The 288358-nt window shown below is 45.6% G+C and overlaps 3 protein-coding genes and 2 long non-coding RNA genes across 18 annotated transcripts; 3 read left to right on the plus strand and 2 right to left on the minus strand.

The window, feature by feature from the left end:
- Positions 1-542: 542 nt before the first annotated feature.
- GMEB1 (glucocorticoid modulatory element binding protein 1) lies at positions 543-31775 on the plus strand. Of its 6 annotated transcripts, none has more exons than XM_077337784.1 (10): positions 543-828; positions 8888-9038; positions 9327-9424; positions 14576-14700; positions 16110-16213; positions 18591-18745; positions 20038-20166; positions 22316-22453; positions 24309-24431; positions 29840-31775. In XM_077337784.1, exons 2-10 carry the CDS (start codon positions 8911-8913, stop codon positions 30544-30546), a joined length of 1707 nt encoding a protein of 568 aa, XP_077193899.1. In that variant the 5' UTR covers positions 543-828; positions 8888-8910; the 3' UTR covers positions 30547-31775. The 6 variants fall into 6 exon arrangements, with proteins under 6 accessions (XP_077193899.1, XP_077193894.1, XP_077193896.1 ...); XM_077337779.1 differs by lacking the exon at positions 543-828 and adding an exon at positions 1108-1181; XM_077337781.1 differs by lacking the exon at positions 543-828 and adding an exon at positions 1108-1181 and having other exon boundaries at positions 9342-9424.
- Positions 31776-36700: 4925 nt separating this feature from the next.
- On the plus strand, positions 36701-71848 carry YTHDF2 (YTH N6-methyladenosine RNA binding protein F2). The gene is made up of 5 exons (XM_077337786.1): positions 36701-37077; positions 37373-37397; positions 40076-40155; positions 46777-48363; positions 70899-71848. Exons 1-5 carry the CDS (start codon positions 37051-37053, stop codon positions 70920-70922), a joined length of 1743 nt encoding a protein of 580 aa, XP_077193901.1. The 5' UTR covers positions 36701-37050; the 3' UTR covers positions 70923-71848.
- Positions 71849-80180: 8332 nt separating this feature from the next.
- On the minus strand, positions 80181-88781 carry LOC143837695 (uncharacterized). Its single transcript, XR_013231058.1, has 2 exons — positions 88650-88781; positions 80181-80465 (listed from the first exon to the last, which is right to left on the minus strand). It is a non-coding gene; the product is annotated as an uncharacterized LOC143837695 (long non-coding RNA).
- Positions 88782-101972: 13191 nt separating this feature from the next.
- Positions 101973-159321, minus strand: LOC143837694 (uncharacterized). Its single transcript, XR_013231057.1, has 3 exons — positions 159161-159321; positions 115184-115231; positions 101973-103157 (listed from the first exon to the last, which is right to left on the minus strand). It is a non-coding gene; the product is annotated as an uncharacterized LOC143837694 (long non-coding RNA).
- LOC143837693 (mitochondrial peptide methionine sulfoxide reductase-like) lies at positions 158717-232706 on the plus strand. 9 transcript variants are annotated; one of them, XM_077337788.1, is made up of 8 exons: positions 187139-187311; positions 187448-187707; positions 198113-198181; positions 200259-200378; positions 209040-209144; positions 214736-214842; positions 219437-219542; positions 230161-230319. In XM_077337788.1, the coding sequence occupies exons 1-8, from the start codon at positions 187262-187264 to the stop codon at positions 230169-230171; spliced, it is 828 nt and encodes a 275-aa protein (XP_077193903.1). In that variant the 5' UTR covers positions 187139-187261; the 3' UTR covers positions 230172-230319. The 9 variants fall into 9 exon arrangements, with proteins under 9 accessions (XP_077193910.1, XP_077193906.1, XP_077193904.1 ...); XM_077337795.1 differs by lacking the exons at positions 187139-187311; positions 187448-187707; positions 219437-219542 and adding exons at positions 158717-158891; positions 167055-167184 and having other exon boundaries at positions 230161-232706; XM_077337789.1 differs by lacking the exons at positions 187139-187311; positions 219437-219542 and adding an exon at positions 186729-186991 and having other exon boundaries at positions 230161-232706.
- Positions 232707-288358: the final 55652 nt, after the last annotated feature.

Consider the following 288358-nt stretch of genomic DNA (forward strand, 5'->3'; position numbering starts at 1 on the left):
AGGGTGATGGAGAACTGAATGAATGCTTTAATTTCCCACCCACCCCCATTGACTAATAAGGGATGTATTACTTTCAACAGAATGCACAGAGGGTAGGTTATTGTTGTGTATTTTAACTAAAGTTGGGGTTTTTATTGTATTGGGATTTTTAAACTTGTTACCTGCCATGAGCCAGGTTGCTGAGTGCGGTGGGAAATAATAATAAAAAAATAAAGATGACTGAATATCACAGGCAGGACTCACAAAGACAAAAAGATCCTCTAAAATGACAAAAACATTTTTTTATTCCCCAAAACATCCCCTAATATGAGATTAGGAAATGATATGGATGGCTTAAGGACACCACCACCCCGTTGTGATTTTGATCCACACTGGGACACTGGGCCCCTGATTTTTCACAACAGATACCAAGAGCGTCCAGAAGAGGACCAAGCATTGGTCTGCTCCCCAATCCCTTTTTAACTAGGAGACTTTGTGCAAGGGGGCACCCACCCTGCCACTTAGGTCCTGGCCCCACGCAGGAGGCCTGGCTCGGGGGAGAGCACTGCTCAGCGTGCAGGAAGACCCAGGATCGGCTAGTCGGTGAGGGGCTTCCTGCCGGGACCGCAGAGCGCTGCTGCCGGCAAGAGCAGGCCAGCCCGACTTGAGCCGTCCCAGGCCTGGCTCAGCAGAAAGCAGCTCCCTACGCCAAGCCAGCCTCTACCTAGCCGGCGACGTCTTTGTTCGAGGCATCCAATTATTCCATTGTAACCCCGCCTTTCTTCCGAGGAGCTCAGGACAACACACCTCGTCCTCGCCTCCATTTCATCCGCACAACAACCCTGTCAGGTAGGTTACAGGCGAGCCCGACTGTGGGTGACTGGCTCAACACCGCCCAGCGAGCTTCCGCGGCGAAGTGGAGGATTCGAACTCGGGTCTCCGATCGAACCGCACCACGCCGACCCCACAGTATCCTATTTCGCGGGAGCCCCGTCCACTGGAGGGGCTGGGAGTCGAACCTCGCCGCAACCCGCTTCCCCGAGAAGGGGCGACGGAGGCGGTTGGGCGCGATTGCTCGCGGCCCCTTTAAGACAGGAGGCGGCCGGAAGTGCTGGCGACCGAGTCTGTGGAGCTGCTGCGCATGCTCACTCCTGCCTCCCATCCCCCCACCTCAGCCCCGGACTCGGCTGCTCTCGGAGACGGTAAGGGGGGGGGGAACGGAGGGCGCCGCCGCGCTACGGGAGCTGGGAGAGGCCAGCCGTGGACGCAGAGTGCGTGGGGGTGAGGGAAATGGGGTTGCGCTCAGAGCGCACGGCCGCTAGCCGCCGCCGTACGTGCCGCCGCCGGCAGAGCGGACGTCGCCGCGCCGCTGCGGGGGGGGCATGGTGGAGGGGTGGAGGGAGGGGGAGGAGGGCTGCGTCTACTGCGTCCCCTGGCCTGGAGCTAGGCGAGGGGCGGGGCCTCGGGAAGGACACGCCCCTCCTCGGGGGCGCTCCGCCCGCTCGCCATCTTGCGTGCTGAGAGGGGTTTTGAGGGCGGGGAAGGGGCGCGGGGGAAGGGCGCCTGGCAACGGGGTGGGTTTGAGTGTCTTCGAATGCCCCCGTTCCGTGTCTCAACAGCTGTAATTCCGGATGTCTGTATCGGTTTCTCCCCCCCCCCCCACACACACACACATGTTGGATAGAATACTCCGGTTGAGTGAAAAAACTTTTGTCCTCCCGAGACGAGGCACACCGAAAGGTGACCCTCCCAAAACCAGACAATAAAGCAGGAGTCGGGTGGGCTGAACATGATTTGATAACCCGCATAAACTATCCTGAATGAGAGCCCGCTACTTCCCACCCGAGGATGACATCTTGATATTGTTTATGTCATCATAAGCTTTTGTGGGCAAGAACCCACTTCTGCAATTGCAAAAATGGGCAGAGTCTTGGAAGATGTGGGTTCTATCTAATCTGCAGAGTTTATGCTAGAAATGACTGTGTATTAGTATTTCAGGTGACGCAAGAGCCCCATTTTTCAGTACCGACTAAACTCAGGAGGTAGTTTCCTAGAATTAAAAATGTTACGGTGGTAGGACAAACAACATTTTTATAATCTGAGAACCCAAAACAGTATGGTTATCATTGCTGAATTATGTAGATTTAGTCATCTGATATGGTGTTTGACAAAAATTTGTTGAAGGTTGTGCCTTTAACCTGGACATTTTGTATTTTTGAATGTTTTGTGACGTTGCTGGACATTAGATCTTTGTGTTTTATAGTACTGAGGAATGCATTTTGTGCCTTATCCTAGGCATGCTTTTCACAAGTCAGTCCCGTTAAAGCCATTAAGGCTGTGGTTGGTTCCCATTTCCTTATCTGCGAATTTTTGGTTGCGATTGTGAATATGGAACTAGAAACTCTGACTGAGGCACTGGGAACTGATGTCTGCTTTGTTTTACAACCCATGTTGGAAATGCAGCCTTACATTCTCAATGCACTGCTGTTGTCCTTCTTTTAGGTTTAACTTTCAGTGCAGCAGCCAACAGCTTGGAAACTCTTACCCAGTACTAACAACAGTGACAATTCTGGTGGTGACTTTTGATTCTGTCACAACTAGTTGAGTGTGAAGGTGGAAATAGAGAGGAAGAAGTCATATTGGATATTTATGAGTTGTAGTTTGGGTCAGTTTATCCAAGAGAACCCTGGTCCCATACCTTTGATAGCTAATCTGGATCAATACTTCCATTTTACCCATGTACACACCTAGAAAGTCTTTGAAAAATCCAGCTTTGTATCCACTTTGTATTAGCCTGCTTGGTTGCATAACTCAGTAGTTGTAGGTAAACCATTTTAAATTATTTTTATTTACTCATTGTAATCTGGGGTGCTTGTCAGACAAGGAGGATATATACATTATGCTTCTCCTGCTCCAAATTGTGTGCAGCTATGTGCAGGATTTTTTTGGTGAAGGAGGATATTAGTTCTGCAGATAAATAAACCCCATGTAGGTTCTTCTTGCATGCAGCAAAAACCAACAGGAGTTTTGTAGAATGTTGAAGACAAAATGTCATTCCATATTATGTTTTTGTAAACTGAAGCCTATACCCAATGAAGAGGACTCTAGTCCGTGAAAGCTTATGCTGGGGGGACATCTTCCTTTTTTTGTTTAAAGTGCCACAATACTGCTCTTTATTTTTTCTGCAACAGAATAATATAATTATTCTGCTTTAAACGTTGTATCCCAATCCAGCACACAGGCCACCTTCAAATCACTGTTTTGTGTGAATCCCAAAGAATACCAGTCATTTTTTGGCATTGGGGAGAAGGATAAAAGAAGAACTTGTGCTGTCTGAAGTGTTACTGTGACTGGGGATCATCGCCCAGAAATGGTATTACCTTCAACTATGCAATGCCACTGTGTAATGCTTAGAGTTTGAAGCATCTCTCATCCTTTTCTTGAGATCGCTTATGAATCTCCTGCTTCCTATAGCTAGCAAGACCATTATGGTTGTGCAAAGGCATAGCCCTAATTAGATTTGGCAACCCCTAAATAACAGAACTATAGGTCTATTAGTGACACAAGAGAAGGATCCTCTGTATCTAACTGATTGGACAGATTACCAGGGGTGGCCAAACATTTCCAGTCATGGCCTCCTTTACAAATCACATTCTGTGATTCGGGAGAGAGAAAAATTACCTATTTATATAAATGTGTTCATGGAAGGAAAGTCCTTCCTGGTTGCAGTTGCATATTGAGACATCATAAAGAATGTTTCAAATAACGTATTTATTTACTTCATTAATAGTCCATTTTCCTTGCTAAGACTCAAGGTGGGTTATAACATCAAAAATAGTTTATAAGGACAGTACCAATAAATGCGTACAGTAAACACTGCAATAAAACTGCATTACAAAATTAGGAAACAATAGTATAATACAGTGCAATCAAAACATCATAAGCTTCACAGACATTAAAACTACAATAGAACATTCTTTGCTTTATTAAAATACTGTCCCAAACCATTCTGTTTTAATGCAGCCCTGTGCCTGTTCAGTTTTAAAACAGGCAATTTTGTTAAGGCTGTGTTAGAGAGGTTGCTCCAGAAATGTATTCTGTGAATATTTGGAAACCATCTCTTGATCTAGGGGTACACCTATTACAAAAAGGTGGCAATAGGACACTTCTGTAGTCCAGTGCCCAGTATTGGGTATGGGTCTAAACAGCATCTCAAACACACAAATCTCTGTGGCAAGATGAAGGTACTTGATGCATTAATTGTTATAACAGGAACAGTAAAAAGACAGTTAAAAAGTAGCGAAAATTGTTGAATTCATTTGTAAACCACAAATCATCATCAAAGGCCTTTTGTTCCCCTTGGGTCAGACAACTAATAAAGGCAATGAAATGCATTATATATATTTTATACGAAATTTGACACTGTTTTTCTAGTAAATGAGTCACTTATCAAACAATGTATCAGACTTCTGTGCCTTAAAACCCTTTCCACTATCTCTGAGTATGTTTCTTGAACTTCAGGGACCATCTAAACAGGCTGTTACAATAGATACAAATGGGTAGCCATGTTGGTCTGAAGCAATAGAACAGTGGCACCTTTAAGATCAATGAAATTTAATTCTGGGTCTAAGCTTCCATGTACATACACACTTCAGATCTGATGAAGTGTGCATGCACATGAAAGCTTAAACCCAGAATTAAACTTTGTTGGTCTTAGAGGTGCCACTTGGCAATTACAAGTGATGGAAGAAACCTCACCTCGAAAAGAGAGAAAAGTGAGAGGCCAAATGTCATCTGCTGCTAACTATGATAAAAGAAAAGAAATGTGCACTGTGAGACCTCCTACTCCATTCTTATGGTCTTAGCCCACCTTAAAATGTTATCTACCTACTTCATTTATAATCCTCCTTTCTCACTAAGATGCAAGGCAAATTGCACACTGTAAAACAATGCAGTAGTCAAAGCGATGAGACATCAAGTAAACAGTGCAATATGAGTAGGATTACAAGCACTAGGAAAAAAAAATTCCTCAAAGTGTATCAGACAAAATATGCTGCAGACAATGAAAAAACAGATGGAATTATCCTTCTCTTCCCTTCCCTCCCCATAATAAGAACCTTGTGGGTTCTGATGAGTTTTCCAGTATGGCCTAATGAGCACCAAGGGCCCTGGCTGGCAACTTCTTTCCAACTGATTCCATCCATATGTATCTAACACAACATGCCAGGGATTGAGGGTGAACATACAAAGCCTTCCCTTTTTGAGGATGGGCCTAAGGCAGCACTGTTATGTGCACTTACTGGAGACTAAATCTTGATGATGATGATGTTAGCCATTCAGTTGAATCTGACTCTCAGCGATCCTATGGCTCGTCACAATTTTTGATCCTGCACCACTTTGTTTAGTTGTGTAATTTATGTATTTATTTATTATATATATATACTGCTCTCCCCTGAGGTTCAGGGTGGTTCTGCTCGATGTCTATTTTGATCGTATCTAACCACCACATTCTTTGTCAGCCTGGTTTCTTTTTACCGCTGACCAATCCTATCATGGTTTCTTTCTCCATTGAGTTGGATGGCATGATATGGCCAATGTAAGTGAACGGGAGTTTTATGATTTTTGTCTACCAGTGATAGATCAGGCTTTATGTGTTCTAGTATTTCCTTGTTTGTGACTTTTGCTGTCCATAGAACCTGCAGAAGCCATGGAATCTGCACCAGAGTTCAAATAAATTGATTATCTTGTCTGATTTTTTCCTTTTTTTCCTTATGGAATAGCTCTCAAATGACTAAATCTTAATAAGACTTACTTTTAGGATGCAGGACTAGAATTTTCTGGAACTGGAACCCCAGGGTTAGTCTTTAGAGGTTGTCTTACTTTCTGGGAAGTATAAAAATAATTTTTTTAATCACATTTTTTTATAATCCATCTTTTTCACTGGCACAAGGCAGAGTACACAGAATGAGTTAATATAATCAACAGGATATGACATTCAGTAAGCAATACCATAGGATTAGGGTTGTAGAAATCTGAAAACGAAACTGAAGCCCACTCTTAGGACCAAGATACATCAGTCGAAAACTTACATAGCAGGATGCTAGTTTCAACAAGCCACAGACAGTATGGAGGCCACAGTCCCCAATAATTTATCCAAGTACCGTATATACTCGCATATAAGCTAAGTTTTTCAGCCCTTTTTAAAAGCTGAAAAAGTCCCCCTCGGCTTATATGCAGGTATTTAAAAAGCTGCCAGACAAGAAAAGAGTGCGGGGGTGGGAGACAAGTATACTTAACTGAAAAGGCAGATGCAGGAAGAAGCAGAGATGCAGCAAGCATGGGAGGGACAGTGGGAGGAGAGGGAAGAGCAGTCTCCGCCTCCCCCCCTCACTGCCTTAAGGAGGCTAGCATGTGCTGCTGCTCCAGGAAGCTCTGAAGCCTTGTGTCTCAGGGAGAGCAGAGAGCAGAAGGAGGAAACGCCCCTAGAGGAAGGAATGGAAAGTGGAGGGAACAGAACACCCTGCTAAAAAGAAGAGAATGGGATAAGAAGGATTGGATATAAAAAGGCAAGAGGGGTCAGAGGGAAGGAGGGGGGAGGAAGGGAAACAGGGAGGAGGAGGGCGGGAAGAAAAGGAAAAAAAAAGTTCCTGCCCAAAAGGGAAGGGGAGGGGAGAAAGCCACTATCCAAACACCAGCCTCAGCTTATATGCGAGTCAATAAGGTTTTCCAGCATTTTGTGGTGAAATTAGGTGCCTCGATTTATATACGGGTCATCTCACTCATTTGTCTCATGGACTGACCTAATGTGTTTTTATGTCTCATACCATACTTGGTCCCTGGACTGATCCACCACTGACTCATCCACTCCTGAGTCTCTTGAGGAGTGGAAACCTTAGGAACTTGGCTTTGTTTTGTCAGCCATACCTGAAGTGTTTCTAACCAAGTAGATGAATGATGAATGATGGCTCAGAGAAATTTCTTCCTGAAGCACACAGTTGTGTCTCTGTTGTGTTGCACATGGGAGTTCAGTGTTCCTGAAGGACTGCGTACAAAAACAAATATTTCTTTGCTGTTTATCCCAGCTTGACTAATGGTTACTGAAGGCTTTTCTGTTCTGGAGATTTGTATTCTCTTCTCCAGTTGACTTCTGTTTGATATGGTTGGGAGATGCCCATTTGCAGAACATGTGTGCAAACCTGTAGCATGTGGCTCCCACAGCTGTACCGCCTGTCCCTCATGCAGTACTATCTCTTTGGAAAGATGTTGACAGTGCCTTTTTAAAACATCCTTAGTGTGCATAAACAAATGTTAGAAATCTCTAATTATTGACTTACTAAAAATCAAGCCCGCTGTATGCAAAGTACAGTGGACGCTAGCATCGTTCCTGCCCCCCCCCGGCACGGCGGCACCCCCACCCCCCTCTCCCCCGGGATCCCGGCCGTGGTGCGGGGAAAGGAGCAGGGTCCCTGCTCCTTTCCCAGCCGGGAAGCCTCGTCTCCTGGCCCACTTCCACTCCAGGCCCCGGCTTCATGGCTGGGAAAGGAACAGGGGCGCCGTGTCTCTGACGCAGCACCCCTACTCCCTTCCCAGGTAGGAAGCCTGGTTTCCAGCTCCCCTCCCACCCAGGCCCCAGTTTCCCCTCTGTGCGCAGCTCCCAATTGGCCCCCTGGCCTAGGACTGACAATCGGGGTCAGTCCTGGGCCAAGGGACTATTTTCCTCATCCCGGACTGGGCCCAACCCAACCCCCCTTACTGCTTTATTTATACCGCTCCTGGAGTGGTTTACAGATTCTCGTTGGCTACTAGTTATTAAGTACTGGATTTTGTCCCCAAGACTCAAGGAGCACATAGGCTCTAGGAAACACATCAGCAAGCTACATGGCACTCCCAGGCAACATGTTGAGGATCACCCCGATAACCTAGGGTTGCCTGCGATATCAGAACACAAATAGTCTAACAAATCGCTGGCATCTATTGCAGCTGATTTGTTAACCACAGTTGGTATGAAGGATAGTTTGTTTGGATTCACAAGCTGTTAAATCTCACCTAATCTTGCATTAGGCTGGCCACAGGAAATGGCAGATGCCAGGAACCTGAAGGCTGAGCAAACAAAAATAATAAAATACAACTAATTAGTATCTAGTGTGCATGATTAGGATTTAAAATGACATACAAGAATATCACTAAAAACGTAATTCCATGTTTACAGCAGCTAAGAAGATGTTGCACATCCAAGTTCAAAGAATAACGTTAATTGCTACATATCATCAAAAGATCAAACGGCTTTTGACCCCGAGGGCCTTCTTCATATATATCCATAAGTAAATTGGCCAATTTCGGGATAAACTCACAGCCCATGGCAGCACCAGGGGCTTGCCAAAAGAAAGTGTTGTGGAATTGAAAAACACTTTTTAGGCACAGTACTTCAATTTGACATAAGAATGATATGGTGGATTTAGATTTTCCTTTCCAACTTGGTGTAGTGGTTAAGAGTGGCAGAATCTAATTGGAGAACAGAGTTTAATTCCCCATTACTCCACATGCAGCCAGCTGGGTCAGTTACAGTTCTCTCAAAGCTCTCTCAGTCCCACCTAGCTCTTATGTGAGGAGAAGAAGGGAAGGTGATTCTTTGCAAAGTAAAAAGCAGGGTACAAAAAAAAAACAACAGTTATTTTTCTTCCTTTCCAGTATCTCATACAATGTTTCTAGAGCCTCATCCTGTGGGCAAGGAGAGGATGTCCTTCTAGCAAGGAGGTGGCAAGAATTAGACAGACTTTGGTTATGCCTAAATGTAGGGCTTAGACAAGCCATAGGGCTTTTCGTTTTTCTGTAACTACCTTTTCTTATAGTAGATGTTTTGTGAATACAATAAATGGTTCATAGGCCACTCTGCAATCTTCCTGCCCAGCTTCTTGGACTTCATGTGAGCCAATGGCAAATGCCGAAGTCAGCATCCCTGTTGGGGATGTGGTGGTCGTGCCCACTGAAGGAAATGAAGGAGGGAATCCAGAAGATACCAAGACCCAAGTGATTCTGCAACTGCAACCAGTACAGCAAGGGTGAGTGGAGCCTCTTCGTTCTTTGCATATTCAGATAGGGAAGAATTTGGTAATTTGCGACTAGGCACAAAAACAGGGCTCATGTACTTTGCCTTATGTGTTCAAATTGACGTATTCATTCACTTTTGCATTGTTACGTACCAACTTTTGGCCCTAAGTCAGAACCAAAACTGACAATGGGAAAATAGCCATTGAAATAATAGCAGTTGAAAATAAGTGACTTGTTGTTTTGATGCCTTTGCTGAGATTCATTTCCTATGTTATAGATAAGTTTTATTTTATTAATAGACACTTTTATAACAGGATTTACCAAGAGGGCTCTGAGACGAGCACGGCTGTAGTAGCTGTCGAAACGCACACAATCCACAAGCTTGAAGAAGGCATTGGTGAGTTCCAGGGATGGGTGTGGAATCGGTGCCAGTTGTGCTCAGTCATGGACAGTATGATTTGCGCTTTGCATGAACCTGGCTTCTCTTGTGCTAGATTTGACCGGGTTAGTGGTTTGTTCCCCAAGGGTATGATTAAATTTGCACATTTTCTTGGTGATAATGCATGGGCTATTGAGCCTTATGGTCAGTGCAGGCAGAATAATTTTAACTGTTTTAACTGTAATTTTAAATGTAGCCATGATGTATTTTAAATGCTGTGAAATGCCTTGAGCTGGCAATGCCTAGGGGCTGGTATAGAAATCCAATTATAAAATAAAGAATCAACAATGATTGGACTAAACAGCCAATTCTACTGCTGAACTGTAAAAATAACATTTTAATGTTGATTTTCAAAAATTAATTTATAGGGGGAAGTCGTATCACTGAAAGGGGAGGGGGGTGTTTTGAACTCTAGCCTGGTTATGAAGGGAGGGATTTATTTCAACCTCTGGCCTGTCACAGGAAGAGGAGGGGTTAGATGTCTTCACCATTGACCTGAAGTGACATTACAGGAAGTTATATCATCAGTGACATCATATTGCCCTTCCCTGGGCACCACTCCCAAGTCTTGTACTGCCCATTGCCCAATTTAAGATTACATCAGTGATATGCTGCTCAAGACGTGAACTGCTCTTCTCAGTAGGGAAAAATAATTAAAAGGAATAATGTCCATCACCAGTTTCATCCAGTATCTCCTGACAAGCAAACCTTCTCCTTTCATACAGCACAATTCCAGCTCCTCTTCAACCTTTTTGGGTTTTATTTTACCAACTCTTCTATCCACTATTCCATTCCAGTTATGGAAATCATCCCATCAAGTCTCCATAATGCCTACTAAATCAAATCTCTCTGTCTGCATTAGAAGTTTAGGCTCTTCTTTCTAATTGCCGAGCTTTAGCAATGGTACAGATGTGCCTAGAGCCCAACACTTTCAGCCCCATTTGATCTGGCCCTCTGCTTTTTGTGGTCCTCCAGTGAATCCCTATGCTGATCATCTCCTTTCCTTGTGGTATCAGTTTAAGGCCCTCCTGATTAATCTCCCCAGGGTCCTGCCAAACTTATTCTTTGACAGGTGAAGTCAATCACACACTATTGGCTGTCTTCCAGAAAACCTAGCCCATGGTTCCAAAATCAAAATCCAACCAGTGATCGACCTCAATTATCTTCTGTTCCTGTTGCCATCCTCTTCCTCTGGCAGGAAGGAGTGGAAATAATATCATCTGTTCATTTTATTTATTTATAGTTTAATTTATATACCACCCATTCCTGCAAAAGCAAGCTCGGGCAGTTCACAACTGTAATGTAGCCTGACCTAATGTCCACTGAAGCTCAAAGCAGTAATACATATAGGAATGTAAAAACTGCTTAGCCAAGAGCCCTTTGAAAAGGAGGAGCCTTAGAGGTCAAAGACCCACAGTTCCCACCTTGCAACAGGAGAGAGGGGGCCATTAATCAGCCCCGAGCAAACAGACTCTCCTCAATCAGGAACAAACTAGACACAAGAACTGAACAGAAACAAGACTCCAGTAGGCTACAAGCACCCACTCACCCTCAAACGCTGTCCTTTCACACAGCAACTGCAGTCAGTGCTTCTCAGTAGTTTGGGGAAGGCAAACAACAACTATCCTCACCTCACCAGCAGCTCCCTCCTGTGCTCCTTCTCCTTCTCCAGCTGACTCAGTTCCTCTGCATAAAAGCATTCAATTACAGCCTTAGGGTTGGGGCATCAATTTGGTTATATTGATAGGCTTTCCATGAAGTCTGATATTACTTGGTTAGGCTTTGCATTACAATCCCTGAGTGCCTGAGCTACATCTCGCCTCTTTATTATAGCAACTGTTCCTTCTCTGTTTGTCATTCCCCAAGTAAAACACTTTGTAATTTTCACACTGAAAATGTCCTAATCCAGTCCACTTTAGTTTGCTCACTCCCAGGATTGCAGTGTTTAAATGTTGCTGTTGTGGACCAGCCTGCTCCAGCAGAGCAAAGGGATGCGGAGGACTCCTCAGAGGTAGAGCCTCTGCCGGAGCTAGATCAATTCCGCAGGGCTTGCAAAAGGGACCTCTTCCGCCAGGCATTTGGTTGAGGTTGACCATGAAGCAAACACCCAGAACTGTCCAACCATGGGACTGTTGAAATGTTGATGTTGTTAAACACTGTTCTGTGTTATCACTGTTATTATTGTTACTCATTTAACGTGGTTACTGTATTGTTCCTTGTTCCCTACATTCCATGTAAACTGCCTTGAGCCACAGGGGAGGACGGTCTATAAATATAAGAAACTAACTAACTAGGAGGAGCCTAGATCTGTAGCCAAGTACCAGTGCAATGGCCCCTTAACCCTGAGTCGGCAACATCTGCCAGTCAGTTCACCTCCCCAGTCAGCAGAGCCTCGAACAGCATAGGAGGAAGACTAGAAGTGAACTACCAGACAGGAGGAGCAGTGTTTGATTGGCAGCACAACACAGGCTCCACATCAGGGATGAGAATGAGGGTTTGCAGGAGGTGCCTGGCAGGTGCTGGCATAATGTATTTATGCAGGAAACTAGGGAGTGGCTGTGTGGAAGCAACTTATCTGTTTGCCACAGACCTTGCAGCTGGCTCTAACCTGTATCTTAGACACTTTCAGATTCTCCCTTGGACTTGAAGCTGTGAGTGATGCCTGACTCTTTGCACTGTATTCTGATAAATTGTATTCTGACATTGAGACCTCTTAACTGCCTGCTGTGGGTCTGCGACCAGGACAGTTCCTTTCTCATGTTATGATTTTGAGCTTACCTTGGTTAATATTATGTTCCACATTCCTATTATATGTGGCAAACAGCTTTGGGCTTCCCTTTTGCATCCATTCATATCAACAACTCAACGTGTTTTTGGCTTTAGTCCAGTTCGTCATTCAGAATAGTGCTAGTTGTAGTTGTCCTAGTAGCTCATTGTGTGCTATCTAACCTGGAGGTCCCATCTTCCAGCACTATATCTTTTTTCCCCATTTTGGATTGTCTTATCATAGGGTTTTTGAGGCAAGAGTTAGCCAGAAGTGGTTTACCATTGCCTTCTTCTGTGCAGTACTAGCTGTCACTGCCATTGTCTATGAAAGATCCTCTGCCAATGTCGTTTTCTACTCCTGTGTCTGGCTGGTAGCTCCCCTGCAAGGATTCCTCCTACCTCATCTCCATTGCAACAGTCTGGTCTCTTCTGCTGAGGTAGCCATTGAGCCCTGAAGGGACTTCTTAGTCTGGTGTCTCAGCTGCAATCATTCTGCTTTGAGTGACTCTGCTAGGAGTTGAGACCTCTTACAGTATTGCTGTCTCCATTGACATGCACCCCCCACACACACCATGTTAAGGTGTGCATTCAAGAGGGGGACACTGTGTACAATGCAAATTATAAGTATTTTAGAAAGAAATCGATTCAAGTGGGCAACAGTGTTGGTCTGAAGCAGCAGAACAAAGTTTGAGTCCAGTGGTACCTTTAAGACCAAGAATGTTTTGTTCAAGGTCCCCTTTTATGTGTACCTGAGGAAGTGTGCATGCACAAAAAAGCTCAGATTGTATTTCTAAAAGGCAGACTGTATTTCTGTTTGAGCTGGGAGTCCAAAATCACAAATCTTATTCTGTATTACTAATTCCACGTTCTGAGACAAACAGCTTAACTCCTAGTTGACTGGTGATTCCTGGGGAGACAGGATCATCATGAGGGCTATGCCCAAGACAACCCTGGTGGCCTGATGGCACTGGGAGTAGGAGGGTGGGTAACCACAGCAGTGCCTTCTAAGAGCTTCTTGACCAGTGGAATGAGAGAGGGCTGAGGCTTGAATCATCATGAGCTGAGTGGAGTATGCTGAGGCCAACAAGCCAGTAAGGGCAAAGTGGGGCTGGTATTGCCAGGACAGCTGCAACCTTTCTACTCCTATGAAATGAATGCTGATTTTATGAACTTAGACAGATTGTGGGTGGGAAGGGATGTGCCCGTGTTTGTCTCTTGTGCCCCTTCCTTGCATACCCAGGGAATTGCTAATTGCCGCTGTGGGACGGTAGGTGAATTTCCTCCAGGCCAGGCTGGATTTTGGAGATTTTTTTTTGGGGGGGGGGAGATCATTTGGGCATGGAATTGGGGGCACTGTGGGTAGGGTGGGGGTTTAAGGTATAGCCAAATATTCAGGGTAGCTCTGGGAGGCTCTTCCCTGACTCCCCTCCAAATTTCAAAATGATTGGTCCACAGGGTCCATGTCTAGGAGCTCCCAAAGAGGGTGCCCCATCCCTCCATTATATCCAATAGAGAGTTGTCTCCATTTTTACACTATATTGACTAATGTGAGGAAATGCCCTCAGTGTTGGAAAAGTTGGATCCACGGCCACCATAATATGTAGTTGGCTCTGACATGTTTAAAAATTTAGACATTTTTCAGTCCACACAAAAGGTTTCGTTTTTTCCAAGCTCTATTGAATTATCCTGAGTCCCTCCCCCTTCCTCCTCCTCCTCCCCCCTCCCCCAGATGTTTCCAACCATGTTGAGAATGGGAAACAGCTTTTTCAAGAGAGAGGCAGAGGACAGAGACAATCCTAGCAGTCAAAATGACTAACAGTTCTTCATTTGATGTCAAACAGGGAGGAAGTGTGCTCATGGATCTTTCTATTTCAGCACTCTACAACAACTCTCAGTGAATTCTGTGCTCAGTTCCTAAACTCTGGAATTCAGATCAGTTTCACTCTGCAAGCACTGTCCGTTCATTCAGTGTATTGGTGCATTGAGGATTTATTTCTTTAACTGTTATCTGGCAGAGGGTGTTGCTCTACCCAGTTGTGCTTAAAATTCAGTAAAGGAACAGCAAACAAGATCTGACAGTGTGGAGGAAATTAGTTATAGGGAAACTTCCATGGTTTGTTTACATCAAAATCTGAGCGGATTCTCTTTCTGACATCTCTGTTTTCTTATTGCTGTTGCTGGTCACACCTTCTTTGATAAGTTGTATTGTGCTTTTGAAAAGCGCAGGCAGCCCCAGCTTGCTCCCATTCGCACGTGGCTCTGTGCTTTACCCCCTCTGCCTGCTATTGCTTTGGAGTGGCAGACTTGCCTCACAGCTATAGTCACTTCTGCTTCAATCCATAGATCCCAGCACCATTGAAACCAACGAGGATATTGAGATTGCCTACCCCATCACCTGCGGCGAAAGCAAAGCCATCCTGCTGTGGAAGAAGTTTGTTTGTCCAGGCATCAATGTCAAATGTGTCAAGGTAACAGCATGGCATAGTGACCCTTTGCCAGGGTGGATAGGTTTCAAGCTGGCGTGTGCGTCTTGGTTCATTTTCTCTATTTCATTGTAATTTCAATGAGATGGTTTTATTTGGAGTATTAAGAAACAAATCAGTGTAGAGGAGGGGACTCTAATAATTAAAAAAATAATTGTACAGACCATACATGTTCGGTGTTTAGCTTTGTCGGGGGAATCTACCGAAATAATATGTATAAAATATAAGACTATAATTGAATACATAGTTTTTAAAAGGTAACAAAATGCAGGACATTTTCATAGAGCATATACAGATTGCAATTCATAATTAATGATTAATATTTAGAAAATTGAACCAGCATTCACATATATGCTACACATTATATAATTGCAAAGGAATCTCCATTTAAAGAACTATATTGACCTTTTGGGTTCTTTTGAATCCACTTAAAGACAGCAAGCTGTCTTGGCTTATCCTGGCTGTTAACCAAATGAGCATCTGCCAGGAAATATTCTCATTTAACCCATTAGGGTACAGAGATTTCAGTTTCAAAATTCATTCAGCTTCTTTCCTCAACAGAATTTTATCATCCTGTCTGTCAGATCTGAATATAACCCAAAACAAGATGTCTGTGAGTTTGTGAATTGTGCTCTAAGAAATTGTCTGCCAGAGAAGCACCAATTCTTTTATGAAATATATTGCTTTGGTGTTCAGAAAGTCTTTTTCCCCCCACATACACATGATATTTCATAGAACACATGGTCGCTATTGCATGTTGTGAATTCTAAGGTAATATTGCTTATTGGTAGCCAGCCCTCTTTCCTCTTCAGTTATTTGGAGTGTGTTAACCTCTTCACAATAAAGCCAGTTCAGTTGGCAAGGATCAGATTTCGGTCTGTGATATGCTTATGAGGTATGGGAAGTTTGATTTGCCTTCTGGTTCCTTATACTAGCTGATTGGCTGGCATTTTGAAGCTTGATCACAAAACCTATGGACATTGGTGGGTTTCACCTTTCCCCCAGGCACATCCCACCAAATGTTCCCTGCCCATTTCCCCCTGTGAATTCTAGATTTTGGGCTTTCCAGAGATCTTCTTGGCTGGTGGCTACCCCTTTGCTATGGGATTCCCTTGCAGATCTCCTTAGTGAGGACGCAAAGCAACTCACAACATTGTTCTCCACTCCACTCATCATGTTTTCATCATGTTGTGGATCTTAATGCCAAAACTCCACCTTTTTTGTTTGTTTTTAAATGAGATATTTGTTTTCACGCTAAACTGCTTGAGCAACGAGGAGAAGCAGTGTAGAAATGCAGTGCCAAAATCAAGCTGCCGACACAGATATGGGTGTGGTGGATGACGTGGAACGTCTTCTGTTTTTTTCTGAGGTGCTCCCTGCTATCTGTTTCTTAGTTCAACGACCAGCTTATCAGCCCAAAGCACTTTGTTCACCTGGCTGGCAAATCTACCCTGAAGGACTGGAAAAGAGCCATTCGCCTGGGAGGAATCATGCTAAGGTATGTACCTTCCACCTCTGTAACTGTCTCCTGTCAATTTGCTGCCAGCATTCACACAGAGTTTTTTTATTGACAAGCTTTTCATCTCTTATAACTGGCAATTGGAGGGTTCAGCATAGCATGGTCTATGAAACAGACCTTCATGACGAGATTTTATACGCTGTAAATTAAGTAGGGTGAACTGGGATGCTGAAGCCATTGGTAAGCAAACAAACTCTCCAGGATGGTAGTTGTTCTGGAGCTTTGTCCCAAAGCTGAAGGGCCAGCCCACCCCTGCAGTTTGAGTTGCCCCTTAAAGAAGAAGAGCTGTTTTTAATACACAAAATAGTTTCAAACTGACTTACAATCTTGTTCCCTTCCTCCCCCCACAACAGACATCCTGTGAGGTAAGTGAAGATGAGAGAGCTCTGACAGAACTGTGATCGGCCCAAGGTCACCCAGCTGGCTGCATGTGGTGGAGGGGTGGAGAATCAAACATGGTTCTTCAGATTAGAGTCTGCTGCTCTGAACCACTATAAAAAGCTGGTTCTGGAGCAAGTAAGATGGGTCAGAAATAAAAGGAGAACATAAGAATTGAAGACAGGATAAGTCACTGTTGTTTCTTGTCAGTTAACAGATATTATGCAGGCACTCAAGAAAATTTATTTGCCTTGTTTCATTCTGGAAATTTTCTATACCACGAGAACCAGCTTGGTGAGGTGGTTAGGAGTGCGGACTTCTAATCTGGTGAGCCAGGTTTGATTCTGCGCTCCCCCACATGCAGCCAGCTGGGTCACCTTGGGCTCATCACAACACCGATAAAGCTGTTCTGGCAGAGCAGTAATATCAGGGCTCTCTCAGCCTCACCTCCCTCACAGGGTGTCTGTTGTGGGGAGAGGAAAGGGAAGTGGATTTTAAGTCGCTTTGAGACTCCTTTGGGTAAAGAAAAACGGCATATAAGAACTCTTCTTTCTAAGTGATGTGCAATGTAGAATGGTCTCCAGTCATTCAATATCCTAAAAATTAGAAATCAGAAACACAAGAAAAATACAGTCTGTTGATAAATAAATGGCAGAGCAAAGGACAGCTATCTCCATATCCAAAGCACACAGCACAAAATGGACGTTTTTACCTGTATCCTGAGAGACCACCAAATTTATACTCACTCTGTCTCGCCCTTTCCATTCTGCAGAATATTTCAGGTCAAGTGTTTTGTTGGTTTGCAATCCTCTTGCTAAACTGAGAAGATTGACTTGTAGATGTGTAGGATCCAGAGTTGGATCCAGTGGTAATTTCCTGCCAGCAGGAGGGGTTGTGATGTTTGCCGATTTTGCTTTCCTACCCATCCATTTACAGTTTAGAGGGTTGCAGCGGGTAAGTTTCATTGTGTTAGGAAAAGTAGAAAATCACTACTGGATCTAGCCCCTTATAGCCTGGATCTAGCCCCTTATACTGGATCTAGCCCCTGTGTAGGATTTTGGGCTGGATTCTAATAGATTGGTTTCTGCATAGGATTGATTGCCTCTTAATATTCCTCTCATATATTCTTATACACATACTCCTTTCATGGCTATTACCCCTGATAGATAGGTTGATCCTCCATACTCAGAGGCAGCGTACCTTCAGATATCAGCTGTTGGGGGCAGCAGTGGTTTGTCTTCAGGGCAGGCCTTCAGGGATCATCTGTTTGGTTACTGCGGGAAAGTTTGCGTCACCAGGTTATTTAATGGCTTGGATTGGGAGGTGCCCTTCTGGAAGCAGAAGGCTTCCTTTGGGGCCATCAAAACTCCTGTCTGGACAAAGGCTGGAACTGGAACTCTGGTGTTCGTTTTCGAAGCATTTTGACGCTGAGTTTGCAGAAGAAATGCATTTCGTCATTGATTGCAAATATGTAAAAAGAAATGGCTTCTCTTTGCGAAGCACTGCAATTCTCACTTTACCTCTGATCAGTTGGAAGGGCACCTGCGTTCTCTAAGGGAAAGGATGAGAGAAAGAACTGCACAGGCTTCCAAAAGTATATGTTTATTACATTTGCATTTGTATATCTCCCAAGCATCTCAAGACCTCCAAGGCGAGTGACGACAAAACTATAATAATATAAATTAAACTTAAAAGCTATATCAATCTTACCCCTCTTCCATTATGAGAGCAGTGTGCATAAGTGCACAGCAGAGGTTTCTCTTCTAAGTACCTCCCTGACCATCACATGCTTAGCTTTGGAGAAAAAAATCTTTGCAGAGGCCTCCAGCTAAGACTGTGTTCTCTGGAACGCCTCAGGAATAGACCAACAAGAAGCTTAGCCTCTAGCTTGCACCCTTTGCTTGTTTTCAGAACTAATCCTATGGTGGTATTATGTGCCGCTGAGCTTAATCTCTCTTGATTTCTCCTCTGTGTACAGAAAGATGATGGATTCTGGGCAAATTGACTTCTACCAGCATGACAAAGTTTGCACCAATACCTGCCGTAGCACCAAATTTGACCTCCTGATCAGCAGTGCCAGAGCACCAGTGCCAGGGCAGCAAAGCTTGGTACAGGCTCCCACCTCCGCTGACGGTAGGACACAGGTGAAAAGGTGTAGCATTCATTCCTGCCGCGTAGCATTGCCATCCACAGTTTGCCCCAGAATTGTTGTTCTTTTGGAAATGCATGGATTTTCCCCCTGCGACTTGACCTCTCAGTGTTGCAAAGAATTCTGGCATGTATTTTAAATAAATAAAATATATTCTTGGCTTATACTGTGTTCATGCCTGATCCAACTGAGAGTGCATACCTAGAACACTCTGTCACAGGAGATGCTGATTCATGGTAGGTGGGTTTCAGCACCGAGTCAGACCCCTGGGTCTAGCAAGGCCAGTATTGCCTACTCTGATCAGCAGCAGCTCTCAAGGGTCTCAAGTGGAGATGTGTACATGATACATCCAGCTCCTTATTTTCAGCTGTTTTTATGCCACCTTTTTGCCACATTTAGGGTTTTTTTAGTCTGATGCTATAAACTCTTTTAAATGCCTTCTCCTCCTTAGCTGCCTGCTGCTCTAGAGATCTAGAGATATTGTTATTTTATTGATGTCTGTGGTTTTAATATCATACTTGATTTTATTGGTTTTAATGTCGCTTGTGGTGTTGATGTCATGGATTGATTAGTTTTGCGTGCAGCCTAAGTTTTTGTTTTTGTTCTAAATAACAAAGGCAGGAAATCAGCTCCACAAATAAACCAACCAGCCATTGCTTCCTCCTTGCAAAGCTTTGAAATTATACTCTTTACATAGATTATGGTGGAAAATCACTGACTTGTATGGTGGTTATTAAGTTTCATCTTGTATGCTGTTCTATGTGAACATAACCTTAAGCCTAAGAGAAGAGGTGTTATGCTGGATCAGACCAGCAGTTCCTCTAATCCAGCACCCTTATTTAATACGGTGACCAAAGAGCTGCCCAGCTGGGCTAACAGACAATGCGTAGAGGACAAAGCCACCCCCTGATGCTGGTTCCAAGCACTGGTATTTAAGGCTGATAGTCTGTGGATGTGGAAATTCTTTTTAGATCTCAAGGCTCATAGCCATTGCTGGGCCTGTCCTCCATGAATCTGTCTCGCCTTCTCATATGCAGGGGGCATCTGCACTGCTGGTGCTTGGGGCATGTGATGCAGACTGGTGCTCTGCCCCAGCCTCCTTGATAATCGGCCATCACATTTGAATCAGCCCCCTGTTATCATTTGGGTAGGGCTAATCCATTTGTTTTCTGAGCCTGCTTCTTGTGAAGCCTCGGACTGGCACAGTGTGAGGGGGAAGGACCTGTTGAGACCTCTTTGGCCAGGAAGCCCTTTAATCTTTGTGCCGCTCCCCCAGGAAGCATTGCCCAGATTGCTGTGTCTGAGGAAAGCATGGAAGAAGGGATTGAATGGAACTCTGCTCTGACAGCTGCAGTCACCATGGCAACAGAGGAAGGGATCAAGAAGGATCCGGAGGAGATTTCAGGTAGGTCCGTGCCTGTCTGCCTAAACTGCCTGCCTGCTTGAGTCTTTTTTTTTACTCCAGTGATTTTAATAATGCAAAAAGTGAGGTTAACATTTAAGTAGAAAACATTTTGAGGAGGGAGGGAAGCATCCAACTAGATTCTCAAAGCTTTGCATTTGCACAGAGAAATCGGTTGCACATCAGTGTATTTTGCAGTCCTGAGGTTTTATTCAGATGCGCAGCCAAGAGCAGAATGTAGACATCCCAATTCCATTGAGTTTAAGTTGTAACGTTTCCCACCCCAGCGTCTGACAGGTAGCTTTTGCCCCTAACTTGCACAGCCAGCCCTTTTCAGTTCTCTCTTACCATGTATGTAGAAGGGCCTCTTGCATCGGGTAGAGGCCTGTCAGGATGCAGCTGCCAATAGTCAGGGGCTTGCACATCAAAGGGATTTCTTTCTTTCCTAACCCCACAGGATGTGAAAACCTCTGGCTCTGAAGAAATCAGTTGTCACTACAGAAATCAACCCATCTCCATGAACTTTATCCCTTCCTAAGATGGAAAGTTTAGTCCTGCGCTTATTTGTGGCAGGAGCCAGTGGATCCATTTCACCAACAGCAGCACTTTCCTCCATAGCAGAAAGTCTTCCATGATGCAAAAGACACGTTCTTGCTGGTGGTTGTGGGCTGTGTGGCCGTGGGCTGGTAGTTTCAGTCCCTGCTGTTTTGCCAGTAATTGTGGCTGGCATCTTCAGAGGTAGATCATGGCAGGATGGGAATCTGCCAAAGTGCAGAGTTTGTGAACAGTTGCTGGGCATTTTGTTCACTTCTCAGTGTGTCTGTGTGTGATGCCTCACATTCCCGTCTTATCTGGGAGTATCCCAGGAGATTGATTGGAAGCACTTTTCCTGTGTCTGGGTGGAGTTCATTAGCAAGTCCATTAGAAAGTGTTTTTCCTGTTTTTTCCATTAGTCAGTATCTCGCCTGTCTTATCTGATGAACAATTGCCAGGTGTTTTTAGAGTCCCAGGTTTTTTAGGACTGATATGTAGGCTTTATTAATTTTCAGACTCTTTTTGGTTGTTGAAATTGTACGGTATTTGTTAATTTAATGGCTTTCCTGTTAACACACTCCACACTTTGGCACAGAGAAATTTCCATCTTGCCTACTTCTGAAGAAGCCAGCTACAGTAACTGGCAAAATGTCAGGGACTAAAACTTCCAGACCGTGGCCACACAGCCTGGAAAATCCACAACCAGTTGACTCCAGCCATGAAAGACTTTGACAATTCACACGTTCTTGCATCAGTGGCAGCCTCCTTGTGCTGATGGAAAGCCCTGGCATTTGCAGGATGGATCAGCACAATCCAGGCTGTCTTTCCTATTGAAAAATATATTCAATATATTTCAGATTTGAAAACTTCAGACTGGAGTTTTGAATTGTCAGTGGATCTTTCTTGGTAGGAGCGTAACCAAGAATCTTGTGAACAAAGTTCATGACAAAGATAGAACAGGGAAGGAGAGAAAGCAGGATTAGGATAGTGTTAAAACTCATTCTCATGGTTGTAAATGAGATGTTCAGCAAAATGATCTGTTTGCAAGATCCATTTGCTGTTAATCCATTGCATGCGGAATGAACTGTGAGACCTCACAGGAGATGGGCAAGCCTACTGCCCTATCAGTCCCCAGTCCCTCCCCCAGGCCTGTCTCCACTCTCCCTCCTCATTTGGACACCATTTTGAAACTTAGCAAGGTATGTGATGCTAATGCCTGCTCTGAACCGCTTGCTTTTCTCTTTACCTGCTTATAGTTGCATCACTGCTAAGGGATTTCCTAAGACAATTCGAGAACAGAATATGCAGATTTACAAATATATCCACAAATATTCCAATTAGTATCTAGCATATTTAGTCGAAGCGAAAGAAACTTTTATGGAATATCATGCAGACTCTCAGTAACTGGGAAATATGGCTCCTTTTTACTGCAATAGCAGATTCCCTGCTGCTCTGATCAAGCCTTCTGGATTCGATTGGTAACATTTCAGAAGCCAGGTTCCAAAGATGCTTACCAAATAGCTGCTTGTTTTCTATGAAGTCTGGCCAGTTGGACTTGTGAGGATGTGGCGAAACAGGCTTCCCTCTTGAGTGTCTGGCTCTCTCTCTCTCGTTCTAGAAGACACCTTGATGTTCTGGAAGGGAATTGCTGATGTGGGGTTGATGGAAGAAGTGGTCTGCAACATTCAGAAGGAGATTGAAGAGGTGCTGAAAGGTGTCCAGCAAAGACTTGGCCACACACCCCTTCCGGTTACTGGTGGGTAGGAGGTCAGCAGCCTCCGCATTGGTAGGAAGTTGTTTACTGATGGTAAAGGTCAGGGCTGGCCAAACTGTGGCTCCCCAGAGGTCCATGGACTACAGTAACTATGAGCCCCTGGAAAGCCACAGTTTGGCCAACCCAGGTATAAGTTCAGATGTCTATTTGGTGACCTTGTGTGTGTGAAAAATGTTAACTTCCTCTTTCTCATTAAGGACTTTATAAAACTAGTACAGCCTTTCCCTTTCCCTTGCCTAATAAAAGCTCTGTGGCTCAATTCTTTGAGCAGTATAATAATCCAAAATTTAATTTGTAATCTCTATTTCCTGAAAGACAAAGATTTTTTAAAAATTGCAACATCCAGTTATATTATGATTTTGATTTGAGAGTAGGAAAGGGGATCACCCTGCTTGGTTTGGAATTGTAAAAATTTACCAACCACAGTAAAATGAAATAACATCTTGGATTGGAATATAAAGGACATTGCAATAGCATATGAAAAATTGTATGTATTCTGCCAAGGGAACAAAAGAATGGAAGATGCACAAAAAGATTGCTGAAAGGACCTTCATTCTAGCAAGAGTAATTCAGCATTCTGCTGCATAGGAGATCCAGCATATTTATTTATTTATATACCACCCTCTTCCGAGGCTCAGGGGCCTTAAGGAGCCCAGGAACTACCCCTCCCCCAGGCTGCTACAGCTTCCTTTTTAAGCAGACATCAGAGTGAATGGCAGGTGGAGGTTCTTTTGTAAGTAATGATAGATCCTCGTAATAATAGCTTCCCCTCCCGGTAAATGTGCGGAGGAGAAAGTCATATCAGAAAAATGTGTACATGCATAGTTGTTGCTGGTGCCTGCAATTTGTAACTGAAATTCTGTGAATAAGCTAGTACAGCAGTTCTCAACCTCTCCTATCTGACACCCCACCAAGTGCTCTATCAAAGAGCCTGGGTGCCACCATGGTAGAAACAAAAAGCCACCTTTTTCTGAAAACGTTTATTGGCATTTTCTTTTATTTCTCGTTTCGTGCAGTTTTTGAGGAGATAAAAAATTTTACGGCAGCACAAAGGCACAATCCCTAGTCAGCGGGAAACCAAAAGATGCTGGGTGGGCAGGGAGGCTGGGGTTCCCCGCTTGCTGGGGGGCTCTAGGTAATTGCCTTGGGAGCCAGAGAGGTGGGGAGTGCCCAATCCCTATAAAACTAGCAGCTTGAAACTCACTTGCCTGCTGTTGCCTACTTCTGAGAACAGGAGAAAACATATGAGGGAGAAATTGTATTGGAATCTGGAAGAGATGGCTGACACTCTAGGAATCCCCCAGATCTCTACAGTCCTTAAATTAGAGATTTTAGGGATTCCTCAGATATGATGCCACTTCTGGGTTCAGCTACAATTGCCCCCACTTTCTCCTGTGGGCCAGCCCCACGGTGGGACCAGGGAATTAGGAGAAACACTAAGTGTCCAATATGCCAGAAAGTCACAGATGGATAATCCATGGCGGGTGCAGGGGAATGAGGGAGAAAGAATGCTTAGTAATTGCTATGAAAACCCTGCATCCCATCAGTGGAATACATATCTCTAGTTGAGAGTCACTGGGCTGGCAGATGTCTTAGCACTCTCACCGAAACAGTAATTTGCAGAGTTCCTTGTAGGCAGCCATGACAGTTCCAGTTGTTTTCAAGTTTGTAGCGCTGGTGTCTCTTTGATATAAATCAGAGTCACAGGTAATTGCTTCAGAAGCCTTTGGTAATCCGAGTGCAGAAAACACAGATGACTGGGCTTTCTGGGGTAGGGTGACCACTGTGCTTTTTTAGTGATCTGGAACCAATAATCCATGGAAGTTGTTTCTTGTAGATGCAGCCGTCCTGAATAATGTTGCTCACACGTTTGGCCTGATGGACACTGTCAAGAGAGTGCTGGATAACCGGAAGAGCCAGACTGTTCAAGGAGAAGATCAGTTTCTCTATACTCTCGCAGGTAGGACCGAGGTTTGGGAAGAGCCCCTCTTGCAAGGAGAAAGAACTTACCTATGAGGCTTTGCACATTCACAGCTTTTATGCAAGAATGTACATTTCATTTTTAACAGATATGCAGATTTTCTTTTAATACAGCAACCATTTAAACTATAAAAGTTCTATCATTTAAACATTCACCTGCTAAAAAAAAAATCCTACCTTGCCCAGATGCACGTTCTTGCCTATTGGGTTGGGAACCATAACAGCAACATCATCATTATTTTCATAGCCCGCCCTTCCTGAATGGCTCGGGGCGGGTAACAACCAGATCAAAACATGCCAATAATATAAATTTCATAGATGAAAACAATCATTATATAGAAGTTTAAATTTATATGATATTAAAAGCCACCTTCTTAAAAACCTTCCTGAGGGGGTGGGGCTCTTTCATACTGGACAGATCAGAGTTTTTTGTGGGTGTGTAGGGAGGCCAGTATTTTTCAATGCTAATTTCCAAGCCTCAACCAGAGGTCAGGTGGAACCGCTTTGTCTTACAGGCCCTCCGGAAATGTTGGAAATCTCTGCCACTAAAGCTGGACCCCATGACCCTCTTTCTCTTTCCTTCAACATGGGAAGAGTTTTTCCAACAATTAATAATTTTTTCTTGTTTGTTAGCCCTCCAGGGCAGCTGGTTGGGCACTGTGTGAAATGGGTCACTGCCTTGGATGGATCACTGGTCTGATCCAGCAGGGCTGTTGTTCCCTGCCAGCCTAACCTACCCCACAGTATTGTTCTGAGGATAAAGTGAAGGACCATGTAAGCTTCTTTGGGTCTTCACTGAGGAGACAGTGGGTATAAATGCAGTAAATAATAAATACATAAATTCTTAAGTTCTTCCGTGTGCAAAATATTCATTTGAAGAAGGTTATTTTTTATACCCCATTTTTCACTGCCCAAAGGAGTCTCAAGGCAGCTTACAATCGCCTTCCTCTCCCCATAACAGGCACCCTGTGAGGTGGGTGTGGCTGAGAAAGTTTCTGACAGGACAGCTTGGTCAGAATAGCACTGTCACGGCTGTGACACCCAGCTGGCCTCATGTGGAGGAGCAGAGAATTAAACCTGGCTCACCAGATTAGAAGCTGCCGCTCTTAACCACTACATCATGCTGGCTCTCCCTACACCACGCTGGCTGAAGGATTGTTTCCAATATGAGGGAGCATTCACACCCTCACTGCAGTTTGAAGGAATATTCTACCATATTATTCTGCTGCAGTTTTTTTAGTGCACAGGTTGCCTTATTTGATTGCTATGTTAGCTGCATGAGCTTCACAAGCATCTGGAGAATGGTGTTTTGTTTTTTGTGATGAAACTTGCAGTAGATATTGCAATGCCCTACATCGGTATCATTTTGGACACGTCATCCTGTTCCCCAGTACTCAGCATGCTCCTTTGGTCCTGCGTAGCTTCAACCCAGATGGTTTTAAAAAATAAAAAATAAATGCTTTTTTATTTTGAAAAGAGAAATAAGAGCATAATAGAAATATAGGAGGGATAAAGAAGAAAAGTGGGTTAGACATAACAGTTCATATAATTATTCAAAATTCACTTTACACTACATACTATATTAGACAAGCAAGCAACAAAAAGATTCTTTCTTCCTTGTCATACAACAATCCTTACTTCAGTTATTATAACCAATCTATTTCACTACTATATTTTGTCACTATATTATTATTTTCATCATTACTATATATCCCATGTTATACACCTCATCAGATATTAGTAATATGTCAAAATCTGTTATGATAAGAAAATCCATTTGATAGCTGCTGTTATAAAAAGCAACATATTCTTGGCTTCCATAGGGAATTTAACTTTTAATATATTTTGTCTTTTCCCATGTATTTCCTTCCAATATTTTGTTGCTTTTTTGCAAGTCTACCAGCTATGATAAAAATTTCCATCTATTCTTGACATTTCCAACTTTTTCCTTTATAATTTTTATCTATTTTCTCAATGCCCTCTGGGATAGTGTTCCATTTAAAACATTTTATACCAATTTTATCATAGCTGGCTATGAAAATACCAATTTTCTCTAGCTGGCTGTGAATTTGATTTCTTCTTCTCCTATAGGATTGTAGTATTTGAGATTGTTTTATTGTAGATTTTATTGTTGCTTGCTGCCATGAACAACAATAAAATAAATAAATGAATAGACAATAACCGTTCTGATTAGTACAGTGGTTCTCAACCTTCCTAATGCAGTCAAATTTTGACCCCCTTTGGGTTGCCGAGACTGTTGCAGTGGCGGCGGCAGCATCAGTGACCCCTGGGAAAAGGGTCAATCAATCCCTTCCAAGGGGTCACAACCCCCAAGTTGAGAACAGCTGCATTAGTACATTGGTATTCGCTCTTTAAAATTCTGCATCCTTTTAATCATACATTTTTCACTTGTTCAGGCAAAACACCCTCACTAACCCAAAAAGGAGGAGAAGGGGGGGGGAGTGCATCCAATTGCCAATCCACTGCAAACCATATGGTTTTGAGCTTTTTTTTTTTTTGTATTGTGTTTGTGCATTTTTGCTAATGTTGGGAATATTGATTTTTATTTTATTATTATTATTTACTTAGCTTTTAAAAAGTCACGAAACATCCAGAAAGGTGTCCTCTCTTTTGGAGCTGTTCCCAAGATCAGTGAATAATGGTTAAGAGTGGCAGTTTCTAATCTGGTGAGCTGGGTTTGATTTCCTGCTCCTCCACATGCAGCCATGTGTGACCTTGGGCTGCTCACAGTCCTGATAGCACTGTTCTTACAGAGCAGTCTTGTCAGTGCTTCTTTAGCTCCACCTGTCTCACAGGTTGCCTGTTGTGGGAAGAGGAAGGGAAGGTGATTGTAAGCTGTTTTGATACTCCTTTGGGTAGTGAAAAGTGGGGTATAAAACAATAACTCATCTTCTAACCTTTCAAAACTGAGCACTGAAAAGGATTGGCTATGGAGCAAAGCTCTGGCCTGCATTCCAGAAAGACCTGGATCCTAATCAGGTTTGCTGCCTGTTCCTTATTCCAATAACTATTTCTTATATGTAACATGAAATGCAATGTGGCTTTTATTTTTGTATTTGCAAAGTTACTTAATACCAGGATGACATACTGTGGTAAGAAACTGTTAAGAGAGCAATCCCAGGGAGGTTTATTCAGAATCCTACCTAGTAGGGCTTTCTTCCAGGAGCCTGCTCTGACATATGCCAGATGTAATTTTCTTACAGTTTCTCTATTACTTTGAGCACTTGGTCATCAGAGGTTTAGGCTCCCTGCAGTCAAATTTGATGATGAGGGCCAGGGGCCAGGGGCATTCCCTACTTTGCAAGGCAGGAAGGAGTTGGGTTCAGTCATCAACACCTCCAGTTAGAGATTGCAGTTTACAGATGTGGGAAAGATGTCTCTCTATGTGGGTCCACAGGCTAGCTTGATATAACATCAAATCTCCACATGCTGACAGAGTATTGGGCCTAAATAATCAACATCATCGAGAATCCCCTCTACTCTTCTTCCCCTTCCCACAATCTCTCATAACAGAAATGCTACATCTCTGCACTTGGAGTGTCTGTAAAGCCACAGTAGCTTTGTACATGTAGATTAATTTTTGCCTCACTGACAATTGCTAAATGTTATGAGTTTTGAGAACCTATGTTCCTCCCCCCCCAAAAAAATCTTTATAGTGCCTTTGGGCTTTATGTTTCTGTGTTATGCTAGCATTGAATACAGTGATATTGTTATTAATTTTAGACCACCTTTTCTGAACTAAAATGTTGGCTCAAGGCAGTTGCTAGTATTAAACAACGTGCACCAGAAAACACTATATAAAATTCAATAGTCATGTCATGTATACCCAAAATAATTTTTAAAAACACACCTGCTCCTGTTACCTGAGATCTGTACCTGGAGATGTTGATGGGTGAACTCCGGACCTTCTATGGTGCAAAGTGGGTACTCTACCAGGGATCCTGAAACTAGGATTGCCACCCAGAGACCCAAAATAAAGAACAAACACGGGGCTCAGCAGGAATCCTCTAGGACAGTCTTCTGGGACTGATCTTCCTGAAAGGACTTGAAGCACTGCCCCCTCGTCACAGTGCCAAGAGGTGCCCCAGTAGGATGCCAATTGTCAATGGTATGGAAGGCTACTGAGAGATCCAGAACTAGCAAGAGATCCAGAACTAGCAAGGTCACATTCCCTTGTCTAGTTCTTGCTAGACTTCATCAACTAAGGGCACCAAACCAGTCTGCATTCCAAATTCCAACCTTAAACTGGATCAAAATGGGTCCAGGAAATTAGTTTCTTCCAAGAGCCACTGCAGCTTAGAGGCAACCATCTGCTCTAGCACCTTGCCCAGGAATAGAAGATTAGAGACTGGCTGGAAGTTCTTCAACATGATAGAGTTCAGAGGGGTGTTTTTTTAGAACAGATTTACTTGACCATGAGTGCCACAATTCCCACTCATAAGGGAGCACTTACCACTCCCCTCTGGCGGCATTAAGGACAATGGTGGTAGGCCTCACCTCTCCAAGGATCCAGGCCACATCCTTAGGTGCCCTGAAAGGTATCTATATTAATTGAACAAGAAGATGCCAAAGGTCCATCACCTGAAAGTGCTTCCATGCCAACATCTAACAGAGTGGATTTGGGTGATTTTTGTATGTAGGGTAAGTAGCAAATGAATCATAGCAGACCATTGTGTGGTTAGAGTCTAGTTTTCTGGAGCTATGATATAAGATCCTCTGAGTTGCACAGAACAGATCAACTGGCCAATTTCATCCAGAACCAGGGTGACAGCTCAGCCCTCTCTGGGGGAAAGGGTGTTTAGGGGTGATTGTGTCAACAACCTGGACCATGTCCCATTAAGGTCAGTCTGTCTGCAGGATGGCGAGTGACTTCAGTGGGCACAAAGTGTGGTTACTGGCATCAGATTGGTCCCCTTCAGTGCTGCTGTGGGTGTCAGAATCTGGAATGTGTCTGAACATGAGTCTTGCTGAGAATCCTATATAAGCCACTTCCATTTCTACAGTAGAAGAATGTATTAATAAATAGTGAGGAAAAATGAGAACATAGGCATAGTAGCCTCGAGAGTTTTAACCAGCATCTTTCTGGGGTTTTCTTTCCTTTTCTGGCTGGTGTATTACTCCCCCCCTTTTTTGTTCTCTGTGAGAGTCACACTTGTCTACAGAAACAGGCAGTTCCACCCACCTTTCTTCTCCTTCTGTGGGAGCAGCAGAAATGGCTGGAAATACTTTTCCCTGCCAAGAAGCTGCCAGTGTGAAAATATATTTTTCCCCCATCTTTCTTTGCATTGGGAGAAGTCCCTCCATTTCTTGGCTGTTTTCAATGCTTTTTCTGATTTTTGACTGAGTGCTGCGTTCCCCTCCCCCCAGACCTGGAACGCCAGCTGGAGGAGCAGAAGAAGCTTGCCAGAGATCAGAAGACAAAATCGCAGACAGTTCAGAACGTAGTCCTGATGCCTGTCAGCACCCCAAAATCTTCCAAGAGGCCCCGGCTGCAGCGTCCTGCCTCAGCCACAGTCCTAAGTTCCTCTGCCTCGATCCAGCAGCCTCAATTCACAGTTATCTCGCCCATCACCATTGCGCCCATGGGGCAACCATTCTCTGTCAGCAACATTCCCATGGCAACCATCAGTCAGGGCTCTAGCCCTGTGACTGTCCACACCTTGCCCTCTGGGTCACAGCTCTTCCGGTACGCCACGGTGGTCTCTTCGAACAAGACCGGCTCATCTGATACTGTGACGCTTCACCCGTCCTCCAGCCTGGCTCTGTTGAGTTCAGCTGCCATCCAGGACAATGGGACACTTGCAAACGTGGCCACCATGGTGAATCCTGTGGAACTGGTGGCCATGGAGTCCGGACTGACCTCCACCATTCAGGCTGTTGAGGGCACCTCGGAGGATGGACAGCCCATCATAGAAATAGACCCAGCACCCGACCCAGAAGCTGAGACAGAGGAATCCGGGGCCAAAGCTGTGATTCTGGGGGCAGAAATAAGGACTGAGGAGAAAGTGGTGGCTGAGGTTGATGGTCACCAGCACCAGGTCCATAATGTAGAGATTGTGGTCTTGGAGGACTAGTTGGGGTGGCAAATGTTGATTGTTCATCTCTCTCAATTTCTCTCTCCCTTTCAAAACAACCTTCCACCCAGGTAAGTTTCCATGGATGATGTAATTTTTAACTAGCCATGTTCACTTGGAAGACTGCAGACCCTCATCTGTACAAACCAAACCATTAACGAAGGGAAAGGAGAGGAGAGAAATTCTTCCTCAGCAGCCCGGGAAGACAGAAAGCAAGCCATTGCTGTTGTTAAGAGCACGTTTCTAAGAGAAAGGTTTCCACTTCTATGTTTGAAAGGACCTTTTTGTCCATAACTTTTTGGTTTCTTTGCCTGGAATATTTTCTCTTAGGAATGGATCTTGCCAGTTACTGGAGAGTGATCCGACTGCTGAATTTGAGGGGAATCAGGCTCTCTGTGTGTTTCCTGGACCCCCATGAATGCCAGCAAAGGACTTTCTGACTAATGTATTATGCTGGGATTTTACTTTGTGTGCGTGGGAGGGAGGAAAGAAAGAAACTCCTGATTGATTCTAGACATCACCCTGCTCGGTGTGGAGTATATTTTATTTTTATTTGTTGCTGTCCTACAGATCTTTTCAGCTTACCCATACTACTGTTATTCAGGGACCCATTCTCGGCTCCCCCTTCCCAAACCTTTCTCCAGGGTTTTTCTTTTCCATAGGCATTGTTACAAGATTCTGAAAATTTGCTCAAGCCTTATACACACACACAGAAAAGACCTGGGGGAAATGCCGGGTGTTTGTGTGTGGGGGGAATGAAGGAACAAGGCATAGAGTCTAAATACCACCTGCCCTTTGACATCCTGGATGTATCTAACGTGGGTTCTGCTGTTGCATGCTGGGAGAGGGAGACTTGGTAGGCTGAGTGCACTTGCTGTTTACTTTGCACGCCAGGAATTGTACCAGGATAACTAGCTCTCTCTATATTTATGTATACAGAGAGCTAGTCCATATATATATGTGACTGTGTGTTTTTGTTTTTCTGGAGAATTCTGACTGGCACATCAGTTTGGTCATCCTTCACATAAGTTGGAGGGTTTATTTTCCCCTTTAAGGGAAGGCTGGGGAGTGAATAAAGGATTCCCCCCCCCCAGTTAATTTGTTACAATCTGGAGTGAGAATCTGCTTTATTTGAAATATTTAAAGTCAGCAAGAAGAAGAAGAGACTTTTGGGAGGCATGGGGAGAGTGCTGTTTGGCTTTTTTTCATTAAAAAGTTTTTTTTTTTAATCCTGAAAATAATTATTATATTTGTATGGTGAGAACTCACTCTTGGAATCTGTTAAATGTGTCACTGCAGGTCTTCTTGGCACATACCCAGCCCATTTCTCTCAACACCAAGGAAGTTCCTGATCATAATTTTAAGTACTAGCTTTTTAGTAGTTTTCTGGAAAAAAATCCATACTCAATGCCAACTAATCATTCAGCAAACAACACAAAACAGAGTATGATCTCCTGTTCTTGATACCTACTGTCTAAGCTGCAAACTTACTCATATGTAGTCGTATTTTCAAAAGGGGGATCCAAAGGTAGATATCAAAGCAAAAGAAGTGTGGGTAGACATGACATAGGACACAACAGAATGTATGTGTTACCTGCATGTTATTATTATTTATTTCCATTTCTTATAGCTCAGGGTGACTCATGAAGTTTAAAATACATACACACAGATAATGTAAATATTACATTATAAAATTTCATGTAAAATTTCAATTACAGTTAGACTAATTTAAACTAAATGGTGCCTGTTCCATCTGAAACATTATATCCACCAAATAATAGTAAATGGAGGGCACCAGTGTTTTAAGAAATACTTAATCAAATCATTAATGCCAATGGTGCTTTATGGACTGACCTCTAGGATCAGACCATATCAGAATTTTACAAGGATTAACTTGTGTATGTTTAAATCAGCCTTTCTCATTCTTTTTACCATCGAGTAACCCCTGAAACATTATTCAGGCTTTGAGAAACCCCAGAAATGGTGTGATTGTGCAGAACATGGTTGGGAAGCATAGCTGCGTATACACTCACCTGGGACTTCTCCCCTTCATCATTGGCCATTTTAGGAGTGGAGAGTAGGTCAATATGACCATATATGGTCATATCACCCAATAAATATGTAATATATTTTAAAAATAATGTTTTAATTAATTAACTTCTTCCAGGGCGGTCAAGAAACCCAAGGGTTTCCAGAAACCCTGGTTGAGAAAGCCTGAATTAAATAATTACAAATTTGGGGGCAGCCTTTGTATACCATCTCCTGACTGTAAGGCTGGATTTATACATGCCTTTATTTCAAATTTCATAAGTGTAGTCTCAGATATTTTGATGCTGAAGATTTAAAAAAAAACAGTGACCTAATCCCCACTGCCCCAACAATTTAACATGGGCAGAATCCAATGAAAATACTGTTCTTGTGCTCAGTTTTTTAAAAATTTCAATGTGATGCTTTCTACCCCAGGGTTCAGGCCTATCCAAATGCACCATTTGACTTGTCTAGTGGAACTTCCTGCAGTTGAAGTAAGTGATCTTAGAGGCTTCCAAACTGAAATCAGCATTCAATAAGAGTTTGAACTAGGGATGGAAAACATTTAACCAGCTCCATATGATGTTTAAGAGTGGTGGTGACCTCTAATCTGGAGAACCTGGTTTGATTCCCCACTCCACATGCAGTCAGCTAGATGACCTTGGGCTAGTCACAGTCCTGTGAGAGCTGTTCTCACAGACCAGTTTCTCTCACAAGTCTTTCAGCCCCACCTTCCTCACAGGGGTCTGTTGTGGGGATAAGAAGGGAAGGTGATTGTAAGCTGCTTTGAAACTCCTTTAGTAGTGAAAAAGTGTGGGATATAAAAAACATTTTTCTACTTGGGCCTTTCAACTGGATATTCCAGGGATTAAGCCTTGTGAAAGCAAAGCAAAATATGATATGAGGCCACCTGGGATTGAACTCTTCCATTGTGGAGTAGATACCCCCTTGATTGGACTAGGTAGAGGCACCCCAGTAGTGCCAACCACCAGTCTTCAGATCTGAGTTCTTGAACCCACGTATACCCCTATTCCATGAGGCTTTGGGCCCTCTGCAAGCAGTTCAGCTGCCCCTTTGAACAGGCAATCCTGCACCTAGCTTGGGTGGTAGGATTTGAAACAGTTGCCCAAGAACAACCTATTTCATAATTCATCACCGGCTGTAGCAGTTGGGAAGCAGATTCTGTTAAGGTGGCGATTAGGGGCCTAGGCTGACTTTTTTGTAATGGTCTGGCCAAGTGCTGGTATTAGATTGTAGTGACCTTCACAGTTCATTCAAATAATTAAATCCAAGGGAGGAGATGAGGTAGAAAGTTGCTTCAGTCTTAAGTTCAGGATTCTTGTGTTCAGGCAAGCATGTTAGTCCAATCCAAGAAGTCAAGGCTTTCAGGATTCAAGCAAGGAGATGTCAGCTTATCAGTGTATAGCTTATGTTGCATCCACACTCCAAATGTCCTTTCAGAGGGTTTAGAGTTAAATGCCAGCTGCTGAGGCTCAATCCTGCAACAACTCATCATCACTCTCAGTAGGTAGCTGATATCTAGCCTGCAGCTCTGCTCTAAGTCTGCTTTTGCCAAAGTGCAGGTGATCCTGAAGGGCTGGAAGCAGGAAGTTGGCTTTCATTTGTTGGATCAGAGCAAGGGGATGAAGGGAACTCGGTACAAGCCCTTGGATGAAAGTCCTGGTACGCTTGTACCTCCTCTTGTTTGTGGGCTTCTGCTACCTCTGGTTTGGCTATGCTGGCCTCTGCCTCCTCTGTCCCTGCTGCTTCCTTCTGACCCTGGCTGTTCTTCCACATTGGACCTGCAGTGAGCGGCACTGTCCCAGCAGAAGGGGGCTGTTTCTCCCCACTTGGGGCTGAAGGCAAATGAGTTACCTCAGCAGGTGTCAGTTCATTTGGGCACAGACCTGACAAGCCTGGACAGTTCCACAAGGGCTGCTTTTGGGGTCAGTGCTATTTAGTTTCTTCATAAGTGATCTGAAACTAGGAGTGAGTAGTGTAGTGTGCAGATGCCAAATGACTCAGGATGGTGAAAATCAAGGCTGACTTGTGAAGAGCTCCAAGAGGACCTCCACAAATGGGGTGAGTGGACAATAATGTGGAAAATAAACTTCAGTGTCTGTAAGGTAAGTAAAAAGTGATGCATGCTGGGAGAAACCCCCCCCCTATTTTTAGTATAGATCAGCCTTTCTCAACTTTTTTACTGTTGAGAAACCCCTGAAACATTCTCCAGGCTTCAAGAAACCCCAGAAGTGATGCAATCATGCAGAATATGGTTGGGAAGCACTGCTGTGTACAGTCCCACCAGGTGTCCCTCCCCTTCCCATGCCCTCCAGGCCCATCATTTGACATTCTGGGGTTTCTTGAAACTCTGAGGTTTCTTCATGGCCCTGGAAGGGTTTCCTGAATGGGTGGGAATTAATTAATTTTTAATATATATTTTTGTTAAACATTTGTTGCATAATATGACTGTATATGGTCATGTTGATTCCCATTTTGGATAGATTAAAACATCTTCAGTGCAATTGATTCCTTGTCTTTGGTAGGTGACCACTCCAACTGTTTTTGTATTCTTCAGATCTAAATTGATGCCTCATTTTTGGTCTGCAGACAAAATGCAGACAGTGAACAGAACTAGAAATGTCTTACAATGCAGCTGAGATTTCTGTCATCCCCAGCTTCATCCCAAATCTCCAGTTTTCCAGCCTGCATTTGGCAACCTTATTCAAATCTCCTGCTGGTGGCTAAGAGACAGTTGGCAACCTTAAGGAAGAGGTGCATGTAAATTCCACTCAAGAAATACTATATTTTTCATTTGTATACTGCTTTTAATTATAAATGTTCAAGGTTTCTTAAAACAACACACAGTTCAGAAAGCAATAATGACCTTTTAAAAGTTAGCTCCCCAGCCTGGTTTCACTCAGGCTGTTTCTTTCTAAAATGGTTTTCCTTCAAATTTACCAGACTGTAAACTCATGGTTTTAGGCACACTTGCCTGGCAGCAATCTCCACTAACCACAATGAATCCCATTAATCACCAGTGACGTCTTCAGCCTACCCTTCCTCCGAGGAGCTCATGGCAGCAGACTCCCTTCTTTCTTCCACCATTGCACTATTTCAACTATCTTGCAGCAGCTCAGGTGCCTCCTTTCGGCCTTTATAAAAAGTATTTTGTTTTTTGAAAAATGAGACTTCACATATAGTCATATGGATTATGGTCACAATCTATGCAGAACGTCTCCATTGTTAGCAGGAGTTTTAGAGCAGAGTAGCTCTGCATTGGATCACTTTGCATCACATCTGGGGAAAGAGATTGCGGGAAGCCTGGAAGGTCTGAACTCTGAAGCAAAATCCTTGAGCCTCTAGGGAGGGCGGTATATAAATGTAATAAAGAAGTGCAGAAATCATAAATACCTTTTATTGGTATCAATCAAAATGATTGATATCAAAATGATTTTATTGGCATCAATCAAAATGATATAGAGCAATGCGCAAACTTCAGCAGAACTCTTCAGCAGAACATGTTTAACCACATTTTTAAACATCCGACAAAAAGCGCACCTACACATACATTTTTAAATGCTGGAATACATTTTGTTATAGCCTTTATAAAGCACCATTGGACTTCTCTTCGATGCTTTGTTAACCCCGCAATCTCTCCTTTAAAAACGATTGTCAGGACTGTTCGGTTCCTTCCTGGAAGGGGGATTCCTGGCTGGGTAGCCAATTTTGTAGCGGCAAACATAAAAAAGCGGAAATTATTTATTAAGTCTCCGAAGTTCCGCTGCACAGAGACATTTGTTGTTGTTAGGTGCGAAGCCGTGTAGACAATGATCCTCCAGGCCTTCCTGGAGACATACAGCACCTTAAAGACGAACGAGGCGTATTCCGGCGGGATCCTTCGTGACAGAACGCTCACCGCGCCAACAGCACCGAGGAGCACATTCCTAGCGGAAATCCGTCTCATGCTGCAACATTCCTGCCATTGGTGCACTGCCCATGGCACCCCTCAGCTACTCTCAGGACGCCGCGCGCCTTTTATTTCCCCAGAAGGGGGCGCGCTCCACGGCCACCGCCCCCTCCTCCCCCGACGTTCGCAGAGAAAGAGAGGCAGGCCGAGCCGCATGCGCGCTCCCTTCCCACGCCTCCCGCTCTCGAGGCGCCTGATCCAGCGCGCTGTGCGGGAGCCGATAGAGAGGGGCGCGGGAGGACTAGAGCGGCGACGCAGAGCGAGCGGCGGCGGCCAAGAGGAGCAGCAACGGCGGGCGGGGCGAGCGAGTCAGTGTCCGCCAGGAAGCCGAGAGAGAGAGCGCGAGCGAAGGAGAGAGCGCCGTGTGCCTGCCTGCCCGCCCGCCCGCCTTCCCGGACAAAGCCGCCGTTGTCTCTTCAGCCCGGCCTTCCGTTCTCCCCGCCCCCGGCTTCCTCCCGCGCTCCCTGCCCCTCGTCGGAACTCTGCCGCCGTCGCCGAGCGGAGCAATGTCGGCTAGCAGCCTTCTGGAGCAGGTGAGGCGCGGGCGGGAGTCAGGCCTAGGCCTAGCCTGCCGGGGCGGCGCGGCATGGGAAAGGGGGACGGACCGGGAAGCGCCCGCGCGGCTTAGGCCTGGCCGCGCTCCTCTCTCGCCCAAGGGGGAGGAGAGGCCTAGGCGCCGCCGCCGCCGCCCTGGCCTCTGCCTCCCGTGGCTCGCCCTCCCCGTTTGTGCGCCCCCTTCCTGCCTTCCTTCCTTCCTTCCTTCCACGTGATTCACTTTCCCCCTCTCTCTTGTGTCTTTATTTCTCGGTCTCGCCGCTGCCGCCTCAGAGACCCAAGGGCCAAGGCACCAAAGGTGAGTGTGGGGAGGAGCGACATCCGGAGGGTGGGGGCTCTAGGGTCGAAAGGAGGAGAGAGAATGGGGGGGGGGGTGGAGTGGAGAAAGGAAGAAGAATGTTAAAAGGCTGGGCATGTGGGACGGGCCCCTTTGCTTCTTACTGGAGTGCTTAGACCTGCGCATACGGCGTAGTTGAAAGCATGTGCAAGCCGTGTAACACGTGATTCTTCTTTGTATCCGTGTTGAGTCATTCTTATGTTACAGTCCCTGGGAGTGTGGCTGAATAGATGCTTTGGTCACTCCCCTATCCCATTCATTTTCTCCCTCCTGTAGGCCCAACTGAGGACATGCTTTTACTCCCAGATCTGGTAATAATCATCACAGTAAATAAAACAGAAACCAAGTAACAACTTTTAAAGGAATAAAATTTATTGCAGTCCTAAGTTGTTGTGAGTCTCAGAAGTTTATGCTGGGAAGAGCTTAATTGTGTTTTTGTGGTGCTGTTAAGACTCCCTGTTTTTTTCTGGTGATTAAATCTAGGTTTAGCCAGTGGATACATGTGTACCCAGCTTGCTGGGGGTAAACGGTAATGACTGGGGAAGGCACTGGCAAACTACCCCGTATTGAGTCTGCCATGAAAACGCTGCAGGGCGTCACCCCAAGGGTCAGACATGACCTGGTGCTTGCACAGGGGGATACCTTTACCTTTACATGTGACTGAAGGGAGCATCCATAGACAGAGGCAGCAAACTTTTGAATATCAGATCTGGAAAGCAGCAGCAAAGGAAGAGCCTCCAGATTGTATGCTCCTCCAGGGTAGGGGTGGCCAAACCTGCTCTCCAGATATTCATGGACTACAGTAGTAGTTTGGCCACTCCTGTTTTGAGGTAACTGGTTTGCTGCGTTGTAGAAAAAGGGTCTGGTTTAGATGGGTCCCTGGCTTGATCAGCTGATTTTTCTTAGGTTCTTATGATTGAATGCCTTAAAACAGGGATAGTCAACTTGTGGACCTCCAGATGTCCATGGACTTCAATTCCCATGAGCACCTGCCAGCAAACGCTGGCAGGGGCTCATGGGAATTGTAGTCTATGGACATCTGGAGGACCACAGGTTGACTACCTCTGCCTTAAAACACACTCACCCCCATTTACCCAATATCCAATGAATGCAAGTGAGCGTAGGTTGGTTTCTCTTATGTGACTCTGTGTATGGATGTCCATGTGTGTGTGTGTGGACATGCAGTGGGTTCACTGTATTGGCTGTATAGGGTTAGTAAGAAAAGACTTGAACTGTGGGTGCCTCTCTCTTTTTTTAGGCATCTGAATCTTGGTGCTTGCTGCTGTTTTCTTGCTCTTTGCATGTGGCATATTCTTTAAAATACAACATGTCTGAGGAAGTGAAGGAAGATGAGTGTGCTTCCTGTAAGCAATCTGTCTGCACACTAAGTAGCTTACATGTAAAATTTAAAAATTGTGCTGGGAGAATAATGTTTTTTGTGTGTGGGTGTGTGATGGTAACCCTAATCTGCTGAATTAGTTGAGGGTTGTTCTGGTTTAATAAATCATAATAAATATATACAGTACAATTATTTGATGGAATGAAGATGGTTAAACTATCTTTCAGGAGAAAAAGTTTTGATGTGCTAATCGGACCCTTTGATGTGACAGTCAGATGTCTGCATATTAATATGGGACTAATAGCAGGAGGTAGATTAGGGTTGAAACAGTATGAACAGTGTTCAGTAGCCAAAAATCAGAATGGACTGAGAGTATTGCCCAGTGTGTGTCTCCCTGATTCTTAGGAGAGGGGCTGCAGAGTAGGAGTACTCAGGTAATTCTGCACTGCTTGAGTTTAAATCCTCAGTGGAATTTCAGAAATAATTGGAGCTGTGTTTTGTGATGTATTTGACCTAAGATGATCAATCCAGAGGACTGGAAAGGAACCTATTGAATCTTATCAACTTGCAGGTGGTGATTGAGATGGCTTTTTAAAGTGGGAAGAAGAAGAGTAAGATTCAAAGCGGTCTATACAGCATTATAGGAAAGTTGTTTCTTTAAGCATGAGAAAGGCTGATGGAGTCTGTATATGTTCTCATAGTAGAATAAAAACCTGGTGAAACTATTTCCTATTCACCTTTAGGTTCTTGTACAGCAGATGGCTGTAGGTTATGTTGCTCATAGTCAGTGCGATCCTGAACCAAGTTACACCGGTCTAAGGTGGCAAACTTCAGTGGGTTTAGGATGAAGTAACTTCAGGTTTGTACTATAAAGCCTCTGTTTGGAAGCCAAACATCTGCTGTACAGGAAGCTGTTGTAGGAGTAATCTGTTGCCTTCCACTTAACTTTGCTGAGGGGTTCACATAGCACAGTGTTTGTAAAGGTTTCAATAGCTTTTGGCATAGACAGGATAAATATTTGTAGTCCTTAATTTAAGCCTTAGTTGTTCTCTTCCCTTTCCCAACCTGGTAAAAGTACCAGGCCCCAGTCCTGAGACATGAATATATATATTAAATATGTATATGTCCAACAACATCTCTCTTACCACAGATGACAAAAGCCTGTCTGTCCCACAGGTCTGGGGTTGAGGGAAAATATCAGTTGTGGAGGAAAGATTGAGCCTGTTTGTTTCACATTCAAATTAACTGTTAAGCATTTACGCTGGTATTGAGTAATCTTTGTTACAAAATTTAATTTTAGTGCAAAATGGATCTGTGCACCAGAAAGATGGATTAAATGATGATGATATCGAACCTTACTTGAGTCCTCAGGCCAGACCGGTGAGTGAAACAAATTATGTTTGTTTAGTGGGTGAGGTGTACTATTATCAGTTGGTTCATTTTCTGCCTATTGTCTACCTTTCAGCATGGTTCTTTAGCTTGATGTGTTGAGTTCAGCTGGCCCGTTGATGACCCTGCCATGCCTGCTGATTCTATATAATTGTTCACCTGTAGTTTGCCTGCATGTATGATGAGTGCTGTGCTATAGCTGAATATGGTGTTTGCTGAATGTCATTTGTTTTTGTTCTTTGTAGTCTTCTCACTGAAATGCCAGGTGCATTAAACAGTGTAAGTCAATGCAAGCCATAGGATGAGACATCTAATAAGTAGTGTAATAGTACTAGGTTTACTGAATTGTAAAACATGCATATTAGACAAGGGATGTTAAACTATACACAGAATGATATTACAAAAGTAGGACAATAATTTAGTGAGACCATGACGTACATTTATTCATTTTATTCCTTTATCTAAACTTGTAAAATCAGGATGGACTTAGCCTGGCTTCTGAATGTTAGTAATGATGGCATTAGGTTGAATTTCCCTAATTTCATGCTTATAAATATTTCTGAGTGTTGATTTACAATTAAGCTAAAATGCCTCAACGCTTAACAGTGAACCGTCAGAAAAACTGAACCTCGGGTAAGTTGCAGTAAACCAGTATCTCAGTTGCGGTAACATGAAAAATATGAAAGTAAAACAAGAATCCTGAGCTACAAAATAGTTTTTCCCAATACTTCTGCAGCATGCTTGGAATTGCATTAATTGTTTGCTCAGAAGGAATAATTGTTGCTGTGCTGCAAGATAGCTTTTCCCTATACAATGAAGATGGCTGTCCTGTTGATTTCAGAGAGTTCGCTTTCCAAGTAATGATGCCCATGATAAATTCAATAACTGCCCTAATTATTTGGCAATTTCTAACAAAACCTACAGGAAAGTCTGGAGAATCATTGTCCATGGGGTCGCAATGGGTCGGACACGACTTCGCACCTAACAACAACAACAAAACAAAACCTACAACATTTTAGTTGGATGTTCTGTTTGTTATGTGTCATGTAGGTGGATTACTTACATACCTAATAAATTTAATAATCTAATTAATGCTGTTAGAGTTATTAAAACATCTCTTACTTTACCCACAAATATCTAATTAAATGAGACCTGGAGATTTATGAAATATGAAAGTCTAATGACTGAAAGATAATAACAGGTACTTTTCCACAGTTTCGGAAAATGTTTAGGGTTCATCTCCAGCTGATATCTGCTGGGAAAGAATTCCATTATTGTGTGCCAACATTAATGGATGTGATGCTGCGTGCCCTTCTCATGTGGATGCTGGTGTACTATGGCATTGTCAAGTGCCTGGTGGATCAGTCTTCAAGGTAAAGGTAACAGGCTTAAGATTTTCAGCTTTTCTGGGCTTCCATCAGAACCTTGAAGACTGCAAGAAAGAGGTGCAGATCCTGAATCACACTGAAAGTCGGAAAACCTGACAGCTTCTGAACAGTTGTGAGGAATAGGTAAACCAGACTGCAGTAACCAAGCTTCAGTTACAAAGATTAAATAACAGTTGGCAAAGTTAAATTTGAAGGAAGAGTGGGTGGGTGCAGAAGCATTTTTAGCTGATCAGTAAAGTGAAAAGTACCCATGTCCACCTTGAGTACTAAAGTTTCATATTCTGTATTAATAGAATTAGGAACTACCTATGCATGTAAACTGGAGAAACCTAGGACAGACCAAAGTACATACAAGCTGAATATTTCATTTTTTTTCTGCATTCAAAAGACCATTTTTCATTATTGCCTTATTTTGTTGGTTTGCTTGCATCCCTACATAACCCATGTATCAAATGAAATGATTGTGGGTCTTGGGTTTAATGAAAACAGAATGCTGTTCATGCACAGCATCTAATTATTTTGCTCAGGTTCCTTTGTTCTTGTGCATACATGCATGCAAGAGTTGAGAAAGGACAGGATCCTGTGGGATCCCTTTATGGAAAGACATGGGAAAACAAATGGTGGCTCCTAACTCCTCAAGGTATATTCTTCTGGGAATGAGTTAAACAACGTGAACAAAATAAAATGAGTCTAGTGCCACCTTAAAGACTTAACAGTTATTCCAGCATGAGCTCTTGTGAGTCATAGTTTCTTCAGATGCTATGAAGGGGAAATCATATTCCATATTTTAAAAGAAAAAATTACCAAATGGGAGGGTGAGATAAAGGGAGGAATTGCAGGCAGAGATGTGAATACCATCATAAAGCTTTCAGATGATATGGATATTATGTGATAATTTCTTGCAAAGATATGGATATTATGTGATGTTCTTTCAGAGACTACTGAAGTGTCCAGTAGGGTGAAATTACTTACTAGGTTCAAAGCAAAGATTATTGATCTAGGCCCCAATAAATGGTTTCTCTACTAGTTAGAGATCTAAAGAATCCAGTAAGCATTTAGATATTCCTGTAGTGAAAACCAAATGAATCCTTGGTCTATGGTGTGTATATCCACGTTCAGAAAGCAAAATACCTAGTTTTTCTCTATGAAGATGAGCACAGGTTCTGTTTCTGAGCAGGCTTATCACAGACATCCCCCTTTGTGATGATGAATACTAGTAACAAAAAAGTCAGGCCTCTGATGCCTTTTTACTCTGCATTGACGCCTATTAACTGAAATGACCCATTAGATTTGAGATGAGACGAAGTTTGGACATAGACAATCCAGACTTACTAGGCTGGTAAGAAAGACTTGGTCCTGGCAAAAGAGGGCTGTTCATTCAAAAATTGCTCAACACAAAATTGATCTTGAGTGGCCTTGTCACTAGTTCAGTTCCAGAATCCTCAGGTATCTGGTAAATGGAGGAAACTTGTGCAGATGAAATGATGGGAAAAAGACAACTTAGAGCAGGCTTTTTCAACCAGGCTTTCCTGAAAACCTGGGGTTTCCTGGTCATCCTGGAAGGGTTTCCCAAGTGGGTGGAAATTAATTTTTTATATGTTGTTTAAATTAAACATTTATCGGGTGATATGATAAGACAACTATACTTTTAAACAGTACTAGAAAGCAGCAGATTGGCAGCAGCCATTCTTTCCATGGTTCTGTAGGCATGTGTTGCAGCTATAACAGTCACTCGAAATGTAAACTGCCTGAGGGAACCTCTGAATTGAAATTTGTATGCCCTGTGGTTTTAGAATCACTTGATTTCTGCAATTAATCATAGTAGGACGTGGCTTAGTTGAGCAGTTTAGCCCTCTGAGTTTCTGCTCAACTAAAATCTTTATGCTGACCTTTAAGAAATACCATTTCCCATGCAGATGGCTGGTGGGGGTGGAGGGGGGGGGGCTTTGTTTCTGGGCACAATGGACAAGGCTGATGCACAGGAGCAGAATGTGACAGTTTACCCACGAGTTAGGGCTGGGTTCCCCATACCTCGTACTAAACAGTGGAATACATGATTGAGGTCTCGGTTAAGACTTTTAACAGTAAAGGAAATGGGGGGAAGGATTTTTCTAGTGTGAGTTAGTTATTGTGTCTTAGTCGCTATGATAATATGACAACCCTTTGATTTGGTCTGGGAGGCCTACGTTTAAATCCTGACCCTGTCATGGAAACTTACTGGGAGCCTTTGGGCCAGTCACACACTCCCAACTTAATCATAGTGTGGCAATTGTGAGGATAAAATGGAGGAAGGGAGAATGGATTTGTTTGATGCCTTGAGTCCCCATTGAGGAAAACGTGAGATGACGTGAGAACCAGTTTGGTGTAGTGGTTAGGAGTGTGGACTCCTGGCATGCCAGGTTCGATTCTGCGCTCCCCACATGCAACCAGCTGGGTGACCTTGGGCTCGCCACGGCACTGATAATACTGTTCTGACTGAGCAGTGATATCAGGACTCTCTAGGCCTCACCCACCCCACAGGGTGTCTGTTGTGGGGAGAAGAATGGGAAGGCAAGCTGCTTTGAGCCTCCTTTGGGTAGGGAAAAGCGGCATATAAGAACCAACTTTTCTTCTTTTTCTTATTTGTGAATTGTGGAATGAATGTATGTGTGTATTATCAAATAACACAGAGTAAGTCAGTACTGGCTTTGAAGTTTGGTCAAGAGATTCAGAAAGGTCACTTCTTAGTTGCATTCACAGGGTAGGCTAAATATTGTTTCAGGCTCCTTGGAGAGGGTTTAGATAAAAAACCTGGAATTTCTCTGCCTTCAAGGAATTCATGACGGCATGTAGTGTTCACCCATCCTCCTATTTATCCTTAAAACAGCCTTGTGAATTAGGTTAAAAAGACATTAGCCTAAGTTCACTAAGCACAATTCATGACTGAGCGGTGATTTGAACTTGAGTCTCTCCAGCCGTCTTCCAGTATGCTTGCCCCGTGCCACTCTAGCCCTCAATACATTTTCAGAGATCAACTGAATTTTCATAACGCCACTCCAAACTTTTGAAGTTTCCTACGGGTGGGACTATAGACACTTGACAAAAGGATTATGCCCCTTGAACATGATCTCTTCAGGCCTTGTTTAAAATTCATACGAGTCTTCCCAAGAGAGCGGTTCTCATTCACTTCAGTGAATTGTACCCACTGACGTTAGTGGGATGAAGATAGTATCTAAGATTTTTCTTTGGAGTCCTCCAATTTTTGATACTGAGAATGCAAAAAAAGACATTAGAGCAACTGATTTGGTGAAGCAGAAAGCAACAGAGCAATTTAAAAGAATGCAATGCTGATAGAGATGTTTGTACTGACATTTAAAAACATGTAATTCACTTACAATATTGCTTTTTGTGATATATGTAAAATAATAAATTGGAAATAATGTGGTATCATAGAGGAAAGATCAATTCAGGCTGCAGTGGGAGAACACTATTAAAGATTTCTCATCTAGCAACAGTGGTCAGGCTGTGTGTTATAAAAGTCTCATCCTTTGTCACCCAAGTGCCCTGTATGAGTCAGCCACATTTTCACATATTTGAATCATTTTTGACTCTTACTATCAGAACTAATGCCCACATGTTTTAAGGAGCACAGAATTTTGTTTTCAGTAACAGCAGCAAATTGTGATCCTGTACACTGCGGTCTTCAAGATTCTACTGTGACTTGAATGAAGGCCTTTGTAGCAGTTAAGAAGAACAGCAACTAAATCCTGAAGTGATTATTAGGGTTGAGCATGTACTAGCTCCCAAGCTAATATTCAGGCTGAACTCCAAATCAATGTTCAGGGAAAAGGTGTATTCCCCAAACATTAACCAGACTTTGGCTGCTCGGGGCTAGACATTTAAGCCTAAAAACCAAGCAGCACAGAGTCAGCCACACAGCTGCCAGCCATTTAATCCATTGGTTAGAATAAAGGGATTAAATGAAGGTTCTTCCTGGGTAATCTCTGCCCCTCCTCATGGCCACAGCAATCCTTTCCTGTGAGCTGTGGCCAGGAGAAAGGTGGTAGGGAAGTTCTTTCTAGAGTGATTCCTGCCTCCCATGTTTCGTGTAGGGCCTGGGCTCAGTTGGGTTTTGAGTTCATTGTGTGGTCTACCCCTAATTGACTTGCCTTTTTAAAGTTTCACACCCATCCCTAGGAATTACTATTAGTCCAGCACCTGAAAAATCGATGGACACTGATAGCATCTCAGTGCTTCCGACACAGACTGGTTAGGTGGTGCTTTGGAGCAGTGGTCCCCAGCCCGCGGGCCGCAGCCCAGTGGCGGGCCGTGAAGGCCTTGGCGCCGGGCCGCAGCTCCTTCCCTCCCCCCCGAAACAAGAAGCTCGCCAGGCCGTGAGCAAAAGCCAAAGCGGCCGATTAGCTCGCAGCCCGGCAAGCTTCTCGCTTCTGGGGGGGGGGGAGGGAAGAGAAGCTTGCCGAGCTGCAAGCTAATCGGCCGCTTTAGCGGCCGATTTGCTTGCGGCCCGGAGGGGCCAGAAGGGGGAGCCGCGGCCGCTAGCATGGCGGTGGCGCAAATGCGCGTGCACAGACTGCCGCGCGCGCCCCTGCCAGGCGCAAACGCACGTGCGCCGCAGTGCGCGCTTGCGCTGGGGCTGCCACGCGTACGCGGGCCCCCGGGCCGCCCTCTCCCTGGACTCCGGGCGCAAGCTTGCGGACCGCTGCTTTGGAGACCATGTGTGCAGAAGTTCCAAGTGTTGGAGGATAGAATGAATTTGTGTTTGTAAAAAACAAATGCATCTTTGTATTTTTTTATGGGTTCTATCAACAAAACAGAATAGTATGACACTGCGAAAGAGCTTAGATGTGAAGAGAAAAACCTGTCCAGAAACCAGCGCAAACACTTTTGTAGAATGACTTATTCCAGAAATTGTCAAGTCTTTATAGACAGTAATGCTTAAGCTAAATGTGATCCTAGTCAAGATTGTGTAAGTGTGCTTTATTAGCTAGAACTGTTTAAGATTGGTCTTGCCAAGCTTTGTGCAAACTGCTGTTTTTTATGTGTGAACATTTTCATGCAGATGATACTTTGTTATGTGTTTGTGTTGAGAATGTAGAAAATTCTAGACTTTGTAGCAGCTAAAATTTCAGCAAAAATGTTTGAAGTGGGACATGTGATTTCCCCCCCTGCCTTTTTTCCTTTTGTGATGCCCTTCTAATTATTCAGTATTTTTTTTATATTTCAGAATAATGCATACACAGCAATGTCTGATTCCTACCTGCCAAGTTATTACAGTCCATCCATTGGATTCTCCTACTCTTTGGGTGAAGCTGCTTGGTCAACTGGAGGTGATCCACCTGTGCCCTACTTAACATCCTACGGACAGCTAAGCAACGGGGAGCCCCACTTCCTTCCAGATGCCATGTTTGGACAGCCAGGGGCCCTTGGTAGCACTCCGTTTCTTGGGCAGCATGGCTTTAACTTTTTCCCAAGTGGGATTGACTTTTCGGCTTGGGGCAATAATAGTTCTCAGGGGCAGTCCACTCAAAGCTCTGGATATGGTAGCAACTATGCTTATGCACCAAGCTCATTGGGTGGAGCCATGATTGATGGACAGTCTGCTTTTGCCAATGAAACCCTGAATAAGGCTCCTGGAATGAACACCATAGACCAGGGGATGGCAGCATTGAAGCTAGGCAGTACTGATGTGGCAAACAGTGCCCCCAAAGTTGTTGGGTCTGCTGTTGGCAGTGGCTCTATTGCCAGCAACATTGTGGCTTCTAACAGTTTGCCCCCAGCAACCATTGCTCCTCCCAAACCAGCATCCTGGGCTGATATTGCCAGCAAGCCTGCTAAACAGCAGCCCAAGCTGAAGACCAAGAATGGCATTGCAAGTTCAAGTCTTCCACCTCCCCCAATAAAACATAACATGGATATTGGAACTTGGGATAATAAAGGACCAGTGGCAAAATCTCCGTCCCAGGCCTTAGTTCAGAATATTGGTCAGCCACCGTCCCAAATATCCCCCCAACCAATGGGTCAGGCAATGAGCAACAGCCCACCTGTTGTGCAGCCTTCAGCAGGACAACAGCCACAACCGTTGCCTCCTCCACCACCCCAACCAACTCAGCTGCCTGTGCAGCAACAGGCAGCTCAGCCTGCCCGCTGGGTTGCACCTCGTAACCGTGGCAATGGGTTTGGTCAAAATGGAGTGGATGGTAGTGCCGTTGGACAGTCTCAGACCACTTCTGGTGCTGTTCCTTCAGAGCCACACCCAGTCCTAGAGAAACTGCGATCCATCAACAACTACAATCCGAAGGATTTTGACTGGAACCCAAAACATGGTCGGGTTTTCATCATCAAGAGTTATTCTGAGGACGATATCCACCGTTCCATTAAATATAACATCTGGTGCAGCACAGAGCACGGAAATAAAAGACTGGATGCTGCTTACCGCTCCATGAATGGGAAAGGTCCTGTTTACTTACTGTTCAGTGTCAATGGCAGCGGGCACTTCTGTGGAGTGGCAGAAATGAAGTCTGCTGTGGACTACAACACATGTGCAGGCGTATGGTCCCAGGACAAATGGAAGGGACGTTTTGACATCAGGTGGATTTTTGTGAAGGACGTTCCCAACAGCCAACTGCGACACATTCGCCTAGAGAACAATGAGAATAAACCAGTGACCAACTCCAGGGACACTCAGGAGGTGCCTCTGGAAAAGGCTAAGCAGGTGCTGAAAATCATTGCTACCTACAAGCACACCACTTCAATTTTTGATGACTTCTCACACTATGAGAAACGCCAGGAGGAGGAGGAAAATGTGAAAAAGGTAATTTGCTTTAAGTGTTGGGTTTGGTATGGGAGAGTGCCAAAAAGCAGTGGGGAGTAATAAATGGTGGCGTAGAATGAACATTTCTTCCAGTCTTCCTTCTCAGCAGCATGACATGCAGTAGGATTAGGATCACTAGAAATTGGGAAGAGTGCAGAAAAGTTTCAGGCATGATTTGTCAAACCATACAGGGAAAAAATGGAATTTAAAAAGTAGAAAGTAATACAGTAGGAGAAAGATCAAGATAATATATCGACTAAATAGTGAAACAATACTGTTCCCTCTATAAAAGCTTCCTCTGTTCCTTCAGAGGCTGATTCTGTGAAGGCAAAGGGGTGGCAGGTTACAGTAGATAGGCAATAGGGTTGTGAGTGTCCTGCATAGTGCAGGGGGTTGGGCTAGATGACCCATGACGTCCCTCCAACTCTATGATTCTTCATATTACTGCCTTATTCCCTTTGTGTAGGGCTGCTTCTGAGACCCTGGAAACTGACTATCTTGGAACAGTCCTATGCCATATTTTTGTGAATATAAGTTTTAGGGTTACCTGAAAAAAGTCTTCTACAAAGTAATGTATAAAATAGGTGCTGGTGTTGTTATGATGGGATGATTTGGCAAAAAGGAAGGCTGGAATAGACATGCCAGTTGATCTAGAAGTCAGTGGGTTGTTGATGGCTGGGGGCATTTAATGCTATGCCTGGAGGAAATTTTTTTTTAAGAGCCCCTGGGAGTGGGTTTTTCCTTTTTAAGTTGGAACAGTGGGCTGTCAAATGGATAAATATAAGCAGAAGAATACTGTTGAGTCTTAGCTGGGTATTTTTAAAGTATGTACTGTCATTTTAACATTTGACTCAAAACTTGCTACAGATTGCCATGCAAAGGTGCATTAGAGAGAAGTGACTTGCTTTGTTTTAGAGTGATCCTGAAGCACATAAGTTTTGGATGAAGCTCTTGAGAATCTGATGTAGCCTTGAGTAGGTGGCTGAGACTGTTTGATCCCTTCTAAATACTGGGGAGGGGGAGCTGATTTCCTTTAACACTTAATCGGTGTTCATGTTTAGAAAGAACCCATTTGTATGTGTCATTGGCTACTGGACAAATGTATCTGCGGGCATGATAAAATAACAATTTTTAATATTGTCCAGGCATCTGTAAATCTTAATGTTCCTTTGTCTGTCTCATGTGGTGGGGGACCTATGATGAAGACTTTTGTCACCATAATTACCGGAAGAAGTGATTGTGGTAGATTCTTTAAACTTCCATTTTTCAGCGTGGCCGCTAGGGAGGCTACAGTTGTTCCATTTGTTTGTTACTACTGCAACTTGTCCAGAGGTACTGCCTCAAATAGTGGTATTGTGAAAGCTTGTACTTTTGAAGGTCTTTGGATGTGTCAGACTTCTCTTTGAAAACTCTTTAAGAGATTAGGATGGCATTCCTAAATCCAAGATTTCCAGGCTGCTGCTCTGTTATGTAAACTTTTGTCTGGGGGGGGGCGGGCTGGGAGGAGGAGAGGGGTCTACAAGTGTGCTGTTGCTGAAACCAACCAACCTCAGCACTACCCAGCAACAAGGGGGTTGAAGTTTGGAAATGTGCCTTTAGACATAGCTGCAACATCACATTTAAAACACCAAAACGGAGTAGAACAGGTTAATGATTGGAGTACTTTTCTTGAACGGAAGTGAACAAGTTTTAACCGAATTTGAATTGACATGATATCAGGAGCCCCTGTCTGTCCCTCTATTGCAGTGGTTCCCAACCTGCGGCCCGCGGCCCGGTGCTGGGCCGCGGCTCCCTCTCCCCGCCCCCCCCCCCCGGCAGTAAAAAACTTCCCAGGCCGCAAGCTTGCGGCCCGGGAAGCTTCTTACTGCAGGAGGGCGGGGAGAGGGAATCAGGGCCGGGCCGCGCATCGCGCATGCGCGGCCTGATGCGCGGGCATGGTCCGCACAGCCGCGGCTCGATGCCCTGCCGGTCCCCAGCCTCAGAAAGGTTGGGGACCACTGTTCTATTGGACGGCAAGTTAATTCTCTCTGCTTATATCTTGGTAATAAATCCCACTGAAGACAAATGGGACTTCTTATTGAGTAATAATCATAGGTAAGTGTGGGATGTAGGCTGCTTTGGTGAGAAACTACAATCTTTTAAAGCTATGCTTTGCCATGGCGTATACCTGTTTCTCATTTTTAAGTAGCAGTTTAAGTAGAATTCTGTGCTGATGAGTATGATGGGCTGTTGAGAATAGCTTTTGCATGCTTGACACTAACTTTTCAAGAATAGTTTCCTTGTTTGCTTTGTCAATAAAACTTTACATTGGAAGTTGAATTAAGTAGCAGTTAAGCTTTACATTAAGATGGCTGCATCTCGGTTACTGTCATCTTCTGCAGTGTCTAATGCTTTAGGTGCTTCATTGATAGACTAATATTGTGTTGCCTTATCACTGTAGACATCATAAGCACAGCACATGCTGTTCATGAGCTTTAAGAATTTGCTTAAATATTTGCATTCTGTATATTCTGCATCCTCTATATAAACACACATGGATAATGTACTGAAATGAAAACAGAGCAAGCATCAGACTATATTTCAAAATTTATTATTTTATTTATTTAATTCATTTCTTACCCTAATCACAGTCCTGTAAGATAGGATAGGTTGAGAAAGTATGACTGGCCCAAGGTCATCCAGTAAGCTCCCATGGCATGAATGGGGATTAAAATTAATGCCTCCCAGATACTGTTAACCACTAAATCACATCTGTTGTTGTTGTTATGTGCGAAGTCGTGTCCGACCCATCGCGACCCCATGGACAATGATCCTCCAGGCCTTCCTGTCCTCTACCATTCCCTGGAGTCCTTTTAAGTTTGCACCTACTGCTTCAGTGACTCCATCCAGCCACCTCATTCTCTGTCGTCCCCTTCTTCTTTTGCCCTCGATCGCTCCCAGCATTAGGCTCTTCTCCAGGGAGTCCTTCCTTCTCATGAGGTGGCCAAAGTATTTGAGTTTCATCTTCAGGATCTGGCCTTCTAAAGAGCAGTCAGGGCTGATCTCCTCTAGGACTGACCGGTTTGTTCGCCTTGCAGTCCAAGGGACTCGCAAGAGTCTTCTCCAGCACCAGAGTTCAAAAGCCTCAATTCTTTGACGCTCGGCCTTCCTTATGGTCCAACTTTCGCAGCCATACATTGCAACTGGGAATACCATAGCTTTGACTAAACGCACTTTTGTTGGTAGGGTGATGTCTCTGCTTTTTAGGATGCTGTCTAGATTTGCCATAGCTTTCCTCCCTAGGAGCAAGCGTCTTTTAATTTCTTTGCTGCAGTCCCCATCTGCAGTGATCTTGGAGCCGAGGAAAATAAAATCTGTCACTATCTCCATTTCTTCCCCATCTATTTGCCAGGAATTGAGAGGGCCGGCTGCCATGATCTTTGTTTTCTTGATGTTGAGTTTCAAGCCAACTTTTGCACTCTCCTCCTTCACCCGCATCAACAGGCTCTTTAGCTCCTCTTCACTTTCTGCCATTAGAGTGGTATCATCTGCATATCTGAGGTTGTTGATATTTCTCCCTGCAATCTTGATCCCAATTTGTGACTCCTCTAATCCCGCCTTTCTCATGATGTGCTCCGCATACAAGTTAAATAGGCAAGGCGACAGTATACAGCCTTGCCGAACTCCTTTCTCAATTTTGAACCAATCCGTGATTCCATGTTCAGTTCTCACTGTTGCTTCTTGACCTGCATATAAATTTCTCAAGAGACAAATAAGATGCTCTGGTATTCCCATCTCTTTAAGAACTTGCCACAATTTGTTGTGCTCCACACAATCAAAGGCTTTAGCATAGTCAATGAAGCAGAAGTAGATGTTCTTCTGGAACTCCCTAGCTTTTTCCATGATCCAGCGTATGTTGGCAATTTGATCTCTAGTTCCTCTACCTCTTCGAAATCCTGCCTGTACTTCTGGAAGTTCTCGGTCCACATATTGCTGGAGCCTAGCTTGTAGGATTTTGAGCATAACTTTGCTAGCATGAGAAATGAGTGCAATGGTGCGGTAGTTTGAACATTCTTTGGCATTGCCCTTCTTTGGGATTGGAATGTAAACTGACCTTTTCCAATCCTGTGGCCATTGCTGAGTTTTCCAAATTTGCTGGCATATTGAGTGTAGCACTTTTACTGCATCATCCTTTAAGATTTTGAATAGTTCAACTGGAATGCTGTCACCACCACTAGCTTTATTGTTGCTCAGACTTCCTAAGGCCCATTTGACTTCACATTCCAGGATGTCTGGCTCCAGGTCAGTAACTACCCCACTGTGGTCATCAGGGATGTTAAGCTCGCTCTTGTATAGTTCTTCTGTATAATTTTGCCACCTTTGCTTAATCTCTTCTGCTTCTGTGAGGTCCCTACCATTTTGGTCCCTTATCATACCCATCTTTGCATGAAACGTTCTCTTCATATCTCCAATTTTCTTGAAAAGATCTCTGGTCCTCCCCATTCTATTGTTTTCTTCTATTTGTTTGCACTGTTCATTTAAGAAGGCATTCTTATCTCTTCTAGCTTTTCTCTGGAATTCTGCATTCAATTGGGTGTATCTTTCTCTTTCTCCCTTGCCTTTCACTTCCCTTCTCTCCTTAGCTATTTGTAAAGCTTCCTCAGACAGCCATTTTGATTTCTTGCATTTCTTTTTCTTTGGGATGGTTTTAGTTGCTACCTCTTGTACAGTGTCGCGAACCTCCGTCCATAGTTCTTCAGGCACTCTGTCTATCAGATCTAATTCCTTAAATCTATTTGTCACCTCTACTGTATATTCGTCGGGGATATGATTTAGTTCGTACCTGAGTGGCCTAGTGCTTTTCCCTACTTTCTTCAATTTAAGCCTAAATTTTGCAACAAGAAGCTCATGATCTGAACCACAATCAGCTCCTGGTCTTGTTTTTATTGCCTGTATAGAACTTTTCCATCTTTGGCTGCAGAGTACATAGTCAATCTGATTTCTGTGTTGACCGTCTGGTGATGTCCATGTGTAGAGTCGTCTCTTGGGTTGTTGGAAAAGAGTGTTTGCTATGACCATTGTATTCTCTTGACAAAATTCTACCAGCCTGTGCCCTGCTTCATTTTGTACTCCAAGGCCAAACTTGCCTGTTATCCCAGTTATCTTTTGGCTTCCTACTTTAGCATTCCAATCCCCCATGATGATAAGCACATCATTTTTTGGCGTTGCTTCTATAAGGTGTTGTAGGGCTTCATAGAACTGATCAACTTCATCCTCTTCAGCAGCAGTGGTTGGGGCATAGACCTGGATCACTGTGATGTTGAATGGTTTGCCTTGGATTCGAACTGAGATCATTCTGTCATTTTGGGGATTGTATCCCAAGACTGCTTTTCCTACTCTCTTATTGATTATGAAGGCTACTCCATTTCTTCTGCGAGATTCTTGTCCACAGTAGTATACCTGATGGTCATCTGAATTAAATTCACCCATTCCTGTCCATTTTAGTTCACTGATTCCTAAAATGTCGATGTTCAGTCTTCTCATTTCTTGTTTAACCACGTCCAGCTTGCCTTGATTCATGGATTTGACGTTCCAGGTTCCTATGGAATAAAAATCTTTACAGCATCGGACTGTCTTTTCGCCACCAGTTACTTCCACAACTGAGCGTCCTTTCGGCTTTGGCCCAGCCGCTTCATTCATTCTGGCGCTACTCGTACTAGCCGTCTGCTCATCCCCAGTAGCATATTGGACACCTTCCGACCTGAGGGGCTCATCTTCCGGCGTCATATCGTTATGCCTATTAGAACTGTCCATAGAGTTTTCATGGCAAAGATACTGGAGTGGTTTGCCATTGCCTTCTCCAGTGGATCACCTTTTGTCAGAGCTCTCAGCTATGACCTGTCCGTCTTGGGTGGCCCTGCACGGCATAGCTCATAGCTTCACTGAGCTACACAAGCCCCCTTGCCACAACAAGGCAGCGATCCTTGAAGGGGGAAATCACATCTACTATTGAGCAAATTATTTTTAAGTATTGAGGACAGTAAAACTGTGATACTGGTTTGGCTTCTAGAAACATGGAATGTTAATTGCAGAATTTCTTTTAGTAAAATACATCTCAGTAAAGGTGGCTAATCCTTGGAACCAGTTTTGAGCAATTTCAGTGACACTGACACTGCAATTGAGAACTGTTGTCATGGTCACCATTGTGGGAAAAATTTGAGATAAATACATTTTTTGTATGGGTTGTGCTGATATCATCTTTGGTCCTTCAGAGAATATGAAAATGTTCCTGTAAAAGGAGCCGTTCAGAATCAGTACCAGTAACCCTGGGTGGGCTTGATGGAGAACCTCAGTAGCCATTTGAATGCTTCAAAATCAACAGGTTGAAAGAGCACAGAGCATTGGGAATTGCTGGTCCTTTTGCTTTTGGAACAAGGAATCCACTGTCTTCCATAAATAAAGCTTAATAGACTTGAAGCTTAATAGTCTTGAATTCTACTTTTAACCTTAAGCAAGCATAGAAGAAAATCTGTGAATTTTTTGTTCATTCATCTTCTGTGCATCCTCACATTAGGACTGCAGGCCAGCTGTGGATAGAAATTCCAGGCTCTTCTATCTCCTCCTTCACACTGAGTGAAATGGCTTTCCTGTCTAAACTGTCACATGTTCTGGAGGAACAGCGACCTCTTCCCTCAGTTCCTTTCTTACCACAGTGGATATGAGTATCTTAGCCCATCTCTTATTTGCTCGTATTTAGTGTTTTTGACTTTCATTCTGGGACCAGAATGGGACCATGTCTTTTCCTTGATGCCTTATGAATGGTGTTAAAAAAAAAAAGGCAGGGGGAGGGAAGATCATAAGTTAATCAACTGCATGAAGCAGCTGCTCTAATCTCCGATGCCTTCCCTTGTCTTTGTTCTCAGTCCCCTGCTGGGTTTACTTCAGCTGAGTGGGGAGCAACTATGTTGTAAAAGTATTCTTTGAGAAATGTGCCAAATGTGGCACAAATGACACATACATACAAGAATGAGCTGTGCCTAATGTGACTTGGAGAAAGTCATAACATGATTGCTTGTAAAATGTAGTTCACCCCTGTGGCATAGAGTACTAGGGCATTGAGACCAAAGACTGCCTTTGGGAAAATGCACTTTCATCTGCCAAATTATTAAGTTATCAAGCAGTTTCAGTCTCTATTTGAGAATGGCATTGGATCTCTCAGTTCCATCTGTTCCAACATCACAGCTCCTTAGACAGTGCACCCAATCACCAAATCAGAGCATGGCTCCCAGGAGCTCCTCAGAACCATCAGCAAGAAATCTAAAAGTAAAAGCAAGCATAAGGAAAGGTCAAAGCCTGTCTCTAAAGACCATCAATCTCAACTGCTTTCCCCATCGATTCTGACCCCTGAACAACAGGAGGTCATCTTAGTCCTGCCATGCCCTCCATCTTTGCCCTCCCATTCCCTGAATAAGTTGTTTTCCAAACTGGTGATGGATTGGCCCTAGCAGACTGTGAAGAGCCCTGTTCAGCTCTGCAATCAGATGCACCAGTTCTGTCATCGCTCCAGCTATTCCCATCTGTGCCCTCACATATCTACTATATATCACTGGTTTATGTATCTGAGTGGTGTGGAGTTCATGGGCACAGAATTGAGCCAGCTATTATGCACTGTTAAGTCTGAAACTCGACACAGCCTGACCTTACATTGCCAGGCTTACGTCAACTGTCAAATCTGAGGGTGAAGAGGGGGTTGGTATTGATTCTAGTCATAGTTCTGAGGTGCTCTTGGAACCATCACCACGTGAGACCCAGTGCCAATCTCACTCAAAGAAGATCTCCAGTTATATGCTTGGCAGATTCTTAGGATGGTTCAGTTGCTCAGGATCAACATGACCTCCATGGACAATAGACTAAAGGTCAAAAGTCTGAACTTTTTATATTCTGACTCACCAGGTATAGTGCCTTTTTCTATCTTGGAAGGATTCACTGACATTACCAGCTCAGTGTGGCAGAATCTCTCTTCAGTACCTGTGGCATAGAGGAAGACTGAGAACCTGTATAAGGTAAAACAGGATGAGTTTGACTTCTTACTTGCTCATTCCCTACCATCTTTCCTGATCATTGAGAAAATCCAACCCTAGACTACTCCAAGTGTCTCATTCTGTTCCCTCAGACAAGGAAAGGAGACAACTAGATTCTCTAGGAGGGAAGTTGTATTCCTCAGCAGCCCTCAGTCAACATATTGCCAGTTATCAGACAATAACGGGAGGATATCAACTGTTTCTTTGGGAGAAACTGTCACCATACTTAAATATGCTGCTGGAGGACAAGAGTCTTGCGAAGGTGATCCAGATGGAGGTCATACACCTCTCGAAGCAAGAGATTAATGCTGGCTGCCATGCAGTAGACTCTTCCACCAAGTATGTGGCATCTGGTGGAGTGCTTCATCATCATTCATGACTGAGGACAGCCGCCCTTCCTTTGGACACATTGTCAGGTGGAAGGCTTGCCTTTTGAGGACCAGTCCCTTTTTCAAAGACAATGGAAAGTCTCTGTCACAGATGAAGAAAAATCAACAAACTGTAAAGCCCTTGGGAGTTATTATTTTACTATTATTAAATTTGTATACTCCCCCTCTCCACAAAGGGGCTCAGGGCAGTCCACAGCATAATATCCATAAAACATCAATCAAACATAATTGCCCTACATCTTATTGGCAATTTGTTTACCCTCATCAACAGCCATTTCTTACCAAGGCACCTTTCCATAGTACCAGCACTGTCCTCCTCCAAAGCAATACTAACCATAATTAATCATAAGGAGAAGGGGATCAACTCAACCACCCTCATCCAGGGTTCTTCAGCAACTACCTCAGAAGCAGTTATTCTGGCTACCAGCTTTGTCCACATTGTGTCCCTCGAATTTTAGGAATAATCTGCTCTCCCTTCTTGCAAGAGTGGCATGCAATTTGTTTGGACTCATGGGTTCTCTCAATTGTGGAAAAAGGGAATCATTTGGAATTTAAGAGCATATGTCATTGTAAGCCTGCTTCACGTGCTGCTTATAATCCTTTCCCCAAGTTACAGCAACAATTTAACAGAGTTACTGTGTAAGGGAGCAGTTGAAACTTCCGCTGGGGAGTCCACACTGATTTCCATTCTAGGTGGATAAAAAAAGATGATGGTGCCAGGCCCATCCTTGACCATTGCAGGTTAAATAAGTTCCTACAGTTAAGTTTTCTGTAAGTGCATAATGATGATGATAACCCTCTTGAGAGCTAGGGGCTGCTCTATTTTTTCCATATTTTGAAAAACTGGCTCATTACACATTTGTTCAGGGATGAGCTCATGTCTCAAGTGGAACTGACACGCTGCACTTCCCAGCACCTGAAGCCATGAACTGGGAGAAGTCTAGGTTGAAGCCAACACAGGTTGCCCAGTTTATCGGTGCGTTTCTGAATTCCATAGAAGCAAGGGTCTTTCTGCCTACATACAGAGGTGCCACTGATAAAACTGCAGGTGGACTGATTTTTGCTGAGCTATTGGCAACCCCCCCCATACTTAATTCAGAAATTGCTGGTCTTGCACTGTCTATCACTGGTGTCACTCAGCAAACCAGTTTGGTGATCCTAGCCAGGTATAATCCTAGTAGCCATTCACAGTGGCATGCTTCTCCATTCCTAGATGTGTGTTGAGGTAGTATCAGTGGATGAAGATTCTTAACCTTTTTTCAGGAATTCTGTTTGGATTCCGAGACCTTCAAGATTACTGTGACCACTGATGCTTCTATACAGGGATGGGGGGCAGAGCACATTGTGAAGGTTAATTTGTTCAGGGTAGGTGGTCTCTGTTACAGGCACATTACTATTCTTGAGCTGTGTACTATATTTTAGGCCCTCATCTTTTTCATAGATTTTTTTATGGGGCAAAAGGGTGTTGATCCAGACAGGTTGCAATGTTTCATGTGAACTAATAAGAGGATACTGGCTCTCTGGCTTTATGCTCAGGTCATCATACCTGGAATATAGTGGTTTCCCATCATATGTCCCTAGAGGCCATTCATATAATGGGGTCTTTCAGTACAAGAGCAGACATGATCAGCTGGCTCCCTTTTTCTTATTGCAAATGGTCCCTAAAGGATTGGTATCTGCAGTCCATCTTCTACCTTTGAGGTATATCACAGATCGACTTGTACCGGTCCGTGGATCAGTTGGTACCGGGCCGTGGCTCCTCCTCGTCCTCCTCCCCGGCTGCTGCCTCGGGGGCTGCCCTGCCACTCTGCTGCCGGCTCACCTTTGGTGCTCTCTGGTGGCCGCCATGGCTGGGACTCCCCCTCGGTGTGGTACTGTGCAGCTGCTGCTGGCAGCACCCTCCAGTGGGCGGCGGGAAGTCAGGAGTGCTGGCGGGAAAGCAAACAGAGCAGCGGTGGCGGTGGTGACGTCCCTCGGCAAAAGACTACCCTCCCCCTCATTAAAATTATCAAGCGTTGACCAGTCCCCAGTGATAAAAAGGTTGGGGACCACCGCTGTAGGAAATGTATTTCAAATTGGTTGGGTAGAAGTCTTTATTTACATGTTCTCGCAATTCAGTTTTGATCAGCAGGTGCTTGGCAAGATTTGAGCATCCCCAGTTGTATACTAGTAACATGTTTCTGGCCTTTTCAGATCTGGTTCTTAGAGAGAGGCCAGTTGGTATTCTACATCTGGGTCACAAACATGAGAAGCATGCATACTGGTTGGGAGGTACACTTCTTGGTAGGTGTACCTACCATCTTGGGGTACTTGGGAATGTTCAGCCTGGAGAAAAGAAGGTTGAGAGGGGACCTGATTGTTCTCTTTAAGTATTTGAAAGGTTGTCATTTGGAGGAGGGCAGGGAATGGTACCTGTTAGCAAGGATAAGACCCGCAGTAATGGCTTTAAACTAGGTATAGAAAGATACTGGCAATATATCAAGAACAAATTTTTCACAAACAAATAGTTCAGCAGTGGAATAGGCTGCTTAAGGACATAGTGAGTCCCCCTCACTGGTGGTCTTTAAGCAGCATCTGGACACATATTTATTATGGATGCTTTAGGTTCATCCTTCATTGAGCAGGGGACTGGACTATATGGCTCTTTTCAACTTCAGGACTCTATGATTTACTCTCATTACACCTGAAACTTGGAGAGTCCATCCCCTAGTCTAGCTTTCTGTGCAATGATATGGGAGGCACTGATCCAGTTTGGGAAGGAATCCTCATGGTATTTCTAATAAGTGCAAGCGTTTTTTCTCATGGGCTATTTCTAAGGGTCTCTCTTAATTCTCCCATTTTCTGAGATCCTGAATTATCAAAGCATGTCAGGATTAGCTTTCTCCGTAGGCAGGTATGGCTGCTAGTCAGACCTAACAATACAAAACCAAAAAACAATTAAGAACCCGAATGTTAAGAAGGCACCGTTGCATGAGAGTCAGGCAAATGCAGAGGGTTGGTGGTCTTTGGAATTCTATTTTAAACTGTGGGCTCCAAACCAGACACTTTTATATTACATAGAAGATTAGTTGGAGCAGCAACATACGGACTTTCTTTACCAGCCAGTCCCATCCCAAAATTTTATGTAAAAGTGCATTTTAAAATAACTTGGCCACCGAGGAAGACCCTTTGGGTCAAAACGCACTTGGTCTCAGTTCCATGTGTAGTTGTGAAATGATATACAGTAAACAATTGTGAATTATTGATGGTTTTAACTTGTGCATTTCATTGTAATAAATATTTGCATTTTAAAATTATTCTCGCAGCTCAACTTTTTGGTTCCTAACTTTCTAGACCTAAACTATCATGACTTAGGGGAGGGTTCATAGGATCTCTCATTGATTCCTAATAAGACTACTTTATTTATATCCACAGCAACCCAAGGTAGTTCCCCAGTAGTCATTCTCTCTAGTGCATTCTCAGTCAATGTTAAAATCCTTTGAACTATTAGCATCATGTTCACTAGTGTTATTGTCCATGAAGATGACCTTTTTAGCAGCTATCATCTTAGCACACAGGGCCAGTGAGTTGGTTGTGTGAGTGGTGGACCCCTCTTTCCTTAAGATCTATAAGGAATAGGTTGTGTTACACTTCAGTTTGCAATTTTTAACAAAAGTTGTTGCCAAGTTTCATATAACCCCGGGGATTCTGCTCCCAGTTATCTTTCTCTGTCCCTTGTCCCCGGTCCAAGAAAATACTACATTTGCTTGACTTGATGTTATTTTTTACATAGAGAAATAAACCATTTAGGTCAGTTTATTTGCTGCTTTGGCTCTTGAAAGTGTGATTCTGCTTCTGTTCAGTCTCTGTAAAAATGGGTTTTGGGCACAATTCTCTCTCCCCCCCTCCCCAATTTATATCTCACCCTTCCCCAGAGGCTCAGGGTGGCTATATTTAAAAATTTAAAATTAATAAAGTAGTTAAATCAATTTCCAACCACCTCTTTCCCCAAAAGAGGGGGGGAGGGGAGGAATAATAAATTGAACACAATGAAGTTGTGTTATAAGAGTGCTGGTTTGCATTGTCCTCTTGAAATATCTGCTCATTCTATCAGAGTGCAGAGTTCCTCTGCTGCTTTACATTGCAGCATACAGTTGGCAGACAAATACTGGCAGAGGCTCATGGGAATTGTAGTCTGGAGGACCACAGGTTGACTACCCCTGTTTTGGAGCAGTGGTCCGCAACCTTTTCCAGGTTGTGGACCGGTGGGGGGAAGGGCGATCCGGGCGCCCAGTGGTGCTGCAAACATGCATGTGTGGCAGTTTTGCGCATGTGCGTTTGCAGCCCCACCGGGTGCAAACACGCATGCATGGACCTGCCGCGCATGCATGTTTGGACTGGCGGCCCCACCGGGTGCAAACGCGCGTGCACGGACCTGCCGCACATGCATGTTTGGACTGGCGGTCGCACTTCCCTGTTCCCCCCTCCCGCAGAAAGAAGCTTGCTGGGCCGCAAGCTAATCGGCTGCTTTGGAGGCCGATTTGCTTGCAGCCTGGGAAGTTTCTCACTGCGAGGGGGGGCGGGGAGAGGGAGCCGCAGCCCGTTGGCTGGGGACCATTGCTTTGGGGACCATTGCTTTAGCGGACACATTTGTGAGGCACCATGCTTTAGACCTGCAGACAAGAAAAAATACGGAGGTCGGAAGAGCTGTTCTTTGGGCATTGTACCAGTGAGACCATCGTTTTTTGATGAGTTGCTTGCAGGAGTCCCAGTGTGAGAGTGCACAGAAGAAGAAAGATGAAAACAAAATTGTACTTGGCTATAACTGTTGTGTATTGGCATTTCTTCTGTGCAGGCACACATTCCCTCTATCCAGCCCTGATGTGAGCTCTCTTTGCTGTTTTAGCATGAAAATGTTTTGTGGCAGACAAGCAAGAACTAAATGAAAGGGGTGCTGCTCCCCTAGAGCATGTGGTGGTGTAGATGGGGAAAACCCCCCCAGAGATTTATATTTATAACTGGCCTGGTCATGCACAGTCCCAGTGTGTGCCTGCACAGAACATATGTTGATGGGGACCCCCCCCGCGCAAAGTTGCTTGCCCTGCCGTGACCCCTATGAAAGGGTCGTTTGACTCCCAAAGGGGTCCCGTTTGACTCCCAAAGGGGTTTCACATATAGCTTTGCCCATTTTAGAATAGTGTATCTGAGCACGCTCAGTGTTCCCAAACGAAGAACTGGAAGAGTTTGTTGACAGTCAAGGTGATTTTTGATAGAATGAGGCAAGAGGATGTATTTAGTTTGTATTTTGTTTATTGCAACAAACTTTCACCAAGTTTATTTGTAGTATTATACATGTTTTTAATACTTAATATTTAGACTTGTTTTTAAGAATTGATTGTTTTAACATATAAGGAAGGGTGGGAAGAACGAAGATTATTATTATTAGTGATAGTGATGTGAATGCCTCAAGGTGAAAAACTCAGAAAACCATCCCCCCACTGCCTGGAAACTAATTTTTACAGTGAAAAAAATTAGAAATTCAGAGGAGCCCTGGGAAAGAAAATGTGAAATATTTTCTCCTTTGGAATGGAATGAATAAAATGCTTTTTAAGATGTTTTACTCAGTGTGTACTATAACAATTTTAATGTAGGACAATCTACAGTATTGGATTGTACATAGTTGTTGTACACTGGGGGTTGTCAACCCCCGTTCTGTGGCCCGGTACCGGGCCGCCGGCAGGCACGGCTGCTGGCATGCCAGCGACGCAAATGCACATGTGCTGAGCTGCTGCACATGCGTGTCTGCGCCCCTGCTGGCGAAAACGCGCATGCACATTAGGGCCCCTGCTGGCGAAAACGCGCATGTGCGGCAACTGCGTGGGCGCGGCACCCGGGCCGTTGGCTCTCCCTCACCCCCGGAGGCGGTCCCCGACCACAGAAAGGTTGGGGACCACTGTTATACACAACCTATTTCATGGTTATCAAATGGGGATGATAATGTGCTATTTGAAGAGTTTACTATTTTAATTGCTTATCTATTTGAGTTGGATGCAGTAATCCATCAGAAGAGCTTCACTGGCAGGAGCAGATTGTGAACTTTTCCCCTTTCTCTTCCCAAAAATTTATTGAAGTCTCAACCAGTCAGCAGTTAAAACACATTCCTATAGCTACAATCACTCCTACTTCCTGCATCACACTTATATACACCTCTTCCCATAACAGTTCTCTTAAAGCAACAGACACCTGCACCATATTATCCCCTTTCTTAATCTATAAAATAGTCCTTCATCCAAATAGATGGTTGTTTCCTTCTTGCTTCTTGAAGTGATGGTGATGTTTCTAAAGATGCCAACTAAAGGCCTGAATTCACCCCATCATGTTCTTGCCCAACTTCCTTTTGGGTTACTGGTAACTCAAAGAAAAGAAATAAAAGAGTAATCTGGCTCCGAGCCAATTTCACTCCCACTAGAAAACTTGGGTACCAAATGGTAAGCATTCCATATGTAACCATCTGTAATAAGGGGTGTCATAAGGCCCAGGCGCTGGAACTGACACATCCAGGGCATTTTTCCAGCCTGTGAACAATTATAACTTTGGTATAGTGAAACAACCTCGTCTGCAGCAGTCAACAGAACCCCTTTGCTTGATTGGTGGTCTCACTGGTTAATTGGGAGCTGCTGTGGCTGCATTTTACTCCTGCATGAGACAGCTCATTTTGTCCAGCGGTGGGGGGGGGGATGTTCTTCAGTGATATTTTCCTAGTCCTGCTGTTGAGCATATAACTCAGCAGTTGGACCTCCCTTCCTCCATGGATCACCTGGCAGTCTTCAACCTGGAAGTCTTCAGATAAACAATAAATGAATTGTGGTTGGGCAGTACCAGTGACTTCCAGTTATACTGGTTGTTGGGTGGCCTGGGTCCTTTCCGCACGCTTGGCCTTGTGTCCCACTCTTCCATCAGATGATCCGTCGATCTTTGTCTTGGGATGGCTGGAGCTCCATGGGGGTGCCGCTATTTGCTAATGATGTCTGGGTACGAACCCCCATCATTGGATCTCCTGGCAGCCTTGGCTTGAGTCCCGCGATGCACATGGCTTTGTACCTGGGCTGCTGCCCACCCACCCACCCCCTATCAGAGGTGGTGCCTGTAAAATTCTCTCAGCATAATCTAGATTAGGTTTTAACCCAGCTGGAGAAACCGCATGTCCCCAAAAGTAAACTTCCTAAATTTGTTTTCCTAAATTTATTTTCTTCCTAAATTTGTTTTTTTTATTGCTAAGCTTCAACTTAGCTGCACTAGCACACCTCAATACAGGCTGTAAATTTATCTCATGTTCTTCAGGGTTCTTTTCAAATACAAAAATGGCATCTAAATACTACTGAACTCCCTTCTGACTCTTAAGTACCAGATATCATTCGAAAAGCAGCAGGAGCTGAAGCCAGCCCATATGGGCCACAAAACAATCCATCATGCTGTAAGTTCTCTGTTCGCTTCATGCTATACAACTTGATGATAAGCACTCTGTAAATCAAGAGTGGAAAACATTTTTGACCCTGCCAGTTCAGAAAACACTTCTGTGTTTGGCAATGGATGGCTATCAATCATGATAACTTTATTTGGTTCTCTCAAATCTGCACAGAGACGTATTCTATCTTTCTTCCTGGCTACAGTTCTGGGTAAAAACTGGCTTGGTGAATCAATCTCTTTGATAATAAACTCCTGCACCAATATCTTAAGCTCCTCTGATCCAGCATCTCTTACTGCAGATGGCAACTGTTGTAACTTCTGTTGCTAAGGGACTATATTAGACCTCACTTTTACTTTATGGATAAATCCATTTGCACAACCAACTTCCTGTATAGAATTATCTCCACTCCCAACTGAAACTACCATCTGTAATGATTCTACATCTAACCACAATACTTCCATCCACCACTATCAGTTTTAACTCTGCAAACAAATCCCTGCCGAGCATAGAAATACTGTTAGGTGCAATATAAAATTCTGTTGCTACATAGAATGCACCAAAACTCAGTTCAGCAGGTAAAAAAACCTCTTGAAAGTATTTGATTCTTTATACCTACTGCAGTTTTGGTTCCAATGTCACATTCTTAAGATATTTCAAATAAAGTAGCAACTGCTGAACCAGTATCTGACATCAACAATATCCTAACCCTTCCCAAAAGGGGGTAGCAAACCTCTTAGCAGTTCACAATTTGTTTTGCTACAGAAACATATCTACTCCCATCCACACTCAAAATCTTTACATCTGGCGCTTGAATTACACACACTGTGATTATTCTGTTTGCTATGGCAAACCTTAGTAGAATGTCCAGTCTTGCCTTGTGCTACTTTTGCAGGATACTTAAGATACCGTTTAGGATGCTGTATAGAACCACAATGAAAACACATTTTTGTTGATGCTCTACTTTGCTGTCTTCATAACTTTTCAGTATATTCCTTAAGTTCTTTTGTAGCATCTTGAGTTTGTATTGGAGCTCTCTGCAAAAAGTCCACATTTTGTACTCGTCTCCAGTGCCCAAACTTCTTATTAGGCATGAACAAAATTTTTACATGAAAATACCCCAGTTCATGCCTCCCAATCCAAGGTTCGGGGGGGGGGGGGGCAGCGGCTCTCCCTAACCTTTCACAAACCTTTTCTGGCTGGGGGGAGAAAAATCAATAGCTGAAATGGTTTGCTGCCATTTGGGGCTGATAGTGCACTTCTCTGCTGTGACTACAAGCCATTTCATTGTGCTGTTTTGCTTCCGCTACTTAGAAGCAGGGAGAAGCAAAATGAACCAAACTGATTCGTTTTGGGAGGTTTGGGTGGTCGTTGTCTGAGTTTGGGGGTGGGGGGTTGGTTGAGGAATATTCCAAACCAGAATTTTCCAGTCCGTGTATATCCCTCCTTATCTTCATTTCATTCAAAGCTGCCTCATTTTGAATTGCTATTGTTATAGTTTTCTGCATAGAGAATCCTGGTTCTAAAAGCAGCCATTCACTTATATGAGGCATATTTGTCTTTTCAGTCTCTAATCATCTAATTGGCCAGTGCTGCAAACTCACAGGGGCCAATTAAGTCCCTCTAAACAGCAATATATTGTTAAGTTGATTCCCCCAGCTTCTGTTCATGCTGATAGTATTTATGATTAGTTACCACATTAACTCTGAGCACAAAACAAAATCCTTTGGTGCAGTAAGAGCAGTCTCATATATACCATCAGCTAGAGGAAATGCTTTTTTTTTTAATTGTCCTTTTATTCCCAAGAAGTGAATAACCAGTTTTCTCTCTTCAGACACATCTGTGCTACTAATTGGAAGCAGATATTTATCAAAAATATGAATCCATTAAGTAAAAGCAGTTGGAAGCTCACTGGGACTTTTCAAAAGTGCTGGTGGATTCAAAAGCAAAAAAGCTATTCTACTTTTGTTGCCAATTGTTTTTTAAAAAATATTTTTTCAACAAAGAAATAGACAAAAAAGAAAGATTGGGCAACAATTCTGCAACCATTATACATTGTATAATGCAATATAAGATATATTGATAAGATTAGCCTCTTTCCTTCATCAAATTCTCTACATAGTTCCCCCTATCTCCGTGTCGTCTAAATCTTAATATTTAGCAACGTTTATTGCTATATTCCCATTATGCCAATACATTATTACTACTTATTCCATTAAGGTAGATTGAGGTGGGTAGCTGTGTTGGTCTGAAGTAGCAGAACAAAATTTGAGTTCAAAGGCACCTTTAAGACCAACAAAGTTTTATTCAAGATGTGAGCTTATGTGTGCATGCACACTTCCTCAGACAATGGAACAAGAATCATAGAGTACAGATATAAGGAGAGAGTAAATTAGCAAGCAGCATCATGACAAATATGCAGCTGCTACTGAAGATTGGACAGCTAGAATAACAAAATCAACTGGTTTGGGGTTCAATTGTCATTCACAAAAACAAGGGAATAAAAATGTTAAGATTAGTGATTAACATTTGATTTCTCTGACGTGTGTCAATTGGTTTTATTTATTTGATTTATTAACTACTACTCTCTGTATCCAGGCTTGGGGTGGTGATGTGTGAGGGTGATTTAGCTGCAATATTGGTCATCCTATTGATCACCAGGGTTGATTCAGCTGGTTTGACTGTCTAGGCAAGTGTCCCCTGCCTCCCTCATCACTCCATGTGTGTTCCTTCCCAAGCTGTGTGCTCAGTAGAATAAGCTGACCATCTCAGAGAAGTCAAGGGTACAGGTTTAGCTGCGCTTCTCACTAGAACCTTCAAACAAGCTCAAGGTCCAAAAATATCCATTTACATCTTGACATATCCAACATTTTCTATTATATGTTTTGTTCATTTTTTTCATTTCTGTCAATTTTTTTCATTTTTTCTTTGAAAACAAAACATTTTGTACCTGTTTTCTCCTAATGTCTGATCAGCAGTAAACTTTAATTTGTTTTCTCTTTAACTGTTTCCATTGTTACATAGATATTTCCTCTCTAAAATTTTGCATCCGTTTAATGCTAAGAAATAACTTTTATAGCCATCTTAGTAAATTATCTTTTTGCTTTGTAACAAACTGTTCAAGCTCACTCTTAAAGTTCTGCCTTCCATATTCATTGCTTCCTTTTCTTGAAACTAATAATATATTAACCATTATTAATCTTCCATCTTTAATATCTTGCTAGGACTTTGATTTCCCTTGAGCATTTTGCATGTTACTATAGGTTAGAAAGTCATTTTTGTTTCTCGTCATCTTCTCGTAATAAACCTCTGTTGGAGGCATCACTGGGGAATTTGAAGGGCTCAGTGGGGAGTTTGGAAGGCTCAGTATATGTCAATAAGACAATCAGTGCCCATCTTTGCTTGTATGTCTTCATTCTGGCTCTACAATCATTTGGAGTGATTTCTTTTATATTAGCCTTCGTCTAGATCTGGTGATTCCAGTTTTGCTGTACTTTGTTTAGGGTCTTTAATCCCGGCTGTAATTCAGACCAAGTCAGCTACTTGGTAGTATGACTTTAGATTTGGGAGTACCAGTCCTCTTCACTTTTCCTTAACTTTGAATATTCTGAAGCTTATCCTTGACTTCTTCGGAAATGTTTAGCTTATTGGCAGCATTTGAAATAAGTTTAGCTTTGGAAGTATGTTCACTTTTATTGCTGACATTCTTCCCAACCAGGAGATTTTCTCAATTTTTTGCCCTTCAAAAACCTCTGAAACATTCTTCAAGCTTCAGGCAACCCCAGAAGTGAAGCGGTCATGCAAAATATGGTTGGGAAGCATAGCTTTATATGAGCCCACCCAGGGCTCATCCCACCCCATCCAGGCCCATCACTGAGAATTTTGGGAGAGACAATGGGTCAATATGATCATGGTGATATCATGCAATAAATGTTTAACAAAGATGTTTAAAATATAAAAAAATTAACTAGAGTAGAATATTGCATGTGATCAGTAAAAAAATTTCTTAGGTATTGAGCATTTAATTGTTAATTTTATTAGAACAGTAACCCCCCCCCAACTTTAGTCAACAAGCTTGAGTCTTGTTTTAATTACAGAAATAAATTGATTTATTGCTATTGTGCCTCATAGGGTTGTGCATGGCGGCGTCCAAATTGGAGGAGCCCCAGCCACACTCGCTAGTGCCATGGGTGAAGGGCCAGCTCTAGAGGTCCTACTTGCCAGTTGGGCCATTCCAGTCCTCACTCTGCTTCCTGTCCTCTGGAGAAAGGGGGAAGGTGGGCCAGCAACACTCAGCAGTGCTGTAGGCAGAGCACTGTCTTCAGCAGCTCTGCTTAGCAGCTGGGCCAATCTGGTCCTGCCATCCCCTCCTGCCTGACACCCTGATGGACTGATGATCTGAGCTCAGATGAAAAGCATTCAATAAGGCCACAGTTGTCTTCCAGGGTGCAATGGGACTTCATCTCTAATCTCTAGTCATTTAGTAATGTTAGGTGAGGTTTCTTTAAAAATGAATACATTCTTTGACTTTTATTCTCAGATGCATGGGTCAACATAGAGATAATATGCTCGAGCAAATGAAACTAAAACTTGAAAGCCTGTTTTTAAAGCCAGTGCTTAATATCAAAACCATAGTGAAGGAGATAAGCTTCTACCTACACCAGTGGTTCTCAATCTTATTTTTGCCGCGACCCCAACTTTGGTGGCGGCTGGTGCGGCAGCGTGCGTGCCCAGGCATGTGCAGGCGCACAACAATCCAGGCGTATTGAGGCGGCCATTACCATGGCTCTCCCACCTCCACACGCCGCTGCTGCCGGCCACTGCTGCAGCATGCAACCTGGCAACCCCGGGGAAGAGGGCAAGCGACCCCAAGGTTAAGAACCACTGACACAGTGGCCTTAGAGTGCCAACTAATTAAGAGCTCTTATTGAAGTTAGAGTTTTTTCCAAGTGATGGTAATGCTTGTAACAGGTAGAAACACAGTTATGGTATGGTGCGTTTCTGTGAGGTGGGAATTCACCAGTCGTTGGGTGACTTGGCTGTTGTATGATCTTTGCAGGCAGTGAGTAGAATAATATGGTTCCATGAGTTTTACTCCTCTTTCCCAGTATAGTGGAGAAGGGAGCCATAGGATATAAATTTCAGATACCTAGATACCTGCATCAGGTGACGAGATAAACACGTACCATGAATTTCTACAGTTCTGTTGGACTTTAAGAATATAAAATGCAGTCTTCGCTCCAGATGGAAAGAAAGCCTTGGGTTAACAGTGCATTTTGCAGTGATTATGTCAAGGGGGCAGAGGTGCATTCTTATGAAGACTGGTGGCTAGTAGTACAGTGAAGAGGCTGTGGTATGTAACCAGGTAAATTGGCTATTAACTCTTCTTGTCGAATCTTGTGGCAAGATCTTGCGGAGGTGCTGCAATCACAGGGGAGTAGGATAAATGAGTAGGAGATTGTACCTACCTGTGTTGCATTAGTGCCGACCTGATGTGTTCCAGAGCAAGGGCAGCACCTATTTGCTCTGTACTTGAGCAGTCTAATGCTACGGTGTTAGTGCTCTGGCAACTGGGCCTGGGGAACAGGTTGCTATTCATGTAGTCCTGAGTGTCCCTCTCTATGCTGATGTAGGAAAAGATTTGGATTAGGTCTCATGTCATGCACTCCATAACTCTTTCTCATGTTTAGTTAATGCCAATGAAAGGTTTTTTGGGGGGAGGACGTTCTAGGAATTCTTCCTATTCAAATTTTCTGGAAATTACCCCCGTTCAAGTTTAAAGAACTTTAAATGTTATCAAATGAGGGCATGTACAAGCACTGGGGTTTACAAATCCCCCCCCCACCAACACCACCAAATTCACTACTGTGTGAAACAGGTTAGGGATGAATTGATTTGATCAAGGATGTCTAAAAATCTCAGATGCAAGCCCAGCATAGATGTGCTTTAGATCATTGGGGTCCTCTTTATGTTATGGGAAAAAAGATCACCCTATGATGTATTACAGGTTTTTCTAGTGCAGGAGAAATAAAATAAGAAGGTATTATTTGACTGGATCCAGTGTCTGTCTTTCCTGGAGGATGCAAATGTTAAGTATTTGCCTGTGCACATTAACTTTGTTTTGCTAGTGGTTAGATAACACTTTGTGAATACTGAGTAGTACCTAGCCAATTATTTGCTCTTTTTCATGTTAATAACATGCATTATTTCCCAGCTAAATTGCTACAGCTCTGACCAAGCTGATAGAGCTATAAGGAACTTGTTCTACAGGCTCCACATTGATGGCAATATGTGAAAACAAGGAGAGAACAATACTAGGTAATGTTCATTGCATGGTATTGGTTTGCATTAGAAGTCAGCTAGTGTATGGAGGCAGCAAAGAGATGCAAATGGAGACGAGCGTAGTTCCTTTTTTTTCCAAGGCAGTCTGATTTGTTAATGGATATGCAAAAGGTAGAAGTTGACTAACCATGTGGTGCATTACCTAGATGGATTTGGCACCTGAAGAGGTTGCTCAGATCAGCTGAATGTCTGTAAGAAGAAATGGCTCTCATAAGAAGCCCTTGGAGAATGTGACATGTTCCAAAGCTTCATACAGTGCCATTCCACTAACCTGCTCTTTTTCTTCCCTCTCTGCTGTAGGAACGCCAAGGCCGTGTGAAGTAGAACAACGGTCCCTTCCACAGAGACTGCAGCAGATGTTGCAATTTGGGTGTCTTGCAGACAGGAAGGAAAACTACACCAAGAGAATTAGGACTTGTTTCATTGACTTCAAAAAGACTCTTAAAAACTTTCAGTTTAAATAAAAAAAAAGTATTGGCATTTCACAAGATACATAGGACTTAAAAAAACAAAGAAAAAAACAACAAAAAAAACCCTTCTAGGTAGAGTATAGGTGAAAACTGTCCCCTTTTTGGCTTTGATTGTGATTTCAGAGCAAAAGCTTTGGGTTTTTTGTCTTTTTACTATGTTAATCGGATTTTAAAGTCCGTAAGTGGCATATGCCTTTTTCCCTCTAATTTTTAAACCTGCTGCTTTTCCCTTTCCCATAAGCCTTTTTGAATCCATCTTCCCCTTGATGGTTGTTTTTTTTTGTTTTGTTTTTGGCATTTGCACTTGGAACACCGAGTTGTGACTTTCTTTTGGACATCCACCATAGGACGTGGAATGAATAACTTCCCTTTCCCCACAGACTGGAAGAAGAATTTTATGACGAATTTGAGTTTTTTCCTTATGCCTAGAAGATTTGGATGGGATTTGTCGACAAGTCTGTCTCGGAGGGAATGCTTGATTTTCTCTGACCCTCTGTCACTCAAAAAAGTCAAATGCAAAGAAGTCCTAAGAAATGTTCTGTTCTTGTGCATTATATGGATTACAGATTAAGTCTGGATTGATTTCATTTAAAGGCTAAAAAGAACAGTGGTAAAAAAAACTTGTTTGTTTACAGGAAAATTAATTTTGGAAGAAAAATATTGTAACTGTGTAGTGAATGTTTCTTCAGTTTTCTTGTTAAGCCAATGAGGAATGGGCATTGCCTTTCTTTCACCATTAATCACTTCTCAATAATAAACGTGAGATCCTGTTGAGCATCACTTTTTTTTGCCCCTTAGTTCTTAGTACAATAGGCTACTGCTTTGATGCTTGTATATCGCTTTGAGATGGCATCCTGTTGAGGAAAGAAAGGCAAGTGGAATGAGCTTGTAACAAGGTTCTCCAGCTGCCATGACATCGGCAGGCTTTCTTGAATTCTGCAAGGGACGTTGCCCTGCGCATTACCCTATCAACCAAAGCAGGCCCTTGACAGCAAACACAGCAGGTCCAATCATTTTGTGTTTTCTTCATGTAACAAGCCAAGCATTTGTAATTGCAGCCCTGCTTTTGCATCATGGTGGCAGTCTTATAATATTTCAGTTACTTTTGCAGGCATGTAGGGCAGTCCTTCACATGTTCTTTAATTTCCCTTGGTATCCTATGCAGGTGACATTGTTGGGTGCTCCTGAAGTTCCTTGTCACTCCAGAACATCTGAGCAAAGGTGGCATGGTGTTGAGCGCCAGAAATCTCCAACAGAGCTAGTTTAAGGGATGTGACTTTCTGGAAAATGGGAGAAAGGGCTAGGGGGCTTATTTGGGGTTGGGCAGAATATGAATATGGTGAATTCCATCCCACGCATCTTTAAGTGGTGCACTTACATGCCATTCATGCATTTGTACTCCATTTCCTTTTTACTAAAAGCATGTCCCATGTGGTTCTTTGGCGTATGCTTGTCAGCTGGTCAAAAACTTCCTGATAATACGTGCAGGATATAAAATGGTGGGGAAAAATTGACCGGGTATATAAACAGAATGAAATAAATAGATGATTGATTATTCTGCCCCTAAAACAGGGGTAATGTCAGGATATCCTTCAGTACCACTGTCTGGCTGCATTGAACGTTTCCCCTTTCAGTTGAACCCTAAAGAACACAGAGCAAAAAAAAAAATGACACCTATCACATGAAGTCCTGTACGACATCCATGTGTGTGGTTGTGTTATATGTTTTCCCCTTCAGCTGGCCCCTAAAGAAGGCAGGACAGAAAAGACACTGCTACATCAATTGGGAGGGAGGAAGAGGGTGAGAGAAGAGTTGGTTATTATATGCCACTTTTCTCTATTCGAAGGAGTCTCAAAGTGACTTACAATTGTCTTCCCTTTCCTCTCCCTTGTGAGGTGGGTGAGACTGAGAGAGCCCTGATATGACTGCTTGGTCAGAACAGCTTTATCAGTGCTGCAGCAAGCCCAAGGCCAGCAGGATCAAACCCAGCTTGCCAGATTAGAAGTCTGCACTCATAACCACAACCCCAAGCTGATATTTGTTCAGTGCTTGGACAAATACATAATAGGTGTCCTGTTCCTTAAAATAAAAGGAACTGAAAAGTGCCTTGTCAAGCTTTCCTTTTGATGATCCCACAGTGCTTTATAATTGAGGATATTTCCCAAAGGAGTGCAGGGGAAAACCCAGATCTCTCATCTGGTTCACACTAGATCCTCTCCGTGCTCCTTTCCCCCCACTACTTTTGCATAGTTATTCAGTTTCTCAGCAATCATTTGCTAAGGCTTGGAGAGCAGAAGTGGAACATGGTAAGAGGAGTAGCAATATTCTTGGTCTCAGTTTGGGCTACTGAGAGGATTCATCAGTGAGGTGACCTGAACAGTGGACAGTTGTATACTTAGCCCAACGTTGATGTGGCAAACAAGTTGTTCTGTCTCGTCTTTCAAGTTGCAAGTACTGCTCGTACAATCGTGGCTTCTTCCTTGCATTCATAATTGATGGAAATACTGAAATTCAGATAGAGGTTAGTGGAAATAAAGATGTAATTTTCCTCCTGTCCAATTAATGGACCCCCTGAAACCTACCCATGGGCTCTGGGGTGGTGGGGTTGTTGACCTCAGGTGAAGAACTACTGCTATAGAGGCTAATTAGCAAGACAGGCACAGTTTAGGCAAGATGCCACCAAAAAAGCTATGCTGGACATCATGGGAGACGCACAGACAAGCCATTGTGGGATGGGAGCTGCAGTAAGGAGTGGAATGGGGCAGGAGAGCAGAAAAACTGGCAGGATTTAATTCCAAGTTGTTTCTAAAATACAGTGCTTTTCCTTTTCAGCAGAACTATTTGAGAACACTGGAAAAGAACGATGGCCACGTGTCTCAAATTGTGATAATCATATCTGTGTGTAAATGAGGTGTGTGTATTCGCTGTGGCTCTCTGCTCATTTGCTTCAAAGGTAGATCCTCCTCATGAAGCACCCTGGTCACCCTTGTCTTGAAGCAAAGAAGCTTTGGACTTCATTGGTGGTCCCCTTTCTTTGTTCCTGTCGAGCAGAAGCACCCTCTGCAGAAATGTCCTGTGCAAACTTGACTTGCATTAGAAAACTGGTAATGAACGATCAGTATTGCTTGAAGTACAAATTACATGAAGTCATGTAGGTGTGTATTGTACTATTTTGGGGACCTTGAGTGAGCTTTTTGGGGGAAAGGGCCTCCTTGCTGCAGAATCTTGGTGCTAGATGGGGGAAAACCTTCATTGTGTCCTGAATTTCATGAAACTGGCAACAGCTTGTGTGTAGACAGCATCTGATTCGGCTTTCTAACGTTAGCCAAGTTCTAAACGGGGCCAGCACAGCTGACTGAACTGTTGCATTGCATGTGGCAAAAAAGCTATTTTTGTTTTGGCTTGGCTTTTGTATACAAAAGAAGTCATTTTGTGAAAATATATCCCTTTGATTAGCATGTCTTTGTAGCGTTTTTTTAAAGCCAGGCTCACTACCTCTGATATTAGATAAGAATTCTGCACCTGGAAACACTTGTGTATGCTGGCTTGTGGCTGCTAGTTTGAAACACCTCTAAAAAGAGGATTAGGTAAATTCATGGAGAAATTGGTCCATTGATAGATCTGATGTGTTCAGGAGCAGTATGTCTTTGATCATAGTTGCTAGTGAGTCCCCAGATCATCGAATAGCTCTGAGAAACAGGATGCACTGTTTGGGTTATGACCTCATTGGTGAAGACGCCTGGATTTTGAACTTCAGTAACATTTCCAAGATGAAGAATTTTGATGACTGTGTTGCGAGTTCCTCTGTTGTGCTGCACAATTGCAGAAATGTATGCTATGAAAACTTTTATTTTTATTTTATTTGAACATGTTGAACATATCCATCAACAATATTTACCTTAAAACTAATATTACAATCCTGAATCTAGAACCTTCCCTGGAAATCTCCAATTAATGATCCATAGATCTTACCATATTTTAAAGATAGTGTTTAAATGTGACAGAGTTACATGTGATCAGCCTTCCTCAGTCTTTTTACCATTGAAACCCCCCTGAAACATTCTTCAGGCTTTGAGAAACCCCAGTAATGGTGTGATTGTACAGAATATGGTTGGGAAGCAGAGCTCACCTGGGGGCCCTCCCCTCCCCTCCCCACCCCCTCCAGGTCCAGCAGTGGCCTTGGGGGGAGGGCAGATATATGGTCCTATATGGTCCTATCACCCAATAAATGTTTAACAAATTTAAAACATATATAAAAAGTTGATTAACTCCCACCGGGAAACCCTTCCAGGGCCAGGAAGAAACCCTGGGTGAGAGCTTGACCTAGAGAGAAGACAGTAGCTGTTGGGTTTTAGTTTCCAGGTGGCAATGGAGCTTGAAGAGGAAAGATGGAAAGACAAGGTGGAATTTATACGTAGATGTGGGGTGAGAAGTAGGCTGTGCATCAGTTTTCTTTCGGCATTGTGGTTTTGAAACATTTTATTTAATTGTGATGTATAATTATTTAGGGGATGGTGATATACATATAGTGACCAGGTTACTACTAGGTTCAGGCCAGGGTTTGGATGCTGTGTGAAAATGTGCAGAGAGAGAAGTACAAGATTAACACATCCTTCCCAGTTTCTAATTTGTATTAGGAAAGCCATTACTCTCTGCTTGTTGGGCCTAGTCCTTCTCAGCAGCACGAGCACCCAAAATCATGGCCCGTTGTTGTGCACAGGGCCAGCTATGAATGATGTATGCAGTAAACTTAATACTGCAAGAGCACCAGCCATGCGCAATTGATGCTGCACTTGTATTCCAGCAGACAGGAACTGTTGCTTGGTGGCATGCAAAAGGGGAATTTATTCATGTAAGCCCATGCGAAGCAAATCTGTTTTCACACCAGGCACAGAATTATGCTACTTTAAGAGCAACAAAAACCTGGTTGTGTTTTGGCAAGCCAGCGCTTACTCGACTCTTCTAGCTTGCATACTCCAACGTAGCACAATTTAGACCTTTAAATTGATTTCTGGGGCTGCTGAAAGGGGAGACTCCACAGTAAAGGGGACAGCCTTTACTGAACTGTCTCGGGAAGAATTTGAAGAGTTTGTCAGGGACAAGGAAAGGAAGCCTATGAACAGATCTAGGATAAAGGTTAGATATAGAAATTACTAACATGCACTTTTCCTGAGGCATAAAGACACTGTACTGCAGGTAGATGATGCTTTCTCATCAGCAGAAGACTTTGTGCCAGTGTAAAGTCCATGGGATCTGAGATGAAGCTTAGGAGGGGGAAGAGGGCTAGAATATGTGGGAAAGGAGTTAAGATTTGGTTTTTGCGCAGTACTGCTATTGAGATGCATACTAGTGGGAATAATTCACACAAGGCTTTCTGATAATTCCAGATGAGTAGCTGTGTTTCTTCGTAGTAGCAGAATATGACAGGAGTCCAGGGGCACTAACCATGTTTGTTCCAGTGCCTATTCACCAGACACATGAGTTGTATAATACCCAACAGATGGATTTATATACCCAACAGAAAGGTGGGGGCAGCTCAAAACAAGCTCCAGTGCCATTTTCTCAGAGTGGATGTTGAGTCTCCCAACTATTATGCAAAAAATAGACAAGGATGCAGTGAAATAAGGTATGGTAGGAAGTTGCTGGAGGTATAGTTGAAGACTGACTCAATCTGGATGCTACTTAGAAGTTTCAAATATTCACGATTAACAGACCTGGTGGATTCAAATGAGCAGCTGTGTTGGTCTGAAGTAGCACAATAAAATCAGAGTCCAGGGGCACCTTTAACAAAGATTTATTCAAGGCGTGAGCTTTCGAGTGCAAGCACCCTTCGTCGCCAGAGACTTCATCAGAGTCTGACACTCGAAAGCTCACACCTTGAATAAATCTTTGTTGGTCTTAAAGACCTGGTGGAGTGAAAATGTCTGATTACGATGTTTGGGATCACAGATCTAGCCCATTACTTTGACACTGGGATAATTGTTCTGCGTGGGATAAATGAAAATCCTTTCTTGCCTTAATCCCTGAGGTCTCTTAACTATAGGTTAGGATCACAGATCTAGCACATAGCTGTTTTGCTGCAGTTGCCCATGAGATGAAGTGAAAATCTTTTTTGTGCTTTGGCCCCTGATACCACAGGAATTATCTTGGGGGCTTCTGTATTTACTTCACTGTAGGCCTGTAGTTTCATTTGCAAGAGAACATAGTTGTCCCGTCACCAAAGTTCTGCAGGGTTGGGTTGTCTTCCAGCTATTAGCACACTGAGGTGTTGTGGCTGATGCAAGGTTTGGCTCATTTTTGCTTCCTATCAACCACGCTGTTAGGGTCTGTGTCCTGTCCTCTTATTGTGGCTCACATTGAACTACTGAATTTTTGCAATTTATCACTTGCGCGTTAAAAATCCTCAAATTTACACACATTCAGTGAGTGGATGGCCTAATGAGCCAGATTCTTGATTTACAATTTTAAAAGTACTGAAATTCTAAGGTGGTAAAATTATTGTTTATATTTACAATTGTTGTGGGGGTGAGAGGGAAGCATGCTCTGGTTTGAAGAAGAGCTAATTATGAATTATAGTGGGAAATTATATGGGGCTTAATAAGAACCCCATATTCTAACTTCAGTTCTAGGCCCAACTACTGGTCCTCATAAACCACACCCACAGTTCATCATCGATCTTCTGTGTGCGAGGGACTGTGCATAAGCTGGCCACATGGGAGACTGTGCATGGGCCGGCCTGCCACTGTAAAGGTCTGTACAGCAAAAAAAAAAAAAAATCTCTAGGGGATGTTATGTGCCGGAATCAACAGCTTGTCTCCACCTAGGGACACATACTCCTATGCAGCATGGCCTCATAAGTTCTTTTGCCACTAAAAGAGAAGAACATGTTTTTGGAGTCTGGAGATTAGGAAACAAACAACAGCTTTGTTGGAAGGGCTGCAGATACACGGGTGTCTGAGTAGTCCATGGCTCAGAAGGTCCTTTTCCAGAAGTTTATTTATTTAGATTTATTTAGATTTAGTGCTCCTGATGAGGGGCAAGGATATCCAGACTGACACGCATGATCTTCATTGTGTGTTGGTGAAGGATGGGAGGTTCTGTTTCCACGTATGGATGGAAGTTGGCTCCCTAGGAACTGCATTGGTGGCAAGCTCTGTTTTATATTTTCCTCCTGTTTCCATACCTTAATAGAGAAAGTCAGGAGCAAAGATTTGAGAATGTTCCTGGTAGTGCTCTTTGAGCCTTGACAAATATGGTTTTCCGACCCTCATGGAAATATCCAAGAGTAATTTCCCCCCTCATTCCAAAGTGCAGCTTTGGACAGAGACCTAAAATTCTCTAAAGAGTTTAATGAGGTGTTCCTGTAGTCATGCAAGCCTCACACCAGGAAATCCTACATGTATAAGTGGAAACAGTTTTCACAGTGATGTGATAGAAAGGAGGTGTCACTAGGGAGGGCTCCTTTGCAAGTGATACTCGTTTATTTGTTAGGCCTGAGGGCTAAGGGCTTGTTGTTCTCTTTTCTAAAGGTTCACTTGGCTGCTATTTCATGTTATCAAAGAGGTGTAGAAGGAAAACTGTCTCCCCCACCCCCCATCATTTGGTTAAGAGATTTCTTTAGGGATTAGGAAATCTGTGTCCATCCCAAGATCTTTTGGTACCCCAGTAGTTTCTGTCTGTGGTGTTAGGAGGATTAATGCTCAGACCATTCACACCTCCTTGCTACCTGTTTTTTGGCAGAACTTTATGCAGGTATGCTTGTTAGTGGCTGCTACTTCAGCCAGGGAGGGTTAATAAGCTTGCAGATAGATCCATTGTTAATTTTCCCTCCCTGAATGTCCTTCCCCATAATCTTCGCCTTACTGCCTATGGTAGTTCCTAGGTTTCATTATGCCGTAGCATCGTTGCCCATATTTCCCCCCATCTTGTTGCATGTATTATTTATTGATTTACTTATTTTACCTCAAGAGAGCCCTGGAGTTTTGCAGGGTTAGAGCCCTGTTTTAGTGGCCCTAAGAGAGGTAGGACAGCGTCATCTCAGGCCCTGTCCTGTTTTGATAGGGCCAGATTGCCAGGCCTGCTGAACATTCATGTCCATTCCACGAGGCCCATGGCTGCTGCTACAACTTTCCTGGACAGAGTCCTCTTGACTGAGATCTGCATAGCCACCACTTGGCCATCAGCAGATGTATTAGCACATCAGTGTGCTGTGGATCTGCAGGCAAGACATGACGCCCAAGTGGGCAAGGCAGTTCTTTGTTCACTTTTCAACTCTGCTTGGGGAATAGATGGCTAGAATACCCATGTGGGGCTGCACAGAAGATCGATAATGAAAATTATGCCTACCCGTGACTGTTGTTCATTGAGTATCTCCTGTGCAAGTACACAAACCTTCCCTCCTGCCCCAGTGCATGCTCTGGCTTTGGGAGCGCTAAAGATACTGAGGTTAAAGGGGGCGCTGCTGTGTAGGAGCACGTGCCCCTGGGCAGAGACAAGCTTTTGGTTCTGGCACACAGCACCCCCTAAAGCAGCCTTTTCAATCTTTTGACCATGGAGGAGCGCTGAAATACATTTTCAGGCTTTGAGGACCCCCAGAAGTGTTGTCAGCTGGTCACACCTCCCTGCAACCCCCAGAAGTGACATAACCACCTGCACCCCTCAAGCTCCTTGCACTCCCTCCCCCCACCTTTACTGTTACTATGGTGGCTCTGCCTCGCATAGGCTGGAAAAAAGGACAGGAACTAAGAAGACAGCCTGGATCCCCATACCTCATCCCAGCTGATCACCCCCCCCCCTTTGATTTTTACACTCACGGCCTACTCACTGAGCCCTCCAAGTGGAAGTGGCCAGTTCCGTAGCTTGTGGCCAAGTCCATTAAGGAAGGAGGGGAAAGTCTGTGGGCCCCCTCTGGAGCTCCCATGGACTCCCAGGGTTCCGTGGACCTCTGGTTGGGAATCCCTACCCTAAAGGCTTTTAGCTGCAAAGATGGCAGGCCTGCTTATGCACAGTCCCCCAGGTGTGCCTGCAGAGAAGATACTTGATGAACAACAGCCACAGGTAAATGCAACTTTGTCTTCCTGCACAGCATCATACATGACTGTTAAAAGGTATGCATAGTCATGGCAGCACATTTATTTTACAGAAGCAGCGCTGTTGCTAATATACGTGGCTTACTCTTGCATGGGATAGCTGCTCCGCTTTGAATTTCTCTGGTGGGGCATCTCTTTTCACAAATAAGAGAGAACGATATACAAGGAAGCTCCTTGGAAAATCAGGTGTGTTTGTGTGAGGGGTGTTCCTGGCCACCAGGTACCAAACCCGATCAGGAGCATGCTTTGAAATCTGACGCCCTCTTGTGTTCAGACATCCAAGCCCAGCAACTTCCTGCTTGACTGCACTGAAATGAAAGAATAGGTATTTATTTATTTTGTTTGTACCCCACCAGGAATCCAGAGCAGACTGAAATATTTTACCTCTCTTCCATTTTATCCTCACAGCCCTCTGAGGTAGGCTAGGCTGAGAGCGAGTGGCTAGCCCAAGGTCACCCAGCAAGCTTCCAGGGCACAAGTGAGGATTCAAACCTGGGTCTCCCAGCTACAAATCTCACAATTAACCACCATGACTGCTGGACACCCCCTGTAATTTTTAAGTGCTGTCGAGAACAGTCCTCATGTTAGCCCAAGACCCCAATACTTTGGGACCCTTTTCACAAGCTGCACTGTACACAGGTACAAACTGTGTGTGGTCGACACGATTTTTCTTTATATTGAGTATTAGCAGTCTCAAGTTCCATTCAGTGCATGGTAAGGGAAATGAATTGAAGCCTCTGTAGGGTAGAACGCAATTTTAAAAACATAGTATAAATATTAAAGTTAAAAACCCAAGGCTTATCGCATAGCTTCAATAAAATCTGTGCGTACACACATACCAAAGCCTCCACTGACCAGCATGTTTTGGCATTACTGCCTTTATCAAGGGTTAGGCATCAGATCAAACCAGCATGCATAAAATACAATACATGCAAGAATTGCTATATCCAGTTTCCCTAACCGATTTATGTTATGCTACCCTAACATAACTTTCCCTCTTTTTTCCCTTTCAGGGGTCCATAGTGTCCTGAGTATATGATTGTATATTGTTTTATGTAAAAGAGCTAAGTGGATTACAAAGGCAGTAACACCAAAATGTGTGTGTTCAGTGGAGGCCTTGGTGTGCACTGATTTTATTGAGGTTATGCGATGAGCCTTGGGTTTTTAACTTAAATAAGTATTTTAGTACTGTATTTTTAAAATTGTGTTCTACATGAGATTAAGTCCATTGCCCTTATTTTGACCTTTTTAGGTTCTTGACTTTTGTTTGGGTCAGGACACTTTCTCCTTTCTTTTTTGGACATTCAGTACACGTACAACAGCATGTTTAATTTAATCTCCACATTTATCCTTGGTTTCGTTTGGAAAGTGAACATGCGATGGTTGTTTATTACAAGCTTCTGTGCACATACTTTCAGGTTCACCATAACTTGCAAACTGGGCCACTGTGATGCAAAACGTGAATCGGATCCAGCTGCAAGGGATGTCCAACCCATGCTGTGCTGGCAGACCTCACATAGGGATTTGAAGAAGAAGAAGAGTTGGTTCTTATATGCCACTTTCCCTTACCCGAAGGAGGCTCAAAGTGGCTTACAGTCGCCTTCCCATTCCTCTCCCCACAACAGACACCCTGTGGGGTGGGTGAGGCTGAGAGAGCCCTGATATCACTGCCCGGTCAGAACAGCTTTATCAGTGCCATGGCGAGCCTAAGGTCACCCAGCTGGTTGCATGTGGGGGAGCGCAGAATCGAACCTGGCATGCCAGATTAGAAGTCCACACTCCAAACTGGCTCTCCTGGGCAACAGAATGCATGCTCCTGGTTGACATGAGAACGGCCACATGGGATGCACGCAGCAAAAGGTTCTGGTGCAATCCTCCCTTTACTTTGTTCCGTTTCCATTGCTTTAAGTGACTCTGGTGCCACAGTGTTGGTTGTGTGCAGCTTGGTTCACTTGTGATGGATCTATGTCTCCTTTGTGCTGTGCCCTCCTTCGATGAATGGCTACCTGGAGGAACACTTCACACATTGGCACGCTGCTGGTCAGTGGGACTGCTGCCTGCCTTGGCCAGAGCTTTGCTTGAAGGAGGGAATTCTGCAAGAATCAGCTGCACAATGCATAGGAACCATTGCATGTGTTGACACATTGAGCTGCCAGGGACAGAACAGAAATGTGAGCTGGCAAGCCACCACTGCTCTTTCCAACTCTGCCTCCTGCTTTGCAACCTGTACAATCCAACGGTGTTTCTTGGCATACTCACTGGCAAACTCCCTCTTTCCTTTCTTTAAAGCATTTGGTTCCTTCACATCTGCCTCCAAACCAAGAGAGACCTTATTGCTCCAAGACTGGGCCCTTTGGCCTTGATAGCTTGCTGCTGAATGGGCAGTCATTAATGCAGCCATTCAAGATTTAATCCAGGATGGTCTGGCTGATCTGGCATGTGTCATGGAGACCTGGCAGGAGGTGATTGGGAGTGCAAATCTGTCTCAGCTGAACCTTCTGGGTGTCTGCAGGACAACAGGCTTGGCCAGGGGGACAGGGAAGTGAAGTCATGGTAGTCTCTGAGATGCTCCCTTCAACAATCTGCCAGTTTTGGGTGTGTTCTCACGAAGGTGGGGGGGGGGGGCCAGGACAGCCTCCACCCCACTGCCCAGCCATCTCTCTTCCTGAACTGCCTGAGCACACTAGCAGAGGCTCTTTGATCCTGGGTGACTTTTAACATCTGTGCCAAGGTCAAGCTGTCAGGATCGGCTCATGATTTCATGGCTTCCATGGCCACCATGTAATTACTGCTCCCACCCATTTAGCAGGGCAGGCCAGTGGGTAGCTGTATTGGGTCTGAAGTAGCAGAACAACGCTTGAGTCCGGTGGTATCTTTAAGATTGATGACGTTTTATTCAAGGTACAAGCTTTTGTGTGCAAGCACATTTCAAATACTGGTGTGCATACACACATAAGCTTATACCTTGAATAAAACTCTGTTGGTCTTAAAGGTGCCCCTGGACTCAAACTCAAGCAGCTTTTTCTCCAGCCTTTTGACTGGAGGAACCCTTGAAATATTTTTCAGGCTTTGAGGAACCCTGTAAGGGGTAATGTGCCTCTGCAGAGAAGTGGATGTAGAAGTAAAATGCGGGGGGCCTGCCAATCAATCGGTCATCTACCATTTCCCTTGTGGAGGAAGAGACTAGGCCTGTGGAGCAACAGAGGAAGTGGGCTCCAGGGATGTCTAGTGATGTCAGCGGCCATCCAAACCTCTGGGAAAGGCTGCATAACCCCCGGGGAGCTTTTGCATAACCCCAGGATTCCCCAGAACCCTGGTTCAGAATCCCTGATGCAGTGTGACAAACACTGGGCCTGGACTATTATACGGAGGGGGAGGGAGATCTGTAGGGCAGAGAGTTAAAACTTATTCCTTTGTCAAGCATAGATGATTAGTAGATAGACTTTAGGCTTCCTGTTTCTTCCACAGGGGTGGTGGACCCATGAAGATGGCCTGCCCAGGCACCTGACAAGCCCTAATGGTTTCCTTTGGGCACTTAGGGATTTTCCCGCCCCAGCGGCTGACAATTATGTTAATGTCCATCAGCTTTTCCGGAACAAGGAAATGGTCCTGGCTGTTGACTCAGCAGCCTCTAAGCACCTTCTCTCTCTGGACAGAGCCAAGCAGTCTCCTTGGTTCACTGGGAAATCGATAGGGATGAAAAGGGAGGGATGACTGCTCAAGCTCCACTGAAAAGTGAGGCATAAAAAGCCCATCGCTTCTTCTTCCACTAACTGGCGGGGCTCCCCAGGGCCCGCTCTAATCCTGCATGCTGTTTTAATATCTGCGTGAAGCCACTGGGAGAGGTTCCCAGGAGGCATGGGCTATGATGTCACCAAGATGCAAATGATGCTCAGTGATACCTTCCTTTCCTGCCTAATTCCAAGGAAGCTATTGGCATTCTGAACCAGTGCTTGGAGTCAGCAACGAGCTGGATGAGGGTGAACTGGCCAGAACTTGATCCTGGCAAGGGGGAGGTTCTCCCTGTGAGTAGAAAGGTACACCTGAAACCTGAGAGCTCCCCTGTTTTCAGTGGCTTTAGACTTCCCTTGAAAAGCGAAGCTTGAGTGTGGGACTACTACTCAACACAGCAGCCACCTTAGAAAACCAGGTGACTGTGTTGTTTTGGAGAGCTTTTGTCCAGGTTTGGCTTGTACATCCTGTCATTTCCCTAGATGCAACCCCTTCCCAATGAAAAGGATCTGGACTCCAAGCTTTTTTTTTTTCCTAGCAGGTGTACTGGAAAATTAAAAAAAAAACAGCTGCTGGGCAAGCCCTCCCCCTTCACTTCTTTATTTCTTGGCTTTCTTTGGGTGAAGCACTTGGAAAGATGCTGTAGAGGTGATCCAGCTGGCCTGGATCAGTGCCTGTCTGTTGCTTATTTTACGGCATGACTGGGACTCCTGGCTTCCTTGTAGAGCTCACTGATCTGCCTCGAATGCCCACGGTCCCCAGTGCAATCTCAGCACTCTTCAGTCCAGGGCAGAGGCATCACACCAACAATGGTCGACTCAGGGAGTTGGTGGTGGGAAGATCTCCACCTGAGACTCTGCAGAGACCCTGCCAACCACAATGGGGAATGACTGTCCATGATAGGCCAACTACCTGGCCTGGTATTAAGGCAGCTCCGTGATCTTCAGGGAGGGAAGTCCTCCCAGCTGGTTAGGTCATGCCTCTGCTTGCTCAGGTAGGGCGATGCAAATCCTGTGTGGCTGGAGGGACTGAAGGCTGAACCCTCCAGTCTGCATAGCCTTCCTACTGCTCAGGTAGGTGGCGAGAGCACTGCTCCAAGCCAAATTCTTTAGAGCACATAAACATAAAGGATAAAGAATACAAAACAGCAGAGTTATTTTCAGGCCTCAAGGACAAACGTGAATTAAATAGGGGAGCTCAGCAATAAAGAACAAACAAGTAGAAGGACACAGAGCAAGGCTCAGTTGGAGGAGCCGCCACAGCGGCAGCAAAGAAGGAAGTGAAAAATGACAGAGCCCCCCTCGAAGCTTTGGCAGGTGGTTCGGCTGCTGCAGAGAGCCTCATGGAGATAGACTGAGAAAGCCCCCCCCTCCCGCCAAGCTTCAGGGGGCAGCTGTGCAGAGCCTTGTGGAGCCAGAGAGACTGAGAAGGCCCCTCCCCTGGAAGCTTTGGGAGGCAGCCCAGTGGCCATGAAGTGTCATGGAGGCAAAAAGGCCAACTGCATGACGTGGGTGACCTGAAGCTTCGGGCTGCTCTTCCCTCTCAATGGAACACGAGGAAGGAGCTGATTGAAGACCCGGCACCACCTCAGAATGAGGAGGAGCCACACTGGGCTGGCGTGCGAACAGGGCCTGCGGGTGCACCCCCAACTGAGTCCCCCTGTGCCCCAAGGCCCATGGAGAGAAGAAGGGGCTGGCTGTCCCTGAGAGCAGACAGGCAGTCCCTTCCCAGAACTCCAACAGAGCGCCTATTACGTCCTCTAATAAGCACATAAAAGTTTCCTCAGGGTTTAAGCAACAGACTTGTAATTCTGAAGCAAACCAGCAGAGGGACCCCGTCTATTACTTAAAGGCTATGCATCTTAAAAACATTTTATTATTATTATTTTCCTCTAGGGGAATGCACTTTCTGCAGCATTTCATGAAATATCTTGGAGAAGGGGAGAGTGCAGGTCTTCCTTTTTAAAAAGCATTAGCTATTAGGAGAGGGAATGGCAGGTGCCTCACAAAATGGGCTCTTCCTCCACCAAAGGATGCTGAATGGTCCTGTCTGGAAAAGGCCACATAGAGACTACCGATTATAAGGGGTGCTGTTGACATGTATGTGTGTCAGGGCAGGAAGAGGTTTCTTCATGCATTCTTGGGCCTTGCTTGTCTGCAGTTGTACAAATGGATTACCTTGGGAACTCCTTCCTTCCTTTGATTTCTGAGCTGCCTCTCTCTATAAAGATCTCAGGGTGGCTTACAACAAATAAGGATAAATCTCAGACAATAAAAACATTAAAATCCTAAAAGGTAATTATATAAAAGCTATTGTTTTTTTGTTTAATGTAAGATTTCTTTTTGTATCAATCATACTGGCCTTTGGCGTTTGCAATGCGCTGTGAGATCGTGTTGACAGATCAAATGGGCAAGAGACACTTTTTAAACTAAGCTGTTTTGCAGCTCACACGGTGTAGCAGAGTCCTAGTGCAGGATGAGGAATCTGGGGTTCAAATCCTCATTTGCTTTAATCACTTTCTCTCTAGTTTGTCTGTCAGGGTGGTTGTGATAGAGGGGGGAATGGGATATGCGACCTTGAGTTCCTTTGTGAAAAGAAAGGAGAAACTGCTGTTTAATTAAAATACAGTTTCTGCTTCTCCTGTATTAGAGCCCCCCAGGTTCCTATCTCCGCTTAAATGTCCCCATATTTCTTGCTTGTCAGATAAAGATGGGGGTTCCAAGTGGCGCATCTAAAGAGAAATATCTGGAAATATTTGAGCCTTACTTCTTTGCCGAAGAGGGGGAGAGCTGAAGGGGTTAATGAGAAGCAGCTCACACTAAGTCTGAAAGCCGATTGGGGGACAGGGAGTAATTCATGCGGCTGGTGTGTTCCCTGAGGCCGCAATCTGTTTGTGCCTCTTAGTTCAATGTGATGCATTTATTTATATACTGCTGGCCTCTTGACCCTGAGAAGTAGCAACCTTCCCCTACAGCAGGCTTTCTCAACCAGGGTTTCGTGAAGCCCTGGAGTTTCTTGACAGCCCTGGAAGGGCGGGGTTAATTAATTGTTTATAATAAACATTTATTAAAGATTTATTGGGTGATATGACCAAATATGGTGATATTGCCCACCCCAATGGCCAATGCTGGGCCAGGAGGGGGTGGGAAGGGGAGGGGCCCCGTGTGGGCAGGTACACAGCTAAGCTCCCCAACCATATACTCCATGATGGTGCCACTTCTGGGGTTTCTCAAAGCCTGAAGAATGTTTCCCCGGTTTCTCAATGGCAAAAAAGTTGAGAAAGGCTGCCCAGGATGGATGGACAGATGGATGGCTGGCAGGCTGGATAGATATCTTTTATTATATTGGTCAAAGGTCTTCGCAATGGGACAATAAAAATATAAACCAAATAAGAGATAATATTCCATGAACAATTTAAAATACAATAACCAGAAACCATTGTGGCTCTGGTTTTCTTGGTTGTGAGTGCACAAAGAACCACTCTATTAGAAACGTATGGGCTGAAATCAGACCCCAAAAATACATCCAGGATTAACCTTAAAATAAACTCACTCCTTGGTTCACCATAGAGTGGGCATGTGAGGACATAATGGATAAGGTCCAGGTTCCCACAAATACAGAGGCACTGGGATCTTCGACCACATGAGAATCAATGCCCCCTGGCTGGGGGGGGGGGCAGCACTACCCCATCCGACTGCCATGCTGCCCTGTGACTGCCCAAGCCTCCCTGGGCAGTGCAGTGGTAGCCTGGCATCCTCCTTCAATGTCCTGTGCTGCCCCAGCTGGCTGCCTGCTGAGACGCCCCACAGCTGGCCCAGCCACTTCTGCTGTGCTCCCTGGAGCAGGGCTACGGACGTCAGGTCTGTACCCATTTCCATCTCACGGGCCATGCCAGAGACATGACCCATATCAACAGCTCCTAAGTCTGCACTGCCGTATTGTATGGTGCAAGAGAATATACTAACGTTATTCTTGTTATCCTTATTCCCACCCAGCTTTTGAAGGAGCCAAGTTGCAGTTTTTGGAAGGGGGGCTAACAATGTGAGGCTTGGGTGTGCTCCATTTCTGAGGCCGAGCTGCTCAGGGGAAATCCTGCCTCAAGCCACAGGCCATGGATAAATTGCATCCCAAATATGTCCTCTTGGGGCTAACATTTCTAACATGATAGGAGAGGCCGTAGCTCAGTGGGAGACCATCCAGTTCGTAGGCAGAATGCCCCTGAATCTTCCATCACAAAGGATAAGGCGAGAGGTGACCCTTAAATCCTGGAGACCCTCTCTCAATCAGAGCGGGCTTACGTTTTAGCACAGGTCAAGTCAGCACGTGTGCTCTGGGAGTCTCATGCTTAGGCCTTAGGAAGCATGGGTGGAGGTGGGGTGGATGTATCATGTTAGGCCTTTGGCAGATAAGAGCAGTTGTTTCCAAGGTTTCTGGCAGGGAAAAGCCCATCTGAACTCTGCTTACCTGAGATCTTTTAAATGAACGTAGAGAGCTGTCTTCTGCTTGAGTTAGCCCATTTGTCTGCATTGTCTGTTCTGCCTGGGAGAGGTGTGCACGCACACACACACACACACACAGTCTCTTTTTAGGCACCTGCTAGGACCTTTGAGTAGGAGATGCTGGGGATTGAACGTGGAGCCTTTTGCATGCAAAGCAGATTTTAGGAACCTTGGTCAATTCTGCAGTTCCCACATGGGTAGCTTTCATTTCTGCCTATTTCTATCTCCAGCAACCCCCCCCCCCCCCCCCCGTGCACATACCTCGGATCCTCACTGCGGCTCTGTCCTCCCCTGGTCCCAAGATTGGAACTCGCTGCTGCTCTGAGCTCTGCCTCCTCCTTCCTCAGCTGCGTTGCTTCTTGCACTAGGCAAGGCAGCAAATGCCGTGTTCTGCTCCCGGGGCTTGATGTGACAAATCTTATTGAGGGGGGGGGGACGGGGGGGGGGGTAGTACCAGCAAGGAGGCTCTGGGTGTGAGCGGCGCAAATTAATACAGTTGCCCACAATTGGCTTGCCAACTGCTCGGTGGCAACTGCCAACGCAGGGCTCCTTGACAAGCGCTACGTTTCCTCTGCCGCACGGCAGTTGCACAGAACGTTCTTTGTGCCGAGGCAGATGCCTCCTGCGTGCAATCTGGCCGTGTTTACAAGGCAGGGGGACCGATGGCGTGAGTGGCAGTGTGGCGTTCGGGCCGGGAGGCTCTGATGTGTTCCAAATCTGGAGAGCTTTTAAAAAGAATCAGCCAAGGCTAAATAGTGACCTACTTGCAAATAAAGGCCTGCAGGTTTGTCTAGCTGTTTCAAGCAGAGAGGAACCTTCCTCAGCTTCCTCAGCTCAGAGGTGGCCACGAGGGGCAGATTTCCTTTCCACCCATTTCTTCCTCCAGCATCTTTACTTCTGTCTTGGGTCCCCTCCCTGGCTCTGCTCTCCCCTGATCTCCGGGTTCCAAGTGGTGGGGCTCTGCAGATGAAGGGCGAGAGCCAAGGCAGGCAAGGCTGCACCTCAGGGTGCCAGCAGGGTGTCGTGGTTAGCATGCCAAACTAGGATTGGAAAGCCACAGGCTCGATTCTCTGCCCTGTTGTGCAAACTTGGCTGGGCAGCCTTGGGCCACTCACTCTCTTCCAGCCTCACCATCCTTGCAGACTCACCTTCCTTGCAGAGTGGTGGTGGTGGTGAGGATAAATGGGGGAGGGGAGACTGATGCTTTGGAGTATATTTAAATAAAGACGTTTCAGCTCTGCCAGAACACAGAGAGATGGATTGTTTTGCAGAATTGAATGTGTTGTGGGTGTGCAGGAGAAGATCTGTGTGGGCCCTCTCTTCTGTGCTGCAGGATGCATCCTGTTCCTTCAGCTGGTCGTGCTCTTTCATTTATCCTTGGCTGTAGCCAATAGATCTGCTTCCTGATTCGGCCTCAGATGCAGCGCTTCAAAGTCCCTGTTGCAGAAAGCAGGAAAAGGTATTGCAACACAGCCCTGCAGTGTACTTAGCCCAAGTCGGTTGGGCCTCCCAAGAAGAAGGCTTTTCCTAGAAAGTGTTTCCTGAATTATGGGTGGTTGAATTGAATGAGGGCCACGTGAATCTGTTTACAGCTTGCTGTGTCCTTTAGAGCAGCCTCTCTCAACTTTTTTACTGTTCAGAAACCCCTGCAACATTCTTCAGGCTTTGAGAACCCCCAGAAATGGTGTGATCCTGCAGAATAGGGTTGGGATGCATATCTGTGTCCATGCCCACTTGGGGCCCCTCCCCTTCTCACTCCCTTCAGGCCCATCACTGGCCAGTTTGGGAGGGGTGGGTGTGTCAACATGACCATATAAGGTCATATCATGGGTTATGCCAATAAAGGTTTCTTGAGTCTTAAGTCTTGGTCATATCATGATAAATGTTTTACAAATTTAAAAAATATATTGAAAATTAAAAACCTTGGTTGAGAAAGCCTACTTAGAGGGGAAGTCAAACTGCAGCCCTCCAGATGCCCATGGACTACAATTCCCATGAGCCCCTGCCAGCGAATGGGAATTGTAGTCCATGGATATCTGGAGGGCTGCAGTTTGACTACCCCTGCTTTAGAGCAACCATATTAGCGGTCACTATAGGAATGGATAGGCCAATGAGAGGTGTGGTGGATAGAACTGAAATGTGGATGAAGGGAGCCCACAAGCCCACACCTCTTGAAATATCAGCCAGGGGCAGGTTGATCTTTTAATGTATAGGGCCATTTCTGATTTCCGGTTTGCAAAGCGGAGGAAACAGCTGTGCCAACTGTTGCTCTGCAAGTCGGGAAATTTCCTTGTGCCATGTTTTCTGGAAGTGTTCACTGGAGTTCTGCTATGGAATCAGAACAACCTTCCTATGGGTGCCCTGAGCTTTATGTACCTATCTTAGGGATGTAGTAACTCACCAACCCTTTGAAAGATCTTAACTTGGTACTTATAGGCCAGTGGTATAGGCCAGTTCCTTCCAACTCTATGATTCCATGATTCAGTTCACAACTGCATCCACCTTTAGTGTCTCTTGTTGAATTGTCCCATTATCCACAAATTGACCCAGATACCTCTCGCCTGTTACATTCCATTCTAGCCCTTTTTTTGGTTTGATTTTTATACCAACATGGGTAATTTACAGTAACACCAATCAACGTGAGCTAAGTGTTAGAAACATTGAGTTGGAAGAGGTCACATGGGACATCTAATCCAGCTAATCCAACTCCTTGCAGAATGCAGAAAATTCATGGCTATTCCCTCCCTCCCCAGTGACCCCTGCTGTTTGCCCAGAGGAAAGCAATGAACTTTGAGGGACCCCAGGCCAATTAGACCTGGAGCGAAATTCCTCCCTCACCCTTAAATAATGATTGGCATTTCCCTGGGCCTATAGGAAAGGGCCATAAGATCTGAGTTCATCCCTTCCTACCCTCCCTTTCATTACCTAAATGTCCTTTGCAGGTTTTACTGATTTCTCCCGTCATCAATGTATGCCAGTGCAAACTCATTCCTTCCAGCAACTTGTTCACCAATTGCTGAAAGATCAGAAGGGTATTCCCGAGGCCAAAAGGCACAACAGTACATTTATAGGTCCTGCCCTGATTATAAAGACTGTTTTCTAGATTTGTTCATCTAACCCTGGCATAGGATAGATATCTGGCACCATTACTTAGCTGAACTTGACACAGAACCTTATGGTCCTGTCTGACTTTTTAACTAACACCACAGTTGCAGCTCAAGGACTTTCTGAAGGACAAATGCCACCTTGCTGTTGCATCTCCTTCAGCTCCCTTTCAGCTGGTGCTGCCATCTCTCTAGTCCAGTCTTTCTCAACTTCTTTACTATTGAGAAACCCCTGAAACATTCTACAGAAGTGTTGCGATCATGCAGAATAGGGTTGAGAAGCATAGCCCACCCGGCTCTCACCTTCTCCCTCCCTCCAGGCCTATCACTGGCCATTTTGGGAGGGGGTGGGTAGGTTGACATGATCATATATGGTCATAGAACCCAATAAATGTTTAAAAATGTATTTATTGTATTTATTTATTCATTTGATTTATTTACTGCCCCTCACTGCAATGTCTTGAGGTGGTATACAAGGAATAACAGAACAAGTATATTTAAAACATGTATAAATATGGACAGAAGGCATAAAGAACATGAACAGGTGGACCACAATCAAAATATGGGGACTTTGTGCACAGGTTAATAGATCAGGTTAGAGGGGGTGACAGCAGCTGAGCATCAGCCTTAGGTTAGGGTGTGTGGCGTGTCAGAGTTGCTTGACAAGGGGCCAGATTAAAGGAGGACCCTGGTGCCAGTCTCAACTGAAAGCCTGGCAGAAGAGCTACAGAACTGTTCCAATAGGGCCTTAATTTAATTGGGGAGCTTGTTTCACCAGGTTGTGGGTGATGGAGGAGAAGGTCCTGGCTCTAGCTGAAGCCAGCCGAATCTCGTTGAATGGATAGAGCAGGTCACTCTTTGGGAATATAAGCAAGCAGACTGTCCTTGAGATATGCAGGACCTGACTGTATGGGCTTGAAGGTGAGCACCAGCACCTGAAAGCTAATCTAGCATTCAATTGATAGCCAATACATCTCTTGGAGGATCAGGGTGATGTGATCTCTCCATGGCATTCGAGTGATGGTGTGGGCGGCTGCATTGAAAATATACATAAAGAATTAATTAACTCCCACTTATTCAGGAAACCCCAGGGTTTCACAAAACCCTGCTTGAAAAAGCTTGCTCTAGTCATTCTACAAGGTTCAATAGCTGTAAGAGCATCTCCTGTGTTCATTTTATGTGCTTCCAGGTTTGTTCTCCTAGCTATATTAGGAAAGCTTTATGTGCTGTACAGTAATTTCACCTCAATTTCCTGGTAAAAATTAAGGTGAGGTGAAATCATTATGTTATTCAGACTTGCATTCTCCGTACCACTTCCCTGTTCCTTTAACACATGTTCAGGCTTCTCCTTATCCTGTGCTTGGGAATGTTGGCAAGATAAGTCGTTCTCGCACAGTCCTTGGGGGTTGATCTTCATACATCATGTCCAACAAACAGGTCACAGTCCAGAAAGACTCTTCCAATATGTGGACCTGGTGTCCTTTCTTTGGATTTAGAACCATCAGTTTGTTGACAGGTTTGTAGATGGTTCTTTTTGACATGGCGGCTTTGTACCACTTTTTTTGTTTTGCTTGAATGCCTTGCAAGTTCACTGCTTCTACTTTCAAGGTCTTCCTTGGGGTGTTCTGCAGCCACTGCAGGAACTAACTGCATTAATTCTTGTTCAATATGTGCAAGAAATTTAGCACAGCACATAAAGCTATTGCCTCTTTACAGGCTATCACATTTCAGAAGCTTTTGATGAGCTTGAGCATGTTGCCATAGGTGTTGCCAAGAAGCATCAACTGAGGGTACCCAACAAAACCCCACCTTAAAAAACTACTGTGGGCAACATGGTCTGGAGAGGGGAGGGGGATGAGACAGCCGGGCAATCCCACACCTCCATCTGTCAAATTCCCACATTCAGCAGCAAGCTTGAACCACAAGGGGAACTGCAATGCTCCCCAGTTTGCTCATACTACAACAGAGCATTGGATAGGAGCCAAAGAAGCACCTTAAGAAGTGGTAAAATATCAGTTTATCCTGAGGAGATCAAGTCAGTTGGAATTTAACACATAAAAGAATGCAATTTTTTTTAAAGCTGCCTAAACTATAAATATAAGGTCCAAATTTGAGTTTAAGGATTAGGAAGCCTATTTCTGGAGTCTGATTTTGTGACCAAAAGGACAAAAGCTGCCTTTAGCCATGACTGACTGAGTACCGTTTTCCAAGAACAGAAGAAACACAGATTTTTACGGTCTGGTTTAACGTGACGGTATTGCAACATTGAAATCAAGGGCAAAGGCTGCTGAAATGAGTAGCAAAGCCTCTCAGAGGAAGGGGCAGCACAGTGTCATTGCAACAGGGTGAGAAGGAATGGCTTGTTGAACTCCGATGTGTCCCAGATTGATTGATTGATTTCTCCTGTGGGTTGTGAGTGGCGTAGCTGGGAGACCCTACAATGGTAGGGCAAGGGATGCTTGGAGGTGGTTTTCCATTGCCTGCCTTTGTGTTAGGACCCCAAGCATTCCTTGGAGGTCTCCTTCAAGCAAATGCTAACCCAAGCCAACACTGCTTAGCTGACGGGATCGGGCTTGCCTGGACTTCAGTGACACCCTATGTTGGATCAGGATTTGAGACACATTCACCACCATCTCTGGAGCAAGGTCTTCAGCAGCTCATAGCAGCAGGCAAACTCAGAGGGATTTGAGAAGAATTGGGAGGTTACCAATCCAAAACAGAAGCTGAGCTACCACAACAATCCCTGTGAAGTGTGTTAGGCTGATCGCATGTCACCCAGCAAGCTTGCATCCCTGATTGGGGGTTTCAGAAGTGGGCCTCCCAGCTCCTAGCCCAACACTCTGGCCATTGAAACCCAGTGGGACTCTTTGGTATTTGATGCAATTAGGAATCAGCCTCTCCGTCTTCTGAATAGAACCTATCTTAATGCTCAGGAAAATGCATGATTTTGATCCAGTTTTTTGCCTCGAAGCTTTGATTTACTCCAGAAAAGATGGTGGTCACACAATCCATTCCAGAATTAGGGGAACCAGACTATTTTGGAAGTGAATTGTTCTCGTTGTGATGCGGATTTTATTGGCTATAGATCAAGAGGGGCTCATATATCTATTTTAAACTCATTGGGTGTTACCTACATATTTCTTTGAAAAATGTCAGATGCCATTTAATTGGGGAGAGGGATGTGGACAAAATTGAGAGGGTGCACAGGAGAGGGATGAGGATGATCCAGGGCCTGGGGACCAAGTCCTGTGAGGAGAGGCTGAGGGCCTTGAGAACGTTCAGCCTGGAGAGGAGGCAGCTGAGAGGGGATATGATTGCTCTCTTTAAGTATTTGAAAGGTTGTCATTTGGAGGAGGGCAGGGAGCAGTTCCTGTTGGCAGCAGAGGAGAGAACCCTCAGAAGCAGCTTTAAACTACGTCTAGAATGGTACCGGCTAGATATCGGGAGGGACAAGAATGTCACACTCTTAGTTCAGCAGAGGAATCGGTTGCCTAAGGAGGTGATGAGCTCCCCTCATTGGCAGTCTTCAAGCAGCAGCTGGACAGATACTTATCCTGGATGCTTCACCTTGATCCTGCAGTGAGCAGGGGGTAGGACTAGATGATCTCTATGGATCCTTCTGACTCTGGGATTCTATCTTACCATTCTTGTTCAGATGAAAACTTTCTGTCACTATCTTAAATTCTTTTATAGGAACACATTCAAATAAAGGAAGGGTTTAATAAAAACACTAAGAATAAACTGTTCTCTCTCTCTCTCTCTCTCTCTCTCTCTCTCTTTTGAGAGAGAACAAATTCCTTTCACTGTTCAGTGCTTCAACTAATGCACCATATTTCCCTTTCCCTGCAGTGTCTTCCATTTATATTCATTGTTTCCACTTCATTAACTATATGTGACTGGATATATGGAGCCAGATGCGCATTTTCCATGCACCAAAAGGGGGCGGGGTGGGCGGGGGAAGAAGCCTATTAGAATATGATCTAAGCAAACACTCATCTATGGCCTCCTACTATTGCACACCGAAAAATACTTCAATTTCTTTTTAAATATTGCAAAGGGATCTGACCGGCTGTTCTTCATTCCTGGAAAGAAGCTATCTGGAGGATAACCTGGCTTTTGCTTGACAGCATGGCAGTTAAGAGGCCCTGCTCTGTCTGTGTCTGTGTGTGTGTGTGTGTGTGGGGGGGCAGAGACATGGCCTTCTCTGTGGCAGCACCCTCAATGTGAAACTTCATTTTTGCACCTATTTCTCTACTCCAGGGATTCCCAAACAGGGATCCATGGATGCCTGGGGGCCTGTGGGAGCTCTGGAGAGGGTCCACAACCTTTCCCTTCCTTCCTTAATTGACTTGGCCACAAGTGAGGGAACCGGCTACTTTCATTGCTCCCTTTCCCCCTCCTGATCATGAGGCAGTTCTCTCTTGTGGTTTCTGCACCTGGGGGAGGCGGGGAGCCTGCATGCCCACTCCCACCTTGAACTGTCTCCTGTCCCTCCCCCCTCAGTCCTTCTCAAGCTGTGGTGATGTCACTTCCAGTGGGCGTGGCAGGGAGATGTGGCCACCTGAAATCACTTCTGGGGCGCCTTGAAGCCTCACAGATTATTGTATGTGTGAAGACTGCCCTTTCTTTATTTCTCGAGGTGTGTGTTGATGGTTCATTTCCTGGTGTTCCCTGTCTCTCCCCCCCCCCATGCTATTTTGTTTAAACCCTGTAATTATTGCATATTGCACATTGAATGTTGCACATTCAGTGTGGGAGATTTTTTTACTATCACCTTTTGCTCTTTATTACCTTCTTCTCTTTTGCATTAATTGCTGTGTGTTTTCATTCTGGTAGATTTATTGGAATTCGGTATCCTTTCCTTGTCTTGCAATGATCAGCAATCATGATAAATGGGTAAAGAATACAGAACTGTGATGTGTTCATTGTCAACTTATTTTTTTGAACAGCAAAAAAGGGGAGAATACTATTTGGGAAGCTTGATAGGAGCCATTTTGTTTTCAAATGATAGTCCCCCAAAAGACTTATGTATTTAATCAGACCATTGATCCTTCTCAGCTGGTATATTTTGACTGGCTGGTATATTCCAGGCTGATATCTTGGTCCTTCTAGGCTGGTCTATTTTGACTGGCAGCTGCTCTCCAAGCTCCCCTTCTACACTGGCAGTCATTTCAACATGAGAGACTTAGAACTCTGTGTTGGCATGGGACAGCCCTCCAGAGAATGCACCAACTTGTATACATAATGAAGAAGAACATTGTTGGGTCAGGCCAGTGGTCCACTCTGTCCAGCATCCTGCGTCACACAATGGCCAAGCAGCTGCCCTGGAAGACCAGCTAAGAGGGCCTAGAGGCCAGGGCCTTCTCCAAGGTCGCCTCATGGCCTAATGAATCTGGCTTTGAGGACGAAATAGATGGCTACTGGCTGTCACTAGGCTTACTGGCAATGAATCCTACAACTTAGCCATATTGAATGAAGAAAAGTTCTTTTGTCTGTCCTGAATCTAATGCCCTTCAACTTCCCTGAGTGCCCCCAGAATTATAGCATTACAAGGGAAGGAGTGAAAATTCTCTTTCCACTTTCTGTACCCTCCCTGCGTAATTTCAGACACCTTTGTCATGTTCCTCCTTTCCCCAGATTAAACATGTTCAGACTCTTTAGTCTTTCCTCTTAGCACAGCTACTGCAATCCCAGGATCAACTCGTTCCTTTCCTCAGCTCTGCTGCCTCTTTGTTTTGTTATTTCGATTATCATCTCACCACTTCCAGGCTCTGCAAAGCTAGTGCTGCAGGAAGATTAGCTCAGCAGAGGTGTCAAACTCATTTGTTACAAGGGCCGGATTTGAAATAGATGTCACTTTGTCAGGCTGGGCTGTGCATGCCATAAAATGTTATGCCAGGTTCAGGAGATATAAACTGTATAAGGGACACGGGCAAACCCAATTAATGATATTATCTTTGACTCAAAAGAGAAACATGCTTAAAACATTAACACTCTGGCAGTAGTTCCTTATAGTACTACTAGTGGAAGAAGTAGCAATGATTTTTATACCCCACTTTTCACTGCCCGAAGGAGTCTCAAAGCGGCTTACAATCGCCTTCCCTTCTTCTCCCCACAGCAGACACCCTGTGAGGTAGATGAGGCTAAGAGAAACTGCCTGGTCCAAACAGCTCTATCAGTGCCATGAAGAGCCCAAAGTCACCCAGCTGGCTGCATGTGGAAGAGTGGGGAATTAAATCTGACTCTCCAGAGTAGAAGTCACCATTCTTAACCACTATACCATTCTGGGGTAGTGGTTAGTAGTTCCCGGATGCCCACCCTCCCACTTCCACCGCCCGTTGCTCAGTGGCATTGGGGTGGTATACAGGAACATCATGCACAGCCTGTGTCATTTGGCAATAAAGGTACTCAGTTGCTTGCAGGCCAGATAAGAGACCCAGATGGCCTGGTTCTGGCCCATGGGTCGTATGTTTGACACCCCTGGCCTAGGTATCAATCTAGCTTTCCTCCTGCATACATTTTTTTGTTATGAGCTGCGGAATTTTTGTTTCTAATAAGCGCTGAAGCCTGTCATTCCCTGGTCTTCCACATCTAACAGGGAAGACAGTCGGGAGGGCCTGACCATGTGTGTGCTCCATACACGAAGACGAGGTGTGAGGTATGTGTTCTCAGGGTGCTGGTTGCCTTTAACACAGACCTTTTGAAATCCCCACCCCTTTTTCTACCTCACTGCTGAAGATCCCTGGCAGGTGTAACCCAAAACCCTGCTGAATGACTAACCGGTGTAAGTCCTGGCCCACCAAGGCTGTTTGGGGTGGCCTTCATCTGTGAAGGCCCCTTTGCATTCGGACCTAACTGAGTCTTGGCTGAGACATGATGGCAGCTTGCTCGAGAGCTAGTGTGATGGAGAGGTTAGTGCCTGCCCTTGTCCGGTTCCACAGGGGCTCTTAAAACGAAGCTCTTCCACCGGACATATTGATGAGGCCAGCCAGAAAAGATCCCTATCAAAATCCCAGCCCCCCCTCCCCCCTTCCCCTCTGACTCCTCCTTGGTTGGGATTACTATCAACTCTCAGTAATCACCACGGGTGCCAACCGTGGCTTATTTGTAGTTTCATAGCTTATTGATTTGATTTTCATGTATAATTTATCATTTTATTACTTAAATTAATTTGTTGTTTGCCGCTCCTGGCAGCAATGTCCAAGTGTATATAACATAATAATAATAATAATAATAATAATAATAATAATAATAATAATAATAATAATAATAATAATAATAATAATAATAATAATAATAAAAAATGTAGAATTGAGCCGGCTGGGATGAGAGGAGGAATGCCAGAGAGAGCTGCTGGGCAGGTGAGTGGGGTTTGGGGCCTGCTAAACTACTGGGGAAGAGCCTCTTGTGGCGCAGAGTGGTAAGGCAGCAGAAATGCAGTCTGAAAGCTCTGCCCATGAGGCTGGGAGTTCAATCCCAGCAGCTGGCTCAAGGTTGACTCAGCCTTCCATCCTTCCGAGGTCGGTAAAATGAGTACCCAGCTTGCTGGGGGGTAAATGGTAATGACTAGGGAAGGCACTGGCAAACCACCCCGTATTGAGTCTGCCAAGAAAACGCTGGAGGGCGTCACCCCAAGGGTCAGACATGACCCGGTGCTTGCACAGGGGATACCTTTACCTTTACCTTTACCTTTACCTTTACCTTTACCTTTACCTTTACCTTTACCTTTACCTTTACCTTTACCTTTAAACTACTGGGGAGCACTAACTGAGGTGCTTTGTGAGAAGAGTGAGTTTGGAAGGGAGGGCGTATTTGTAACCTGCTGAAGAGGGCCCTCCAAGGCTTGGGTTAAAAGTCTCGTGCTTTTGCCCCCCCCCCCCCCCGAGACAGCCTTGTGTTGTGTTTTTAGAACTGATTTTATACTGAGGCTATCGTCGAGGCCTTAGAGTGCTTTTAATTTTGCTTGTAAATAAATCCATGGAATGCTTTTTGTTTTTCTCCATAATGCATTGATAATATCAGGCAGCACCTTGATATTCCTTTCACCTTTCTTGTTTCCTTGTTGAGTTCAGAATGTCAGGCTGGGATCCAGGGGGGGGGCAAGGTTGCATCCCCACCCTTCTATGGAAGTTTGCTGGGTGAACCCAGGTTCTTGGGAGGACTAAGTCCATCATGTTCACCTGCCCCGGGTTGTTGGGAGGATAAAATGGAGGATGGGAGAATGATTTGGGAGCCACATGGGGAGCCACTCTGGGAGGGGGCAGGGGAGGAGTGACGCAGAGGGCGAGGGCCGTTATGAATCAAGATTAGTCTTGACTTTTGTACACAGAAGAACTTTTATATCCAAGCTGAACTGTGGATGAACGGGTGGAAAAGGTTGGTGGCGTTGACTGATCTTCTGTAGAATGGGTTCAAGAAAAGCGTTCTGTCTCACACACACACAAATAAGACTGTTGCAAAGAGGAATGCCGTCCGCTCTCTGAAGTGCCACTGCTGTTCAAAGTGCTTTATGAATTATTGAAGACAGCATTCCCTCCCATCACTTTCATCCCTGAGTGCTGTTATGATGCATGGGGGAGGCGGAAGGGAAAGAGACCAGCTGTTTCAATGCCTCTGCTCTTGCTGTTTCACCTCTGCCTGCATGAGTGCCCACAATGCTTGCAGCTTTTGCCAGGGCCATTCCTAGAGTGGCTGTGAGTGAAGTAACCTTTGTATACAGGCTCAGCACCAATGCAAAGAGCACCAAGTGCATTTCTGTTGTTTTTCCCCACTGCATTTAAACAAGGAGGATAGTGCAATGAGGAGAAGAAGAGCTGGGGAGGGGGGTGGTGCTGTACCCTGCTTTTCACTGGCCCAAGGAGTCTCAAAGCAGCTTACAATCACCTTTCCCTTCCTCTCCCCACAACAGACACCCTGTAAGGTAGGTGGGGCTGAGAAAGCTCTGAGAGAACTGTGACTGGCCCAAGGTCACTCAGCTGGCTGCATGTGGAAGAGCGGGGAATCAAACCTGGCTCTTCAGGTTAGAGTCCACCGCTCTTCACCGATACACCATGCTGGAGACTATAGTTGGTCATCCTGTTACTTGACAGTCTTGCAAATTCTGAGCAGGGCTGGCTTTGTTCAGTGGCTGGAAGAGAGACTTCCTGGGAATCCTTTGTATTTGAAGTGAAGTTTCTCCCAAGCCAGCAAGGTGCAGTGGTCTTGAGAGCTAAGGTCTGGCGAAATGCAGGTTCATGCCATGGAAGCATGGACCAGGCACGTTCTCTCAGCCCAACCTCCTGTGATTGTGAAAAACTAACAAGAAAGATCATGTGCACCACAGCAACTGGTTTTCCCTTTTGTAAAAAAGAAGAAATTAATAGATTTGAAGGAGGAAAGGCAGCACAGTACCAGGGGTGGCCGGACTCTGGATCTCCAGATGTTCATGGACTACAATTTGCAGGGGCTCATGGGGATCTGGAGACCCACAGTTTGTCCATCACTGGCCCAATCTTGTCAGATCTCAGACGCTAAGCAGGGTCAATATTTGGAAGGGAGACCAGTCCATCAAAGGAGACTGCAGAAGAAGGCAATTAGCAAACCACCTCTGCTTCTCACTTGTCCTGAAATTCTCTTGCTGGGGTTGCCATGTTGGTTGTAGTTTGACAACACCTCTCTCTTCCCCCCCCCCTCTCTCTCACTCACTCACAGACACCCACGTTTGAATTAAAAACCACATAGGGAGCTAACCTGGCTGCAAAAGCGAGGTGTAAATGCATCTAATAAATGTCTGTCATGTCAGTTCCCATGATGGAAGAAAGGAAGGACAAAAATGGAATAAATGAATAGGCCATCAGTGTGCACAGCTTGAGGATGTGGTACAGTGGCTGGTGTCTCATTAGGATCTGTGAGATCCAGGCCCAAATCCTCACTCTGCTAAAAAGGTTTGCTGGGTGACCTTAGGCTCCTTGCTGTTTCTTACTCTAACTTACATCACAGGGGGGTTGCGATAAATTGGAGGAGAGAACAATGTTGTACGGCACTTCGGTCTCCATTGAGGGAAATAGTGGGGTATAAAGACCTAAAAACTAAAAAAAAAAATTAGACAAACTGCTCTTTTTAAAAAAAAACTTACTATTGAACGGTTCCCAGTGATATTTGACAACATCTCATCCCTATGGATGATTGAAAGAAATGTTGCATTTTCCAAGCCTAGTCAGTGTCTGTCATGCCTGCCACACACTGCTGGTTTCACCATCCCAAAACAAAAATTCCTTTTAAATGAGCGTCCAGAGAAATGCAGAGTGAGGGCCGAGGCCAACGTCTCCCCCAGGTACAGACTGAAATGGGGCAATGTTAAGCAATGTGCTAATCTTCTTGTTACTCATTGCTGCAACTGTATGAGGCATTAGGATTGAATTACACCCGGGGTGCATCTTGGAAACAGCCAGAAATAGAGACTGGAAGCTCTGGTATGAATCTGCACACAAAGAAACAAAAAAGACTTAATGACCGGTAGTTTCCTGGATTCAGATTCTAAGTTACCACTATTGATAGTATAAAGAAGATCTTTCCTGCCTCGGCTACTGAAGATGGAAGAAGCATTTCCCCATTATTATTATCATTATCACTATTATTATTATTATTATGCTGTTGCTATTTCATTAATATCTCAGTCTTATTCCCAGTGGTTGTGTGGTTGACTCATCCAATTTTTATTTGCTGTTTTCACATTTGCCCTGAATCAGCCGCCCTTGCTGTCGGCCAGAGATGCTCTTCCAACTAGATCAGATATCTGTAGCTTTCTACGATTAAGCACCAGCATTTAGAGTGAGAGATCATCCAAGAGCAGAAGGTCTATCAGGAGGAGATCAGACTGATAATCAGCTTGCTGAGTAATCATCTATAAACTTCCTGCAGTCCAAACACAGGTAGCTGCATGCCTTTTTTGGGGGTGGGGTTGGGAAATGGCACATACCTGAGGTCTCACAATAATACATATACAGAGGAGTGCAATGGTTGTAGCTCACCAATCTAACACTGCACATGATTTGCGCTTGGATTCCTGGCCTCTGTTTCCTTTCCATAGAGCATCAGAAGTCCTTGAGTCTCACACAATATCTTTGTCATTTGGTTATTCCAGCAGTCCCCCCTACCCTTACAATAGACCTTAATGTAAAGAATTCATGTTCTTGTTTCTAGAGCCACATCTGTCTCTGGGCCAAAAGGTGCAACCTCTAAATTGTATATTGTCAGTTTTTTCCATTGGCAATCCTTCAAAGGATAGATTTGTGCCCTTGTGGCATAGTGGTGACAGAGGCAGTAGCCCTTGTGTCCTTTTTCTGGGGTTACTGTCAAGGTGCTAGCTGTGAAGTCATGCACAGATTGCTGGTGCTGAAGCCTTATATTGGGGTGGGGTGGAAGGGGGGAGTATGCCATTTACGTGGGCTATAACAATCTGGCAGTCCATCCCCAGGGATGCAGCTGGCCTGGCCTGGCCCATGCTTGAATGGTTTATTACACTGATTTCCTCAGCAGTAAGAGAAAATATATTCCTGCAAAGGTCCCTTGGCTATCGAAGAGATGCACAGTGCCTTTTTAAAGGGAGGGGGATGCAAGAAATGGGGTTCTTGGGCCATGAGCCCCTTTTCTTCCAAGCGAGTGGCTTTTGAAATTGGGCACCCATCTGTGAAAGAAATAAGAAAAAGTCATTGGGGAGGGGTAATCCCCTAAGATTAACATTTCACCAAATAAACTTTTTTTTCATTCTGTGGCACTTCTGTTTGTTTGTTTTTTAAATGTGGGGCATGGATGTATCACTAAAAATCAAGAGGCTTGATACGATTGTTATGAGAAGGAACAGTAACGGGTAGATTTCTTTTTAATTATGTAATCTATCCATGGCAAACCTCATCTGCAAAATGCTTCTGTACAGAAAGATGAGTTGGGGAGGGGAATTTAAACTGGCCAGCTAGGAATTCGATTGTGATCTGGATTTGCGGGAGACAAACACTTCCTCCGGAATGCACAAATGTAGACTTCCATTTTCCAAAGGGGATCTGTCTTTTTGAGCAAGACGGCAGCAACATCTTATTACAATTGTAACAAATATTACAATTATTACAATTGAAACGGCCACAAACGTTCCGGGGCAGGCAGTGCCATCCTAAACAGCACGACAGCCTTCCAAGACCGTGGCTTGCAAAGGATTTAGCAGGGCGTTAGGCGGTTTAGGGTTGCACTGTATTTTCTCTTTTGCATCAGAGCACCATCAATCAGTCCCATTGGTGGTCTCCCTCACTCTCATGTAGGCAAATAAGGGACTTGGTCTTCATGAGGAAGAACAAGCATCCTCAAAGAAGGTTCAAATCACAGGTTTGAGACATGTTTCTTCTATCTCTCTTTCTCTTGTAGAGTGATGATTCAAACCAACAAGAACAGCAAAATCCACTTTCCTTTATCTCTCCAACTCTTGCAGCTATGCCCTGTTTCTAAGCACTCAAAGGTTAAAATACATCTCTCCCCCCCCCCCCCCCCCGGAATTGGACTGAGCTCTGAAGGATTAAGTAAAGAGCCATTATAGGAAGAGCGAAAGATGGCGATGTGTTGAGCTATGAGTATGTGCAGTCGATGGGGGCGGGAAGAGCAGAGCTTGCCTATACCTGCTGCTATGAATGGGCTGGTTTCGCATTAGTGAGTGTGGTTCAAGCCCAATCTGCAGTCTGTTGGTTTTTTTTTTTAAATGTACATTTAAATAAAAATCCCCAAGCTCCCATGTAAAGTGGACGCAGTGAACCGTTTTTTTCTCTACGGACAGCCCGTTTAGATATTCCAATTGGTGTTTCAGTTTTAAATGGGATCAAAGCAATTTAATCCGCCTCTATCGTTCCCTTCCCAATCCCCTCCCAAAGAAGCTGCTGGTGGAACAGTGTTGAGAATCGGGGCCCCTTCAGTCTGGACGCGGGTGGAGGGAAGAAGATTAGTTTAAAAAAAAAGAAAAAAAAAGAAAAGAGGCAAAGACCTTCTTTGCATAATCTGGGGCGGAATTCCTGGAGCAGCTGGCCGGGGGTGGGAGCGAGCGCGAGCGAGCGCAGTTTTCCCGTGGCACATGTTAGGTGGGGGTGGGGATGGGGGTGGGGTAGACCACTCCACTGCAGGCTTCTTGCAATCGCTGTGCAAATTCGTTGTTGTTTTGAGTCAGCCAGTAAGCATGGCTCGCTGATCCCTGCATCCTCCGCGCCCCCCCCCCCGCGCCTTCCCTACTCATTTGTCCTTGAGAAGGCGAAAGGTCACGGAGGCAGATGGCGTGGACCACGGGGGAGCTACTGTTCCCCCCCCCTTCCCTTTCCTGCAGAAACCAGCGCCAGAGACGCGCACCGCAGGGGCATTTCCCTAAAGTCCGAATCACATCTAGCGACCCTAAACTTTATTTCCTTTGAGAAAAGCAGCAAACCAACCCGCCCACCCTCCCTCTTTCCTTTCCTACAATCCAAGATGCCTCAAACAAAAGCCGCAAGCAGGACAGCGCAACGTTGCAGGAGCTTCCCCCGATTTCTACACACTACCCTCCCCCGCACATTTTTATATGCAAAACTGGCAAGACCAAGAGTCCCGTAGAAGTCGAAAAACGGCACGGCGGCTCGCTAGCCCGGATCGCTGAGCGTCCGGGGTGGGGGCGGGGGTGGGGTGGGGGTTGATCACCGCTTGACCAGTTTCCATTTCAGGCTCGCAAAAGAAAGAAAAAAGACAAAAGGAGCGGCCAGCGCAGGGAGCTCTCCGAGGTCCTGAAAAGGAACCCACCTCTGCTGAACGCGGAGATCGGATTGTTTTATGGGCTCCGAGGGCGGCGGCGCGGGAGGAGGGGGGGGGGGGACGATTTGCTGCTTTTCCGAATATGAATCGAGGTGGGCTGCACATTAATTTTCAAAAAGAAACCAAAAGCTTAATTTTATGTCCCGAGACAGCGCTTTGCACCGAGGTCTTCTGCCTCTCTCGCGCACCTCTTCAAATCCTGCGACAGATTAGGGCCTGGGGAGGGGAGGGGGAGAAATGCCCGGCTCGCTTCTTTCCGGGACCCGATTTAGACTCCCATTTGCATGTCAGCTTCAGAGTCTGAAGTGGGGAAAGGTTCCTTCCTCTCTTAAAAAGGTTATTTTAAACAAAGTGGGAACGGGCGAAGAGGGCATGCTGGCGCTCCCTCCCCCCCCCCCCCCCGCCTTTCCCGGCTTCTGGTCCTGTTGCTTAAAATGTGACAGCGAAAACACACACGCACACACACGTACACAGGATGAAGAGGAATCAACAGACGGACGCCCGGGCTTCGCCACCTTCCCACTGCAGCATTTGCTATCCTCCCCCCCCCCCCGCGCCGCCTCTCCTCCCCGCCCCTTTCAAGCTGCTCACTTTCCAATAGATCACAAAGCCATTTGAACAGTGACTCCCCCCCCCCAATTTTTTTGTATGCGTAGGACAATACCCTGCCTGCGGGCAGGCGCGCGTGTGTGAGAGCGCATATACACAAGACAGCCCGGAATTAACATCAGCTTTCAACTGCATTTCCATGTCAGCCTCGACTCCGCACCTGCCTGCAGTCAGTGGCGAAAGGAAAGCCAGCCAGGGATAGCGGAGCCTCCTTCCTGCCATTCTTTCTTTTAGAAACCAATTATCTAGAGTCAGTTATCGGTGTGTGTGTTGGGGGGGGGGGGAGGGGGCACGAGAGTCTCTCCAGCCGTCTAATCCCCTTGAACATCCTAAACGCTCTCTCAGCCCCCCCACACCCCTCGCTTCGCAAAAGCCCCTTCCCCCTCCCCCTCCCCCTCCCCCCCCGCCCGCGTCTTAGCGCAAGAACCAAACAAGCACTCTTCGAAAGGGTTCGCACAGACAATATTTATTGCGCACGCTCTCTCGCCCAAGCACATCATGCACTCTACACGCCGCGAAGGAGGCAAAAAGGGAAGGAAAAACAAATCAAAGGCGTTGGGAGTCTTTCGTTTCCTTACCAGCCCTTACCAGCCCTTTTGGTCACCGGGTTTAGATCAGGAAGGTTCTTCTTCGGAGGCGGAGGCGGAGGCGGGGGGGGGGGGCGTCTGATGGCTTCATCCATCCATCCATCCTTCCTTCCTTCCTTCCATCCACGCCGCCACCCGCGTTCCGGCCGCAGCAGCCAGGCCGCCAGAGACAAGGGCAGGAGGGCGGCTTCTCTCTTGGCATTCACCGCGTGCCTTAATTGTATTGAAATTAAATCAAGGTCCGCTGTGAACACGAAGGGCTTAAGCCGAAGCAGGGCGAAGCAACTCTTCCGAGCCGGCCAAGGCGCAGGCAGCCCCGCCGGAGGGGGCCGTTCTGTCGCGTCGCGTCGCCTCTCTCTCTCGCTCTGTCTTCTCTGTCGCCCGCCTGCCCGCCCGCCGGCTCTGCGGTTCTCTGGGCTGCGTGAGGCGCGGCGGCGGGTGGGCGGACGAGCGCGGCTCCCTCTTCTCCTCGGGCTCTCCGGCAACGGGGGCTGCCGGCGCTGCGGAGAGCCAAGGGCAGGGGCGGGGGGGGGCATGCCCGGGGCTCCTTAGCGGACTCCTCCAAGCGGCCGCCGGTCCTTCCTTCCATTGGCCTTTCAGACACCCTCGGGTGGGCTTGGGGGGGGAGGGGACTTTTCGGGATCCTTCCAAGTTGATCGTCAGTATTTCGGGGCCCCCCGCGCGAAGGGGTGTCTCCATCTTCTTTCTCTCTCTTCAGTCTTGCATTGAGTAGCCAGGATTTTTTTTTTTGGGGGGGGAGTTAAAAGCACAGCGGGATGGATGAATCCACAAGAAAGAAACAAAAGGGGGGGTATATTTAGGACAGTTTTTGGGAGGGAGGGAGGGAAGGGATGGAAGGCGGCAGGCGTCCCTGGTAAGCGACGGGGAGGGGGGCAGCTCTTTCCCTGCCCAGAGCCTCGAAGGGGCAAACGGAGGAGGGGGGGGGGGCGGGCTGCGGCTTGACTGTCCTGGATCGGATTCAGCACCTGGACAGCACCGGCGGCGTCTCTCCCTGGATCGCGAGCCGCAGAGCGAAGCCCCTCGCCTCCTTTGCTGCGCCAGGGGCGAGGACGGCCCGATCGAGCCCGCCACCGAGCCAGCGTCCCCGGTGGTCCCCGCTGGTCCGCGGCCCTCCGCCTCGCCGCCTCTCTTCCCGTGCTCTGCCAGCGACCAGCATCCCCGGACTGCGTGGCGAATATCTCGTGATGTGCAATTTACACTCTGCCGCTCTTCCTCCCGCCCGCCCGCCCGCCCGCCCTCTCCTCCCACCCCCAGCAGCCCCAATGATCCTGAAAGCAGGATTAACGAAAGAGCCTCAGCTGCCTCCGATTACGAAAACTCCAGGGACGCGCTGGCCGGGCAGCACTGGCGAGAGGGGACCGGGATGAGGGGTAGCTTTCGGGGAGGGGGGGAGGGGGGGAGAAGATTGCAACGGGGAAATCGGCTCCGGGAGGGGGGGGAGGGAGGGGCCTGGAGGAGCTCGCGATGTGTTCAGAGGGGATCTCTAGGGCGATTGCGCTATTGGGGGGTGGGGGCGGGGAGCGAGGACTCTCTTGCTTTCGCTCCCCGGTTATACCTCCGAGGATGTCAAAGACCATGGGGTGGCTCGCGGGAGACAGCGGGGCTAGTTCTTCATTTGAAGCTTAAAACATCTTCAACCCGCCCGCCCCCCCCCCTCATCCAAGCGCCCTTCCGGCCGAATCCCTCTATAAAACTCTTCGAATCCCCCCCCGGACCCATGCCGAAGCTGGGGGCAGCAGAGAGGCCAAGGATCTCCCATAGGGTTTTACCCCCCCCCTCCTGGAAGCTTGCTGGCGGGAGGGGCCCACGGGATCCCACGGAAAGCCACGCGGGAGGGGTTGCGGCTGGTTAAGTGGGTCAGGCAGGATTGTGGAGGGGCGAGGAAAGGAGCCAGTGAGATGTTTTAGAATCCTCACCCCCCACGCAACCCCCCCAAAAAACAACCAAGCCCCCCCCCCCCCCGCCTGCCTGCTGCCTCTGGGATTCTGTCCGCGGGACTCCGAGGGAGAATCCAGCCGCGGCACGGGCAGCCCTGCGGGCCCAGCGCCTTCCCTCTGCGCTCACGCCTGTGCCGGCAGCCCAGTCGCGCATTGCCTTGGGACCCCGGGCGGCGGCGGGAGGGGGGAGGGGCGTCCTGGTCCCGGGCGCTGCAGAGGATCGCACGCACCTCCGGCCTGGCCCGACCTGGGCTCGTCCCCGCTGCTCAGAAACGCCACCGTTTGGGGACAAGCCGGGAAGGATGGCCGCTTTCCGAACGCCCCTATCCAGCACTCCAGCTTCGGCGCCAAACGAAATCCGAAAGAACCGGGGGGCAGGGGGGGGGGCGGGGAGAGGCAGCGAGGCCAGAGCCAAACGAGGGACCCCGGGGGGGGGCGGGGCGGGGGAGGAGGCGGGGGGGAGGAGGGAGGGAGGGAAGGGGAGGAATCGGGGCAGCTACTCTTCCTGCCGGCAGGTTTCTCAGACACGGGTCAGGATTAAAGACAATTCGGGCAGCCTCGCTGATTGCATAACTAGTTGCGGAAAGGGTGTGTTTGTGTGTCTCTGTGTGTGTGTGTGTGTGAGAGAGAGCGAGCGTGGGGAGTGGAGGAGGTGAGGAATAGGGGGAGGGGGAGGCGAGCCTTCTCCAGGGAAGAGCAAGCCAGAGTTGTCCTTTGTGTGTGTGTGTGTGTGTGTGGCACCTTGAAGCCTAATCGTGGCCTCAACTGTCGGGGGAGCGCGTCCGCTGCCTGCGAAGGGCTCTTCAGGCGGCCGGATGGGGCGGCCGTCTGCCGGCGAGATCCCTGAGCGTCTTGGGCAACCCCCCGCCCCGAGGGTCTGTCTCCGCCGCCCTCCGCACTTCAGTTCGTTTCCGTCGTTTCTCTTCCCCAGATCCTTTGAACGAGGAGCGCCGTCCTGCCTCCGTGGGGCTGGGGGTCTGCTTCTGTGCCCACCACGGCCTCCAGCCAGCCGCTGCGCTTCTTCCCGCCTCTGGTTTCGTTTTGGCCCCAGAAGGGGAGGAGAACAACGCCGGGAGCCCCCGGAGCAAAGTCAAGGGGCCTGCTGAGAGGGGGGGGGGGGGAGAGGTCCGCCCGAAGGCTGGGCGCCCCCACGGGGGGAAACCCACAGCGGGGTCGGAGGGCTGCGACGGCCATCCTAGACGCCCAAGAAAGCCCACTTTGGGCTGTTCGGTTTGCATTTTTTTTAAAAGTCCTCGCTTAAACGCACTAATATGACGGTAACTCTCGACCGGCGGTCCAGCTTCTGAAAACAGAAAGGAGAAATAAGCGCCGAGCTCCCTGCCCCCCCCCCTTCGACTCCGTTCGGGGTTTCGGTTTTGCAAACACGGCGCAAAAGCGGCCAACGAGGCGCACCCCGAATCCTGCGCAGGCCGGGCGCAAGGCGAGGGGGCGCAAGGCGGACGGCCGCCCGCGGGACTCGTCTCTCCGGCCGGGCAGGAGCCCCCCGCGCCCCGGACCCCGCCACCGCGGAGCAGCCCCCTGGCCTCCCGGCCGCCGGGTGGGGAGGGAAAGAAGACAAGGCCGAGCGGGACCGAGGCCCTGGAACCCGCACTCTCGCTCCCGCACACGCTGGCTGGCTGGGTGGCTGGGACACCTTGGAAGGCGGGTCTCCTGCCGGGCTCCCCGGACAGCGCAGCAGCCGACGGGTGCGGAACCCGTGGCCTTCCGCCCGCGCCTCCTGCTTGGGATCTCTCTCCCTCTCAGCCGTCCGTCCGCAGGCTGCGATGTGGCTTCCACCGTCCCGGCATCCACGTGAACCAAAGCGCCGGCTTGCCCTTTAGAGGGATCGAGCCCTTTCGAGGCAGCCCTTCCCCTGCTTTCTGCAAACCCTCCCGGCTCCGAGGGATCGCCCGAGCGCGCACCGTTTCCAGGCCGCTTCCCCCTCGAAGCCCGGCGAAGAGCGCGGCGGTCAAGGCCGGCGGGCGGGGGGGGGGACACGGCCTGCGAGGCTGCCTTCCCCACCGGGCAACCCTCGAGATGGCCGAGGGGAGGGTGGGAAGGGGAGGAGGGGGACGGAGAAAAGGGCTCAGAACTCGACGGCTTCCTTGGCAATCCGGTTCAGCCCCAGTTCACATCCCAACCGGACTCAAGACGGGGCTGAGCGGTGGTAGGTCAAAATCAAATGCCACCGGCGACTCCCCACCCCCCCATCTTAATCAAGATTTCCAGTTATGTGCTGGTAAATCCTTCCCCAAAGGTAACCTTTTAGACTCCAATAACTACCGCCCTCAAGCAGGGCTGAATGCGAATCCTATTTTCCCGCAGTTATTTTCGTTGATCCGCCACCCCCCTCTGCTTCTCTGCCCCGATAGCAGCGCTATTCGTTTTGCTGGATCTAGCTGTTCGTTTTTTTAAAAAGGCAGGCATCCCTATGAAGATGTAAAAACAGTGGGTCCCTTCATTTGGGTGGCCAGGGTCTGCTTCTCCTCACTGTGCTGTCCGAAATGGGTTTTTAGTTCCTGTAAGACTTTGGGGGAAGGAGAGGTTGGGCCATCACTCCTGTTCCTGCACTCCCCCCACTCATGGTGGTGGAGACTTAATTGGACACAGAGTTTTCATGGCCCAGTTATGAGTAGTGTCTCTCGTTTTCTTAATGGTTTTAGAATTATTTAGAAATAAATACTTTTTTTCTACAGCAAAACCCAAACCTACCTTTCTCTTTTTGGGAAGGTTTTTACTAAAATCTCCACTCTCTATTTACTCCTGATTTCGAGAGTTCCCCATGTCCTGGAGGCTGGGCTCCAGCCCCATGCAACTGCAATAGGTTTCCCCTCCCCACAATCTACCAGATAGATCCAAGTGGGTAGCCGTGTGGGTCTGAAGTAGCACAATAAGACCAGAGTCCAGGCCTCCCTTTAGGTTCCTCCAATCCGGGCCCCAAAGAAGCGCTGACTGTGGGGGCGGGCCGTGGGGGGCCAGGGCAGATAGAAAGAAACAATCCCCTTAAAATCGAGAGTGTGTTGGACTCTGGCTGGGAAGAATCTCCAGCTCAAATGGATGGTTGCCTTCCAAAAGGCAGCGGCTTTCAGTGCCGCAGGCTGGAAGCTCCCAGAAGCCAAACTACCAAGACTCCCACCAGGGGGTCAGTGGAGTCTATTGTATCCGGACAACAAACCAACAAGCAAGCAAAATCCATAATCAACCCCATGCCCTCTATACGATTTGCCCAGATTAACCACTGTTTCCCCTGTACAAAATGGTCCAATCAGCCTCAGTTCCCACTACAACAATTCCCTAATCATCACCAGTCCTGTTTTTTTTTCAAAAAAATAAATAAATCCCCAATGGATTCTAATCTCTCTACAGAAAATTCCATCAACCCCTGTGCACCGTCCCCCAACACAATTTTCATATAGAAAATCCCCAAATTGACCCCAGTCCCCCTATTCAAAAATCCCCAATCAATGCCAATTTCCCCCATAGAAAATCCTCAGTAAACCCCAATTCTCCTTATGCATACATCTCCAGGTTTCCCTGGCAGGCCTTCCAATCATCCCTCCCTACTCCCCTATATCCCAATCGAAAGCGACTCTCTGTGCATCCTGCCCATGAAATTATTTATTTTGGTTTTAAAATGTGTGTTAGAAAAATAGGTGGGCTTAAAACATTCAAAACAGGCAATTAAAAGCAATCCCTTGCGGAGTTCAGCAATGTCAAGCACAAAAACTGTAACCCACCCACGTATCCAGCAGTCAGTCAGTGTTCCTCCAAACAACAATAGCTTTGCATGGAGTCAGGATTCCAGGGACATCTTTCTGCCTGCGAAAATCCTGCTGACAGGAGTCAAGGGTGCTTGCACTCGAAAGCTCATGCCTTGAATAAATCTTTGTTGGTCTTAAAGGTGCTCCTGGACTCTGATTTTATTGTCCTGTTGTACATCTCCAAGTCCCCAACCCCTTTCAGTTTGTGTACTAATGCAGCCTTATTTGGGAATATGACCTATTGAATTTAATGGGACGAAGCCACAGGGACGAGTGGGACGAGTAAACATGAATAGACTGGACCTTGTGCAGCCCAGTCCTGTTTGCTCAGCAGAAAATTTAATCAACATTGGTCCCACCTGGTGGAACACTCTGCCCAGTGAAATCAGAGCCCCAAAGGACCTTGGACAGTTCCACAGGGCTTGTAAGGCAGAGCTCTTCCACCAGGCCTATGGCTGAGGCCAGAAGTGACACCGGGAACCACTGACCTCTCTGTCTGTCCCCACTGGGCCAAAACCTTGATTGAAACTTCCTACGTGACCCCTTTCCATGCCCATGCATTATGGACAGTTTTAATATTTTATCATTTAATATTTACATTGGAATTTTAATGTTGAATCTTTAAAGTTTATAATATATTGGATTTTGTATTTTATAATTTTGAAAAAAAAACCCTTAGTGTTCATAGACAGGGTGGAATTTGAATGAATGAATGAATGAATGAATGAAATGGGCTAAGCTGATCTACTCAGAATCCTACTCAGAATCCTACTCAGGTCTGTTCAATGGGTCTTTCTGCTGAGTTTTTCAGACTGGCATTGCCACAGTGCAATCCCATGCATGTTTACTCAGAAGTCAGGCCCACCTTGCTCAATGTGACTTACTCTCGGGTAAGCAGGCATTGAAACTTGCACTTTTAGTTGCACATTTAAAGCTTTTTAATGCAACCGGAATATGAGGGAGGCATATATGGGAAAGATAAATAATAAATATACAATAAAGAAATCCGAAATAGAGTTAGGAAAGAAAGCCATGCATCCCCGCAGAGCGACCCTTAGGCAAAGCTGGCCAAATGAAGCTTGGGTTCCCCGGCACCTTCAAGACTAACAAGCATTTGTTCAGCATGAGCTTTTGTGAGTCAAATGTTTGCAAGACCTTTTGTAGGACAGGAAAGAGCACAGTCTGAACTCAGTGGGCAAGAAGCAAGGCTGAGAAGACGGCTTTATGTTCTGATGGTGAAACAAAAGGTCGGGGCATTCTTTAGCAAAAGAAGTATCATGCAAGATCAAGACCCAAAATCATTAAGGAGGCTGGGTTTTTGCATCCTACTTGTCTCAAAGCAGATTATAATCTCCTTCCCTTCCTCTTCCCACAGCAGTCACCCTGTAAGTGGGGCTCAGAGAGCCCTGAGAGAACTGTGACTGAACCAAGGTCACCCAGCTGGCTGCATGGAGGAGGAGCGAGAAATCTGGTTCGCCAGATTACAGGCCATCCCTGTTAACCATGACACTAAGCTGTCTATTTTAGACACCAAGGGCAGAAGAACCAGGGAATTCCTGAGAGAGACTGATTAAAGCCCATTTGTTATAAATGGGGCAGGGGGAGTCTTCTTTTCTGGTCTAGTTTTTTTTTTTAAGTAGCTTTTTAAGTAGCCTGGTACCTTTCCTCTGAGAATCTTTGCGGACCCGTAAGGGCAGGAGGAATCAAATGATAGCTAATCTTTTTGCACAGGAATCTTTTGGGCTCACAAGGACTAAACTTTCCTCAGCCTTGGCCTAGGGTTTCTTGGCACTCTGCTGCTCTCCTAAAAAGGCCTGCACATGCTCTGACCTGCACATGTTCTGATCTCATCAATCCAAATCAAATGTTAAAGAAGCCAAACAATAAACATCAGAATTCTTCATCAGTGCAACCCACATCTGCCCTGGTTCTAAGGCACACACAAAATGCACACTTGTGCATGGTAAAAACCAGGACAGTGTGCAGGTTAGAGTGGGGCACTAGTATTGGGGAGATCTTGTTCAGTTCCCTGGGCAGCCCCAAAGCTCACTGGGGGACTTTTGTCAGTCATTCTCTCAAAGTCTTTCCCAAAGCCAAACTATTATAGACCTCAATTACCATATTTGCCGGCGTATAAGATGACTGGGCGTATAAGACGACCCCCCAACATTTCCACTCAAAATATAGAGTTTGTTACATTACATTACAGTACTATGGGCCACTATGGGCAGCTATGTCTATCCCAACTGAAATGCACCCGGCGTATAGGACGACCCCCCCCCCCACTTGGAGCCATGTTTTTCAGGGGGGAAAAGTAGTCTTATATGCCAGCAAATACTGTAATTTTTTTTACAGAATTAGTGTTTAACCCTTGGTAAAGGTGTGTGGGGATTGGAGGGACTGTTTGTGGCTGTTTTAGGTTCTGGCGTCCATAGGAACCGGGAAAGAAACTAGTATGCCTGGCCTTCCCTTCTCGTCACAACAGTCATGAAACGACAAGTTATCTCACACTTCAAAGGACATTTTTATTTCCACAGGATCGTGGCTTATTCTGCAGAGCTGCAAACTGGGTGTTCTAAAATAAATTTTGAAATGTCACCCAATTAAAGAAATCAGTCGATTGAGTCTTAAGGTGAAATCCTGGATATGATTTCTTAGAAGCAACATCCAGTCAATTAAATGGGACTTCCTCCCTTCAAGGAATGTTTGGTTCGCAGCAACCACTGATGAATCAATTCCGTTATTAATTAAAGCCAACTAAATATGCAGAGGAGGGGGAAAAAGTGCTAGAGGAAGGAAAGCAGGGGATGTCTTTGTTTCTAGGGGATGGAGGTGTCAGAATCAGGCGTGGAAGATGGATTCAAATCCCTGCTGAGTCACATGCCTTCTAAGGTTCCTCTGGGCTGGTCACACTTTCCCAACTTAACCTCCCCCATGGGGTTGTTGTTAGGCTAACGTGGAGGAAGGGAGAAACATGCTTGTTACCTGAAGTTTCTTGGAGGAAGGATAGGATGCGTTGGTGCCTCTTCTCTCCTGCAGAGGAGAGAATGCTTCTTTAAAATGGCATTTGTAATCTGCATTTTAAAAATCTGTGTTAAAAATATGATACATTCCCCAATGAGTTTCTATCAAACCTTCTGCCAGTCAGTTTCATTGAGTGAAACATCATGTTTAGGGGGGAACTGTTTTCCCCAGTCATTGCAGATCTTGATTATTTAAAAATAATAGATGGTTGAAACCTTAAAACAAACAAGTGAAACAAACAGGAAAAAAGAAGTCCACATTATGAAGAGACTGATCTTACTGATATTCTCAAGGGAGGCATCAGCTTATATCAGGTGGGGTCCTATGAGGAATTGTGGAAGGTGGGAGATGGGAGAAGTTTTCCCTAATGATGGGGAAATTTTATTTGGATCCAATTCTCCTTTTCCATCATACTATAAATGGCATGAGAAGGTTCATGTCCCCTCCATCGCCTCCCCTTTTACTGTAACTCAGGGATAGTCAACCTGTGGTCCTCCAGATGTCCATGGCCTGCAATTCCCATGAGCCCCTGACAGCATTTACTCATGGGAATTGTAATCCATGAACATCTGGAGGACCACAGGTTGAGGATCCCTGCTGTAACTGATTCTCAATTTCCCCCAATCTGTAATGCCTCCAGGAGCATGCTCAGTTCCCATCTGGCTCTTTCTGTGCCATACCAGTTGAAACCCCAGAGAAAACATCTACCTCTTCTGTAGGTGTCCCTGTTTCAATACACTGCTGCAATGTACTAAGTTACAGTGTTTGCTACTGGAGACCTTGGGGACAGAAACAGTTTCACCCTCCAGGATACTCTAAATTCATAGGGGCTGTAATACCTTGGAAAAAAATGCAACTTTGGAGGACGTCAGAGGTTTGTAAAATTATAAATGGCGAAGGATAAATGTGTCTCCAAAGCGAATCCTTCACTTTATGAAACTGATTGGCAGTAGGTTTGGTGAAGACAAAAGGAACAATCTCTTTATCTGTCACAATTTTTTTACATGATTCAAATGACTTTTAAAAACAAGTCCACAGAAATCAATGCCTCTGAAGAGTGGGAATCCTATTTTTTAAGCTATTAGCCAGCTTGGTATAATGGCTAAGACCGGCAGCCTCTGATCTGGAGAACCGGGTTTGATACAGCCCGCAGGGCAACCTTGGACCAGTCACACTTCTCTCAGAGCTCCCTCAGCCTCACCTACCTCACAGGTCGTCTGTTGTGGGGAGAGGAAGGGCAGGCAATTGTAAGCTGGTTTGAGACGTCTTTGGGTAGTAAAAAGTGGGGTACAAAAACCCAGCTCTTTTCTCTCTCAGCTCTTCTTAAAAAACAGCACTTCCATTTTCATGGTGGCATCTCGCTTGTCTCCATAGGTTGTGGGACACAAAAAGACTTCCTTCTTCACTCAGTTGCCTGCTGTAGGAGCTTCCCAAGGCAATGACCACTGGAGAGAAAGTCTGGCAGGAGCTGGGTCTTTGGGCTGAATCTGCCAGTTGGTTCTAATGTCCTTTTGCCTGAATTAGGACATCAAACCCATGACTGCTCAAGGACCCTGCAACTGCATGTTCCCTGTAGAAGCTCCCTTCTGAAGCACCTGATTTGGATCAGGGCCATGGAGCAGTGGGATAGCTTCAGCTATCCCCTGTCCGGTCTTCCTGACCCAAATTGGTCCCAGGAGTGTGGCTTGCACTTTCGGGCAGGCTACATTTATTTATGTATTTATCTTTGGATTTATATACCACTGCTCCCAATTAGTCTTGCGGTGGTTTACAATAAAACAATAAAATATAGCACAACCCCTAAAAACCCCTTAATACCTATGTATATTTAGTAGTCATGCTGGGCCTTAATAGGATAATCAAGATCTGGATTGAGGCAATGATGTCTCATGACATGTTTTAAACTTTGTGAGTTTACAGATCCAATAGAATTTGGTTTGCATTAATTTTTTTGCACCTATTCTGAGGATGCATTGTGTTTTTCTCAATGATCACAAAATTTCAGTAATTACAGCAAAGACTGCAATGATTTTACTTAGGATCTCATTATTTTGGCTCAGAGTAAATACTTTGGTCAGCTTCATTGATAAATTAATCAACTAAACCCAAGTTGACTAACTGAGGTAGTCAGGGTTTTTTTTTTTTTTGCTTTTTCTGTGTACTGTTAGCCAGGCTGGGTCCTCCCAGGAGAAAAACAGATCATAGAAATGTTGAATAAATTTACTGTGCCAGCATGGAAAGTTAAGGCATTTTTTAAAAAAGTTATTGGTTCTATTTTGTTAACAAAGCTGGAAAGAAAATATTAGATTACCTTTCTTTCCACAGTTCAAAGTTTAATTTCTTACTGGTTTTTATTGCCAGCTTCTCTGCTGACTATTACTTAGCTTTTTAAATAGTATTTCCAAATGTTTAAAACATGCTGCATACATTAGCTTGATGTTACCCTTGTAACAACAGCCCTGTAAGGCAGCATGATCCCCCTGGCCTACTTCCCACTCTTGGGATTTCTTTGTAATGTGAAATTGTTTTTTAAAAAGAGATTCAGTGAATATTGGACTGGAATTTGGGAGACCCAGTTTCAAATCCTCACTCTGCCTTAAAAACTTGCAGGGTCTCCTACTTCGCAAGGTTGTTGTCCATGGTTCTCCCTTCCTTGTTTTATCCAGGGAACATTCTGAACTCCTTGGAGGCAGGATGAGATAAAATTGTACTAGGTAGATTCTGCAATCTGATTCTCGTTGCACTTTGACTTGGCAGGTTTGAATAGAAGGCCCAGTCCTGCCATGTTCAGGAGAGCTGAGATGCAGGCCCTGGGCCTGAAAATCCTAAGCATGCTAGCTTCAAGGCTCCCATACCTAGCAGCAGGTTTTAAACTTATTGGCATGTTTCTGCAAGCACTGAAAATCTCACTAAAGATAGTGGCCAGAAGTGACGTCAGTATGTTGGAAACATCGGGGCGGAACTCTGGCTTTTGGGCAAAACTCAGTGGTAGAATTGTTTCACATCATAGAGTATCCCCCCCAATGACCCCGGCATGCAGATGTAATTTCTGAGTGCTATCAGTATGTCATCAATATTCTTTCAGGTTTGGGTGATTTGGGGGGCTTGGGGTGATGAGGTATGTCCAGAAAGCAGGGACCCCTGCCTGGACCACTAGACTTGTGACTTTGGTGCTGACCTAGCAAGCATAGTACAGGTCCCAAAGACCTTTTCTGGCATTGGCTAAGCATCGAGAATGCACACCCTTTCAGAAACAGTATGCCTGCAGCATGGCGGCTATTGGGAGGAAATCTAACTAAGTCTTGGGTTCTTGCGAAATGACTCAAGGAGGGTTGGGCACCATTCCATTTTCAGCAGGGCAGCGTGGGCTGTGCCTAACTTGGCTGCAACAAATCTTGAGCTGCCCCTGTAGGGCCATGACACAGGATGACTCCTGCATGTGCAGGCGGGGAGAAGGGATGGACTGGCTGTGTACTTTTCAAATGCAATTTGGGGGTGGGGGCCCCCACCTCTCCTGGGGGACTCTCCTCCCTAAATCTTGCTATTCTCCTCTTTCTTAGTCATCCCTGCTGTGCTCTTTCATATGCCAAACATTTTGCTCAGTCTCCGTACCCCGAGAGGCAAGCCACTGTTCGTATTTAGCAGAGGGAGGTACAAGCCAGGAGATACTGGGTAGTCAACAGACATCTAGCAAATGTAGGCCAATCTATAACAGCTTTCCAGGCCTGCGCAGGGGACACGCAGAGGACATTTATAGCCACAAGCGATTGCTTCCGTCATGTTTGCAAAGGGGATGTAAAACCTACACGGCCACAGCTCTCCCTTGCATTTTACGGTCTCTGCTTTTGCATTAAGAGTGTTATTAATATCTAGGTTTTTTCTCTCCTCCCCCTTCCTTAGTAACATTTGCAAAGAAGCATCTCTGTGCATGAATCACTCTAAGACTAAGGTGATGGTTTGGCCCTGTTAAGTTCCAGTGGCACATGGACAGCAGCCCAATAGATCAGTGTTGCCGCCCCCATATGGGGTTGAGACCTGGGATTGATTGATTGATTGATTGATTGATTTCGGGGTTTATATACTGTCCCTCTCAGTAAAATTGTCTCAGGGCAGTTTACACATGTAGACTCAATACCATAACAATCTGTTAAAATGCTAAAAAATTAAAACCATGTAAACCGTTTAAAAGCACTATTATCACTGTTGCATCAGCAGCAGTAGTAACACATGGCCAGATAGATATTAAAAATTGGAGGAACCCAAAGACAGAGGAAGGCGGGAGGGGGCGGGAGGGAGGCCCAAGAATTTGATACAGTGCTGTATATAGTCCAGCCGGCCTGAACCAGAAGGCCTGGTGGAAGAGCTCCGTCTTGCAGGCCCTGAGGAGCTCAGAGAGTTCTGACAGGGCCCTGATCTCTCTTGGGAGATTTCCTTAGGGCCAGGGATCCTTAGCTGATCCGCTGTGCTCAGTCAAAGAGCTCTCTGGGGAACGTATTCAGAGAAGTGGTCCCTCCTGCTTGGGATGACACCTGATCCCCAGCTGACAAAGATAGGGCACCTGCGGAATATGGCCTCAGTGGAAGGTGGGCTGTTATGGCATTATGCCGCCCTGACATTTCTCCCCTGCTCAAACCCTGCCCTCTTCAGGCCCCACCCCCGAATCTCCAGGCATTTCTTAACCCACAACAGGCAATCATACCTCCCTGACATTTTCACAAATACCTTAAAGGAAGGAATGGATTATTTTAATACAGTGACAAGGGACACATTTTTTGGGGAGGGGGGATATGCCCAAAGGTAACTTGGGCTCAAATTATTGGAGGCCTTAACCAGCACTTTGAATTGGGTCTTGAACATGCACATTGCCAGCACTGGAATAATATGATATTTTCTGCCCTGTGGCAAAAGCAACAGAACTGCCCTTTAAACTATCCAAGCAGGCTTCAAGGACATCTCTGCCTAATGCATGTCATGGTCATTTTTAGAAAATGAACACTAAGGATTTGTAAGAAATGCAATAATTCAAGGAGGAACCAAAAATGCCCACTTGTAAATATCACAAATGCTGCAAATCCTGACAGCCACAGTTGACATGCGATATCTGAGAACATCTTCCTGAAAAGGGCACATTCTCACCATCTCTCCCTCCAATGCCAGTTCGCACCATCTCATCACACCTTAGGGAAAGCATTTCCCAAGGCTATACAAAGCACTTTGCATCTATTCATCTTATTAGGCCAGGTTTTCTCAACCAAGGCTTCCTGAAGACCTGGGGTTTCTTGATGGCCCTGGAAGGGTTTCTCAAATACTTAGGAGTTAATTTTTATATATTTTTTAAAATTGGTTAAACATTTATCATGTTACATGAACATATATGGTCATGTTGGCCCTCCCACCACTCCCAAAATGGCCAATGATGTGTCTGGAGGGTTGGGAAGGGGAGGGGCCCTGAAGGGGCATGTACACATCTATGCTTCCTAACCATTTTCTGCACAATTGTGCCACTTCTGGGGTTTCTCAAAGCCTGAAGAATGTTTCTGGGGTTTCTCAATGGAAAAAAAAAAGCTGAGAAAGGCTGCATTAGACCCTAGAGTTGCCAGGCCCCCCTGGCCATGGACAGGGGATGGGGGTGGTGGCAGAGCTGCCTGATCCAGGTTGGGAAACTCCTGGGGATTTGGGAATGGAGTCTGAAGAGGACAGACATCTCAATGAGGTACAATGCTAGAGGGTCAAAAGCAACTATTGTCTTCAGGGGAACTGATCTCTTAATTCTGGTTGTGACTTGTCATTCCAAAGGATCCCCAGGTCCCACCTGAAGGCTGGCATCCCTATTGGGCCCTACAACAGTTCTCTGTGATGTGACATTCAACTGTTCCCAGTAGCATAGGACTCCCTAAGCTGCCAGCACATGACAGGCAGAAAGAGGGTGAGTCGTCACCATGATTTCCCCTGCTCTGATGGCCTCGAAAGGAAGAAGGGCAGGAAACACAATATGAGCACTAGGAGGTTCATCGTCATGCATAACAAAGCCAAGGATCAGTACCATGGAGAGATCCTATGTCCCACTCAGTAGCATCGCCTCACTTCATCATTGTTCCTCTGGGTGTGCACACAAGTTACCCACACGTGTGCAATAGAAGCAAGTCCTTCTGAAAACACAATATGACAGCTGTGTAAGCATTTGCGCCTCAGTAGTTGGGGCTTGAGGGCTCATCCGAGGATCTGAAGACCGCTTCTCCAAAAGAGAGCAAAGTTGCATGTGGTGAGGTTTGAACTGAAGAGCTTCTAATTCATAGCTAGGGATGCCAACCTTCAGGTGGGTTCTGGGGATCCCCTGGAATTATAGCCCATCTCCAGACTACAGAGATCAGTTCCCCTGAAGTAAATGGTGGCTTTGGAGGGTGGACTCTACTTTGTGCCCCACTGAGGTCCTTGTCCATCCCCAAATCTCCAGGAGTTTCCAAACCTTGGATCTAGCAGTCTTACCTCCCCATCCCCTCTGATGGCCATGAGGAACTGGCAACCCAATGCATAGCCCAGTCACTTAACTGTTGCACTTCACTTTTTAAAAAAGGATAGCCTTGTCCTCCAGGCATTTCTGAGGAACCCTTTCTATGCACTAGTGGGGACTGAGGAGGGATTTGCAGTCATGGCTGGGTCGAACTGGGCTTAGGCAGAGGAGTGGTGCCTTGACTGGTACAGGTTTATAGCTAGAACCTTTGTGGCTTGAAGCAGAACACAAGCATGGCAGCACAGAGGAGATGGCACCGTTTTCTGCTTAGAATGTTAGTCTTGGGTTTGAATCTCTTTTTGGCAGCCCTGGATTAACCATGAAGCAAAATAAGCAAGGGGAGGGGGGGGGGCCTTGATGAAGAAGTGGTTTCCTCAGTCATTCCTTCTGTTATGGCTGTGATGATAGGTAGTGAAAGCACAAGCCCTGAGAAGAGGGGGTAGTGGGTGGGGGGGGGGGACAGCTATGCAACAAGATGGGCTGGCTGCCTTGGCTCTGCTAAGCAGAGAAGCGGATTTGTTGTGCCCAATTAGTTCTGAGGACTTGATCATAGACTCTGCAATTTTTAAAAAGTAGGAGAAGACTTTTAAAAGACTCAATAAAGCTATAAACAGGCAACAATAAGCATTATTTTGCATCATTTGAGCCACGTGTATTAAAATGCTATGTACCGTCAAGGTTAGAAGCAATAGAATAAAAGATATTTTGTTTCACAGAAATAATGATAACCTTTTAAAAAAATTGTCCACCAACATCAATTTTTGCAGAAAGAACATTTTCAGAATTTAGTAGGCAGTATCAGATTGGGAGGGTGATTAAATATAGTTTTCAATACATTTTTGTATTGGCCCCTTAGAACAATTTTATTTACAAATGCATTAAAATTTTTGAAAATGTTATATATTTTTATGATAATAAATTTCTGATTTCTGAACTTATTTGGTTCCTACCTTGCTTTATAGGTTGGGTTTATTTCTTTTCCCTTCCCTTTTTCACTTTACATCCCACGCATCCCACATGATGAATAAATAATAATAAATAGTTTTCAGGTGGGTAGCCATGTTGGTCTGAAGCAGCAGAACAAAGTGTGAGCCCAGGGGCACCACCCAAATTTCATTCAAGGCATGAGCTTTCATGCACAAGCACATGTCCTCAGATACAGTGGAACAGAGCTTCTTCATCCATACACAGAAAGGGGCTTGGATTGAGTTGGTGGGTTAATTGTCAGGAAAATTTAGCTAGAGTTCAGATACTTAATAAGATGGGCAATTGTAGCTGAGATAGGATTGAGGCAGTTGAATCTTGCAAATGACTTTCAAATAAATAGAAACAGCCTTGAAACACCCTTCCCCCCACACACATAGCCCTACATACTTTCTACAAACTCTTAGTAGGCATGAGCCAGAAAGGCTGTCAGCAGCTACCATGGAGACCCCTAATCTAAAGGCAACAATTTTGCCATCTAACTCTGAGCCAACCTAAGGCCTTGCCCTCCTGGCAGCTTCTATCCCCCCCTCCCTTTTCCATGGCTTTGTTCCCTGTCACAGCTCAGTGAACAGAATCTAATGTCATGGAGATCTAGAGTTCCATCCCAGGAATATCTCGTTAAGACAATTGTATCTAGAACGTGTTGAAAAGGTGCTTTCTTGCCTCGAGATCCTGGTGAGCCATTGCTGGATCATGCCGTCGGTGATGCTGAGAGCATCAACTGGACCCAGAGTCTGACTTTGTAATGAACCAGGCTGTGGCAACGAATGTGCTGTGCGTGCAGCATGTGATCCGTTCAGTCTGGCTCAAAAAATTCCAGGGCAGGACATCTTTTAATCTTTCTCAGATCTTCTGCCAGCCAGGATGCTGAGCTAGAAGGACCAATCCATTGACCTGGTTCAAGGCTGCTTCTTTGACCGGCTGGATCATTTATGATCTGATTGGAGGTCATCTGGGCTACACTGAAGCTCCTGTTCTCTTCCAGGGTTTTTTTTTTTACTGTTTTTGTGTACTCTGGTAGCTTTTAAAGACACAGTCAGTTCAGTTCTCTTGCCAGCAAATTTACTCCATCACCAACAAATCTCTCTGGTGCCCTTGGGATGCCTCTGTTCTCATGCTAATGATGACTGACCAAGAGATGTACAAACAGATCACGGAAAGGCTCCATGACTATTGCTTGTCCTGCCCTGGTTTACAAATCCAAGTTGCAGGAAAACCAGAATAGCCCTCCAATGGCTTATGCTGCAGAACTGTTCAAGCTGAACTGTTTTGCCAGCTGCAGAGTGTGAAACGGCTACACTTTGATTGGCAGCGAGTGCTGAATGCAGCAGTTGGGTTCTGAATTGCAAGTCTTCGGGATGCAAAAGGGAAGGCATATTTTAAGACATGTTCCCCTGAGAACAGCAGCATATCTATGGGATGGCAGCCATAGCACGTGCCCTGGGCCCCACTTGATGGGGGCACCATGGGTCACAGGTCACCAGTCCCCAGGGAGATGCTGCCACCATGGTGGCACGATCAAGTGACTGAAAGTGGTGGGAGCCTCACTGTCCTGAGCAGGCTTGAGCCTCCCCCCCGCCACATGCCCAGGGCTCTCCAGCTGCTCCTGGGTGCAGCTGCAAAAGGAGCCAGGTCTCCTGAGAATGCAGGGGCTCTTGGCAGTGTGGCTGGATTGGGTCCTCCTGAAATTGTCCCTACTCCAAGCCAGTGACCATAGCTGCCAGAAACTCGCTGCAAGGTGCCTGGCGCAGGCTCTACCAGCTGCAGAACCCACTCAGGCATGCCCTCCACCCCTGCATCACCAAGGCCCCACCCACTCCAGGCACCAAGCAGGCTAGGTACCCCCACTGCCTGAGAGAACTTCTGGCATGTAGCACATCCTGGGAGTGGTCTGTAGCACTCCACTGTGCTCCCTGATAGGCTACCTTATCCTATGTACCAAGGTGGTTGTTTTCAAATAGATGGGGGAGCATTTGAAAATATGACCATCCTTCTGAAAGTCTAGAATCCCAATGCCTCGTTCTGTATAAAGTACAGCTGAAGGACACATGTAGGGGGAGATGTGATAAAATTATGAATGAGAGTGGAGAGAGAAAACTTTTCCTTCCTCTCCCAAAGCATTAAATTTGGGGGCGGCTAATGAAGATGCTGGGCAGTAGATCACAGGATGGGCAATAGGAATTGCTTCTTTACCCAGGTTAATAAATGGTGGAGCATTAGGGTTGCCCGCTCTGGGTTGAGAAAGCCCTGGAGATTTGGGGGTGGATCCTGGAGAGGGCAGGGCTGAAGGAAGACAATGCCATACATTTCACCCTCAAAAGTAACCATTATCTCCAGGGAAATGGATGTTTTTCATCTGGAGGTCAGTTGGAATTCTGGGAGATCTCTAGGCCTCATCTAAAGGCTGGCCACCCTACAGAGTTCACTGCCAGAGGATGTAGTGGTGGCCACAAGCATTGAAAAGGGCTTCGGGTTCCCTTTGAAAAGGGCCAGGACCATGAATTGTTAGCAGCCATGGTGACTAGAAGGGGGCTCCATATTCAGAAGACGTAAACCTCTGAGACCCAGTGCTAGGGCACCAGCTCAGGGGAAGGCCTCTGCCTTCCCTGAGGGCAATCAAGCCCTCTTTGTTGCTCCTCCTGGTTGGCTATTGTATGAGACAAGGTGGTGGACTAGATGGACCACTGGTCTAATCCAGCAAGGCTCTTCTTAGAATAATAGAATCACAGAATCATAGAGTTGGAAGGGGCCATACAGGCCATCTAGTCCAACCCCCTGCTCAACACAGGATCATTCCAAAGCATCCTAAAGAATCCAAGAAAAGTGTGTATACAACCTTTGCATGCAGACTGCCAGTGAGGGGGAGCTCACCACCTCCTTAGGCAGCCCATTCCATTGCTGAACTACTCTGACTGTGAACATTTTTTTCCTTGGGGTCTTATGATGGACTGCACTGCTCAAACTCAAGGCAATGGTTTCTACCTGCAAACATTGCCTAGAAAAGTAGACAGAAAGGCGGAATATTCTGCCCCTTTGCTTGCTGTGCTTGCCTTCTCTTTGCAGGGAGTTTCTAACTAGAAGAAACATTCCAAAAATGTCCTCCTCTAGCTGCACAGTGAAGTGATTCTACTATCTCATTCTCCTGCATGTATGAAGGATTCATTCACATGCATTAGACTCCCCCCCTCCCATTTTTAGGAGAGGGATTTGGAATAACTCTACATATGTCTGTGGGTACATTTTGAGGCAATCCCCAAAGGCAAAATGGAGACTGCCATACCAAGGAAAGGTATACAAATACAGAGACCATTATAGCAGATAGCTCCTCTGTGTCAGATTGGAAAACAAAGGTCAAGAGCAGCCCCTCCATTTCTTCTTCCTTCCCTTCCCTTGAATATTATTTCCCTCAGGTCCTCCAAGGATCTGTCCTCTCTGCACTTGAGCCCTGTGGAGAAGATGGTCTTGGTGGGGCATACTGGGGGGCTGACTTTTTTGTGTGCTTGGCCCATGTTGGTCTACTTTGTAGACTCTGCTATGTCTTCTTAGCTTGGGGCTGAAGGGAGCATTGGGGGAGGCTCAAACAATGCCATGCAGCATCCTGTTTGGGGATGTCGGGCCAAGAGGCAGGGCCTGTCTTCCTCCGGCCAATTAGCATAGACGCTTTGCCTGGGCGCCGCAGTGCAGTGTGCAGTGCCTATCTATCGGCAAAGAATCACAACAGGCCTGATTGATTGGGATCCAAATCCACTTGACAGCAATTAATTTTTTGAATTAACTGCCTCCCCACCTCTCACGGCCGCGGCCTCCTTTCTTCTCCCCGTTCCTCCTCCCCCTTCCTGGCCTCTTTGCACCCGGGCTTGGCCCAGGCAGAAGAGATCTAATCAATATTTGTAATTCATTTCTTTGGAGTGCACAGCCATCAATCATTCTGTCCTTCAGCCCTGCAGGAGGTTTGGGGGGTGAGGGGCTCAGCAGGAGGCCGGAGGCTGGGTGGGGCTCTGGCTGCTGCAAAGGGCGGGAGGTTTCAGAACACGATGACGGGACAACCCACTGCTCTCAGCTAAGCTGACTGAAAGAGAGGCCTGCTGTTTTTACAAGCATTTCCAGAGCCGCTGAAAGGAACACTCCAGGACAAGGTTTATGACAGTGTTTTTTGGTTTTCCATGCCCTCATCCCCCCCCCACCGCCTCTCCATGGAGATATCCCTCCTGATTGACAATATCTTGTCATAATGTTGTCGTGCTCGCTACTGGTGGGATTGCTCATGTGACAAAGTGAGGGCTCGGAACAGGATGAAAGAATTTGCCGTTTTGTAGCCTGACCTACATAGCTCAGGCTAGCACTTGGAAGGGGGACCTCCAAAGAATACCAGTGTTGTGAAATTGAGGCAGGTGATGGCAAACCACTTCTGAATGTTTCTTGCCTGGCAGCTAGACAATCTTAGGATCTCCTGGCTTCATTACACACATGCCAAATGATAAAGAAATACATAAATGTAAATTTGTAGGGAGCAATTACAATCCTGCTGAAATCTTTGAGTCTTGAATTTTTTTTTTTTAATGGAGAATATTATCGGACATGAGTCTATGTTGTACTACATTCCATTTTAGTGGTTTGCCTTTTGAGAGTTCGTAGGAGTCTCTGGTTTGCAAAAGCTGCCAGAACAATGAATACACTATTGAGAGGGAGTCTCATGTTTAACATGGCTTTTGAATTGCTTGGAAAACATGCTTGTTTTCCTTACAAGTAAAATAGTTAAGATTGTCTTCCATTGTGTCTAAGGTGATGGTTGTATTCCATTTTAGGCACCAAAAAGAGGAGGTGGGATACCTGAGGATTTATGTGGGTGTGTTACGATGCAGGTTTATAAAGATATTCATGGGGTGGAGAAAGTAGAGAGCGAGACCTTTGTCCCCCTCCCCCCATAATACTAGAAATGTAAGACACCCAGTGAAATTGGTGGGCAATAGATAATAGACTAGATAACCTAGGGGAGATGCCAAAGACTGCAGCAAGTATCAGACCATCACCTTAGTTTCTCATGTGAGTAAAGGGATGCTCAAAATCTTACAACAAACTGTCACCATAAATTGAATAAAAAGCACCAGATATTCAAGATGGATTCAGAACTGAAAGAAGCACAAGAGATCATACAGCAAATGTACATTGGTTACTAGAGCATACGAGACAATCTCAGAAGAAAATCAGCTTGTTTCATAGATCACAGCAACCTTTTTGACTGTACAGACTATGAAGAGGGACGATTGGATTTTAAAGCAATGGGTGTTCCACAATATTTGATTGTTTTGTTGTGCAACCTGTATTCTAGATAAGAGGCTACCATTAGGACAGAATTTGGAAAAATTAGATGGTTTCCAATTGGCAAAGGTTTTAGACAAGGATGCATTTTATTTCCCTGTTAGTATAATTAGGAAAGGTGGATTAGATTTAGACACGGGTGGAGTGAAAATTGCTGAAAAGACACCACATCCCTGGCAGAAAATAATGAAGACTTGAATTGACTCCTGAAGAAAGTTAAAGCAAAAGCACCAAAGCAGAATTACAGCTAAACATCAAGAAGATAAAAATAGTGACTTCTGGGGAATTACACGAAATTGAGAGAGAATGAAACTGGAAAGGGGAGCCATGAAAGAACCAGAAAAGATTCTTAAGTGTAAGGATATGTTGCTGGTGATAAAGATTAAGATAATTCATGCCCTGGTATTCCCTATTACTGTGTGTGGGTGTGAACAGTTGGCCAATGAAGAAAACTGACGGGAAGAAAGTTGATTCATCTGAAATGTAGTATTGGAGAAGAGTTTTATGGATGCTGTGGACTAGCGATCCCCAACCTGTGGGCCGTGGACCACATGTGGTCCTTCGACTAATTGGAGGTGGGCCCCGAAGGACGCCTTCTCCCCCCCCCTCCGGCCCTTTACGTCATCCCCCCAGCCCTTTACAACACACTTCATTGTTGTGGTATGTCTGTATCTTATTTTGAAGGGATGTTTAAACATTACCATAGCGATCAGAGAGCGCTAGGGCAGTGGTTGAGAGTAGAGGAGTAAACTACCCCCCCACACTGGGCCTCAGTAAAAGGTGTTGAGTGGTCCCCAGTGAGTGGTCCCCGGCGTTGAGTGGTCCCCGGTGATAAAAAGGTTGGGGACCACTGCTGTGGACTACCAAAAAGATACATAAGTGGGGTCTAAATCAAATCAAGTCTGAAATCTGCCTAGAAACTAAAATGACCAAACTGAAACTATTGCATGTTGGTCACATTATAAGAAAACAAGAGATACTGGAAAAGACAATAATGCTAGGAAAAGTTGAAAGTAGCAGTAAAAGATGAAGACCTAACAAATTTGAATCCAGTGTGCATTGAGGATGCAAAAAATTAAAATAAAACCCCAGAACACTTTCTGTCCTTCAGATCTCACATCCCATCTTCCCCTAACAATTTTTGGCCTATCCCTTTAGTCCTCATCCCTTTACAAAATCCAAGTTCTTGCAAATGAAAGGAACAGAATTCCTACTCTTGTTTACCTTCCTTGCCATGCATTGCTTTATGGTTTATAATAATAATTTTTATGTATAATCTGCCCTTCCCCGAAGGCTCAGGGCAGGTAACAATGATATATCAATAAAATGACATAATTATAGAATAATCATAAATAAATAGAATAATCATTAACAAAGTCTTTACCATGGTACAAAATAATGATGATGACGACGACGACAACGATAATAATAATAATAATATTGAAAGGCCTATAAAAAGCACATTTCTAATATACAGGTATGCTGTACTAAATCCAGTTTGCTTTCCCCGCTTATCAGTACCAAGTGGCAGGATGTGACATTTTCCTCTAGCTAGGCTTCTGAGGACAAGAGTGCTGTCCTAAACAGAGTTACCTGTTGAAGTCAATAGGCTTAGGAGGGTGTAAGTCTGCTTAGGACAGTGTTGCAGGTCACTCTGCCTGGCTAAACACATGGAAGAACTAAGACTTTCTCTGAGCCGAGGTAGCAGCCGTGGACTGTGAAGCTTGGCATTGCCCACTTTTTCTTCTGATCGGGATCCTGAAATTTTGTGTCTGTAGGGTCCAATTCCCACATCCACAGTTTTTCCCGGAGTATAGATGCCCTGCTTTGAGAAGCTTCCCTTGCTGGATTTCTTCCTGTTGTGCATTTGCAAGAAAGCTAAAGGAGTCTCGGCCGTGAGACTGGAGGTGAAATCTGCAAAGGGTTCAACTGGAATTTGAGTCTCATGAATCCTTATAGGCTGGACTGAGATGACAGGGGAGTTGCTAACCTAAGAGGAGAAGCTGGGGCTTTTTGTACCCCAAAGGCATCTCAAAGCGGCTTACAATCGCCTACGCTTCCTCTCCCCACACCAGATTCCCTGTGAGGTAGGAGGGGCTGAGTGAACTCTGAGAGAACTGGGACTGGTTCAAGGTCACCCAGCTGGCTGCATGTGGAGGAATAGGGGATCAAACCTGGTTCTCCAGATTAGAGGCTACTGCTCTTAGATCACAGCACCATGCTGGCTCTCAGATCATGCCCTAGAAGCAAAGCTTTGTGAGCTGTATGCCATGAAGCTCTGTGCAAAAGGAGCTAGCAGCCTCCAGGGGACGTTGCTTTCAGTTCTGCTTTGTCCCAATGGCTTGCTGTTTTCGGCATGGCTTACTAAAGATAGTTATATCCAACCCTTTGGGTCTCCAGGCAGCTTACAAATTCAGATTTCAAACAGAAAAGGCAACTTCTCTGTGTCCTCAAAAAAAAATGTCTGCAGCTCAACCCCCTTTCAAAAGCCCTAGAAAAACAAAACAATCTTGCAGCACATCCTAAACGCTTCTGTACATGGTGCCCCCCCCCCCACTTTCCAGGGAAACCTTTTTCACAGACTATCAACTACAGTGAGAAAAGTGGGGGCTAATGCCAGGCACAGCAACACACCAGAGGAGACCAAAGTCCTGCAGATAGTTGGCTCATGAAGGGCTTTAAAAGTTCTTCAACTGCAAATGACATGTTGGTGAGAGTACCCCTAAGCAGAGCCGGTTTATCCATGGAGCACATGTAGTGTGAGGGAGCTACAGGCCCCACGTTTCCAGGAGCCCCACATGGTGACTTCTCCTTCATGGATCACGGTTGCAGCCTCCCCCCTTTCCCGTTTTAAGGACACCCCTTTCCACTGTGGGGGGGGGGGTCCTCCACCTCGGTCTGGCTGCTCTCACCACAATTGTGCTCTGCTAGGTTGCCCCGAAACTGTAAATGGGCTCTGGTGCTACAGGAAAATCCAGCTGTAAAAGCACTTTGAAGGTCTATGATCCAACGTGGGCAGAATGAGTCCAAGTCTCCTCAGATTCCTACCTGAGCCTCTTTGGTGGGCTTGCGCCCACACCCACAGTCCAAAGGCACAAACACCCCATAGATAAGAACAAAAAAGGACCAAGCTTTGGATGTATTGAAGTTGCTGTCCCATTCCCCCCTCAACTGCCCCCACCCTTCAGAAGTCTTGGCTGCGAGGAAGAAGACAAAGAAGAAGAGCTGGTTCTTATATGCTGCTTTTCTTTACCAGGAGGAGTTCCAAAATGGCTTACAATCACCCTCCCTTTCCTCTCCCCACAACAGACACCCTGTGGGGTAGGTGAGGCTGAGAGAGCCCTGATATTACTGCTCGGTCAGAACAGCTTTATCAGAGCTGTGACTAGCCCAAGGCCATCCAGCTGGCTGAGTGTGGGGGAGCGGGGAATCAAACCCAGCTCACCAGATTAGAAGTCTGCGCCCCTTACCACCACACCAAAGTGGCTAACCACTACACCAAGCTGAGGCAGGCTAGCATGATGGTTGTAGGAATCGGTGTGTGCGTATGTGAGAGAGAGACATTGAGAAGAGCCCCCTTCTGCCATTGTAGGGACTGCTCTCTGCCTAATCTTGGGCTCTAATAGGCAGCCTCGGTTAGGAAGTTGCTGCCTTTGTGTCCTTAAAGTCTTCTCTCCTCATTATTCTGGGGCTCAGGGACCCACAGGGGCAGAGTATGTAATAAATCTGCTTCTTGATTTCACAACCTATGGGGTCATCCATAACTCACAGGGGTCAGGCGAGGCACAGCTGTGAAATGCACCATGCTTACTCATGCTTAATGAATGGAAATGAAAGTGTATTATCCTACAAGCCTTTGTCGCATGGCCACGTGCCTCACATGGCTTTGTATTTTCACACCTCGCCTGCTGCTTGGGTTTTGGTCACCCCTCCCCCCTTTGTGGTTTGGGACAATGTCTAGCGTATGGATCTTAAAGGAACATTGCCATTATGGTAAACTAATTTCTCCCTACAGTGGAAGGAAAGATCCGACTGGTGTGCACTGGGTAGGGTCCCAGTTCAAAGAAGCGTCTGAACTCTGTTTAGTTAAAAGAAGAGCTGTTTTTTGATACCACTTTTAAAACCCATTTTTCACTACCCAAAGGAGTCCCAAAGTAGCTTACAAACCGCTTTCCCTTCCTCTCCCCACAACAGATCCCCTGTGAGATAAGGTGGGACTGAGAAAGCTCTGAGAGAATGGCTCTACAAGAACAGCTCTAAGAGAGCTCCATCAAACAAATTTATTTTTATATCCCACCCTCCCCTTGATGGCCCAGGGCAGGTAACAACAGGATTTAAAAACAGTCAATATAGATTTACATTTAAAAAGTACAAAGGCTCAGATCACGAAGGTAGCCTGGACAGTGCTTTTCCACCTACGCCAGGCACGGCTAATAGCGCCCTACCTGTCCCCTGAACACCTAGCCATGGTGATCCATGCAATGGGCACTTCCAGATTAGACTTCTGTAGCTCACTCTATGTGGGCCTACCCTTGACCTTGACCTGGAAATTGCAGAATGTGGCTGCACGGGTCCTCACTAAATCATCTTGGAGGAACCCTGCCCAGCCATTGCTGAGGAAGCTGCACTGGCTGCCAGTTTGTTTCCAGAACAAGTTTGAGGTTCTGGTTTTGACCTTTAAGGCTATACACGGCTTGGGTACTACTTACCTAAGGGAGCGCTTACCTCCCTATGCCCCCCATAGGGCACTTTGCTCTGTGGGTATGAATCTGCTGATGATCCCGGGGCCCTGGGAAGCACACCTGGCCTTGACCAGCCATTCTGGCCCCAACCTGGTGGAATGAGCTCCCAGACAAGCTCTCTGGTTCCACAGGGCCTGCAAGGCAGAGCTATTCTGCCAGGCGTTTGGTTGAAGCTGGGTTCATGCAGTACCAGGAGGGTGATCAGGTCCCCCCTCCCCTGGTTCCAAGCTTAGATATTAGATCGGCCTGGGCAGAGTCTGCACTTACTTTATTTATTCCATTGTCAATCCTGTTGAATTCAGATTGATGTGAACTCGGGTCTTCCTCTTCCCCCCCTCCCTATTGAAACAGGAAAGTCTTCTGCACATGGTTAGGGTAGTTCAGAAGGGGGGGGGGAGCCAAGACTCTTTCTTTTCTTGCAGGGGGGGGGAAAGGAGCCAAGAAAGGAGCCTCTTTCTTTTCTTGGAGGGGGGGGAGAGGATCAAAGGAGGCCGAGAAGGGAGAAAAAATCCAAGACTGACAGAAGTTGAGAGAAATTAGGGACTTCTCCTTTAAGGCAAGCTTGTCACATGGCCACCTTTGCCCAATCAGGGCGTCTCTACCACGGAGGTTCAAAACAGCCTGCTTTCCCAATCCAAATCTTGAAATATTGAGCATTAAAAGCACTCTAAGATATCGCACAATAAAGGTTGGGTCACTCTGGATCAATCCTTGCTGCAGAAGGAAAATTTAAATTGCCCAAAATCAAAACAGAAATCGTATTCTGTGTAGACGGCAGGGACTGAATCGATCTGGGATTGTAATAAAAGCTCCATGCATTTTACACCCTGGATCCACTGGTTGATCCACCCTGAATTATTCCATCTTTTTATTTCTAGTTTTGCATCTCCAGCTTCTCAGCCCATATTGGTTCATCTGCTTATGAGGTTGGGATAAGCTTTTACAGTAATCCGCCATCTTGTTTTTATGTCCTGTTTTTAAGTTTCTGTAATTGGAAATTTATTATGGTTGGGATTTTAATTGGCTGTTTTATGAATAGATTGTTGTGTACCGCTGCAAGCCGGCAAGTCCAAAAGTGGCGGTATACAAATATAATGATTAAATAAATAAATTTACACATTTACATCCATCAAATCTAACTTCCTCTTTGATTAAAATTGTTTCTCAGGGGGCTAGGCAGGCGTCGCTGACTTGTAACATAAGAGAATCAAGGGAGGAAGCCTGGTTAGACCGCCAACTGTGTTCTACACATGTCAGGTAAGGCACTTTCAGTGTGCTTTTAGAGCCGTATTTTCCTGTGCAGAACAGAAAATCTACTTCTAAAGTGCATTGAAAGTGCATTATCCAATGAAAGACTGAGTTGGGCCCTCCAGTATGCTCTGAAACTTCCCAGGTGATCTTGGGCTGCTCTCTCTCTCTCCCCCCCCCCCCCCCGCCCAGCCGAAGCTACATCATAGGGAGGGAATTGTATGGATAAAAGGGAGGAGGGAAAATGGTGTTGTAAGCTGCCTTGGGTTCCCATTGAGGAGCAGACCAGGATGTGAAGCAAATGGTTTCAAATCTGGCATAAAAACAGCTTCATTCAGCAAGCAGTAGGAAAACATTTCAGCCTCACAGGATCCTCAATGTCTCCTTACATTGATTTTTTTTTTAAAGAAGCACGGTTTCTATCCTGCATGAAATCGCAGAACTAGAATTTTGGTAGTTTTTTAAAAAATGATTGCTTAAATTTGGATATCACTAAGACTTTGGGTGGGGTGCCATTTAGCCTTGAAGTCTGCTTAAAAAGAAAAAGCAGCATCCATGAGAGGAAGGCCACTCAGAGTAGGTGGCTTTTCTCTCTCTCCATCTCTCTCTCTCTCTCTGTCCCTGCTTTCTGCTAAGACCCTGGCGAGCATCCTCCTTCCTTGCAGGCGAAAAGCAACTTGGTGGTTATGTGGGTCAATCTGGATCTGGAAAAAAAAAATTGGCTAGGAATTCTCTCCGCCTGCTTCATCTCCCTCACAAGCTGTCCTTGGGAATCAAAGAGGAACAGGCAGCCATGTTGCCTCACAGAGCACTCTGAGGAAGAGTGAAAAACCCAGGGAATCATTTGCGGGAGAAATCCCCACCCCCTCATTGTCTCCGGCATTGATATGAACCTCCACAGGCTCTGATGGGAATTCAGATTTGCAAAAAGAAAAAAAAAAGAAGACGAAAAAAAGCACACAGAGACAGCCTTGTCTCTTCTGATTTGCTCATAAGCATTTGTTCCTGGGTCAGTAAAGATTCCACATCTTCACTGCAGATGGATTTCTCTACCGGAGCAGAGGGACGAGGAGTGGGGGATGGGGGGCATAATCTCAGTGAGAGTCTCTGCTTGCCTATATCTAGGTCACTTCCAAGGATACAGAATACAACTCCAGACTCTCTCTATTTCTCTCTTTCTCCACTGAAAAAAATTCTACACTTGTGTTTAAATCGCTGTCAAGGTAACAATAGGTACAATCTTACATTTTGAATACTTTTTCCCTGGTGTTTTATTCTGAGCTAGAACAGAAGGACCATATTCTGGGGGAGGAGCCGCCTAGAAGAACGGTATGGGTTTTGAGGTGTGGCTTTCGGCCATTTTCACCTCCTTCCGCTCATTCATCTTAGTTTTGCTCCCATGCAAAGACCCTTTCTGCTTTAAAAGTCTCCTCCCAGGTACTGTGGGAGAGGACATCTCCACCCCTACTTCCCTGTACTTAGATCTGCATGATAAGGAGGGTCTGGGGCTCACTGGTAGAGATATGCACCTGGGATCTGGGCATGCAGGTGTTAGAGAAAGATCTTTCTTTCTTTATTGAAATATTTAACCCCCTTCTCTTCCTTTGCAGTCAAACCAGAAATGAAAAGCCATACAATAACCTCCCCCACCCACTAATCCATTCCAAAAAGAAAAATAAGTGGGTTCTAGATCAAATCAAAAAGACCTCTTTTTTGGGCCTCTTCTTCCATTATGTGGGTTTCTCTGTCCATCAGTATGGACAATAGTTCCCAACAGCCTGATAGATGCTCATAAATACGTACATGTGCATCTACCTAATCTAGGCACTGATCCAGGTGTCATGGGCAGGACGTGTTAGGAAAGATCCTTGGCTGCCTGAGGGCAAAAGTCAGTCAACAATCAATTAAATGGACCAGTTGTCTCTCTTGGAACAGGACAGATTCAGGGAAGGACCGAATACAAATAAATAAGATTCAGATGCATACAGAGTTCTAAATCTATACAACTGTTCTCCACGCACGTTGTATTGGATGGAGGACCAATGGTGTGCTGCTTGTATGTTCACAAGGAATGCTGAAAGAGCATGATATTGGAAGCACAAAGAGCATGATATTGGAAGCACGTTTTTCCAAGGACCTCTGCGGAACGCTTTAATGTGCAAGAAATCCCAGGTTCAATCTGTACCATCTCAGCTGAATGCATGTTGGATGGTAGGGCTGAAGACCTTGGAGAATCAGGGCCAGTCTGACGGTTCTGATTTAGATGGCTCAATATCAGGCAACTTCATACTTTTTATCTGGGAAAGTTGGGCAGTAATTCTGGCAAGGATGACTGAGACAACATATACGAATGCTTAAATATTATCGCTCCCACAATGGAATCAGGTAATTGACAGCCTTACTTATACTTTGGTGTAGTCCTTTAATGGGTTGAAAAATACACTTATTTAGGGTTAAGGCTCTGATTCCTATAGGATCTAAATTTATTTTAGCAATATCTAGAATCTCAGCTGAGTCTGGGAGTAAAGAGTCATGTTAGAAGGTGCTTTCCATCTCACCTCCAAACACTGCAAGACAATTATGAGCACAATACAGATGGCTCTAGAATATCAAACAGCAATAAAATTCTTGATTTTATTTTGTTGCTGGTGATCTTTGCGGGGGTGGGGTGGGGTAAGGGCTGTTCCGTTTTCTTTTCCTTGGGCTGTGGGTCTGGTTATATCTATATGCTAAGACCAATCTCCATCCTTGCTGTTCCAATTATCTATGAAATTTTACTTCACTGTGCATACAAAAATCATTTCTTCCCCCTCCTCCCTTTCATTAGGTGTATGGGGAGGATTCATGCAAAAGAAAGGGGAGTCTTTTCTTGGCTGTTTTAAGAGCAGTATGTGATAAAGAAACCCTCTTTGGGGGTCATTTTAGGTTGTGAAATTCCAAGCTATCTGCCAGTTCAACACTTAGCACCATCCTTTCCATAAGTGCCCCCTAATGAGTCACCTTTCAGCAGCCCTACAGCTGTCTTGGACCCATGGTGTTACAAATGATATCCTTCCTACAAAATGAAAAAGTATCCAGCTATGTGGTTATCATGAAGGAACTTCCTTACCCGGGCAAGGCCGACCCTGTCAGATCTCGGAAGCCAAGCAGGGCTGACCCTGGCTAGTATTTGCATGGGAGACCTCCAAGGATTTGGGTGGCAGTTCCTCCAAGGGGCACAAGGGGGCCGTCTCTTGCCTGACTGCCACATAATCCTTGGACCGCCTGGCTATGCTACACCTGCCATACGACAAATAAATCCTTATTCTAGCTATGAGTTTGGCAAACCATCTATGGATAAAGTGAGAGCATGCTGTGCGTGATCCTCCTGAAATGGAGCACTTCCATTCTGCATAAAAAGAGCAAAATGTGGATTTTGCAGCTTTAGTCAGTACATCCAGAAGCCTAGACCTGAGGGGAGGAATGCATGTGCAATCACCCGCTCTCCAGGTTTCCCCCTGCTCAGCTAGTATCCTTCTCAACTAGGTTTTGAAAAGGTTGCAGCCAGAACTTGGTTGCATTATCCTGATCTTCCAAAACTGATTCCTTGCCTTTCTTCCCAATCAGGGCAACTGAGGCAGCTGACATCATAAAATCCTTCCAACCAAAAGTAAAAGGCATAGATAAAACACAGATGAAGCCGTCAAAACAAAGGTCAGAGAGAAGGAGTCTTTTTAGGAACACCAGATGGAAGATTATCTCTGGACCAGAAGCCACCATGAGCCAAGAAGAGAGACATATATTTCAGTTAATAAAATAAATAGGTGTGCGGACTTCTTTGTGGGCAAGTGCTGCTCATATTGGCACCATTTTCTTTGTCTCAGTCCCCCAGGAGTGCTGTTCCCTCCTGCACCACCAGAGGGCTTTTCATGTTTTTGTTTTAAAAATCAGGGGTGCATCCTTCTCTTTTAAAACCAATAATTGACATACTGGTCTAGTTTGATACCATAATGATCCACCAGTTACCCATTTCTTTCCAAAAAAACCTCCAGTCAGGATTGGTTTAAGGATTCATGGAGCCTGTAGCACCAGAGCCAGTTTAAGGATTTGAGGGACCCTAGAATAGTACATTTGTGGCCAGAGCAGCCAGCCTGGGGGCGGAGGGGCCCCCCACAGTGGAAAGGGGTATCACTCTGAGTGCCCTTAAAGAGGGAAAGGGGGCGAGGAGAGAAGCTACGGCACTGATCCATGGAGGGTAAGGAAACGTGGGGCCCAGAGAACGTGCTATATGGATAAACCGGTCCTGCCTCCAGTGGTGCATGCTGGGAAATGGCGGCCATGAGGGGCCAGGGCAAAGAAAGCCATAAATGGAGAACCGCCAAGTGGCTGCTGCAAATGCTTTTGTATTTGTTGTAGCAATCAAGGGAAGGTGGAAATTTTTTGCCATGGGACTGCAGTCTCAATTCAGCACTGTGGTTGCTTCTGCCATTTCCACAGCGCAACAAAATCTATGTGGTTCATCTACTTTGACACCCTTTTAGGGTTGCCAGTTTCCAGTTAGGACCTGAGGATCACTCAGTCTGGAGTCTCACTCCCTGTTTTGGGACTCTCAGAAACTAGGGGAACTTGCCAGGAATGGGAAGTTAAAGAAGCAGGAAGTAAACATGATGTACCGACATCATTTGGAAGCTATGCAGACATGTCATTGATGTCAGAGGGAGGGATGCTCTGGGTTTTGGGCAAAACTCTATGGAAAGAAGCGATTTCTACCATAGAATTTTTGCCCAAAAGCTGGAGTGTTGCCCTGACATCGATGACATCACCAACAGGCAATATCAGCAAGTTGCATTAATTCTGTGCTTCACACCCCCATCCCCCAATGGCAGGAAAGAGCAACCTGGCAACCCTACTCCCTTTCCCAAGAGAGAGGGAATATCTTCTGGTGTGGGCAAGCCCCAAATGCTACAATTCTCCCTTCCATGCAGCTTCGTGGAGTGGTTAAGAACAGTGCCCTTTAATTTGGGTTTGATTCCCCACCCCTCCTCCACATGCAGCCAGTGGGTGACCTTGGGTCAGTCACAGGTCTCTCAGAGCTCTCTCAGCCCCACCTACCTTGTAGGGTGTCTGTTGAGCAGAGAGGAAGGAAAAGGTAAACTGCTTTGAGACTCCTTGGGCAAGTGAAAAGCAGGGTACAACACCCCTCTCCCCAGCTCATCTTCTCCTCACTGCAATATCATCCTTGTTTAAATCCAGTGGCAAAAACAGAAATGCACCTGGTGCTCTTTGCGTTGGTGTTGAGCCTGGTGTTGTAAGCTGCTTTGTGACTCCTTCAGGTAGTGAAAAGCAGGGTACAAGCACCAACTCTTCTTCAGTTCTCTCACAGTCTCCCTCAAAGCATTGAGAAAGGACTGGGGTCAAAGCAGGAGGCACGGTGAGTCAGAAAAAGGCACCCTTGGTGGCTAAAGGCCCTTTCCCCCGGAGTCGTGCCAAGCCCCAGCATTACGGGGCAGCTACCCCTGAGCTGGGCTCCGGAGGAAGCTGCTTGAATGCCTAATAAGGAGAACGAAAGCCATCTGCATTGCAGCACAGCCCACAGCAGAGGCAGCAAGGTGTGCCGTAACAAGCACATGATCCTCCCGCCTCGTTCTACGCTAGGCTATGTATAGAGAGCAGCTATTCAGGGAGGGGCGGAAGCTGCATTCCATTATGCAGCCTGCTGGTCAAATGGTTGTTTATATTTTGTAGCCGGCCTTGAGTTGCTGTGAGAAAAGCGGGCCAGCGTGAATTAAGCCTACCAACCAACGTAATATGTCGTGAGGCCCAAGAATCTCTGGCCAGAGTCAGATCGCTGATCCCTGTGGCCTGGAATCATCTGTCCCAAGTTACAGGGGCTCTCCAGGATCTCAAGCATGTTGGCTTTTTGTAACTGCCCTCCAGTGATGATGCCGAGGGTTGAACCTGGGACCCCCTGCGTGCTGAGTGTGCGCTCTCCCATTTCCAGGGCATGCATTTTGTTTTCTATCTTGCTGTGGTCTCTGACTAAACGGAATTTGCAGTTGTCCCCTCCCCCAGCATTGCAGATGGCAAAGCCAGATATTCTTAGACCTAACTCCATATTAGATGTAGGTTTAATTCATGGCTAGCCTCGTTTTCTTACTGAATCTGAAGGTAGCTTACAACAGTGGTCCCCAACCCCCGGTCCGGAGACCGGTAGCGGTCCGTAGATCAGTTGGTACCGGGCCACGGTTCCTCCTCATCCTCCTCCCCGGCTGCTGCCTCGGGCCTCAGTAAAATTGTCAAGCGTTGACCGGTCCCCGGTGATAAAAAGGTTGGGGACCACTGGCTTACAAGATATAAACAAAAATTTGATCAGGCTTCCCATCAAAAGTGAAGTAGGACAGTGGGACCATCACAGTCCAAACACGGCCACATTTGATTATCTGAAATTCATGGCATTGCTACGCAGAATTCAAGCATAGCTCGAGGCAGGCTTTGCTGTAGAGCAATGCTTCTACAGAACATGGACTCGGGTTGGTAGCTATATTAGCCTGAAGCAACACAACAAAGTTTGAGATATCTGACAAAGTGTGCATGCACACAAAAGCTTGTACCCAGAATTAAACGTTGTTGTTCTTAAATGTGACACTGGACCATACTTTGTTCCATTATAGAGCATGCTAAGAATTCAATGTGAATCGCAGAAATTTAGTTTGCCAATAGATCTGGAGAAAAAATGTCCTGTTCCTTTAATAGAGGCTTAAAGGGGTGTTATTTAAGAGGTAATGTTATTTACTTCCATGCTATGAAAAGCTTCAACTGTTTATTTCCACCATCCAGGCATTCTTGCTGCAATTCTTACAGTCAGCCCTGGAAGAAGAAGAGTTGGTTTTTATACCCCGCTTTTCACTGCCCAAAGGAGTCTCAAAGCAGCTTACAATCGTCTACCCTTCCTCTCCCCACAACAGACACACTGTGAGATAGGTGAGGCTGAGAGAGCTCTGGGAGAACAGCTCTCCCTGGACTGTGACTGGCCCAAGGTCATCCAGCTGGCTGCATGTAGAGGAGCGGGAAATCAAACCTGGCTCACTAGATTAGAAGCCAACGCCATGACACCACATATTGCTGAGCCATCAAGCAAATGACTGGCTGAGACTTGAACTCATGTCTTCCCTGGTGCTCTCAGCCTCTTAACAGCCATGCACTGTGAAATTCTGTCTTCTGCTCTTTAAGCCAATGTGACTAAAACATTTCCCTTTTTCCTGCCTTAGTTCGCCAGTACTGGCTGTGCTGTTTCGTCAGCAGAAAGTGGGACGATCTGATTCTGCTGAGCCCAGGCGGAAAAAGACAAACCTCACCATTTGCCGGGCCATTCCGGCCATGCAGATTTCCGCACCCTTGGGAAAGCATTAATAACCTATCTCTATCAACTGAACAGCAGGGACGGAAGTACAGAGGAATGGCTGAAATGTTCAGCACTCTTTGTTTCTGACAATGAGGAAACAATTTCACTTTCCATCTCTTAGGCATCCGTTTCAAAACCTCTAAGCCAGCATCATGGTTTATCATTGGAACCTGCCTAACCACGCTGGATGTTAACTGCAACCTGAGTGCTGCAGGCCCTGATTTTAGACAACTGGAAGGAAGTACATGAACCCGTCTTCTACGAGGGATCCTCATCCTGGGATTATGGCTCCTCTCCAGGTCATAGAGATCAGTTCACCTGGAGAAAATGGTTGCTTTGGGGGGTGGACTCCAGAGACTCCACTGAGGTCCCTCCCCGCCCCAGATCCCACCCACTCCACCCCCAAAGTCCCCAGCTATTTCCCAGCCCTGTCATCGACTGAGCCAGACCCCTGGTCTGTCTAGGGAGGTATTGCCAGGCTGGACTGGAGGTGGCTCTGCAGGGTTTGGTGCTGGAGCCTCACCTGGCCCCTGGGCTTTTAAGGGGCCCAAAGGCAAGACTGTAGCTGTGTGCAAGCAGATGCTTTGTCACTGAGCCACAGCCTCTTCCTCGTTGCCTTCTATCCAATCAGAGCATTGGTCTCTCAAGGTCAGTGCTGCCTACTGCCCAACTAGCCCATCTGCCTTCATGGCCAGGGGCCCTCCAGGGTTTCAGGTCAAGGTCTTTTGTGTGACCTGATATTTTGAGCGGGGGACTCCAAAGCAGGCACTCAGTGCCTAAGCCACAGTCCTTCTCAAGGAAGCAGTGATATGAGAGACGAGGAGTCTCATCGGATGAGCCGTGAAAATCATGCTCAGCCAGCTGATTTCCATAGGAGCATCGCCAGCAGGTGTTTCTTTGGGACAAGTGTCCTTTAAGAAAACATGGCCTGGGTTTTTGTACCCCAGACTACCCAAAGGATTTTCAAAGCGGATTACAATCACCAACCCCTCCTCTCCCATGACAGACACTTGTGAGGTAGGTGGGGCTGAGAGAGCACTGAGAGAACTGCTCTGTGAAAACAACTTTAACAGAATTATGACTGGCTCAGGGTCACCCAGCTGGCTGCATGTGGAGGAGTGAGGAATCCAATCCAGCTCTCCAGGGCAGAAGCTGCTGCTTTTCACCCCTATATGAAGCTAGCTCTACTTGCCTGCTAGGGTTGCCAACCCCCAGGTGGGAGCTGGAGGTCTCTTGGGGTTACAGCTGATCTCCAGGCAGCAGAAAATGGCCATTCTGGAAGATGACCTCTATGGCCCCATTGAAGTCCCTCTGATTGTGAAATTTCCGTCCTGATATCTAGCTAGTACCGTTCTGCATGTAGTTTAAAGCCATCACTGTGGGTCCTCTACTGCCAGCAGGAACAGTATTGCCTTCAGATTAACCGTATTGATGTTAATAGTTACGTTTTAAAAAGCCATCTTGGAAGATGAATATTAAAAAAGGCTCAAAAACTGCCATTTGTTGTTTAGTTTATATTTGGTGACAGGGAAACACCTTTAAAATTTTCTGCAGCCTTTTCTTCAGCAATTTATCTTTCCCTTTTCTTGTTTTGTGGCATGCCTTCTTCTTTTTTTATTTCAGTGTAGATTTTGAAGCACAACTTTGCCCTGCTTGATCTCTGCTGGGTGTTCTGCTGAGTTGTCGGCTTGTTTTAAATGAGAGGATGGCCGCTTTTATTTACTCACTGGTTACATTTTCAGTTTATCTGGATGCTCCCACTAATGATCCCACTGCTTTTTTTTTTTTTTTTTAAGATTTTGTTTTATGGTGCTGGTATTTTAAATAATTTTAATGGAATTTGTAAGCCTTCATGGAAGTGTTTTCACTGAGAGGGCAGGGGCATAAATGTTTTAACCAGATGAATAAACAAATCATATTGGATTCGAACAGGAGTACGGGTTTGTTTGCTCACTTCTGGGCTCAGGATAATGAGATGAAAATAAGGGTACAAATGGAAGGAGCATTTTCCTGCATGGAATTTGCATACGATTAAGTGAGATTATGGCAGGATGGAAATGACGGGTGACTTTCCCTGCATGCCCCCTTTTATTAAAACACCTACTTATTTTGATGTCTTGGGAAATAACGATAAAACAAAACAGGGGGAAAATGACAACTACAACAGATAAAAAGGGCGGGTGGGAATCACTATATTAACAGTAAACTGGATGGCTTGTGTGAATCAAGAAAGGAGCTAAATCAGACCAGAAGAAGAGCCTTTTTTTATACCCCTCTTTTCCCATACCTGAAGGAGTCTCGAGGCAGCTTACAAATAACCTTCCATTCCTCTCTCCACAACAGACACCCTGTGAGGTAGGTGGGACTGAGAGACTCCAGGGAGAACTGCTCTGTGAGAACAGCTCTAAGAGAACTGTGATTGGCCCAAGGTCACCCAGCTGGCTGCATGTGGAGGAGGGGCAGGGAATCAAACCTGATTCTCTGGATTAGAGGCTGCCACTCTTAACCATGATACCAAGCAGAAGGGGTTTCTACATATTTCCCAAGTAGGTGGAAAGATACACAACCTTACAAATTAACCAAAAGACCCTCCTAATTCCCTATCACAGTCTGACAAGGAGATGAGATTGGTTGAGAATCATTTAGAGGAAATGCTGGGTGGGCAGGTAATGGAAATTAGTCTGAGAGTTTATAGGATCCTGGCGGTTGGGGTCAAGGAAGGCCTTTGGAATTGTTCCCCCTGTGAGTCTTTGGCTTCTATCCTTAAATAAATGTCAAATAACCCAAGAAATCAATTCCAATGAAACCTTTTCCTCTTCTCAAATCAAATAGCAAAGATAGCTTAAAGAACAAAGATAATTAAAAAACAAACCAATCCTAAACAGAACTTTCTAAGATGTCATTTTAGTATGTATGTTTTTATTGGTTAGCTCCCTTGATAGCCCTTATAAAGGCAGAACAGCATGGTATAAATGTTGTAAAGAAATAAACCACAGCCCCACACAGTCTCACAGCCACTCAATACACATTTACAGGTGGGAATATACATTATCCTGGGAAACTCTCAGCCCCCCTTCTTCCAAGGAGTTCAGCAGGGCAGAATATAGAATTGCCTCTGTGGAGGGGAGGGCATCTTGATGCTGGCCCTCACAGATAGGCCTCTTTCTCTAGTGGAAGGTGAGGAGGGCTTCTGTTTTTCCCACCAGCTGCTTTAGACTGTCTGCTTGGGGGACTTTTGGTTGGGCTGGGGCATCCCTCCAGCGGTGCATAGTTGCTCTCTCTGAGGAAGTTATTTTAGCTTGGTTTTATCTGGTTTTGTTGCTCTCCTCCCACCCCTTTTGACATTTCTTGGCAGCTTGATATTTAGTTTTGGTTTGAAAGTGGCTGACCTTGGTCAGCATGAGCAGTTCTTCCCCTCCGGTCTTTGGAAACACCAAGTCTCCTTGCCTTGCTATGTGGGCTGCCAGGGGGCAAAAGGAGCGTGTGTGGACACATAGCACTGGGTTTGTGGTTTCTTAATTTCATTTTTGAAATTTTTTTCTTTATCGGCGCTCTAAGGTCTGCCCTCGGAGTTGTGGCTGAGGGTTGGATTCAAAACTGCCTCCCCCCCCCCCAGTTTATTTTTCTTATTTCCTAAATTGGTCTTGGAATTAGCTTTGTTAGATTTTGTTTGATTGGCCCTAGTGGGCTGGGAAAGCAGCAAAAGCTTCAATAATTCTCATTGTTGCCATGAGCTTTGCAGCTGATTTTCTTTATATGAAAGGACACTCTCCTTTCCATGCTTCTGATTTTATTTTCGATGTTTTCAGATAGAGTTTTAAATCTTGCTAAATATTATTTGGGTTTTTATCTTCTCCAAATTAAGGCCAGTTATAGCTTTTGAGAAGGCTTCTGTTAGGCTTAAGAACCACCTCAAGCGGGCTGTGCTGGGATTGATGGTAAACAAATGAAATAATAAATAAATAAATATAAAGGTGGGGGAGACTTCCTGCCTGCAGTTCTGAGACTTGCCTCCCTGCAAAATAACCACTCGGTTGTTAATGGAAGGGCTTGATGGGATGTCAGTGGCTTTAATAATTTCCCTCTGCAGCTCTCTGTTTCGCCCATTTGTTGCAAACCCCACAGCAAAGGAGTTAAAAATGAACATTTTATTATATATATGTCTGTCCTGATTACTCAGGGAAGGGAGCCAAAGCAGCTTTTCTTCAGAAAAAGAAACCCCTGCCATTTGGAACTGCCATGCCCAGGAGAATGGGTTGTGATTCCTTGCTTTCGCAGGCTTCTTTCCAATCAGAACATGTAGGAGCACGAGCGCAAGAAGATGCCCCATTCAAAGAAGCTGGTACCCGGAGGATATTAGAATCTGCATTGTCTGAAACCCACTTCAAGGTTAACTCGAGTGATTCCAAACACCTCCTCCAAGGGAATGCCAGAGGAGAGGGGCATGCGGTTGCTCTTTTGTAAGCAAGCTGTCCAATCAGAAAGACAGTGATTTGGCCAGATCAGGACTGGTTGCCAGAAAAGACAAGGCAAGGTCATTTCTGCCTTCCCTGCAGTCCTTGTATGTCTTTGAAGTGTTCTGTCCTGCTTTTCTCTCCAGTGGGGATCTCCAACTGGCTTCAAAAAAACAAAGAGAGAGAGAGAGAGGCAACTTAGACCACGGGTAGTCAAGCTGCAGCCCTCCAGATGTCTATGAACTACAATTCCCATGAGCCCCTGCCTGCTGGCTCCAGCTACTGTGCAGGCCCACTGAAGAAGATCTATTTTTTTATACCCCGCTTTTCAGTACCCAAAGGAGTCCCCAAGCGGCTTACAAACACCTTCCCATTCCTCTCCCCACAACAGACACTCTGCGAGGTAAGTGAGGCTGAGAAAGCTCTGAGAGAGCTGCTCTGTGAGAACAGCCTTAAGAGAACTGTGACTGGCCCAAGGTCACCCAGCTGGCTGCATGTGGAGGAAGAGGGGGGAATCAAACCCAGTTCTCCAGATCAGAGTCTGCTGCTCCTCAGCCATCACACCATGCTAGCTCTTCATGTTGATGCAGTGGATCATGAGCTAAGAGCCAACAGCCTTAAGGTTGTGGCCTTCTGGCTCATGCCAAAGGATGACATCTCTGGCCATACCCAGACTACGTTCCTGCAATAAGAGCAGGAACATCCTAAATCTCCTTCATTCGTTCAGCTGGATGAAGCTGTTCTCATTCCTCCCGTGCTGGATAATTTAACATAAACCAAACCTAGAGAGGTTTTCGTTTCTGTTTTGCTTTCATTTTGTTGCTTTGGCTTATATTCTACATTAGTTAGATTTGTTCATATAAGAAATAACTCTTCTTCTTCTTCTTCTTCTTCTTCTTCTTCTTCTTCTTCTTCTTCTTCTTCTTCTTCTTCTTCTTCTTCTTCTTCTTCACAATATATTTGCTAACTGGCTAATTTTCCACTGCCATGGTTGGTCCCATCCACTTTTAATATACAATGAAAGGAATAGGGTGGTTTTTAACTGGTTGGGAATGTCGGCAGCCAGGGAGGGAGGCTGGGGCAACAATCCATTCTGGATCAGAGGAAGGGACTTCTCATAAGATAATCCCCCCCCCCATAACTGTTCTCCAAATCTCCTATTGGCTCCCCTACTATAATTGATAATTATTCTTTCTGGACCTTGAAAGGAGGGTACATTGTAAGGGGACCATGTTAACATGTGTATATTCAAAGAGGGCACAAGGTTATATGTAAAGAGGCCTCTATATTATTATCTCTGCCTTGAGGTCTAGTCAATAATTTTAAGCAATCTCACCGGGTGCTACCTTTTGACATTATTAATGATTTATTCTGTGTCTGGGGCTATTGTGTATTACAGTATTTGTATACATGACCATTGAAGATGGCCATCTGGCTGAAACATATTTGGTCAGGGTCATATGGTCCTTATTATGTATTATTTAATAACTAGTAAAAAGCCCATTGTATAATAAATACAATGGGCGCTAGCAGGCGGGGGCAGAGTGAGGGAGTGGCGAGGGTAGGGTGAGGGAAGGTGGCTTACTGGCAAGAGGCCTTTTGCAAGGGCGGGCAGCGGCGGTGCGGCGTCCTTGTTTTGGCGACGGTGCTGTGTTGCACGGTGTCTTCTGGCCGGCAGCCATTTTTTTGTCGGCCGTTGTCTTGGTGCAGGCTGGTGGGGGCTCCCTTGGGCAGCGCAAAGCGCCTCTCGCTGCATCAGGCTGCCGGCAAAGGAGCAACTGAGAGCCGCGCTGTGCACGGCTCGCAGTTGCTCTGGTGGGGACTCGGAGGGACCAATTGGCAGGCGCTTTGCCCCTGCCAATTGGTCCCTCCAGTAGTCTGTCCAGAGGAAGGGGCCAATCGGCACCCTTCCTCATCACGGACACATCCCGCCTCCCACGCCCTTATCCTTTTATTTAGTCTGCGGCGCCCGTGGTGCCGTGGGCTGTGTTAAGATTGTACATGATTTTTAAGGCTATTGTTTAGACCTAAAATTGTTTTTAATTACTTTGTAATAAATAAATATGTATTTTTTGTATATTCTAACATTTTAAACTTTCTACATTGAGAAACTGAATTATTAGGCCGCAAGCTTGCATTTCTGTAACCTTTTGGCTCATGAACATTGTTAAACCACATTAAAAAGAGGGGATTCTTCTGATTTGTTCTCCTCTCTCCATCTTCATGCATCTGCTTATGATCAATTTACCTCAATAGTTTGTTTGCTTGAAATATATGTAAAGATAATGATGAATAGGGTGAGTGAGTGATTTCAAGGGAGAAAGATTGACAGGGAGAGAGCAGCTTGTTATACATTGCAACAGAATGGATCAGACCCCCTTTTAAGTCCTCCCTTCCTCCCTTCCTCCCTTCCTCCCTTCCTTCCTTCCTTCCTCCCTTCCTCCCTTCCTCCCTTCCTCAATCCCTCCCTCCCTCCCTCCCTCCCTCCCTCCCTCCCTCCCTCCCTCCCTCCCTTCCTTCCTTCCTTCCTTCCTTCCTTCCTTCCTTCCTTCCTTCCTCCCTTCCTTCCTCCCTCCCTCCCTTCCTTCCTTCCTTCCTTCCTTCCTTCCTTCCTTCCTTCCTCCCTCCCTCCCTCCCTCCCTCCCTCCCTTCCTTCCTTCCTTCCTTCCTTCCTCCCTTCCTCCCTTCCTTCCTTGTCTCCTTAACCCGCTTCCTGCTGCTTCCAGATTTAGGTCAGGCTCACTCCCCGTCTGATGCCAAATCCTGTTCTCAGACCTATTCAATTAAAAATGCAGGGAGGCGGGGGTGGGGATTATGCCATTGGCTTCCCTGCCTCCCTGTGTTCCCCATCCGGCGGCATAACTGCACATCTGGTGTTTGCCACGCACAGAGCCTGAACTCCGTCCAACCTGGCAAGGGGAGGCAGAGCTGGAGCAGCTTCAAAGGCATTCCTGACATTTGCGGACTGCCACGAGTCCCGGCAGCAGTTCTCCTGCCACTGCACTTTTGAAAGCCTGCCTTTTCAGGGACAAAATCCATAGACACAGTGAGGCTGCAAATGGTGCTATGAGCTGACGCACTCTAACCACATTTGGCCCTCTGAATAGCTGGAGCAGAAAAAGAAAGAAGAAAAAGGGGGTGGGCGGGAGGATGCTTCAGAGACTTTCTGCTCTGAAATATCTTCGGGTCAGTGAACTGGAAGGCTGCAACCTGATTGGCTGCCGGTGATGTCATGGCTCTGCTTATGTTCTGCAAGAGTTTATAGGGCTCTCGCTGTCATTAATCTACAGGCCTTTGGTTGTGCAGAACTGTCTCCTCCTGTCCTTAGCATGAATGCAAGGTTTGGATGGACCGCAGGCTCTTTCCTGCCACTTTGGAACATGCTTCTTCCCTCTGGGACAGGTTTGGAGGCTTGGAAGCTCCTGCTTGCAGTGGCTGGTTGGGAACATGCAGGAAAATGTCTGTTAAAGGCTGAGAAGCCAGGCAGAGGGGGCTGGATCCTGCTTCCCACCAGCAATGAGAAGTGGGAGCAGCGGGTTATAAATTGAAATATCAATTAAAAAATAAAAAGTTATTTGCATGGCATCCAGTGCATTCTATGCTGCTGGGAGGAATTTCTCTATAACTACCTTGAACTATGTCTTTAAGGTATGCTTTAAACAGGGAAGGGAATTAAGGTGGCGGAATGCTGACGCCCACAAGAGCTCACACGGAAGTCAATGGGACTCGTCTTCTAGGTGCCACCGGAGTTTTGTTCTGTTTTGCTTTACTGTAAACTGCAGGGGGCGGATGCCCATTCGAAGCACTGCTTTGCAGACAAAATTTCATGCCAGGAAGGAAGCAGAGCGGGAAGGAAGCTTTATGACCATCCCCACCCCTTGCTTCCCATGATGATTTTCTTTCTGCAGGGAGTCTTTAACAAAAAGGAATGATCCCAGATGTCATCTCATACCTGCAGCCTGGCGTTGTCTAGTCTGTTTCAACACCCTTTCCCTTGTATAAGTATTTTAAGTTTTAAGTTTAAAAGACAGCTTCCCCACACAAAGAGCTGGATAGGCTCAAGAACGGCTCAAGAGCAACTGTGGAGTCATCTAAATAAATGCATGATGGTCATCCCTGCCCTGCTCTTTGACTCAACAGTGACCCACAGTGGCTTGCATTGTTCTCCTCCTCTCCTCCATGATATCCTCACAGCCCTGTGAGGTAGGTTATGCTGAAAGAGTGTGTTTGGCCTTGGCTCGCTGATATACCAGAGAGAAAGGGTCACTGACATAACAGCCTTTTTCAACCTTTTGACTGTGGGGGAGCCCCTGAAATATTTTGCTGTTTTTTCTCAGCCCTTCCATAATGCGAGCAATACTTCTCTATCTGGGAAGAGATGGAGTCTTCTCCCAGACATCACGTTTATTTCTGTGCATGTGAGATGTGGATGTGTAAATGTGACATGCATTTCATAGCATATTTTGTGAGGCAGTATGTTGAGTGCACAGATGCTTATGCTGTTAGGTGAATCTGTATGGTTATCAACTCCTTTGGTTTTCAGATTTCTTTGGAGACCTTTTTAAAAAAAAGATATATATGTATGTAGCATTGAATTATGTTACAAAGTCTGTGTTCATATTTGAAACCATATTATAGAAGAAGAGCTGGTTTTTTGTACCCCGGTTTTCACTAAAGGAGTGCCAAAGTAGCTTATAAACACCTTTCCCTCCCCTCTTCACAACAGACTCCCTGTGAGATAGATGGGGCTGAGAGAGCTCTGAGAGAACTGCTCTGTGAGAACATCTCTAAGTGAGTTGCGATTGGCCCAAGGTCACCCAGCTGGCTGCATGTGGTGAATCAAACCCAGTTCTCCAGATTAGACTCTGCTGCTCTTTAACCAATACACCCTGCTGGCCCTCAAAAACAGGGGTGCATATTTTAAATAAATAATTGTACACAATTTGAGAATGTTAATAAATGAAACATTCATAATGCATCCAAAATAAAGCTAGGCAATTCAGCACTCCAAAAAGACAAGGAGGCATTTGGATGAGGAGAATTTCAGAAGCACCTTAAAAACAAACAACACTTCCCCCCACACCTTTCCAGCCACAGATATCCTTTTATAAGGTTACAGAGATGCCCTTATAGCAAATCCTATACCAGACCTCACTTCTCCACTGTTCCAATGCCTATCCCCAAGCAGCTGGCCTCTGCAAGCCTGTACCCCATAGAGGTCCTCTAAACTGTTAAGCCTCAAATCAACTTGTTCTGGTTTGTTGGGCAGCAATCCCCCGAAAATGGGAGCAACGCCAAGGGACCAAGCCACAGGGGAGCAGATAAGTGCTGTTGCTGGTGTCTTGGAAAGGGCTGACCTAATTCTTCAGCCGTGGCTGGGATGGGATCTAAAGTAGCTTTGTAAAAAGATCCCACTCGACAGATAACGCGCTTGTCTGCTTTGCACTGGTGATGGAGAAGGAGAGAAGTGGAAACTTTCCGGGCAATAGTCAAGGTCAGGGCTAAGAATAGGCAAAAATAATAGAAAAGCCTCTTTGTTCTGAAGACAAGTAGGAAGTAATCCTGAACTAGAAGCTGAAGCTCTTTCACCTTGGCAGGCACAAGAGTCCGAAGACAGTGGCCTCCCCTTTCACACATGACCTGGCTCGATCGCCTCCAAAGGACTGCGGATCCAACGAGGTCTGGGGCAGAACGAGGCCCATGGCCTAATCAATAGGGTTTCTGATCCGGAATGACTTTTCGGATTTCAGGCCGAGTTGTTTCTGCAATGCCCTTGAAGCCGTTTTGTGAAAGGAGGGTGACTGCATGGCTGGAATGAACTTTTGGGGTAATTGAGGCTTGTGGAGTTTAAGAGCTATACTGGTTGGGGCACTGAAACAGCATCAAAAACCTGCTGGCCTCTTTGCCCAAATCCAAAATACCTATTACATACAGCCCCTTTTTTCCTCTAGGGAAGAAGGAGGCAGGGGCTTTGAGTAAACCCACTCTTAATTTTTCGATACTTAGAATTTAAAATTTAAATGTAATACTTTCTACATTCCTACTGAGTATATTTATGCTGTAAGTTTCGAACTGATGTGATCTGCCCTGAGCACTCAAGGAATGGAGGAATATAAAAATAAATAAAATAAATAAGAGGGAGTTGGTGCACTTTTTAAAAACTAAATGGACGAGGGAAAGGAAGACTAAAAAGGAGAAGCAGAAAACTCTCCCTTGCTTTGTCTTCCCTTGCTGTATACTAGTTTCACTTTCCCTTCCTCAACTCCAGCCTTTCTCAACCTTTTTACCAAAGAGAACCCCCTGCAACCTTTTTCAGGCTTCCAGAAATCCCAGAAGTGACATCAACAGGCCACACCTTCCTGCCACGCCCCAGGAAGTCATATGTCACCAGATGTGACATCACCCAGACACTCCCACTGGGTATGACATCAACAGGCCACTCCCACAACACAGCAAGTGACAGCATACAAATATTTTTAGATGACTTGTAAACAGAGCCATACCTGCACTCTGGGCTGGCTACCAGTTTGCTCTCCTGCACCAAATGGAGCCTGCAGCAGGAGCCTTCGGAAACAGGACTGTGGTAGGCCTATGCTGCCCCATCATCCCCATGCCCACCCCAATGCTAGAAATAGAACCAGAACAGGCCTATGCCATTTCATCGCCTCCGCCTCCTCAACTCTGGAAACTGGGCCAGAGCAGGCCTACGCCACTCCGTCACCCCTTGCCCCACAGTTAAATTAAAAAGAAAGTACTTACCTCTCTGGACTCCAGTTGCTTCCATGCACAACTAGTCTCAGGCAGCAAGGATTTGTATGGCCAGGGCCCTTCTCCTCCCCACCCCATTTTGGAAGGGGGGGCAACATTACCATACATGATCATATCACCCAAGACATTTTTAAAAAATGAAAAAAAACTATATGAAAATTTAATAAACACCCCCCCATTGGTGAAACCCTTCTGAGCTCATTGCAAAATCCCAGGGCTTCATGAAACCCCGGTGGAGAAAGTTGGTTCTACCCTGTCTTCCTTCCTTCGATCCCTTTAGGAAAAGGTCTCTAGCTTGTGTGCTTGTGAGTTGGCAAAGGAGGCCATAGCTGTGTGCAGAGTGAGTGAAACAAACAAAAATTGGTGAGAACAAACCCTGCTTTGGGCTTCATAAGAGCACATTTCTCTCAGATTCTTCAGCCCAGCTTGTCAAGGTAGCCTTGTGCAGACCTTTGGGCGCAGGCTGCCTCCCTAGCCCTATTCCCTTGACTCTGCAGCCATCGGCCTCTGATTTAGTGTGACACCTTTGCTCCTGACCTTGGGGTTCCTCTGGCTCTGTGCTGTACTGAGTGCTTCCCTGTTTACTGGCCCTTTTTGGCTTCCTTGACCCTGAAGTCACCTTGCTGGTGAAAAATGATGGTAAGTGGTAACTAATTCAGCTCCCTGTGTGTTTTCCCCTCTACACCACGCTCCCAACAAATTAAGAACTATGCATTACATTCAGGTTCCTCATCATTTTCAAAGGTGGCTTTTCTTTTTTTCAAATGCAGCTGCTGGGGCTGCAATCGAGAACAGAAGATGGCAGGCTGGGGGCGGGGAGAGAACGCAACCATCTATATGCTACTGATACTTTTTCCTAATCAGAGGGTAAAAGCGGTTCAGTACTGCATTTGTCAGTGGGAAGACAGCTGAGGAAGGAAGGGTTACATTTGATCAGTTTAGTTATTTATACTGTGTTTTTTCTACAGCGGGAACCCTAAACCAGGGGTAGTCAACCTGTGGTCCTCCAGATGTCCATGGACTACAATTCCCATGAGCTTATGGGAATTGTAGTCCATGGACATCTGGAGGACCACAGGTTGACTACCCCTGCCCTAAACAGCTTACAACATTGTTCTCCCCATTTCCATTTTACCCTCACAAGAACAACCTTGTGAGGTTAGTTAGGGTAAGCATTTGTGACAGGCCAAGGGTCAGCCAGTGAGCTTCCAAGGCAGAGCAGGTATTCAGCCTTGTGTCTCTCAGATCTTAGACTCTACAGGAGGTTGTGACTGCATTTTGAAGAGGGGGAGGGAAGTATTCTGTTTTTAAAGATCATGGGATTAAATGTAATACACAGTTGTCAGGGAATCTACATGAGCAAACACCTTGTGTGAATGAATTCTTTAGCAACAATTTTATGGCCCTCTAGTAAACCTTAATGGTTACCTCTAAAACATGAGCTTGAACATTTAGAAGAAGAAGAAGAAGAAAAAGAAGAAGAAGAAGAAGAGTTGGTTCTTATATGCCGCTTTTCCCTACCCGAAGGAGGCTCAAAGCAGCTTACAGTCGCCTTCCCATTCCTCTCCCCACAACAGACACCCTGTGGGGTGGGTGAGGCTAGAACAGTTTTATCAGTGCCATGGCGAGCCCAAGGTCACCCAGCTGGTTGCATGTGGGGGAGCGCAGAATCGAACCTGGCATGCCAGATCAGAAGTCTGCACTCCTAACCACTACACCAAACTGGCATCATTTACTGTGATGCTACAGGAGCGTGAAGAGGCCTGTGTGATGTTCATCTGGAAGGGGAATCCAGCATCCAGCATCCTGCCACTCTCTTTTAAAAACAGAAAAACAACTTTCTTGCCCTTATGGTTCTGAAACTACGTGAAACAATGCCTGTTGAAATTGCGGAAGTCAGAATTGAGGCCATTCTGAAATAAAAGTTTCACCTGTTGGCAGTGGCAGGGTGGTAGGACACCTCAGTATTCCAGATTGTGCTAACTTATCTTCTAGGAAACCAATAAAACTAGAACATGCAAATTATGCAGATATGTCTGATTTGCATTTTATACAGGTTGCAAAAGCCTTTTTTGTATAGGAATCTGAACTCCTGGTTAAGAATTTTAATTTTATCTGTGTACTCAAGATAGTCTTTTCCTTCCTTCCTTCCTTCCTTCCTTCCTTCCTTCCTTCCTTCCTTCCTTCCTTCCTTCCTTCCTTCCTTCCTTCCTTCCTTCCTTCCTTCCTTCCTTCCTTCCTTCCTTCCTTCCTTCCAATATGGCACAATGATGCAGCTGCATGTGGAAGGAAGGACAACTTGGCCTGTGCATTGAGAGGTTAGCTGTCAGCTACGAAAAAAGAATGGAACTAGGGCTTCCAACTCCAACTTGAGAAATTCCTGGACACTAGGCGGGAGCTCAGTGGGGCTATGGTGCCATAGATTCAATGCTCCACAGCTTCTACTCACTACAGAGGAACTAAGCTATGTTTCCTGAAGATCAGCTAAAATTTTAGGAGAACTCCAGTTCCCACCTGGAAGTTGAGAAACCTTAATAGCATTAATAAGATGTATTCTACTGAGACCATGTTGGTTGGTCTATCTGACTCAGTATTTACTCTCATATGGTGTGACTGCTGGCTTAAATAGTTCATTTTAATGGGAGAGATCAAGAACTGAACTGGGGTCCTTTGGTGTGCATGTATGCTGTGACTGAACTAGGCCCCCAGCCCCTCTTTTCTGGAGCCCCAGCAAAAGGGGCCTGGAGAGGCTGAACTGGACTTTGTGGAGCCCCGCAGTGTTCAGACAAATGGAAGTACTGAGGAAGCTCACTTTTTATACTCTTTCTCTGAGATCCCCAAGTATTATTAGCACAGAACAGTCATAGGAGGCGAGGACAGCAGGTCAGCCAGGGCCAACGAGTGGCGTTTGTGCTCTGCTGTTGCTCTGCTGCTATGGAGGGAGGCAGGCAGAGTCAGAAAGGAGATCAGAAAGGAGGTCTTGCTGCTTCGAGCTGCAGTTTCCATATAGAAAACACCCAGTTCAGTATATATATATATATATATATATATATATATATATATATATATATATATATATATACACATCTATAATCAAAGCATATTTTGATCTCATCCATGGCTCTCCCTTCCTCATCTGAGCCTCACAACAACCCTGTGACTAGTCCAAAGCCATCCAATATGCTTCATGGCAGGGCAGGTTGGGATCTGAACCTGGATCTTTCCTCTCTGATATTACACTACAGTCACTCTGAACTCAGATGGGAAGGGGAGATGTCCAAGCTCCTCTTTGCGGACTCCATGCCAGAAGTTTCATAGGAGAAGGCACTTTGAGTTTGTGTTGCTGGGAGAGGGGAGATGATTTCAAACATTTAATGGCAAAGCTGTTGTCTCACCATTTTGCTTTTAAAAAGGGCTCATGATGGCAACTTGAAAACCGCGAAATTTCCCATCTTCAAAAAACTATCTGGATTGAAGAAAAAGTAAGGCTGTTAATTGGAGCTCTCCATGGTGCTGAAGTACTTGAGCCAATTATAAAGATTTGGGCTCCTTAGAGCAGGGATAGATTCCCCCAGAGTGCTGAGTACCTGTACTGCACTTAGAAAAAGAAGCAGAAATAAGGATTCTTGAATGAAGGGAACAATGTCACCCTGATTCCAATTCATCCTTGCATGTTCTATTGAATCTTCTGTTTTGAACCGTGGAGTTGTTGATATAGACAAGGCTATCGTCCTAGTTGAGTTAGGTATTTTGTCTCTAGAAAATGTTCACTTTGCATATTACATACAGAAAATATTGAAGAATTTTCCTGCATGGAACTTCTCTACTCTATTCCTAAACAGGGTTATATACCCTTCAAATTTCATTAAAATAATTATGCTTCGGACTGTGCTGTAACTCTGTTCCAAAAGGAATGCAATGTTGTGAGGCACTAAGGAAAGGCTGAGGGACTCAGCCTGGAGGAGGGGAGCTTCAGGGGGGACATGATTGCCCTCTTTAAGGGATTTCAAAGGTGGCCATGTGGAGGAGGGCAGGGAGTAGTTCCTGTGGGCAACAGAAGACAGGACTCCTCATTAAACTACCTGCAGAATGATACTGGCTAGATACTAGAGGAAAAAATGTCACAGTCATAGTTCAGCTAACTATATGGGTGTTGAACTCCCCTTCACTGATGGTTTTTAAGCAGCAGCTGGACAGAGACTTATCCTGGATGCTTCAGGCTGATCCTGCATTGTGCTAGGGGTTGGACTAGATGGCCTGTATGGCACCTTTCAACTCTATGATCCTATAATTCTATGCAATTGCTCCCTTTCAACCAGCCTCCTGGAATTCTCCTGAAATCATGACTGCAGAGATAGGTCCCCTTTGGAGAATGGACTCTATGGCATCATATCCCCACTGAGTGTCCTCTCTGGGCCTCGTCTCCAGTTTCTTAAGCCACAGTTTGAAACCCTACAAAACACCACACTGGCTCATCGATGGCCCTCTCCTCTTGCCAACACACTCATAGGCGCCATATTTGCAGGCCTCCTGACATAACTTGAAAACATGTCTGTTGCAGGGGGCCTGTGAAATGACTGGGTTGCTAGCTGGTTACTTGGCAATCTACAATAGGAATAGCACGTTTGTGACGTGGGGGCAGGCAGTGACAAACCACCTCTGAATGTCTCTTGCCTGGCAGCCAGGCAATCTTAGGCTCTCCTGGCTCCATTCTGCACCTACCATACGATCAATACATAATCTTATACAATGCAGCTCTGTACAGGGTTCTCTGCCTTCTTCGGAAGAAGAGAGACGCAGCTCTTGGGATTGTTTGTTTTTTCATTCCCATTGCACGTCGGTTCTTTGTACTAGGGAAGTAAGGAGATTTTGCTCATCTGTTGAACGCTGCATAATTTTTTTCCATGCAGGAAATTGTGCCCAAAACATAGCCATATTTCATCCCCCCCCCCCACTCTGGGTACACAAGCTGGGGAGTTTATCTTGACTTTTTACATTATGTGAGATTTGTCTGGGCAGATGTGCCATGAGGAGTTTTCACAGTTCTTTAGACCAGGGGTAGTCAACCTGTGGTCCTCCAGATGTCCATGGACTACAATTCCCATGAGGCCCTGCCAGCGTTTGCTGGCAGGGGCTCATGGGAATTGTAGTCCATGGACATTTGGAGGACCACAGGTTGACTACCCCTGCTTTAGACCCAAGTGGCTGGACCCAGACAACTCAGCTAGCAGGGGCTGCTTTTCCTTTGCAGCATCAGGACCAGGCATTCAAGCAGAGAGGGAGGCAGCTGATCGATCAGTGTGTTGATGCTTGGGCTGTGCCACGCAGGCTCCCAGCTTCACCCCCCACCCCAGTCGGCTTTCTCAGCAAAGCGGTCTCTTTAAGCAGACTTGCCACTGCCTGACAAAGATGAGCCGAAAGAAAATGGATGTGGGCACCGGTTCCTCTGCAAAGTGACATCTTCTGGGATGGCTCAGACTCCCTAGGCCTTCCTTATGTACTGCAGGGATATATATTTTTAAAATCCCACCAATACAAATTTGCTTTTAAAAAACAAAAGGTGGTCATTTTCAAGCCGGAGTGAAGATCGAAATGGGGCTCCGGGGACCCCTTAACAAACGAATGCAAAACCTGGAAAAGCATGCCCTGATATAGACTGCCATTAGCCCATCACGCAACACGTTCTGTTAAAACACACGCATGCGCATGCACACACAACCCTGCATTTACAATACTGAATCTGTGGATGCAGAGCTAGAGCAAGAGGAATGATCCAATGTAGGCAGAACGGGACAAGGAGGGACCCGTCACCTTGCACAGATCACCGAAGATCAGAATGGTGCAGCATTTTGGGATCTTATCCCGGAGCATTAAAAATGGCACTGACCAAAAAGGCTGTGTGTGTGTGTGTCTCAGTGACCATGGGTCCCTCAGCAGGGCTGTGACAGTACAGCTGAAAAAGGGTGTTGGAGTCAGATCAGAAGGCACAGGAAGCCCCACACAGGGGACAGGACAATGGGAACCGGAAGGATCTGCCCAAATGTGGGACGTTTCTCATGTCAGAGAACGGGAAGGAAAGTGTCTGAGCGGGTGGATGGACCCACCAGAGTTCCTACAGCTGCAATAAGGGATAAAAGGGGGATTGAAGAAAGGGTCGCGGTGCACACAGTGGGGAGAGGAAAAATAAGCACCTTTTCCAACGGGAGAACAGCTTCAGCATGTTTAGAGATGCTTGCTATAGGAGTGTCTCTCTCTGAAGGTATGTAGCAGCCCCAGCCATATACAAAAGAAATCCATAGCCCAAGAGAGCCTCGATGGGCCATTTGTCACTTAGTGCCCGCTCTGACCCCACTGAAGTACCAACATGCAGTTCCCCCTCCCCCTGCAACCCCTCCCCCCCATTTCCCCATTCGCATTTGAAACAATAGGGCATTCGTTAAGGACAGTGTATAGCCATTTCTCCCAATCCTTTCCTTTTGCTCTCGCTCTCCCTTCTCCCCCCCCCAACACCCGCTGCATGATAATTACCTTAATGTTTGAACTGCGGAACACTCCGAGCTGTTTCTTCTTGGTGGAGAGGGAGCAAGAGAGAGAGAGAGAGAGAGAGAGAGAGAGAGAGAGAGAGAGAGAGGGGAGAAAAGAAGAAGGGAGGGAGGGAGGAGACAGCAGCTCACAGACAAAACCCAAGTGAGAGAATGATCTTTGCAGCGAGCTGATGGGTGACACCCAGGGTGTCAATGTCGCCTTTCCAACCAGAATGAGGCCACTACGGTTGTTAGGTGTCCCCCCCCCTCATGTGTGTATAGTTTTAACCCTTGAGCTGACGAGGCTCTGAGAACATCTTTTGCCAGCTTGTGCCAGGGTGGACAGAGGTGACTCCTGAGGTGCTAGGAAGGGGAAGACTCCCCCCTCAAGATGCTGGGGGCATTTTGATTAGCTTGAAGGCCAGAGTTGCTCCATAGCTCAGGGTTATTATGGCATGTATGGCATACTCGCCAGACCAGCAGGACTTTCGGAACATCTGGTATATCTGTGGCTGAAAAAGGAATTGCCTTTAGGAAGCTGGTTAGCAGGCAAATGCAGCCATTGTTACAAATAATATTATAGTAATACCAATAACTTTGGTGCTGAGTGGCTAGGAGAAACAGTGTGTGGCTGGTTAAACCTCAGGTGATGAGTGGAAGGTTTATTCATCCCATCTCTCAAAGCATAGGTGGAAACAACACAGCAAAGAGCAGTAATCCAGGTGAGAATGATATCCCTACAGGGCAGGGGGGGAATGAGGAAAGGGAACGGCAGTGAAACCCTGAGATCATGGCTTGAAAGCAAGCAGATTTCAGATTCGGGAAGTAGTTCTTCATTTAAACACGTTCAAATAACGAATGAAATTATTATTATTATTATTATTATTATTATTATTGTTATTATTGTTATTATTGTTATTATTATTGTTGTTGTTGTTGTTGTTGTTGTTGTTGTTTAATTTTTAGACCGCCCTTCTCCCAATAGGTCTCAGGGCGGTTTACAACATAAATAGTTAAAACACAATAAAATCCCCATAAAAACCCCAATTAAAAGTTACATATAACATATCACATAACATATAGCGGCGGTGGTCACAATTCTGATCTTAGTTCAGCCTGGTGGAGAGAATAATGTTCAGAAGAGGGTGGCACCAACCATGATCTCGATGTTAGAGATCTCAATATTGGAAGGGATCCTCTGATGGATTAGTGGGAGAGCTGCCCTGGCCTCAACCATATTCCTGGCGGAAGAGCTCCGTCTTACAGGCCCTGCGGAAAGCTGGTAGATCCTGCAGGGCCCTTAGCTCTTCTGGGAGCTCGTTCCACCAGGTTGGGGCCAGGACTGAAAAGGCCCTGGCCCGGGTCGAGGCCAGGCGAACATCCCGTGGGATGTTTAGCAGGCCAGTCCCCCACCCCAGCTGGTGGCCTCCAGGGCAGATGTCAGGGCCTGACAGGGAATATACAATCCTGGATATTCACAGGGCCGAGAATGCCTTCATTTCCATTGAGTTGGGATATATAATTTTACCTTCTCTCTCATTGCAGGGTTTAGGGTTGCCATTCTGTCTTGGCAAATTCATAGAGATATGAGGATAGGACCTGGAGAGGGTAGCATTTGAGAAGGGGATGGAGCTCACCAAGGATAGGATGTCACTCTAGAACAATTCCTTTGTGACTCTATGGTATACCAGAGATGTCACCCTCTAAAGTTATGATTTCTTCCAGAAGAACTGATCTCTGTATTCTGGAGATCAGGTTGGTAATCCCTTATATGAGAAATATCTTCAGTTTCCTGTCTTTCCCAGGGCATGGCTAGTATTGTGGCCACCTTGCTTAATTTAGGAATGTAGAGGTTAGGAGTGCGGACTTCTAATCTGGTGAGCCGGCTGGGTGACCTTGGGCTTGCCACAGCACTGATAAAGCTGCTGTGACAGAGTAGTAACATCAAGGCTCTCTCAGCCCCACCTACCTCACAGGGTGTCAATTGTGGGGAGAAGAAAGGGAAGGGGATTATAAAATGCTTTGAGATTCCTTCTGGTAGAGGAAGGTGGCATATAAGAACCTCTTCTTCTTCTTCTTCTTCTTCTTCTTCTTCTTCTTCTTCTTCTTCTTCTTCTTCTTCTTCTTCTTCTTCTTCTTCTTCTTCTTTTGGAGCTTGCAGATAAAGACCACCCCCCTTGTGCCTTAGTGTCTTCTTCATCTAAAATAGGTCAGGTTTAGTCAGTGGATGAACAGGGAATCTTCAGAGGAGGCTATATAGGGAGCTGACGGGAACAGGTCTATCTGTGATTAGTCCTGAATAGTGATACTTCCAGTTCATTTGCTGGTTCTACACATGTAGTGGCTTCTGGTGTAATGATTAAGATGTCTGGCCATGGTCTCAAGGACCTTGGTTCAGATCCCAACTCTGCCACAAAAGCTTTACTGGGTGACCTTGAGCCAGTCACTCTCTTTCAGCCTACCTGACACCAGCACCATCTTGAATCTGCAATGCCTCCTTAGCATTAAGTACAAGAAGGCTAGCATGGTCTTCATGTCATGGCCTGAAACAGTTGTCCATCCCCCATCGCCCCCAATAACATTCTGTCTGATGAAGAGTTCTGGGGAACTTGAACTTACATGCCGTTTTTGTCATTTTGCTTGGTCCTCATTAAAGGTATTATAAACATGGGTGGGTAGCCTTGACTTGCGTAGCCCAGCCTACCATGATCTTGCCAGATCTCAGAAGCTTGGCAGGATTGACCCTAGTTGGTATTTGGATGTGAGACCTCCAAGGAATATCAGGGTTATGTCATGGAGGCAAACAATGGCAACCGACCTCTGAACGCCTGTTGCCTTGAATACAATGAAGTTGGAATGACTAGTATTGTAAGCTGTTTTCAGTGTCCCTTGGGCAGGAAAGCAAAGTATGAAAATCTAATCTAAATAAAATTATAAAGCACAAAATGTGTTTGTGCACATCAAAGGTGCAAATCTATTTATTAAAAATGTAGTGTTATTAGTGAATTTCTATGAGATATACAAAGAAGAAGAAGAGTTGGTTCTTATATGCTGCTTTTCTCTACCAGGAGGAGTCCCAAAGCAGCTTACAATCACCTTCCCTTCTCCCCACAACAGACACCTTGTGCAGTGGGTGAGGCTGAGAGAGCCCTGGTATTACTACTCGGGAATGACAGCAAATGCACATTGGGTTCACTCCATTAAAAATTTCTGCTTGTATTAGAACTCTTACACAAGTGGAAACACAAGAAAAAGACCATACTATCTGCTTACACATATTAAGGCTGACTATGAAGTTCTTGGGAGGCAGCTGAAATTAATGGGGGGTACAAGTGGTTTTCTCCTTGATCCTGCCTGCCAGGGGAAGAGGAATTAGTCAGGAGTTGAAGATAATGGAGGTAAAACTCTGGCTGTGCTGGTGGTGCCAGCAAGTGCTATTTGGATTCTGGGACCACGGTATAGGTTTTCTAGAAGAAGGCCTGCTACCACAGGACGGGCTTCACTTATCCAAGTTGGGGAAGAACGTGTTTGGCAGGAACCTGGGGAGATCCATCAGGTGAGCTTTAAACTGAAGTCACAAGGGGAAGTAGTGATTCTAATGTACAAGAGCAAATAGTGATGGCCTGCCTGGGAAGGATGGGTCAAATCGAACCAAGGATGAGAAGTTTCAGGTGCCTATATACCAATGTCAAAAGCATGGGCAATAAAAAGGAAGAGTTAAAGGTTCTCATGCAGAGAGATATGATTTAGTAGGCATGATCCCCATGACTGGAATGCAGTAGTGGATGGATATGAGAGAGTTCTGCAAAAGTGGCACTGGACTGAGTCCTTTTATATTGCTAATTGTGCGTTGCTGGATCTAAGTAGCCCCCGCACTATAAACTGGAAAACAGAGAAAAGTGGGCTTTGCTCCCTATCGTGAAGAGAGGAGAATAACTTAAGCTGCTTTGAGTCACTATTGGGGAGGAAAGGTGAGGTAAGAAATAAACAAACAAACAAACAAACAAATAATAAAAGGCTTCCCTGGGCAGGTGATGAATTAGGGAAACCTTCATTTGAGTAACTGCAAAACAACTGTTAAACTGAAATGATCTCAAAACCTCTGGGTTGATTAACCAAGAATTCTCCACTCGCGAGTCACCCCCCCCATAAAACAAAAACAAAATCCTGTGCATAGCTATGTTTGCTGAGCACTCCCAAAATATGTGTTGCCATGACAACTGGATTAATGAGCACTGAAGCAAGGGAGAGGTCCAACTCCAGACCTTCTGGATGCAGGAAGTATCTAAAGCATGATTCTGAACTCATCTGCCGGCAGTGGACTCTGTGCGGATTTACTGAAGGAACCACTTGGATCTGGTGCTGCTGCTCCAAAAAGGAGGTCAACTTTCATTTCCCCTTGCGCCTGTGGCAGGGCAGGACATAGCCACTGAATAACGCTTTTGCAATGTAGGGAAGGGATATTTTCCCCTGGCAGCATTTCAGATTTGTAGTTGCTTGAGGATACGAATTGTATACTAGGGCTGCACCCAGACACTCAGACTGAGGAGTGGGCAGCAAACACAGGTCAGTGTACCAGGTGTAAATAACAAATCCCAAGCTGCAGCCACTCCTCATAGGATATTGTGCTGTAGCTGTGCTATTTACTACGTGGCTCACAACTACCATCAGCCGAAAGAGTTGCATGACCTTCATGTCACCCCACCAAATGTACAATAATATACCATGTAGTTTAATCTTACACACATAAAGACAACCTTCTTAATTACCTCCTGGCACTGTCTGATATCCGAAATGATAATTTAGACTCTCCAATTCCTGGGATTGCTATCCGTGAATGGGTTTATAGCCATGACGCTGTATATAATAGACAGACTATAAAACAAGCCAAATTTTCCCCATGGTATGGAAATTTTTTAAAAGATTATGATTATGCAGCATACCTAAGTAACACCAGCAGTTTAAAATTTAGAATGGCTTTTACTGCTCTGAGTTTCCAGACTAGGCCAATAGCCTGTCTGGAAAGTAGATATGCCCAGATATTGTTAGATTTTATATATGTCTGTAGAGAAACAGCTGTAGAAAATCTCCCTGGGCACACCTCCCAGCTATGCCCCCTAGAAGTGAATGGAGCCTCAGGCAACAAAAATTTAAATGGCCGGAGCTCCTCCCCTTCCAGACACCTCTGGTACCGTGGTTAGGAGACCCTGATTTAGAGAAAAGCCCTGATGACAAAAATGTCATATTATTTTATGGATCAAAAGAATACTTCTAATACTGTTGACAGGCTTTTCTCTGGAGAAGAAACAGCGTTGTTTTTGTACTCCACTTTTCACTACCTAAAGGAGTCCCAAAATGGCTTACAATCATCTTTGGGATCCTCTCCCCTGTGTTGTAGGTGTGGCTGAGAGAGAGAACAGCTCCCAGAGAACTTTATGAGATCAGCTCCCAGAGAACTAGTCTAAGGTCACCCAGCGGGCTGCATGTGGAGGCATGGGGAATCCAACTGGGTTCTCCAGAGTCGAGTCTGCTGCTCTTAACCACTTCACCACGCTGGGTCTCATTGGGAATAATAAAATATAGCATGGCATTTAGCTTACTGCTTTAAAAAAGGCTTTCTAGGATTTTTTAAAATATTGATTCTCTCTATATTGTTTGTTTCAGTTGACATATCAAATAGGAATGTACCTGAAGGAGGAGTTCTATAAAGAGGGTGTCACCACAGAGAAAAAGTTCTGTCCTAATTTCTGAAGATGGGAGATCTTGGCAGTGGGTTTGCAGCAAAGCTTCAGGAGAGGATTTGTGGGTATTTCCACACATGCAAAATGTAGTTGGGCAGCCTCCGAATGTCGGCGGCATATTCAGGCCCCTCCACATGACGTTGCCGACATCCCAAGAATGTCCAGTAGCCAGGTCATGATTTGGCCATTTTTAAAGCACAATGCGATAAATCCAGAAAACTAGATTTACCACCCTAAATCACATGAACGACTGGTGAGCCACTGGTGAGCAACCAGGGATAAGACCGTATGGAGGGGGAAATGCATGATAATATTGGCAGCCTTGTCCTGCCCTCACTCCCGCCCTGTCCTTTCCATTTCCTGCTTCAAGTTTTTTTTTTCTTTTTTTAAATGGTGCAGTCAGTGTTGCAGCAGGACCACAAACCTACATTATCCTTGATGAAATAAAATCTTCTTTAAAGTGTCCACGGTCTTCTTGGGATCAGGCAGGCAAAACACAGCCCTGTTTCTGTTTTCTGGAGATGGGAAATGAGCTGTGAAGGGGGGGGGCAGGTAATCGAGCAGCTTTCTCCCGATCATTCAGCCATGTGTACGCTTTTTTTAAAACTTCCCATTAGCACAAAATGTCCTTTTTGGCATCAATTACCTGTTCAGCCTTCTCACAACTGGGGCAGGGAAAAACAGTCCTGTTTGCATCTTCTGGAAGTGGGAAATGAGCTTGGAGAGGGGGGGGGGGATGATCTCCCGATCCTACAGGGGTCTGAGCAGCTTGTTTTTATGCTTACCATTAGCTTAAAATGTCTTCTTGGGCTCCAGGGACAATGTGCTGTGTTTCAGAAATCCACCCAGACAGAAATAAAGTGCAAAAAATCCCTGAATCCCCCAAAAAGTGTGTGTGTGTGTGGGGGGGGGGAGGTTGCTGTATTGTTCTGGAGTTTCTCCATAGCAACAGGGCAGTGTTGATTTTATTAAAGATGCATATACGTTGTGGCATTACCGCATACCAACGCGGAAGTGTCTTTTTTGTTGTTTAAGTTAATTTCCGGGCTGGAGGGGGGGCAGTGTGATTGATGGCTTGCTGTGATTGACAAGCCAAGGAGAGGAGGGAGAAGTCTGCCTTGTTTTCTCTTGCAGCCTTATCAGGAGGCAAAGAAGGAAATGGGGCAGAGGGAAAATGTGGGAGGGGTCTCCCCGTGAGGAGTGCTGCAAATGCGAGATTTACCATCCCACGTTTGCCGGCAGGAAGCCACTTGCATTTTACCCCTCTACATGGAAATTCTCCATGTGGCAGGCAGCATTTTTTAGATTCTAATAAACCTTTTTTCTCTGTGGTTACGTTGCTAGATTCTGTCTACTGTCAAAATGAAGACTGAATGTTAATATCTGTCCATTGGGTAGGACCAGATCCAGACAGCATTCTGCACATATAGAATTTCCTCTATATGATCCTTGTCATTTGGCATGTATGGCATGTGATATTTTTGAGCCCCATATGGGAGAAGAATGTGCTGAATTTCTAGTGCAAGACTACATGTATATAATTTTTGTTAATTCGAAAACATGCACAGTGCTATAGAGACCTGTAACGAGAAATGAGAAAACTAACAAAGATAATCAAAAGAGCAAGAATCCACTTTGTTAAAATTAAGATTCTAAATCAATGCACTATACCCCTATCTTCCACCCACTGAGTGACAAATCTCTATTGGGGCTTAGTGCCCCCCCCCATCCAGTTGTTTCTTCTATATTACTTTCTGAGCATGTTGGTTGTGACCTAAATTGCTTGTGCTGGGATTTTAATTCATTCTCAGCTGCAGTAATCACTTGAATTTAAGATTCTCTTCCCCCTCCCCTCCCCGAGCAAGCAGTTTTACCCTGCAATTTAAGCCACAATACCATTTTCCCCTTTGATGGATCCTTTTAATGAGACAGACTCTCCCACTACAAAGCACCTCTTCCTCCCCCATGGAGTTTCCTTTTATGTTTTCCACACCGATTTCATTTATTGGAGACCCTAATGAACAGGGAGCTGTCTGGCTCGGCTGCCATTTTGTGGGCCACAAAGGAGAGTTTCGTTCCTCCGTCACCACAGTCTCTGTAAATGTTTTTCTTTGTGGATGTATCTGATTGTTTCTCCCACCTCCACCTTTCTTCCAGGGTGGACAGGTTATTCTGCCTTTGAGGAAGAAGAGGAAGAGGAGGGTCTGTGTTTCAGCTGCAAAGCATCTACTTGGCATGCAGAAGAGACCGGTTTCTTCCCCCTGACATCTCCAAGAGAAAGGATCAGGTAGGAGTTCATGAGAAGGATTCCTGACTGAGACTCTGGAGAATTTCTCCTGGTCAGAGTAAACAATGCTGGACAAACCAAGGGTCAGGCTCAGTAAAAGGCAATGTTGTGTGTTTATGCAAAGGGAAACTGGCTGAGGCACTACAGCTAGAGGGGCCCTCAGATTAACAAGGATTAACTCTGCCCTCTCACTCCTACCCAGAGATCCACCCAATCCAACCATTATTGTCCATGACCTTGGATTACTGTCCCCCAAGCTGCCACACCCCCCTCTCCCAGGGCTTGATTTCAACTTCCAGGGGCCAGGAGCTCAGGTTCTTTTGGTCTGACCATACAAACCAAAGAATAGATGTCTACCAGCGGTTACACTCTGCCCTCCATGGGCACAATCCAAACACACATGAGACGTGTAGTTCCTCAGGAAGCGGCGCTTGCTGTCCATGGCTACTAATTTGGCTCCCACAAATGAGAATCCAGGGCAGGGTTTGGATGTGGAGCACAGACCATGAAAATGAGCATAGAGAAATAGGAGACCTAACCTGGATAGCCCAGGCTAGCCTGATCTCATCAGATCTTGGAAGGAAAGCAGGGTCAGACCCAGCTGGGATTTGGATGGGAGACCTCTGAGGAATACCAGGGTCATCATGAAGTGGAGCTGGCAATGGCAAACTACTGCTGGATGTCTCTTGCCTTGGAAACCCCTTGGGGTTGCTGTAAATCAGCTGTGACTCGACAACACTTTCCACCACCACCAGACCTTTGGAGCCTCTGGGCACTCTTGGAATACTGAGACAGGGTCGTGGATGCAGCCACAAAATGGCTGCTGTCAGAGAGGGAGCCAGACATATGGAGGTACAGGTGAGAGGAGGCATAATTTTAAAAACAACTGGGAAAGGGGAATGAGAGAGAAAACAACCAAGACTGTGGAGGTTGCAGCTGCTGAAACTACATGGTTTTAATCTGCACAGCTAGTATCAGCACAGGGACTTAAGTTCAGCAAGATTTGGGAAAGCCGAAAGTTTGGAATTCTGAGCATTTAAAGGGACCTAGATCAATTTAAATGCCTCCAGACCCTGCCAGCTGATTCCACCCAGAGATGCATTTCAGTGGAGCAATTGTTTGTTTGTTTGTTTGTTTTATAATTTTATTATTTATTATTATATAAAGCATTTACAGAAAAGTAAAAGAAAAAGCGACCAGCTGATATGGTTTGCCATCCTCTTTTAACATACATATTCAGTTCCCATCACATATTGATCCTGATCTAGAAGTTATTACCATCTTTCTTAGCAGAGTAATTGTTGATACATATGAGAGTATAATCTATTATAAGAATATATTCTATTATTGTCTTAGGTAATATAAAGTCAGTTCCCTTCATATATTGGCCCTGACCTAAGAGTTACTGCTGCTGTCTTTCCCACAGGAAACCAAGAGAATGCTCCACTGTTCATCACATTCTTCAGGTGGTCGCAGAAAATGAAATTGTGTTCTTTTCCATAATGTCGCCTGATGGTTCTTGCATAGAGTATTTCTGGTTGCCGTTCTGTCAGGGCCAAAGAAGTCTCTTGTTTGATTCTTGCTTGCAGTCGCCTTTAAGTAGGCTCTGTATACTTTGTCAATCTGGATCTCTTCCTCTAGTCGCACAAAGATATCTCTTGATAGCTTCCTGCGTGCTGTCGCCTTTGAATAGACTCTGTTTATTTTGTTGATCCAAATCACTTCCTGCTCTAAATAGACTTCCAGGTTTTTGGTGCTTTCCTTCCGAGCAATTGTTTGTTGAGCTGTGTGTGGGGAGTGGTTTGAACTGGCCTTCCCCATACAGCGTGACAGACAGCTAATCTGTTTGTTAGGCTGGGCGGGGGAGGGGGGCAGCTTGAACCAGCAAATTGATTTGGGGTTTAAATGATTTGGCTCCTGAATTGATGAGCACCCATCCATCAGCAGCTAAGCACAGCCACAATTTGTCTCTCGGTTCCTCTCAGCCTAACCTACCTCAGAGGATTGTTGTGAGGACAGAATGAAGGAGAGAATGATGATGAAGTAAGCAGCTTTAGAGTACAAATGAAGGAAATGAGTAAGTAAAGAGATCTATCCTGTGGCATACAAATCATGCCCTCCCTTGGCAGCTCTGTGTTCATCATGGATTGCCCACCCAGGGGAGGCCAGGTCACTGCCCCAAGTATCTCCCATGAGTTCTTTACAGCAGGGGTAGTCAACCTGTGGTCCTCCAGATGTTCATGGACTACAATTCCCATGAGCCCCTGCCAGCATTTGCTGGCAGGGGCTCATGGGAATTGTAGTCCATGAACATCTGGAGGACCACAGGTTGACTACCTCTGGAGTAGCTACCATCTGGAGGACCACAGGTTGACTACCCCTGCTTTACAGGATGCAAAGCATATGAAGAGTTGTACCCACCCAAATACCATTTCTGGCCCACTCTCTATCTGGCAGCTGTGGGCTGATGAGTTCTTGTGGATTTCACCCCCTTCAAGGAAAAAATTCCATCAACACAGAGGGAGCGATGTGCATAATTAATAGGCCCAATGGAAGAGCGGGAGGAGAAACGAGTGAGCCGGGAGAAGGGGTCTCCCTCTTTCCTTGTGCTGACAAGAGTGTTATTAAGAACTCACAAAGAATCCTTATTAAATGCCTTTTGACATCAAGTAGGAAATTATAGGACGTGTGCTTTCATTCACTCAGGTGACAATTGAGCACAGGCGGCTACATGACTCTCGATGCGTGGGGGGAGGGGGGGAGGGGGATCGCAGAAAGGCAGTGAAAGGGAAGCCAGAGACAAGAGCTTTGTCAGGGTTACGGCTGTGGCTCAGTGGCAAAGTACATGTTTTGCATGGAAAGGGTGGCAAGGATCAATACCTGGCATCTCCATTCCAAACAGCCTCAGCAACCTGATGCTATGAAAGGGCTACATGGAATCAGAATTCAGATCGGCAGCCAGTGGGAGAAAGGCTGAGAGCCTGTTTGCATAACTGAAATGATACCATGTCTCATTACTGATCATTGACATGTAGATTCGTAATCTGTAAAGTTTGCACAACCCAAACACTGTTTGTTAAAGTCCTTTCTCAAGAAGTGGCACACAAGGTCTCACAATAAGCCATGAATACACACAGGAGCATCCCGTGCAGTTGTTTTAGTGCATTGGTACAAAACTGCACATGGTTTGCACCTAGATTCCTGACCACTGATCACCTCTACCCTTTCCCTTTCTGTAAAACATCTCTAGGAAGCCTCCTCCTTCCCCCAGCATCATGTCAGAGATGACTTATGGGGACGCTGTTGGGTTTTCAAGGCAAGGGATGTTCAGAGGTGGTTTATCCACATACCAGCCAGGGCCAGCCTTGCTTAGCTTCTGAGAACTGACGAGCTCTTAATGTTTTAACTGGCCATTTGCTTCACATCCTGGTTGTTCTAGTGCCCCTCCTACCCCTCCAAGAGACCGTAACTTCAAGATTGATTTCCTTTTTTAAAGAGTCATATTTGGTTCTGTACTGAGACACCTCTGCCTCTAAAGCCATAGCCTGCAGACCTCTGAGTGAAAGCATTTTATTCATGTATTTATTTATTGGATTCATAGCTTGCTGCTCTCAGAGACCCGCTCGTGGCGGGTTACATAAACTATCCATATAATATCATATAATAAAATCATTGAAATCCCATTAAAGCCCCAATTTCTAAAATACAATACAATAATACAACTGCCACAGATGACAACCATAGTCTCATTTAAGACAACCCCTTATGAAGGCGGCATGGGGGGGGGACCAAGATGTTTGGCACCAAGAGGAAAAGGGGACCCAACCCATCTGCTCTAGCACTGGCCCCGACCATAAACCTGGTGGAAGACCTGCATTCTGCAGGTCCCCCGGAAGGCAGAGAGTTCTCTGAGAGCCTGCAGCTCCTCTGGGAGCTCATTCCACTAGGTAGGGGCCAGGACCGAAAAGGCCCTGGCTCTGGTCGAGGCCAGGCAAGCATCCTTGGGGCAGAGCGCAAGGCCCTGCAAGGGACATAGGGCACTAGACGGTCCCTCAGGTATGTGGGTCCCAGACTGTGCAAAAGACTCTCTCCCCTTGGGGAGCTGCTGCCAGTTCAAACACAGGATACTGGAATCAGTCTACTGGTGGTCTGCTTCGGTACAAGGAAACTTTATGTGCAGAGAAGGGGCCGTTGCCAGGCCAGGCCTGATGCAAAAGGTGCCGGATTTAGTCTCTGGAATCTCTGGTGAGAGATCCCTAGACTTTTGTCTGCCTGAGAGTCTGGAGAGTGGCTGCTGGCACAGCGGTTGGTCAGTCTGGTGGATTGGGATGGGGGTGGCCCAGGTCGGAACCCTTCCTATGAAATTCACAGAGTGGGCTTGGGTAAGTCACACAGTTTCACCTGCAGGGCTGCTGCGAGGATAAAATGGAAAGATCCTATATATTGCCTGAAACTCCTTGCAGAACAAATATTTACTCAATAGGAAATAATATTCAAAGCACTGATCAGAATGTGTGTAAGATTGTGTCATACATTCTCCACTAGACTTATAAAGCACATTCTGAAAATTCCTTTTGGGAGGCAATGAAATAAATCAGTTCAAAGCTTTTTGCAGCCATTGCTGGTTGCATGTGCGAAAATCAGAAAGGTCATCAGAAATGCTCAAGCATTGAGTTTGTATGTGAATGGCAAGAATGCCTTTTGGAGACACTCAATGTGATAGAACAGATGCAGGAGGAGCAAGGTTTGAGTGGCAAACTCAGCCTTCTCCAGTGTGCAGTCCAGAGAGCCCCACATGCATGCACTGGTATGCGCCATTTCTATTTCCTACATACCCGTGAATACAGAGCTCATTGCTATGACGCTCAGGCTACCACACTGCATATGGGACATGGCAGCTCAAAATGCACCAGGCTCCTGAATCATTCCATGGCCATCAGGGCCAGAGGGATGTGCCATTGCTCCTCATGCATCCTATCCTACACTTGACAATGCTCGTGTGAAGACGGAGATAACGATCTAAACAACCACCACCCTCTGTACAAGGAGCTCGGGGAAGCGGACACAGTTTTTCCCTTCTCCGTTTGGCCTGCACAACCACCCTGTGAGGTAGGGACAGACACCTATCCATGGACCATTGAGGTATACTAGCCCAAAGTGATACGGAGAGCTTCACGGCTGAGCGGGAATTGACCCTGGGTCTCCTAGCCTAACATGTTTTGTGGGGTCTAATAAGGGTTGGTGGGTAGGCTTGGCTTAGTGGCAGAGCACGCAGAAGATGCCGATCCAGATTCATTCTCCGGTTGAAAGGGATCGGGGAGGAGGTAGGGTGAAATTCTAGCCCGCTATGGCCCCACGTGACCTGGAATCCACCCCGTCCCCCTCGTCACCAGGGGCCCCGCCCCCCGCGCTAACTTCTGTCCGCGGCGGGCGCAGCAGGTGGGAAGGGGGCAGGTTGCACGTGGAGAGCGGGCGCTGGATCTCCGCTGCCATGGCCGGCCAAGCGCAGCTGCCCAGCCGAGAGGAAGCGCTGCCCGGCAGGTGTGAGGCGCTCGCGGTGTCAGGTACTCGGCTTTTGAGGTTGGAGGCGGGCCCTTGCACCTCCGCGGGACTTGGGCCCCTGGGCTGGGGGACGTGCCCGGCTCGGCTGGACACAGGATCTGCCGCTGGCACTTCCAAACAGACCGGCCAGAAAGTTGCTGCAGCCTACAAAATCGCTTCTGTCTCCTTTGCGGCGGAGTCACCCTTGTCCCCTGGAGGAGCCTTCTAAAAGTTGGCTTTCGGAACGAATAGGAAAAATCAATGATTTAGCAGGTGTTTTTCTGCTGCAAAACAGAACGCTACAGTCCAAAGCGGCTGGGTATGCACCTCCTCCCTGCCGAAGGTGTGCAGAGGTGAAAGTTAATACAACTTGGTCTTTCCTTCACACCAATAGCAGATAAGCTCATTTTAGACTGGGCGAAGGGAGGGGGCTTCTGAGTGGGCCTGCTCAGTGGAGGGGGTAGGGAGAACCAGATCTGCAGGTGTATTGAGAGAGCTTTGAGAGAACTGTGACTGTCCCAGTGTCACTTGTTAGCTACATGTGGAGGACTGGCAGGGAATCAAACCCGGCTCTCCAGATTAGAGGTGTTGCTCTTAACCACTACAGAAAACTGGAAGTTTGCTGAATGATCACATTGTGTTGGCCTAATCTATTTATTTATTTATTATATAAATTTATATAAAGAGCCTCTTGTAGCGCAGAGTGGTAAGGCAGCAGACATGCAGTCTGAAAGCTCTGCCCATGAGGTTGGGAGTTCAATCCCAGCAGCCAGCTCAAGGTTGACTCAGCCTTCCATCCTTCCGAGGTCAGTACCCAACTTGCTTGCTGGGGGGTAAAACGGTAATAACTGGGGAAGGGAATGGCAAACCACCCCCGTATTGACTCAGCCATGAAAACGCTAGAGGGCGTCACCCCAAGGGCGTCACCTATATATATAGTGCTTTCCCCTGTGGCTCAGGGCGGTTTACATAGAGGGAACATGGAACAATACAGTATATTGTATACAGCTCTTTCTCCTCATGGATGGCCACCCGGACTCCCCCCCAGATCCATTTGCCAGATGTTTGGAAGCTGTAGCTGGATGGCTCGAGCAGAGTCGCCTGAAACTCAACCCCTCCAAGACGGAGGTTCTGTGGTTGGGCCGTAGGGGGGCAGATCAGGAAGCGCGCTTACCCTTTCTGGCCGGGATGCAACTTAATATCGCGTCTCAGGCCAGGAATTTAGGGGTGACCATTGATGCCTCACTAACACTCGAGGCACAGGTTAAACAGGTAGCTAGCCGGGCATCTTTCCATCTTCGCCAGGCTCGGCTACTAGCGCCCTATCTGTCCTCCGAACACCTGGCCACAGTGATCCATGCGATGGTCACCTCTAGACTAGATTTCTGTAACTCGCTTTACACCGACCTGCCTCTGGGCTTGATCCGGAAACTGCAACTCGTCCAAAATGCGGTTGCTAGAGTCCTCACAGCTACACCATGGAGGGCTCACATCCAGCCAGTTCTGAGGCAGCTGTATTGGTTACTGGTCACCTTCCGGATCAGGTTCAAGGTTTTGGTTTTGACCTTCAAGGCCATCCGTGGTCTAGGCCCAGCATATATGAGGGACCGCCTTTTGCCCTATATCCCCCGCAGGGCTTTACGCTCTGCGGGGGCTAACCTACTGGTCGTTCCCGGCCCCAAGGAAGCCCGCCTGGCCTCAACTAGGGCCAGGGCCTTTTCGGTTCTGGCCCCAACCTGGTGGAATGAGCTCCCGGAAGAGCTGAGGGCCCTGCTGGAATTACCAGCATTCCGCAGGGCCTGTAAGACGGAGCTCTTCCGCCAGGCTTATAACTGAGGCCGGGCGGAAAGAAGATCAGCCCCCCCCTCACAAACTGGCAGTAGAGAGCGTCACCCCCCTCCTGTAGTTGAGGATGCGGAGAGCAAATGAGTAGATTACGCCATCGCTGTTGCCATTACTGTAAATTATCGGTTTTTATTGTCATTTTATGGTTTTAGGGGATGGGGTTATGTAAGCTGCCTCGAGCCTTCGGGGGGAGGCGGGGTATAAATATAAATATAAATATAAATATAAATATAAATATAAATATAAATATAAATATAAATATAATAATAATAATAATAATAATATAACAACATCGAATGAGTAACAGTAATAACAGTGATAGCAAAGATGACAGTGTTTAACACCATCAACTTATTAACAGTCCCATGGTTGATCAGTTCAGGGTGTTTCTTTCATGAGGAGAGGTTCTGAGGGCCCAATAGATGTCAGTTCGTTCAACCTCAACCAAATGCCTGGTGTAAGAGCTCCTTTTTGCAGGCCCTGCAGTATTGATCTAGCTCCAGCAGGACCCTGATCTCCTTTGGGAGCTCATTCCAGCAGGTGGGGGGCAAGGACAGCCCTGGTTGAGGTCAGACAAGCTTCTTTGAGGCCAGGGATCACCAGCTATTTGGAGGTGGCAGAGCGTAAAGTTCTTTCAGGGGTGTAGACAGGGAGGCAGTCCCTCAGGTACACTGGGCCCAGATTGCATATGGCCTTAAAGGTGATGATCCTACCTCACAGGATGGTGATTGTGAGGGTAAAAAGGAGGGGGGGAGATTGGTTTTGTGAGCCACTGGGGAGTTAAGCCAGGTATAAAGGAAGTAAATAAATAAATACAAAGAAGGCTTCATAAGTGCTGTCAGGGCCTGTCAGTGACAGTGGTCCAAAGTCCTATGAAAAACAAAGAAGGAAAGAGATCATGGCTCAATTGGACATCCTGTCATGAATGAGGGCCCGTCTTAACTACACAATCCTAAACAGCAGGACAACCTTCAATTGACTTAAAAATAATGTAGCTCAGGTTAGGACTGTAGTTAAGTGTAATCAAACATTTCTGTGATTGAAGCTTGAAGCGTTTCATTGATATGAATGACACTTTTGAAAGGCCATATATCACAAAAGCAAGTCAATTCATGTATTATACTGGGGCTGAGTTGCCTTGAATATATGGACGTGGTTTACATGGGGCTGCCCTTGAAGACTGTCTAGGAACTATGCATGGTACAGAATGCTGTGGCCAGAATATTGACTGGAGTCCATTCTAGGACCACATCATCCTAGTCTTGTTCCATCTACACTGGTTCCCAATTTGCTTCCAGGCCAATTCAGGGTGCTGGTATTGACTTGGTGAGGTCAGCACACCCTAAGGACCTACCCATCAATTCTGATTGACTTTGGAAGCCCTATTGCAGGTGTCATCTGAGGATAGATAGAAGGCAACTTAAGAAAGGGCCTTTTTAGTCACGATGCCAGAACTCTGACACACTCTGCAGGATGCATCATCTATGTCTCTTTTTATTGTTGTCTTTTGCAAGCAGGTGAAGAGTTTCTTCTTTTGTTTGAACAACTAGAGTTAATTCCTGTAGCACCTCAGAGAGCAGCAAGATTTTTCATGTCATCACCTTTTGAGAATCAATGCTGCTTTCATCAGATACAAGCTGGAATGGAGACCTCTGAGTCCTTATATCCTATTTAGAAGGTGGGAAGGATATTGCAAAGGAGGAAATCAGGATGTAGAGACAAATTGCACATTGTAATCATCTTAATTAAAGCAGAGGAGGGATGGAAAATCCGTGTCAGTAGTGAGATGAGAATTTTGCTTTTTAGTCCTGGGTTCTGAATTTGTGAATGAACTCAAGTTGAACAACGTCACATTTTAATCTCCCTTTGAAGGTTCTTTGCAGCTCAAACCCTACTAAAAGCTTTAGCACAGGGGTGTCAACCTCACTTATTATGAGGGCCAGATTTCTGACATAAATGTCATTCCTAGGTCAACAATGGAATGACCTAGAGCAGTGGTCCCCAACCTTTTTATCACTGGGGACCACTCAACTCCGGGGACCACTCAACGCCTTTTACTGAGGCCCGGTGTGGGGGGGGGGGTAGTTTACTCCTCTACTCTCAACCACTGCCCTAGTGCTCTCTGATTGCTATGGTAATGTTTAAACATCCCTTCAAAATAAGATATGGACACGCCACAACAATGAAGTGTGTTGTAAAGGGTTGGGGGGGATGAAGTAAAGGGCTGGGGGGGAGGGGAGAAGGCGTCCTTTGGGGCCCACCTCCAATTAGTCGAAGGACCACATGTGGTCCGGGGCCCACAGGTTGGGGATCGCTAACCTAGAGGATTTCCCACTGTTATTTGAGTGTTGTGGTTTTTAATGAGAGCCAGTTTGGTGTAGTGGTTAGGAGTGTGGACTTCTAATCTGGCATGCCGGGTTTGATTCTGCGCTCCCCCACACGCAGCCAGCTGGGTGACCTTGGGCTCGCCACGGCACTGAGAAAGCTGTTCTGACTGAGCAGTGACATCAGGGCTCTCTCAGCCTCACCCACCTCACAGGGTGTCTGTTGTGGGGAGAGGAAAGGGAAGGTGACTGTAAGCCGTTTTTGTGCCTCCTTCGGGTAGAGAAAAGCGGCATATATAAGAACCAACACTTCTTCTTCTTCTTCTTCTTCTTCTTCTTCTTCTTCTTCTTCTTCTTCTGTCAGGTTTATACTCATTTATATATTTGTATAACAACAGACCTGTTTGTCCAACAAAACTCTTCTTTTACTTGTTGTACCCCTAATAACTGTTACTGGCATTCCCCGGTTGTGTAGTTCTGTGTGTATTTTAATTGAATTGTTTATTTCAGATACACTTTATTTTAAATGCTGTTTTAATGCTGATATTTTTGGGTGTTTGCTGCCTTGGGCACTCTTTTTGAGTAGAAATGTGGCATGGAAATATTTTAAATAAATAATAAAAATAAGGCTCTGTGACCAAGATATGGCAGACCAAGAACGATGCATCACACAGCCAGTTAGAGTAAAACACTTGCAGCTCAAACCATGCTAAAAGCTCTAGTACGGAGGTGCTGAACTCATTTGTTGCAAGGGCCAGATCTCTGATGTAAATGTCACTTTGTCAGGTCAGGCCATGTGTTACCAGAGATATAAACTTTATAAAGGACACAGGCAAATCCAATTAACGATAATATTTTTACAAACAACAGCAATCGACTCCTAGCAGTGAAAGATATTGATTTACTGGGGAACCCACAAAAGCCCCAATAAATATATTTAATCATATGCAAGACTAGGTTTTTTCCAAGGGATATCATAAAAAGGGGGATATCGCACCTTTAGGAGATGGGTCATTCTCCTTTCAAATAAATAAGGTGGTTTTCCAGCACCCTCCCCTTCACACCCCGCCTCAGCAGCTGAGCACAGTGATGATCCATCTCTTGCTTTTCATTTCCTCTCTTCCCCCATCTTACCTCTGAAGAGCTCAAGGAGGTGCGTTGGACTCCCTCCTCCACTGCCCTATCCCACCCTGTGACGTGGGCCAGCCTGAGCGACCAGCCGAGGTGACCCATCAGTCATGGACATTCGGACAGGGGGTAGGGCATCAATCCTGATCCAGGAGGATTACTCCTTCAGAGCCATTCCTGTGCTGTCAATCTCAGGCATTGAATGTGTTGTGTTGGCCTTGGGTGGGATGCAGCTGAGAGCTTGGCCATCTGGGTGGTATGCCACACACCCAATGCACCACCGGATGCCCTACCAGCCCTGCTGGAAGTGGCTGCGGCCCGGACATTGCAGTTCCCCAGACTACTGATCCTGGAGGACTTCAGTGTTCGTGCTGAGCTACTCGCCTCTGGAAATGGGCTGGACCTGGTGTCGGCCATGATGACATTGAGGCTCTCACAGTTTGTCACTGCCCCACCCATCCGACAGGCCACACCCTGGGCCTTATCTTCAGCACAGGGCTGGAAGTAGAGCTGATAGTGGCAAATGCCATTTCATGGTCAGACCACTACGCCCTGAAGGCCTGGCTACGATTGCTCCCCCCTCAGTTGGGTCCCAAGAAATTTTAGCTTGCCCAAGGAGACTTATGGATCCAAATGGATTCCTGAATGCTTTGAAGAACCCAATGCCTCCCAGCACTTCTCTAAATGAATTAGTCAGCGACTGGCACAACGGGATACTGACTGCTGTTGATGAGACCACTCCCCAGAGGCCTCTCTGCCCCTGTCTAAAACAGTTCCCCTGGTACACAGACAAGCTCCGTGGGATGAAACAGGAATGGAGATGGCTAGAGTGAGGGCCATTCCGCACAACTTAAATATAGCAGAAGTCTTACCTTTGGTAAACGCTACAAATTCAATGTTCCACTTGATGTCGCACACAATCTGCAACACTCCTGCAACACTTCTGTAAAAAGCACTTTGTTGTAGCGCTTTTTGGGGAATCGGGAAAAGTGGATTCCCCCTGAAAAAACTGCTACACTTCTGCGCTCAAGCTGCAACACATCAGCGAAAGATATGTGCGTTCTCAATGTAGCGGTAGAAAGAAAGTCCCTCCCCCGCTCTTGCCCCAAACTTCCAGGGAAGCTATCACCATTCCCCCCCCCTTAGATCTGCGAAAGCAATGAACGAGCGAGCGTTCTCTTGCTAAAGTCCCTCCACAGAAGTGATTTAAAGTAAAACAAAGCTCCTTAAGTTCCCAAGCACAACACAGCCCCCTGTTCGGTACTGCCTGTAATTTTGGCCACAAATCGCGCCCGTGGGGGGGGGATTTGTTTTTCTACTTGAGGAGCGTGTAAATGATTAATCGCCAGCTCCTACGCCAGCAAAAAGGTCTTTCTGATGCAACGATTGAACGCATATTCGTTGCAACAGGTGTGTTTGATTCTGTTTGATTGACGGCCAGGGGCGGGAAAAAGCGCAGAAAAAAATAACTTCCTTTGTTGCGATTTCAGCGAGACCGGAAACCTGTGGGGAATGAATGAAGCTACTGGGACTTCTATATTCCACTAAAAATAAAGGTATGCGGAATGATGAAATTCCACTATTTAATATAGCGTTTCTGCATTCTGTGAACATTTGGCAACATTGGTCCTTGTGCAGAATGGCCCTGAGTTTGGAGGAAAACTCGCAATGAAGTATTGAGAACATCTTCTAGGTCATCTTTGAAGACCTATGAAATGGCAGTGAAATCAGTAAAATGTGTCTTCCCCAGTCATGACCGTTTACCCCCCAGCAAGCTGGGTACTCATTTTACCGACCTCGGAAGGATGGAAGGCTGAGTCAACCTTGAGCCGGCTGCTGGGATTGAACTCCCAGCCTTATAGTTAACACTTATACAGCTTTAAATTTATCATGTTCTCCTGTTATAATGTTATAAAGTTGTATTATACAGTTATAAAGTTCTACTGCTAGAAATGTTATAAGTTCATAACCATGATGCTTCTCTGTAATGTTCATTGTAAACCACCCTCAGCTGCAAGGTGGGGCAGTATATAAATATAAAATACACAAATAACTAAAAAGACAACAGGGTTCTGGTTCAGGAGGGGGATGCCAGGACCACCTGCCTTGATACTCACTCCGTCTCCCGGCGCCACACCATTCAGATGTGCATCTTAGTGAGCAGTGCCGTTTTCCCCCTTTGCTCCTCCATTCTTTTCTGGGGCTGAGACATCTTTCCCATCACAGTGGCATGCACAGGACAGCCAGTTGCCTCACAATCCATGGGCTGGCCCTTCTCCTCCTCTCTCCCGCACTGGCAAACCTGCACATCTGGTCTCATCAATCTCATCACAGAAAAAATATGAAGTTGGTTGGTGGATGGCAGTGCTGTCTCTTGGGCTCTGCTTCACCAATCCTCACTGAGCTGCAATCAGAGGAGGTGGGAGGGGTACAAACCATGACGCTTTCTCTGCCTTGCTGCCACCATTTCGCCCCATTTCACCTTAGCCTCACCCTCTAGCCCAGCCTTTCTCAACAATTTTACCATTGAGAAACCCCTGAAATATTTTTCTGGCTTTGAGAAATCCCAGAAGTGGCACAATTGTGCAGAATAGGGTTGGGAAGTATAGCTGTGTACACCTCCCCCCCCCCCCCCCGGGGCTGTCCCCCTTCCCACCCCCTTCAAGCCCATCATATATGTCATATCACCTGATAAATAAAATCCGAGTCCAGTAGCACCTTTAAGACCAACAGAGATTTATTCAAGGTGTGAGCTTTCAAGTGCAAGCACCCTTTGTCAGACTATGATCTTCTTACATGACAGGGAATATATAGCAAAAATCAGTTCTGTTACATCTGTGCCACAACCAGATACAGCCAATAATAATCAGTAACAGAACTGATTTTTGCTATATATTCCCTGTCATGTAAGAAGATCATTGTCTGACAAAGGGTCAGACTATTCCATAGGGTCACACTACTCCTCCAATTTGGTTTCATCTGTAAATTTAACGAGGAGTTCATCCACCCCCTCATCCAAATCATAGATTAAAATGTTGAAAAGTACTGGACCCAGTACCAAACCCTGTGGCACTCCACTTCCCACCTCCCTGCACTCTGATGAAAGACAGACCTTTATTATGGTCGTAGACCAGCATAATATTATGTGATACATCTGTTAAGACCAGAATTTAAGACATCCTAAAATACAGTATTATTATGCAAAATAAAGCATACAGTAAGAATGTACACAGACAATAAACTGTTCTAAGATCCAGTCTGATGAAGAGTGGAGGAGGAGGAGGAGGAGAAGAAGAAGAAGAAGAGTTGGTTCTTATATGCCGCTTTTCCCTACCCGAAGGAGGCTCAAAGCGGCTTATAGTCGCCTTCCCATTCCTCTCCCCACAACAGACACCCTGTGGAGTGGGTGAGGCTGAGAGAGCCCTGATATCACTGCTCGGTCAGAACAGTTTTATCAGTGCCGTGGTGAGCCCAAGGTCACCCAGCTGGCTGCATGTGGGGGAGTGCAGAATCGAACCTGGCATGTCAGATTAGAAGTCCGCACTCCTAACCACTACAGCAAACTGGCTCTCAAACTGAAATCTACTCTCTGGGTGCGGTTTTGTTAACTAGTTCCCTATCCATCTAACTATCCAAAAATCTAGTCTGCAGTCCTCCAGTTTCCCCATCAGAACATCATGGGGAACCTGGTCAAAAGCCTTACTGAAAGCCAGGTAAACAACATCAACTGAGTTTCTATGATCTAATAAGCTCTTCACTTGGTCAAAGAAGGAAAACAGGTTGGTCTGGCAGGATCTGTTGGAAACAAATACATGCTGACTTTCCCAGGTTAACAATTGTCCTTCAGATGTTTGCAGATCACCCCATTTAAAATGTGCTCCATTATTCCCCCTGCAACTGAGATCAGACTCACTGGGCTGTAGTTTCCTGGGTCCTCTCTTTGCCCTTTTTTGAGGATTGGGATAACATTTGCTCTCCTCCAGTCTTCTGAAAATTCATGGAGCTGTTGGCCATGAATGCTGAACAGAACTTCCAAGATGGGCTTTTTATCTGACCCAGGGGGGCTTGTTATATTCTTAATTTGGCAAGGGTTTTTAGGCAGTGACATGGAACTGATTCCTTGATGAGCAAATTCTGTGTCTCAGTTTGGGAATTGATAGAGGAGCCTCTTCTATTCATTTTTCCATTTTTCTCCTCACCTTTCTCATAATGACCTAAGTTCCCATTATCCATTGGTTCTTCAGAACATGCAAGGGATAGAGATGATAGTACCCATTCTGAGATCCACATACCCTCAGATCTCAGAGATGCAAAGGAGTAGCATAGAATCCCTTCTTTTAGTGATAGGTCCGTGTGTTCACATGAAAAACGATGCTTACAGCAACTTGACTTTGACTTTATTTTCTTTGCATTGTGAGTCACTAGTGTTGGCCATTAGATATTACTATGGGAATTATCCACATTTACGTTTTGTTTGTGCATGGTATGCTCTCTGTTTGTTTTCTGGAGCCAGTGGGTAAATGGCTGTTTGTATGGGAAGGTGGGAGTGTGTGGAGGTTGCATGCTGATTTCCCAGCTGTTCTTCCCCAAGAGAGTGTCATCCCTGTTTAGATTCTGAACATGTGCCAAGGGCCTGTACTGTGGAATGATGCCCTAACTCCCTGTGTGATGATTGGGGATGGGGTATGCTGTGTTCTCCATGGCAACAGATTGTGTTGCTAGGAGACAGCAGAGGAATAAAAGACTGGGAGGGATGCCTAGCGGCCTTCCTACCCCCTCCTCTTCCTCTTCAACTCTCCCCCCAAGTGTATTTAGAACATAGATTATTCTTCAAAAATGAATTTTGCTAATCCCATTTTTGAGCCATCTAAGCTAGTGATCCTTGCTTGATTATGTACCTGTGAATTCCATAAGTATGCATCGTATAAAGAAATGTTTTTCTCTGTCTTGAATCTATTGCCCATTTGACTGGAAGTGAATTATGGAAGAGAGGGAAAGTTCTGTTTGACTCTTTCCCTGTACCATGCACATTTTTATAGATCACTATCATGTTCTTCTTCTTAACTGTTCCAAAGTGAAACCTTTTAAATTCTTTAGCTTTTCCTCTGAGGGAAGGTGGATCAACCACTCAATCGTTTTGGTTGCTCTTTTGTGCCACCTTTCCTCCTCTTGATGGAACTCACATCATTTTTGGAGCATAGTCCTGTGTGAAACGATAGCCCATGGGTGAAACTATATTTCTTTCAACATCCAAGTCTCTAAATGTTTGGGTTTGTTACCCAGTCCACTAAGGAGCAGGAACCAGGCGTTCCTCTCTGAAATTAACTGGGCAGATGTGGTTTCACCTGTTCCAAAAGCCACTGCCCACACCCATCATCTGCCTTTAAGGAAGTGTTTCAGGAGTCTCCTGGCCACTTGCATGTGCCTGTATGTTTCAGGAATATAAATGTGGCTAGCCAGGTGCCTAAGGGATGCCCACGAAGGGAGCCAACTAGCTGCAGCCTTTGCCTGCTGACTGTTCCTCAGCATCGGATAGGTAAATCTGTTTAATTCAAGGATGGGATGGGCAAGCCGGTTAAATTCAGGACTCCATGTTTGCTTCTGAGCATTTTCAGCAAGCACTCTCCTGGCTTGTGACATTGGGATTGCATATGTGTGCTACTGTGTATCCATAAATTCTTCTGTTGTTCTCCAAAAACTGTAATCTGATTTCCTCCCAGTCCTCTGCACTATTTGTGTTGGAGAGCCACTGAGATTAGATTTATTGAAATACGGCTCCGAGCCAGCTACAAAACTCACACAATTTACAAAACCATAATCCCGCCAATCATGGCAATGAACAAATGTCCAACAATAAAAACACTTCCAAATCAAACATTTAGAACGTTATAAGAGCTACCAGGAAAAGCACACTCCCTGCAAGTGACAACAACGCCCTGAAGCATGCCCAGGAATGAGACAGTTGCAAAATTCACGTAACAATAAATGCCGTTTAAAAGACCATTAAATAACTTGGTGTCTACCCCTACAACTGCCCCGGCTGTGTGTAAGGTTCACACGCAGCAATACATTCCATTTTAAAGAACATTACTTGACCCTTTGATGCCTTTATTTATTTATTTATTTATTTATTTATTTATTTATTTATTTATTTATTTATTTATTTATTTATTTATTTATTTATTTATTTATTTATTTATATGCCGATGCTCTCCAAAGTCTTGTGGCGGTTTACAGCAATTTATAAAACCAATACAGTCCCATAAAACCCATTAAAACATAATTAAAACACCCCTTGGTAAACCACATAGGCCGTTTCCATGCTGATTATTTGGCTGGGTGCTGTTTTTTGTTTTTTTTTAATAACTGTTTCCATGTACCAGTAGTGATTTCCTCAGCTTTTCGGCAAGCTTTCCTAAGCCCGCTTTGTTGTGTCGTTTTGGGAAGGATTGCAGCAAAGCTGGGCTGGCTGCTATGCGTGTAGGAGAGTCTGCATTTTCCTGGCCCTAGCCATATGGCAGCTATTTTCCTCGCCCAAGTCCCCACCGCAATTACCCCACCCCCACTGGACTTTGGGAAGGTATCCCCCCATCATCCATTGGCATTTTAGTATATCCATTATTATTACCTATAAAAAAGGGAGAGATCTCCTCCCATAGTGTCAGAGAGGCAGCAGAATGACTGCCCTGGGAATTGGGGCAGGAACAATGCAGGATAACCTGCCGTGGGTAAGCTTCACTGCCTCTGTGTGTCATTGAGAACTGCAGTGACACTGGGATTTCCATAGGAGAATATTGCCAGGTGGAATAGGCCGTCATTGAGAATAAGCCATCTTTGAATGTCTCATTCTCTGAATGCAGAGTGAACGGGTACAGTGTTCCCACCCGGATAATAACTTCCTGGGGAAATGGTACTTGATTTGTAAGATAGAAAAGTATTAATGAGCTGAACAAATTCATATACCAAGCTGGATTGTAATGAATTTTCATAAGACCTTCATATTGTTATGTCATAAGGCTCAGAATGTGACAGAACAATACATTAAACTGACTGATTATAATATATAAAGATAACAATAGTAAGAACAATAAACTGAGAATAATGTTCTAACAGTGAACATGAGGCCCATAATTGGTCAGATCTGTTGCATGGGTTCAAGGGAGGGAGGATTGGGGGCCCTGTAGGTGCTGTTTGGTTTTGGTTGACCTCAACCAAATGCTCCCTTTTGCAGGCTCTGCAGAACTATTTTAGTTAGGTCAGGACCCTGATCTCCTCTGGGAGCTTGTTCCACCAGGTGGGGGCCAGGACAGAAAAGGTTCTGTCTCTTTAGGGTCTCAGGTAGGATTCTTTAATCTCACCTCCTACCCAGTCTTTTTGGAATGGAGATGCCAGAGACTGAATCGCCCTCTCCAACAGTCTATGGAAGACAGGATGAATGTTGTCTACAGTTTGCTTTTGAGATTTGTGTGAGTGGAAGTGAGACCAACAACACCTCCTCACCCCCTGCTTCATCAGTGTTTTTTTTCTTCCTTGTTTTATTGGTCAGTGCAACTCCTCTTTGAGAGAATCCTGGGCTCAGTGGCAGTACAGATGCTTGGCAGGCAGGACATCCAAGGTTCAATCCCTGGCATCTCCAGATTGAGGATCTCAGGTAGCAGGTGTTGGGGAATATGCCTTTCTTTCTGAGACTAGGAGGAACCATCTCTGGTGGACAATCCTGATCCAGTGGTTTGCCTTGATGTAACTCAGCAGATATCCCTAAACTTTGCATATATTCCTGAACATTGTGCTTGGGAGGGACGTGCACAGTGATAAAGCACATGCTTTGTATGCAGAAGGTCTCTTGTTCAGTTCTTGATCTCAAGTAGAATGTAGTGGGAAAGATCTTTCTCTTCCAAGACCCTGGAAAGCTATTTCTGCTCAGCTGAAGCAGGGAAACCGTGGCAAGCGTTCTTATCTTGGCTCCTAATATGTAACCATTTTTGTCCTGTTATTATCCCATTCATAGTACCAGCTGGTCTGAATTAAAGAGTTCTGGTCCTCTTGAACTATTTGGAGTGTTGAAATCAGGTGGACTTCTCTTGAGGGACATAGTTATGGGGCCACAAAAGAAATAGCCTTACTTTGATCATCCCTCCAGATGGAAGCCTGAGCAAGGCTTCAAAACCTTTGTCCTGGAGTTCAGGTGGCTCTTATACCTCTCCCACATTTTTGGTTCCCACAGTTGCAGCCTTTGTCCTTGTCCCATGCATATCAGTACTTTGTATGGGGAAAGGAGGTGAGTCCACTTTCAGGAGAACTACTGATAGGGGAGACAGACTTGCCACCAATGCATTAGAAAAGTGACTATCCTGAGGAGGAAGCCACATTGTTTTATGAATCAACATTTATGTACATGTATTTCAAGATGAGAAGAGCTTTGACGAGAGAATGAGGTTCTTGCTCTGACTTTGATTACCAAAGATCAGCCCTAAGTGGCTTCTCCCTCATTCCCCTGAGCGTCTTCCAAATGCTCTGGTTCTATGTGCTCATTCTGGATTCTCGTATCTCGTGCGTGTGTTTTCAAAGAAGCCCTGAAATGGCATATCGAGAGGACACGTTTGTTCGCTGTCTCTTCACTCCTTGCCATTTACTGCCTCTTTCTTTCATTCTCCCTCCTCCCTTCTTTCTCTCTCTGTCCCATGATGCTTTGTGCCTCAGCAAGCTGATACCATATAAAAAGAGTGTCTGTTCTGCTACCCGCCACGTTCTTCTGATGGCAGAAGGGGGAAAACGAACCTGGCACCCTTTGGAGACAAAAGACGCCAGGCTTATGGCAGCCTCCACCTTGTCCTGTCTCCTCTCCCTTTCTTTTCTCCCCCTTCCTTGACATCCAGAACCTCCTGAGGGTAGAGGGCACGAAGCGGGCATCCAAGAGGGTTCGGGCGGGTGCTGGCCTGAAGGAAATAGGGAGCCACACACAAAAGGGGGTAAGATCTTCCTTGTCCTACTTCTTTATTTAGAAACAAAAACCAGTTGCTCTGAATGTTCGGGTCTTGCTACTTTTTGTTGGCTTGCTTTCTGGTTCTGCCAGGCAGGCGAAGCAGTTGGAAAAAGAGGAGGGGAGGGAGAGGAGTAACATAGAGACACTACAGTTGGGATAGAGGTTGGCAGGGAAGCTGTGAGACAGAGGGAGACAGAGGGAGAGAGAGAGAGAGAGAGAGAGAATAAAGCTGGCATGGGCTGGAGGTCTGCCAAGGATGCTTGGCAGACATGCCATGGAAGGCTGGGACAGTGTGAACGTGGCAATGTATGTTGGGGAGAGAGGTGGGGAATTGCGAAATGTAGAATAGAGGAGGTTGGGGGGTTGATCGTAGACTGAAATTTTGTGGGTTTTTTTTTAAAGATGACAAATAATTTCCTATTTGATTTTCCTTTCCGTGCAGATATCTGTTAGGTTCTGTTTGTCGTTTAATTTTTGGCGGAGCGGGGAGTTGTGTTTGGAGGAGCACGACGGTGCCTATGCTGATTGAATTGAATCCGGGCCAAGGAAATTATGTTGCCTGCTTGTCGCTCAGAAAAACGGGGGGAGAGAGAGAGAGAGACTTAGAAGAATCGTCTGTGAGCTGCCAAGCTGCTTGGCCACCTAGGCAACAGAACCTCGAGCAGATCCAAGCGGGCCTCCGCACCTTTTGTCTACTCTTGGGTATCTTGATTATTATTTTTTTGCCCCCCTTGGTTCTCTGCGTGCATTCGGCTTATTCATTGTGGGCTCCGTGATGGTGCAGCTGTCAGAGTCCGTCACAGGTAGCTCGAGACAGGTAGGAAAATTCAGGGCACAAACCTCTGTCCTGGGTCTTGATTGTCTCAACTGAGCTTTTATTATCGATGCTGTGCACCACAACCTTTGTGATCCTGTTGAGAGGGTGTATTTGGGGTGTGGGTTCTACTTGGGGTTTGGCTGTCACCGAATCCTACTTAGACTGCTACCTTAAAACCTGCTTTGTTTTACCTTGGACAGCATTACCTCCTTCCGAGGTTTCCGGATGTTTGCAGTGGGGGATTGTGTGCGTGCTTTGCGACGGCAGAGCTTTTGACATCAGTATCATGGCTCCATTTCTGTTCCAATCTCTGTTTGGCAGATCCTCGGTTTTGCACGTTTCCCTTTGGCTTGGGTGCGCTGAAGCTAGGGTTGGGCGAGGCATAGCCACAAACATGGCCGTGTCGTTGCAGTGTGAAGATTGCCAGCGTTGAGTGGGTGTGGTCCTGGAGGCCAGAGGAAGAACTGAGAAGGGGCTTGCCGATAGAGGGCAGCTGGCATAGGCTGGGACTGCTCCATGCCGAATTGTGGTACAGGGAATGGCAAGAAGCGAAGCGAGGATGGGTTGTGCCATTACACTTTGCTGCTGGCAGCGACTCATATTGGAGCTAGTTGTGCGGCTGCCAGCTGGCTTGCTAAACTATGCAAATGGTATCCTGGGGAGGAGAAGAAGCTCAGATGATTCAGAAGGATGATTTCTTGTTTTACCAAGCTGGGATTTAAGGATTATGGAGAGGCAAAGTTGTCTGTCTTGATTTCCTGGTGGTTCTCTGTTTTGTTCCTGTTTTGTCCTTTGGAAGTGCCCCAAATTATTTAGTGTGTGTGTTTTGTTCCTGTTTTGTCCTTTGGAAGTGCCCAAGCTGGGGTTTAAGGATTATGGAGAGGCAAAGTTGTCTCTTTTAAAAAAAAATAATTTTATTATTTATTATTATATAAAGCATTTACAGAAAAGTAAAAGAGAAAAACCGACCAGCTGATATGGTTTGCCATCCTCTTTTAACATACATATTCAGTTCCCATCACATATTAATCCTAATCTAGAAGTTTTTACCATCTTTCTTAGCGAAATAATTGTTAATACATATGAGAGTATAATCTGTTATAAGAATATATTCTATTATTATCTTAGGTGATATAAAGTCAGTCCCCTTCATATATTGGCCCTGACCTAAGAGTTACTGCTGCTGTCTTGTTGATACATATGAAAGTATAGTTTGCCATCCTCTTTTAGCATACTTATTAGCATACATATTCAGTTCCCATCACATATTGATCCTGATCTAGAAGTTATTACCATCTTTCTTAGCAGAGTAATTGTTGATACATATGAGAGTATAATCTATTATAAGAATATATTCTATTATTGTCTTAGGTAATATAAAGTCAGTTCCCTTCATATATTGGCCCTGACCTAAGAGTTACTGCTGCTGTCTTTCCCACAGGAAACCAATAGAATGCTCCACTGTTCATCACATTCTTCAGGTGGTCGCAGAAAATGAAATTGTGTTCTTTTCCATAATGTATCTGCTTGCGGGTCTTGGAGTATTTGTGTTTCTTGATCCACCACACTCAGCAGTGTCACCTGATGGTTCCTGCATAGAGTATTTCTGGTTGCCTTTCTGTCAGGGCCAAAGAAGTCTCTTGCTTGATTCTTGCTTGCAGTTGCCTTTAAGTAGGCTCTGTATACTTTGTCAATCCGGATCTCTTCCTCTAGTCGCACAGAGATATCTCCTGATAGCTTCCTGCGTGCTGTCGCCTTTGAATAGACTTTGTTTATTTTGTTGATCCAAATCACTTCCTGCTCTAAATAGACTTCCAGGTTTTCGGTGCTTTCCTTCCTTAAATCTGTTTTCCCAAGTTCTTCCAAGGTGCTTTTGATTTTTACGTCCCTAGCTCTCTCCCCCTCTTGTTGATTAAGTTCCAGACATTGAATTCTCATTTGATGTATTGTTGGCTGAGTTGTGTTTTCATCAGCTGTTTTTTTCAAACCGTCGGTTCTGTCTAAGAGCTCTTTCTTAGTCTTTTGGATTTCCTTTTCCAACTTGTTGACTGCTTTCAGTATCTCTGAGTTCCCTTCGCATAACAAATGGAAAAGCTGTGCCTTAATTAATTTTTCCATAGTTCTAGGCAGTCACAGATTATAAACAGAAAGTCTCGTGAGGTCTCGCGGGAGCTCGGGCGATCCAAAATTATCAGTTTGTCGATCTCTGTATCAAGTCAGCGTCCCCCACTGAACTCTCTCCAACAAATCTTTAAAGTCTCTCTTTTCTTTAAGCTCTCTCTTTGTTTGATTAATGAGTGTATTTATCTGGGTGCCTCCCTTCAAGGAAAGGATTCACTTGTAAATTGGTTGAGGAGGGGGAGGAAAGCTTGTGGGGAAAAAAAAAGAAAAACCAGAAAACTCACAGTCTTTACTGTTGCAGACTCCGGCTCCTGTCAGTCTGGTAAAAGATGATCTGGGAAGAATGCAGGGTCAGCTGGTCATTTCAGGCTTAGAAAGTTATTTACGACAAGGGTGCCATCATGACCTTGAGCACATGCTGCGGCGATCCGGAGAACTCAGTCTCCACGGATCTGTAGGACCCTCAGGATGCCGTTCCCGGTTCCTGGGGTGACCGGCGAGCAAGATTTGCGTATCTGCTCAGGTCTGCCAGGTGCATTTGCTCCTGACCCTCAGCATGGCTCAAGAGCCCGGCACAAACCAGGCTAGTACGGCACTATCTTCAGTCGTAATCCAGCGCAAAGTTGTCTGTCTTGATTTCCTGGTGTTTCTCTGTTTTGTTCCTGTTTTGTCCTTTGGAAGTGCCCCAAATTATTTAGTGTGTGTGTCATACACATATATTTTTAAGCCTTCAGGTTTCGAGGCCCACCTCCTGGGTCTCAAGAAGTTAAATCACTCAATGGAGAATGTGAGGTGTGTGGGGGAATACTAAGACACTGTGTAGGGCACAGCTGGCCACTTTACACACTGTCTGTTGTGAGGTTTGTTGTGAGTGAAGAAGTACAATGGCCAACTATAAGAATATCATGATGCTCTAGGTAAACTGGATGAACCTCACAGATCGCAAAAACAGAAAAACGATGTCATCCTTAGACAGGAGAGGGCTTTGACATTCGGTGTTGGGGGTGTCTACTTAGGGATGCAGAAACTGAAACCCTTAAAATGGCCAGCTGAGAACGCATGCTTTGAGAAACACAGATTGTTGAGAGTGGTCAAGTGTCATTTAAGTGAAGGAAGATGGGGTCAGTAGGTGTGCTCAAGGCCCTAAGACTTTATAGAATCCTAGGGGGCGGGGAGATGAGCGGGCAAGAAATTCCCCACAATGTTAATCCTTCCCCCCTGCAATTCAGCCCCCCCAAAGGGGGTGGGGATTTGCATTTAGAAATTTTTAAATTAGGCCACACAGAAGCTCAATCAACTTAGCTGTCCAAATACAAAATAATTCCAGTGGGGTAACAATGTTAGTGTATTATGGCAAAACAAAACAGACGATAGGGGTACCTTAAAGGCGAATGACTTCCATTCCAAATGCAAATGCACCAGGCATGCTCCAGTACAGTCACATCTAGAGTGTGATTAATGTGTTTCTTAAAAAATATTTTTAAGTAAATGTTTATGGACCCAGGCTAGCCCAATTTCATCAGATCTCAGAAACAAAGCAGGGTCAGCCCTGGTTGAGAGATCTCCTAGGAATATCGGGGTTGCAATGTGGAGGCAGGCCATGGCAAACCACGTCTTTTGTCTTGAAGCCCCTATGGGCAACCGCCACTAGTTTTGGAAGCCGGTGGCCACACTGCTGCAGGACAACCGAATACACTGTACAGTTAGTGGAGAGGAGTTTCTAGCAAGGTGGAACTGGGCGGGTGTTCCAGTGTAGGTAGCTCAGGAGGTAGCTCAGGCTGTGATTCTCAGTGTGAGCAACCAGGGCTGTTGCTAGGAGGGACGGATCCATTGACAGGTACAGGCTAGAGCAGTGGTCCCCAACCTTTCTGAGGCTGGGGACCGACAGGGCACCGGGCCGCGCCCGCGCGGACCACGCCCACGCAGGCACGCCCACGCATCGGGCCATGCCCGCACATTGGGCCGCGCCCGCGCATCGGGCCGCGGCCGCGTGGGCCATGCCCGCGCATCAGGCTATACCCGCGGGCCACGCCCGCCTGGCCCTGATTCCCTCTCCCCGCCCTCCCACAGTAAGAAGCTTCCCAGGCCGCAAGCTTGCGGCCTGGGGAGTTTTTTACTGCAGGGGGGGCGGGGAGAGGGAGCCGCGGCCTGGCACCATGGCCTTCGCGGCCCGGCACCGGGCCGCCGCCCGCAGGTTGGGGACCACTGGGCTAGAGGGCCGATCCTGGTTTCAAATGTCACAGCAGAATTTAAACTTCCCCATTCAGATCCAGAGATCAGGTTGGGTAAGTTATAATGAATGCCCTTAATCTGTAGTATATTTAAAGAAAAAGCTACAGACACGGTGCCCTTTTGGAGGACAGACTAGGTGAGAGAGAGGGAGAGAGAGGGAGGGAGAAAAAGGCCTTTGGAGAGAGTAACATCCCTTGGGATGTTTGAGGTAGAGCTGAATGGATTCTGTGCAGGAATCAGGATTTTCTGAGTATATCTAAAGTGGTATCAAATTGCCACTCTCAGTCCACTGTTAAGTGCTTCAGATGTGGTGTTGTCTGAGCCACATCCTGAGGTCCACGAGATCTGTGTTCCTGTTTGGTACATCACATATAAGGATCCAACTCCGGTTACGTTTTCCCTTGTTTGTTCTGTTCCCACTGCTCCATTAGCTTTTTTTTGGGGGGGGGGGGAATACCTTTGCCTCCCTCTGCACATGCAATCATTTCGGCTCTGGAATCAGCCTTTTCTGTTGAATGGCGGCACTTTAAGGACATTAGAAGAAACGGGAACATCCAAGGGGCTCTTTAGACATGTTTACGGCTTATTTGCAATCATTCCTGTTTAGACCGCTTGAGCTCTTCCAGGCTAATCTTCAAGGGCACTTTGGTGCACCCACTCCACCCCGGCCTTCACTTCAGGAGGTCTCGGCTACAGCCAGAGCATCTATACAGATAGCCAAAACCATCTGTTGGGGTTGGAGGCAGCTGCTAAGGCTTTATCTGAGCAAGCTGTCTTAAGAGGTGATACTGGGAAGATACTTAAAGCAGAGTTCTGTGGAGGAAAGTGGGAGAAAAGAAAGAGAACCAGTCAGGGCGTTTAGATGCTTTATCGGTGGGAAGGAGGAACATTATGTATGATTGGGTGGGTGGCCAGTGGTACTGGTCTGTGGGTGTGTTCTTGCAGGCAGGCTGACTTTCTGGGTTGTAACGCCTGCTTTTGTTTATCCAGAATGATATTTTGAGAGAAACAATATGCTCTGTTGAGTGTGCCATTCAAAATTTTATTTTATCCTTATTTCAACGAACACCCTGTTCCATGAACAGATGGATCCCGGATACATCCTTTAAAGCAGCCATTCTTAACTCTTTTTGGGGGGGCCATGACCCTTTCAGGAGCTCTTCTGAGGTTCCAGGGGCCCCTGCAGTAGGTTGGCCACTTGTGCAATGAGCTAGGCTAAAAAAGGCCTAAGGTAAGAATGAAAAAGCTATATTCGACATTTCTCATCTTATATATATGCGAGACAGATTTCTAGAGTAATTGACCATGTGTGTTCATTTTTTTTCTTGAGTGTAATAATTCAAGCACACACAAAGGAATAGATTTGATTATTTCTTTTTCTTTCCCTTGACAAACGTCAAGCTTTCTAGCAATTAATGATGTCGTATGTGACAAAAGGGTATTTCATTGGTTCCGTTAAGAGGGGCCCCTAAACCCTTTGGACTCCCCTTCTCACATTTTTCATTCTGTGACCCCCTTCAAATGTGCCAGCGCCCCCCCCTGGAGCCATATGGCCCCTGTTGAGAATGGCTGCCTTAGAACCTGCATTATTGCTGTCTTCTTTCCCTTAATGCACCCATTTCTCCAACCTGAAGCAAGTTGTAAGATCGCAGGGCAGGTACAGTATTTGCTGGCATATAAGACTACTTTTCCCCCCTGAAAAACATGCCTCCAAGTGGGGGGGGGGGTCGTCTTATACGCCAGGTGCACTTCAGTTGGAATAGACATAGTTGCCCATAGTGGCCCATAGTACTGTATTTTGAGTGGAAATGTTGGGGGGGGGGTCGTCTTATACGCCGGCAAATACGGTAGTTTCATCCAGGAGTCCTCAACCTTTTAGCATATGGGATTGCATTAGCGTGCCCAGTTCCTAAAGAGGGCCACGTCTTAAACCTAAATGTAACAAAATTATTAACCTACTTATTTAGATCAAAAGTAAATGTTTAAAGGTAAACGAAGAAATGTTAACATTAATGCAATCCATTTTGGAATAATATTTTCCTGTGGAATCCATTTATTTAGCTATACATGCTTACCTAGTCAGTGTGATTTTTGTGGCTGTTTTCTGTTAGCTAAGGCATTGATGTCTAAGTCAAGGTTTGTGACAGACACTCTTAAAATGTCATGTAAATATTCATCTGTAAGCCTTGACCTACATTTTGATTTCACAATTTTCATCTTGGAAAAGGTTTGTTTACAGATGTATGTGGTGCCAAAGACTGTGAACATGCCTGCAGCAAATTTCTTTAGGTTGATAAATATATCAGGTAGACCAGAATAGAAATATAACAGACTTTTTTTTTTTTTGTAAATGTCTCTGGGATGATCACTGGCTTGCAAATCAATTAGTTTCATCTGAAAAAAGTTACTTGCATCTTCTGGTGTTACTTCAAATGGATTATGAAACATTCTTATTTCCTTTCCAAATTTATGGCAATCAGTGAATCGGTTCTGAAATTCCACCTCCAATAGGTTCAGTGCTTTGATTGTCTTTCAACATTGAATTGTAAATTCCTATCCTTCTCAAATTTTAGTCCATTTCAGCATTAGAAGTTTGAAAAGTTACCTTCACTAACTTGCTTCACAAAAATGTTTAGTTTTGCTTCAAAAGCTTTCAATTAAGTATACATGTCACACGCAAGCTTTCCTTTTCCCCTGCAACCTTAGAGTCAATGTGTTCAGATGCTCTGATATCCATTAAGAAAGCCAAATCAAAACCCCATTCAGTGTCAGAAAGTGCTTCTTGACCTTTTCCTTTCTCCTTAAGAAAGATATCAATTTCACGATGAATGCTGAAATTGCCTCTGCTAAGCCACCTGACTTCAGGATATAAGGATGTACAATACATCCTTATATCCTGCATATATCTCTGAGAGAAAATTTTGAAACTGGCGATGAGCAAGACCATGATGCCTGATGTAATTAGTGCTGGATACAACAATATGCGTCATGCTTTCCCACTAAAGAATCTTACTACACAAGGCTTGCTGATGGATGATCCAGTGAAATTGCATGGGAAGTGTACCGTTTAGTTTCAACATCTCTTCATTGATTTTTGCAACTAAACCAGTTTTACTTCCTACCATATTTCTTGCACCATCAGTTGTGATGCTTTCAATTTATCCCAACTCAGACCAAGATGTTCTACTGATTTACACACCTTCAATAATATGTTTTCTGCAGTTGTGGTGCCTTTCAAACTCTGCAGTGCACACAATTCTTCTGTAATTCTGAAGTTGGAATCTATCTCCCTGATAAAAATTAGTAGTTGAGCAGTGTCTATAATGTCATTGTTCTCATATAATGCCAAAGAGGGGAAAATCACAAGATACCTTTTCAGGACACATTTCCTCCATTGCTTTAACCATGCATTTTCCAACAAATTTCCTGTCAAGAGAACGGTCTACCACTTTCAGCAATACATTTAGCAACATTTAGCAACAGTAAGCAGGTTCTCTTCAACATGTTTTCTAAAACTATTTTGCTGCAAAAATATTGATTTTTTAAAGAAAGTTTATCTTGTTCACTTGCACCTCTCCTTGATATATTGAGTAGCTCTTGTGACAGGATTCAAAGTGCCTTTTAATATTGTACTCCTTTAAAACAAAGTAATCAGTCCATTTGTCATAAGACTGTTTCCCCTTTGTCATTAAAGACATGGTGCTCATCTGCAATTTTTCATTTCTTTGAAACAGAACTTCCTTTTCTAGACATATTACAGGGTTTTTAGCAGAGAAGCAGTTGCAGAGTTTCAATTATAGATTTAAATGGGTAGCTGTGTTGGTCTGAAATAGCACAATGAAATCAGAGTCCAGTCTGAGGAAGAGTGCTTGCACTTGAAAGCTCACGCCTTGAATAAATCTTTGCTGGTCTTAAAGGTGCTACTGAACTCTGATTTTATTATGCAGAGTTTCAATGTTATCCTTTCCCACCTTTTGCAAAAGCAGACCTTACATCTCCTGAACCTATTCACAAAGCGACTTTACCTTCCTTATATACATACATAATTTCAACATAGTAATTTATGGAGAGGGCGAGTTAAAAAGCTGAGTGGTATGGGTGCCTGAGCTTTTCTGGCTAGCAAAGCACCTAGACTGGCCAAAATGCTATTCTGGAGGATAAGAACAAGAGGGGGCTGACAGAGGGAACCATGGAGACCAAAACAAACAATGTTGCTATTGTCTTTTTTGCAAGAAATGGACAGGATGAACAGCAGTAGATGATGCCTCTTGAGACAGGAAGAACACTATGGGTCTGAGGGAAAATGCCCTGAGGTGAAAGCAGCAGACAAGCAGGTTGGAGGGCCACACGGAAAGAGATTGGGGGCTGCATGTGGTCTGCGGGCCTCAAGTTGGGGACCCCTACTGTAGTCTGTATCTGTACAGCACATAAAGTACTTCTTTGGGATTCTGGGAATCAAATATTGGTGGATGACCATGCTGCCCCTTCCAGGGAAAAAGGTAACAAAGAGATATCTTTCTACACCTATGTTCAAATATCTTCTTTGCCCCCAGCATCTGATCATCAAGGGCCTTCTGCCTCTAAAGAAAAAGGTTTCTATTTTTTTTTTTACCTCATAACAAGTTATGACAACAGGGCTGCAACTTGCCCTTTTATTAGCAACTGAAGCTTTTCATCACATTGAGGTCAATAACACTGTGTAGCAAAAAGAGTTGTTTTAACTATGTTCATTTTATTGTACACCACCACAAGACAGCTGGGCAGAGAGAGGTGGTCCTATAAATCCCATTATAGATATAAATATATAAAAATAAAAAGCATCCCATTAAACAGCCTTTAAAGGGAGAGGAGGACATATTTTCCCCATCCAGATAGTTGACAATGCTAGTAATAGCTAATGACAAGTTTTGGCCTTTGAAAAATGGGGTGGGGGGGAGCGGGTAAGCAATTGGAAAAATACCCCCCAATGTAAATCTTCCCTTTCCAGATAGCTTCAGGAGACCGATTTTTTGACTCACTGCACTCACAGTTCTGAGAGCTATGAGCATGCTCAGTCCTTTATTTTAGTTACGCACTGATATTTTTTCTTGCAGTAACCCGGATTGTGTGTGCGAGTAAACTCCTTCCCTGTATGTGGCAATAGGCCCTTAACAGCAGCATTGGCAGAAGTAAGCTGGTGGGGAGAAAGAAACAATATGGAAAATTTCCACCCAGGACTTCCCTTCCAGCATTCTAATAAGCTCTGAGTTCAATGCCCCTTCTCTTTCCTCCCTTTAAGTTGGTTTTCAGCGGGGTATTCGCCCCCCCCCCCCCACAGTTCTTCCTCTTTCTTTTAAATTTGTACTTGGTTTTTTTTTGGGGGGGGGGTCTGCCTTCTTTTTTGTAGCTATGCTTGGTGAATTTTTAGTAACATTTTATTTATGTGACATTTTGATGCCACTTGTATTTCATTCATTGTAACAAAAAATTAAACACAATGTGTTGATTCTACTAGGAAAATTATGTTCATGGAAAGAGAACCCGTTGCAGATGTTAAGACTCACTGTCTTGTTTCTCACATAGGAGACACCAATAAAAGGAGAATGTTCAGATTTCTTGAATTGACATAGAAGGGTTAGTTCAAGGCACCTGGGGCCCAAAGTTAGAAGATAGATGATGGAATGACTATTTGGGGCAGGGGAGCTCCCAAAGTAATCTCATTATTCTAAGGAATCTGCAGAATTTGGCTCAGTGCTGCAATCTTGCTAAGAACTTTCCTTTATAGCTGACTCTCCTGTGCTTTTTTGTTGTCCCCACAAAGCACCTTTCTGGTGGCTTAATGTTCCACTGACCTGCTGCAAATTTCCATGACATGCATATTTAGGTTTGGAGATGTTGTGATATTCAATCTCTAGAAGTCTTGGTAAAAGGATTTATTCATCTTTCTTTCTTCTTTAGCCAACCATGCCGTCAATGGAAATCCAGTGTACCCACCGTTCCCTGAAGGACTGCAGATGGCAATGTTTGGTGCGTGACTTGTTCTTCCTTTGGGGCCAACATTAAATATGATATTCTTCCCAGCTAAGTTACAGTACTGGCTGTCCTGGATTCTTGGCCTGGAGCAGAAAGCCAATTCATTCTGCTCACTCATGGACAGAAGACTGATCAGGAAAGACATTTTCTGATTGATGATCTCTGTATTGGAACTAAGCTTATTGGATCATGATTCTCCTATACTGATTTTTAAAAAATATTGTCATTTTCTTTCTAATTGTGTCTGTATGTCTAGAGTGATGATGACTTGTTGAAGTCAGTATCTTATTTATTTAGATATTTATACCCCACTGTGCTCTCCAGCAGAGACCCAAAACAACATAATTCTGTTCTCCTCCATTTTATACTCATAATAGTCACCCTATGAGATGGATCAGGGTTAGAGTGGCAGGCCCAAGGTCCTTCAGCTAGCTTTCATGGCAGAATGGAGATTCAAACAGAACTCTGCATGCAAGAGGATCGTGGAGGAAAAGGGTTCAGAGAATTATCTCACTCAGGTACACTTGGCAGGTAGTTTAAATATGTGACAGAGCAGAGTACTAGGCTGCTTAAAGAAATAAAACATTTTTATTAAGAAGAGAAGCAATTATGTATAGCAAGAGGAGAGAGGAGAGTCCTAACTAACGATTCTAACTGTTGTCTGGAGTCATTCTTTCAATTGTGGAGGTAAACAGGGACAAAATATGCTAAAGGGAACAAGAAGTCTCCAATTGAGCCCATCAAGACCTTGGAGGAGATAATTTGAAAACTATCAGGAAGTTCCTGATTTAACTATGCTAAATACACATCTTCTCCAATGGGCCCTTCAGGACATCCTCTATATTCTGCTCAGTTATACTTTCTGCAGTTCTTGCATATTCGTATTCCTTCTATTGGTTAGATGTTGAGCCTTTCTGACCCTTGTTTGCCTTCTGTTTCTCTTCTTTTCTGTCTCTTGCCTGGGCTTGGAACTGTAGCAAGTTAACTTTTTTCTGCTTACAATGAGTTAAATGTACCTCCATGAATATGTCATGTAAGATGTGCTTCCATTTTTGTAAATAATATTTCGTTCTCTTGTTACCATTGCAGTCAGGTCCTTTTTGTAATTTGTTTGAACACAGCACAAGAACACTTTTAGCATAACAGTCTAGAAAATATCAACAATTTCAGCTTATAACAATTCTAAAACTTAACTGCAATTTAACAATTAATTCATTTGCATTTAACCCACTAGAACCTGGGTCTCCCAGACCCCAGTTGACACTGACCACTACAGAATGCTGATTCTCTTGACTGCTTAGAAAGGATACTAAGACTCATACCAAGAGCTGATGATGTCTTATAGTATCTGCAGCTGATTCTTTTCATTTCCACACATTACTATAATAAATGGAGAAATAGTTATATTTCATTGCAGAAAACCACTCCCAAATGAACACGGTTCTTTGGCTGTAACTGAAGATGTAAAAGGGTTTTGTGTCCAGTGCCAGAACATGCATGGTCCACGCAGAATGTCTTGCATCTGGTCTACTGAGCAAGGAAGATCTTTCTATGACTGATACCTGGGAGAGTTGTCTCCAGTCAGGATAGAGAGTACCAAACTAGATGGACTACTTGGTATAAGGTAGCTTTGCATGGACTATGCTGCCTTTGGTTTTTTAAGATTGAATTAATTATAATTGTTTAGTGGTAAGCAAAAGTTTATTGAGAACAGAATAGGTAACCCCCGTTTTACAACAAAAATATTTCCTTGAGACCAGGGCACAGTCCCAGGTGGTGCATATTCAAAACAATTTATTTATTTATTTTATTTGCAGATCTATATACTGCCCCTCCCAGTAAAACTGTCTCGGGGCAGTTTACACACAATAATTCATAAGGACACAATAAAATCAATTTATATAAAAATTTAAAGAGAATTAAAAGCTTTTAAAACTATTTAAAACTGCAGTTATCATTGTTGCATCAGCAATAATAATAATAACAACAATACTAATGAGTTTCTTGTTCTGTGAGCTTCTCCCTAACCACTTTACACTGAATGTAGGTTTCCTTTACCTTCTGTTGCCAGGCATGGGATGTTTCTGGGGTGCAGAGAGAAAGTTCTGGCAGCTTCCAGGAGTCTTTTCCACCCAGGTGGGCTTCTCGGGAGGCTTCACCCCCAATCCGACCTACAAAGAAGTTTGCACTGGTAAGTGTTTTCTGCCTTTGTTAGGGAAGTTTCTGGGATGTTAGTTTCTCTCTCCGGTTATCTCTGAGGTATTATATTAACTTGTGAAGGCTTGCCTGCAAGACCCCCAGGATACTGATGGATCTCAATGGGTTTCCCAACATGAAAAGAATTATTATTTATCATATGCTAGAATTACACACAGAAAGCATATAATAATATCAAATATGTAACCAAGTAGGTACAATGGTTATGCAGACAGACTGGGCAATCCCCCTAAATTCAGTCCACTCAGTCACAGCTGGGAAGAATGCAGAGAGCTCCAACACATCTCCCTGGAAAGCACAACACTCCTATTCCTTTGACAGGCAGAAAATAGTTTGGTGGGCTGCACCGTGATCATATTCAGAACCTGGTATTTTGCCCCATGCAACCAGCTTGGTGTGGTGGGTAGGAGCACCGTCTTCTAATCTGGCAAGCCGGGTTTGATTCCCCTCTCCCCCACATGAAGCCAGCTGGGTGACCTTGAGCTAGTCACAGATAGTGCTGTTCTGACCGAGCAGTAATATCAGGGCTCTCTCAGCCTCACCTACCTCACAGGGTGTCTGTTGTGGGGAGAGGAAAGGGAAGGCCATTTTGAGACTTCTTCTGATAGAGAAAAGTGGCATATAAGAACCAACTCTTCTTTTTCTTCATGTGACACCAGAGAATTGTGACAGATGGAGAAGGAGTCAGAGTTTCTGAACTCGCCTGTGCTCAGCTGAAATCTTCTCCACTGCTTAGTGACCTCCTGTTGTTGTCCAGGTGCTAACTGAGGCATGGGGTCCTCTATGCAAACCCCCTTAGCAGCAGCTGCTTCCAAAACACAACAAAAGAGGGCAGATGTATGGGGGGGAGTTATGTTGTGACTGAGAAGGCCAGACTTGACAACACACTCTTAGGACTTGATCCATGATTGAATGGGTTTTGTGATATAAAGTGTTTTCCACTAGTGTAAGGGCCCCGATACTTGTTAAATTGGACATCTGCAGAAAATGAATCCAACGGGATCTTTAAGACCGACAAAATTTTATTCAAGGTATAAACTTTTGTGTGCAAGCACACATATTTCAGATACAGTGAAACAGAATTTCCTCAACCATCACATTTGGGAGTTAGTTGCCAGGAAGGGCTAGATAGAGTCAAGAGGCATAAGTAACTGGGCAATTATAGCTCAGATTGGAGTAAGGCAGTTGAATGGCAATAAATTAGCATACAAGATGTGAGAATTGAGTCCAGTGGCACCTCCAGACCAGTTCTGGGATACCTGGGTCTGGTGCAGAGTTGCACCCTTCTAAGTCTCTGTTTACGCTAGAGGGCATCACCCCAGACATGACCCAGTGCTTGCACAGGTGATACCTTTACCTTTAAGTCTCTGTTTAGGATTGCATTGCAGATCGCACAATTTGCATGGGAATGTGGCGAGGGAATTTTTGCCGGGAATGTGGCAAGGGAAGAATGGATCCCTACCCCATTGCCTCCATTCAAATTGGTAGGCCCTTCAGCTGCCTTGGAAGATTCAGCTGTATACTAAAAGATGCAGTCCATGGACCTCTGTGACATGGAGTTGTATTCAGACCCCCATTTGCTAAGTGGTGCATTTGCGGTCTCTGGTGAAGCAGGCATCTTATTCCCTTGCAGGATGGGGAAGGAATCCTTGCAACTGTTCTGCCTGTCTGAGATTGGCAAGTTCTGCCTTACCGCTGGGCAGGAGCTTCCTGAGAGAAGCTACCCAAGCCAAAGTGTGCTCCAGGTATTTCCTGTCTGGAGCTGGCAACCCTAGGTTGGGTGCTCATCTGACCTTTTCTATTTGGATCTGGTGCAGCTGCAAGAAAGGGCAGGAGAGGAATATTTGCTCGTGTGAGGCAGCAGGGCCTTGCGTTGCCATGGCCATAGCATGTGGCTGCCCCATTTCCTTCAACTTCCTAATGCATTTATGGGCAACATTAATTCTGCTCCCACTCTGGATCCCTCAGAAATTAGAACAGACGGTTTTGCAGCTTATCTGCAAAAACATTTTGAGCGCGGGTGCGAGGGATTATCTGTCTGCAAGAAATATTATCCTTGTCTGTTGTCTATGTTCTGGGTATTAGCACAGTTCAGCTGGGGAAGGAGCTCAGTCTCTGTCATTCATACAAGTGCACTCCTGCTTTAAAAAAAGAAGAGAGAAATAGAGTAATCTAAACAGGCCGGACCTGCCTCATCGCTGGTTTGGTGTTCCTGGTGCTGTTGCTTGGTGGGCAGCCATTTTGTATCTCAAGTGACTTGAGCACATGTATTTCCTGAGGGCCCTCCGTTGGTTGCTGGTAAACTGTGCTTGCCCCTCACGAAAATACCACGTGGGAACAGTTGGTGAGAAGATGATTTCTCCTTCCAGTGCTCTCACGAGAAAATCCATCATGTGAAAACACCACCCTGTATTTAAATCACTACTTAGTGAGTTGCTAGGTAGGGGGAAGGACTTGTTCATCGCATCAAGAAGACATAGAACCTATTCACATTTGGCAAAAGGTCACAGCATTTATTGAAATACACACACAAGAGCAAAGGCAGCCAGACACAGGATGGATCCAATGGCCCCCTCCCCTCCTGTAGGCCATAGACTACTTTCCTATGGGAGGGGAAAACAACCTCTGGCAGGCCCACCCACAGGGTCCAAGCAACACGCCTGTTGAGCTCCCCCTCTCCATCAGGCCTGCCGGACCGCCAGGAAGGTCAATCATAGGAGAAGCCCATGTCCGTCAGCCTCTATTAGGGTCCTTCCCATCTGCCTTGTCACATGCTGCAGCCACCTCTCCGTCCGGGAAGATGCTGCTTCTCTGGCACATGCACAGCCTCATAAGGAGGCTCCCGTGACTAGGCCAAGCCCAGCCCACTGGCATGGGCTCAGCCCCAAAGGATCCGGCCCTAAAATGTTAAAACTCGCTGCTGTGACAAATACAACACTGAATACAATACAACACATGAAACACTGAAACTTGGGAGGGAGGGTGGGAGCAAAGATCCAAGCAGCCTGCAAGCTAGGAGGAGCCCGCTGACATTATAGACAGCTTGAGTCCCCAAAAGCCATATTAAGGGCAAGTGGGAGACAACTCTTGAGTTGTCGCTCAGCCTCATAGGCACAACGCTGCACCAGCCGTCTGCCATAATCCCCCCTCCCTGGTCCTTCTAGTGGTGCTGTTTCTTGGACAGCGATTGCCTCTCTCCCACCTCTTCGGCTTGGGTTGTGATATGATACTTAACTCCATATGAGTTGTTATTTTTTGCTGGGTTTTTGGAAAAAAAATATTTGTAAATTTGCTTGAGCTACTTTATAAGCCACTATGGGTGCCATTTAGGGAGAAAACAGATTTAAAAATATTCTTAATAAATCAATCATTGTTCCACTCGGATGGCAGCTGCCAAAGGACATCCAATCCTGCTCTGAAGTTTTCAGAACTTCTTTTAAAGAGACTATTTGTCGTATGGCATGGGTAGAGTAGCCAGGGGTTCCAAGGGAGCCCGGCAAGGGACGTTGGGAGGTGGTTCACCATTGCCTGACTCCACATCACGACCCCTAGTGTTCCTTGGAGGAATTACCCTCCAAATCTATCCAAATATTGGCCGGGGTCTGACAGGATCATGCTTGCCTGGGCTGCCCAAGCAATGAGGCAGTGAGAGAGACCAAATCCCTTGCATGGGGTGGGGTGGAAAGGGAACTGTGAAGAAGGGAGTGTCAGTTGGAATAGCTGCTTTGGGTTCTTTTGGGAAATGGAAAATATTTATTGGGGGGGGGGACCCTACATTACATGAGTATTTCCTTTTCACTTTCTGTTTGCTGCTGCTCTTTGCCCCTGTGGCTCACCATCTCCCCAGCACAGTCCCTTTGGAGCTCCTGGCCAATCAGAAAACATGTAGTGAACAAGATAACATCAAGAAGGTATATAGTTAATCAGGCTTGGCTGTGTGCTGACAGCCCTGAAGACAAATGAAACCCAATAAGATTAAGGGCAAGGCTTCCTCCTTATGTCCATTTCAAAGCAATTATTGAAGAATTGGCCAAAGGCTTTTTTTTATGATGCTTGAAGAATGATTACAGGAAACCCCATCCCTCCCCTTTCTGGCTTAGTCATAGTAAGGGGAGAAAAGATTGGTTTTGCCAACACAGGGTGATGCCACTTTATGCCAAAGAGATTCTGAATATGGGCACAAGAAAGATACTCTGTTCTCTGGAGATGTAGACATTTGTTTACTTGCTGTGACCCACTGCTCTGCAGGCCCTTGTGTATGGGGGTATTTCCATGGAGTATAGTCTGTGAGCCAGCAAATATGAAAGGGTCAGTATAGGTGAGGAATGGACAGGCTTCAGTTAACTTGGACTCTCGATGACTGGTGAATTGGCTAACTAATGACAGCTAGAGCCAGTTTGGTCTAGTGGTCAAGAGTGGTGGCCTCAAATCCGGAGAACTGGGTTTAATTCCCCACTCCTCCACTTGCAGCTAGCTGGGTGACCTTGGGCCAGTCACAGTTCTCTCAGTTCTCTCTCTGCTTCAACCACCTCACAGGGTGTCTGTTTTGGGGAGAGGAAGGGCAAGCAATTGTAAGCCACTTTGAGACTTCTTTGGGGCACAAGTCCTTGCTTATCTCCTAATAGCCACTGCTGTGGGACAGTCAAGAGACAGCGAAACTTCTGCTTTCAGTGTAAACCATGGAGAGGCACTTCAGCCAGTAGCTAGTTGCTGGCTGGCTAACTGCTCCGTCATCATCTGACTGCTTAGAGGTGGATAGCCAATCAGGGACCACATGCTTGCTGAGGGGCCCCTATTTGTATCTCCAGCAGCCCCGAAAATGAATGAAGCCTGTCTCCCAAATCACCCTCTCAGCAGCACCCAAACTGATTTTGGTCCCAAGATCCAAATGCGTTTTGAGGTCTTAAAATACTTGCAGGAAAATTTGTGCCTGATCTTGACAAGAAACAAGAGACACGAAGGCTAGAGTGGCCACTCGCCGCTCAATCAGAGCAGGTCAGTCAGCGAGATCTGGTCAGTTTATTCGGGATGTGATTCCGCGCTTGCATTTCCCACACTTCCTCAGGCACTCATGAGGAATCTGTCTGGCCAGGCTTGAATATCTCACATTCTGCCAATGAAACAGATATTTTATTTAATAGAATTTAATTGCCTAGTTCAGATATCTGGGGCAACAGCCCTTCCTGCCTGGCTCTGCTGCATTCCCTTCCCAAGAGAATCTTTCTCCTCCCCTCTCTCCGGTTGGTTGGCTGCAGATAACAGGAGGCAACAGCCTCCCTTATGTACATGCCGCACTGGCCTAAAAACTGCAGCAGAGATGCATCTAATTATAACCGCTCTCTGGGATTAACTCTTACTTGTCCCGGATGAGCTGCAACACACAGGCAAGCCAGCCATTGCTGCCTGGCTTTCCAGACCGGGTTGGAGTTGGGGGGGGGGGGGTCATGTCTTTTAACTAGGCACTGCTGTCTCTTTTTAAGGCAGTTTTGGATAGAGACACAATCATCATCATATTGGAGCCATCATTAAACCTAAAAGGCTGCCTTCTACTGAGTCAGATTATTGGTCCTTTGAGTTTAGTACAGTCTGTGCATAGGTCAGGATTGGCTAACCAGGGTCTCCAGTCTTCCTGGTTGCCTTTAACCACGGCTCAGCCTAGGATGTTCTGTGGAAGAAGCACAGACTCATCCACAGAGTCCCCGTCCCTAATCTAAATCCCTCGCATTGGTTGAATATCCCCTTTTGGCTAGGTGCTGTAAGGGCATGCAGGACTGATTTCCATGTTATGACAAGCAAGGACATGTATCCTGTAACATCTCCTGGTACATCAGCCACAAGGGGTTCTGTCTCATTCAGAGGAATGGTTGACGATTCTGCCTCCTCTTTTGATCCCTGCAGAGTATTCCAGGGAAATTTGTCACCCGGGTGCAAGTGAGATGGGGAATCGGGAGTCTGGAGGTCCCTTTCTGCCACACAGTACGTTTGAACTGGTCTAGAATCACACAGAGCTGGAAGAGACCACAGAGGGCCATCCAGTCCACCCCCCCTTCTTGGGGACTTAAAAAACACCCACTCCTGACAGGTGCTCACCCAATCTGCTTCTCCTAAAAACTTCCAATGAAAGAGACTCCACCACCCTCCAAGATGACATATTCCACCTACGAACAGCCCTCACTATCGGAAATATTTAAGTGGAGCCTCTTTCTGCATAATTTGAACCCCTTGCTCCTAGACCTTGTCTCTTTGGCTGCAGTAAGGAAGCTGGTCCCCTCATCCACCTTTTACGTGGTTAAACACAGCTGTCCTATCACCCCTTGCCCACCTCTGCTTCAAGCGACACATGCCCAGCCCTCAGCCTCTCACCGTAAGGCATGGATTCCAGCCCCTCAACCATCCTCGTCACCCTTCCCTGAGCACCTTCCAACTTGTCAGTGTCCTTCACGTTGAGATTCGGAGCCCCTTTCGGTCTCTCTGATAAGCGGCTTCTGAGAAGGGCGGCCAGGAGAGCGGAATGACCCACAGTGTGTGGATGATGCTCATTCTGTTTTCTACTCTCCATGTTAGGCTTTGTCCCTTCTGTTTCCAGATGCTTAGCTTAGGCTCCCCACCCCAGCACAAGGCTCTGCCACGCAGGTATGCAATTCCTCCTCAGGTGCAGCAGAGGGCAGGAATGTACAGCTGTCCTGCGATTGGCGGACAGAAGCAGGCCTGTTTTGGACTGCTGCTGACAATCTTATATGCTGCAGGGAAGCGTGCTTTCTTCCAGAGCTCATCCAACAATTGGGGATGAGGTCCAGGGCATCTTATGTGTACCACAGCCCTTGGCATGGCTTCAATTGTATGACTCTCACAACAGCCCAAGAACTTTGCTTGGATGGCCCTCTGCCCCGTCTTCAGCCTTGCAGGACCTGAGCTAGGGAGGTAGGGGAAGACTGCCTCGGCTCTCTGTGTCCTGCTGTGTGTCCCTCGAGCTCTGCTCTGTGGTGAGACAGCCTGCAGCCCTGGCTGTCCCCCCCTTCTTCCGGACCCCTCCCCCTGTAGTATATATAGGTCGCTTCACGGCAGGCACGAGTAGTGGCTCATCCTCCCCCTACCCTGTAGCCCCTTTTCTTCCTAATTACCACGCGAGGGGCAGTGCATTTGGTGGAGGAAAATTAACTAGAACGCTCTAGGGAGATGCTTTGGCAAGGGGTGATGGTTTGCTATCATGGAAATAGCGCTCCCCTCTTCCTCCTCCCCCACAGTGGAGATGCGACAGCCAATCAGAGGTGAGATCCCAAGTTAACCCTTCCAACGCTGCCTGCTGTGGGTCGCAGCCCAGCTCTTAAACGTCACTTATAGAATCTGTTCCAAAACAGTAAGAGACAGGGCAGGGGTTTTAGTATTTAAATAATCACTATCTAACCTGTGAAGTCAGCACTCATAATCTGAGCATGCGCGAGAGAGTTGGAGAGTTGTTTTCTCACGGATCTGCAGCTAAAATGGATACTTTTGATATCCGGATCCAGCTCAGGAGTCTGGGTCCAACTCTTTTAGCCCTAGCCCTAAACAAATAGAGGAGTCTTTTCAACCTTTCCACTGTGAAGGAACCCCTGAAATATTTCTCAGGCTTTGAGGACCTCCGGAGGTGACGGCAGGCCCCTTCAGAGAAGGGGATATGGAAGTAAGATGTGGGAACCATTCCGTCAATCAACGGATCATTTACCATTTCCATGGTGGAGGAAGAGACGAGGCCTGCAGAGCAACAGGGGAAGTGGGGTCCAGTGATGTCCAGAGATATCAGTGGCCATCCGAATCTCTGGGAAAGGCTACATGACCACAGGGGAGCTCTCAGGCAATCCCTGAGAATAGGCAAGCAGTACATTACATGAGAGATATTTTTATTTATTTATTTATCACTTTCTATGCCACCCTTTCCAGAAGTTTTCTTTAAAAATAGTTCAGGGAGGAAGGCTTATTGGATTTGGATCGTTGCTGCAGTTATTTTGTAAAATGATTATTATTCTGTACTCCCATTCCCCACAATTCCTCCCCTGCCTCTGAGATCTGAATGGAACAAAGGCAGATACAATACGGAACCATTTGTATCGAGGGAAGCATCATGAGGGGGAAGGGGTTGAACTGGGGCTGTCTAGAGCCAAATTGGGAGCCCACCTCCCCCCACCAGGAGATCTGTTTGCAACTCTTGCACACAAGGTCTATGGTACTGTGGCTCCATTCGTTTTGAAGGGAATTACCTTCACCTTTGAGTGTCTGCGGGGGTCATTGACGTCATTTGTCAGGTTGTATTCAACCTCTGTGTGGCATAATGGAAAGGTTGGGAGCATGCGTTCAAAGGTGATGGAGAGCCTTAACAACACATTCCATCCATTTTCCCCAGGGACATCCGCTGTGTGGATCAAGAGATGTGTTCTGGAGTTCCATGCTTCTTGAGAGCATTCTTATGTAGAATGACATTCAATCTGGAATAAAGAACAGCAACCAAGATCACGATTTGGCCTGCCTCTTCTGAGTCCCAGCACCTATGGGAAGAGTGATTTGTCTTGCTGTTCAGAGGGCCAACGGAAATGTCTGGCTCTCTCAGTGATAGGCTATCCACTAATTGCCATCTCCTTTCTCCACTTGCAATTCCTAGGGATGACAGGACATGTCGAAGTGGTCAGGATTGTGTTTGACCCACAGACCATCAGCTACGAGGCTCTTCTCAAAATTTTCTGGGAGAACCATGACCCCACTCAAGGTAAGACCAACAACGACAAAACGGGAGAGCTTCTCTGCTTAAGCTAGGTCCACCTGAATGTCAGTAATCAGTAGGAGCTTAAAGGAGAGGAAACTGAATATCATTATTGGGGCATAGTTTGGTTTTGGATCATGCTCTGTCGCGTGGACCAGACATAGTGCAGAACCCTGGCTGCTTAGCTTGCCTAACCAGGGTTTGGCATACTAGTAGTCCCTCAAATCTCAGTTCGACTCAACAATTGGTGGTTTCATTGCTCTTCCCGTGTAACTGGAGAAGGTGCTACTGTGAAACAAGCAGGATGTGTGCATTCACAAAACCATCAACAACAAGAAGAGGAAGAGCTGGGTTTTTTGAAGCCCACTTTTTACTACCCATTGGGAATCTCAAAGTGGCTTACAATCATCTATCCTTCCTCTCTCCATAACAGACACCCTGTGAGGTAGGTGAGGCTAAGAGAGCTTTGAGTGAACTGTGAGTGTAACAAGGTCACCCAGCTGGCTTCCTAGGGAGGAGGAATGGGCAATCAAACCCAGATCTCCAGCTCAGAGGCTGCCACCCTTAACCACTACACCAAACGAAGTCTATTTTGTTGGGAGCTGGGTCTCTTAAATGTCCCATTAAAGCTCTTTTCTCTTCCATAAGAGGAAACATGCAGTATCAGATTATGTATCTAATTTCATTTGTGAAATGCCACATTGGCGCACTGAAGATGCCATCCAGGCAAGGCAGCCCTGGGCTGTATTACTCCAAGGTAAACCTGTTGAGTTCAGTGATTTAGTCATTCTGTATGTGATTTCCCTGTGAGTCTTCAGTTGTGTCTGCTCTGACCAGCACCAGCAGCTTTCCTAGGACTGGGGGAAAACCCTTCCAAGCCCTGCTTTTAGAGATCCTTTTAACTGCAGGCACCTGAAATGGAGTGGGGACTTTACGTATGCCAGATATGTGCTCTCTCATGCTACCTGCCTGCTGGAATTGTCGATGTTGCGCTCTCCCTTCCTGCATGGCCTCCCCAGCAAATGCCAGTTAGACCTCCCCTGGCCCGGTAACAGCACATGTTTCTTTCCTATGAGATTGTCTTATGCAGAGGAGATCTTCTGCTAATCCCTCTTTGGCTAAACGGCAAGTGGCATTTCTAGGGGCCGGCCTCTGAAGCCTATGCGGTTCCCTCTTTCAGTGGCTTCCACGACCGCTCTAAGTGTGGGGCCTAGAATGGAAAGAAGAACAAGGTAGTCTCTCGTGTGGGAGGAGGGGATCAGTCGCAAGGAAAGAAGACAGTGAGATTAAAAAAAAAATAACCTGAAGGTGCCGGGGGAGAGGAAGAGAGACGTCTGCTTGAAACCCGCCTCACGTCAGTGCTGAGTGACAGTGGGGGAGGGTCAGAGGCCTGGGGAAGGCTGAGCTTTTATAATGAAGTGTAATTTTAATGAGGAGATTAGCATTCCGCGTGTGTCACTGGCAGGGCACTCCTCTGGGCTTGTAATTGTGTGTTTGCGTTTAATGAGTAACGTGTGTCTGCGGAGATGACATATTGAGGTGTGTGTGTGTGTGTTGGGGGGAGTATTAAGCTTGAGCTCAGCCATGAGGTATTGTAGGCTTGGAGGGGGTTTCCTCTCCCCCCCCCCCACAACTGCCTCTTATCCAGAACAGAAACTCTACCTAGTAGAGGGGAATTGCAGCAGTGCCCTTTCTTCCATGTAAGCATGTACCCAATGCACAAGAAGCACATGCGCGTACGATGGGATGCTCGCCGGACCTCTGTGTGTGTAGTTGCATTCCACATGCATCCTTAGCACGCCTGCAGAATGTCAACCCGGGTTGTGTGGCTTTGGCACAATAATGCTGTGCTGGTAACAGCCGAGAGCTTGGTCCAACCGCGATGCCGGCTGCAAACGCCATCATTCAGATGTGTTCTCCTGGTCCAACATGTTTAAATCGTAGCTATCCTGTCCTGATGTGGCAGGCACTACCTACCAGTTTGAACGTTTTGGCTTCACAGACCCTCCTAGAAAAAACACTTAGAACTGGAATGTAAAATGACTTAGCAGGGTGGAGGGCTTGGTGTTTTGCCTCCTGACCACTAGGCTGCGCTGCAGCAGTGAAGACTCAGGCTCTTGTTTGGTGTAGTGGTTAGGAGTGTGGACTTCTAATCTGGCATGCCAGGTTCGATTCTGCACTCCCCGACTTGCAGCCAGCTGGGTGACCTTGGGCTCGCCACAGCACTGATAAAGCTGTTCTGACCGGGCAGTGATATCAGCGCTCTCCCAGCCTCACCCACCCCACAGGGTGTCTGTTGTGGGGAGAGGAATGGGAAGGCGACTGTAAGCCGCTTTGAGCCTCCTTCAGGTAGAGAAAAGCAGCATATAAGAACCAACTCTTCTTCTTCTTCTTCTTCTTCTTCTTCTTCTTCTTCTTCTTCTTCTTCTTCTTCTTCTTCTTCTTCTTCTTCTTCTTCTTCTTTTGGAGCTTGCAGATAAAGACCCCCCCCCCTTGTGCCTTGGTTTTTAGTTTAATTTTATTTAGTTTAATCTTATTTTTAGTTTAATTTTAATTTATTTAAATTTATTAGGTTTGTAGGCCACTTCTCTCTGATGACAGTCTTGGGGCAGCTACCAACATTTAAAACCCGTACAGAAAAAAATCCAAAACCTTTAAAACTAGATTCCTGTTTAAAAGAATGTTCCGCCGTTACCTCCAGGAAAGCTGGGATCAGTGTAATCCTGGTTTAGTTGTGTTTCCCAGGTTCAGATGGGGGGGTGAAGGGGAGAGGGGGGCCATTCCTGTGTCACTAAGTGTTTACATTGGCCTCAACTCTAGGCCTGGCAGAAGAGCGCCATTTTACAGGCCCTTATTGAAGTCTCACAGCACAGGGTGATATCTACATCGGAGAGCTCTATGCGGTGACACCCTGGCAGGAAGGAAGGGCTCCTTGTGGGCAGGTTGCCAGCCTAAGCCCCTAACATCCCCACAGTTTTGGGAGGTTTTGTCCTTTCCAAGGAAGCAGCCATAACAAGGACAAAGTATGCTTAACGCTTTGCTCTTTCCAGGGCCCAGGGCCCATGTACTCATTTAGCTTGTTGCTTCCAGGCTGCCCCTCGAAAGTGTTTGCCATCCTTGTTTGAAGTCAGCTCACATTGTCTGGTTGACTGGAGAGTTGCCATGGGATGTTTCTGCTGCCCTTCTGCCTATTAATTGGAAGTACTGAGGGCTGAGCCTGGAACCTTCTGTAAGCAAAAGTATTGGGTCAGAACTTGTCAAAAAGTTTTGCCCATGCAAAGGGGGTAATTCACCCTCATGTTGCTCCTGTGTGTGGGGGTCCCCATACTCAAGGAGTAGCATTTCCTGAGGCATTTGGGGCTGCATGGGGGAGAAGACCTATGCTTCTCTGAATAGAATCCAGATAGAATCTAACCCATTGTGCTTTCTTGTGTACATTTTTATCCTTCCCTTTCTTCAGGGAGCTCTGGATGCTGTACATGGTTGTCCCTTCTTCCTTTTGCCTTCATAACAACCCTGTGAGATAGTCTAGGCTGTGTGCAACTTGCTTGAGGACATCCAGTGAATTCATGGCAGAATTGGGGATTTGAACCTGGCTCTTCTAGACCTTCATCTAAACTATGCTGGCTTTCCCAGCAAACTGCAGAGCCTTTCCCCTGAAAATGCTATAAAGTCTTTCCCATGTTCCTAGTAATGTTTGGCCTCTTTGAGAGCCAGCTTGGTGTGGTGGCTGAATCTGATCTGAAGAGTAACTGAATCTGATCTGAAAACTGCATTTGATTTCCCACTTCTCCATGTGTAGACAACTGGGCTAGTTAGAGTTCTCTCAGAGCTCTCTCAGCCCTTCCTAACTCACAGGGTGTCTGTTATGGAGAGAGGAAGGGAAAGGTATTTGTAAGCCAGTTAGAGACTCTTTTGGGTAGTGAAATATGGGGTACAACCCGTGCCCCAGCTCTTCTCCTTCCTTCCTTCCTTCTTCTTCGCCTCATCCTCCTTCACCTTCTTTGCTTTCTTTTCCACCTTATTTTTTGCCTTCCCCCATTTCAGTACCTTTTCTAGTCTCAGGCATGGCTCCACTCTTTTCATTCCAAACATAGACCCTGTTATGAATTCACGCTACACAGACAGCTGGGGTGATAAGTTGTGTAGCTTAGATTTGTCATGCCAGGGTGATTAACAGCCGGTCCCACGAGAGGCACAGCAATTGTTTGTGACTGGGAGGAGGAACAGGATGAGAAAGTGTTTATAGGGGGTTCATGGATACACAGATCCAGCCAGGGCTTGTTGTGGGCTGTTCTGAGTTCAGCTTTCTGATCAAGGAATTATGGTTCTTGCCAAACCATTGTTGTCAGTCCTGTCCTTAACTGCCCTGGAATAGAGAGAGAGAGAGAGAGAGAGAGAGAGAGATTCTTCATTGAGTTCTGGGGAATTATAAAGCTACAAACTCAGGCCTCTCCACAGTTACCTGGTGTTGACACCATGCTCTCACAAGAACAGTGTTGTTGTTGTGGTGGTTGTTTTAAAAAAGAGCAATGGTAGCAATTAAAAGGGGAAAACGCAATCATTCCCCAAAGGCAGAGGGATCATGATGCACAGTTCAAGCCTGCGTGCCATGAATTCCATGGAATTCAGGGACGCTTGCTTCCAGGTTTACATGACATCTGAAAGCCAATCAAGATGCTGCTGTACAAATGTAATGCTGTACAAATGTAATGCTGTTCTGCTGTAAATGGGCCATCACTGACATAAAAGTGCCTGGATTATAGTTTAAGGGGCAGACAAATCCATACAGTTTCCGACTGCTGCTTTGAGCTTCAAGATGGAATTCTTCTCTTGGCATCGTGTTTCCCGGAGTGGCCAGCTGAAAGCTCTGGAAGACCCACTTGGTAGGGCATGGGGCCAAAAACGGCCACCTCCTTTTGTGGGACCTTGGTAACTGCATCTGCCCATGGAAGTTCTGTTTTGCTATTCTGGTTAATAACCCTTGATGGACCACCCTGACAAGAATTTGCCCATTCTGCATTTCAAACTATTTAAGTCAGGAGCCAAAACTACCTTTTGCAGCAGATATGTGCGGGGGGAAGGTTGGTTTTTACCCCACTTTTCACTACCCAAAGGAGTCCCAAAGTGGCCTACAAACACCATTCCCTTCCTCTCCTCACAACAGACAGCTTGTGAGGTAGGTGGGGCTGAGAGAGCTCTAAGAGAACTGCTTTGCAAGAGCAGCTCTGAGAGAAGTGTGACAAGTCCAAGGTCACATAGCTGGCTGCATGTGGAGGGTGTGGGGAATCAAACCCAATTCTCCAGATTAGAGGTCACTGCTCTTCAACCACTACACCGCACTGTTTCTGTTTTTCAATTATTGATTTAGATTAGATATTTATACCCTGCTTTACTCCCCAACAGGGCCCCAAAGTGCCTTACATCATGTTCTGCTCCTCCATTTGACGGGTACGGCAATGACCCTGTTGTGGAGGCTAGGCAGATAGAGGTCACCCAGTGATCTTCCACAGCAGAGCAAAGGGTCAAGACTGGATCTGCAAGTGTGATGTTCAGTTTCTTGCATTCACTAATGTTATGATTCTTCCTCTATTCAGGCATGAGGCAGCACCAGGATGTTGGCACACAATACCGTTCCGCCATCTATTCCTTTGGAACTGAGCAACTGGAATCTGCCCTGAGGTCCAAAGCAGAATATGAACAGGTATAGTAGGGAGGGAAGAGGGGGCAGGAGAAGAAGGAGAGCTGGTTTTTGTACCCTGTTTTTCACTGCTCAAAGGAATCTCAAAGGTCTTACAATCCCCTTCCTTCTCCCCACAACAGACACCCTGTGAGGTAGATGGGGCTGAGAGAGCTCTGAGAGAACTGTGACTGGCCCAAAGTCACCCAGCTGGCTGCATGTGGAGGAGCAGGGAATCAACCCACTTCTCCAGATTAGAGGCCACCACTCTTGCCCATTTGACAAAACTGGCTCTCTGGAAGAGAGAGTGAGAGTGAGTGAGCATGCAGCTGGTTCTTCACTGTCACCCTTCATGGTGCATTCTCCATGGCTAACCCCTCAAGTCTCTGGATTGTTTTTTACCGGTGAAGAGTAACACTGAATCCACTCTGGAGAGAGGGTGGCAAATAAATGTAACAGTAAGTAAATAAATAATTAAGTGCGGCCTTCAGTTAAACAGAAGCAAAAGAAAAAATGCTCAGGACTGCAGTGGCTCATGTAAGTCAGCTTTCATTTTTTAAAAATAAAGAGGTTGCTATCTCATAGGAATGTAAGAAAGTGTGTAGTAATGCCTGATGATCTTTCTGAAGATCAGTGCCCTATGGGAGGCTCCCAGTGCTCTGACTTGCCGCTCCTCATAGGTAGCAGAAGCTGCATCTATTATGCAAAATAGTTAAAATACAGAAGATGATGCCACCTTAAGTGCCATCATGCAAATCTGAATAATATATTCAGAAAATATTTCAGTATCTCTGGAGTCCAAATGGAGGTTTTTCTAATGTGAAATTGTATGAGTTTCTTTAAAAGTAGCCAAGTAGCAATATTCTGCTCAGGACAGATCCCGTGAAGTCTGAATGGACACCTTGAGGCCTAAACCAGTACTAGTCAGCCTGTGGTCCTCCAGATGTTCATGGACTACAATTCCCATGAGCCCCTGCCAGCAAACTCTGGCAGGGGCTCAGGGGAATTGTAGTCCATTGACATCTGGAGGACCACAGGTTGACTACCCCTGGCCTAAACTACATATTACAGTATGGTTGTAAGTTGTTAGAGCAGCCTTTCTCAACAGTTTTACCACTGAGAAACTCCTGAAACATTCTTCAGGCTTTGAGAAACCCCAGAAGTGGTGTGATGGTGCAAATATGGTTGGGAAGCATAGCTGTGTATGCGCCCCCCCAAGGCCCCTCCCTTTCCACACCCCCTCCAGGCCCGTCAGTGGCCGTTTTAGGAGTGGGAGGGCAAGTCGACATGACATATATGATCATATACCAATAAACATTTAACAAATTTTAAAAATATGTTAAAAATTAATTAACTCCCACCCATTTGCGAAACCCTTCCCCTGAGTTTCATGAAACCCTGGTTGAAAAAGCCTGAGTTAGAGGCAGCAGGTTTGGGTTGAAATCCTCACTCATCCACAAAGATTTCTGGGTGACTTTCAGCCTGACAGCCTCTCTAACTGGCCTCCCAAGAATAGTATAAAGGCTAAGCAGGTGGGGTGTGCATAATGGATGTTAATTTCAGTAATTTGGTGGTAGGGCAGGGTTAAAAAAAATTACACTGTAGAATGAGGAGAGCTGTTTTTTCATGCCCTGCTTTTTACTCCAAAGGAGTGTTGAAGTGGTTTATAAACACCTTTCCCTTCCTCTCCCCACAACAGACACCCTGTGAAGCAGGAGAGGCTGAGAGAGCTCTGAGAATTGTGACTGGCCCAAGGTCACCCTGCTGACTGCATGTGGAGGAGTGGAGGGTCATACCCGGTTCTCTAGATTTGAGGCTGTTGCTCTTAGCCACTATAGTAAGCTGGCTCACTTCTCCCTAATATTTTTAATCTGAGAAAATATAGTGCTGTCATAAAATGTTGGATCTGTCAAGTATCCTCCTATGATGCGAGCAGTTATTTCTGAATGGAGTTCCTTGTAGACACAAAGAGTCTTCCTGGACTCTTCTGAAGTGCCTCCTGCTCCACTCCGCTGGATGAAGGCCAGAACTGACTTTTTGCTTTGGGAGAAGGGACCGGTGGACGTCAGGAAACATAGTGGGAGGTACTGCATTGGAGATTACTGGTCTATGGATACTTGGATGCCTGGAGAAATAGAACCTTCAAGGGGGGCAGTCAAGATGATACAAATAGTTCTATGAAAAGGATTGAAATATCTCCCTCTGTCCTGCGGCTTTGAGGAAAACACCCCCACCCATGGGTGCTAGCTGCTCTTGAAAACAACCATTGGTATTCATGAATTTTATGTCACATCACATCACACAAATGGGTATGCCTCTGTAAAAACTGCACCTGTAGGGTTTTATATGCATCATTTTAGAAATCTGCCTGATTTATCTGGGGTACTCTGCCAGATTCCCCCCCCCCTTTTAATAGACACATCTCACTGATGGGTCATCAGAACCACCACCCGTATGATGTCTGCCTTTATGATTTTATCGTTTTCATTTGGTCTTGTGAGCTGCGTTTGAAACACACTTTGAAAGGCACTCCAGAAATATAATTTAATTAACTGTGGAATTAATTAGGGGAGGCAAACCTCATCCCAAGGCACAGATGCAGCCCTCATTTGAGATGCCAAATTCTGATCTTGTTGCCTTCCTTGAAATACTAACGGGCTTGTCTCACTAACACGCATGCAATTTAAGGAGGCACCATCTTGTTCCTCTCTGGCGAACAGAACGTGTCCCCTAAGCCTTCCCCCATAACAAAGGCAGGCAAAGCGAAGATAATTATTCCTTCAAGGCCATACATGTATTCTCAAATAGAAAATGGGGATATGAGTGTGGGGAGGGGAGGGGGCTTGGTTTCCTTGGCAACTTGCCATCAAAGCAGTTGGCAACTAGGGAGCAAAGGTCACTCACTGGCAGAGACAGGTGCAGCTACTTCCCACCCCTTTCAAGATGATTCATTGCCATAAGCGGTCTGCCTCCCCCCCCCAGCTGCCATCATAGGGACAATTAGGGGCAACCCAGGTTAAAACTGGCACGTGCTGGACAGACATCCGCCTGTGGCTGAGGGGGAGGGAGCACGAGATGCTGGGGGTGGGGGTAGGCGAGCGGCATGAATGGCAGCTCTTTGCTGCTGAAAACAACTCCATGTTTGCAGACTGCTTGAGAGGTGAGATCAAGTGCATGCAGCATGGTTCTTCCCAGATGGAAGCACTGCAAGGTTCTCTTAGGCTAAACTACAAGCCAGCTTCGTGGCTCAGCTAAGGGTGACGGCCACTAATCCAGAGATCCAGGGTTGATTTCCCACCTCTCCACATGCAGCCAGCTGGGTGACCTTGAGTCAGTCACCGTTCTCTCAGAGCTCTCTCAGCTTCACCTACCTTACAGGGTTTCTGTTTTGGGGAGAGCAAGGGTAGGCAGTTGCAAGCCATTTTGAGACTCCTTTGGGTAGTATAGAGCAGGTAAAAAAATACAGCTCTTCTTCTTATCCCCTGGAAGCTTTTTGGTGGGAAGCAGTGGTAGGAATGGGGAGAGATGTGTTTATTCTCACCCATCCAGCCCCAAAGATGAAAAGAAACAGACTTCATTGGGGCACATGTGAAAGGATTTGAAGTGGCAAGCCCCCACCCACCTCAGTTGTATGATATTTGTCAGAACAGCATCATGGCTACCCATTGGTTGCTGCTATCATGGCTCTATTGAAACACACAACCTGTGTTATGGAGGTGGAGTGAGTTTTGGCGCCCCCTTTTGGCATGAAGGCCTAACAATGGTGCATGTAAAACTAGTATCACCCTTCAGAACAAATGGTAATGATTGTCAGGTGTGACATTCTATTTAACATTAAACTAAAGAAACACTATTATTGTAGTAGAGAATCTGACTTGCTAATTGGAAATACTTTTCCAGAGATCCCTGTATTATGGAAGTTTGACCCATAGGCACTTCAAAATTACAAACACCCACACACACCCCAGGTGGCTACATGGGCATGGTTTTCCAAGGATTACCAGACTGGGGAAGCCACACATCCATGGTAGTTCCCCCTAAAGCTTCACTAATATCTGTGGGTTTTGCACACACTGAGGAGAAATAATGGTGGTGGTGTATGTGTGGGGTTAAGATGCACTCCTGATCAGAATGCTTATTGGAAATTCCAGTTATAGTTATTATAAATTGTCACAGTCAGATATTTGACTTGTAGATTGTGTGCTACAATTTGAGATCTATCCAAATTCTTGAGAATGCAGATATCTTCACAAAATTCTTGCTGTTCCAAGCAACACGGTTTTCTGGAGCTGAACTGGTGTTATTTGCTCAATGCCCAGAATGTCCAGGTTTTTCTTGAGACTTCTGCTTACTGCTCCAAGGGCTCCAGTGAGAATTGGTATGATGGTAACCTTCTTCTCCCAGAGGCTCTCTATTTTTAGGTCTTGGTATTTGTTGAACTTCTCCTGTTCTTTCTTTTCTGTTCTGCTGTCTCCTGGGATTGCAATGACAATTTTTGTACAATTTTGATGCTCCATGCTCCAAGAGTTTATCTGTTTGTAATCAGAAATTTCAAAGAATATTTGTTCCCTCATTCTCCATGATTTTATCTGGTGTGTCCTTCTGTTTCTTTCTTCAGATATACATTTTGGAGCCACTTCTAGGTGTTTTCATTATCAACTGTACTCTCTTTGTCTTCTTTCAAATATTGCCAATTGCAAGAGCTTTTTCTTCCAGTTGTCAAAGTGAGTTTTGATTTGATTCTTTTTGTAATCTTCTTTGGTTTCTTTAACCTTAAATAAGTTTGCCTTGTATACTTTAACTAGAGGTTTCTCTTTGCTTTTTTTGGCGTAGTCATTCAGTGCTCGTTTTTCTTCTTCAACTGTTCGCTTAACTTTCAGGAGACCTATTCCAGCTAATTTTCTTGATAAGTAAAGATGATCAACGTCACTTCTAAGGGTGTAGTTAGTGATTCATTGTCATTACCTTGTGAGTTTTGCAATCTATTGCTTCTAATTCTGCTTGTTTCCACTCTATAATGCCAGCTGTGTATCATAGAACTGGGACTGTTAATTGCCTAATTTATCGTGTTGCCTCTATTTAATTTTGCTTGAAATATCTTTTTGGTAACAATTCTTGGCTGTATTTTTCTTATCAAGGTATGTTTGATATTGTCAGCTTCCAAAATGTTTCTATTATTATTACTATTACGTTGTTGATGTTATTTGGTTATTTATAGTCTGCCTTTGTCTTTGCTGGATTACATAGTGCAAATAAAGTACTGCCGGCAGGATGAGAGAGCTCGCAAGCAATGCAATAGGGCTTGGACTACAGGAATCTTAAAACAAACAAATATCTGAGCTGAACAAAGCATGAGCTGCAAATATGATACATAAAGTGGAGTAGAAACTACCTAGTCAGGAGCGTACAGTGGTAGTTAACAATACAATGTTGTAGGCCATAGTCCCTGTCTCTTTTTCCAATGTATTTTCTGACCATTTAATGACAGAAAGCTCTCTTGAGTAATTCTATTTTGCACGGTTTGTGGAAAGCCAGGAGAGTGAGTACCTTTCTATCCTTGTCAGGGAGTCTACTCCATACGCTGGGCGACACAACAACAAATACACGAATATGGGCATTTATCGATTTTGCCCATCCACAGAATGGTACCTGCAGAAGGTCCTGCTGTGATGAGCAAAGTTGGCGGAGCTTTATGGGAGAGGCATTCTGCAGACACGAGGGCCAAGACCAGGAAGGGTTTTATTTGCGATAGTTAATACCTTGAATTGAGCCCAGTAATGGATGACTGGGGTAATGATTGGGGAAACGGTAATGACTGGGGAAGGCACTGGCAAACCACCCCGTATTGAGTCTGCCATGAAAACGCTAGAGGGCGTCACCCCAAGGGTCAGACATGACCTGGTGCTTGCACAGGGGATACCTTTACCTTTACCTTTTAATGGATGAGCAGCCAATGGAATGAGTGCAGAATGGGAGTGAAATGCATGTTCTGCCAGCCCCCAGTAATAATCTAGCTGTAGCAATTTGAACACCCTGGAGTCTCTGAACTGACTTTGGGGGATTTATATAGAATGCATTACAGTAGCCCAGTCTCGATGTTACCATGGTATGGATTTTGGTCACTAGATTGGCTGAATCAAGGTAGGGGGCCATTTGGGGGGCTAGATTGAGTTGGAAGAAAGCATTTTTCTTTTTGTGCAGCTGCATTAACTTGCTTTTCCATTATATGGGATCCATTATAACTCATTCCACACACTTTGGATAATGCACTTTCAATGCTCTTCAGAGGCAGATTTTCTTGTTTTGCACAGCAACAAAAGCACATTGAAACTCTGTTACCCAACATGTGCAGAACTGAGCCCCATTGTGTGTCACTCCCATGCGTGTCACTCCCATTCTGCACTCATAATCCTTCAAGATGTCTAGTTTCTTAACCAGCACCGCTTCCATCTTGCCTGGATTCCATTTCGATTTATTTGCCTTCAGCCATTAGACCACAGCAGTCAGGCAAGCAGCTCAGGACCTCAACTACATCACCTGAGATTTTGATACAGAGTTGTAAAACTCAGTGTCATCTGCATATTGATGACAGCAAATGTGAAAGTTACAAATTCGTTATCCTCAAGACTTTCCATAGAGGTTGGATAACATGGAGGACAAGATTACACTTTGAAGACCTCTGCAAGATATCTCCAAACCTGATAATAGCTGGTCTCAACCCTTTGAGGAATGATTCAAACCAGTTCACATCCTGTGACACCAACTTCTGCCTCACAACACCTCAGGGGCATTGTATGGCTTGCAGGGGTGACCAGACTGGTTCTCCAGATGTCCATGGGTTACAATTACCATGAGATAGATCATGGTATTTGTAGTCCATGAACATCAGGAGACCCAACCGTTTGACCACTCTTGGTCTAATGTGTCAAGAAGAAAAAGAGTTGGTTCTTATATGCCACTTTTCTCTACCAGGAGTCCATAGGAAGAGAGTTTTAGTAAAGCTTCCTGTGTTTCACATTTGAATGAAGGGCACAACTTGGATGCAGTTCCCAGCTATTCTCAGCCCTTATCCACGTTGATAGCTCCATTGTATGACCAGGAACTAGGGATGTGCACACACACATTCAGCTCATTTCGGGTTTTGGTAGAATGACCAGATCTACATAATCCTTGGAAAGGGGAAGCATTGATTCAGGAAACCCAAATCACCTGAAAGACAAATTGATTCAGGATTTAATGATTCAGCTCCTGAATCAATGATTGCAATGCTCCCGGGGTGGGTGGATGGGTGTCTGGTTCAACTAAACTGAATTGCATACTCCTATTAGAAACAGGAAGAAAAGATGTTTGCAGCAGCACAGTTCCCAGGACTCCCAAGTTGCATGGTTGTTTGTACCTTAGTGGGGCATGCAAGTACTCCTGCGAACTGATGATGCCTATGGAAAACAGGACTCTGGATATGTCCTGGGGTGCTCATCTGTTTGTAACATTTAATGCTATTTTCTCAGGGATTGATTGGGTGCATCAGTATAGTGGAAGGAGAAGAAGAAAAAGAAGAGTTGGTTCTTATATGCGGATTTTATCTATCAGAAGGAGTCTCAAAATGTCTTACAATTGCCTTCCCTTTCCTCTCCCCACAACAGACACCCTGTGAGGTGGGTGAGGCTGAGAGAGCCCTGATATTACTGCTTAGTCAGAACAGCTTTCTCAGTGCTGTGACACACCCAAGGTCACCCAGATGATTGCATGTGGAGGAGGAGATTAGTCAGATTAGAAGCCACTGCTCCTAGCCACTACACCAAGCTGGTTGATGAGAAAGGAATAAGCAGATGGGGAAGGTGCAAAACTGTGCTTATGCTAGTACTAGAATTAATTTTTAAAATTTTGCAAGTGAAATGTAGGAAGATGGAGAACAGAGTGACTGAAACAATGGAAAATAACAGAGCAGAACCAGGGATTTCATTTATTTTCTTTATGGCTTGTGTGGAGTATAGCTGGGAGATCCCAGGGCCCATTCCACACAGGGATCAATGTGGCAAATTGCTTGCAGAAAGAAAAAATGGAATTTAAAATAGTAAAATTCGGCGTAACGCATACCTGCCTTTGTAGTGGAATCCAGTTGTGTTTCAATCGTTTCCCACAGGTTTCCGGTCTCGGCAAAAATCGCTAGAAAGGAAGTGATTTTTTCTGTGCTTTGTCCCGCCCCTGGCCATCAATCAAACGAGCAGCCAATGGGCGGTTGTTACCATGCTCTGGAAAAGCCCCTTTCCTTTTAAGAACAGTTTAAAAAAAAAAAGAAAAACACACGTTGCAACGAATATGCCTTGATTCCTTGATTCCTTGCTTCCTCCTAACGTATAGACCCATCTACCTGGCAGCTGGTGTGTGAGCTGCCATTTCATCGTTGCCACGCTCCCCCGAGTGAAAAAAAAAATCCCCCCCCTGTGCACGGGCCCAATTTTTGGGCGAAAATAAAGGGAACTTGCAAACAGGGCTGTGTTGTGCTTGGTGACTTGAGGTGAGCTTTAAAGCAGCCCTGTGGAGGGACTGCAGCCAGAGAAGCCTCGCTGGGTTGCTCTCCGCTCGCTCCGAGAAAAAAAATGGCCATCGCTTCAACGGAAGTTCAGAGAAGGGAGCCAGGGGGAGGGACTTTGCTGAAACCGCAACAATGGTAACGCACAGAACTTTTTCGAAACTGTTGCAGATTGTTTCAGGAGTGTGGCAGATTGTGTACGACGTCGTGCAAAACTGCATATTAGTAGCGATTACAATTTGCAACCCTTCTGCTACATTAAACTTGTGCGGAATGGACCTAGGATTGTCTGGCAGCCAAGAAAGTGACTTTCAGAGGTGGTTTACCATTTCCTGTCTCTGTGTCATGACCCCTCATGTTCCTTGGAGGTCATATCCTGTCTTATGTTTTATGTAAATTGCCACGAGTCGGCCGGGCTGAGACTGGCAGTCTATAAATATAATAAATAAAAATAAACAGATCTTTGGAAGTCTCCCATCCAAATACCAGCCAAGATTGACCCTGCTTAGCTTCCGAGCTTGGATGAGATTGGGCTTGCCTGGGCTATCCAGGGAAATGGTGCCATATCAAATCACTCTGGGCTGGGACCCTCAGGTGAATTGGGGGAGCCCCACCTTCTGAATTGCAAGCTTCAATAAAGTTGCCATTTCTCCCCTGACATCACTGCCCAGGTGTGGAGAGCATGGGTGCCACACCTGTTTCTCTTTGCATGCTGCACGCAGTAGCAAGAAAGCAAGGTGAGCTTCCGTGGCTCTGATCTCTTCTTCATGTGAGCCGGGTCAGAGGTTGTCTCGTCTTTTTGTCAGGTTACTTTAATGTCTCTTCTGTCACGTGCTTGTGGTACACTGGGCTGCTTGGTGGGTTAAAGGGTCTGGAAGCAGAGTGGCATCAATGGCCTATCCTAGAGAGGTCATGTGTCCCAGGTGTCCTCAACAAGGAATTAAATCTCCCGCACATGCTCTACCCTGAGGGGTTCTCTGGGGAATCCCTTTCCCAGTCTGTTCACCTGCCTCTGCTGCCCTTCCTTGCTATGTTTCCCACTGAAAAGAGCTGCAGCTTTGTCAAAGGTTCTAAGCATGGAAGGTCTTCATTCAGTTGGCATGGCAATAAGGAGGTCTGTTCCCTTCGCAGGCCTCAGAAATAGCTCTTCTTGTTGTCTTTGTGGAGTTGTCTCTGCCGCAGCACATCCGAGATCAGAATCCAGCTCTGTCCTGGGAACTCAGATGACATGTCCCACAGCTCCTGGCTGGCAGGCCTGCTTCCGATGGCCCATTAGACATGCAAAGATATTCTCTCCAGGGAGAAAATATTCAATCTCCTTCATCCCAGAGGGCAGGAGGGACAGCATGCTGCCTCTAGCAGCAATCTGTTATTTATATATTCCATTCCTTAATATTAGGCACTTGCTCCGTGCTCCCTGGAGAGAGCCCCAAGAGCTTAGCTTGTCCCTGGCCCTCAGGCAGCGGCAGAAATGTCTCAGCATTGATGAATAATTCCCCGGGGAGCTTAGTGTCCTTGCAGGCCAGAACCACTTGGGATCCAGTCTCAATGGCTCAGTAGCAGTTGCTTCTTCCAGATAGATCCGGAATAAGAGCCAAAACAGCGCTGGGCTAGGGTTTGCTTTGTGTTCAGGCCACCCCAAAGTGACTTCCTGTGATATCAGGAGTGAGCATTTCTTCCTCACTGTAAACTGGGTATTTGGAGAATATTTGTCTGTGGGTTCACAGATTAAGAGGTCACGAAAGCCGCTCTCTGTGTTGCCAGATCTTTCCCCTCCCATCGCCTGCTCCGTGTTCTACACTGCAGCATAGCATTGGTCTGCCAGTGTCAGCACTGCTTTCTCTGACTGGCAGCAGCTCTGCAGGGTCTCAGGTTGGGGTCCTTGACATCACTTCCTGCTTGGTAAGTGAGCCGAGACATTGCACCTGGATCCATGCCACTGTAACTTCAAGACTAGACTACTGTAAGGCGTTGCACTCTCGTCTCCCCTCAAAATCACCTTGGAAGCTCTGGCTGGTCCAGAATCCAATGGCTCAGTTAATCAACTGGAACTAGAGGGAGCACAGACATTATTTCCATCCTGCCAAGGCTTCCTTGGCTGCCTGTCTGTTACCAGAGTCAGTTCTATCATGCACAAAATCTTTCATAGCCTTGGCCCCTGTTATTTGTAGGATGGGAGGGGGAAGATCTGGTAACACAGAGGCCCATTACACAATCTTTCTGGTCTGGCCTGGTCTCTGGATTTAAGTATCTACAGGTGAGGCCACCTTGAGACTTGAATATACAAGTGGAAACTTTCAAGGACTTGTGAGGGGCATCTTGTTTTCCCACCCCTAAAAGCCCCCATGTCTTCTCCCTTTCTCCCGTTTCCTTCTTTCCATCCCACCCAACAGCCACTCTACCTTTATCTGCCTCTTTGTCCCCTGGCAACCTCTACCTAGGGAAATTTTGAAGGAACTGCCTTGATTGGTGAAAGAATGCCAGAGGAAGGAAAAGTTAAATTCCTCTTCCTCCAGTGCTGAGCTGCTGATCCATATTGGACCTCTCAGTGGCTGTTTTTAGGGTCAAAAAATCCAGCCGTAGAGTTTCCAGCATTGCAGGGCCCTCAGAAAGACAGAGCTCTTTCTCAGCCCAGCTGGCAGAGATCCTTCCTAAACACGCGATACCAGGCCTGACGCTCTCTGCAGGCAAAGCTCGGATTCTCCTCCTGAAGGGTGGCCCCTCCTTGCTTTTTTCTGTGTGCAGAGAACCACTTCGCTGCAGTGAGGACGGTGAGGAGATGAGCCAAAGAGGGCTTCCCTTTCTACTTGAGTAATGTTGACTATGTTGCATCTGGCAGCATGGTTGGTAAGGCTGGCAGCTCTGGGTTGGGACGAACCTGGAGACTTTGGGTGGAGCTTGCAGAGGGCGGGGTTTGGGGGCGAGGGGCTTCAGTGGGTTATATCGCCCCCTTAGAGTCCACCTTCTAAACAGCTATTTTCTCCAGGGGAACTGATCTATGGTGCCTGGAGTTGAGCTGTAATTTCAGGGCGTCCCCAGGCTCCACTTGGAGATTGGCATCCCTATCAGGTTGCAGCTTATTGCAGTGCATTTTCAGTTTTCCTGCTGGTGGGGAGAGGTTGAAAAAAACACCCCCCCCTTTTGGAGGTGTGGTACAGGAGCCAAGTTCACAAGTTTTTGATTTTTCTTTATATGTGTGTTGAGTAATTCTCATGTGACCTTTAGTGCTTGTACTGCTATATGTGTGATTGAAATCACACATTTATCCCGGTCCAGTTTCATTTGTAAAATGAATGCAGGTTGGTTGCTAATTATAAATAGATGCAGGCATGTACAGGCATTCACTGTAACATGTGAACAGGGGTCCTGTGTATACTTAGGGTTTTTCTTAATATATATGTTTGCATAGAGTATTTCTCATGTTACATCCATCACATGTACAGCTGAACACAAACCCCATATTTATCCAAGGACTGGTCCCTGATTTTAATCACAAAGTGATGCACATTGGCTGTTTCTTACAAACAGAACGACATCTATATATAGTGCATTCACCGTACATGTGAAGCAGGGCTTCTGGGTACAGTGTACGCATGTTTTCTATCCATACACACTTATGAATAAGTCAGATGTTCCATTCAACTCACGTAAAACTAGAAGTGTGGTTTAACCCCACGTATATCCAGGTCCTAGTTCCTGGTTTCATTTGTTGGCTCTTTCTTACATGTATGCAAGATATACATGCATTCATGGTTACACAGACAGGGCTGTATACATTATTGCAGGCACATACACACACACACACACACACACACAAACACTTTCACTGCTCTTTTGTGGCTGTGATTCTTCTGCCAACGCCAGGCCCAGCTGGGTTCCAGTTAATTAACTGTGTTGTCTTATCGGCTCTCTTGCACACACTATCCATGCTGCATGTGAATTAACTCTGCTGCTGATAAGCCTCATTGTTCTGAGCCCTAGAGAGCCACATGCCTTCTCCCCCCCCCCCCCCTTGCATGCACAATCCAGTTTTGTTGGCTGGAAAACCTCTAGAGCTGGCAGTTCCTTTGAAGTGGGCAGCATTTAAGGAGAGGCCTGAAAAGCTGGGTGCATTTCTCTCCCCTCCCCACACATTCTCAGATATAAAACCCACCTTCCTTTAAGTCAATCACCAGATTCCTTTTCCTACCTTCACTTCCCTTGGTAAAGGCTACAAGTGATAGTGGATCATGGTTACCGTTCACTGGAACTATTTCTGCAATGCAGTGTGCCTATTACGTCACTGATTAAGGTAATGCAAGCAAATGAAAAGAACTGGCAGCAACTTCTATAGTAATATATAGTCAGCTATTGGGGGTATGCCTTAGGACTGTTTCTGATCACTCAAGAGTCCCAGCATGATGTAGTAGTTAGCATGCCAGACTAGAGTCGGTGAGATCCAGGTTCAAATCCCTACTCGGCCATGGAAGCTGCCTGGAGGGTCTTGGGCCAGTTTCTCAGCTTGACCTGCCTCACTGGGTGGTTCTTGTGACAATAGAATAGAGGAGGGGAGATCAATGTTGTAATCTGCTTTGGTTCCTCACTGAAGATAAAAGCAGCACATGTAAATATCTAAATGAATGAAATATTATTAATGGAAACAGTAATCTGGGCAGAAGCATATGTACACTCCATCTTTCAAGGGTTCTCAGGGGTAGCTTATTCTTAATCATTTTAAAAACAATAGTTTAGTTTAACCATTCATAGCCCACCCATTGCAGAGTCTTCAATATGGCTTACAACTGCATTAAAACCTGCCCAGGAGAAGGAATGGCCCAATAAGGAAATAAATATCGACCTGCTGTCTCCATGAACTTTTTAAATTCACTTTGAAAACCAAATAGTGGCCATCACTATATCATGTGACAGTGAGTTCCACAGATTAATGATGTCACATGAAGAAGTATGTCCTTGATTTCCTGTCAACTTCACCAATTACTCCCCCAAGACCAACTGTTTTGAGAGATGGAGAAGTGTTCTCTCTCTCTCTCTCTCTCTCTCTCTCTCTCTCTCTCTCTCTCTCCATTTTTTCAATACTGTGCATCATTTTATTAACTTCCTTCCATCTGGGAATCCAGAGGATTGCCTTTCATTTCCTTGACATCCTTCAGGGAAAGGAAGCTGAATTAACAAGAACACACAGTGCTGAATAGGAATCTTGGTAGCCCTCATGTGGTCACTTTGGGCACTGCTGCCCTTGCTCCTTGTATAGTTGGGATTAGACTACTCCTCCTCCCCCAGGCTGCCTGTTTGGTTAGTTTGGGAAAGATGACGGGCTTTTAAAAGCCTGAAAACGGTGTGTGTGCGTGCGGGCGTGCGGGCGTGCGTGCGTGCGGGCGGGCGGGCGGGCGGGTGGGGGTGTTGTCCCAAGTAAATGACAAAGCCCAAAATTTCAAACTTGCTCTTTTTGACTAATGTAATGATCTGGTTCTGGAATGGGCATAATATCTGCAATGGGAAAAAGTTCTGGGTGTTTTTTTCTCATCATAGGAAATAATGCAGAATAGGTGGAGGAACCCTCTTTCGGTGCCCCTAGAATTGGATCCCTTGGTCCAATCTTTTCCAACTTGGGGATTCTTTTGAGGAGAGGCTCCTGCAGCTATACTCCAAGCTTGGTGCCTCTACCTCAAACCCCTACCCCCCACCCAAGAACCTGGGAAAGACAAAAAGGGGGACTTTCCCCTCCCTTCACGTCCCCTTTAAAGTTTAAATGGCCATTTGTTTGAATTGCCAAATTGCACCTAATCACAATTAGGAGATTCAACCAAGGTTGATTTGGCCATTTACATTTATTGGGAAATGATGAATCTACTGATTCGTGCCCGAATCAAGGCAGATTCTGGAACGTTTTGGCTGGATCCAATTGCCCATGCCTACTAACCACTATTATTTATTTGCTAGGGACCAAGCCTGTTGCATTCAGGAATACAATGGGCACTAGATTAGGGGGTTGGAGTGGAAGAACTCTGTGGGTGGCCTCCCCCTCTCCCCCAAGACCTCCTCTTCCAAGGCCTTACCAGAAATACACTGTGGAACAGATCTTCTGACATTTTTATACCGGCCTCCCTTGTGGTTCAGGGCAGTTCACAGGGAACATGAAATCCAATATGACAGATATACATGGACTCAGCAACTGCATTACAGAGGATCATCCCATTTGTGTGTGGGGGGGAGAGGGAGGCGGCATATTATTTAAAACAGGTACACGGAAGCCAAAAGTCTCTTTGACTGCTTTGAATCAATGTGTTAAGCACTAAATCATTTGTGTGAAGAATGATTAATTTCACCATTGATCACTTAGTTCTTATGGAAGAAAGGTCAGTCGTCTATATATATTCCAGGTCTTGGTAGAAACCTCAGTGTTGTCTTTAAAGAACTTTATTTAAAATCAATCTATGTATTCTTGAGCTGGTTAAGAAAACAAGAATCATAAAAATATACCACCATATATCAACAAGATTACAAATAAAAGGCATGGATGTCACCCCTTCTTTTAGCTAGACTACATTTCAAAACAAAATGCAATTTCTATAATTTCTTTCCAACTCTTTGCCAGTTTGAGAAAGAGAGTTTTTAAGAGTTCAGCTGCCTCATACAGAAACAAACAATTATTTGATATTGTTATTCCATCCAGTTTGGTTTCTCTAAAGCTGTGATGGAAAACTGAGACGGGTATAACTCTGCTTAAGACTATGCTATTGGCTCTTCCATTCATCCATCCCGCCTACCTATCTGACCCACTCTCTCTTTGTTCTGTCATCATGTGGCAGGTGCTGACTAGGGAGCTCTTGGGACCCATCACCACCGAGATCCAGCAGGCTGGCCCATTCTATTTTGCCGAAGATTACCACCAGCAGTACCTACACAAAATCCCCGATGGCTATTGTGGCTTGCAAGGCACTGGCATTGCTTATCCCATTACTAGTGGAGACAAGCCCTAAGGGGAGCCTTCCTGGGAGCCATGGTGATCGGAACCTGGATGTGGTCGCCATGGAAACTGAATCAGCCAAGCATCGTCTTTTAATTCAACTGTAATTGGACATTCCTAGCCTTTGTTTCCTTCTTTATGACTTCTCAGGAGTGGGAAGCCCACTGGAAGACCTTCCAGTACCTTTGGTATGGGTAGACATGTGAGATCTTTCCATCCACAACCACTGGTCATGTGGAATTCCACAGAATTTGTATATCTGGTACAGCCACAGCTCCATCTCTGATTCAGTTCTGACTTACAGGAAGATGAATCTAGGGGAGATTCCATGCCTTTGGTGTGTTTGGGATGGCGTGTAGTCCAATTGCTCTCCCCTCCCATCACATAAAATATGTCAGGTTACTCTGTGACTTCCTGGAGGGTTTCCACTTCAGTGGCTTAGCCACTTTGGGGTCGGAAAGTGAATTCCCTACAGGCCAGACATGCCAGGCATTCTGGTGTTGGGGGGGGGGAATCATTTAGGCATGGAATTGAGGACATTGTGGGTGGACAGGTAGTGGTGAGTTTCTTGCATTGTGCAGGGGGTTGGACTAGATGACCCTAGAGATTCCTTTCAGCTCTGTGATTCTAGAATCTTCTTTTCCCTACCCACTGTATCTTCTGGAATATCCATGGCACATCAGGCTAGTTGTTCCTGGGCAGGTGCCCATTTCCCCACTGAACATTCACCTTGAACATTCATGAAATTGCCTTATACTAATTCAGACCAATAGTCCATTGACATCTGTACTGTCTCCTCAGACCGGCAGCAACACTCCAGGGTCTAGAGTCAGAAATCTTACCTATCACCTACTGCCTCGCCCTTTTAACTGGGGATGCCAGGGATTGAACCTGGGACCTTGTGCAATCAAAGCAGATGCTCTACCACTGAGCCTCTTACACAGGTTTTAATTATGTGTTTTCACTCTTTAATGCTTATGTCTAAAATGAATATTACTTTCCAAAACTTGAAATTGCAATACAGGAGTCTATTGGTTAGGAAAGAACTGGGCTGGGAATGATTAAATGGATACCTCTGCAACCAGGTCAGGAGACCCTTTTTAGAATAAGGGAAAGATTAATGATTAAGGAGAGACAGTTGGTAATGAAAATGACAAGAGTTTTACATCACAGTTAGCCGTGTTGGTCTGAAGAAGCACAACAAAAATCAGAGTCCAGTAGCACCTTTAAGACCAACGAATATTTATTCAGGATGTGAGCTTTCGAGTGTAAGCACTCTTCCGCAGACAAAATGGAACAAGGATCATGAGACTACAAATATATAGAAAAAAGGTGACAAATTAATAAACTGTGTCATAGTATCCAAATTATGCCATATTATCCCATATGCCCAGTTCAGTTGTAGTTTACAAAAAAAATGAAACTGTCCATGTTAGTAATTAATGGAAGACTCTTTCCCAGTTCTGAAAAGAAATGATTAAAACAGACTGGTTGCTGGCCCCATCCGTCTCCACCCAAGCATGGAAGTATCCCTGCAAGTGACAAGCTGTGCTGGCAAGTTGTCTTGTCCCGAGACCAGAGAGTTAGATTCTGAATTACATTACATGCTACCTACATCAGATTACAGTCACATTGTCCCAAATAAACTAAAAAGAAGAGGGGATTGTAAGGAATGTGGATATAGGGCCGATTATGCACGGGTGAAATGCCTGGGCTGGTGGCAACACAGTTTCAGGGCTTATCCCTGATTATGCCCAATGTTGCTGCCATCCCGGTGCCGCTGAGGCCTGATCTGACTTGGGCCCTTGGATGCCCTGCGGTAAGGGAACATGGAGTCTTCCGCGTTCCCTGAGATGTTGCGGGTGCCATCGGGGCCTGGGGCAGGCCAGCCCTGTGCATAATCCCCACAGGGACACCACACGCCCCTGCCAGCTCCACGGAGTTGGACGGGGTGTTTCCCCACCCCCACCTTGGTGGGAGAGTGGCCTGCCACTCCCCTGCCATAGCATGGGCAGGGTTCCCTGCCCCCCACTCCCCCCCGGCTCCTGCTGCCGCTACAAAGTGTACCCAGCGCTTCTGGCCCTGTGTTGTGCGCATGCAACCGTTACAGTGGAGCAGGCCGCATATGCCAGAGGAGCCCCTCCTCTGTGTGTACACAGGGAACAGTGGGGCATCCCACCCCCACCGCAACAGTACAGCGACAGCCCGGCATGGCTGCTGCCATGTATAATTGGTCTAAGAATTGAATGAGGCTAGTATACATAGTGAGATAAAAAAAACCTATGTTCTTGTTCAGTCCAGGGTGTGTTGTAATAACTTGCATTTCTGCAATTTCCCTTTCTATCTGTTCTTGACATTCCTTTGCAATAAAATGGCTGCTTTGAGGTCCCTTGTTGTGTACTCAAAGGGCTGTGGAAAAAAGAACTTCAAAATGGTGGCAGTTGAGATCAAGATGGGGTAGGAGTCAGTGAAGCGTGTCTGGTAGTAGCCACAGAACCGTCCCACTGACAGCCCCCGAAGCACAGTAGAATGACAGGTGTCCCTCCCCTTCGTGTTCTTCACGGTGACCAGGTCCAACCCCCTAGCACAGAGCCTGCTTTACTTCCGACCTGCTCCTCTGTTCTAGCATGGACGCCTGTCTGGATGGGAGAAGATGGAAAGGGGGCACTCTCCCCTGCAATTGTTTCTGAACCAAGGGAACAAAAAAGAAGAAGAGCTGTTGTCTGTACCCTGTTTTTACTGCTTGAAGGAGTTCCAATCACTTATCCTTCCTCTTCCCACAACAGACCTCCTGTGAGGTAAGTGAAGCTGAGAGAGCTCTGAAAAACTGTGACAGAAACAACATAAAATTTCCCATCTTTGGAGATTTTTAAACAGAGGCTGGATAGCTATCTGACAGGCTGATTCTGTCAAGGTTCAAGGGGGTGGCAGGTTACAGTGGATGAGTGATAGGGCTGTGAGTGTCCTGCATAGTGCAGGGGGTTGGACTAGATGACCCAGGATGCCCAAGTCTATTATTCTATGATTCTGTGTAACCTCATGTATCATGTATCTCATGTGTCTCAAAAAGTGGCTTACAATCGCCTATCCTTCCTCTCCCCACAACATACAGCCTGTGAGTTAATGTCCTATGGCCTTGTGCAATAAAGTTTTACCTTACCCTGTGAGGTAGATGAGGCTGAGAGAGCTCTGAGAGAACTGACTTGGCCAAAGTCACCCAACATGCCTCATGTATCTCAAAGTGGCTTACAATCACCTCCCTCTCACAGCAGACACGTTGTTGGGAAGGTGCGGCTTAGAGAGCTCTGATAGAACTTTGATATCACCCAACTGGCCGCATGTGGAAGAGGAGTGGAGAATGAAACCTGGTTCTCCAGATTAGAGGCCACCACTCATAAACACTATACCCAGCAGGGGCTGGGGCCAGAAGACTGACATGGGTGGAGCTGAGAAAATCAGCAGGGATTCCTTTTACTTCCTTGCAGGAGTTTAATTGGGAATTTGGAGGAGGAGAAGGTCAGCTGGGGGTGGGGGAGTCTTGGCCTGCCCAATACCTGTAGTTGCTCCCAAGTGTGGCATGAACTAGATGGATCCAAATTGAATGGCATATCCCAACTGCTGACCCTTGACCTAGAGGGTGACTACTGCTCAGAAGATTCTCACTATCCTCTGCCTTTGATCCAAGTAAAAAGTGCATGGGAACTGAGCTGCAGTCCTAGGCACTTGTCCATTAGAGTGAGGTTTTGGTGCATACAAATATACCTTCAGCTGAAAATGTTCCCCAGATTAGCCTTTTTGGTTCAGGTATGTCCAAACAGAATTGCTCCTAGAATTCTGGGAGAAATGCAAGTTTGGGATTTTTTTTGAGTTTAAGGACACAGAAGCAATCTAGCCAAGGCCCTTTATATTTTAAAATTTAAAGGGATGATGTGTGAACCTGAAAATTCCACCAGGAAATCATTGATAGAATGAAAACACTCTGACATCATGAAAAGCATGCCCAGTAGAAAACCTGAATACAAAATTTAAATGGCATTTCCCCCCCTGCACACAGCCCTACTTGTGGGGCTTCCTTACGAGCAAAAGGACAAATGATCTTACTATAAAGGAGTGGGGAAAATGCAGAGGTTGGTCAAAGCATCCTTAGGCTGGGAATAAGAAGGCAGCTGCCAACATCAGTCTGAAAACGATGCACTCTTTCCTATACTGGACCTCATCAATCTGTTCAAGGCCAGGGGAAATGACTGAGGAGTGGGTGGTGGGGGATTTGATGTGTTTTTTAGATGCCTGCTGCTTCATGCCTGAAGCTCTCTTTAAAGAGAAAAAAGTGTGCGCCTCCCACCTGACTTCACGGTGTATTGCTCTTGAAAGCATTTTCTTTCACATCTGACTGCTGAGGTGGCCATGAGCCGAGGTGAAAGAAGAATGCTCAGAGCACTAGAACACAGAGAAGGAGGCAGGGCCCAGTGTGCTGTTCTGTTTCTGGTCCGAATGACCCCTCCATCCCGTGCTTGACATGTGGACAGGTGGAAGCATGAGTAATACACATGGATCCCTCAAGTCTAGACCTGAGAGCAGGGGTAGTCAAACTGCGGCCCTCCAGATGTCCATGGACTACAATTCCCAGGAGCCCCTGCCAGCGAATGCTGGCAGGGGCTCCTGGGAATTGTAGTCCATGGACATCTGGAGGGCCGCAGTTTGACTACCCCTGCCTGAGAGGCATAGATGGAGCGTCATTTCTCTAGACCTGATACAAACTCCATCTCATGTTATGCATATAACCATGAGGCCAGAGAACAAAGTTTTGAATTTCTGAAAAGAAATCAATAGACCCTATCAAAAGAACCAGCTGGCAGCCAGGAGTTGGCAATCTCCAGAGCTCAGCCAAGTGTTTTTACCCACTGCGCTACCCAAATCTTGGACCATCTCAGAAATGTGATTCTGTTTTGTACCTTAGTGTTGTGCTTCCTCACACTGCCTGCTGGGGGTGCTGCTACATTAAGCAAGCCCTTGATGGAATGAACTAGAAAAATCTCCCATTAGGGGCAGACCTTTCTGTGCAGAGTTTGAGGAATAAAAATCTTGTCCTGTTCAGGCAGCACCTGAAGTATCAGTGAAATGGTGATGATAAGAAGGCCAGGCCATAAACAAGAGAGTCTTCTGGCACTTGACATGCACTGCCATGACAAATATCTGATCCTGGTGCAGACGAAAGGAGTCTACAGGCCAGAAGCTTTGCAATTAAATTGCAAAATAGCATTACTGCAGGAATAGGTTTACTAGTGATGGACAGAAAACATGCCAGATATTAACTGGAGGGATTATTTGCTTCACTTGTACCCTGCCCTTATCCTCAGTGGGTATTCAAAGCAGCATATATTGTTCTCCTCTGTGTTATCCTTTCAGCAACCCTGTAGCATAGGGACTGGCTGGCTCAGGATAACCTAAAATGCTTCAGATAGCAGCGTGGGGATTTGAACCCGGGTCTCCCAGATCTTAGTCTGACTCTTCAACCTGGCTGCCAAATGAGACCTCCGGGTTCAGAGAGAAATAGCTCTGATTGTCAAAATGCTGTTGTCCACAAGTTCTGCCTGGCCCTGTGGGCCTTTTGGCAGTATCTTTCTGGCCGCTGTTGAAAGCAGGGTGCTGGAGTAGATGGGCCATTGGCCAGATCCAGCATGGCTAATGCCAGTGAATGATGTCTTGAAGCTCCACTGCGAGCTAAACAGACGGCCCATAGCTCACTGTTCCAATTATCTGACACACTAGATAGACAGCTGACTGATATTTCCAAGTTGTGCTTGTTGAGTTTATCAGGGCCTCTGTGAAGCTACTGCTGGAAACAGAATGTTGAAGAAGATGGACTATTGGTCTCCTCTGGTAGGGCTACTCTTATATTCTATGAATACTGCCTTTCTCTGCCATTTGTGGCATAATTTTAGACTCTGAAGGAAATGGCCTTGCGCTTCCTCCACCAGATCCTGATATATCCTTTGATAGCAAAATATACAACTTAATATCTCCTACAAGCTTTTTCTTCCCACCCACATCATCTCCACATCTGGTTCGATACCTATTTTCTTGATAGTAAGCCCTGTGGTACTCAATGGGACTTGCTAGGGACACCTGCATTTGGCTTCAATGTGGGGGCTCACAAATTTGATGGGAGCACTAGGCTGGCATGTGCACTGGACAAAAAAAGAAAGTTAGAATAACAACTATCAGGAGCACCTGAATCTGAGACAGGTGGCCCTTTAAAAAATGACAACAGCCAACATTATCTTGTGGTTTCAAACTGAGAGTCACATCAGCGTTTTAAAGAGAGAACCAAGTGTTAACTTTCTGTTATATGTACCTAAAATTGCCCTGTTGAAATTGAATCTTGTCACTCTCAGTCGAAACAGCACCTGAAAATTGCCACAAGCTGCTCTGGACATTCTCCATTTTTATTCCAAGGTGCCATTGCTCATTCTGCTCATGTTGGATAATGCACTTTCAATGTGCTTTCGCAGCTAAATTTTCCTGTGCAAAACAGGAAACTGTACTTCTAAAGTGTATTGAAAGTGCATTATTCAACCTGTGCAAAAAGTCCTTTTGTCTATTTTTATTTTTATTTTGAGATATATATTCCACCCCTCCCGGGAAACTGTTTCCTAAGCAAACAATGCAGTCAATTTATATAAAATTTAGGATAATTAAAACTATTTAAAACTGCAGTTATTATTGTCACATCAGCAGCAACAACAACAACAACAACAATATATGCAGCCAATTAGATATGAAGAGATTAGAGGAAACAGAGGCAAAGGAGGGCAGAAGCGGGTTGGAGGGAGGCCTGAAATTTGGATACAATGTTGTTTTTTGTCTAGCTGGGAGAGTTCTTTCTTACAGGAGCTGTGGAACTCAGAGGCTTAATGTGTGGAAATAGGCCTGTGAAACTTTTCACACCAGGGAGGTAAATCAAATTACCTGGTAAACAACATCCCATTAAAAGGGGCAGAACATTTTTTGTTCAGGTTATTGAGAACTCTGTCAGGTATAATTTAGCATTCTGGATGGGACAGGGAAGAAAGTTTGCAAGTCTTTCACTACTCCTGATTCACTACTCCTGTTTCCCCCTTCATGTTATCTCTTTGGTGCCAGTTCTCTCTCTCTCTCTAGGGCTCCTGTATTTCCTTCCTAACTTATTCAATATTTCCAGCCAATTCGAACTCATACAGAGAATATGGCAAGGCAGCATAACAGTCAAATTTGCCTACGGTACTATGGCACTAGTGTTTTCTTGCACTTTTGCCACGCATATTTGCTGCATTTCCCCTCACTTTCACTGTGCACATCCATAGGGTTTCCTTTTTCGTTCTGCATTGACTTTTTCCCCATTTCACACTCAGTTCACTTTCTGGTCAAACTGCGCCCTCCAGATGTCCATGGACTACAATTCCCATGAGCCCCTGCCAGTGAACGCCACAGTTTGCCTACCCCTGGCGTAGAAGCTGCTCTGGTGTGTGTACTTCTGTGTATACTCCTACAGTCTGCACCCAAACCTCCTCTCTTCTCGGTAGCAGCCGAGTCAGTAGGCGTCAACACCAGCCTTGTCTCCTAAGGAGGTACACATTCGTTTTGTTTCTGGAGTGTGCTTTTGAGCCACAGCAGTCAACTTAGGCAGTAGTGTTTCATTTCCAGGCTCCAACGTGTGTTGGACGCAACTTCAGGCAAACGCCTTTGTTTGTAAAGCCCACAGGTATTAAAGTGCAGGTGACTCACAACAACAAAAGAAGGTGTGTTGGAAACAGGTGCAAGAGGGCGGTGCATGATACTGGGACACTGTGAGTCAAGGAGGGAGGGAGTTGGATCCCAGCTGTGAGCTCTCTGAAGACAGCCTGTGGCTGGTTTTGAGAGAAAGGTCAGAAGTACATCAACATTCCTTTGCCTCCCAACCTGTAGAATATCCTTGAGGATTAGCTAGTCCTGACACCTCTTCACATGGAAGGAGGTAGCAACACCCCCACAGTAGACCTGCCATGAGACTGGCTACCAGGAAGCCATCTCTGGTTCTTTGGGGCAGTGTGGTTTTCTATCCTGCCTACCCATCCGGTTCCAGGCAAAATTCAAAGAGCCGGCTCTTAAAGGGCTGCCACTCTTCAGACTGGGAAATTGATAAGAGATTTGGGGGCAGTGGCTGGAGAGGACAGTGTTTGAGGTGGGAAAGGAGGTTGGCAGTGCTGTGATACTATGTAACAGGGGAAGCCAAACTGTGGCTCTCCAGATGTCTATGGACTACAACTCCCATGAGCCCTTACCTGGCAGGGCCTCATGGGAATTGTAGTCCCATCGACATCTGGAGAGCTCCAAGCCGCACCTGGAAGCTGGCTGTCCTCCTTTCTTACTGTGACCACAACTGTTGGCTGAGGTACTTAAAGGAAAGCCCTCTTCAGCTCATCAGTTAAGATAATATTTCCCAAGCCTTGCTCCCCATGCTGATGGCAATCAGAGACAGCTTTTTCAGCTTGAGTTTTCTTCACAGTCTTTTTTCTAGGCTGAGGACTGTTTGATGAATATTGTTTTAGGGTGCTCGATGTTTATTGACTTATTTACTTGTTGAGAGCCATTAACAGAAGCCCTGTTTTTACATTCCATTGACTTACTCCACTGTGCTGGGGGATGGCTGGAGTCCAGTATTTTATGCTAGAAATCAGGAAAGCCAAGTGTTGTGGGGGTCAGTTAAGGAAATTAAAGCCCCCTTTTGCTGGTAGCTGAAGCTTTTTGCATACAATCATAGGTCAGCCTGAGGGGCCCTAAATAAATGTACAAAACATAGGGACCCAAGTACCTGGGCAGGTTCTTCAAGTAAGAGGTTATCCTTTATCACCTGGTTCCAGTTGAGTTAGGGCAGCCTTTCTCAACATTTTTACCATTGAGAAACGCCTGAAGCACTCTTTCGGCTTTGAGAAACCCCAGAAGTGGCAGGATCATGCAGAATATAATCGGAAAGCATAGCTGTGTACCTGCCCACTCAGGGCTCTTCCCCTTCCCACTCCCTCCAGGCCCATCACTGGTCATTTTGGGAAGAGTGTGTGGGTTGACATTATATATGGTCATATCACGTGATAAATGTTTAGCACATTAAAAATATCTTAAAAATTAATTAATTCCCATCTATTCAGGAAACCCTTCCAGAGCCATCAAGAAACTCCAGGGTTTCACAAAACCCTGGTTGAAAAAACCTGAGTTAGGGTTTTACTGGGAAAGCACCAGTGTTTTGCACCGAACACAGAAACAGAACAGAAACAAATGTGCTAGTCTCAACACTGGTGAGCTAATTCTGAAGCTTCCATACCTTTTCCAAAGTCGACCTTGCGTTGAATGAGTCATGTGAAGATTTGTTATATGAAAGAATGAGCATCATAACGGAAACGGAAGATCAAGCTCCCTGGCTGGGTTGACAGATGCCTTCTTCCATAGCTGTTGGGTTTCCAGCTTCAGCTTGGAATATCTCTGGACATTTGGGGGCACTTCAGACAGCCAATGGAATTTCACATTTTGGATGGTTCCTCTCTCTGCCAGGAGGAAGCCTACACGTTGAGCTCAGAGAGATGATCTTTCTCTTTGTTGCAGTATTTCCCCATTTGCACCAAAAAATTGTGTGCAGTCCAAAGTAGAATTTAGTGAGAAGCGGGACAATCCTTTCTGCCACCTCTACTGTGTCATTCCCACCTCAATTCCCTGCACATTTAAGACAGATCATGTGAAAAGACCCATTTCTGGGAATTATTTTCTGCCTGAGGCATAGCCTATTTGATTCTGCAAATTGAGGTACTGTATATTTTTCATCCAAAGCCCTTTCCATGTGTTTGTGCCATCTAGGGATGCCAGCCTCCAGGTGGGATCTGGGGATCCCCTGGAATTATAACTCATCTGTAGACTACAGAGATCAGTTCCCCTGGGGGAAATGGCTGCTTGGGAGGGTGCATTCCATGCCACTGCACCCCATGGGGGTCCCTGTCATTCCAGGCTCCACCCCCAAACTGCAAGGAGTTTCCAAGCTTGGATCTGGCAGCCCAATCCCCCACCAGTGGTGAGGGGGGACCTGGCGACTATAGTCCCATCTGAAGCAAGTGGGTGTTCACTAGAGACATGGCCTTCTCTGTCATGGCCCCTCACTTTGGGAACACCTTCCTCATTACAGTTAGGCTTGAGAAATTCCTGGAGATTTGGAGTCACTGCTTGGGGAAGGGGGAGCTTAGCAAATTTATAATGTCATCTAGGATTACTGTACCTTCTAGATTTTGCTCTTCAAAACTGCTATTTCATCTAAGGGAACTGATCTCTGCAGTCTGGAGAACAGTTGTAATTCCAGGGTAACTTCTGTTCCCTTGAGGTTGGTAACCCCAGTAGCTGTTCAAAGGGTAGCAAAGTTATTGATCATTAAGCATCAGAAGAGGCTATGTTTTCTTCCCCAAGCTTTTCTGAACTATTCATTTGGAAGGAGGTAGGAGCTGGACACCACTCTGTTTGTATGCTTCTTGTGCTTACTTTTTAAATTCTCAGCTCTTGGTGTACACTCTTCGTTCCTGCCTAGGTGACTGTGGTTTTCTATCTCTAATTTTTTAAGAATCTGTAGTCACTGTGGCTTTTCTTAGAATTTTTTTTATATTCCTGGTGATTTTAGTGTTATCTTCTAACTTGTTTAACTCCTATCAGCCACCACAGGAGTTCTTTAAAAAAAATGGGGTGTAACTATTTTAAATAGACAAATAAATACTGTTCTTTGATGGCAAACATTTGCTCTTCCCCATCAGATCTTGTCATCTGAAGATCATGCTGTTCAGTTGTCAACATCTGATAATATCTCTCATGAAGCAGTCGGTATGAGGCAATACTCAGCAGCTGACATACTAGAGAACAGGAGACATTTGATGGTAGCCAAGACATGACACTTTGTAGCAGGGGAAGCTTTAGCCCTTGTCTGTTAGATGGTGTATAAAAGGAACCTGGGGTTGGATCTAGACTATTTCCATTGTCACCCCCTCTTCCTGTTGCAAACCTTTCCTCATTTTGTTCCTTGGGGTCCCCTATCCCCTAGGAGCACTATTTTGATTAGTGGGCTACAATGGGGTGGCTTGGGGGAAAATGAAATTTCTGCCCTCTTTGTTTGCAAATGGAAAATTCAGTCTGGATTCAACCCTTAGTCAGTTTCAAAATTTGCTTTTCACTTTCCAACACTGAAGTAAGGATTTTACAAATACTGAACTTATCTGGCCAGGTGCATTAAGCCATCTAGAACAGATAATATGATTATATTTGTTCACCTGGCCTTGATGAAAGATATATCTATATTTTGTTTTAGAAATTTGTTTCATCTGGACTTATATAATTATTGCATATTTTAAAAACTGTTAAATTTTATGTATTATGCATAATACAATTTTTTAAAATCTGAATTGCAAAACACGGCTGAATTCTAAATATTTGTTTATTCTTAATTTTATGGTTTCTATTTATGTTCTGGTACTTTTGTGAGAGGTTGGACATGACAACTGGACCTCAATGAATGATTGTGTGTGAACAGTAAGGCTTAAAAACATGGACACCCAGCTGATTGGGAGAGGGCTAATGCCCCCCCTTCCCTGTTAAAAACCCAAATGCCAGAAAATGGTGTCTTGGCTGTCTGATAAAAAAAAACCCACCAAGGACAATTAACAGAACATTTTATTTTAACATAGGGAATGTTGTTTTGTGGTCCCACAGCAACATGGACCGCATCATTAAAAAAAAAATTATTGCGAGCAGGAAATGGAGAGGGGAGAGCGGGTAAGAGGGCAGGCAAAACTCTGCAGAGACTGTGCCATATTTCTCCCTCCACACATGCTTGTCCTTGGTTGCTCCCTGATGTGAAGCGTGACAAGAAGTGGCAAATCCAGTTTTCCTGATTTCCCTAATCGTGAGGAAAATCTGACCAAAACTCATACCAGCCCCTGGACAGCCTGAGGTTGCTGCTGACATCATGTGGAAGCAGCGCTAAAACCCGGCAACAATGAGAAGCTGTCCAGGAGCAAATTCCTCATACAGAATTGGTCTGGGACAACTCAAATACATTGGGGTTCTGCTGACCTGACCTCTTGCTACACATCACATTTCCCCACCCACAACAGGCTTGGCAGCCCCATATTGGAGGGGGTTGTGCCCCCTTCCCCCACTTGAACCTGTAGGCATCTCAGAAGTTCTGATTCATTGGGAGAAATCCATCGTTAGCTCAATCCACACATTGCCTGAAAATTTACCAAGGAGTTGTTTACAGAAAGTTGAATGGTTCTAAACGTTGACTGCCCCTTGAAATCAGAATGTAAGACCTTCTTCCGTTACCTCACTCTCCCAAGAGCAGCACAAAAGGCTAACAAACAGATTAAGGGTTGAGGGATAACTTTGAGGTCATACCAGTGCTCAATTGAGTTCTCTATTAAGAATTTGACTAGGAAACTCATTGGGTGGTCTTGGGCCAGCTTAGTGTAGTGGTCAAGAGTGGTGGGTTTGAGTCCCCACTTCTTTTCCATGTACAGCCACCTGGGTGACCTTGGACCAGTCATGGCTCTCTCAGAGTTCTTTCAGCTTCACCAACCTCTTAGGGCAGGGGTAGTCAAACTGCGGCCCTCCAGATGTCCATGGACTACAATTCCCATGAGCCCCTGCCAGCATTTGCCTGTCTTAGGGTGTCTGTTGTGGGGAGGGGAGGGGAAGGTGACCGTAATCCACTATGACACTCATTTGGGCAATAAAAAGCAGGGTTCAAAAATGCACAGTGAAATGGGACTGCAGAATTAATCTGAGTATTGCTCTATCTTTACATTGTCACAATCATTCACAATCAAGTTTCCCTGTATGGACGAGACAATCCAGTTTCAAATTATCACTGTAGCGTAATGATGACACAACATCCCGTGTTGTTTGGATGCAGTCTGATTTTTGCTACCTCCAGCTGAGGACACATGTGACTGAATACTTCTCAATACTAAACAACAACAACAACAAATTAAAATGCAGCTCACAAATCAAGCATGTCAGGGAAAAACATTCTGGTCTAGCCACCTGCCTTCCTGTGATGCTAGTTTTCTATGTACAGGGAGTGTCGTATGGAGGGGTCTTCTATCCAGTGAGTCCCAGCCTGCAATCTGAAACTGCCAATTTGCTTAAAACTGGTTCTGATTGAGATTGTGAGGCTGTACTACCTGAGCAGCTGATCAAAGCAGGAAGTGGTAGAGTCCTGTAGTATAATGTACTGTACCACTTTCAGATTGCAGGTGGTGAATCACGTTACTTAAAATGCTCATGCGGCTGAAGAATGTGCACACAGATGTGTTTATGGCTTATTAGGCTTAAAATTGGGGGGGGGGGACACGACCTGAGTTCCATTTCCTACTCAGTCAGTATACTTAGTTGGATGAGCATTTATTTTTTCTCTAATATACCTTATGGTACTGTTGCAAAGGTAACCCTCAAGAATGCCGTTCAAAGCTTTTGGAGGGAAAGCAAGAATATGTGGGAATAATTAATAGTAATAAAGTAAAAATACTGTGCAGGTAGAATATCAGTACAGCAAGAAAAAGGATACCCTTTCTTTTTAAGCTTAGGGGTATCATGCAATTATATTCCCATATACAAGAGTAAAGTTCATTTTACTACAGACCTAGACTTGGGCACACTTATCTATGGAACACATTCTTATTCCAGTTTCATCCAATGAGTTTGATAGGATGATAGCAATCTAACCCTCAAATCTCCACACACCCCACCCAGTGCTCTAACCCAGGGGTGGTCAACCTGTGGTCCTCCAGATGTCCATGGACTACAATTCCCATAAGCCCCCACCAGCATTTGTGGCAGGGGCTCATGGGAATTGTAGTCCACAAACATCTGGGCCACAAGTTGACTACCCCTGCTCTAACCAGTACACTACACTATCCCTGCAAATGTCAACCTCCATGATTTCCCAGCACATCCCATGAACCAGCTGCCAGGATAAAATCATCTCAGGAAGATTCTCTATTTTCTTCTTCCCACCCCATGTTGCTATATATATATATATATATAAAACCAGGCCTTCCTGTACTTCTCTTTCTATGCAACTGGGGTGTGAGGTCAGGTGGTTGAGTGTTAATGAGGAAACAACAGGAAGCCTGGGTCTTTTATTAGCTGTTCTGCTGTGCCTCACAGCTGGAGGTGAATAATCTGATCTTTGCGGTGTCCTGTTTGCTGCTCCTGCAAGCCACCCATCCCTGCATCACCTGGGGCTGGAGGAGCCTGCAGCGGCACCCTAATGTTGACACCCGGGCCGCCCTTCCTCTCCGCCCACGTTCCCCTTTGCAGTTGACGAGAAAGAAGCCGCCACTTCCAGCGCGAAGGGATGAGAGGCCGTGCATCTGTGCCACCTACTCATGTCCTGTCTGAAGAAGCAAGCAACTTCCCATCCTGGTTGCCTCGTTGGTTTGTCATAGTTACTCTGAACTTTGCCTAGATCTTCCAGCAGTCCCTTTTCAGTGGGGACAGCCCCTCTTTTCTGGGTCTCATTTGTAGGAAAACATGGTCCCTGTTTAGACTGCAGAAGTGGGGTGTGGGAGGCTAAAGAGTTTTCAGATTTCTTTCTGTGATGTTAGTAAACTGAACTTTAACCATATTTTTAATTTTTTAGATGAGTTTTTCTACTCAAAGGTTTTCAAGTCTGTTAACAGCAAGTTAAAATGCAGGTCACTTAATAAAAATGAATATTAAATAACATTCAAAAAAGGATAAGTCCAATATTTATTTGTGCGGATATTTATAGCCTGCCTTTTTTCACAGCGGAGACTCAAAAGCCATCCAGAAGTGTCGTCTGAGGAACAATATTTATACTGTTTCCCTCCTCCACTTCTCAAGAATGACATGAGATCATCAGCAATGCAGTTGCTTTTATCTATTTTATGTTTTTAGGAAATTATATTCAATTGATTTTTGCTATATATTCCCTGTCATGTAAAAAGATCATAGTCTGACGAAGAGTGCTTGCACTCGAAAGCTCACGCCCTGAATAAATCTTTGTTGGTCTTAAAGGTGCTATGAGACTCTGATTTTAATTTGCAACATTATTCTCCTGGGCCTCATCCTGTCCTCACAACACCCTTGCAATGCACTTTAGTGTCATGTCACCCACTCCCTGGCTTCAAGGCATCAATTAGGAGATCTTTCTGGAAATGGGGTTTCAGGTATTTTTCTATCCCCTCTTCAATCCGTGGGTTCTCTGACCTCCTGGCAGTATTGTTTATGTTTTATTACCTTTAGGCCTAAACCTGTGTAATGACTGAAAGGTGAATGGCCTTGCTTCTCTGTAACACCCAGGTGTCAAACTTCTGAACTGCTTTCACTTTGCTTCTGCTTTGGCTCGCAAAATACCAAATGACGGCATAGGGTGTGGCTATATGGATCCTGACTTTGCCATTAAGCGTTGACATTAGCAATGTTCTCCTATTTTGGCTGAAATTTCATATTTGCTCTCTGTGAACCCAAAATAAAACAGCTTTTTATGGCCTTTTTAAAAGCACTGCCTGTGTGTTTTCATGTTCCCTAGATGCTGCATTGCAGGACCTTGACATTTAGGCTGAAAGTGGGTGACTGGCACCCGGTGACCCGACAAGGTTCCTTGATAGAATGGGGATTAAACCACGAACCTCTCAGGACCAAAATTATCATTCTAACCACTGTGCATGCAGGTTGTCTGCCCCACCTACTATCAGTCTGATCTGAAGGCCTTCTAGAAAAGAAAGGTTTGGCTATCACAGTCTAGAAAGCCTGCCTGCAGGGATGGGAGCGCCCTCACCTCTAGAGGCACCACAAGCTCTGTGTAATGCTGGAGAGCATGGGATGTAACAAGATAGATGATCTGGGAAGAAGAAGTTTGGCTGAATTCATTCTGTAATAATTCAGTTGATGAATTATAGAGATATACACGAATTAGCATATGCAAAAGAGAAATGGCTGGGGGGTTTCCTCCCCGGCAGAGGCTGAGAAATCCTGTTGTTGAGTGGAAAGGCCAAGCTAGTTCAGGGAGCTGACTCACAGAGGAAATGGGCCTTCGGGGTGATTCATCAGCCCAAGGGTGTGGCTTCTACCCCAGGCCTGCTTCATCTCCAGCTGGGCCTGCAAAATGTCGCCTGTGCTGCTATTTATTATTTCATTTTATTTATCATATGGCATGTGTGTGTTGTAGCCAGGAGAGCCTAAGTTATCCCAACCTGGATAGCCTGGGCAGGCCCCATCCCATCAGATCTCGGAAGCTAAGCAGAGTTGGCCCTGGCTAGTGCTGGGAAGGGCTTCCTCCACGGAATGCCATGGCCGTGAAGTGGGGGCAGGCAATGGCCAACCGCCTCTGAACGTCTCTTGCCCAACCTGGACTGCTACAAGTCAACAGCTGTTGCAGACACCTAGCATTCTAAGAAGCCCTCTGGGCTGTCCACGCCAACCTGCAAAGGGCAGGAAAGCCAAAACAGAGCACAGCCCACGGGATGTAGTGCATAGAATACTGGACTAGGATTTGGGAAACCTCATACGTCTTTGTCTCCAAACCCCTCACCATCTTTGTTGCCCTCCTCTGGACTCGCTACAGTTTGTCTAGATTCCTCTCCAGTTGTGGTGCTCAAAACTGAACACAGTACTCCAAGTGAGATCTAACCAGAGCAGAGTAAAGAGGTACCATCACCTTGTGCGATCTGGACACTGTACCTTGGCCTCAGCCTTTTCTCCTGCAACTTGTTTTCCAGGATGCTGTCCATATTTCTTGCCCTCCCCCTAACAAGTCCCAATGTGTCTACCTCCTTCATAGATCAGCACCCACCAAAGCATCTTGGTTCCATGCATTGCTCACCCGAAACAGCCTCATATTGAGTCTGACCCTCACAACTGCAGCTGCTTCACTAATTCCTGGGCTGTGCTCTGATATGAGAAGCAAACGAAATAACCGAGCGCCGGTGAACTTTGGCTGGGGGAAGTGAAGCAGGTGTCGTAGATGAAGGAGTTCAACAGGGAGACAGATGAAGGCATGCACAGAACCATGGACTTTGCAGTAGTAATGATGGCATGAAAGTGAGTAGTAATGACTGCAGCAGCAGCAGCAGCGGTAGAAGTTCAGGTCCTATTCTGCGCACAATAGATAATGCACTTTCAATGCACTTTAGAAGTAGATTGTCCTGTTCTGCACAGGAAAATCCAGCTGCCAAAGCACATTATCCTAGGTGTGTGGAATGGGCCCAGGTCTTTCTTGGCCAGCCGCTCACATACTGGTCTAATGGAACTGTCCTTCTCTCAGCCCTCAGTTCTATCCCCACCCCATTCACAACACAAGAATGGAATGGTAGCAATCACAGGGCAGTGTGGTGTAGCATTTAGCGTGTAGGGGTGCAGCTACCCATGGTTTCCGTCATGGCCTGACAATTAGATGTGTGCTCCTTGAGCCTCAGAATGCAATTCTCAAGTGTGTGCGACCCCATTTGGATCAGAATGCAGGAAAGAGGAGTTTGTGTTGTTTTCCTGGTCTGAACCTGGCTATGGGAGCATTTCTTTGCCCAGTTAGCAAAACTTACCTGTTTCCCCCTGGAATTTAGGCCAAACAAATGGTGACCATATAAACTAATCTTGTTATTCCATAGTGGTCCTTGCCTCTGTTAAACACCATCATTGTGATGTATGCTAATTTGTTGGTCATCCTCTATCTATATGGACTGGCAACTTTTGTTTCAATGTATCTGAAGAAGTGTACATGCACACAAAAGTTTATGTCTTGAATACAACTTTGTTGGTGTAAAGGTGTCACTGGAGTTTGTTCAGTGGCTTCAGACTAACATGGATACCTATCCAAATAGTGAAAGACAGGAGCAAAGACCCCATTAAAGAGGGATTAGACAGATTCGTGGAGGAGAGGTCTATCAATGGCTAGTAGCCATGGTGATCAGCTCCGATAGGGTATCCTCTGGGGAGCTCATTCCACCAAGTAGGGGCCAGGACTGAAAAAGTCCAGGCCCTGGTTGAGGCCAAAAGTACTTCCTTGGGATCAAGTACCACCACTCAGTTGGAATTTGCAGAACGGAGTGCTCTTCAGGGACAAAGGCAGAGAGGCCTACTAAAAGATCCCAGTTTTCTGCATTCTGCACAAACATGATCTGACTGTAATATTCACCTTTGTGGGGGTGTGGTAACAAATGCCCACCAGCCATGATGGCTAAAAGGAAACCCCCATGTTCAAAGCCAACGTACCCCTGAACTCCAGGGCTAAGAGCAAGGGGAAGACTGTTGCTTTACCAACCTGCTAGATGCTTCCTACCCCGAAGCATCTGGCCGGCCATTGAGAAATATTCAATGATAGACTGAATGTATTCTTGGTCTGATCCAGCCTCGCTCTTCTTATAGCTGCTATTAGCCACAAACTTTCTTGGTAGAATTGCCTTGAGCATTTAAGAAAGTAGTCTGATGAATCTGAGTGAGAAAGGTAGAATGCAAATATATATAGTAAATAAATCGTTTTAGTTGCTGGAGTAAAGAACTGAGGGCAAAGTTGCCAGCTTTTCTTTAGAGACAAAGGCTCTGTGTATTTTCCATACAGAAAAACCACGCAGAGCAGTCCAAAAGCTAGGGATAAAGCATATCCCCTCAGAGCATCCTTTTGTATGGAGGAAGAGGTTTTTATATCCTGCTCTTTTACCCTAAGGAGTCTCAAATTGGCTTACAATTGCCTTCCCTTCCTCTCCCCACTACAGACACGCTGTGAGGTAGGTGGGTCTGAGAGAGCTCTGAAAGAACTGTGAACGGTCCAAGGTCGCCCAGCTGGCAGCATGTGGAGGAGGAGTGGGGGATCAACCCTGTTTCCTACACCACACTGGCTCTTTATCACTTGATGATTGCTTGTGGGGCAGCTTCCATTCTGGTCCTACCTATTATTAGGCTCATTCCTGACATGTACAAATTTATAGCAGCAGCTCCAGTTCTGAGATGAGGCTGCCTCTGGCTGCTGGCCCCAAAGCAGGGCTTGAGGGCAGGGAAATAAAATCGCACAATGAAGTGAAACAAGCAAATTGACAACTCAGCTGCTTTCCCAAGGGAGAAGCAGCCAACTCGCATTCCCTTCCTCTCCCTGCACTTTCCCTTTCAAGGTTCTCAGGGTAATTAGTACTTTGTTCAGACACACCTTTCATGGCCAGGTGCGAAGCAGAGATTGCTCACTTGCTTGTTGCTGCTGCCACTGAGGCCAAGGCCTTGTCCCTACAAGCCAAGAGGAACAGGTTGATATCCTAAGGGTTGGGAGAAAGACTGGTCTATCAGGGGCAGTTCATGGCATTTTTCTCCACCTCGTGCCTGAAGTCCAGAACATGATGTGCCACTGGCCTCACAGGGTATGCCTCGCTGCACCAATTTGCCATGCAGAGCTGGTGAGCTACATTTGGCTTGGCAGGCCACATCCCTCTTCTGCTGGAGAGCTCACTGGGTGACCCGGGACCAGAATGCTGGTTTTGCTTACTTTCTGTTCCCCGTCCCCATGATTCTCCGGCCATGAGCAGTAGTGGGGGGAGAGAGGCTGTCAACTGAAACTGAATCCCGACCACTTCCTGCCCCCAGCGACCTTGGGGAATTCCTGGAGGTTTGGGGGTGGAGTCTGCAGAGGACAGAGTTGGAGGAGGGAACTCATTGGGACGTGACGCTATACCTGCCCATCCTGCCATTCTGTCCAGAGGAATTCCGCAGCGTGGGAGCTGGCAACCCCATGCCTTCCCTCTGAGGGTTCTACCACCGGCAGCAGCAGTTCGGGGTTCTCCATTGTTTAGGGTGCTGATGAAGAAGAGAGTGCATGCACAAAACCTCTTAACTTCCCTCTGCAGTCCAGGTGAGGCAGGCCTGTCCCCTCGCAGCCATTTCCTTGCTTTTGCCAGGCGTCAGCTGGGTCAGGAAACAGCCTTCTAGCCTTTTCATCTCAAGCATTGAAATGCTGAGGGTGGTCCCATCCCAAATGGAAAAATGAATTCGCTTTAAAACACGGCAGCAACTGTTCAGGGTGATCTTTGCGAAATGCAGAGTGCCTGCCCCAGTTTAATCCATGCATCCCCTGCCTGGCTGAGCCAGTCGTGTGGTAGCCTTTCCACTAGAGGCCTCCCTAATAACAGTACTTGGAGGTATGGGAAGCTCCACTCCCCTCACAGTATGGAAGCAGCTCAGGACACGGGCCTTCTTGGAGAGCATTGGCCTGCAGAGGGCATCAGGCAGCCAAATAACATGGAGACATGGAAAGAACGGAATGCGCAAGGCCATTCATCCTCTCTAGAGCCAATGTGGTCTATTGGTTAGTGCGTCTGACTAGCATCTGGGAGATGGCGGTGTGAATTCCCCGCTCTGCCATGGAAGCCTGCTGGGTGACCTTGGCTCAGTCACACACTCTCAGCCAAACCTACCTCTCAGAGCAAGGTTGGAGTCCCGTGGCACCTTTAAGACCAACCAAGGTGTGTACAAGGTATAAATCTCCGTGTGCACCTACACTTAGCTATTGCGCGGTTGGGATGCCTGGCTCCCTCTGGGGCTGGGGGAGCCCCCACTTTGGCACCTCCTCCCCCAGTTTAGGGGTTTAATAAAGTAGGGGAATTCCCCCCATTCCCACCCCCCAAAACTTGCAGAGTAGCATTTGTGGCTTTGCCACAGATACCTCTCATTGCTGTCACACGTGCATGCTCCCCCTCACATGAAACTGCCGCAGACACATGCCTCCCACCACTGCTGCTTGTGCCTGCTCCCCTCACCTGACACTTGAAGAGTTGGCATTTGCAGGGGGGAGTGTGTGCGCATGATGGTGGTGGGCAGTGTCTACCGGAGAACACAAATTCTGGCTTTGCAAGTTTTGGGAGGGGTGCGGGGGAGCAGGCGCAAGGCATGGCCTTTTGTGAAAACTCTGTTTGGGGCAAAACTCCATGGTAGAGTTTTGCCCCAAAACCAGAGTGTCACCTTTGACATGTTGATGTCATTTCTGTGTGATGTCAGCACATTGGGGAGCTCCCCACCATGTCCCCTGTCCCCCCAGCCCGCTCAGCCCTATTGTGAGGAAAAAATGGATGAGAGGAGAATGATGTAAACTGCTTTGGATCCCCATCAGTGACCAAGGCAGGGTATAAATTAAACCAATGTTTTTACAGAGCAGATCCACAAAGCCATTCCCAGCTCCGTACTCTGGCAGCTCTCGTTCCCAATATCTGCTGGTAGTCCCGTCTCCAGTTGCAGATACCAGTGGCTGATACCTCGCTACCTTGTTGCATACAGAAAATATGCATTAAATAGTAATAATAAAATTATTAAAACCAAGACTTTTGAGTTTGGGCCTCAGGTGGTCTCAGGGATTCAAGCCCCCGCCACATTTGCATTTGTTTCAGCATCAACAGCCTAGAACAAGGTGGCTTACCTGAGTCATCTTTTCCTGTCAAATCATAAAGAGACTGTCCTAATCAGTTCTATACTGTGGCCAAAACATCAAAAAGAACAAACACATTTTCAAAATGCATTTGTTTCTCCATGGTGGCCCACAATCTTGCTCTTCTCTGCATGTGTTATCTGTTCACACTAGCACTGTTCACAAGTTACAGTGATCACACACAGAATTTGTGTACCGTGTACACTTGTCATCCTGGTCAGTGCACTGAGTAACGGCTGTGTCACTGTGGACAGGGTCAGTGACATTATGTGTATAGTATCAGAGTCTAGAACCAGAGTAGGGTTGCCCATTGAGATGATGGCTGGATCATCTCTATTAACACTGAGACACGTGTGCAAAGTGGAGCCATTTTAGGAGGATCTTCCCTATACTGGGTCAGAACACTGGTCTCTTTATGGGTTTGACATAGCCCCACCTTTCCCCCGGGTATCTGGGTTCCATACCCAGAGCTGCCAGATTACTTTATCAAATGAATGAAGGATTCACCCATTGAAGAACTAACAATGGTCACTTTTGTCCACTTGCTGTGCATTGAACCATGGAGAAAACTGAGAGGGTACAGAGGAGAGCAAGGAGAATGATCCAGGGCCTGGGGACTGAGCCCTATGAGGAAAGGCTGAGGGACTTGGGAATGCTCAGCCTGGAGGAGGCTGAGAGGGGACAGGATTGCCTTCTTAACGTGTTTGAAAGGTAGTCACTTGGATGAGGGCAGGGAAAGGTTCCTGTTGGCAGCAGAGGACAGGACCCGCAGTAATGGGTTTAAACTACGGTACATGGAGAACGGTACAAGGTAGATACCAGGGGGGGAAACTCACAGTCAGCATAGCTCAGTGAAATTGGCTGCCTAAGGAGGCGATGAGCTCCCCCTCATTGGTGGTCTTTAAGCATCGGCTGGAAAGATATTTATCATGGATGCTATGGGCTGATCCTGCACTAAACAGGGGCGTGGCCTGTATGGTCCCTTTCAACTCTATGAATCTCCCATTTTGTTGTTGCTGTTGTTGTTGTTGACACCATGGTTTTATCTTGTCATTCAGTTATGTTATTATGAGCTCTTGCTTGTTCAGATGTTAGGGTTGGGTTGGATATTTTGATTGGATTCTGTCCGCAAACCACTTTTAGCTTCTAGGGGAAGAGGTCTAAAATTATATTCAACCAATAACCCTTTGAAACATGCCATTCTCAATTGTGTGGATGAAGCCTGTGTGTGTTTTGTATATGGGTAGGTTTTGGCTGCATTAAGCAAGGACAGGGACAAGAGGTGTGATCCAACTTCCACTCTACACATTGTGCTTTTGTAACTCTATAGATCTCCTTCCACACAATGAAGACACTATGAAGACTTTTTTGCCCCTGGGGGGAAAATGGCAGCTTTGAAGGATGAACTATGATATATATTAGGGTCCTCTAGTGATATAGGATCTCCAGGTATTTGCCAGCCCAGAGCTCGTAATCCTACCTTGAGGGCAGGCTGCCCTTCCATTTCCATCTTCATTCCTGGTAGATCAGTGTCTCTTTCCTGTTGTGCTTCCCGCTGGGATCTTTAGCACCACTAGATTGGTCTTCAACAGCTACAGCCGGATCTTCAGCACCACTAGATTGGTCTTCAACAGCTACAGCCTCGCCTGATGAGCATCATCAAGGCAGGAGGATCTTGGCCTGAGGTAAACTGCCTCCTGCTTCCCCATTTTGTATTTCCCTCCTGCCAACAGTTCAGCACCTCTAGGCTCAAAGAGATACAGAGAATAAAGCAGTCCTCTTGATCCCTTGACAAATCAGTAGGCGTTTGGCTCCTTACCAGTCAACTGATAGGGTCAGGAATACTCCTGTCTGTGGATGAATGAGAAAAGGGCTCCTGGTTGATCTGAGGCATCCACCTAAACTGCCACAGCCTCACAACAAAGGCTGTGCTTTGAGGTGCCCGTTTTCCATTTGAATGCTCCTAAGGTTTGCATCATCAGGGGAAAATAAAACAGGGATTTTGTGGTACCTTAATGATGAATCAGATTTATTCCAGCATTTATTTTGCGTGTGTTTTCAAAATGTGCTTCCTCCAACCACTGCAGTTTGCTGCAGGCCATTCTTCTGTCTTGTTTTCCAGGGGATTTCTGTTTGGATTGGAACTTAAGTTCCAGCCAAGGATCAGCCCCCATTGCCTTGCCCCCTCTTTTGCGTCTGGCAGAAGCCTCAGGCAGCTGCATGTCTTGAACACCGGCACAGCTGCTTCATCTCGGTTCTAGAGTGCCCTCTCAAGATATTTCTGCAATTTTTTTCCATCTTCCTCTTCCTCTGTTGTAGAGCATCACAGGTGCAGTGCAGTCAAGGGTAGCGACGGGAGGCAGGTTAGTGCTGTAAAAAGGCACCGAGCTGCAACATTCACTCACGGGGGCCAATATCACCAGAGTGGTCTTGAAGTGGTCTGTAGAGCAGATCTTATTTGCATTGACTAGGGTTCCCTCCCTTTCCCGGTCAATACATATGTCAGGTGACTCTATACACCAGTCACGGATGTCCTGGGGGAGGGGGGGGACTTTGCCCTTGCTTGTCCCCAGGTTCCTGACTTCCTATTGCTTTACTTGCATGGCGTGGGTGCTCTGCCAATTGGATAGTGTCCATGCCATCACTAGGAACAAGCAGGTTTCCCCATCCTTTTGTAAATGTTTTACAGAAAGAAATTTGGGATTGGAAGGGCCAATGTGTGGGGATGCTGCTGCAAGATGGGGGAGCTGGGCAGGGAGCACTCCTTGTGCCTTTGGAAACACTGCTCTGTTCCTACCCAACAGGATGGAACTAGAGGGACGAGTCAAGATTTCTTTGTGTGCTGTGCATCTTGTAAGTGACTGATCATGCGGCAATTTGTATATTTAGCATTATCCTTCAAGTTCTTTAAAAAAACAAACAGGAAATTGTGAATTTTAGGCAGTGTTTTAAAGCAAATGTTATATGTTTCTTTTTTACATCATCTTGGACATTTTTAATGGGAAAGCTAATCAGAAGTCTTGCAGTTACAATGCAGCATTTACATGTGGTCAAACATCTCATCAAGAACACATCTGCATGGTTCTTCCCCCTGAAGTCAAAAATCGAAATCCAAATGGCACAAATGTAATCAAGTCTTTTTTTCTAATTTAATGAATGTTTTTCAACTTATCAGTATCCATTAATTAATTTCCAAATATCAGCGACCAAAACGGGGTCCCAGTTATTCTTATCCTACTTTCCGTATCTTCATCAGTGATTGCCAGTCAATATCTGAATAAAGTTTCACAGTTATCCCATTTCACTTGGAATATGAGCCAATAACACGTATCACTTAGGCAAGAGTTTTGTTTTTGATGGGACCATTTTACCTTATGTGCCTGGAGCAACGAATAGGTGTACAAGCATGTAGGCAAAGCCAATATTTTTTCCTAAAGTTGTCACACAAAGCAAACCTCTCTAAAGTACCCCAAAATAAGGTATGAGATTATTTTTCTTAAGTTTCAAGACTCATGATTCCATAATGGGTGGCATTCAAAAAGCACATAGGCATTTCAACTGAGAAGGTTTGAATTTTTAAAAAAAATTAGTGGGCATTGGGGCCCTTTAAAATGTTGAGAAAGGGGATTGGTTGCCTGGCTTGATTGAAAGGTGGAAGACAGTTGTGTGTAAAGTATGTTGCTCTCTTCTGCCATTTCAAGCATGAAAATGGAGTATAAGAATTGTGAAATGGCAGTAGATGGAAGTGAGACAGGAAGAAGGTGAGGAATGGCCGGAGACACAATTATTTTTAGCACTATGCCATTACACTGGCGTAACGCTATTTTGTTAGATGTGCAGAAATGCCAAAAGATTTGTTCTAGATTTTGTCACCAGCATATTTGTGTTCCCCCTTGACCACCAGCCCAGTCCCTATATACTGCCAGAATGGAATCACATCTCTAAAATCATTACACAAATAAATGAGACGCCGGGCAAAATCAGATCTGCTCTACATTAGGAAGGAAAACAACAATCAACACGTGCACACCTTCACCTGACACCTGTTCTGGGGTGGATGGAAAAGTTGTTTCAGGAAGGAAATCATTTCATAGAGGACAGCAGCTTCTTGGCTTTGGGGAGATTCATAGAGCATAAGCAAAGGTCTCACTGTGGCACTGGGGACTGGATTCTGGTGCCTTTGATGGTGATTTAGAAGGAGGAATATTGGCAGGGGTCACTTCTCAAAACAGATAACCCAAAAGGGAAACAAAACCCCAACCTGAAAAGACAAGTTAGGAACCTAAAGGATGAGTTGCAACAGAGATGTTTGATGCAAAATAAAAATAATTATTATAATTACATGAACATAATAAAAGTTAAAACATTGATAAAATCTCAGTTATATGTACTGTGTAATACAGCAAATACAGAATTGACATAAACACATGGAACACATAAGGAACAAAAAACAGACACGTCTCGACCCTTAAGGGGTCTTCTTCAGTGGTCAAATAATTTTAAATGTGCTCGTACAGTGTACAAGTGAAGATGCCTTAGGGGTCAAAATGCATCTGGTTTTTGTTCCTTATATGTCCCATGTGCTATCATCAATTCTGTATTTGCTAGATTACACAGTATATATAACTGAGATTTTTATCAATTTTATTATATGCATGTAATTATAATAAATATTTGCATTAAAAAATTGCTTCTGCAGCTCAACCTTTAGATTCCTATCCAAAGTTGTCACTTCTCATCACAACATCAGGGCACTGCAGTGATGAGCAAAGGGGCACCTCCCAAAGTGTCTTCTTGTATGACTAGAACCTGGCCAATCGGATCCCAACTCTGTCATGGAAGCTTGGCTGGGTGACCTTGCACTATCCTGTATTACTCACTTGGTCCTAATAAAAGGTACTAGGCAAAAAGCTGCAATGGGACAGAGGGAAAACACAGGAGGGGGCTCCCTGTGAGGAGGGCTGCAAATGCAAGGTTTACCATCCTGCATCAATGAGCCAAAAAGTACCTAGCCCCAGAGAGAATGTAGTAGTAGAGGACAGCCCCTGCAACAAAGAGGGATTCAAATGGAAACAAGGCTTTAAATAGTCCCCTAAGGGTCTCCTATCTGAAGATATCCTTTTATATGATGACACTGCATCACATGTGCAAAAGGAGCATTGTGTTTTTCAGACATACACTGTTTTTGTATCCACCAGCATCCTCATGGCTCTGTTGTAAAAATCAAGTTTTATTACAGTGTCAGTAGCAGCTTCCAAACATGAAAACAGTGTGGACAGGGAAACATTTCCCTCCTTCTCTATTTTACCTTCGCAACAGCCTTGTGAAGTTGATTAGGCTTAGAGACCAGGCCCTTGGCTAGAAGTTTTTTGGGGGCAGGGGGCGGGGGGGGGGGAAATGAGTACCCATCATTGCTCATTTATACTTCACAATTTATTTACCAGTTTTCTACTTGAGACTCAAAGTGGATGATATAGCATAAAACAATGTAATTGGATAGCACGAGAGACCTAATAAGCAATGCAATAGGACTAGGATTTGAAAAATGCAGAAAAAAGTATCAGACATGCTATGTCAAGCAATGCAGAAAACGGAATTCCTCCAGAATGAAAACAACGTTGCAAGCAGTTCTGAGTCTGCTACAACCCCATTTCACCTCTTCATTCCTTAATCTCTTTCTCCCTGTTTTACTCCAACTTGATGTTATTGCCCCCACCCCAACCAGCTTTTAAATTCTATCTTAGCCAATTGCTTATATAATTCCCCCTCTGGAAGACTCCCTCTCTCATTGGCAAAGCTGAGGAGGGAGGAGGGAGGGAGATGCCCTCCTTTATTGACAGAAGAAAAACTTTTCATGCCAACCCCTAGTGCTAATTGGAGGGCCCTGCGCCTTTTTGTACTGCTGCAACTATAGACCTGTTAGAAACTGCCCAAGGTGTGTGAACTTCACGAGTTGAATCACCCATCTAATTGTAGGGCCTGTTGGGAGTTCTCCTGAAATCACAATTGATCTCTCAATCAGTTTCCTTGGAGGGAATAGTTTCTGAGAGGCCCTAGGACTGCCAACTCTGGCTTAAAATAAAGCAGTTTAAAGTGCATATTTATATTGCATATTCTTTCCTGGGGTCACCTTTTAATACTGCAAAAAGCACTTAATGCACATGTGGGAATCTCTGAGATGGATTTCCCCAAGCACTTCTGCTTCATTATGATCTACATGGAATATGCCAAGAATTTTGGCCTTTAACCAGAGAAGTGAGGATTGACAGACACCTGCTGTCAGCATCCATACAAAATGACTAGATTTCACAGTCTGGTAACAAAATGTGCTCAGTTTATTTGGAAGCTCATCATCAATTTGTCTAATTCTCAGTGTGATCAAATCTGTGGATACTTAAATCTAGAGACTGGCATCATAAATGGACAAGACAAGACAGAACCTTCTACAAATCTAAAAATATCCCAGGTTTGTAGAAGAATCTGAAATCTAAAATAAAAATAAATTGTGTTTTTTAAAAAAGAAAAACACACCAAAATAACAGAAGCAGCACCTGCAGCTTTAAGAATTGAAAGTCCTCAGGGGCTGTTGCTAGGCAACCAGAACAACTATTTCCAGCCTTCAAACCTTGGTTTCTGTGAGAGTGCCAGTGGGAAAGTTGAAGAAATGGGATCTGTAAGTTGGTTGGTGGTAGATGGGACACAAGCAGGAAAAGGGGAGAGGTTATGGGGGCTTGCAGAGAAGGGAAAGAGGAAATAGCGGAGAATAAGAAAATTATATTCACCCAGCTCCTTTTTGGTCCTTAGCATTTGGATGTGTATTTAGATGTGGTGTTGGATAGGGGGAGAAATTAAGTTAGTTTATTTATAATCCAATGTCCTCCCCAATGGGGGACCAAAGAGGCTGCCATACTTTTCCTTGCCTCCATTCTAATCTCACAAGAATACTTTGAGGAAGGCTAGACTGAGAGTATGAGACATACCCAGGTCACCCAGCAATAGACCTGGAGTCCAGAAGAAAGGGCTAGGTTGCCATACAGGTAACAGATTTCACTTCCTGAGACTTATCAAGAATCAGGGGGGCATCTCTGGATAAGATGACTTAATCTGTGGGATCAAGGATTTAAACTTTAGAGTCTGGGGCACCTGTAGAGGGCTGCACTTGATGACCTTCAAGTCTCTTCTGACCCTACATGCCTGCCACCATGACCAAAGACTACCATGAACATTAGTCAGTACTCTTGTCCACTCAGATACATGTCTCGAAGAACAGAGACTTCCATTTTGGTGTAAGTTGTATGGAAGGAAATGCCAGTGTCTATAAGAAATGGCCACCCTGTCTCTATACAAGGAATTGTACCCTACTTATAACACATTCTTAGCATGGAATTCACTGTGAGTGGTTGTAGTAGGAGCCACGGGGTTAGATGGCTTTAAAATATGGTAATCCAGTGGCATGAACAGCTACATTTGCCACTATCATCGAACAAAAGAGCCATAAGACTACTGTATACTTTGGTATACTCTGTGTGCCGTCCCAAACACACACATACTGCGATGATTAAGTATATTAGAATAACCTTTCTATTTGCCTCAGGGTTTCTCTGAGCAGGTTGGGTTGTCTCTCCCCACCCCATTGAACCTCAGCCAGCCCTTGTGTATCTGGAGGGAGGGGAAGGGCTTTCCTCTCTGCCTTCCTGCTCTCTCCTCATCCTGAGGCCCATCAGATCACGAGTGAAAGAGTGAGATTGCCAGCACACCCAGAGAACACCAAACGGGTCATGGGAAAGGGTGAATAAAATGACCAACATCCACTCTGTGGCCAACTTGCTCTAGTCCCTGCTGCTATGCTGCGGCTGGTGGTTTTATTCTTTTTGTGGCCATCTGCCTCTCCCCTCAGCAGGTACCCTCATGCTGGTATGAGAGCTCAGAAGCCACATTTGAGATGCCAGTCCCCCGGTGGGACCTAGGGATCTCCTGGAATTATAGTTCATCTTCAGACTATTCCTCTAGAGAAAATGGCTGCTTTGAAGGGTGGACTCCACAGCATCATGCTCCAGTGAGGTCCCTTCCCATCCCCAATCTTGCCCACTCCCAGCTCCACCCCAAAGTCTCCAGGTGTTTCTCAACCCAGAGCTGGCAACTTAAGTCACAGAGAGGGAGGAAGGACTTGCTGGAGAAGACAGGCTCTTTGCTTCCATCCTTGGCATGATGCCTGCAGCTCAGGAATAACCTCAGATGACTCATTTTCCAGTCAAGGTAAGAACTATCAGGCAACCACAGGGCCTGCTGGGCAATGGGCCTGTGCTATTTCCTGGAACATGAAGTAGGTGCCACAATGTGGAACCGTGCCCAGGAGAGCTACAGGTGAGTATCACTGAATTAATCACATTTGGGGAGCAGAGGTCCATCCATTACTTAGCCATGATGGTCCAGCATATTTCTAATGATTTTTTCCTTCATGCCCTTCCCTCCAGTGGGAAGTCAAAGCAGCAGACATTGTTCTTCTCTCCTTCAGTTTATCATTGTTACAACTGTATGTGTGGCTGGCCCTGGGTCACTCAGCCAGCTTCCACGAGACAGCAGGGGTTTGAACCTTGGTCTAGCCTTCTTAGCAGTACACCATACTTGCTCTCAGAATCAACAGAAGAGAGGGAGAAGAGCTGGGGGAATTGTTCTCCTGTGCACTAAGTATTTTTAAGTACTAAAGGTGATTCTCCAAGAAAGACAGCGACATCTGAAGCCTCACTTCAGCCTGAAGTGGCTCTTTAACTTGGTGAATACAACATCCCAGAGGTCTACAATCAGGAAAGGCTGTTGCTTTTGTACACCGTTCTGTGGACTTCCAAGGGCTACCCGGCTGGCTACTTTTAGGATGCTAAACTGACACTTTACTGGGAGTAAGCCCCATGGAGAAGACCAGCCTTTCTCAACCCTTGAGAAACCCCTGAAACATTCTTCAAGAAACCCCAGAAGTGGCAGGATCCTGCAGAATGTGGTTGGGAAGCATCGCTGTATATATACCTACCCAGGGCCCCTTCCCTTCCCACCCCCTCCAGGCCCATCGCTAGCCATGGGGGGTGGGGAGCAAGTCATATCACCTGATAAATTTTTAACACATTTTAAAAATATATATATTAAAAAATTAATTAACTCCCACCCATTCGGGAAACTCTTCCAGGGCTGCCAAGAAACACCAGGGATTCATAAAATCCTGGTCAAGAAAGCCTGGAGAGGACACTATTAAGCAGGGGTAGTCAAACTGCGGCCCTCCAGATGTCCATGGACTACAATTCCCAGGAGTGCCTGCCAGCATTTGCTGGCAGGGGCTCCTGGGAATTGTAGTCCATGGACATCTGGAGGGCCGCAGTTTGACTACCCCTGCTATTAAGGAACCCTTGGCCTGATCCAGCATGGCTGTTTTTAAGCCATAATGTCTTGATCTGAAAGTCACTGATGAGAGAAGCGGCATGTGTCACCAGCATAATTCTCCTCCTGTTAAGCATTCAGAATCCAATCAATCTAAACAGATGGAGTGAAAGATGCTTAGACTTTGCCAGGTATTCTCTATAAAATCCAGATCGCTCTTCAGCTTCATGTACACATACTGGCATTTGCAATCCTGGTTTTTTAACTAGTTTTTATTAAAAGCCTTTTTGAGGGAAATGGTTAAAAGCTACAATACAAAAGAAAAAGGAAAGGTGCTGCTATATAAAGGAAAGATTTCCAGTTTTTTATCTACAACACAAATAAGTAAAATTACAAAGTTAGCATTTACTTTATGATTATAGTGAAGCCCTATTTTTTCCTGTTATCTAAATCTTTTTTTTTGTCCCCTCTTAATCATCAAAACCACACATCAACTGTTCATTTCCCCCCTTTTCATGCAAAAAGCACATCAGGGATTTCCAGTTAGTAATAAATGTAGATATTGTCTTCAATCAAAGAAGTAAGTTTATCCATCTTCGCAAATTCCATCACCTTCACCAATATTGTGGGGAATGTCAGACGCCTCCATTTCTAAGCTCATAATAGTTTTGTTGCCATTGTCATAACAAATAAATAAATGTATTTGTATCCAATTTTTGTAGCTTTCTTACATGTCTGCCATAAGTGATAGAATGTCCTTCATGTTGTTCAAATTTCCAACATACATTCAAAACATTTTAATACATTTTAGCTAATTTATCTGGCAACATATACCAATGAGACATAATTTTATTAAAATTCTCTTATAGACTGGAGCTTAACCACATATTTTCCCATTTGTATATTATAGCCAAAGTTTCAGCCCACTTTGTCATAGATTCTTTCACACATTCTTCCTCTGTCTCAAAGTTTAACAACAGTTTCTACATTTTAGCAAAAACATGTTTATCATTTGTACATAACTGTGTTTCAAATTCAGTCTTTGATTTTACAATCATCTTCCTCTCCCCACAGTCTATACCCTGTGAGGTAGGTGGGGCTGAGAGAGCTCCGAGAGAACTGTGACTGGACCAAGGTCTCCCAGCTGGCTGCATGTGGAGGAGGAATGGGGCATCAGACCCAGTTCTCAGGATTAGAGGCTGCTGCTCTTAGCCACTACAAGAAGTGCAGCCCCCAAAGAAGTTCTCCTCCACAAGCCTCCTTGAAATGAACTTGCAAATGCTTGCGAGGAATCTTGCTCAGGAGAACTTCGTGCCGGACTCTGCCCTCCAGGCGGGCAAAGTTCCATTTTGATTTGGTTTTCAAGCCTTCTCGAAGCTCTTGAGATCAGTTCCGGCCATCTTAAACCCGTTTGTGTTTAAGCCATGGCAGGAAGCCAGCCTGTGACAGGCAGATGCAAATGGAAAATTACTTTTTTGACATGGCTTGTGCCTTATCTAAAAATAAAAGTGGGTTATTAGATGCTGATAAAGGCTGAGATAAACCTGGCACCTTCTACCAAAAGAGCCACAACTTATGCAGAGCTGTCATTTAGCAACTAGCCACGAGCCTCGATCATCAAAATGCACATTAAAGGGGAGGAGAGGCATTGCCTTATATTCAGTTGGCTTCAACTTGGCTGTTTCTCTGCACAGTTATTTTAGTGGGCAAAAGTGTGATGCAGTGCTTGGAATATTAGCTCTGGGAACAGGGTTGCCAGATCCCCCCTGGGACCCATCAGGGGATGGGAAGGGGTAGGGTTGACAAATCCAGGTTTGGAAACTCCTGGAGATTTGGGGTGGAGCCTGGGGTATAATGGCATAGAATCTACTCTCCAAAGCACCCATTTTCTCCAGAGGAACTGATCTCGGTAGTTTGGAGAGGGGCTGTACATCCAGGGAGATCCCCAGGTTTCACCTGAGGGCTGGCATCCCTATCTGGGAGAGACCTGGGTGCAACTCCCCTCTTTACATGAAGCTTGCGGGGTAACCTGAGGCTAGCGCCACTCTCATACTTAAGGTTGTTGTGAGGATGGGACCAAATGCTCCAGAAAACAGAGATAGATTTCATCGAGATCTGAACATGCTAGAAAAGTGGGCAAATGAGAACAAGATGCAATTCAATAAGAAGTGTAGAATTCCACATCTGGGCCACAAAAGTGAGAAGCTTGCCTCCTTGCTGGGAGATGGCCTTTTCAGTCCTGACCCCAACCTGGTGGAATGAGCTCCCAGAAGAGCTGAGGGCCCTTCCGGAATTGTCAGCTTTCTGCAGGGCCAGAGCTCTTCCACCAGGTGTATGGTGAGGCCAGGGCAGAACTCCGGTATTCCAACCAAGGACTCCTTCCCAAAGTCTATTAGACCTGCACCCACTCACTCCCAGTGGAAGAGGACTTCGGCTGAACAGGGCGGGATGGGATTGGTTATTCAGAAGTATATCTGGCCACTTGCATGTCTTATTGTACATTGGGGTTTTATGGGATTTTTACTGTATTTTAACGTTTTATTCTGTGAACCACCACAGGTTCTTAGGAAAAGCAGCGGTATATAAATAAATAAATAAATAAAATAAACTTCTTGGCAGCAGGGTGTGTGAATGAGATCTTGGGGGCCTTGTGGACTGTAAACTAAATATGAGCAGACAGCATGATGCAGCAGTAAAGAAGGAGAATGCTGTCTTGGGCTGTAGCAACAGAGGCATTACACTGAAGTCATGGAATGTCATTGTCCCGTTGTATGTCGCATTGGTCAGACCCCACCTGGAATACTGTGTGCTGTTATGGAGGCCTTACTTCAAACAGGATATGGACAACATGGAAACGGTTCAGGGGAGGGCAACGAGGATGGTCCAGGGCCTGGGGATCAAACTCTATGAGAAACAACTGAGGGACTTGGAAATGTTCAGCCCAGAGAAGAGATGGTTGACAGGGGAAATGTTTGAAAAGTTGTCACTTGGAAAAGGGCAGAGAGCGGTTCCTGCTGGCAGCAGAGAATAGGACCTGCAGTAATGGGCTTAAACTATGTGTAAAACAGTTCCAGCTAAATATCAGGGGAAAACATTTCTCAGTCAGAATAGTTCAGCAGTGGACTTGGCTGCCTGTGGAGGTAGTGAGCTCCCCCTCACTGGTGGTCTTTTAGCAACAGCTGATGCTTTAGGCTGATCCTGCATGGAGCAGGGGGTTGGACTAGATGGCATGTATGGCTCCTTCCTTCTTTACGATGCGACCATAGGCTTTTTGGAGGACGGGCAGGGCCATACCCCCACAAAGATATACCCACAACTTGAAATCTGCTTAGGTTTGCCAGAGTTCAGGAGAATGCCCAGAATTGCAACTGATCTCCGAAATGCATGGAGAAAACGGGAGCTCTGGAGATAGGGCTCCTGTGTTGCATCCTTGCTGAGCTCCCTTCCCCTAACTAAATTGCACCCCCCCCCCCCCATTCTAGTTTCCAACCTGCTTCTCACCGGTCACTCTGAAGCCTGTCTGTAGGGACTACCTGCTTCTTGGACTTGGACTTCCCCCAGAATGACTTCTTGTCACAAAGGTAGATCCAGCTGGGCAGCCATGTTGGTCTCAAGTGGCAGAACAAAGTGTGAGTCCAGGGGCAACTTTAAGACCAACAGAGTTGTATTCAAGGTACAGGGTACATATTTCAGTGACACCAAATCCAATTTAAGGCAAAATGGCATCTGAAGAAGCATCCATGTACACGAAAGCTTATGCCCTGAATAAAACTTGGTTGGTCTTAAGGTGCCACTGGACTCAAACTTTGTTACCTGTCACAATTCAAAGGAAATTCCACATCTTTTCCTTGTAAGGAGTAGCGGTGGTAGAATTATCATCCATCCCATAGTCTTTGGGCAAAAGGGCTTTTCATTTTCGCATTCAATTTGTTTGGTTCATCACGATTACTCCCCCTCTTCACTTTCATTATGAATATCCCTTTCTCTTTTTTGTGACTTGTGTTTTTATGTCCATTGGTTTTAAAGGAAACACATTGCTGGCTGTAGGATTTATTTTTTTTTTTGCTTCTTGAACAATTTGGATGCCTTTCTCAGTACCGTCAGCATTTCCAGTTAAAGGAATTAAGTAGCGCTGCCTGGAAGCAAAATGTTCTGACTTTTAATATAGACTTAATTGGATGTTAGTTACCAGATGATGTTATTTGCCTTTATGCCTGCCCATTTGCACACATTGTCTCAGGTAAAGAGACAGTGTCTCCCACTCCCTTTCTCTCCAGGTATCTGGCTGCCCTAGCAGGTGGCATGAAAGACCTGGGGCCCCGTAGAGAGTCTCTGCCATTCAAAGTAGGTGATGCTGATGGTTTGACTCAATTATGTTTCTCCCTTTCAAATGCAGCTTTTCAAATGTAGGAGAACTGCATGGGGAGAGAGGGAAACTTTAACCCTTTACCCTTTCTCTCTGGAAAGAGCCTTCCGCAGCAGCTTTTACCAACGGTGGGAGTTGCAGCTCAAGGTGCCCAGTGACAAAATGGCAAGGGAAGAAAGGATTACAGTTTCTATTTCTTCCCACGCCATTCTCAGAGATGGAATTTGTACAAGGGAAAAATGTAATAAGAAGTAAACAGCAAAGAAAAGTGTTGGGCTGTTTTATGTAAAAATAGTATCTTTCATTTTCTTTAGATGTGACTTGAAGGTTGACTGTCTTTCCCCCACTACTGAGGGTGAGCAGCTTGTATTAAGGAAATGGTGCAGCTGCTTTTACATGAAATCAAAGATGGGACAACTCATTGGTGTTCTCATTTAGAGAGAGCACGATCTCAGAGCCTTCCTCATCACAGAATACATTTTGTCTGCTTTGGCTCTGTCTTTGTGTGTGTGTGTGTGTGTGTGTGTGTGTGTGTGTGTGTGTGAGAGAGAGAGAGAGAGAGAGAGAGAGAGAGAGAGAGAGAGAGAGAGAATTTGTGCATATGCTCCACAGACTATTCTCCAGAAGGCTGCTTGCCTGCCTTCCAGGGGGTACAAGCAACATCTTCATGTCCTTCTCCTGCAGCTGGTCTACCTGGTGTGTCTTAGATTTGGTTTCTATCTCTTCCTTCAGCATTTACTATCCAGAGAGTGCAAGCAAAATCTTGTTAAGCAGGCCTTAAGCACCACAGTGGGAGACAGGACACTAAGTGAACAGAATCTGCTAATATAGATTTGGAAAACCCTCCTACAACCACTGAAACAGTGCAACCATCAGCAAACAGTTTTTCTGTTAGTGTGGGGGTGTGGTGAGAGTGTTGCACAACGATCTAGGAGAGCTGGGTCAAAAACACCATTCTGCCATTAGTCTGGCTAGGGCAGGGGTAGTCAAACTGCGGCCCTCCAGATGTCCATGGACTACAATTCCCAGGAGCCCCTGCCAACAAATGCTGGAAATATTGTAGTCCATGGACATCTGGAGGGCCGCAGTTTGACTACCCCTGGGCTAGGGAGTGGTGCACCAATCACTCTGTCTCTCAACTTAAACAGCATTGTTGTGAAGCCAAAACGAGAAACAGATGTACATCTCAGTGTAACAACTCAGTTCTCTAACCAGTACACCACACTGCCATGAGTTAAGCTGCCTGGATTTGGGGACCTGGAGTGTGGTAAGCCTGTTGTCATAGACCAGTCAGCTCTAGCAGAGTCCAGGGATGCAGATGACTCCTCTGAGGAAGAAGCAGTCAGCAGACCTGACCCAAATCCCACAGCCACACTGCAGGAGGAGGTGGTCTCTGAGGAGTTAAACATGGATCCACGGCCAGGAACCAGTACAATGCCCCCCATCCCCCCAGCTTTTAGTGGGCAACTCCTCTGTGCTGTGGGAGCAGTGTAAAAAGAAAAAGAGGGAGCTGCAAGCCAGAAGGCACAGGGCCAGATTGGCAGAACCACACAGGCTCCATATCAGCAATGAGGCTGAGTGTTTGCAGGAGCAGGGCTGAGATGGCTGGCATTCAGCCTGATGTATAAAAGCAGCAAACCAAGGGAGTGGTGGTATGGATGAAATGTGTCTGGAAGTTCCTGTCCGGCTCCCTCGTCTCTGACCCAGGGCTGTGTTCCAGAACTCTGCGTTTGGGTTTTCCTTTGGACTTGAAGCTGTGAGTGTACTTTAACCGGCATCTGGACTTTGCAAAGATATTTTGACTACCTCTGTCTGCCTGTTGTGCGTCTGCAATCACACCTGATCCGCCCAGTTCCAAATCCAGGTCCCTCCAGCTCTGTCACATCCTTCGTGAAGAACCACTAAAGTGCCTCTTTCTGGGCCCAGTTCTTCCCCTGAGGAGAATCACATTCCTTATCTTGGTGCTCCGATTTCATTAACTTTCACCCAGAGGGGAATATGGACCATACTAAAGCCTTGCATTTTAAAGGACATCCCAAACCAAATCCGTTTGCTTAAGAATGTCACAGAAGCAGACAAAAAGGCCCCAGCGCCATCATGCTCTCGGGACAAATGTCTTGCCTCCAGCACAGCAGCGACAACACCACGTTCTGTGTGAAGGCTCCTTCAAAGTGCACATTTGGTTAGGGGGAAGCACCATTTGGCAGCAGGGTGGGTGGGGATCTGCAGGAGGAATGAAGGTGTTCATTCATCCATTCATTCATTCCTGCCTCCAAATATGACTTAGTCTAGAGCAGGGGTAGTCAAACTGCGGCCCTCCAGATGTCCGTGGACTACAATTCCCAGGAGCCCCTGCCAGCATTCGCTGGCAGGGGCTCCTGGGAATTGTAGTCCACGGACATCTGGAGGGCCGCAGTTTGACTACCCCTGCTCTAGACATTGAGTGTGTGTGCTGAAACTGTAAGGACAGGGAAACCTAGTTAAAAGAAGCAGTGCCAACTACAAAGACCCTCACCAGTGGCAGCAGCGTTGTTAACTTTTCTGCTAATTTCCCCACCAGTCAATCCAAGCTCGTTTTCTCCTCATTTCACTAACAGCTTTCTCCACCAGGCTGGTTTTATTCCCCTGCCTGTTTGTCAAAGGGACAGACCCACAGCACTCGGTTCCATTCCAGCCTCACATCCCCAGTAGCTCAGGAAGCAGCGCGAATATTCAAGAGCCTGAAAGGGCAAAGAATACCTGACGTCCCCAATGCTCGGGTCAGCTTTGCAAGCACAGTCCGGCAGCTCTTTGCCTGGAGGCGCCAGTGCTGCAGGGAAGGCTCGAGCCCTTATTTCAGCACCTGCCGGCCTCTGCTCGGGCCCTGAGAGGAGAGGATATCGTAGGAGGCAGGCTGCCAAAGCCACCACTGCTCCTGCCGGTGAGTTTCTTCTGAGTCACCACTGGGCCAGCACCTGTGTGTGACCTCAGGCGAGGAGCTGCAAATAGACTTGCTGAGGCTAACAAGTGAACACCTGCAGGTGCCCGGCATTTTCTTACACGGCTGACACTCAAACCAGCTGAAGGCAAAATAGATATGGAGACTTCCCACCCCTCCTTTGCAGCAATCAGTCTTCCTCTCCCCAGGACCCTATTTGCTGGATTGTGCACTCAGGGAGATGGCCTGTATGCCACTGGAAAAGCCAAGGCCATGCACAATTGCAGTTCTGCATGAATGCACACACTTTTCATAGGTGCTTGGCTTCTTCAAGGAGCTCCGATGGCACACTGCGGGTTATCCCATTTCCTTTCACAACAACCCTGCGATGTGGATTCTGCTGTTATAGTTTGATTCAGTTTGGTTGCCAGGAATATGCTTTTAGGTTCACTTCCCTCCCGCCTTCACGCTTCTGGCTGGTAATGTAACCCTAATGTTTGCCTCTGAATAGGAAAAGTAATGGCTACAGCTAACCATTTCTTGCCTCCCAGCTGGAATCAGGATCTGTAACTGGAAACATGGTTTAGAAGTACTGATTTCAAAAATTTGTATACTGTCTCTTCAATGGGCTGCCTGAGGCCATTTTTACACCGCTGAGCACAATCCCATGGAGGTCGCCCAAATCAACATCAGACTAACCCAAATGGCAGTGGAACTCCCAGCAGCCAGTAAAGCCAAGAGCATCCAAAGACCAATGACCAGGAACAATGGCATGCAGGCAAGTGAAAGAAAGAAGAACCAGCAGAAAACAAGGCCGCACAAATCCATAAGCAGGATAAATGTCAGCAAAAGGCTTGTGCAAATAAAGGTGTATACGGATGACAAGGATTTTCAGGTTTGAACCCATCACCTCTGAGAATGCAGAGGCATGCCCACAGGTAATACACAAGAGTTTTCTGACAGGCATTGTTTCTGCCACTGTCCCAGATGAGTTCTTTCCCCCCAACAGTCAATCAAGTGGGGGACTCCTGAGGATGGAGATCTCCTTCCCACTCTCCGTCTCACTTTTAATCTTGGCCTCCCCCTGGCAGTGCCTGCAGTCTCTCCTCTTCCCCTCACCCCTCTCTCCCGACCGCCTACCTACCTTTTCCTTTCTCCCCTGTGTCAGCCTGGGCTCTTGCTCCCTCACCCTCACCTGTTTCTGTCAAAGCTGTGCTTTACTGGACTGATAAACTATGAGTCATCTATTTCCACGGTTTACGCTGAGGATGAGTGGAAAATTACCAGGGGAGCAGGGGAGTCTTAGGCAACGGGGCAGCTGCCCCAAGCCCCGTGCTAGAGAGGGCTGATCCTTCACGGCCCTGCTACCCCAAGGGACAGCTGGTCTGAAAGATGGCAAAAACAGCAGAGTGGGGGGGGAGCACTATTTTGTGCTGTGGCTCTCTGGGCTGCTGTAAAATGGTGGTTTCAAGGAGTCCAGCTGTCCCTCAGGCAGGTCGTGAGAAAGAAGGCATGGGCCAGTGTCCCAACGCAGGAAACAGACTGCTCAGGAGGCAGAGGGGCTGGGGGTGCTGGTGCCACATCCTTCAAGATGAGCACATGAGATAGCCGCCTGCAGGAAGCAGCTGTCAGGGTGTCCCAACAACGGATGCTGGGAAAATCAGCCACCAGCTGCTAACTTTTGTTCAACCCTCCTCCACCCACCCCTTCTTCTCCCTTCTGTTTTTAACCAGGAAGAAGACACACGAGAGAGAGAGAACACACATTTCTGTCTTCCTCTCTCTAGCCATCCCCCAGTGGGGATATGCTGGTTTTTGATTCAGCACGTCTTCCATCCCCAGCAGGCAGAGTCAAGCCTTGAGATGCAGGCCTGTGCTTTGGACCCTGTGAATCGCCTTCTGGCAGAATGGATCATTTCACCTCCTGGCCAGCCACCCACCCTGTGCATACTCGCCTTCCGCCTCCACTCATTTGGCCATGTCACCTTGGTCTTGAGCTGTTAGCAGTCAGTGATAAAGGATCAAAGTTTCCTCTGATAAGAGCCACTCAAGGACATGCAAGAAAGGTTTTCTAGTCCCTGCAAGTCTTGTGGTTTAACCCAAACCCTTCAAAATGTTCACAGGATCTACATGGTTGATCCCATGACATCTTCACTACCCTATGAGGAAGGTTGGAGTGATGAACCTGGTCCAAGGTCTTTCAGGGTTGCCAACTTGGGTTCCCAGGTCCCACTTGGGGGATGGGGGTTGGTAGTAGAGCTGCCAGATCCAGGTTGGGAAACTTCTGGAGCCTGGGGAGGGCAGGGACCTCAGTGGGGTGTGGTGCCAGAGAGTCCAAAGCATCAATTTTCTCCAGGGAAACTGATCTCTGTAGATAAGCTGAAATTCTGGAGAATCCCCAGGTTCCACCTGGAGGCTGGTGTCCCTATTGCTGACTCTGAATTGGGAAGGGGAGGGACCTCAATGGTGTCTAACGTCATAGAAACCACATCCCAAAGCAGCAATTTTCTCCATGGGAACTGATCACTATTGCCTGGAGATGAGCTGTAATCCCAGGAGACCCCACACCTGGGTCCTGGCAATCCTTATTTGGATTTTTCATTTTGTCAAGAGGGCCAAGCTACAAGTAGAACAAAATAACAAATTAGCTATTTACTATGTAGTGTGCACATATGTAAAATTAAAAACATTAAGGGTTTGAATATCAGACTGTACAATTTATAAGCATTCCTAGTAGATGAGTATGTCCTATGAACCACATGAAACCAGATACGTTTCAGCCCCTACAGCCTTCCTCGGTGGTCAAAAATACATTAAATATACAGAACACACATTCAGAGAGTATTATACATTTTTCACAACCAGGTGTTGTTCTCTCCTATGCCGTGTGGTCTGGCAAATAATTTTTTATATGCAAGAGGCCATGGGTTCCTCCTCATGTTGCCTGTACTCACACAAGCATCTTCAGTCTGGTACAGCTCTGATTGTGTGTAACACCAACCAATAGTTAAGAGCTGAATAGCTAGTATGGTAACCCAGGATACTGGCTCACCCATTTATTTATCGCTAGTATTTATAATACTTAGGACATTTTTTTAAATCCTGCTTTCTTAAAAGGTGCTAAAGATGGCATCAATTGTTGCTGGAGCGAGTGGGCAATGGATCATGTGATGTCAGGTCACATGGTCAGCACTCTTAAGATGATGCTACAAAGAGGAGAGGCTGCCCCCACCCCTGTAAAAGCTGCTCATACACATCAACCAGAGCTGAAGCACGGTCTGCTATTGTACACTGGAGGTTCTGCTCAGCTTCTTTTCCCTCTCACCAGCCCGCTTTCACCTTTCATCTTTTCCAAGGAATGGTGTAAAAACGGGCTCATTTTCTTCTTTCATCCAAACTTTGGGTGTCAGATTCCATGTGCACCAGTTACACAAAATTGTGGTCAAACAAGCTTTACATTAAGAAACTGAGGATGCCATACAACTGCTGGCAACCCCCTGGTAATTTTTGGGATGGGACAGAATGACAACACAGCATACGATGCTGCAACATCACTTCCAGTGAGGTACTCAGAAGAGACACTCTGGTGGTTTGATGACACTCTAGGAATTTCCCAGATCTCTATGTTTTTTCCCATAGAGATATTTGGAAATTTCTAGAGTGCTTATGCAAAGCTGTGATGTATGCTGCTAGTTTCGTTTTTTTTTCTCTGGTGGCACCATGGAGCCTAAGAATGCTATAGGAAGAGACCTGACTGCCATAAGAAAGTCACAGGTTCAACCTACAGCATCTCCAGTTAAAAGGATTAGGCAGTAGGTAAAGTAAAAAACTTCTTCCTAAAGACAGAAAGCTGCTGCCAGTCTGAGTAGATTACAGACCTTTGTAAACCCAGTATTATTGTGTGCTGGTGGCTCTAAAAGAAAACGGAATTTCAGTTGTTGTTTAAATTTTTATTTCCATTATTTATATTTACAGTCTGCCTTTCACACTGAGACTCAAGGGAAATTTCACAGTGCAAGTTGATGCAGGATGAGACCTCCCATAAACAGTATGATAGGATTAGGACTGCAGAGATCTGAAATGCAGAAGAAATTTGAAACAAAGCAGAAACAAATAAAAAATGGAGAAATGATGGGAATTTCTGCACTTTGTCTCCTGCCTGCAATTGCAGTGATGTTTGATCCAGTAGAACCCCAGGTCACAAAGGGTCAGCCGGGGCCCATCGAAGGTTGAAAGTACATATGTCCGTTAAGACTGCTTTTATTTTTTGCAACAACAGGCTTGCGTGGGTACCTCATTGACTCTCATGGTGAGGGGGAACCAGTAGCCGAGGGCCTTCATGTTTCCTGGGTGCTAAACACAGGATTCTGGACCCCTGATGTTGACTCCTAGTGCTGGTAGTTCAAGGATTGACTGCCTTTGAATGTGGAGGTTCCCTTTAGTCATCAGGGCTTATGGGCAAGATCTGTCTAATCCTGCTTTAGATCCTGTTCATAGCCATCACTAGGTCCACTGGTGGTGAATCCCACAACTAAATTACTTGTTAAAAAGTACCTTCTTTTGTCCATCCTGCATTGAACACGTTTGTTCGGGAAACACACAATTTACCTGAAAAGGAACTATTTTAATAATCAATTTCCTTCTCTGCTTGGTGGTTGAAATTCAAGACATCATGCAAAATGGTTGCTAGAGATGGCACCCCTGGAAGTATCTGTGGGGCAGGGGCAGGTGGGAAGTGCTCTATTATTAAACCATAGAGTTATTACAAATCCTAAAGCATCACACCAATATCATGATGTCACTTCCAGTTTTTTTGCCAGAATTAATATCATGTGTCAGGGCAATGCTGACTGCCCATTTCCCCCCCCCTATTTTTATCCTACTTCATTTGAGGCACGGGGGGTGGGGTAACAAGGACTGCCAGGAAGGCAGGAGACCTGACATCCTTTTTTAAAAATGTCAAGTCACAGCTGACTTAAAGCAACCTGGAAGGATTTTCAAGGCAAGAGACTAACAGAGGTGGTTTGCCACTGCCTGAATCCATGACATGATTTTGGACTTACTTGATGGTTTCCCATCCAAATACTAACCAGGGCTGAAATTGGGCTATCCTGGGCTATCCTTCCTTCCTTCCTTCCTTCCTTCCTTCCTTCCTTGCATCCCTGAATCCCTGCATCCTCAACTCAGCAGAAGACTCAATTGTAGCCAATTGTAATGGTAGCCAATATGGCAGACTAGTGAAGGTGGTAGAATGTCTGGTGTATGACATTGGGGCCTTCATAGACAAAAAGGCATCCAGGATCATCCCCAGATGCCTAATGGTCAGTAAAGTTGTTAGCTGGACAGTCTCACCTGGGACAGGCTGACCCAGCCAGAGGACCTCCATCTTAGCTGGACTGAACTTGTAGTGCCCATGGATGCCACACTCCAACCAATGGGTATCCAGGCACCCATTTGCTTCTTTGACAAAATTCTGTTTTCCTAGATAAATAGTCAGTACTCACTCTCTTCAGACCTACTGGAATAGGAGATGCTTCATAAGAGCCCATGTGGTATTAACCTTGTATCTAGAAACATTTACCTAAATCACAGGGGAATGCTGGCCTTGAAAATTCTCAATGTTTTCTGATTGGCCCCATTCTTGTTCTCAAAATTCCTAAAGTCCCCACAGGCTCAAGATAGGGGATCCCTGAATTAGAGTCTCCGTCTAAGATCTGAGAGTCCCAAGTTCAAATTATAGAATCATAGAGCAGGAAGGGGGCCATCCAGGCCATTTAGTCCAACCCCCTGCCCAATGCAGGATCAGACTAAAGCATCAATGAATAATATATGTCCAGCCACTGCTTAAAGTGGACTCAGTTGTAGCCAATGCTGGCAGGGGCTCATGAGAATTGTAGTCCATGGACATCTAGAGGGCCGCAGTTTGACTACCCCTGGCTTAAAGGTTGCCAGTGAGGGGAGTTCAACACCTCCTTAGGCAGCTGATACCATTTCTGAACTATGACTGTGATATTTCCCCCTATTATCTAGCTGGTAGCATTCTACACATAATTTAAACCCATTACTGAGGGTCCCATCATCTTCTGTCAACAGGATCTACTCCCTGCCTTCCTCCAAATGACATATCTTCAAATACTTGAAGAGAACAATCATGTCCCCTTTAAACTACCTCTTCTCCAGGCTGAGCATTCCTAGGTCCCTCAGCCTTTTCCCATAGGGCTTGGTCCCCAGTCCCTATTCAGCAATGGAAGCTAATTGGGACCATTTCCACACAAGAAATTTGCCCCCGCCCAGCCTCACATTGTTTGCAGGTTTTAATGCTGCTTCCTCATGATGTCAGCAGCAACCTGTAGCTCTCCAGTGGGTGGTGTGATTTTTCATCCTCTTTGCCACAATGAGGAAAAGCAGTAAAATCCACTTCCCCTTTCTTGATGTAGTGCACAACAAAGTGCAAACAGGGGCAAACCTGTTTTCACAAGAAACACACAACAGTCCCTCACACCAGCCCTCCCCCCCCTCATGACACCATTTCTGATATATATATATATGGCGCCATCCACATTGCAAAAGGACCACAAAGCGACATGCCCTCAATTCAAATAAAATATACTGCCATGTTCTATCCAGTGCACACAGTAATACTGGGATCGGTCAACAACCCAATCTAAAACACATTCCTATTTGTGTTTTCTTGTGGTGGGGTATGAACGGGGAAAAGGGGGGATGTGATGAAGCAGTCCTTTCCCTATTAGCTTGGCATCCATGCTCTGTATTTTACAACTTTATTGTGAACACACAATCATAGGGGTCCAATTACCATGGCCAGCCTATCAGAAATCTACTCAAACATAAAGAGAGACCATACAAATAATTCCAAAAAGAGTTCTAAAGAAATGTTTTATTGTTGTGGCGTGATCCTGTAGCAATGTGGAAAAATTTTTAAAATTAATTTTGGGACACAGGGGGTGTGTGGAAGTTTGAGTCCCCAAAACAACCGCTGTGAAGGGATTGGTGGTTTGCGTTGATTGACAACCTGAGGGGGGGAACCTGCAGGCTGTCTATACTTCTGGCTTCTCTGCCAGAATGCAAAAAGCCACGATGAGGCAGCGGGATAACGTATAAGGGGTCTCCTATCAGGAAGCGTGCAAACACTCGGTTTACTATTGCATGTTTGCAAGCAGGAGGTAGCGTGCGTTTTGCTCCTCCATGCAGAAATGGACTGGGTAATCTTGAGCCAGTCTTGCTCTCTCTCAGCCTAACCTACTGGACACAGCTGCTGTGAAGATGAAATGGAAGAACAACACATGCAAGCCTGAACCCCTTGGCCAAAGAGTGTAATAATATGTTTTTAAAAAGAGATGGGTATGTGATGGTTAAATGGCACATCCAGAGTGTACCTACAGCTGGTCAGGGCTTCTGCCTCCCTGCTCATAGGCCTTCTGAGGCTTCTGTGGGAAACAGGATGCAATACTACATGGACCATTGACAGAATCCGGTGCGGCTGTTCTTTTGATAGGTCAGGCAGGGAGGAAATTCCTTAACTCTCTGTTCCATGATGTCACCACCAGGGGTGGGACGACGCCCTAACCTTAGGGATGTTAGTTCCCAGGTGGGACCTGGAGATTCCCTGGATTTACTACTCATCTGCAGACTAAAGACAACAGTTCCCCTGGAGAGATCCCCTGGCTGCTTTGGAGGGTGGACTCCATAGCACTATAATCCACTGCCCTGAATCCAGCCCATTCCCAGCTCCATCCCCAGAGCTGACAATCCTTTCTTGGAAGGACCTGGGGATCCCTGTTCTGGTCTGCTGTGTTTCAGGAAGGCCTGCACCCCCACCGCAGTCCCCACCAGTGCTCGATTTCCATTGCTGCCTTGCGGATTTCCCGTGGGCATGCCTGTGCTCAGGGTGGCCTTCCTTAGATGCCGATGCATTCCTGGAATGGGCCTGGGGGAGGGAAGGGAAGTCTCCCCCTCTAGGGGTACCTCAAGGTGGGGACACACCCAGGTGTTCCTGTCAGGCAGTCCAAGTCTCCAGCCTCAGTGGCTTCCCCCTTTTAAACATCCACTTCCTTGGCAATTTGCCACATTCCTTCCTTCTCCCCTCACCCCACACAAGGCATCTCAAAGGCTCCCAAAACCACTCAAGATTTGAGGAAAGAGATCCCCCCCTCCTTTTCCCTCCCTAAGCCCTACCCAATGACCGGAGAGGGACTATTTTTCATTTTCTTCTTTAATCTGTTGTTACAAAATAATGCCTCTTTTGTTGGGGGGAGGGGGGAGAGAGCCGGGAGAGCAAACAGGCCTCTCTGAAAAGCAGTCGAGGGTCCTGATTGTTCGTTATGCCTGCTGAATGTTGATAGCTTGATTGTATGACCTGCAGCTGCGTAGACAGCAGAGAGCAGGCAGGGAGGGAGGGCCAAGCGAGCCAGACAAGCTGACGCCAGCCCTAAAACTCTCCCACCCATTTTCGAGAGCTTCTGGTATTGTTTTCAATGGCCTTGTCCCAGCACCTGGGTTCAGCATGCAAGCACAGCAGGGACCGATGTCAGAATCCTGGGGGGCAGGCGGGGGGGGGGGGGGGAGCGAGTCAGAAGTTCTGGGCAAGAAGGGAGGGGGAAGCAGCCCAAACCTCTTTGGATAAAGCTCTTAACCTTTTGCTTGGGAGACAGAGTCAGGAAGAGAAAGCCTGTGCAACAGATCCTGAACAGCCTATATATACCTTGCGGCAGTTGGACAAAAGGGAAATTGTGCAGCCAGAGAGGGACATCAAGGGGGCTTGCACCCAATGGCTCCAAATCCACACGTGGCTCGGTACAGAACCAAATATAGCTCTTACAAAAAGAAGACAAAGATCAAATTTTTTAGTTAAGGCAGACTGGAGAGTTAGTCAGCATGGAAGGAATGGCAGGCAATGTGGACTTAAGAGTATACTGTATACTTAAGTTTTCTTAATAAGTTTTCGTAATCCATGTGATACAAACCCCATAGGTATGCTGCTCTTGGTCCCCAGTTTCATTTGTAAAATGAATGAACATTGGCTCCCCTCCCCCTTCCAGCAGATGTACATGTGTACAGAGAGGATGTACATGTTTTTGCCGTAATGTGTGACCAGGACTTTCATGCAGGACTTCATGTGCACCACTTCCTAAGAAAAGACTCCTAGTGCTTGGGATGCAGAACCTGTATGGATGATTAATTTGCATGCCGATTATCATAAATGTTTGAGCTGTTTAATTTTAGTTATGCAAATAGGATTTCTGATACTGATCTCTTTGCTCTGACTTTTGATGTAGTTTGGTTCCTTCATTCTCAAAGGTTGCTGGCCCCAGATGCACATTGAGATTCAGAGCCCAGTTCCCCAGAAACCTTTCCATTGGCACACTTTTCATCCAGAGTGGGTTGAAATCATCCTTCGGTTTACACAGAGCTGTCCTGCCACGATGAATTAATCAAAACGGTTTGGAACAGGCGGAGAGCTCCTTAAGTCTGGTCCCTTGCCACCACACACAGTTTTGTTTTTTTTAAGACTTTGAATCAACAGGTAACAACCCAGAATTAAAACAAGTCCAGCAGTACCTTAGGAATCAGACTGTGATAGATCAGTGCAGTCAAACACAGTTCGTTCAGCTTTCAAATATATTTGCCACAATATCTAGATCAGGGGTAGTCAAACTGCGGCCCTCCAGATGTCCATGGACGGATGCTGGCAGGGGCTTCTGGGAATTGTAGTTCATGGACATCTGGAGGGCCGCAGTTTGACTATCTCTGATCTAGATCATCCATAAGACTGACATGCTAATCATTATAACGTTGGAGTATGCCAGATCTGCACCGTACATGATTCAACAGCAGATATGAAGAATATCCTACAAGGCACTTCAGAGATGAGTAATTAGCATATTTAGATCAGGAATTTATAGGTATTTTTAGAATACTCTCTTCCAGTGTCCTGATTGGCTAATTGGAGACATCCTGCTCCTTTGAACACACTTCCTTCCTGCTTGCCTCTGGAACAGAACAAGCAGAAACAACATCAAGAACAGTTAGACAGACTGCTGGAACTCTCCCTCTCTCCTCTTTCTATACCGAGTGGTTTCTCTTCATAATGAAACTATTTTAGCCTGGTGCTTTGCCTCTCTTCGCATATCTAAACTCTACTGACATATTACACACAAGTTCTTCATCCAGCAAAATTCTCTGAAAAGTTAGAGATTCAATCATAAGTTGAATCAGAAGGAGAAGATGGTTTGCTTGTTTTAGAAAAGCAGTTAGTGCCAGTGGTGTCTGCAATTTACACACACCCATACAGAGTTGAGTTGTCAGACTTGTGTCTACAACCTCCAGATTTTGAAGCAGCAAATGGTTGACAACCCAGGAAGTGCAATAACTTCTTATCTGGGTTCTAGGAAACTCCCCGATCTCTATGATAAAAAGAACATGGAGATTGGGGTTTTCCTAGAGTGTTGTCCAAATGTGACATTGCTTTTGTGGCTTAATGCCATTCTCTTCCCCCTTTTATCCTGCCACAACCAGTGGCGTCAGCAGGCAAGCCACAAATCTAAACAGAGAGCACTGAAGACAGAACAACTGGTAACTCTGATGCTGAATATACCAAAGCAGAGTCTAGTCACAGTTATGCCTAGTTGCACATGGACTGCATATCAGCATGACTCCCATGGAAATCTTTTTATGCATATGTACTGATGTTTTGGTTTATTTTTATTTGTATCCTGCTTTCCTTCTCCATGTGGACACAATGTGGCTTACAACATCGTTCTTTCCTCATTCAGTAGGGTTGGCAGGAACCACTGTGCTGTCATTGGGGAAGGAAAGGTGTTCTCTGGGAGCTCCCCCCTGCACTTACCCAAACCCAGAAGAGTGTCTGGTGTGCTGACATCATGTAGAAGTGGCCTCTGCATGTTGGAGATGGCAGTGACGGTCTTGCTTTTGGGAAAATTCTATGATAAAAAATCTGCCTCAAACCATAGAGTTTTTGCCGCATACCCAATGACCCCAGTATGCCGACATCACTTCTGGGAGATATTAGCACATCAGGACATTCTTCCTGGTCCAGTAAATGTGAGGGGGGAGGGCAGAGGGGGGGCAAAGAATACCACAACATCAGCTTTTTTGGGTGGGGATTCTTCTTCCACTTTCTGAAACCCTCAAAGTGGGGGGGACACAAAGTGGGGGTTCCCCTGGCCCCAGTAGGGGTCTGGCATCCCTATTGTCTATTTTATTCACACAATAATAACCTTGTGAAGTGATTTATGCTGGGACAGAATGATGAGCCCAAGTTCATCCAGCCAGCTTTGGTCTCCCAGATTTTAGTCCAACACTCTTACCTCTATGTCACATTGGTGCAACTCTAGCAAATCTATGCTGGGTCACAAATTTTGTTTGCAGTAGCCACAGTATACTAGCTGAAAAAGGTCTGACAATCAGAAATGAGAGGTCCTATTTATTGACAACTTTTATCCATTTATTTAATAATTTATACCCCACCCTACCCAGCAAGCTGGCTCAGGGCGGTATATATCATATCTCCACATCAGTTGTTAAAACATTTCATTAAAATACAATTATATGATCTGAATAAATAAACTGAAAAATTAAAAACATTGACTGGCAGTTTGATTTGCCATCTGATATCAACGGACTAGCAGTATCAGCAGTCTCAGTATGCCTCCTGTTCTTCTGGAGCTAGAAGAAGAGTTGTTTTTTATGCCCTGCTTTTCTCTACCTGAAGGAGTCTCAAAGTGGCTTACCATCGCCTTCCATTTCCTCTCCCCACAATAGATACTGTGGGAGGTAGGCAGGGTTGAGAGAGCCCTGATGTTACTGCTCTGTGAAAGCAGTACAGTAGAGAGTATGAAGGCCAAGATCACCCAGTGGGCTGCATGAGGAGGAGCATGGAATCAAACCAGGCACACCATATTAGAGGTCACCACTCTTAATCAAAACATGCTGAAGGGTGCTTTCTCTGGAATTATTTACTTGCAAGACAAGATGCTGGAAAAACCAGATTTGCCAGATTAGAAACCCCCACTCTTAATCACAACACCAAACTAGGGGGTGTCTGGAGCATCTTTTCGATAGAGAGGGTCTGGTAGATGTTACTGCTTCACTGGCTCCAAGTAGTTTATAAATGAAGTCAGGGATTTCTCTCCTGTGGCTCCCTAGCTCTGGACTTTGATGAGGTCTACTACAACCCAAACCACAAGTATTTAGATAGCAATTTCAGTTGCTGCCCATAGCTGGAAACTGAATGTTGGATGAGAACAATGCTTTGCAGTACAATAATTTTGTCTCTCATAAGAACAGCCCTGCTGGATCAGGCTAATGGTCCATCTAGTCCAGCATCCTGTCTCACACAGCAGCAAACAGTTCCTCTGAATGTTGATCAACATGACATAGGGGCCAAGGCCTTCTCCAGACAGATGTTGTCTCCTGGCTCTGGGATTCAGAGAATGTGGAGGTTTTCCCCAGTCGCCATGGCTAATAGACACTGATAGACTTATCCCCTATGAATGTATCTAGTCCCCTTTTAAATTGTTTATTCCTGTGGCAGCAAATCCTACATTTTACTCACTCTCTTTGTAAAGAAGTCTTCCCATTTGTCCATTCTGAATCTACTGCCCATCAATTTTATTGCATGCCCTCAAGTTCTAGTATTTTGAGAGAAAAATGTCAGCTTTCTCTGCCCCATGCAGAATTTGATAAACCTCTATCATATCCCCTCTTTAGTTGTCTCTTTTCTAAGCTGAAAAATCCCAGACAATTCAGCCTTTCATAGAATAATAGAGTTGGAAGGGACCTCATGGGTCATCTAGTCATCATAGGGAAGGTGCTCCAGCCGCCTCATCATCTTGGTTGCTCCCTCTCTGTCCTTTTTCCAGCTCTGCAATATCCTTTTGGAGATAAAGGGACCAGAACTGCGCATAATATCCCAATAATAGTCCAATAATATTTTGATATGATTCCATTTTGGTTCGAATGAAGCCTGTCTCTTTTATACAGGTTTGGCTTGTCCCCAAAAATTCCCCAGTGTCTAACAAATCTAAACCCTTCTTTCCAGCACCACTTTCCCATCCACGCATTGAGACCCCTGCTCTAAGCATGTCCAGCTGGCCCTGTCTGTGGAACCTGTAGCAATACTGAGAATGCTACCTTTGAGATCCTGGCTTTTAACTTTCTGACTAGTCACCTGGGAGGGCCATTTGGAAACAACTGCAATTATAGACTCAGAACCTCTTAATGTTTTGTTGAATCTTCTAAGGTTTTGTGATTGATGCCTGCTCCAGTGGCAGGCATTGGCACCACCCATTTGCTCTCAAAATTCTAGAAGTACCTGTCAGTTCAACAAGGCAGGAGACCCTGGGACTTGATGGGTCTTCAGTCTGATCCAGAATAGCTCCTTTTTATGTTCTTTAGTGGGATATTCTTTGAAATCTGCTGCAGAGATAGACCGAGTCCTAGTTAAACATGTACTTCCATATCATATCTGTGATATATGCTTTGGTAGTGCCAGTAACAAACAGACAGGAAAGGACTTGTGAATACTTATCCAGCTTGGTCTTTCCCTGGAATCCTGCCTGTGAACTTCTAGGTCAAGGATGCTGAGACAGCCAGGTCGCTCTAATAGCTGGAGAACAGCTGCCTTCAATACAAAACAACACAAAGAGTGATGCTTCACTTACCAGCAACAAAAGTCATCAGAGCGTTATGATCAGTAGCAGAAGAAATGTAATTGCTTCAGTGGCTCATTTCCAGCTCCTTGCTGCAACCTGATGGATTCCATCCTGACTCCATCTTTTAGGAAGATGGGACAGACCAGGCTTCTGGAAGCAGAAGAGAAATGAGGAAATGAAGTCCACTGAGTCATATTTCAGATCTGGGAGGGTGTTAAAAATTATGAAGATGCAAATTTCTACCAGTGATCCTTTATCATATACAAGAACAAAGAAGATCAATGGTCCCACCCACCCTGTAATTTCATGGGACCAAAAGCTATGTAGAATTGAAGCAGATGAGATCCATAATCAGCTCCTTATTGCATTATTAAAATGTTACTTGAAGCCACTTGGGATCTAAGTTGGGATCAAGGTCATGGGTGGGGTAGGCGTAGTTAGCTCTCCCCTTGTGCAGCTTAATGGATCAAAATGGACCAAATTTGTATTGTTGTCAGCCCCAAAGGGGTTTGATCCTAGGGAGTCTGTAGAAGCCCTGAACTGCCTGCAGGCAGTTTAGGAGTGGATATGAACTAATAAACTGAAGCTTAATCCCGACAAGATGGAAGGGTTCCTACTGGGGAGGATGTCTGAACCAGGATATAAGGTATCACCTGTTCTGGGTGAGGTTGGACCAGGTCTACCTCTTTAAAACCAGGTGGCAACTGTGGCCAGGAGTGCTTTTTACCAGGTTTGGCTTTCTAGCCAGCTGTGGCCTTTCTTGGGCAGAAAAGATCAGGCCACTGTGCTTCATGTGTCCTGTTTACATTTAGTTCTATATGAGAGCAAAGCTGACCTCTTAGTTTGTTGCAGGCCTTAACCATAACATGGACTCTGGTACCAAGGCCTGTGAAAAACCAAGATGCCAACTATTCCCTCATCCTAACAACACTACGTGTGGACCTATTGTTCTTTCAGAGCTCTCTCAGCCTCACCTACCTCACAGGGTGTCTCTTGTGAGGCGAAGAAGGACAGGCAATTGTAAACTGCTTTGAGACTCCTTTGGGAACTAAAAAGTGGGGTAGCAAAAAACAGCTTCTCTAGAGTTGAAGACTGGTTAGAATTAACATATGAAGTAGCCTTATACCAAGTGAGATCCCTAGTCCAGCTACCTTACTCCTTTCACACTCCAAAGAAAAATCAGACCAATACATCTGACCTATATCAGAACAAACAGGAAGATAGGAGCCTGCCTTGTAAGTTTTTTATCATTATTGTTATTGTTTATTAGATTTCTACACCACCCCTCTGAGCTGTGGCTCAGTTGTAGATCATCTGCTTCACATGCTTAAAATCCCACATTCAGGCCTTGGCATTGTTACCCAAATTAGATGTCTTCTGAATTTAGATGTGGGAATGAGCAACTTAGTTGAAGGCTTAGTGAGAGGTGGCACAGAGTGGTAAGACAGCAGACATGCTGTCTGAAGCTCTGCCCATGAGGTTGGGAGTTCAATCCCAGCAGCCAGCTCAAGATTGACCCAGCCTTCCATCCTTCCGAGGTCGGTAAAATGAGTACCCAGCTTGCTGGGGGGTAAACGGTAATGACTGGGGAAGGCACTGGCAAACCACCCCGTATTGAGTCTGCCATGAAAACGCTGGAGGGCGTCACCCCAAGGGTCAGAAATGACTCGGTGCTTGCACAGGGGATACCTTCACCTTTACCTTTACCTTTAGTGAGAGGCGGGTAACAACAGGATCTCCAATGTGGTATACCAGGGTAATTCCTTTAAAAACTCACACAGAAACCAGTTTAAAATAAAATTAAAACGATCTTTATTGAAAAATAATGTAAGATAAAACTAGCAATCTTGTACATAAATTAAACTAAGCACATACACAAGTCATAGGTGAGATGGTATGATGGGGGGAAAGAAAAGTATAGCTAGGTTCATAACAAAGCTGCTGAGAAAAGCTAGCATTTCTGGAAGAGATGAAGTCTACAAGTGTGTAGAGATGTGCATATTGGTGCCAGGAAATATACACACATATGAAGGAAAAGCTGGCCCACACAGAAGTGGGGGTGTGCAGAGAATCTCTGAGAACACACGAATAGTTATGGCACAGGCTGCTGGGGCAATGTTGATGTATTTGCCCCCCAAACAATACCTTGCTAAGTTGCCCAGAGGTGGACAATGACTTTGAGAGACACGTGATATACATTCATGAAGTGAGCTATAGGGTGCTAATGGTTCTTGATGAATCTTTGACTGCTGGGAAAGAAAGCTACCAGGTTGGCAGAGTTGTCATTAAGTTTTCCTTATTCAGAGTAGATGGGTCAGGAAGAAGTAAGGGAGGAGAGAAATTGAACAATTGGCAAGATTAGTACCATTTCTTTGAAAGCCTATTGACCCACTGGGGGGAGAGAATGTAAGCAGTCAATCAGCCTCTTACTAATCCAAAGAGTCCAGGGAAGGCAGACTGCATACCTTTAATGTATACACTTTACAAGGTGATCTCTGGAAGTGTTATGGCTGACTGTAAACTGCCCCTCAAGAGTGAGGAGGGTCTGGCTGCTAACAGCATCTCCAGCCAGAAGGGATCAGGTACCCGCACTGAGACCATGAAGTCAGAGAATGTAGATAATGCTGACCACAGTAAACCAAGGGTTTTACTCAGAGCACTGCAGCTTCATGTATTCCAAGTTATCTCACTTGCCTATCAATTTCAGGTTTACATATATTGGCTAGCAGTGGCTCTCCATAGATGGGCCTCTCCTAAAATCCTTCCAGGTGACAATGTCACGGACAAAAGCTAAGATTTCTGCATGCAAAGCAGATGCCCTTTTCTGTATTCAAACTGGTCCACCTGTCTGATCAGTTGTTAAATATAAAATGTTGCCAACAGATTAGATGCACATCAGATAGAAATGGGGCCTTTCCTGTGGTGTTGCCTCACAGTGGCCTTTCTGAGGCTGTCAGAACATTCACTCCTGGGTGCAAGGGTGGGGGGGGGAGCAGGAGACAGAGAGATGAGCAGGGAAAGGAAACTTGAAAAGCCCCTGCAACAGCACACCAGAGAATCAACTGGTTAGAGAAGTGATGGCGAAGACAGATTTGGCACCAGTTAGTGCGCATTGCGCAGATGCCCTCTTTCCTAGCTGAGTGGGATCTTGGGCTGCATCTCTGGATGATTTGAGGCCTGCTGCTATCTGTGCTCTGGATCTCGCTGGCCAAAGTGATTGGCTCCCAGCCTTTAGAAGGTCAAAGCTGCCCCCTGCAGAAGAGGGACAAAAAAAGGCCAGGCCCTTTCAGAGACTCTGGCAGCCCTTGAGCCTCTAACAGCCCTTGTGCTGCTGCTCTGACAATTGCCTGAGCTGTCGTGTGAAGGGTTAATCCCCTCTCCAAACAAGCTGCCTGAATCCTCTCTCTGGGAAAAGATCTGACATTCCCAAAGGCTGGCTCTGGGTTTCCCAGAGACAGGGCAGCTTTGGCCATCCTTGGAACCCAGGGGAGACAACAACAAGAGTGGATGCAGCTGTGCTCCAGGGATGGGAATAACCGAGGCCTGTCACAGAAAGAGTGCTGGACCACCCCTAAGGAGGGAGAGAAGAGCAGCAGAGCTGGATGGATGCCTGAGCAGACTTTGGATTCTGCACTGCTTGCCAGCTCGAAGCAAGTCAAGGGCTTCTGGTGATGAGAATTGGACTATCGGAAACTCCCTTGTCATTGCTGGGAAAGGGGGGAAATTTGGGCACAGCTATTCTACAAAAAAACAGGCCCCAGAAAGGGAGAATCTGCCATGGACGGCTGCACAAGCTCTCCGATGCTTTCTTAGACAGGCACTTGGGTGGATGGGGGAGGCACATGTTTCAGGGTAGAAGATCAGCTAAGACTTTTGTGGTTGTTGCAACCATCAAGCTGCAGCCAACTTGTGGCGACCCCATGGGGTTTTCAAGGCAAGAGATGTTCAGAGGTCATTTGCCATGGCCTGCCTCTGCATCATGGCCTTGGATTTCTTTGGTGGTCTCCCATCCAAGTACTAACCAGGGCTTCCAAAACCTGATGAGACTGAACTAGCTTGGCCTATCCAGGGCATGTAAGCCAATATAGATATACAGAGTTGGCCTAAGCTCTAGGACAGGGACTCAAATCCCCACCCTGCCATGGCAGCTCTGTGAGTTAACACATGGCATGTCTGAAGTGTAGCCAGGAGACCCTATGACTGTCAAACTGTCTAGCAGCCAGGCCAGAGATATTCGGAGGTGGTTTGCTGTTGCCTGCCTCCATGTCATGACCCAAGTTTTCCTTGGAGGTCTCCCACCCATGGTTCATCCTTCTTAGTTTCCAAGATCTGATGAGATCAGGCATGCCTGGGGGTGATCTTGGGCTGGTCACACATAAAGAACACTTTGAGGTACATTAAGCTGACATGATGTGACTAGTCCAAGCTCTGTGGGTGATCTTGGACTAGGCACATCCTATCAGCCTAATGTCCCTCAGAGGGTTGTTATAGACAAAGTTATACTCTAAGGGGCCCTAAGTTCCTTGCAGGGAGAGTGCCATAAAAATGTGTTAGGTGAGTGTGGGGATGTCAGTAGAAGTGGCCTGCCATTTAAGATCTTCTCAAGGCCTTCTCTGTTTGCCCCTGCCTGTAGAGTTGAGGGGGGCAAAGACTAAATACCACCTTTTTTCAGGGGGGCACAAAGCCTTTGGAGTGGTCAGAATCTCCCCTGGTGCCAACCTTACTTCTTTTAGGTGCCCAGCCAAAACCTTTCTTTTCAACCAGGCTTTTGACCAACAGGTTCCAACAATTTCAGCTGGTTTTATGCTCTGCTTCTAGCCTCAAGATTGTTTTAAGGATATCGTTTTTAGCAGCTAAATGTGATTCTTTGTTGCTTTTATGCTTGTGGCTTATTTTACTACTGATAATTTCTGTTGCTTTTATTGGATTTATTTTTTGACTTTGTCACCAGCCTCAAGCATGTATCTGAAGAGGCAGGATATAAATTTTAAATGACAACATACATAACAATAAAGCAAAACCTTAACTGGTCTCATAAGCTACATTGATTCTTCATGCAGGAGGAAAAACGATGTGTCAACAGTTATAAATAAATGCCCCAGAATACCACATTCAACTTGTGATACCAGCAAAACATTGTGGGAATTCCAGCCCAAGAAACTGCCCAATGGCTTCACTGCCTTGGCCCTTTCAAGTCTCACCATCAAGAACCAAGATCTGGAACTAGGTGCAGTTTCTAGCTGAGATGTTGCTTCCCAAGAATATTCTTGCAAGTCACTTAGATGTCCAAACCTTGCTGGTGCCACAGTGTTTGCACTGCAACAGAGTCAGGGAGAGCCAGGGGGCCGGGGGAAGGATACCATTGACCATCAGGTATCTGAGCTCTTTATCCTAGCCCCATTGTCTCAGCTATCTCTTTTGTTTGCTCCTTGGTTTCCTTTAGAAGTCAATGTGCTGCCTGACTAAAAGCCCGATAGGCGATTTGATTGGGAAAGGTGGTGACAGAGGAGAAGACAGGAAGGGCTTAATGGAGGATCATAAATCATAAAGGGTGACAAAAGGGCTCACATGCCCTTTTGGTTTAGCTGGGCATAAAGCAAGAAGGATGGCAGCAAGGGAAATGGAGAGTTGCCAGCGAAACCTGGCGTGGAGAACTGGCCCTTCGCAGCCCTCAATCCTTGCAAAGGGAGAATGTTGGGTGTGTCCTAAGATGGCAAGCAAAGGTTTGGGAGGAAAATATTTGACAGGTTCATCCAAACAGAACCAGGAAATGGCAGTAGCTTTACTGACTTCTGTTTGTGTAACAGGGTATTTCCCATGAAGACAGGTAGTATTGTCAATAGTGTAAAGTTCTGGCTTTGCGTCATCTATTGGAATGTCTTCAGTTAAGTGCGCTTGCGCTGTTGCATGGTGGGAACGGCAGACACATTCTGAGACATTCCTGCGCTTAACCAGAAATTCTTTGGGTTCAAGAATGGTTATTCCTGCTTGATTTGGGAGCTGACCATTCTCTGTATCATTTTTATCAAAGATACTTTGTAAAAGCGGCATGTCATGTAGTGTGTGTAGCTGATAGAAACTCTGAGTTGGAAAATGACTGTACGTGATCTTACTGGCCAATGCAATAGTGCTACCAGCCTTCTAGGGATTATCCACAACCGTTGACAAGATGTTGCAATAATGAAGCCACAATCTTATCTTAATCTTTGAAGGGTGTTTAGACAGATTTCTTAAAGTA

The sequence above is a fragment of the Paroedura picta genome, chromosome 5, assembly GCF_049243985.1.
Source record: "Paroedura picta isolate Pp20150507F chromosome 5, Ppicta_v3.0, whole genome shotgun sequence".
Lineage (NCBI taxonomy): Eukaryota > Metazoa > Chordata > Lepidosauria > Squamata > Gekkonidae > Paroedura > Paroedura picta.

What these genes read in the sequence shown, in the direction of transcription:
- LOC143837693 (XM_077337787.1), top strand. Translation starts at nt 187,262, where the DNA reads ATGCTTGGCAGACATGCCATGGAAGGCTGGGACAGTGTGAACGTGGCA. An exon ending in CTACAAAGAAGTTTGCACTG is followed by an intron (nt 200,379 to 209,039) that starts GTAAGTGTTTTC and finishes TGCAATTCCTAG; the next exon opens with GGATGACAGGACATGTCGAA. An exon ending in GAACCATGACCCCACTCAAG is followed by an intron (nt 209,145 to 214,735) that starts GTAAGACCAACA and finishes TCCTCTATTCAG; the next exon opens with GCATGAGGCAGCACCAGGAT.
- GMEB1 (XM_077337779.1), top strand. Translation starts at nt 1,121, where the DNA reads ATGCTCACTCCTGCCTCCCATCCCCCCACCTCAGCCCCGGACTCGGCT. An exon ending in CTCGGCTGCTCTCGGAGACG is followed by an intron (nt 1,182 to 8,887) that starts GTAAGGGGGGGG and finishes CTTCCTGCCCAG; the next exon opens with CTTCTTGGACTTCATGTGAG. An exon ending in GTTTCTCTATACTCTCGCAG is followed by an intron (nt 24,432 to 29,839) that starts GTAGGACCGAGG and finishes CCCTCCCCCCAG; the next exon opens with ACCTGGAACGCCAGCTGGAG.
- YTHDF2 (XM_077337786.1), top strand. Translation starts at nt 37,051, where the DNA reads ATGTCGGCTAGCAGCCTTCTGGAGCAG. An exon ending in CTAGCAGCCTTCTGGAGCAG is followed by an intron (nt 37,078 to 37,372) that starts GTGAGGCGCGGG and finishes CTGCCGCCTCAG; the next exon opens with AGACCCAAGGGCCAAGGCAC. An exon ending in CAAGGGCCAAGGCACCAAAG is followed by an intron (nt 37,398 to 40,075) that starts GTGAGTGTGGGG and finishes ATTTAATTTTAG; the next exon opens with TGCAAAATGGATCTGTGCAC.